Below are 288,358 nucleotides of genomic sequence, written 5' to 3'. Positions count from 1 at the left end.
AATTGGAGCGAGCTCTTTGATTATGATATAGTGATTCTATATGCTTCCTGCTCAGCAATATAACAAATCTGAAATGGCCAGCCAGTGTAGAAAAGAAATCAGGCCACTTGTCAGATTTCATATTAATGATGTATGATTATAGGGGCGCCTGGGTGGCTCAGTCGTTAAGTGTCTGCCTTCAGCTCAAGTCGTGATATGAGGGTCCTGTGATCGAGCCCTGCATCGGGCTCCCTGCTCAGAGGGAAGCCTGCTTCTCCCTCTCCCACTCCCCCTGCTTGTGTTCCTTCTTTTGCTGTCTCTCTCTCTCTCTGTCAAATAAATAAATAAAATATTTTTTAAATGATGTATGATTATAGTCACTTAAAGAGCAAACATAACACTTCCTAATTCTTAATTTCAAGAGTTGAGGCATATCTATCATCAAAGGAAGAGACCATTTTACAAATAAAGAATACTGATCCCCGGTGAGAATTAAGGATTTTCCCCAGATCACATACGTTACCCCAGACTGTGGGTATCAGTCACGGAGTCAACAAATTTGTATTTAGTGCCTATTATGTACAAGGCATTGTGAGTTGCTGGGACTCTGAAAATGAATAGGATGCTTGGACCCCGCCCCCATGGGAGCGCCTGTCAAGCAACGTGGTCAGAGGACCCGTAGTCCGGTGTGATGAGTACAATAATACAAGAATGCCCTCACTTCCACGACAATGCAGAGAGTGATTATCTCTGTCTCAAGGATTCGTCATGAGAAAGAGTAGAAAAGAATTTGTAGAAGAGGTTACCCTTTAACCAGATCCCTATTCAGTAAGTAACCCAGGAAGGCAAAGGAGGTGTCAAACAGTAAGAAGTTCAATGTAGCCGCTGCACTCAAGGACGAGGGCAGCTGGGAGCGTGTGGGAGGAATGGAAAACCACGAAGCTCGCGGGTAGATAGGATTCTAGCTGTCTAATGACCTTGTGCCTAACCACTCAGATTTGATTCTGGAAGCCCCAAAGGTAAGACATTCAAGTTGGGGATGAGACTTGTATTTAAAAAGATAATTTTCACTCACCATGAGCTGGAGGATGGATTATAAAAGGAGAAACTGGAGCCTGGGATGCCCATCACAAAGGTACATATGGCAGTGGCCAAGTTGCTACTTTTATTTTCTTCTTCCAGCGAAGGCCTTGGAGGTTATATTTTTTTCACCCTCCAGTACAAAGCCGAGATATCAGACTGTGACAACTATTGTTGCACTTCAACCCTGACCAGCCACCAGCTTCTCTTGAAGTTTACCACCACTCCATCCTCATGGACGTTTCATTGCCCTTCACTTCATTGCATTTCACATTCCTTTCCCTTTCCCTCAAATACATCAATATTTACTCCTGTCACCAACCTGGGCACTGCTAGTGTGTATACAATAGTATACAAATGGCAACAAAGAATACATGGGTTTGCATCTGAAAGTATAGATCTGGAAGGTGTCTACCTGTGAAGCTGGAAGCCATAGACAGAATCAAATCACTCAGGGAAACATACAAAGCAAGAAAGGAAGAAGCGTAAAGGGTAGACAGAGGATATGAAACCAACAAAAGAAACTAATGAAGAGCATGACAAGATAACCGTGGCCCTTGGAGAGTCTTGGGTGACTCAGTCAGTTGAGCATCGGACTCTTGATTTCGGCTCAGGTCATGATCTCAGGATCTCAGGATAGTGGGATCGAGCACCATGTTAGGCTCCTCACTCAGTGGGGAGCTCCCTTCCCCTACCCTTCCCATACTCCTGCTCTCTCCCTAAAATAAATAAATAAATCTTAAAAAAAAAAGTTATGAAACTTCATTCATTGCATTTCACAGATATTGTATTTTTTACAAATTAAAGGTTTGTGGCAACCTTGTGTCACACAACTCTATGGGTGCCATTTTTTCCAACAACATGTGCTTGTTTTGTGTTTCTCTGTCACATTTTGGTAATTCTCACAATATTTCAAACTTTTTCATTATTGTATTTGTTATGGTGATCTGTGATCAGTGATTTTCAGTGTTACCACCATAACTGTTTTGGGGTGCAACAAACCACTCCCATATAGGATGATAAACTTAACTGATAAATGTGCATGTTCTGACTGCTCCACTGACCAGCCATTCCCCTGTCTCTCTCCCTTTCCTCTGGCCTCCCTATTCCCTGAGATACTACAGTATTGAAATTAAGCCAATTAATAACTCTTCAACAGGGCGCCTGGGTGGCTCAGTTGGTTAAGCGACTGCCTTTGGCTCAGGTCATGATCCTGGAGTCCCTGGGATCGAGTCCCGCATCGGGCTCCCTGCTCAGCGGGGAGTCTGCTTCTCCCTCTGACCCTCTTCCCTCTCGTGCTCTCTATCTCTCATTCTCTCTCTCTCAAATAAATAAATAAAATCTTTAAAAAAAAATAACTCTTCAATAGCCTCTAAGTGTTCAAGTGAAAGGAAGAGCCACATGTCTCTCACTTTATTTTTTTTAAGATTTTTATTTATTTATTTGCCAGAGAGAGAGACAGCACAAGCAGGGGGAGTGGCAGGCAGAGGGAGATGGAACTCAATCCCAGGACCCCGGGATCATGACCTGAGCCAAAAAGGCAGACATTTAACTGACTGAGCCACCCAGGCGTCCCTGTCTCTCAATTTAAATCAAAAGCTAGAAATGATTAAGGTTAGTGAGGAAGGCATGTCAAAAGCTGAGAGAGGCCAAAAGCTAGGTCTCTTGAGCCAAACAGTTAGCCAAGTTGTGAATGCAAAGGAAAAGTTCTTGAAGGAAATTAAAAGTGTTTCCAGTGAACACACAAATGATAAGAAAGTGAAGCAGCTTTATTGCCAATAGGGAGAAAGTTTGAGTGGTCTGGAGAGAAGCTCAAACCAGCCACAACATTCCCCTAAGCCAAAGCCTCATCCAGAGCAAGGTCCTGACTCTCTTCAATTCCATGAAGGCTGAGAGAGGTGGGGAAGCTGCAGGAAAAAAATCTGAAGCTAGCAGAGGTTGGTTTGTGAAGTTTAAGGAAAGAAGTTGTCTCCATGGGGCGCCCGGGTGGCTCAGTCGTTAAGCGTCTGCCTTCGGCTCAGGTCATGATCCCAGGGTCCTGGGATTGAGCCCCGCATCAGGCTCCCTGCTCCGCGGGAAGCCTGCTTCTCTCTCTCCCACTCCCCCTGCTTGTGTTCCTTCTCTAGCTGTGTGTCTCTCTGTCAAATAAATAAATAAAATTTTTAAAAAATGTTGTCTCCATAACATAAAAGTGCGAGGTGAAGAAGCAAGTGTTGATGTAGAAGCTGCAGCAAATTCTCCAGAAGATCTAGCTAAGATCATTCATGAAGGCACTACACTAAACAACAGATTTTCAATGTAAAGAAAACAGCCTTATAGTGGAAGAAGATGCCATCTAGGACTTTCATAAATAGAGAGGAGAAGTCAATGCTCAGCTTCAAAACTTCAAAGGACAGGTGACTCTCTTGTCAGGGGCGAATGCAGCTGGTGACTTCAAGTCAAAGCCAATGCTCACTTACCATTCTGAAAATCCTAAGGCCCTTAAGAATTATGCTAAATCTACTCTGCCTGTGCTTTATAAATAGAACTACAAAGCTTGGATGACAGCACATCTGTTTATAACATGGTTTATGAATATTTTAAGCTCACTGTTGAGATCTGCTCAGAAAAAAAATAGTCCAGAAAAAAAAAAAAGAAAAAAACATTCCTTTCAAAATATGGCTGCTCATTGACAATGCACCTGGTCACCCAAGGGCTCTGAAGGAGATGTACAGTGAGATTAACATTGTCTTCATGCCTGCTAACACAACATTCATTTGCAGCCAACAGATCAAGGTGTAATTCTGACTTTCAAGCCTTATTATTTCAGAAATACATTTCATAAGGCTATAGCTGACATAGACACTGAATTCCTCTGATGGGTCTGGGCAAAGTACATTGAAAACCTTCTGGAAAGGATTCACCATTTAGGATGCCATTAAGAACATTTGTGATTCATGGGAAGAGATCAAAAGATCAACATAAAGAGGAATGTGGAAGAAGCTGATTCCAACCCTCGTGGATGACTTTGAAGGATTCAAGACTTCAGGAGAGAAAGTAACTGCAAATGGGGTGAAATAGCAGGAGAACGGTGTTAGAAGTGGAGGTGTGAGTTGCTGCAATCTTGTAAACAAACTTGAGTGGATGAGGAGTTGCTTCTTCTGGATGAGCAAAGAAAATGGTTTCTTGAGATGGAATCTACTCCTGGGGAAGATGCTGTGAAGATTGTTGACCTGACAACAAAGGATTTAGAATATGACATAAACTTAGTTGCTAAAGCAGTGACAGGGTTTGAGAGAATTGACTCCAGTTTTGAAAGAAGTTCTACTGGGGCACCTGGCTGGCTTGTTAGTGGAGCATACAATTCTTGATCTCAGGGTTGTGAGTTTGAACCCCACAATGGGTGTAAAGATTGCCTAAAAATAAAATATTTTTTAAAGATTTTATTTATTTATTTGACAGAGAGAGACACAGCAAGAGAGGGAACACAAGCAGGGGGGAGTGGGAGAGGGAGAAGCAGACTCCCTGCAGAGCAGAGAGCCTGATGTGTGGCTCAATCCCAGGACCCTGGGATCATGACTGGAGCTGAACGAAGGCAGACACTTAACGACTGAGCCACCCAGATGCCCCTAAAAATAAAATCTTTAGAAAAAAAAGCAAAGAAGTTCTACTGTGGGTAAAATGGTATGAAACAGCATTGCCTGTGACAGAGAAATCGTGCATGAAAAGAAGAGTCAATGCAGCAAACTTCACTGTTGTCTTGTTTTAAGAAATTGCCACAGCCACCCCAACCTTCAGCAATCACCACCCTGATCAGTCAGCAGCCATCAACATCAAAGGAAGACCCTCCTTCAAAAAAAAAAAAAAGATTATGATTTGTTGAAAGCTTAAATTATGTTTAGCACTTATTTTATTTATTTATTTGACAGAGAGAGACAGCGAGAGAGGGAACACAAGCAGGGGGAATGGGAGAGGGAGAAGCAGGCTTCCCATGGAGCAGGCAGCTTGATGCGGGGCTTGATCCCAGGACCCTGGGATCATGACCTGAGCCGAAGGCAGACGCTTAATGACTGAGCCACCCAGGCGTACCAACAAAGTACTTTTTTTAATTTAATTTTTTATTGTTATGTTAATCACCATACATTACATCATTAGTTTTTGATATAGTGTTCCATGATTCATTGTTTGTGCATAACACCCAGTGCTCTATGCAGAATGTGCCCTCTTTCATACCCATCACCAGGCTAACCCATCCCCCTGCCCTCTCCCCTCTCAAACCCTCAGTTTGCTTTTCAGAGTCCATCGTCTCTCATGGTTCATCTCCCCCTCCAATTTCCCCCCCTTCATTCTTCCCCTCCTGCTATCTTCTTTTTTTTCTTAACATATATTGCATTATTTGTTTCAGAGGTACAGATCTGTGATTCAACAGTCTTGCACAATTCACAGTGCTCACCGTAGCACATACCCTCCCCAATGTCTATCACCCAGCCACCCCATCCCTCCCAGCCCCCCATTCCAGCAACCCTCAGTTTGTTTCCTGAGATTAAGAATTCTTCATATCAGTGAGGTCATATGATACATGTCTTTCTCTGATTGACTTATTTCGCTCAGCATAACACCCTCCAGTTCCATCCATGTCATTGCAAATGGCAAGATCTCATTCCTTTTGATGGCTGCATAATATTCCATTGTATATATATACCACATCTTCTTTATCCATTCATCTGTCGATGGACATCTTGGCTCTTTCCACAGTTAAGCTATTGTGGACGTTGCTGCTATAAACATCAGGGTGCACATACCCCTTCGGATCCCTACACTTGTATCTTTGGGGTAAATACCCAGTAATGCAATTGCTGGATCGTATGGTAGCTCTATTTTCAACTTTTTGAGGAACCTCCATACTGTTTTCCAGAGTGAGCAACAAAGTACTTTTTAAAGATTTTATTTATTTGTTTATTTATTTAGAGAAAGAGAGCGTGCGCATACATGCAAGCAGGGGAAAGGCAGAGGGAGAGAGAGAATCTCAAGTAGACTCCCTACTGAGTGTAGAGACCCATGTAGATCTTGATCTCATGACCCTGAGATCATGACCTGAGCTGAAATCAAGAGTCAGATGCTTAACCGACTGAGCCACCCAGGCACCCCAGCAATAAAGTAATTTTTAATTAAGATATGCACATTGGGCACCTGGGTGGTTCAGTTGGTTAAGCGACTGCCTTCGGCTCAGGTCATGATCCTGGAGTCCTGGGATCGAGTCCCACATCAGGCTCCCTGCTCAGCAGGGAGTCTGTTTCTACCTCTGACCCTCTTCCTTCTCATGCTCTCTATCTCTCATTCTCTCTCTCTCAAATAAATAAATAAAATCTTTAAGATATGCACATTGTTTTTTAGATGCAATGCTATTGTATGCTTAATAGACTATAGTATAATGTAAACATAACTTTAATATGCACCAGGAAACAAAAAAAAAAATCATTTGACTCACTTTATTGTGATTTTTGCTGGAGCTGAACCTCACAATATCTCTGACATATGCTTGTCTCTTGATTTTACCGGATTCTTAGGCTTAAATTCTGAGTCCTGCCTCCTAGATAAACTACACATTCCTGTGAATAGTAGTGGCTCTAATTCAGTCTGTTTTTTTCCTTCAAATCTCTCCTGTCCAAGTCTTAGAGCTCTTTGCAAAACTCTGTAATACTAACACAAATGCATAGGGCTTTTCTCCTTCCAGTCCATGAATTATCAAAAACTTTGATGTGTGAGTCTTGGTTACTTCCACAATAGGGAATAGTCTTCCCAGCAGTCAGCCATTGTCATGGAAGCATCTTTAGTTTTGAAATTACATATGACTTCTATCAGTATCTTGTCAGTGTCCCTCACTACACTTTTCTAGAGATCTGTCACAATTAAACATCTTTAAGGTGTGGCCAAGTCACAAATAAGAATCCTCAACTCTTGTCCTAATCCAACACCCACAATTTCTGGCAGCATTTGGCCTCCTCCAGGGGCTCCACTGCTTGTCTAGTTGCCTGCCGTGTGGTATAGTCCCATTCTGTAGAGGATCCTCTTCTAGCAAATGCAGCAAGATAAGAACATTGGCTCAATCAAAGCACAGCTACCAAGGGCCTCCTTCCCTCTTTCAGGAACTCTGCGGCCATAGATTTACATACTAATTTTCAGGATTCTCTCTCACATGTTATTTCTAGAATGTCTTGGTCTTGAAATTCACACTCTAGGAAATTCACAATGTTGCATATACAATGTTCCTTCTGCCTAAAACCTCCCTTCTTGAAGTATAGCTTCAAGGACCATCTCAAGTAGTTTTAATAAGTTCTCTGACCTTGAAGTCTTGTTTAAGAACCAAAATATCCTGTGCAGGTTAATTTACTATCAATGGTTGGATAAGTGTCGTAGTGCTAGCAAAGATGTCCTCCTGGTTCAGTTCTGGAGTGATCGTTGAATCTAGCATGCAGCTGGGTACTGCACCAGAGTTCAAACTGCTCTAGACAGGATCGCAAAATGTAACCCAACAGTCAGGCACCTGGATGTCTGCCAGTCCTCCAGACTACAGGGTTTACTCCATACCATGACATTTAAATTCAAATGACTCAAATAACATTCCATGTATGGTAAGACACCTAGGATCTCACCTCCTATATATCTGGGGATTCTCAAGAAAAATATATCTTGGGGTGCCTGGGTGGCTCAGTTGGTTGAGCGACTGCCTTCAGCTCAGGTCATGATCCCAGGGTCCTGGGTTTAAGCCCCGCATCAGGCTCCCTGCTCGGTGGGAAGCCTGCTTCTCCCTTTCCCACTCCCCCTGCTTGTGTTCCCTCTCTCACTGTCTCTCTCTGTCTCTCTTTCTGTCAAATAAATAAATTATATATATACATATATATATACATATATATCTCCTCATCTCTTTTTTTTTCTTTTAAGATTTTATTTGTCAGAGAGAACACAAGCAGGGGGAGCAGCAGAAGGAAAGGAAGAAGCAGACTCCCCACTGAGCAGGGAGCCTGATGTGGGACTCAATCCCAGGACCCCAGGATCATGACCTATACCAAAGGCGGACGCTTAACCAACTGAGCCACCCAGGCGTCCCTTTCCGCATCTCTTGCCCCAATGTCCTACTCCTGCTGAATTCGCAATCCCTGTCACATGTTAACCTGTGTAGCTTTTTTCCTCCTCAAAATCATGCTTTCAAAGCATCTCACATTTTGATCATCCCTTATTTTTATCCTTCAAACTTACTAATTCTAGAGCCCCTGCTTTAGCTTTTTTTTCTTTTTTTAGATTTATTTATTTATTTAAGAGAGAGAGAGGTGGGGAGGGGCAGAGTGGGAGGAAAGGGAGAGAAACTTTAGCAGACTCCCCACTCAGTGTGGAGCCTGACATGGGGCTCGATCTCAGGACCCTGAGATCACACCTGAGCCAAAACCAAGAGGCAGACGCTTAACCAGCTGTGCCACCCAGGCACCCTGCTCTAGCTATTTTTTATCTTATGGGGATCTGTAATCCTTTGGCCTAATCATTTTTTCACTTTCATCACTTTCATCACTGCCTTCATGTTCTTACTTCATCTTGTTAATCTTAGGTGCTGTGAGCCAACACTACGTCTAGGAAAATACCCTTAAACCCCTGGCCCATCTCTTTCTTTTTTGCATTTACCTAGAAAATTCCAATCCTGATTAGACCCCTATGTACAATCCCGTGACTACATATGAGTGGCTTCCATAATTGCAGAAAGTCACACAATCATGCTGATTGTTGTCACATTAAATTTATGATCACAAACCTCAAATAGGGAATCAAAGCTGTCAGACAATCCTACACCTTAGTCCCTTACCCATTCTTGAAAAGGACTGCTTTAGAGCTTCTTCTCTGTGCTCACACCTCCAACACCCTTGCTCTCCCTTCACTCCCAGCTGATAACCTTACCTCATACTTCATTGACAACATGAATATAATCATAAAAAAACGTTCACAAACTATTTTATACATATTATAGGTCAAGAAAATAAATAATTACTATTGTTTGATACCAAGGTGTTCAGCATAAAAGAGACAGAAACAAAAGAAGTAAGTAAATACTCAGAACTTATTAAATTGGAATTGGAAATATTAATATGAGTTTGATTTTTAGATCTATCTATCTGGGGTGGCTGCGTGGCTCAGATGGTTAAGCATCAGCCTTCAGTTCAGGTCATGATCTCTGGGTCCTGGGATTGAGCCCTGTGTCAGTCTCCCTGCTTGGTGGAGAGTCTGCTTCTCCCTCTGCCTCTCCCTCTGCCTCTCCCTCTGCCTCTCCCCCTCCCCCACTCATGCTCTCTCTCTCTCGAGTAAATAAATAAAATCTTTTTTAAAAAAAATCTATCTATCAAAGGGTCACAAAATGTGCCACCCTAAAATGTGCCACTTTGGCATAAACATTATTTTGAGCTGAAAGCAATTAAGAAGAAGAAGATACAAAAAAAGCTCTCTACCTTCCCTTTAAAGCAAGACATACATTTACAAGGTGTCCCTTCTCTCCTTTTCTACCAAGAAGGGCAAAAGTTAATCCTGGAGACAATTTTAGACCCTTGTCACTGAAGAGGGCACTGACTTAAATCTGCATAACAAATTGTATTCTTGTTTACCATGCTTTTCTGGCAACTTCACCATAACTGGTCTCCCCCACACCTTTCTTTTGTCTTTAGTTGAAGATGGTATTTAAGCTGAAGTTCTAAGCCACCTCTGAGAGTTACTCATTTTTCCCTAGCCATCTCCCTTATATAGGAGGTGTACATGTTAATAAACTTTTCTTTGTTCTTCCCTTGTTAATCTGTCTTTTAAAGATTTTTTAATTTATTTGTCAGAGGGAGAGAGAGAGCGCACAAGCAGGGGGAGCAGCAGGTAGAGGGAGAAGCAAGCTCCCTGCTGAGCAAGGAGCCTGATGTGGGACTTGATCCCAAGATCCTGAGATCATGACCTGAGCCAAAGGCAGATGCTTAACCAACTGAGCCACCCAAGCATCCCTAATCTGTCTTTTATTACAGGAGGCTCAGCCAAGTACTCAGAGGGTAGAAGGAAAATTATTTTTTTCTCCCCCACATTATCTATCTATCTAGAGAGAGAGTTATATCTCTCAGCTCTAACCACTCAAAAGACCTAGAAGCAATCTTAAACCAGTGGCAATGAGCATGCCTTGCACCCAGATTCTCTGTTCTCAATACCATCTCTCATTAAATGGAAGCAAGGCTCCTTGGAGAAATAGCCAATTCCAAGTCAGAGGCAGGGAATACATGGTTAGGCTGGAATAAGTGTTTCCATATGCTGCATGCCTGATAAGGTAGAATTCAAGAATATTTCCTAGGGAAAGAAGCCAATAGCATATGTGCAGTTTATTGTATATCAATTATACCTCAATATGCTTTTTGTGGGTTTGTTTGTTTGTTTGTTTGTTTAATTAGAAGGAAGAAGAAGGAGAACTGTCTAACTCAAGAGTTCCTAAAGTGTGGTCTGAAAATCTTGGGGGACCCAAGATCCTTTCAGGGGATCTGAAAGGTCAAGGTATTTTCATACTACTACTAAGATGTCATTTGCCCTTTTCTACTACTTACATTTGCACTGATGGTACAAACCAAATGTGGGTAAAACTGCTGGCCACTTAGCACCAATCAAGGCAGTGTCACCAAACTGTGCTGGTAGTCACCGTATTCTTTATTATCATACATTCACAGGAAAAAAATGATAGACAAATGATGGATAAAAATAAAATTATTTTATTAAAAAAATAAAAATAATTTTTTTAAAAGATTTTATTTATTTATTTGAGAAAGCACAAGTTGGGGGAGGGGCAGAGGGAGAAGCAGACTCCCCACTAAGCAGGGAGCCCGATGTAGGGCTCAATCCCAGAATTCTGGGATCATGACCTGAGCCGAAGGCAGATGCTTAACTGACTGAGTCACCCAGGTGCCCCAAAAATAAAGCCACTTTTACTTAAAATCATTAATTGTATTAAATCTCAACCCTAATTATGCATCTTTTTAATATTCTATGTGACAAAATGGAAATCAAACATTTCTGTTGCATACCAAAGTAGCATAGTTGCCCCACGGGAAAGCACTTGTGTGATTGCTTGAGTTTGGAGATGAACTAGCAGCTTTTTACGGAACACCATTTTTACTTGAAAGAACTGACAGACATACTATGATTATTTTGACTTGGGTATTTGGCACATTTTCTCAAACATAAATGAAGTGAGCCTGTCACTTCAAGGAAAACAACTGACAGTGTTGGTTGCCAGTGATAAAATGTGAGCTTTGAAGGGAAAATTAGAATTTTGGAAAACTTGTATCTGCCACTGTGAGTTTAACAGCTTCTTGATACTTAAAGGTATTCTGATGAGATCAATGGTGAAAATAACTAATGTGATTCTTTTAATATTGTCTAATGGATTGTGTCAACATTCAAGAGATTTGCATAATTCAGTGGACCAGCATTTCCCACATGACCAATGCACGATGTGACAAAGTTACGTATGGGTAAATGATCCATTCAAGGGAGCCTGGGTGGCTCAGTTGGTTAAGCAACTGCCTTTGGCTTGGGTCATGATCCTGGAGTCCCGGGATCAGGTCCCACATCGGGCTCCCTGCTCGTCAGGGAGTCTGCTTCTCCCTCTGACCCTCTTCCCTCTCGTGCTCTCTATCTCTCATTCTCTCTCTCTCTCAAATAAATAAATAAAATCTTTAAAAAAAATGATCCATTCAAACTGCCAATAAACCAATAGATATGATAGGATTTCAGATTCTACACTGCAAGTAAATCTTAAGAAATTACCACTTGTCAAGTTTTGGTGTGATATCAAAGAATAATATCTATGATTATCTAAAAAGGCTACTAAAATACTCCTTCATTTTCCAAGTACTTCAACCAAAACTACCTGTGGCAACAGATTGAATGCAGAAGCAAATATGAGGATCCAGTGTCTTCTGTAAAGCCAGATAGTAAAGATACTTACAAAAATGTGAAACATCACTCTTCTCACTAAAGCTTTTTATTTTGAAAAATATAGCTATTTTCATAAAATACGTCTTATTTGCATTAACAAGTATAGGGTTTATTATTGTTATTTTTAAATGAATTAACGAATAGATTTTTTAAGTTTCTCTATTTTAATTTCTAATATTATAAATGTAGATAAATAGAAGCCCCAAAATAAAAGTTCAATAATTTTTTTAAGATTGTATTTATTTGACAGAGAGAGAGAGATAGCAAGAGCAGGAACACAAGCAGGGAGAGGGAGAAGGAGACACAGGCTTCCTGCAGAGCAGGGAGCCCAATGCGCGGCTCGATCCCAAGACCCTGGGATCATGACCTGAGCCCAAAGCAGACCCTTCACGACTGAGCTCCCCGGGCGCCCCAAAAGTTCAATAATTTTTAAGAGGACAAATGGATGCTGAGACCAAAAAGTTTGAGAACTGCTGGTTTAGCTGAACAGAGAAAGTCATTTAGAATGTATCTGCTCTTTGTTGGGGGTGAGGGTGGTCCATGAGTGGCCTTTGGTAGTTATGTAAATACGTGAAGAATAGGCACCTGCTGCTCTGGGAGAAAAGACAAGAGGACCTTCTGTGGCCTGAAACAAGTTGTCTCTCAAAGTTTGGTACATAGAGGTGGTCACTGTAAATTTGCATGGGGACCAAGAAGCATCCTGGGAGGAAAGTGATGAAATTCTGACCCCTTCCCTGTAAGATTCAATGTCCCTGCAACCACTCTGAAGGCTTGAGAAGGGGTAGGATCAAAGAACATCAAAGGCTTCAAAGAGGAACACATATGATGGAGAATTGTGCACAGGCGAGCCAGGTCCCATATCAGGGCCTAGAAGGCCACAGAGGAGGAATAGCAATGGGGGCCAGGCCTTGACTAGAGTGATATAACAGAGCAGTTATCTAAGGGGCAGCAACCCTAACCCAGAGCCCAGGGGTGAGCCGATTCAATTCTCTAGCTGTTTCTCTGCCTGATGCTTGACAGCAGAACTTCCCCCTTAGGACTGAATAAGCCCTTATTCTTCTTAGATGACTGGGTGGAGGAGGAGACAATGTCAAGAGATTCTGCACTTTATGCAAATATGAGGCCTCTACTGATTAATAAAGGGGATAGGAAAGGTTTGACATAACAAGCTGGCAGACCAGTTACGGTGGTGCTGGATGCTGTGCTAGGCAGCCATGAACAAGACACAATCCCTGGCCTCAGAGAGCCTCCAGCTGCCAGAAAGAAACAAGAACCCCGGCTTTTAGGTTACATAGAAAGAGAGTCTCCATGAGGAATCAAGAGCAGAGTGCCATGGGAACAGATAGAGGAGTACTGGACTAAGTCTCAAAGGGGATGTAGGAACAGATTCCCAAACTGCATTAATCAGAACATTTATTGCTACTTGGTAAAACAACCCTCAAATGTCAGTGATTGAACACAATAAATATTATTTGTTCAGCTGGGGCAGATTTCTTGGTGCTTTCCTCCAAAGTTGTCTCAGGGACCCAGGCAGCTTCCATGTTGTGATGACACAAACTTAGAGCTTCAAGACTGCCCCTGTGCCAGCCAGCTGGCATAAAGGGCGGGGGTTGGGTGGGGTGGGGACTGTGGTGTGTAAGGGAAAGGCACATCAGATACTTAACAACTTGCTTCTGGAAAACACACATAACTTTCATTTACATTCCATTAGCCAGGACTAGCCACATGGCCCCGCCTAGATGCAAGAGAGATGGGTCATGCAGTTTTCCTGGGCCCAAGAAAGAAAATGAGGGACGCCTGGGTGGCTCAGTCGTTAAGTGTCTGCCTTCGGCTCAGGTCCTGATCCCAGGGTCCTGGGATCGAGCCCCGCATCGGGCTCCCTGCTCCGCGGGAAGCCTGCTTCTCCCTCTCCCACTCCCCCTGCTTGTGTTCCCTCTCTCGCTGTGTCTCTCTCTGTCAAATAAATAAATAAAATCTTTTAAAAAAAAAAAAGAAAGAAAATGAAATGATTTGGTGAACACATAGCATTGTCTCTGCCACACAGAAGAGGCAATTTCTAAATTAAAGGATGAGGGGAGTGAACAGAGATGAAAGCAGAGAAGAGGAGTGGTCCAGATAGAGAGCACTGCACATTAAAAACCCCAGAGGTGGGGGCACCTGGGTGGCTCAGTCAGTTAAACATCCAACTGTTGTCTCAGCTCAGGTCTTGATCTCAGAGTTGTGAGTTCAAGCCCCGAGTTGGGCTCCATGCTGGGTGTGGAGCCTACTTAAAAATAATAATAATAATAAACAAAAAGTAAAAGTCCCAGAGGTGAAAAATCTTGGTGTGAAGTGGCTGGAATGAAAAATGTCTGGGAATGGGGCACCTGGGTGGCTCAGTCAGTTAAGCGCCTGTCTTCGGCTCAGGTCATGGTCCCAGGGTCCTGGGATCGAGCCCCGCACCGGGCTCCCTGCTTGGCGGGAGGCCTGCTTCTCCCTCTCCCTCTGCAGCTCCCCCTGCTTGTGCGCTCTCTCTCTCTCTCTTTCATAAATAAATAAATAAAATTTTTAAAAAAGAATTAAAAAAAAAGAAAAATGTCTGGGGAAGTCATAATAAGCCATGAGGTTGAAAAGGTAAACAAGGTCATATAAAGAATTTGTGCATCATGTAAATTAAAGTGGACTTTTATCCTGACAGCAGTGGGAAGCCACTGACAGGTTTTAAACAAGGGAGTCACGTGATCATACCTGTGCTTCTGAAAGCTCATTTTGGCGGCAGCACAGAGAACAGACTGGGAGGAGGTAAGACCAAAGGCAGGAAAGTCAGTTTGGAAGTCGTTGCAGTAATCTGGAAGAGAAGCTCTGATACAGGGTTGTTGCGATGGGTACCAAGAAAAGCAGCTGGATTTTAGAAAGACTTGGAGTAGTAATTGAGCATATCGGATGAATATTTGATGATTGTTTGAATAAGGGGTGGGGGGATGAGGGGTGAAAAACAGGGCAAGGATAGTGCCATTCACTGAGACAATTTAAGGAAAAAAAAGAGCTATTTTAAGGGGAAATATGATATGCTTGTGCAACAGTCAGGGAAAGCCAGAAGGTATTTGAAAAGCTGAGCCTAAAGACAGATCTTAACTGGAGATGAAAGTTGTGATAGTCATCAATACAGAGATGGTGCTTGAAACTCTAACTGTGGATTATCCAGGGAGAGTGTGAAAAGCCGATCTAGAAGCAGTGATGTGCTGCTATTAAAGTGTCTCCCAATCAGCTCTCTAGCAAGAGAAGCTATGATAGGAGCATTTGCTGATGTCTGTGGTGTAAATACTCCCACTGTGGTCAATTTCACACTACCAACTTGTCATCACTGAACGTGGAACTATGAAGAGATGCACCCAGTTGGTTCTTGAGAGCCTGCTCCAGTCCCCCACTGAGTAGTAGAGAGCCCTACATATAACCCTAACACAAATATTTAATGGATGGACAGAACAAAAGAAATACCAAAAGAATAATCCATCCTAAGAACCGAGAAAGAAAGAACATGAAGGAGGAAATGGTTGACAATTCAAACTCCCCTCCCCCGACCCTCCAAATTAAGTATGATAAAAACCAAAAAGTGTCCATTGGGTTTAGCGCCAAGGAGGTCATTAGTATTCTTCATAAGATCAGTTTTAATGGAGACGGATGACAGTGGACCTAGAGGTTAATGTGAATCGAGTGTTGGAAACCACAGCTATAGATAATTCTTAGACGCCAGGAATAGTAGGCTGGATTCTGTTTTCCAGCAGAAAATAGAGTCAGACCAATCACTCAAAACCACGATGGCACTATCCTTCACCCGCCTCGTTCCACCTCCCACACACACATAAATGCCTACATCTCTGTACCTCTGTACCTCTCTCAACAAACCCCTATAAAGTGGTACCATCTCCCCAGGAGGCATGGAAAAATGCATGTGGTGTGTGGTGGGTTGGGCTCTTACCAACCTGTTAAGTACGGTTCCCAGAATCCCCTTCTCTGTGCATTCCGAGTTAGATCTGGCCAGAAGAGGCACTTGAGGGAAATTTGCAACGCAGACATGAGGCAACAGCAATTATCTTCAGGAGGTCTCAAGTCGGATGAGGCGAAGGACAGGCTCTGGGGTGTCTGGCAGGCCCCAGCTTGTCATCATGCTCCTTCCCTCTGCATGCAGATCATCTCCTCAACTGTGGGCCCTGAGACCAACAGCAGCCCAGGGACACTCCCAGACCGATGTGATGTGCGGTTGCAGACTCACAGAGACAACAGCTTCTAAACACCTGTCTGTGAGCTCTCCCTTTGTGGTCCCATTTCAGGGCCTGAGCAGTGGTTGGCCTCTCAGATTCCTCTGCAGCTCCCACGTGTCTAACTGCAGGCAGACTGGATAATGACTCTTTTGATCCCTCAGCTCCCTCCCAGACTTCCACGTCCCTGGTTTCTCACATTTGTGTAATGTCACAAATTCCTAATGCCTTCTCTCCATCATGTTTTGGACGGCTCTGCTTCCCCGACTGAACTCTCACTGATACCATTACTGGTAGCATGAGTGAAGGGCAGCCAGAACAAAACCCACCAGACGTGCATCTGGTTTGGGGATGGGCAATGGGAAGAAGCTGGAAGAGCAGGAGGAAACTGTGAGCTCAGGCTGGAAAAACATTGAAGGAATCGTTGGTGTAGATTGGAAAAGTAGTGGAAAAGTGCAAGGATGATTTGTGTTATGCAGCAATAAAAGCACTAGCAAGACTGTCACCTGTGGAAACACGAAAGACAGAAAATGCAGCTAATAAACTTCTGGATCTAGCTATAGTGATTTCTAAGCCGAATGTTGGGAAGTCCCAGCTGGTTAATTGGCGCTGCACATGATAAAGTGCTTCCAGAGGGAGGAGAGCGAAAGAAGGAACCAGAGTCCGCAAGAGGAATTTAGAAGAAACAGAAAATCCAGGACTCGCTTACGTTGGAAAACAAATCTGTTTTACATCTCTAGCTGATCCAAGCAGCAATGGAGTCTCAGAGTAAGAAACGGCCTCAGAGTATAGATCAAATTGAGGGTTTGGCTCTATGACCCTTGGCTAAAACCTCAGAAACACTCACGGTGGTACCTGGTAGACACTCTTCGTTAGACAAAAGGGCTTCCAGGAATCCTAAGGACAGGGTCCCAAAGAGGCCTAATTTCAAAATAGCTATGAACAAGTCTAAAGGATGGGCCTGTCTCGAAAAGAATTGTGGATATGACTTTTATCTCACAGAGTAGACTATAAATCTGACCTGTAGAAAGCCTACGACATTTTTTAAGGGTCTTCTATCAGCTCAGACTGAAAGAGACAGAGATTGTCCAAATTCCAAGTAACCCTCTAAGCCTCCAAGTCCCCGCTCAGCTACAAACACAAGCTATTTTTTTTTTAAGATTTTATTCATCAGAGAGAGAGAGAGAGAGAGCGCGCGCACGCACGAGAGGGGAGGGCAGCAGAGGGAGAGGGAGAAGCAGGCTCCCCGCTGAGCAAGGAGCCTGATGAGGGGTTTGATCCCAGGACACTGAGATCATGACCTGAGCTGAAGGCAGACGCTTAACCTACTGAGCCACTCAGGCACCCCAAACACAAGGCATTTTTATGAAAACTAGAATATTTCAGAAAGTAGAGCCAAAATCCCTGAGAATGGAATGAAAAGCCTCAAAGAACAGTGAATTAGCAATACTCCTCAGAGCAGGCCCCAATTAAGGAACATTCCCTATCCCCAGAGTAAGGGGATCTGGCAATACGTGCCTACTTGGGTTTCAGAAGTGCTATGGACCAGGGGCACCTGGCTGGCTCAGTCAGTACAGTATGCAACTCTTGACCTCAGGGTTGTGAGTTTGAGCCCCCACATTGAGTGTAGAGATTACTTAAAAAAAAAAAAGAAAGAAAAATGCTATGAACCAATGATTGCTATGTACCTCCTACATTTCCTCTTCACTGTTGCTGTACTACCTCTTTTTGAACAGAAGTGCTCATCAGGTGGCTGGGGAGCAGATAACATGCCTTTTTAACTCACAGATCCTTGGATTAAGAATAGCCATATGCAGCAGTTCTTCAAAAAATTAAAAATAGAATTACCATATGATCCAGCCATTCCACTTCTGGGTATAAAAAGAATTAAAAGCAGTGACACAAAGAACTATTTGCCCTCCCATATCCATAGCAGCATTATTCACAATAGCCAAAATGTGGCAGCAACTCAGATGTTTATCAACAGAACAATGGGGGCGCTTGGGTGGCTCAGTCAGTTAAGCGTCTGACTTTGGCCCTAGGGTCCTGGGATTGAGTTCCGCATCGGGCTCCCTGCTCAGTGGGGAGTCTGTTTCTCTCTCTCTCTGTCTGCCCCTCCCCCCCACCTGTGGTCTCTTTGTATCTCTTTCTCTAATAAATAAATAAAATCTTAAAAAAAAAAAACAGAAGATGGGGCTCCTGGGTGGCTCAGTTGTTAAGCGTCTGCCTTCAGCTCAGGTCATGGTCCCAGGGTCCTGGGATGGAGCCCCGCATCGGGCTCCCTGCTCAGCAGGAAGCCTGCTTCTCCCTCTCCCACTCCCCCTGCTTGTGTTCCCTCTCCCGCTGTGTCTCTCTCTGTCAAATAAATAAATAATCTTTAAAAAAAAAAACAAACAGAAGAATGGGTAAATAAAATGAGGTATATACATACAATGAAATACAACAGGAAGATGCTGAATTTGATAGCACCTGTACTAAAACTGGAATGAGGGCAAACTGGGTGGCTCAGTTGACTGGGCATCTGACTCTTGATTTTGGCTCCAGTGGTGATCTCAGGGTCATGGGTTGAGCCCTGTCAGTCTCTAAGCTCGGTGGGGGGGTCTGCTTGAGATTCTCTCTCTCCTTCTCCCTCGGCTCCTGCCTCTCTCTCTCTCTCAAATATATAAATAAATCTTTAGGGACACCTGGGTGGCTCAGTCAGTTAAGCGTCTAACTTTGGCTCAGGTCATGATCTCAGGGTCCCAGAATGGAGCCCCAAGTCCGGCTCCATGCTCAGTGGGGAGTCTGCTTCTCCCTCTCCCCCACCCCACTTCCGTGTGAGCTCGCACTCCCTCTCAAATAAATAAATTAAATCTTCACAAATAAATCTTTAAAAAAAATAAAATTGGAATAATACAGAGAAGATTAGCAGGGACCCTGTGCAAGGATAACACACAAATTTGTGAAGCGTTCCATATTTTTCTTGTAACATTGTGTATCAGCTATACTCAAATTGAAATTAAATAAATAAGTAGGAAGAAAATTCTGATACATGCTTCAACATGGATGAAACTTGAAGATGGGGCACCTGGGTGGCCCAGTCATTTGAACGTCTGTCTTTGGGTCATGATCCCAGGGTCCTGGAATCGAGTCCCGAGACGGGTTCCCTGCTCATTGGAGAGTCTTCCTCTCTCTCCCTCTGTCCACCCCCACTCGTGCTCTCTCTCTCACTCACACTCTGTCTCTCAAATAAATAAATAAAATCTTTTAAAATAAAAAATAAAGGGGCACCTGGGTGGCTCAGATGGTTAAGCATCTGCCTTCAGCTCAGGTCATGGTCTCAGGGTCCTGGAATTGAGTCCCACATCAGGCTCCCTGCTCTGCGGGGAGTCTGCTTCTCCCTCTCCCTCTGCCTCTCCCCCTGCTTGTGCTCTCTCTCTCTCTCTAATGAATAAATAAAATCTTTAAAAAAATTTTTAAATTAAAATTAAGAAAAAAGAAACTTGAAGACATTATGCTAAATGAAATAAACCAGTCACAAAAGGATAAATACTGTAGGATTCCACTTGTGTGAAGGGTAGTCAAATAGGTAGAGACAGAAAATAAAATGGTGGTTGCCAGGGGGTTACCAAAGGGCTAGGGGGAGGGAGATAGGAAGTTATTGTTTAATGGGTACAGAGTTGTTAGGGTTTGGGTTTTTTTTTAAAGATTTTATTGTTTTCAAGTAATCTCTTTTTAAGTAATCTCCATCATGGAGCTCAAACCACAATCCCAAGATCAAGCATTGTTTGCTCTACCAACTGAGCCAGCCAATCAGTGCCCCAGGCATGGAGTTTTAGTTTTCCAAGATGAAAAAAGTTCTGGAGATGGATGGTTGCGATGATGGTACAACAATGTGAATGTACTTAATACCACTGAACTATACACCTAAAAATGGTTAAAATGGTAAACTTCATGTGATGTAAAACCACAGTTAGAAAAAAGAAAAAGAATAGCTTCACCCAATACTGCACCCTTAGCCACATTCAGATCTGGTGCAGATCAAAAGATAGTGAACTTAAATCTGATGCAATAATTGGCACAAGAGTTTTGAGGGTCTTGGAGTATGGATAAGCATATTTCACACATGGGAGGAAAGTGAATAATCTGTAGCCAGAGCAGGACTTTAATAAACTGCAAAAATGAAAAATGGCCAAAAATTCTTCTCATTGTTGGATGTATGTCCCTGTACTATGTGACCGCAGTTCCACCCATTAAGAGTCAGAGTCCATTTTTCTACCTTTAAATCTAAGCTGGGGGAGCACCTGGGTGGCTCAGTTGGTTAAGTGACTGCCTTCGGCTCGGGTCATGATCCTGGAGTCCCGGGATCGAGTCCCGCATCGGGCTCCCTGCTCAGCGAGGGGCCTGCTTCTCCCTCTGACCCTCCCCACTCTCATGTACTCTCTCTCTCTCTCATTATCACTCTCTCAAAATAAATAAATAAATCTTTTAAATAAATAAATAAATAAATAAATAAATCTAAGCTTGGGGGCGCCTGGGTGGCTCAGTCATTAAGCGTCTGCCTTCGGCTCAGGTCATGATCTCAGGGTCCTGGGATCGAGCCCTACGTTGGGTTCTCTGCTCCGCGGGAGGCCTGCTTCTCCCTCTTCCACTCCCCCTGCTTGTGTTCCCTCTCTCACTGTCTCTCTCTCTCTGTGTCAAATAAATAAATAAAATCTTTTAAAAAAATAAAAATAAATAAATCTAAGCTTGGCCATGTGGCTTACTTTGGCCATCAGGACGTTAGCACTGATGAATTAAGCAGAGGCTTGAAAAATGCTTATGTATTGGGGCTTGCCTTCCCTTGCTGTTGATAGTGCTGTAACCACAAAGAAGGTCATGTTAGACCCCTAGAAGATGAGAAACCCTGGGGAGAGCCCCAGCCATCTCAACTGTTTCAGCTGAGGCTTGGGAAATGTGAGGGAGACTACTCTGGACTATTCAATCTGGCTCAGACTAGAACACCCATAGCCCAACTCAGTACCTCATGAGAAACAATAAATGCTTTTTGTTTTAAGCCACTAAGTTTTGGATGATTTGTTACTTAGCAAAAGCTAACCCATACAGGATGGTTTTAGAGTTGGCATAATGACTGGGGAAATTCTATTGGCATTTAGTTGGTGGGGGCCAGGTTTGTTAAATGTCCAGCAATGCACACATGCAGTCCTGCACAATGAAGAATTATTCCACCCAACTGACCCCCAACTGAAGAACACTGGAACCATGCCTAAGCTTGTCACACCACTTGGAAGAGAGAATTAAAAGAAACTGATAATTATGGAAAGCCTTATCTGTATGAGACATTATATGTGCACTACTTAGTTGATTCTACACAATAACCTCCTACAGTTGTCCCCACTTAACAGATAAGAAAACTGAGACTCAGAGGGGTTACTTGGTTGTCTCATGTCACAGAGCTAATAGGAAGCAGCACCAGGACTTAAACTCACATAGGTCAAAGGTCAGCTCAGAGAGGACTTCCCTGACCACCTACTCCAAGGTGCCCTCCACACTTACCACCATCACTTGTTATTACATTATTCTTTTATTTCTTTTGTAGCACTCCTCTCTATTATCAGAGTGTTTGTTTACTTATTGTCATAAGCCCCCTACCAGAATAACTCCCATAGAAGCAGAGGCTTTGTGGGATTTACCCACCACTGCATCTCCAGCGTCTTCTCTCTCAAGAGAGAGAGGAAAGACACTCAGCAAATTAGTGCTGAGTGAATGGAGTGAATGAATGGCTTCCTATTAAATCCAGATGCCTAGGCCTCAGGCAGGCTGGTTTCTCTCAGCTTCTGTTGCTGTTGGTGTCAACTCTATTGTCCTCTCCACTGGCTCTGATTCATGTGGCCCAGTCTGAGATTTCCGCCATGATGAAAGCAGCTTCAGAAATCCTCTAATACAACCTCTTCATTCTCCAAATAGAAAAAAGAGGTTCATTGATGTCTCCTCAGGGATAGCCCTTCCCAAGCCACACCGTGGTCCCAACACCTTTGTCATGTTCCTGCACCTGTGCACTCAACCTTCACATGTACAGAACAAGCCTGCTTCACTGGGTTGCTCTGCAGATGATATAAAATAATGTGATTTTCTTATATCTCACCAACTTCAAAGATGACAATCAAATGTCACAATAACAATCGCAGATTGCAGCCTGGGGCCTGTGAGGGCTTCACATAGGCTAACTCAGGCTCTTAAAAAACCTGAGAGCTCTTGATGTAAACACTTGCTATGTCAACAAATTCTCAACTTTGTATGATCGTGATAATTACAGACAATAAGACAAGCATGGCTATCTATCACTGTGGAACGAACCACCTCAAAGCTCAGTGGCTTAAGCCAACAATGATTTATTATTGTTCATGATTCCGTTGGCTATGTGGTTCTTCTGCTGATTTCACCCAAGCTCATTCATGTAGCTGCGTTCAACGAGTCAGTGTGCTGGGGGCTGGGCTCAGCGGGAATCTCCTCTCCTCCTGCTCTTTCATCCCAGGCTTCTTGGTGGCATGAGGTTCCAAGACGACAAAGGTGGAAGCCGCAGAGCTTTTCGAGGCCTAAATTCTAGAACTTCCACAACATCACTCCCACCATATCATATCTGTCCAAGTAAGTCGCAAAGGCCAGCCTAACATTACAGGGGCTGGAGAATGGATTCCACTTCTGGATGCGAGCAGCAAAATCACATCACAAAGGGCTGTGTGTTCTGGCATGGGCCAAACTTGTGGCCATTAAGACATTTGTTGGGAGGGGCACCTAGGTGGCTCAGTTGGTTAGGCGACTGCCTTCGGCTCCGGTCATGATCCTAGAGTCCCGGGATCAAGTCCCGTATCAGGCTCCCTGCTCAGCGGGGAGTCCGCTTCTCCCTTTGACCCTCCCCCCCTCATGCTCTCTCTCTCTCTCTCATTCTCTCTCTCAAATAAATAAAATCTTTAAAAAAAAAGATTGTTGGGGGCGCCTGGGTGGCTCAGTTGGTTGGGCGACTGCCTTCGGCTTAGGTCATGATCCCGGAGTCCCGGGATCGAGTCCCGCATCGGGCTCCCTGCTCGGCAGGGAGTCTGCTTCTCCCTCTGACCCTATCCCCTCTCATGTGCTCTCTCTCTCTCTCTCTCATTCTCTCTCTCAAATAAATAAATAAAATCTTTAAAAAAAAAAGATTGTTGGGATTCCACATTATATTATCTTCATAGCTCAGACAAATGTGTTGTTAATGATAAAACGCCAGTGTCTCAAGCATGAAAGAAAGCAATATTCAAATCAGTAAAACTATCTTCAAATAGCTCTGTAATAGATTTTTTTTATAAAACCTACTCTCAAATAGCTTTTTTATAAGACTGTTATAAAGATCTACAAATGTTTATCCTTCCCCCTGCACACCCGAACCAGGAGTCCTCCCTCGCCACTAGCCGTTCAGTTTCTCATACTTTTCCATGGAAAAACTTTCCTTCCGCTTTCTACTTAGTTATGGCTGCATTCTCAGCAGCAGTATAGCTTGGCAGCTCCCCTCAGTTTCCTACTTATTTTGGCCAATTGCCACCTGGAATATTAAGTCCCCTGAGACACGCTGTCAAAGGCAACACTCCTGAAACTGCCTATTGCATTTTTTTTTTTTTTCCACACTATTGGGAAGAGCAAGACTCCCACAGGGCAAAGCAATCTCCTGTGAATGCAGGAGGAGAGAAAACCCAGGAAAGAGCTAGGCTCTGACACGCAGCTTCTGGTAAAGTCTACAGAACTCCTTTTAAACAGCCAGGTGGCCATTAACTTTTAATGGGGACTTTTTTTGTTGCTCAGTGATTTTTGGAGCCAACAGCTATTTTGTAAGAACTACAAAACACTAACATTTATTCGGAAGACATTCCTCCATGTTTTTCTTCATCGGCAAAAGAAATGCAAACTTCTTCCTTCGTCTCCTCTTAACCAGTTGTGAAAGAATTTGGGCTGGCTCAGTTCAAGTCCCAAATTACAAAAATTGTGGAAGACAACATTCGTTTTTGTTTTTGTTTTAAAGATTTTTATTTATTTGTCAGAGAGAAAGAGCACAAGCAGGGAGAGGGAAAAGCAGGCTCCTCACTGAGCAAGGAGCCCGATGTGGGACTCGATCCCAGGACCCTGGGATCATGACCTGAGCAGAAGGCAGACGCTTAACGACTGAGCCACCCAGGGATCCCGATAACATTCGTTTTTATGTGTCTTGAAAATATTGGTATCTGCCATTTGTAGACAAAAGAAGTTAACCGGGTGGCAAGTCAAGAATAAGAAAACAATTAACTAAAGTAAGCTTTCTGAGTTGTCCATAAATACTTCTAAATTTGAATTACTATTCGTGTCAAAACACTACTTCTGAGATTTTATGATTACTGTATTCGGTACTGTTAACTTAGCTAATAACATCTGTTCACAAGTAAATAAAGCAAAATACGTAGAAGGAGAAGTTGATGTCAATAAGTTGACAAGTTTTCTGCTCAAAATAAAAAGTAATCGAAAACAGGTTTCTATGATACATTTAAAAGAATTTAAATTTATTTTAATTTTTCTATTATCTAATATTCTATATTCATAAGTAATTTTTAAACTCTTATAATGTGTAATTAATTATTTAATGAAAGCTATAAAATATTTTCATATAAGGAACACTCCAGGGGTTCCAATCAATTTTATTTATGAAAGATCATTATGTTTATGTATATAAATCCACATGTGTATTATGAATTTATTTGAAACCCTCCTATATTTAATAAACTATGAATTTTTGGATTACATGCACATTTTTCTCATTCCTCTTAATATATTGGATATAATTGTTCATCTAAGATACAGTTGATTTTCTTTTTTGTGGCTGTTCTTGTTTAGATTTTTATTTATGTAGTCAGACACTAACTTTTAAGCTTTTGGATAGTATGTCTGTCTGATATATCACTTCTTCCAAGGGTTTCTCCAGAGCACTATAAATCTATAATGAGAAGGAAGCATGGGCAAGTGAGTATGAAAAATGTCCAGGAAAGAATCCTTGCTAAAGACTGCACACAATTGAATATTTCACATTTTAAGTTATTTCTATTATGTTATCTCCAAAGGGTCAAGCATTAAGTTTTCACTCACCCTGATGACCTAATTTAGGCTTGTTCCAGATTTATGAGGACTGTAAAATTAGGAAATTTTCATTAAAAAAAATTAAGACCCTCTGGATAGTTTCCCAAAGCACATCTAGCATTACTTAAGACTTTATTATTTCAGCTAGTTGGATATATCATATCTATGGCCCTAGCCAGGTCTGTAAGAGTTCTGTGACTGACGCCTAATGGAACCAATTTTCACTCTGGCAGAACAAATTCAAGTTCTAATACTAACTTGTATTCCAGTTTCCTTCAGATGCCAGGAATCAGACCCTTTAAGAGGAAAATGTATCCGAGCATCTGCTTATTAAGTGATATTCCATTTATTTCATCTAAGTAGCTGGCAGGAACAATTGACTAAAGTTAAATCTAAAATAGGAAACAAGTAGTTTTTTAATTACCGAATTTGCTTTATTCTTTGTTTAACCTTCGTTCCCTATTCTCCTTCATGGCCTCAATTTTCTACAAACTTCCCCTACCTCCACTGAGGATCATGACCCTTCTTTAAACAGGAACGAATGTTCCAGTGCACTCACCCACCTACACTAACAATCATATTACAGTCACGGTCCATTGACGGTCGCTCACATTTTTATTACCCTGCATCTGATGAACACTGATGCACTTGGGTGTCTTCCTCTGCACTGGGAGGAGAAATAATAATTTAAATAGAATTTTAAAAGTTGGCATGTTTTGTCAATAGCTTCATTGTTCCTTGTGTCCATTCATCACATCTTGCCTGCTACTGAAATCTTTCCTTACCGTTCCAGCATTATTAAAGTCAGTCATTATTAAAGTCATCTCAAAAAGAGATACCTCTGCAACTTCTAAGATACTGTCAACCAAGAATCATATTTTCAATATTTCAAATTCTATTGTATTTTCAAGCTTCTGAAACAAATATAATATTCCTGCATATTTCCTAAGATGGAATTTCATGTAGACAATGATGTGAAAGGAAAGATGATGCTTATCTAATGATTTTGGCACTGCCCCTAGATAACTGTACTAGAAAACTAGAAATAGTTTTCTTATTATCAGAAGACATTAAAGTGCATATTCTGGAGTCCTACATGTTTTACGTTTGAGACAGAGAAAAATAACTAGAAAAACAACTTAAGAATAATTATATTTGTATTCATCTAGTTTCATTAAAATAGCCTTTGGGCACACTTTTTTAAAAAACAATTACACATTATTCTACAAAATCACTTAAGGGATTATTGTATTGTTTTCATTTTCACAAAAATCAGATTTGATTAAAGCTTCATGAAAAGACCAAAACACAAATTATTCCACAATTCCTAATTTTCCAAGCCCTTCCTTCAGTTGAAATTACTTAAGTAATTTGAATCAGATAGCTTAAGTTGTTGGAGGTAAAGCTAAGGGAATAAGCCTTCCTATATGGAATGCATGCACTGTTTTTAGTAATTTTCCATTAATATAGTTTTGCCAAAATATGACTGCAAATGAGAAGCCATCATTCTGAACACTTAAAACAACTATGGATCATTTTTTACTTGTTGATATTTGATATAAAAAATACTGTTTAAATTGTTCGTTGATGCTATTTTCCATTTAATCACAAAGAAATTCAAAGCAAAGATAATCATTTTATTGGTTTACCAAAGATCCCTTATGAAGTGTACACATGGTGAAGAACGAAGTAGGTCCTCAACAGTGTTCTGAACCTCAGTGGAAACTGAAAACATGAGCATGAATTTATAGATCATACATTACAGGCTGATTAGGGAGAAGTCTGCACATGATGTATATTCTGTGTGTGGTTCATGTGTGGGAAAGAAAGAAAACCAGAAAGAGATGGGGGGGGTTACATTCTCATAATGAGAGTTCTCTCTCTCAGTAGATTTATTAATTGGGAGTGGAGAGAAAGATAATTCAGTACTCCTCTCCGGTGACAAGAAGATACCAGAAAAAACTAAAGCATCACATATAACTTACTGTAGAATCTCTCGTCTTAGATTAGAGGGAATAGGAATTCTGTTACGTGTATATATGTACAGATGAATACACACATTTTTCTCTTTTGAAATTTTGATCTTAAATCTGCTTTAAATCAAAATGAGTTGAGCTTCACACTGGGGCTGGGTGAGAAAGAACTTTCTAAAAACTTTGTTCAACCCAGCAAATACTTTAAAAGTGAACTAATGAGCAGTATCTCTCAATTACATAAACTTGCTCCAAGAAGGACTGCCTCTCTGTATTTTGATATGGGGGGGGGGAATGCTCGGGCTTTTAGGAACAAAGAAGGAAAGTCTTCTCCATCCTTCCTTCCCTCCCTCCCTCTCCACAATGTAACCACTCCAATTTTCCTGGTTTTCCGTTTTAAAATAAAGCTCTGCCCCCTCCTTTCTTTTGACTTCCTTCCCTTTTCCTACCTCCACGACCACAAGTTTGACTAAAAATGATTTTCAAAAATAAAATAAAAATGATTGTCCACGCAGGACCCTTAGCACATCAACGTGGGAAGGAGACGTCCACTCTCGTGGGACTCGGCCCACCTGACTCAGAGGATCTTCACCCGCCCGCACCTACCCGGGTCTCCCCCGCCCTCTGCTCTCCTTGCTTCTCTGGGGGCTCCCCCAAGGGGCTGAACACCCCTGGCCCCCTCCCCGCCCCCCCCGCCCCGGCAGGGCGCGCGGTAAGTTGAGAGCTCTGGTGCCGCGCAGCCTGTCTACTAACTTAGGCTTTTCCCAACTGCGAGACTCAAAGAGCGCCTGCAGGTGTTCCCTCTGTTCCGCTTGGAGGTCTCCCCCGGACTGGCGGTCCCAACCCCAGCTCTTCCGGCCCGGGGCTTCGGAAGAACCTGAACCTGGGACCAACTTTTCGAGCTCGGAGCCTCCAACACCCAAGTGCCCACATCTGCCCTTCAGCACCAGCGAGAAAGCGCGCGATGGGGCTGGCACGGAGCTTATTGCCTCAGCGCGACCCGTGGAGAGGAGGGACTCGGAGATCCACGCCGGGAAATGCTGGGGGAAGAGCGTGGCGAGAGCGGCACCGTCCAGGCTGCCTCCTGCGCGCCCCAGCCCAGGCCCCGAAGCGAGCCAACGTGAGCGCTGGTCGTCGGTTTCTCTCTTCGCTTTTTGTTGAGAAAAACAGAGGGAAAGAAAGTCAGCTTGCGCGTTTGTTTTGGTTTTTCGTCTGTTTGCCTCTCAATTAAAAAGTGGCCGCCTAGGCGACAGCTTTGCGGTTTTCACAGTGTAAAACGGATTAGAGGAAAAGCTCCAGCCCCTCTCGACTTTCGCTTGCGGTTTGCAACCCCCGGGGCGAGTGTGACCCTGCGGCACCTGCCCCTGGGAGCTGCCCCCGCTGCGGCCCCACCCGCGGCCTGGCTTCCCTGGGGCGGGGCCCTTCGGGGCGGAGCCAAGGCCAAGCGCCCTCGGGGGGAAAGGAGGTTCCCAGGCTGCCGGTGAACCTCACGCCCCAGGACGACCGCCAGCCTCCGCTCCCCCCGATACCTCCTGGCGCCCTCGCACTGGGGCCTGAGCTCTGAGGGGCTCCCGGTCCTGGGGGTGCGGGAGTCCAGCGGTAGCCCCCGGCGGCCCCCTCTCCAACACGCGCGGGAGGGAAGAGCAAAGGAAAGGAATTTACTGCAGATGGCACCGGAACCAGAGTTGGCTTGTTCGTGACCTGCTCAGAGCTCGTAGGCTTTTCCCCCAAGAATCTCGAGCTCGCTGAGGACACTTACATTCAAGAAACGACGAATTCATATGTACACGCACACGCACATTTAGTTAAAAACAAAAAGGAAAGAAACAAAAACTGGTCTTCTAGCCTCTCCACGTTCACTGAACAAAGAATCCAGGCAAGAGTGGGCTGAAAACGCGGGCGCCGGAGATGCGGAAGGAGGGGTTCCCTGCAGTCCTGCCGCTCCTCCCGGGCCTATTGCGCCCGCAGCTGCCCATGAGTTTGCGGGGTGTGGGCGCTGAGACCTGCCAGTGTCATCCTGAACACTTAGATCTCAAAGACCCATCAGCTGGTCAACTCTCGGCGACCCTTTCCTGCTAGGCTTCTGCTTTTAATAAACGAAAATAAAAGTTTGCTTTCAGATTAAAGAAACGCTGTTTTGGTTTTTCCGCCCTGAAGTGTGTCTTACGCATCCTTGTATACCTGCAGGGAAGTATCAATTGTGATCGTCCAAATCGATACCGGGGCTCCCTCGGATGAGGTGCTGCAGGAAGTGGGGCCAAGGGGTCAAGGAAATAGCAGCGGGGGCCAACACGCTCCGACCATTCTGGACAGTCAAGGCCCGTTTCGGGAGGGAGATTGGCAGCGGGTGGAACCACTGTTGCGGAAGAGCCAAAAGCGCGGGTGGGGAACGAGGCTGGTTCCACCTTAAGAGACCGCGCGGCGCGGCTACTGCGGAGGCGCCAGGCACCTGCAGGAGGCGCTGCTGCCCCGTGGTTCCACCCGCGCCGCGGCGCGCCGCCAGCCTCGCCAGCTCTCGGGCCTCGGTCCCCGGAGGGGGTGGGGACGCTGGGGGAGGAAGGGAGCGAGTGCATCCGTTAGGTAAGGAACCCAAGCCCTCCCGGATTTTGAAGCGACCTCAGTGAGGCGTTTGCTGGAGGGAGCTTTCCGTCATTCGGCCGCGAGAGGAAATGTGGGGAAGCGCCCTCCCCTGCCCCCACCGCCTGCCTTCCTGCTTCCCTCCACCTCCGCTCCCCGACCCCGACCGTGCTTCCCAGACCCTTTGTTCTCAAGGTTGGGAGCAGCTGGGTGGGGGTTCCCCGGGGAAGAGGTCCCCCTGCGCCACTCGGAAGGAAAGGGACTCTCGCCTCACCCCCCACCCTCAGCCCTTCCCAGCTGAGTCCTCCTTGCCCCACCGCCCTTTCCTCCGCGTGCTAAAGCTTCCTTTCCGACCCGGACTCCCCCAGCTCCCGAGCTCCCGCTCGCAGGCCTCCATCGTCTGTTGACCCGCCTCCCTTCCCACTTCTACGCCACCTCCGAGGTCTCTAGGAAGAGAGTGGAAGAGGCAGACGTGACGGGGAGGAGGAACCACGTCGCCTCCCGGGCGCGGAGAATCCCCAGGGATCCTTTTAGGCCCCGACCCCTGGGACCCGCCGCAGAGGAAGGGGTTTCCCGGCACCGCCGCAGGGCGAAGGGGCAGCCCCAGCCGGGAGGCCGCCCGGCCGGCGCCCCCACCGCGTCGCGGGGAGCCCATGGGCGCACAACCCCGCCCCCGAGCGCTGTGGCGAGGGCCCAGCGGTGCGCGCCCTCCCAGTCGGCCCCCGAGCCCCACGATTGGAGGGAAGGGGACCCCGTAGTTCATGCCCGGGGAAGGCGAATTGCAAGCGAACTCCCCCTTCTTCCCCTACCCACCCTCCCGGGCGCCACCCGCGTCGCTTCTCCGCGGCGCGCGACCCCTAGGGCTCCCGCGATTGTATCTTCTTGAGTACAGTTACAATTGCGCTCCGCTTAATTTCTTACTTGGACCGAGGCGTCGCAAAGTGAAGCGAGGGGACAGGGATGCGGGGGAGCAGGAGCCGGGGCGGGAAAGTGAGCCAAGAGGTAGGAGGACGTGGCTGGGCGGTCCAGGCGTGAACGAACTCCCGGAGTCCCGAGTCCGAGTTGAGGCGGGACTGCCCCGGCAGGCCCACGCCCGGGCCCCGGGCGGCCGCAGCCCAGCAGCCGAGGGCTGCACGCCCTAGGCTCTGGGGATGCGCCTTCTCAGAGGGCCATCTACACACCCCGCACGCTCGCGACCGTGGAGAGGGCTCCGGAGGAGTGGAGGCACAAAATAGGTGTTTTCCCCCTTCCCCTCCCCCCCAGAGGTGGACGCGGCCAGGGGCCATCAGCTCCGGGCTTCCTGGAGTCCCCCTCCGGCCTCTGGCGTGACCCTGGACCTCACTGGCTCTTCGAGAGCCGCGCCAGCAGTTCTCTCGGCAGCGGGTTCCCCGGGACACACCCCGTCCCCACCCCCGAGAGCTGGCGGCCAGCTCGGGATGCCAGGCGGCCAGGCGGGCGCCCTGCCAAATTCCGCGTTCCTCTCCCGGAGACGGGGAGTTGCGTCCCAGGCTCGGGAAAGCCCGCAGTTTGGGCTTGGGACTCGCTTGCAAAGCCCCCCAAGGCGCCAGGGACGCCTCTGCAGGTTGAATTCCTGCTCCGTATCACTTCAATTTTAATTAATCTTTTAAAACACCGCTGTCACGTCGCTTGCAGAAAATTAATCAAACCTGAATCCTTGTTGCATAGCAAGAATTTCGATCCGAGTCTTTTAAAAAGGACTTGACTTTGCAAAGTCACGTCTTTTACAGTTCCCTCATTCCCCCTTTAGCAAGGGAAATATTGCAAAAGTCAAGACATGTTTGTTTGGTTCTTTCTATCTTCAGAATGAAACTTTGCTTATTTCTGATCTTTATTTTCTGTCTTTGAACAAAAAATAACCAGATAAATTGCCTACCTCTGTTAATTCAAAATATAATTACTTTGAATGATCTTTGTTTAAGAGCCCAGATAAACTAAGATAATCTTAATTTTAATGTGACACGACCCCTATTTTTCCTTGTGAATAATGAGAATAAAGCAGTCATTAATTAATACCAAGATATCTCCATAGAAGATGGTATCTGGTCTCACTGAGACGCTGAAACATCAGTTGTATTAGTAATTGATACTGTATAATTGAACATGAAGATAGTCGTCTATTTTTAACCTCAAAGCTCAGAGTTTATTTGGTGATTACTGAGCTCCTAATAATTAATTTTCATTCCTTCTTACTGCATAAATAATTTCTATGATTCCCAGTTCCCATGCAACACAGAGGCTTCTCATTAAAATCTACCCCTCAAAATATAAGATGTGAAGTATATTGTGCAGCAACCCTTTCTATTCCATGACTTATATATATGCTCTATTTTTATATCTTCCTGTTACATTCCCCTTTGCTGGAATTTGCCTACTAAAAAATAGAATATAACTATAATATGTTTTACCACAGCTTTGTCCTTCTGTGCGCTATTGGTTCAATTTAACATATATTAATTAAGATTTCCAGTTTTTCAAGTTCCTGAGAATTGAGGATAAGTTCCAATGAAGAATAAAAAATTTTTGTATAGTGAAGTTGCCATAGATTATACTCCCATCTAACACAGCCCACAGTATCTCACACTTTTCTGTGGTTAAAAATAGACTTTGCTCACACACATTCTGTTTCTCCAACCTGAATTGAAGATCTGCTCTCAACAGTTTCCTGGGTTAAATTTACACAACTTTCATCATTAAAAAAAAAAATTCCTCTCCCAAGAAAGAGAGAAGTCTTCCAAATAATAATGGAAATTTAGACTCCGCCTTTAAGATATCTAATTACTTCTCAGCATCAATTTGCTGATGATCCTCTTTTTTACCCAGTGGAGGAGGATTATATTTTTCTCAAACATGCAAAAAAGCTCCCTCTGTATTTCTTCAGGATGTCTCTCCAAATAAGTATATTTTATACCACATAAATATTTTTAGTATCTACCCTACCAAACCTTTACACTTGACTTAATTGTCAGCGCTGTTTCTAAAGTGTTGAAAAGTATATTGGTTTTCCACTGTTATTTCCCCCTTTGAACAATTAAGACTTTAGGTCAATATATGATGGAGTAATTCTCTCCTCTTGGATTTTATATTTTCCCACTATAATTTAGACTGAAATGGGATTAAAACAGGATCTAGAGTTCTAATCTCGGTTGATGTTTTGGTGTATTCACCGTAATGAGTCCTATTCCCTGGGGTCATGAAGCTCCCAAATGTCAATCAAGCAAACTGATTCAGAAATGCCATTGTTCGACTCCCACGTCACTCGCCTTCCTCTCATTTTATTTAACAATACCGGAGTTCTCTGATCAGTCATTCGGAATATGAGGCATTATCTGGGGAAAATTCACAAAGTGTCTTGATCTTTCTTTGGGAGATACTGTTAAGGGGTTTCCGCAAAGCAGAGAGTGCTTGTTTATATTTCTGTCTTTGGACCGCACTACGGATCGAAAGAACCAATGAATACCGCTTGAAAGAAAATCATACCGTAAATCCGTCAAAAATTAATTCGTCCAGTTGAATGTTACATTTCTATTTTCGTGTTGGAAGCACCCTGACTTGTCACCGGAGGAGAAGTATGACCCGGTCTGGGTCCGGTTGACATGCCCTCACTTTCAACCCCGTCTATTTTACCCCATTTAGTAATACCAATGTATTTAGACTGCACTAGTTAACCAAGAATTTATTTGGGGCCGAGGAAGAGCCAACCTTTGCCCGGGGAGCTCTACCCAGCTCACTCAGACACGTCCGGGAGTCTCCGCAACCCGCATTTCCCATCCGCAGCCCTGGGGCCATCTGTGCTTGGGTCTCAGCTCCGGGACCGTCCCCAAAGCCAAAGGCGTTAAGTGTTGTTACTCGCTCCGAACAGCCCAAATTAATGATCAGCCTAACTCGTGGAGGCCTTGAGCCTCCATCCAGAGTTCCCTGAAGGTTGCCAGTGCGGAGCCCGGCTCCTGCGAGGATTTCCTCGTAGGGAGGCCGGCGTGCAAGGCCGGGTTCATGGGAAAAGCTGTCGTTTGCGTCTTTCACTTAGAGAGCTGTGGGGAAGGAGGCACGAACCAACACTCCCGTTGTGGGTTCTCACGAGGGATTCACCCAGAATCGCAACAGCAGCTCTGGCTGCTTGACGTGCCTGTATACTCGAATGCTCGCCTTTGCTGCACACGTCTCCAACCAATGCACCAACCCTCGCGCCCCGCACGGTCTCCGCGCCCACTTAGAGCCGAGGTGACCAGGGAAGGCGGCGGAGGTGGGGACAGGGGGTGGAGCCGCTCTCTGGTGGGACACGATCAATCACTTTAAAGTAAAGGGTTCAAAAGTTCCAACCTCCCCTTTGGAGGGGAGAAGACAAGCTCCCGGGGCCTGCTTCTCTGTGCAGCCCCCGGGTTCCCAGCAGCCGCGCCACGACGGGGGAGCTCGGCCGCCCCTCGCCGGAGTCACTTCCCGGGAGCACCCTCTCCCGCCCGCGCAGCCGGGCCAGGTTTATGGAGCTGGCAGGCGGCGGCGGCTTGGCTCCCGCGGAGGAGCGGCTCTCCCTCCGCACAAACAGCCTCCCCGCCCGCGAGCCCCCCGGCGTGCGCTTTTCCCTTTCTCAGCAAGCGGGAAAGGCCTGTGCGGCGAGTTTGGCGGAGCGCGGGCGGCCTGGCGGCACCCGGCCTCGCCGAAACCCGAGCTCCCTGCGACCTGCTCTGCAAGAAGGGGCGGGGGAGAGCGCCGGCAAGCTGTCCCGGAGGCGAGCCGTGCGAATTCCTCAGAAAAACACCAAAACCTTTCAAAAGACGTGGCTCTGCCCCTCCTCCTGTTCTGTGGCCTTCCATCCTGCCAGTCTCCTCCTCGCCACCCGGCCTGGCCCTCACCTGCGACCTTGCCAAGGGCCCAAACCACCGGTTTTCTTCCCCACCCCCGCTGTTAAGCTCCATCTCTTCCCTGACCTTTCCAAGGCCTCGGCTAGGGTAGCCAGGGTGCTGCAGAGGAAATGAAATTGTTCTGGAGATTACAGTGGGGCTGTTGGCCAGGAGAAGTCCCCCCCCCCTTTTTTTCTCAGGCTTCCATGTTAAGTGCAAACTTGTATTTCCCTTCACAAGAATAGACAAATTTTCTCGCTTATTTGCAGTTTTGCAAAGTTCTACACACAGATCAGTGAACCTTAAGCGCCCTTTTTCAGGCCCACATTGTGGAGGTTTGTCAGGGTCCCTGGGCAGTGAGCGTAGTGACAGGTGAATCCAGCAGCCCCAGGGGAAGCCAGACCTAACCCCCAAGACTTACAATAGGGCCGGGGCCCAAAAGCTCCCCAAGCAGCTTCATGCAACAGGTACCCCACAGCAAGGCAGGCTTTCAGGATCCCAGAGCTTAGGCTCTGGACGCAGAACCTGCTCCCCAGTGGCCTGAGACAGAGTCCCCACCTGCATCTTTTCCCCCCAGGAGATTCCTTCTCTGCAAATTACCCCTCAGTCACACAAGAATCTCTGCACTCCGCACCACCTGCCCAGACACAGCCAGGCCTCATTTCGGCCTCAGCAGTCCCTCACAGTATAAGTCCACTGATGCTTTCAACCTGCTTGTTCTTCCTGACATGACTTGAGGAGGAAGACAGGGAGAATCAGAAGGGGAAGAGGAAGACGAAAGTCAAGGAGATGCAGAATGCAGAATAAAAGTCCAAAGCGGGGGGCCATAGCGAAAACAGCAATTCCTTTCTTGTCCAAATCGCTGCTGAGCCTTTCCCACACTCAAGAAGAGAGATAACCGGGTTCCGTAACTCTAACTTCTCCAAGTAACTTTTTCAAGTGATATTTTGCTCCCGGACCCATCTCTCTCCACAACCTGAAGAGAGGAAGGAGCTCTGTAGGTCTAGGGAGATAAACAGCTCTGTAGGGCAGAACGGCCTCCTTGTAGCCAGTCATCATTCCACAGAGAGCCCGGGAGCGTCAGGCCCCAGGAGCCTAAGGGCTCTGGTGCACAAGCAGCCTCCAGCCTTACCCATGCCCTGGTCAGCCCAAATTAGATTCAAAAGAAACGGAGAGGCTTAGGGTTCCGTCTCCTGCCTTGAACATTCCCTGGTAAGATCTTCCCACAGAAATAAAGCTCGTCCCTAGGACCGTGCCCCAAAGTGGCAGCTAGTCATGATAAGTGATAACTGGGTTGGGAGGAGACTGGAAAAGACTGCAAGACTGATAGCAAAGAATGGAAGGGGCATTCAAGATATATACACATATGTTTACTTTTGCCTGACTCTGAGATTCCTCCTCAGACCTTCCGGTCCGTCCTCCCTCAGCTGCCAGGGCAAAACAGAAATCAGCCTCTAGGTTATCAGAGACGGTGGGGGTAGGCATGGGGGGCATGCCGTTTCCAACCCCGGCCTAGTATATAAGGAAGGAGACAATGAGTAGGGAAAGATCTGGCAGAAGGCAAGAGAGGCCTGGGCAGCAGCGGCAACCCCCAGTCGCTCTGAGGAACTCATCCTCATTAAAGAAACCCTTTGTACAATGCTGCATTTCTTCCCCGCATTGGTGGCGACCACACTGGAGGAGGAGGCCTCAGGCAGCCCCATGCAGGCATCCCGCAGTGTGTCTCTAGCAGCAGACTCGGTATCCCCAGTGTGAAGAGCCCAGGCCTTGCCCATTAGGCTGGGACTGGAGACAGTCCCCCCACTGCTCCAAGCTGCCTCTGCAGTAACTACCCCAAATCCCTAAGCAGATTCCTGGACTGAGAGAAACGCCGTTCATAGCATGAATGTCTATGAGCTAGATTCGGGAGGAAAGAAGGACAGCAAACCCCACCCGATTCTGAAACCGCTCATGAAATAATGTGAGGCAGTGGGTATTGGTGCATGTAGACATGACGGTTTCATACTCCTGGCCGAGGAATGGCAATGCAAAAATATTTCTCCCCTACATAGCACCAAAGTCTGTTTTATGTCCTGCTATTGTGAAGCCACCTTCTGTAAACCATATTGTGCATTTTCCCCTGGATTTTAATGAAACAAGAACTGGGCAAAAGTGACTGCTTTGTCCCAGAGCTGAAACAAAGACTAATACACAGCAAAGGAGCAGCCCCTTCCAAGATGTACTCTTCTCTGACTTGGGAGAAAGGCTCCTAGAGTGACCCGCCATAATCGTGGTTGATATTTAATCCTCCTTAGTACAAAGGCCCATCTTTTCACTATGCAGAAGCACCACTGCAATATGACTAGCCTTTCGAGTTATATCCCAAACCGAGAGTCCAGACTTAGACTTGGATTGTCTAGGCCTCTTCTAACCTGAACAAAAAGGATCTGAAGAAAATCACATTTTTTTTTCCTTCGCAACAAAGCATTCCTAATCACTTCAGCTTGTTGGTGAATTTTTATTCCCGTGTCCACTTGGGGTATTGAAATCGATCACTGCAATATTTAATATATAACACTCCCAGGGTCATTGCTCTCCTAAGACCGAATTCTCTCTCCCTCATGCCCTAACCTCAGCCGGGTTGCTGCCCTCCCACTCCTCCCATCTGTCTAGGCCCTCTGTTTTTCTATCCACATAATGCCTTTAATTCTCAACCTAGCCCAGCAACTTCACGTGTATTTTGTTTTCTGGTATGGAAAGTACTGAAAGCTCTAGGCAGCACTGCACTTAAAAGGGAAAATGAGGAGCTCAGTAGATTGGAGAAAATTAACCTGCCACAAACAACCTCATTAAAGAGCTGCCTACCAAGAGTTAAGAATTAATAGCAAAATGGATGGGGGGGGAACCTTGAGTGAAGAGACCTTAAAACCGCTTTCCCTGAAAGGTGCATAATTTACAAGCCCAACCTAACATTCAGTTTTATTTCCCTTTCCTAGTGACCTGTCCCATAACCTTGTAATCCACTGTGGGGGCGTTTTTCTCTTTGGTCCCTTTCTTCTTTATACACACCCACAGGTTTGCAAGTCCAAATACTTTCTGATATTTTTGGTTCAAAAATGCACCTAAATTGTTTGGGTCCTTTTAATTTAGAAAGACACTTTAAGAGACTCCTGGAATACCCTTTGGGACTTGTTAGATGATTTGAAGAGTGCCCTTAAAAGAACTGTTTGGATAAGAGGGGGTGTGGGGGAATCATGCAGAAAGAAGCATGAAAAACCAGAGTGAGGACATTTTGTAGATTTAGTGTTTCGATGGTGCTGTGCTTTATTTTGCACATGAAGTTCAAATTTAAGTAAAGCCCATGTACATGGGCTGTAAGTTGCTTTTCTAATGTTTTATTGGGCATTGTATTCTATATTGGCATTTTATATGCATAATCTCATTTCAATGCAGAGCCGCATACTAAATCCTGGGGCAAGCAGATGAGAATGCAGTATGGATATTACACTCAATTTCATTGGCTTCAGTGAGACTTTGCACATCGCGGTTTCCATTGTAATGGCTTATCTTTGGCTAGAATTTTACACATTGACATGCTATTCCTTTGGCCAGAATCCTGAATGAAGAAACTGTGTCAATGGAACAGCCATAATGATTCCATTCACATTATAGCAGGTAACAGGGATCAATGATCCTAAGACTATTTATAAAAGATTTCCTGTGGGGTTTTTTTTCCTTAATGATTTCTGCACTTTTTTCCTTGAGGGAGAGCACATTTAAAATCAACATTGGAGTATACACTAAAGTATTGGTTCAAAACAGTAAGAGATAGGAAATTCACAATCCGGTTGCTTCAATTCATCTAGAAATCTTCCATTGTGTCAGAATATTATAGGTAGTCCCCATGTTATGTAGGATCGGATCCTATTCAGATAAACCAGCTAGAGATTGATACAAAGGACAAGATTTTAGAAGGACTGGCAACCTCATTAAATCTACAAATTAGTTATATCTTCCTCCCATTTAATTTATACAAAATAAGTTCTATTTTCCTCCCATTTAATAGTAACATTAAATTACAAATGGCAGGCTGAAATTGTATGAGATAATATGAAATTTTGATATTTTAGGGGAAACATGTTTCTGAGGTCATTTTTCGATAGAAGATGGCAGGAGTGTATAACTAATTTCCTAATTGACTTTTAAATTTACAATACATAAAGATGTAAAAGGATTTTTCAAAAAAACACGAAGATTTAAATATTTTTATTTTCTTAAAATGACATGAGCAGCAAAAACAATTGGACAATCCAAATGTTAACCAAGTTCTTCTACTTAAAAATGTTCCTCATTTAGAAGAGGGGGAAAAAGTACTACCTCTCTTTTTAAATTCAGATGAGAAACACTCTGGTGGGAGTGATGTACACCCTTTTAATTTTCAATTATATATGTTTAAGGTTGTTCTTTTTAAAAAATCTTTATTATTAACAGAAAATATCAAAATTGGCTTTTTGAAGACCAATTTGCCACATGATGTATAACACTTGGAACAAAATTAAAAGCATCTCTGCATTTGCATCTGGCAATGTACTACATGTTAGAACCATAGCCATGTGTTTATGGAGTTGAGCTCTCCTGGTGTTGAGATACACTCTATTTTTTATGGCCTAACAGGAATAGCTCAGCACATGCAGGACAAGAGGCTGGAAAGCCCTGGCCTCTCACCCAGCAAGGAGGCTCAGGGTCACTTCAGGCTCCCACGCTGCCTCTATCAGCACTGGTTGAAGGCCACATCTTACCCTCTTTCCACCTCTGGAGAAAGTATTGCTAACTATTGGGTGCAAAGGTTAGGTAGGAGGTGGGGAAAAAGAGGAAAAGCTGAGAAGGTGGGAAAAGAGAAGAAAAAGGGAAAAGGTAAATAAACCTGGGCATGGCCATTTCTACTCTATCAGGGAAGTTTTACTTTGAATGGGTGTAATATCCAGGCATTTGAAAGCCTAACCATCCACTGGTCTGCCTATTTGGGCCCAATGTAGAGGCAGAAAACTAGTCTTCCCTATTTGTCCCCACGGACCATCAGGGTATTTATCTGAACGGAAGGGAAAAAGAGAGAGGGTGAGAGAGACATGGGGAAAAATGAATGTAAAATGTGCCTTTATTCCTGAGAGATCCAAGAATCTAGGTCCTTTCCAGTCATTTCAGGGACAGAAAGTCTTACCTACTGACCAAGGGGTGGCTTTAAGATCTCTTACAGGTTTGCGTCGTTTCTAACTTTCACAGGAAAGAAAGAAGGTTGTTGCCTAACCTTAGTGCAGTCTCTCTTCTATACTGTTTTTCCCCTCTATTGCTCATCACTTATCACAAGTATTGTGTTGTTCCTGGAGCTGACTTAAACTGATTTGAAAGAGGGCAAGCAATAACAATGGAAATTATATTCCAATTTTGGTGCCCAACATGTGCTTGTCCAGTAGCCCAGTCCCCAGGTGACCTGAGTTTGTCTGTCGTTCTGTTTGTTTTGATAGCTTGGGGAAGAGGGCAGGCAGGGACTCAGACAGTTTCCCTTCTGTTTCTCTCTGCTTCCTTCTGAGCATCCTGGCCAGGGAGGGCCCTTGCAGACCTGTGAGCAGTTGCTCTCTGCTAGACTGGCAATATTTTAGGGTCTAAGTCTATTGACTGCTAAGCCTCTTCCATCCAAAAGGGTCAAACACAGACATATCGATGGCACTGATTAGATGAATAACTGGATCTTATTGGAGAGCCTCTAGGCTGCCTGCCACTCTCTCTCTACCTCCTTCTGTCTTGCTCTAGTCTCTCAAGTAAAGGACGATCCCAACAGCAGGAACTAAGGCATAGGGATACCCTAGCATCCTAAGTACTTGGCCTGTTTCTCCTGTAGATGTTCTTTTCAGACTACCCGGACACACACACACACACACACACACACACACACACACACACACACACACCTGCTGGCAGTAGCCTCTCCTAATTCTTTTTCGAAATCTCTCTCCCTCCACCTCTCTGGCCTTACCATCCCTTGCAAGGGGACAACTACTGCCCTTCCCCCTGTTAGACACCAGGCAGTCCCACAGCCATGGCGGCAGCCGGGGAAGAATAGAAAGCTCGCTGGGCCAAACAGCCCGGCTCTGGGCGAAGAAGTGGTGGGAGTCAAGTAGTGGTCCAGAAGAGGGCTGCTCCCGGCCAGCAAAACATTCATGCAACTGGGCAAAGGTTTTCCGAGCACCCACTATGGCAATTTTAGCTGCTGCTGTTAGGTCCTAGAAAGGGGGCCGGGGGGTGGGGGGCGGAATGGCAGTCAGCAGTGCAAGTAGGAGAGGAGCCCCGCATGGAAGCCATTGACTGGGGTTTAACTCTACACGTTTTGGGGTCGTGTTTTTCCAAACAAACTGGAGTGATCTTTAGGGAAAGCCAAATACACATGATGAAAACATCCTGTTTTGAGAAGCAGGAACGGTGGAACCACAGTGACTGCCCACGAGGGCGTCAATCAGCCAGGAAAGGGGCTTGGGAGCCCAAGGCTTGAATTCGGTGAATTCGTGCAATTTGGAGCTTTTCTACTTAGTACTGATCCCTAAACTCAATTTTGAAAACAGCTTCCATCGCAGAAGTGTGGGTTGTGTTATCCCAGTATTTGCATGCATCGATTGGGCTAAAATAAAATGCATCATAGGCGCCTCAGAGAAGGAAGAGGCAGGGACAATCACAAGAGGAATAGCAGAAAGTGCATAGTTAATATGGGTTGTACGCGAATCCGCGAAACAAGTGCTTTAAACCCAGGGGGATTTCACGTAATAGCTAATTTGGTGAGAAAGCGAGTGTGCGCAAACGGAGGGCCATCTTAGAAGGCCAGGAAGATAGGGAAGATACAGGTTTTTCTGACTGGAATTAACATTTCCTTGTGATTTGCATTTGCTAATGTCCAAACCCTTCCGTACGGTCCACCTAACCCAGGCTTCCCCCCCCACCCCCACCCCCGCAACGGAGGCTCACGAGGAAATTCTCTTCCCTCTAGCTGCACTGCCAGAGCTCAAAGGCTGCAGAGAGGCTGCTGCGGCTGCTTCCCCCCCCCCACGCCCCCCCCCCCCCCGATCCATCGGGTCTTAAGTCCTGGGAAGGCTGCGGGGCCGAGCCCAGGGAGGCGCTCTCCGCCTGCCCTCTCCAGGCCTGCGGGACCCGGCCGGGGCCTCGCCTCGAAGTTAATCAAATGAACCCAGCGCCTGCCTGGTTTGGCCCAGACCCTTCCTGGGTCCCAACTGACTGGAAAGAGAACTGGAAAAGATGGGAAAAGGAGATAAGAAGGTCTTATCCTAGACTAAAGAAGAAATCCGTTTCCTTGTCTCTCTCTCTCACGCACACACACACACGCGCGCGCGCGCGCACACACAGACACACACACACACACACACCCAAAAGCCTTTCCTCCGATTTCTCCAGTCTTCTGAGTCCATTTCAGGTGAGAGAGAGAGAGAGAGAGAGAGAGATCGCGCGTGAGAGAGGAGGGAAGAAAGAGGGAGGGAGAGACACAGCTTTTAAACAAAAGACGAGAAGGCGCAGGCGGGGGTCTGGAACTCCCCTTCGGGGGCTGCTCGGCCCGGAGCCCCTCCGGTCCCCCGACCCGGCTTCTTCGGGCGCTCGACAGGCTTGGGCCAAACCGGCCTGAGCCCGCCCTCCACGCGGCTGGACAGCTGGAGACAATGGCCAAGCACCAGTTCCACACCAACGCGGGTGGAGCCGGCGGCCGGGCCCTCCGGCGTGTGGCCGAGGCGGTGGGACCAGTGAAGGGCGCCGGGCCCCGCTCCGCCTCCCCGCGGCCCTCACCGCCTGGGTCGCCCTGGCGCTCCCGATTCTCCTCGTCCCACTTAGCAAGCTGCTCTTGGGGGCCCGCGAGTTCAAAACACGCCTTCTCATTAATTAAAGCCTGGAAACCCTCGCCACTTGCTTCCCAGGCCGAGTCGCCGTCTCCAGAGGTCGCCCGGGCCCTCTCGGCCCGCGTCCGCTTCCGCGCGGGGCCTCGGAGGCCGAGCGGCCATTTACTGCCCTCTGATTGCGCCGAGGACCAGGTTAGCTCATAAAGCCTTTCACACTCAACAATGGGGATTTTCTCAACAATTAACAAGAAACAACATAATAAAGCCATTTACAAAGACCTTGCTATTTACTATAAATTAGGCACTCTTTAAGAGACCAGTGCGTAATTTCACACACTTTACAACTGGGGCTGCATTTTAAACACCCGGGAAAACAAGCTTGTTGCACTTTCCTGTGACCTATCTGCGGTGCACCTCTGTTTCCCCTCTTCCTCTAGGAGCAGCTTTGTTTGCAACTGCTGCACTCCAACCACCCCAACCAAGGGTGGTTTTCCAGGTCACTATCTCACGTTTCCCGTTTCCAGGTCATCATTCCACTTTCAGGGGCACTGAGAGGTTCCAAGGACAGGCACCACGGCCCCAAAGAAAGCAAGCCTTGCCCCCATCCCATTTTCCCCCTCTTTGGGAGTTCTGCAGGGCCCTCGCCTGCGCACCCGAGCCCTCCCCAGACTCCCGGCCGCAGGTCTTGGGCCACTTTCCAGAAGGCGTTCACAGCCATGCTGGCTGGCCCAGTGTGAAGCCTCATCTCTTTGCCACTTGCGTTCCACACACGCGTTTTGGAGACCTTGGCCAGCCCTCCGCCCAAAGCAAAAAAAGCTGGGCCCCATTTGCCTGGGACAGAGAGATGAGGCCTGGGCGAGAAGGTGAGAAATGGCTAGGCAGTGTGTGCGTGTGCCGGGGTGGGAGGTGACTTCAGAACACACAAAAGGAGCGCAAAGTGAGAGGAGGCGGTCCAGTCCCCGAGGACCGGCCGCGCGCCCTGTCGCCCCTGCTCCCGGTGGGCCTGGCCTTGAGGCCAGTGGGACATGAGACTGCGTGGAGAGGAGCTGGGGGCCGTGCGCACCGGGGTACGGGCTCTTCCGCCCCAGGGTAGGTGACAAATTCAGAGGAGAGCAAGATCTGGGCGGGGAAAAAAAGTCACAAAGAAATTTGTTTGCCACCATGCAAAATGGCGGCATTTAAACATCTTTCTGGGGCTGGTGGCCCAGACCAGGGAGCTAAGAGCTGCCCTGGGTCAGCACGGGGGCCAGAGTTTGGCACCTAGGTGGAAAACGAGGGGGAAAGGGACCCCGAAACCCCTAAGTCCCCCCGGGGCCGGCCCTTCGCCGGCTCAGCCGTCCCCTGCCTTCCCTCCCAGCCCGCCAGTCCCAAGCCCCGCGCCCGCAGCCCCTGGACACTGACCCCTGTTTACAAACACAGCCCGGGGGCGGGGTGGGGCCGGCGGGAATGCAGGCTGGCGGGGTGGGGGAAGGCAGCTCGCTCCGGAGGACGCCACCAGCAGAGAGGAACGAGGAGTTGGTGCGAGAGAGCGGGCCCGGCAGCTGGAAAGGACTGAACGCCTTGTTTTTGAAACTGTCAATTCCCTCAACCCCTATTGTGAGGGCTTCATGCAAAACATCTCAGGCCTTTTAAAGTAGGAGCTTGTGAGGCCGCCACAGTTTGAAAAGGAGCGAGAGAAGAGCGGGGGCCTAGGGCATGGGCAAAGAATGATAGCTGGGCCCCCTCCTTTTTTTTTTTTTTTTTTTTGCAAAAGAGGGCCTGCCAAACAGGTAAAATGCAGCCCTCCCCCAACCTCCTAGATCTTCCCCACGTCCCTACCCCCCAAGGCTAGTTTGCAAAAATACCCTTTGGCCTAGGGAGCAAACCAAAACCAAAGCTAGCATTAAAAATAGTTCTTTCTTCCAGGGTAGGGCAAAGTCCTGGGGAAGACCTGGGTGACCGGGGTACTCCCTAAGGTGGATGCCCTGTTCCTCCTTGTCAATATCCTGAGGTTAGTTGATGGGGAGCCTTTAATTTTTTCCCCCTAGTTTGGCTCTAGGAAACTCCCTTTTCACATCCTTTATCAGCAGGAAGTTATTTTCAAGGTGAAGCAAAACTCACCACATTTTCTATCTTTTGTAGATACTAATGCTTTATTTTTTTAAATGTGAGGGTTTTGTTTTTGCTTTTTACCATGGAGGATTTTTGTTTTTATTTTCTCTGAAAGGAAAAAAAAATGCTTTTGAGGAATTAGTCTATATCTTTTCCTGCATTCAAACAAAAATATCATTCTCCTATTAAGCAGAAACTTCCAATTCTTGTGACCGGAACTTTGAAAAATTTCTAGACCACTGAAAGTCACCCAGACACAGATAAGATAAAAATCCACACACCAGCCCATCTAGTTTGTGTTACTGCTGTTTAGTGGTGGCTCCTTGTTGTTGATTTTAAAATAAACAACCATTATTGAGATTACTGCACTGTAATCAAGTAAGCCAGTAGAAAAGAACACCCACTTTTAAAAAGTAAATAGTTGAAAAAGAGCAAGCTGCATTTTCTAAGAAGGCAGATAACCTGACTATGGAAGACAGAGAACACACATCTTTTAAAAAATAATTAAATCTTCATTTCAGAGTCTTATCAGGAAACTATTTTTACAGGAGACCAAAAATAAGCTTATTTCCCCCAAAAGTCAGAGGAGGAGCCCTTTCCTGTATTTTCCTTCTGTTTGTGAGTGTTGAGCTTTAGACATAGGACTAAGTGACTCTGGAACCATGTAGTGCCTTTTAAAAAAAAATGCTATCACCTGAAAACATTTAAATGTACAAATGCAATCTATCAATGGAGGTAACTTTTTCTCTCAATAAGGCTTAACTTTCTGAACAAATGGGACATTTATAGCATAGAAAATCTAGATGTGGTCATTAACCATAAAACAACCAAAATGAAATAAACTGTACTGAGAATAATTCCCTCAGCAGAATGGGAAAACAGCTAAGGGACTACCAGAAATTGAAAGAATACCTTGTATTTGTAAGTTACTGAATACTATTTGGTATACTCTCCTAACAGAAGCCCCAACTCAGGTTTTGCTGTGGTTGGCTGGCTCGTTGTAGTACTGTGGGGTGAAATTTGTGTTGACTATTTAATTTCTTTCCTTTTGATGGTATCACTCTGGAATGCCTCGGCCTCCATGCTGCTCATTCTCCAGCTCCTATAAACTGAAACTATTGATTCTCTGAGGGCTGGAGACCAAGTGTCAAAGCTGGAAGCCGATATTTTATGTCAGAAATTCCATAGGGTATATTTGTTTTAAATTGTGCTTATTCCATCTAGCAGTCCTCTCACACCCAAGATCTGTAGGCTTCAAATATATTCTCAGTTTATAATATAGGAACAATGATTCCATAGCCAGCAAGAAAAGTACTAGCCTAAATGTAGTAGTCATCATACTTTGAACTCTCCTGACTTAGCAGTAATTAAAGAATAGAAATTACAGACTGCCAGTGTGTGCATGTCACACTTTTTACAGATTGATTTTGCAGGACAAATCACTGCACCCAAATTCTGTATGGCCTTCCAAAGAGGAAAGAACTCAGACTGAGAAGCCAATTGTTCAGCTTTCTGGGGGCTTTAACTGTAACTTGTACTGGTCTTTGGAATTATACACAAACATGAATTCAAGGATAGCATCCCCCAGTATTTGCTTTGACCATATCTATCATCCCAATAAAAAAGGATCCAGTGAACCTACATCTGGCAACATTCAAGAAGGAAAGGAAGGGAGGCAGTTCAAAGCCTCTGTTTACTCCATCCAAATGTATCTGGATGCAGGTATTCTCAGCCTCTGTCCTTTACAGTAAGAGTAAAACCACAGAGCATATACAGCAATTAGAGCTGAGACCATCCAGATCTATCTGAAACATTTATAGACAAAAGAAAAATTTCAAAGGGAGTAGGAATTAGAAGGATAAGGGCAGGAAAAAAAAAAAGACTGAATTTCCTTGAGAGATAGTGACTAAATTCACACAGTGAACATCTCATTGATGTTTTGTTTTGTTTTATGATTTATGATCTATACATGCAACTTCTTAGGTTTAAGGTGGCAAAGATCTGAGATACAATTTAATTGGACAAACTTAGGGAGGTGGACCAAATATTATTAGATTTAACTTTCATTAAAATAGCAATTGATCTCTGCTTCACTTTCTTAAACCTGAAACTTTTGCACTTGATTTGTAACAAGTTTGTAAAGTTTTGTTGTTATTTAGAAAGAAATCAGTGTTTTGCACAGAACCTGACTGCCCTCATCACATGGTATTACAACAAAACACTACACCCAATAAATGCATTTCTTTCAGGCAAAAACATTACAAATGAAAATGTCAACAAAACCATTCATTCCTGTTAACCGTTCTTCAATCTGGAATAAGTAGAAATGTATGGAACCAGGAATTTTAAACAGTGTTTTTAATTGAAAATAAAGCTAAAGCATGCTTTTCAACAGTGCAAATTTCCATAATTTTGATTTACTGCTTCCATCATCACAACATAGTACACCAGCATGGCCCTTACCAAGGGCTAGACCCTAGCCATTTGCATGTTGAACTACTTTGATTTTAAGTGCAAATATAGATAGTCACCTCTGATTGTCACTTGCAGTAGAAACTCTCCTGCTTTATTCACAGGATGGTCTAAAAACAGAAGTTTAGAGAGATGCAGAAAAAGTAAAAGGTAGTAAGATCCTAGTGCCTGAGTTCTGGTACCAAAGAGCCCTGAAAGAACTGTAATTTTTCATTTGGGATATTCCTACAACTCTGACCCATTTTACTTTTCTTGGTTGTATTTACTGCTTTGTCACTATGAAGAGTCAGACCATAAAATATCCTGCTATTAAGAGAACTACTTTGTTTTGCAAGTTTGAGGAGTCAAACTTGAGTCAGACCACAAGGTAAGCAGGACAATAATAGTAAGAGTCACCTTATTTAAAACCTTTGGGTGAGAACACAGAAAGGACTTTTCCAATTGCAAGGAGTAGCTGTAAAAGTAAAATCACACCCTTTGCCAAAAAAAAAAAAAGCAATCTCATATTTATTTTACTCAGTATATATGAGGCAGCTTTTACCAGCATTCAAGCAGGACTCCCCAATCTTTCAACTCAAAAAAAAAAAAAAAAAAGGAAGGACGGAAGGAAGGGAAGAAGGAAGGAAAATTAAGTGCAACTACTCTTGGAGAAGGAATGAGGGAAGGAAGAAGAAAAGATATCCCACAAACAAGAGCTCCAGAAAAGAACATTTTGGGCTCACAGAAAACTTCTTTCCACCTCACTATGTAACCAAGTAACCTAACAAACTTTCACTGAATTAACAGTTACACTTTCAGGTCTGAAATCTAGTGCATAAACTTAATGGCTCATTGTAATATTTATTATTCAACCTTTTGACATTTATTTGTAGCAGTTGAATTGAGGTACCGGGTGCATTATTAGCTTTGAAACAGTAAAGTGTTCCAGCTCTACCTTAATAACTGAGTTTTACTTGAGTCTTTAGCCTGAAGTAGTCTGTGGAATGTAAACCAACCCTTCTCCCACCCCGCCCCCACCCTACTCCAAAAAAAAAAAACCAAAAAAAAAAAAAACCCGCAATGGAAAAAAAGTAATCCGATTTCTGTCTTCAAAATGCGATAAACCAGGGCTCCAAAAGGGGTGTAACACATTAATGGACTTGTACAAACCATCCTGTGCAGTTTACAACAAAAGGAAGGTAATAGGGTTCAAGAAAATATCTTCCAAAACACTTTTATGAATTAAATTTCCTGAATTTGTGACTAGGTGGAAGAGGTATTGCAGAACCGCCCAGCTGCCATTTCCATATAGGATGGGCCTTGTGAGGAGGTTGGGAATCCTTAGTGGTGTTTAAGGAATACGCCGGCCACAAATCCCCATCCTTCCCAATAATGAGTGATGGTGGACAAGGAAAATTTGCCATGAAATTAAATGGCCTTTTCACTGCTGATGCTACATTGCTGGCTACCTTTTTGCGTCTGTTTATAACTGTAAAATCATCCAGTGTTCCTTCATGTGTCTCAGTTTTACCTGTAGGACGAGGACTTCTAGCTGATTTCAAATTTGGTTTGACTGGAGGTGTCTGAAGTACAGGTCGCTTTCCCAGTACTAGTGTCCGGTAATTTTTTCTCACCCTGGCACCAAATTTATATTCCCCATCCTCAGGTTTTGGAGAACCTAAAGTGCATGAAAGGCCCTGACTCTGAGCCAGTGGATTTAAGGAAAGAGTTTCTTTTTCAGGGCATGCAAAGCCTTCCTCCTTGGCTGTGGTTAACAAGGCGTCCTCCTCTTTACTTTCAGTCACACTGTAAAACTCACCCTTTGTATCATTGCACTCGCACTTAAGCTTATTTGTAATAAGGTCAGGTTCATATTCTTCATTAGCACTACTGTCTTCTACTTTGATTTTAATATTGTGCAGAAATGGCAAGGTCTTGTCTCCTGTGTTCGTGCAGGGAGTCTCAGCTTTAGTTGCTGCTGCTGCTGCATCCACCGCAGAATCCGCTTGTGAAGGGGACAAATCCGTAGCAAATTCAGCACAATGAGGGATTTTGGAATCTTTCTCTGAATTTGAGGCCGCTCCTGAAGAATCTTTATTTAAGAACCTAGCAGCTATTGTGTTGTTATCTGCACAGTGTGCCGTAGGACTTGCTGGTAGGCATTTCCTTGCCTCTCGGAGTATTCTTTGTTGTGGAAATGCATTGTTTGTCTTTGGGCTAGGTGAAGAGGCCCCCTCCGCCAGGCAGTTAATTGTCAGGTCAGTTCTCTTTACAGTACTGGAAATTTCAGAGTGTGGGAATGTAATCTCAGATACCCTATCGTTCCTTATCTCTGTGAAACAACTCCCCAGGCCGGCCGGGCAGTATACCGGAGACGCTTTGGGGGCCCAGCTCTGCAGATTCCACTCCTCCGGCGACTCCGCTTTGACACTACTCTTGAGGTCGGGAAGTCTGCCCGCATCCTCGAAAGCAGCGGGTTTGGTTGCAGCGGCTGCGGAGGCCAGATGGTACAAGAAGTTGGCCTGCGCCTGCACGCTGGGAGGCTTGCAGAAGCTGGTGCGTCTGAAACGGATGCTCTGCACTGACACTTGGCTGGAGCCGGAGCTGGAGTCCGACTCCGTGGACGAGTCCTCCTCCTCCGAGCTGACTTCGCTGGAATCCGAGGCCCCACTGCCCCCCTCCTCCTCCTCCTCCTCCTCTTCCTCCTCCTCCTCCTCTTCTCCCTCCTCCTCTTCTTCCTCCGAGGACACCGAGTTGCTGGAGCTGGACAAACTGGAGCCAAAATCTGAGTCGTTGGCTGCATGGTCCGAGTAGGAGCTGGACTCCGAGTCGCTGCTGCAACTCTCGGGAAAGCTGCCGAGATGGGGCTGCGGCCGGTGGTGATGTGGGGGGTGGTGATTCGACGGCGGCTGCTGGGCCCGGTGGTGGTGGTGGTGGTGGTGGTGGTGGTGGTGATGGTGGTGGTGGTGGTGGGGAGGCGTGCAGAAGCTGTTAACCAGGTGAAACCTCTCCAGGCAAGTGGCCCCAGCGGCTGCCGCCGCCGCCGCGGCCGCCGCGGCCGCGGCCGCCGCCTTTGCTTTGTAGGACCTGGGCAGCAGCAGCAGGCGGCGGGCGCCGGCGTGGGGCGCGAGCAGGCAGTCCTTGGCGCCCCCGCGCTTGCGCTTGCACCGGTAGGTCAGGCTCACCGGGCCTCCTGCGCCCGCCGCCGCCTTGGGCTGGGGCCCGGCCGCCGACGCCTGGTAGTAGGCGGCGGCGGCGGCGGCGGCGGCGGCGGCGGCAGCGGCGGCGGCGGCGGCGGCGGCGGCGGCCGGGTGCTTGCTGCACAGCAGGCTCCGAAAATAAGCAGGGTCCGAGTGGAAAGCAACGTAGTTTCCCTGGAGCGGGGCAGTTTCATAGTTTAGAGGGGGTTTGCAAGGCGAGCGCACGATTTCCGGATAGTGCGAGCCCGGGTATTTGCTAAAAATCTGAGGTAGATGGGCGGCGGGGCGCGCGGCGGCGGCGCCCGGGCGCGGGGACTGCGCGCTGATTGGCAGGGGCCGCGCGGCTCCGCTCAGGCCCCGCCAAAGTTGGTGCTTGTCCTTCCAAAAACCCGGGCGGGGGCAGGCGGCGGCGGCGGCGCGCTCTGGTGGCGGCGCCTTTGTGGCCAGGGCCCGGCCGACCCTCCTGCGCTTGGTCTTGAGGACACGCTCGGTTTTGCAGGAGGTGTAGAGAGCTTCCACGTCTTCCCGAGAGATGAGCGTGCATTTGGCGGCGTGGAAGGCGATGCTGTTGATTGCCTTGAGTTTCCGCAACTCCTCCAGATCGCAGTGGTGCTTTTTCACTTTCAAATGATCCATGCGCTTGTGCACGGTCGTCCTCGGGATGTTTTTCAGCAGATCCGTGAAGACTTGGGAGAGGGCAAACATTTGCTTTCCTTTAATGATGAGGTAGCCGAGCCTCACGCCATCCACCTCTTCAAAACCTGACTTCAGGTCTCCCATCTCGGGCACTAAATGATCCCCACCATTTGCAGTAAATATATACGTGACGCATACATACACATGTATGTATGTTAATCCTCCACCAGATGCTGCGTGTGTCTCAAGGCATCCTGCTAATAAAATAACAAAGACTGTTATTCCCGGCGAAGGGAGTGCCAAACTCTAGGCTAAATTATTGGAAAAAAAAAAAAACAACAACAACATGAAATTACACTGACTTGATTCTTGCTTTTTTTTTTGGTTTTCGTATTTTTTTAAAAAGAGGGAAAAAACCATCCGGTTTCTGATCTGCCAGTGTGTTGGTCTAAGTCCCCGATGCAGATCAGTACCTGGGCCCCTCTATTCCTTCCTTCTCCATTGGAGCACTATGATAATGGAATGTGAAGGGAGAAAGAGAAAAGAAATGCAGCTGCTATTCCCGCCGCTGCTTTAGCTACAAATAAAATGACAGAGTGAAGTGAGCTCGTCCGGAGACACCTTCATCAATTAATTCCCCTAAAGCCAGCGCTGATTGGACACTCCTGACAGGTGATGCAATAAAAATTGATATTCCACCCCTTCCCCCCAAAATCTCCCACTAATTAGCATACCCTTATACTGCCACCTCCCCTCCCAAAGTAAATAATACAGTCGGTATATAAATCTTTCCATTAAACTATCGGAGCTCAGAAACAGCCTGACTCACAGACTTCATCTGAACCAGTGTGTGTACGCTTAAAAAAAAAAAAAAAAAAAAAATCCCTGTATATTCGCCTTTAAAGGAATATTGCCTATTTTTTCTTTATTTGCATTTTACCGCTGCAGCTATTATCATTTCAAAGAAAAGCATTTTAAAAACATTATCAAGCCTAAATAGACATACCCCACCCCCTTTTCCTTTGGAAAATGGAGCTTAAGCGAAAATGTGCAGAATAGCCTGGTATTTCCCTTATGGGAGTGGAGAAGGAGACCGGCTGGGAGCTCCAAAGTTAAACCCGCGCAGTGAACCACCCCAGTACAGACTTACGTTTTGAATTTCTCTCGATTTTCCTTTTTTTTTTTTTTTTTCCTGAAATGCCTTTTACAACCAGAAACAAAGTTATTTGACCAAGGAAGCAGTTCAAGGCTCCAGCTCCGAAACACTGTAACAATTCAACTGGATTTTGGTTCTCTGCTGGGGGGTGGGGTGGGGAGGAGGTAGTTTCACGTCAGACCCATAACAAAGCATAGATAAGCCAGAAATGTGTACACTTTTCACAATTAACCAGGCTGGATTGGAGGCGGGATCGTCCTAGAGTCCTCAGCACGGTCAGCCTGGGTCCTGTTGAGGACAGGTCAGAATTCCAGGGAGCAGATTGTTTCTGCTGCAAAGAAAAGAAAATGTAAAACGCCCAAGGTGCTTCCAGAGGTTTTACGTAATAACGATGAAAAGAAAGTGCTGATGTACGACGCAGACTATTTCAGTGGTCTATGATGCTTTCGGTTGGTAGTTCAAATGAATCTTCCACAACTCCCATTTTCTCCATGAAAGCCAAGCATCTGCTTTAAAAAAAAAATCACTTTGGATGAATATCAATGTTGTTTAACCTCTTCTTAGTCGAGTTAAAGCATATTTCGGTATCATTTCCAAGGATATCCAAAATATTACCAAATGAGAGCAAGGGTCTTCCCAGCTGCATTACCAGGATCCCAAGGTGGTTTGTTGGCTCCTTTGCAAAATTCGGCAAAATCTTCTTAACTGTTTGGTGTTTGCAACTACAGTATAAATGCAACCCAGGCATTTATATGTTTCCTTGTTCCTCCAAAAATAGACACATCCGTGTGGTTAAAAGAATAAACGGATATTTCTGAGACTGCAAGAAAAGAATTGTACAATAATTTCTTCCTTCCCATTCAAAAGTTCCAGTTTCCCCTGCTCTGGTCTGGCTAGCACAAGCAGGTATGGCTCAAAAGAAAGGGGGGGGAAAAGGTAAAAAAAGAGGAATCAGACATAAAAAAGGTATTTTGCATTGAAATCTCAGCCATAGTTCCCCACCCCCACCCTCATCTCCCCAGTAATTTCCCAGGAATTTTGAAGAGAATTGGGAATTTCAAGAAGTACATCCGGAAATTAAGGAAGTCTATTTAAGAGAGTCTGTAACTCAGAGGTTGGGATTTGAAAAGTCAGCCCTGGACTACTGTTGCACTCAGCACAGATGTAATCGCCGCTCTTCAACTTAATCAATGTGTGTACAAACCACGATGTCTAGTTCTTGCCTTTGAAATCTAAGGCTAGCATTTCCATCCAAGAAATCAGAGCTACAGCAAATTACATTTTTGTCCCTTGAATGAGAGAAGGATCATTGAATGGATCTCGTGATATTTCAGGCTTTAAACGTAACCGAGAGGCAGCAATGAACAATGCCTCGTCACAGCTAATACCATCCACCGAGTTGGCTTTCTTTTGCATCTGGATCTCTCACACCGTGTTTTTCTCTTTCACTTTCACAGGAGGCAAAATGCAAAAGGTTTAAGCAGAAAGCAAAGTTTCCAGAAAAAGCAGATGCTGGTGTTTGTTTTTTAAAGTAGAATGACCAGAGTCTTTCCACTTCCAGTGACAATAATGTCATTTTTAAAATTCCTCCTGATGCACTTATATACTGGCAGCTCTCTTCCTCCCACCCCACCACCGTCCAATTCCCCTCCTCCAGCTTTGAGATTTTGACCAAAGAGTACAACAGCCAAGAAATAGTAAACTCAGAAAAAGCCTTTGAGAGGGCATTACAAAAGGTTGGCTAGGATGTCCCTTTTTTTTTTTTTTTTTTGGCCAGGTAGTTCTAGTTGTTCTCCATTCCTATTTAGATTTACACACACACACACACACACACACACACACACACACAGGCGCGCGCGCACGCACGCACGCACACACTCCTACTCCTGCACATGGCAACGTGATTTAGTAATGTTTTCAAAATTACCTTTTTTTGCTCTTCCTTCCTGTCTTTCCACCTTTAAAATACTGGCAACATAGGTGGTTCTTAAAACCGTAGAATATTACTTTTTTTTTTTAAACTAAAGGTCCAATCTATTGGGTCAAATAGAGAAAAATAAAGACCAGAGGACTTGGGAAATGTGTCTATATATACAATTTATGCAAGTATCTTTATAGGTACACTCAGACACTTGTACACTTATACATTTTTAATACTTTTAGTATATATCTTTCTTCTTGTCTAATACATTCTTTTGTTCAACTTCCCCATTATTGTGTGTGTGTGTGTATGTGTTAAGGCGTGAGTGTGTGCATTCGCATGCATGCATACACACACACACACATACACACACATACACACATACACAGAATGTGACAGACAGCTTTCTTGTGGCCATCAGCACACGTTGCATATCCGGGGTCTTCTCCAGCCACATTGGGGGTCGATCCCGATAAAAAGATCTAGCAGAGGCCCCTGAGCGCTCACACATGAAAGGCAGGGGACTTTAAGATGGATTTGCATGCACACAGGGGATTTCGATCAATAGCTACCAACATTTATGGCTTAGATTATTAATGTGAAAGCTGGCCAAAAGAATGGGGATGAAAAATTAAAGGTGTCTGTTATCAATTATGCTTAAAGTTATGCAATAATTTACTTACTTTGCCTGGATGTGCAGATCCAGATGTATAAAGTACTATTTTTCAAAAGCCAGGGGGTTTCTTTGATAAATTTGTTGACCATGTCAGCCGCCTCAACAATCAAAGATGAACCCAATTCAGATGATGGACTGTATTCAAATTCTTTTTTAAGAAAAGATGTATCAATTTCTAGGTTTCTCAAATGCATATACATATGTGGGCAGATATGCCCAAATTAACAATTACGTATGTATCTGTCTCTGAGAGTATAGAGAATTACTTATTGAGAATTTAGGCATATATATGATAAGCACTGAGTTTGTTAATTACATGTAATTATTTACTCAGTGAGGAATGCACAATCTACTCACTATCATAAAAAGTATTTTAGCTTTGAAAACAAAGCTGCTTGCTAAAGGAAAATCCTCTGTGGCAAATACAGATAGAAGTATATTCTTAATGTCTACTTACTTCTGCATTTGTTGTAAAAAAAAAAATCAGTACTTTCAGTTTTTAAAGTGATGGGCTATGAAGGTATGAACGTATTTGTCTTTACTTATCCTGTATGAATGTGCTAAATTTACCTTCAGATGTTCTATTTTGATTTATTTTCACTGTATTTTATGTTTAAATACCATTGCAATTCAGTCTGACCTCTTTCCTCTGGAGCAAAGTAATGCACTCGGCATTTACAGTCTTTTAAATGGTTAGCTGGGAAATGCAGTAGCAATTTGCAGGAGTAGTTTACTAATGGGGAAAGTTCTTTTGAAAACCTGAAGGAAAACCTAAGAGTACTTTTGCATTTCTACACTACAACTGTCATATAATTAAAGTATTGAAGAGCATTAAAATAATCCTTTTCCTTCCAAGCTTTCACCCATACACATATAATTTAAATGAGGATCATCTCCCCACATCACCATCACCACCACCTAACTCTTCACCATATACATTTGTTTTACTGATTGCTGGGCACATTTTGTTCAAAGAGAATTCAGAGAGAAAAGACTAAGGGACATCACAAAGGCCTCAACAATGTAAGTATACTGGTTAGAAGAATAAAAGAAGCCCCTTGTACTGTTAGCCAAAAGTAATTATAACACTTACATATAACACAATCTAAAATAATATAAAACCTCACACGGCTGAATTAATTTAGGATATAGGACAATAAAATTGTGATAATCAACAGTTCCTCACCTAAATTTACCTAATTTCACATGTTCTCTACTTTTTTGGGAGGGGAAATGAGAATGGAGGAGGAAATGCTAAATTAAGGAACAGCTTAAATTATAACTTAGTATATTTTGCTTAATTTTTGTCTTTTTGTTTCATCCAAACAAATCAAGGCAAGTCTCCAAAAGGGCCCATCCTTCTGTTCTTAGGCATTTTAAAATCCTGTTTTTAACAGAAGTTTGGGACACAGAATATATGCCATGTTGTCTACTGACCCATAATCAAAATGCAGTGACCTTCTACCCTTTTTTTGCCCCCTGACCCATCTTGAGTTCAATGCAGGCTTTATAAATTTGCAAATCCTTGGAGGTAAAGGGGTTTTTGTGAGGCTTTGTTCTGAAAAAGCCCTAAGAGTGTACTTTCTAAATTAGACAAAGGTAAAGCAACAAAACCTAGTGGACAAGATTTTATACAGGTGAGCAATAGATAACTCTTTAGATAATATATATTTCAAGCTAAAAAGCAGTTATAAACACAGGAGACAAGAAGGTTATACATTGCATTAAATTAGAGTGTGGTACAAATCTCTTTCATGATGTAAGAAATGGTTAGGCCACAATCTTCCTGCCCTCCTCATCTCAAGGGCTGTGGGGGACCCTAGTGACCAAGGAAGGAATGGGGGTGGGGGGAAGGGTATAGAGAGAGAGGGGAGGGAGGGAGGAAGGGAAAGAAAGAGAGGAGACTGATCTGAATTTACAGGCAAATTCCCTTATCTTTCCTGCTATCAGCCAGTTTAAAGGACACCATAATTATGATGGTGATAAAACAATGCCTGCTTATGTGTGCTGAATAAATAAAGAATGTTTACAGCTAAAGAATCTTTTAATTCCAATTAAACGCTATCAACGAAAAGCCACTTTTCTTACTGCAACAGCCTTTCCCCCCAATTATCTTGTTTTGTTGCAATATTTTCCTATGAGACACCAGGGCTTCTCACAATTGATCCTGAATGCAGAAAAAAATCTGAGAGAGTTCAGTGTTGATATATTAAATAATACACAAATATCAAGACCCACAATTTATTTGTGTGGCCCAAATTTTTGTTTATTTTGCGCAAGGGTCAAATGTATAGAAACTGAAGTGATGACACGGAGTGTTGAGGCCTACCTATAGGCTGCTGAAGCCATACAGAAAGTCTGAGCACCCATGAGGGGAGAAGGGAAACATAAGACATGTGGGGCCTGATGGTCTCTGGAAAGGGAATCCTCTGGTTCTGTTCCCCTGGCTTGAGCCCAAATCCTTCTAGGAGCACTGGAGCCAATCACTGTCTTCCACGGCTGCAGCTACTGGGCGCACACAAAAAAGCGGGAGATCAAAAAATCCCAAGTTCGCATTTATAGATACACAAGGATCATTTCATATTCATGACTTCAACAAATCACTTCATAATCAGATTTAAACAAGGTTTGGGCAGCAATGCCCCGCGGCCTGGGCACTAAACACTGACAAGTATCACCAACAACCCACCCGGGAAAGTTGTTTTTGTTTTTGTTTTTAAATTTTGGAATCATAGAATGAAAATTAAGTCTTTCAACTTTGAAAACCTTACTTTTCGCTTTTGAGGCCAATTTTGACACTAACAAATTTCAAATAAACGTCTCTCTTTACGTCATTCCACAACATTATAATTCAAACTTTTATTTCCTTCCTTTTTCAGTTCCAGTGGTGTTTTGTGTTTTTGAAAAACACATGACATAACAAACATCGTGGAAAACGCACTGGTTCAGTTAAATGCCCTTTACAGACCTGCCTTTTAACTCCATCTGTCTAAGTAGCACGTTGCTAAGTATAAACTTAAAAAAAAAAAAAAAAACTTTACCCGAAGAAATATCTAATATTTCTTGGCAAATCCTGTTTGGTGATGTGGTACAAAACTACAGCGATAAAAAATTTCAGGGTATCCATAAGTTTTCTGGGCAGTTGCAGGCCCCTTTCCTTTTGAAAGTTTAGAGCTCCAATACCCTCAATTCTACTGGCAGAATTAGGATGGACCTAGAGGGTCCTAAACGTGACCGATTCACTAAGGCGGGGGGCTACAGCTTGCAGCAACGTGCTCGGCAACTTAATCCTACGCTAAAAGAGGGCAGAGAGCGAAAAAGAATGGAATACAAACTCTCCCGACATCCGTAGTTGCTTTCAAGGTGGATTGTGTATTTTAAGGCTGATGGGAACGTCTGGTTTTTGGAGCAAAAAGAAGAGAAGGTAAGTGTTTGTCCTTGGATCCACCAGTTCGTAGAGAAACAATGAAAGAACAAAGGGAACCCCTTCTCCATCTGAACATATTCTGTATCTTCCTCGGTTCCGAGCCAAAAAGCTTGCGAGGGCATTCGCCTTACTCTACCTTAGGTAGTTGTTGCTAGGCTTGTTGAACTAAGAATGAGAAAAAAAGTTGAGCGGCAGTGTAAATATAGACTAAATAATAATAATAAAGGCTTACTGTGGCGAATCTCCACAGCGCCAGTCGCCGGCAACTTACAGCAGAAGTTGCTAAATGCACGTAAGGCAAAGCCCAGGAAATAACCTTTACATTACAGATTTCGAACTCGGTTATTTAAATAGCCTTTCTTGCTGTTTGAAAGGATTTCTTGCGTACAAGATCTTTAGGTACCGTCTATGGCAAGGCGGTGGTGTACTGTTTTGCTCGAAAAATGTTCTCTATTGCTATGTGGAAAAGAATTTGTAAAAAGGAAAGGGGATTCAAGTATTGACGCTACTGTTTGCTAATAGAAGTGGCATCGGTGGCTGGGAAAGGAGAGAGATTCGTATTTAAATGTATTTGCTTTGGGGTACGGTGGTTATCGGCAAGTCTGCCTTTGTGGGTCTCTGTGGCTGAATGAGTAAGTGACCGAGTGCGACGGCATTATATAAATGGATTGGTGGTGGGGGGGAGCCCCCAAAGCGGTCGAGCACGTGAAACATACATTGTTTTACTGCCCCCCAAGCGGCGACCAAGCCTCCCTCCACCCCACCCCAAATCCGTATATTACCTGCCCAGTTACAGTGACACATGTTTATGTTTATAGTCCTGGTTTGTAGTAGTGTCAAGAGCCGCTGCAAGAGGAGGGGGAGGAGAGAGGAGAGGGAGGAGTAAATGCAACCACCCCCACTTGTTGTTAAAGCAATTTTACTGCGTTATTGCAAGCCTGGGAGTGGGGGCTGGGAAGTGAGTTGAGAGGAAGGGTAGAGTTGGGTAGTGTGCTGGTGGTGGAAGGGGGGGGTGGGGTTAGGAGATCCGGGATGGAGCTACTTTCTCCAGCGGCCCGGGAAAAGCAGCTCGGTCAATAGGGGAGCCTGCTGGCGCGGTCGAAAACAAAAAGGTTCCTCCTGCTCGCTGCGTTCACGTGGGGGGCTCTGCTCGCGGGGCTCCAGGGCCCTGACCTCTGACCCCGGCTCCTCTCCGCGCTCTCCCGGTGCCGCGCGGCCACTTTTTACCCAGGATCCCTCGCGCGGGCCGCGCTCGTGCCGAGCTCGAGTCCTTCTTAATCCTCCATTCCCCGATTTCCATCCCCTCCCCCCCCGCCGCCCGTCGCCCGCCCCCGGGGAGGACTCTCCGGCTGGGAACCCCCGCCCTACCCCCACCCCGAGAGCCTCGGCCGCAGAGGCCGCGTGGGGCGGGGAGTGCAGGGCCGGTCTCCCCTGCCGGGCCGGGCCTGCGGGGGAGGGGAGGGAAGGGGAAGATGGGGAGGGAACGCGAGGGGAGGGGGGCCCGGCGGCCCGGCCCCGCTGCCCTGCTGAGGCCTGGACCTGTTGACTGCTATTGGTCCGCCTGTCCCGCGCCCTCTCCTTGCCCGCCGCAGCCCCGGTCCTTCCGCGGAAACGTGGGGAGGAAATAAGGCTGGCTGTTCTCTCCGCCTCCCTCTAACTTTATTTTTTTTCTTGGGGGATGAGAAAGCAAAGTAATCTCATCCGCTGCCCCATCCTTTCTCATAAAGTACCGTCATGCGCGGGCCCACCGCCCTCCCGGCCCCCGCTATTTAAAACCTCCTCTCTCTCCCTGGCCAGCTACTCTGCTCAGAGCCCGAGGGCCCTGGACGCCCCCGCTGGGCCTCCCCCCCCACACCCCGCCTGGCCCGGCTTCGTCCCCAGCGAATTGTGTTGCTTTTCTTCCCTAGAAGCTCCCTCGTCCACGTTCCACTTTTTTTCCGTCCCAGGAGGCGTAAGATAAAACCTCTGATTTGCTGCGGGCTGCCGGACACATTCTCTGCCCTCTCGTCAAAAACGCATTTGATGGAGAGTTTAAAATAACAGTATTTAAAGGGGGAAATAAAAAGAGAGGGGAAGAGTTTTTTTGCCAGTTTGGACGACATAAATGCGTTAAAATTTAACAAAATACGAAATGTATTCAGAGTTAAAGGGTTTTATTGGATTTGCTGTATTTCCTTTTAGATTTTGAATTTCCTGAGGAATATTTTCCAGAGAGAAATAGCAAATTAAAGTTAAGGTGGAAGTGAGACATTTCAACCACTTCTGGAAATAAAGGAGAAAAATTTAAAGTATATTAACGAAATAGCGGGAAGGCGGCCGCAGCGAAAGCTGGAGTCGCCGAAGGAAGCGCCGCGGTGTCGTAGTCTGGAGGAGGAGGAGGAGGAGGAGGAGGAGGGCGAGGAGGAGGAGGAGGAGGAGGAGGAGGAGGAGGAGGAGGAGGAGGAGGACGGCGAGGAGGGCGAGGAGGGCGAGGAGGGCCAGCCCGGGAAGGGGAAGGAGGCGCGCGGAGGCGGCGGGGCGGCTGGGTGGGCGCCGGGCTCGACCCCGGGCTGCGGCGCTTGGGAGGAAGGCTGCGGCGGGCCGTGCGAGCGCGAAAACGCGGGCGGGGAGGGCCGCAGTGGGCGGGGGCCGGGCGCGCCGCCGGCGCCGCCTTGAAGCGGGAGCCGGGCTCCTCTCGCCCGGCCGCCCCCATTGTTCGGCCCTCTCGCTGTAGTTCGGTGTCCTCCCAGCGCGTTCTTCGCGAGGGAGGGGTCCTGCGGCCCAATTCTACCCTTACCCCCCGCCTCCCCGAACTCCAACGCTGGGGCCGGGTCGGGTCCGCGCCGCAAGTTTTATTATCAGACTCGGCCAGCGAGGGGTTTCCAACTCAAGACCCTGTAGAAAGGAGGCTTTACAACGTGCCGCTAAATTGGAGGAAGCTGGGCAAGCCTGCAACTCACACATTAAAAGAAGAGGGAAAGCAGCACAGATCTGTTTATAAAGTGATAACTAGATAGAGACAAATGTGGGCAATTTTTTTCTGGATCCGGAACATTAGAACAGATTATATCATTTTAAATATCCTGAACGTATGGATACGAAAGTGAATGTCGGGGTTCAAAGGAGTTCGGAAAAGCATGTTTCGCTGTCTCTATTTGTTATTATTCAGCTCTTTGTTGTATACAAAGTAAATTTTAAAAGCAGTGGCTGAGCTACCCTTAACAAAAACAGGCTTGATTTCTTAACCTGAAATGCATTTTCAAAATAACAGTGAAATTCCAAAGGGAAAAACGTGTCATTTGCTTTTAAACCACGTTTTGGAAACAATTGCAACCCACCTACGAAACTGCCTGTTTTTCTTTGTGAGACATGTGGAAAAAATATTTCTGGCAAACGTCACAGTTCTAAAAAATGGAGATTTCCAACAAGTGCTCGCGAGTCTTGAAGACAAGACCAAAGTCATCGTGCGTGAAAACTCAGGAAGAAATAATTTCAATCCTTTGGCCCAAACCTTACTAGGGCAAGAGGGTAATTTTAACTTAGATTTATAATAGACTTTGCGGAAACTCCTTCTAAAATACCCATTACTGGTCTGTGTATGATGCAGCACTGTTTCCCAAGGTGGATTTTAAAAAACCAATTAGAATTGATCTCTAATGGAATATTATATTTACAAGTCATCATGAAAACATCATTTGACAAGAGTTTTGAATTACAAGAAAGAAGTTAACAGATGATGTTCATAAATAGCATCTGTTTGAAAAGAACCCTTAAGAGTCAGTTAAAGGTAGTGGTGATTGTGATTTTGCATTTGAAATGCTATAGAAGTGTTTTTGGCTTTTGAACACTTTCATTTTGCGGATCTTCTTCCTTAAACTTGCATTTCCTCATGGAAATCATTCAGTTATTTCGAGGTATACGGAGAAATTCTTATATAAGAAATCATTTGAAGTGTAACTGTGGAAAGGTTTGAACAGAGAAAACACTGGTGTTGAAAATGAGGTATTCTCAATCTGTTCATTCCTTCCACACTCATCCTCCCTTAGTCCCCCTCCCTAACTACTTGGATTCAATTTACATTTTTTATTTATAAGTCTGAATAGTTAGAATAGCTTTAGAAGTTTATCCGCTATGTAGTTGATTGTAGAAGGTGAATCTTTTTACATCTTTTAGTGTTACAGACATTTTTTTGGTTTCATTGAAAATTAAAAAAAAATGTGTTACAAGTCATGATATACTTGTGAGAAAAACAACAAATGGGTGGAAAAAAGGGCATGAATGGGGGTGGGGATGGAGAGGGATAAGTAGCATTCCTGGTCAGTCTTCCTAATACCTTTCTTTAATATGTCATTATATTTTCCACTTGTGCTTGTACCAAATATCATTGCTTTTTTTTTTTAATTGGAGAAAGGGGCCACCATATAAAAATTGCCTACATTCTGGCTCTTAAGAGCCATAGTAAAGTAAGACTGACAAAAAGTGATCGGAGGCTTGTGTGTTTAATTCGCCAAGAATGTTAAGCTTCATAAGATTCACCCTATGGGGCCATGTTGGACCTTGGCACTGTTACTGTACAATTTCAAGAGATAAATATACACATAGATTTTTAAAAATCTAAGATGTGATAGGCAAACAGTTTATTAATTGAAGGAATAAAAAAATGAATTTGTCAACCTCATTCTTTCTGGGACACAATGCAGTTAATTAACATATTCTTGGGCTTGTTTCTGGATTTGCTAAGCAGTGGCTCCTTTCAGAGAGGAAAACATTTAAATCTTAAAAAGTTATCTTCTTTGGTGCAAATAGTATTTAGCAACTCAGTTTAATTTCTTCTTCTTTTTTTAAGTCCAAGATTTGTTTCATTTCTTTCAAGGTCTCTTCCATTGCAAAAACTGATTTTCCTCTTTTCTGTGTCCAGAATCTTTTCACCTACAGAACCTTATTGTCTCCTCTAAACAGACACCTAAAAAGGTCACTTTAATCACATTTTAATTATAACAGAAATGCATATCTTCAGTGTCAGTAAAAAAATGGGAACATGGACCTCACACTTCTTACAATATATTGATGATTCTCTGAAAAGTCAGACACTTAACATGCTTAAGTATTGTTGGATCATGGAAAAATATAGTCCAACTCTGAAATGTTATTGAGGTTTATGTAATGCCTAGGAGACCTAAAGGCATCTTTTAGATATTATTTTTCTACTGATAATTACATGGTGTTTTTACCCAAAAATGTAAATACAACCAATATATATCAATTTTATAGCAGAAAGAGTAGCTCTGATGCCAAACACAAGATTAACCAAGCCAAACCTTTTAAAGTAAATATTAGGCCTTGATTCTTAAAACTATTTTAAAATTTAGATTATGTACAATTTAAATTTCAGAATTACCTACCTAAACTTTCCAACATTTAAGTGTATCTCACAATAATATTAATTGTGACTGGTTCTAAGTTAAGAGTCTGTTTTGTAAGAAAATGATGACTTTTACGTGAAAAGGTGGTTAACCTTTGAGGGCTACTTAAATATAGACAATTCTAAACTACCCGGTAAATAAAAACTCTTCAATATTAGTTTCAACTATTGAAAATCTTTAAAGAGAGCAATTTATCTAAAAATTTCTGCTAATCATTACTTAGAAATTTTAGTTCAATTGAACATACAAAATAAAGTCTTGCTTTGAAGAATAAGACTCAGATTGCGATGAGCTTTTAAACAGAAGAATCGTACATTAAATGAATATTTATTGTGGGCCTACTACGTGCAAGAGACTTGCTAGGTGGTATGGTGAATAAAAAAAAAAAATCGCCTGGTAAGATCAACATGCCTCATTAAATGGAATTTCCCCAAAGCCATTAACAGAATATCAATTGAAAACATAATTGAAATGAATACCTTTTAATGAAATTTCTAATAGTACTCCATAATATAGGTGCCATGTGTGTGTTTGTATCTAGTATAAAGACACAATACCCACTTATTGTGAGATTAATAAAACTAGTTTCAGAAGTACCTCAATATTTTTATCATACTAGCATAAATACATACGTGGCTCATAATAAACTTTTCACGTAAAAAGCAGGAAACTTTGGGTACCATCTGAACAAAGGAAAATTTTATTCAGGGATTCCTTTATGTAAAAGAGGATATATCTGAAAGTTTATACAGATCATAAGAAAATTGTCTTTTTTGCATTCTCCAAATTATTTAGAAACAAGATTATAGTTTCTGGTGAGGTTTAGTAGATGAATGAAATCTAATAATTGCTTTTTATTTTAAAACCTTAGTATCAATTGCTTTTTGTTTTAAAACCTTAGTATCAGAGCCAATACAGAATTTTAAAACACTTTGTGGAAGTCAAGGATCTGAGTTAAGGAAAACACGTTTAGTCTTAACATTATAGAAATATACCTCAATTTCTATACCTCATTATAGAAATATACCTCAACAATGGATATAATAGACTATAATGTGCACAAATAGAAGGGAAATAAAACTTTATTTTAAAAGGGGGATAAATATAAGCAATACCAACCTATGAACCGAATTTGGTTTTAAATATTTCTTTCATACTATCTACTTACGTAAATGATTATTGAAAAGGAAATCCAAAAATTTGGTCCCTAGGTTGAGGAATAAAGAAAATTATAAGAAGATATATTACCCATAAAGAAAAAAAAATACAGTTTCCCATTATAGTAGGGTTAGAGGTTGCATCATAAAATACTTTACTTGAGTTTTTTGTGGTTTGCTTCAGATGATTAGTTCAGAGAAATAGATGAGCCAGTACTGAGTTAGCTGCTGTTGTGTGAAGAATACTGGGGACAACAGGCTTTTATTTTATTCTACAGGTACTAGATATACTTTTTCAAAGGGTATTTTGAGAATGAGGAATCAGATTTAAAGGGTAATGTTATTTTAAGATTGAAATTGTCCTTTTCTATGAAGTTATTCTATAAATCCCATGGACCTTTTTCCCCCTATTACTATGTATTTTTAAAAACTTACTTAAACTTTAACAATTAAGGCAATTTATATGTTTTATCCATTCTAAGATATGAGAATTAGCATATTCAGTCAAATGTCATATACACATATATGTATGTGTGTATCTATATATAGATAGATATGTGTGAATGGGTATATATCTCACACAAAGGACAAATAGAACTTGCTCACTGTTATATTTCCTGTATCCAAAACAGTCCCTGGCTCACAGTAAATGTTCAATAAATATTTCCTGCATGAATAAATAATTAACTGTATATCTGAACTGTTTTATAATGTTCATTATTCTCCTTTTCACTTAATATTTTATAGAAATATATTAAATATTACACTCTGCTATATGAGAAAAGTTCTATATCTGGTATGTGAGTTGAAATTAGAGTGGCCTGTTTACACCCATTATATTTTTTCTTATAATTTTCATACATCAACATGTAACGTTAAATATCACTTTTTAAAAATAATTTGACATATTTTGTCAACACTTATATGTACATCTTTAATAAAATTTCTGCTTCAAATGCTGTTTTTTATATATAGGCCTGTTCTTATGACATAGTGTATTTTCTCTATTTTCCTAAATTTCAAAAATTTCTTATGAATGATGAATGTGTTTTATTTTGAAGAGTGAGTGTTTACCTATATTTCTTTTATTAAGTGTTACAGAATAGGATAAAGTGCCAATCCTTCTTTACATATAAATTAATTCTATTAAAAGAACTAGTCTCCAATGCATTAAAAATAAAATGAATGTATGTTTGAATAATTTAGTGCATTACGGTTTGACTGCAGTGTTTAGGAAGGGTAGTTTCACATTGATTTTAACTCAAAATTACTCTTCATTGGAAGTCTGAGCCTGAGCAGGAATTGGATGTTGAACTGGTATCCCTTGTAAAAGGGTAAAGATAAAATATACAGTTAAGACACGCAAAACAATACAGTTTTGTTTGAAGGTGGTTTTAATTTTACAAATATCAATGGCATTTTAAGAACATAATTATTATATGTTTAGAAATTTAGTAATTGTTGCCATACCCCAAAAAAGAATTTGCATTCTATAAGTATGTAATCTTTTTGTCACGTTCTCTTAATGACCTAATAGCTAAAAGAGAATTCTCATTTTTGTGTGTCTCTTTAGTGTACATTTTCGCTTACACTTTTAGTAGATTTCCATTACTGTAGATATCTCACTTTAGCTTTTAGAATGTTTGAGTATATTTGCTAACGTATGCCTGCATTGTGTAATATCTATTATAATTCTTAAATAGATTTCTAGCAATTAATTTGAAATGGAAAAAACAGCCATGCTACCATTTTTTTTCTTTATGAGAACATTTGGAATGCTTTTAAAGATTAAACCAGTCATCTTCTGGTGACTGGGACAACTTGGGTTCCTTCATCCTTTTAGCACTGAGTACATTTTCCAGATCTTCACATTATATTGCTAATTCCTGTTAAACAACCATTTTGTACCCGCAAGTTATTAACCAAAGCCATGAATTCACCTTGTAAGTATGCTTGTCATTTAAACAAGGTATATTCCTATTTCACGCTAAACTTTCATAATTAGACACTTTTTGCCGAAAATCAATCTTGGGCTTCCAAGGATACACAGGGGACAGGGCAACAGTGGAAGGAGATCTTACAGCCCCAAACTGCGTAGTATCTGGCTAATCTATTCAGATAGGCCTAAATCATTTTCTATTTGTATGTGGAGTGAGCTCCCATCTTTCTCCAACTTAAATCACCTTAAAAAAACAAAAAAGTGACGTTAAATTTTCAAGAGTAAATTTGGAGTACAGAGCCAGATCAGAGAAATCCTCAATCAAACCTGGACTCCCCTATCGCATGGTGTTATTTGGTGACTGACTAGAACTTGGGTTCCTTCATCCTTTGGTATCATATTACTGCATTTTCCAGATCATCACATTATATTGCTAATTCTTGATTAACGACCATTTGTACTCCTACACAGCAACCTGAAGGTATCCTTGGTGTTCCCTCTTAGTTGACTATTACCCTAACCCAGGCTTTTGACCTTCAGTCTGTGATGCGCTTTCATTGACCACTGGGGCCAATGTGGTGTGTAAATGGGCTGCGGATCTGGTGGCACTTCCACTGCGTGAACTTTGGGTAGAGTCCAGGATGTGAATTTAATGGGTGGAGAAGCTTCGGCAGCACTGTGAAGTTAGCGCGGCCAACTGCAGGAAGCCATGCTTCACTGCACCCTTCTTGGAAGCTGGCATACTTGCCCTACCCTTGCTACCCACGGGCCAGCTCTTGAGGAAAAGGCCCGCAGGTAGGTCCTCAATGCAGGGAGATGCTCCAGGGGAATCAGTCCCCTCCAGTTCCTCTGATAAAAGACCCCTCCCTCCCGGTCTTCGGCATCCTCCTCCCCTCCCTCCCTCTGAGGCCCGTTCGAGACGTGCACGCTCAGCCCGCGCGACCGGCGCTGCAGCAGGCGGCCCCAACGTCCCCGCCCCCGCGTGCGCGCCCCCGCGTTCTCTCGTTGGCTCGTTCCGGCCTCAGCGCGCCGCCGGCTCCACTCGCCCCCACCCCGTAGCACACCTCGGCGGCTGCGAGCAGCGCGGGGGAGGGGAAGGGGCCGGGAGGTAGGCCGCGGCTGCGGGCCGGACGCGGCGGCGCGCACGCAGGCCTTGCTTCTCCCGGGCCTTCTCCCTCACGCTGGCCGCAGGGCGGGCGCGCACGCCGAGTGACGCTCAGAGGAGGAAGCGCAGCCCCCTTCCCCTCCCTGGCTGCCCCTGGCCCAGCGGGAGCCCCCCCAGTGCGCCTGTGCGGAGGCCTACTTGATTATGTGTGCCCTCTCCGGGCTCCAGCGTTAGCGGCCGGGTGGAGGTGGGGAGGGAAGAAGACGAGGAGGAGGAGGAGGAGGAGGAGGAGGCGGTGGAGGGGAGGTGGGGGGAGTCAGCAAGGACATGGCTCCTGACTCCTGTGCGGAACGTGAGTGACTGAGCGGCAAAGCCCGAGTGAGCGAGCGGCCGAGCGGCGGGCGGGGGCCGGGGACGTAGGGAAGGGAGCGGGGGTGCGGGTGGCTCTGCGGGGGGAAGTACTAATTGGCTTGCATGTGTTTTTTTAATGGTCCCCCCCAACTCCCTCTTAGATGGTCTCTAGCGACCGGCCCGTGTCACTGGAGGACGAGGTCTCCCATAGTATGAAGGAGATGATTGGAGGCTGTTGCGTTTGCTCAGACGAGAGAGGCTGGGCCGAGAACCCGCTGGTTTATTGCGACGGGCACGGCTGCAGCGTCGCGGTGCATCAAGGTAAACACCCAACCGCCCGCCGGGCCGAACCCGGCCTGCTCCCAACCGTCACCGCTTCCCCCACCTTGGCAGCAACTGCCAGTTCCCCTGCCGCCCCTCCCCCCGCCCCGCCCCGCCCCCGCCCCCGCCCCCGCCCCGTTCCGCGGCCCGGGATTGACTCGGAGGGTCCGCGGCGGGGCGGAGGGGGTGTGGGCTGTGCATGTGGGAGAAAGTGCGTGTGGCCTGGACTGTCATGTGATTCTGCGCTCACTCTCTCAAGTGTCATTTGGCCGCCGCCTGCGCCCGGAGCCGTGGGGCTGGAGACTTTCGGAGGCGGTGGTTGGAGGCGGGGGGCCAAGGGGGGGGGGTGGGCGTTACGGGTCGCGGCCTGCGCTCCGGGGGCGACGGGGGTGGGCGTGCGCCCCTCGGTGGAGTCGCGGTGGCCGTGGGTTGGTTTGGGATCGTGGAGGCCCCTCCCCCTTCACTGGCTGCTCGGGTCTGCCGCAGTGTGTCTGGAGACTTCCTGTGGCATGGAGTCAGGCTCGGGAATGCCACTCGCTGCGTCGGGGCTGGTCGCGGAGGCAGGGCGGTTGTTTGGGCGCTTTAGATTAGGGAGGGGAGGCGCCGCTGCTACACCCCAAGCTTTCTGGCGGAGACCCTGCTGCTGCGGACTGGGAGCTTCCTGCGGAGAAGACGGTGGCCTCCCGCCGCCGCTGTCGTCCTGCTGCAGGAGCGGCTTGACGAGCTGCCCTGGGCTGGTGTTGAGGCTGTAGAGGCGGCATCTGTCCACTTCCTCAGCTTAAGTAACCGAAGAGAAGAGGTGGTGGTGCGGCCAGTGACTTGGGGAGCATCTTAGCTTATTTCTGGGTGTTTCCATTCGGTGAGTTTTTTGGATATTACAAGAAAGCCGAGGACACTAGTAAGAGAGTTTTCTGGCCATTAAAATTTGACTTTTTCTATTTCGTGTGGTAAGGAAACAACCTAGATAATTTTTGGGTGACTCTTCTCTCCCTGTTACCAACCCGCCCTGCTTCCCATTTCTGATTTTGGCATCGAGTGATGCAAATATTTAGATACTATCGAATGAGAGAAAGCCTGAACGTAAGGGGCGAAAGTGCATTCTTTATAGAGTGAAATCTCAGAATGGGTAAGGGAGACTTAGGAGATAGTGAATTAATTACCAGAGTACAGTTATTCTCATTTGTTTTTTGACAAACACCAAAGCTGCACACCTTCCTCCTTTTAAGGAGTGAAAACAGTGTGTGTTGGTACTGATTTTTTAGTGTTCATTGGCATTTGTGGAGGGCATTTGTGGAGATATTTCTTAGGAATTGCATTCTAAATTACCAAGTTTCAATCAGTAAAGTCGTCTCTTGGTATAGAAAACACTCATTTAAACTTTAAGTTTTCTTGTCTAGAAGTAGTACTTCTGGGTTAAAATAAAAGTTTTTGGACATTGATGCAGTGTTTCTTGACTGATAGGGACATTTTTACACTGACATGTTTACAAATTTTAAAAGGAATTACAAGTTTAGCTTTTGGAGTTTTAAAAAAATTGTGCTGGTTTTATATTCTTCTAGTGCTTTCCAGTATTTAAGATATTTCAAGCTTCCTCTGAGCAAGCCCATGCAAAAATGTCAGTTGGTTATTAGTGTTCTAGGTTTTTGGGAAAATTCAACTTTGAGTTAGTTAAATATCAAATTTTTTTTTTAAAACTGGAGTGAGATTTAGATCTACTGAAATCACTTATTGGAACATTCACATCATATTTTTAAAAATAAATTTGTGCTTTTTAAAATAATGGCTGTATTGAGATGTGATTCACATACCAGAGAATTCACCCACTCAAAGTGTACAATCCACTGGTTTTAGTACATTCACAGAGTTTTGTATCTAATTACCACACAACTCTAGAACATTTTCTTTTTTCTTTCTCTCTTTTTTTTTTTTTAAAGAGAGGGAGGGGTGGGGGTATAGTGGTGGAGAGAGAATCCTAAGCAGACTCCATGCCCAGCCTCGAGCAGGTGGCAGGGCTCATTCTCACAACCCTGAGATCATGACCCGAGGTGAAATCAGGAGTCGGATTCTTTTTTTTTTTTTTAACGATTTTATTTATTTTTGACAGAGAGAGAGAGAGAGACAGTACAAGCAGGGGAAGCAGCAGGCAGAGGGAGAGGGAGGGGCAGGCTCCCCGCTCAGCAGGGAGCCCCATGTGGGGGTCGATCCCGGGACCCTGGGATCATGACGCGAGCCAAAGGCAGACACTTAACCGTCTGAGCCACCCAGGCGCCCCCAGGAGTTGGAGTCTTAACCAACTGAGCCACTCAGGTGCCCCAATTTTATTTTTTAATTTTTATTTATTTCAGGGGTACAGGTCTGTGATTCATAAGTCTTAATACACAGCGCTCACCACAACACATATCCTCCTCAATGTCTGTCACCCAGCCACCCCATCCCCTCCACCCCCCAGGCACCCCAATTTTAGAACATTTTCATCAACCTAACAAGAAACCTTGGACCCGTTAATAGTTACTCTCCGTTTCACCCTAACTCTCCCAACACTAGGCAACCACTAGTGTACTTTCTATCGATTTGCTTATTTTGGACAGCTTATACAAATGGAAGCATGTCATGCTTAACGATACATTTCATTTTCTTTTCTGCAATATTTTTTGCTTATTTTGACAGGTGATTTGGAAATATTTTTATTAGACTTATCTAAAATGCTTGCTATTTGGGACACCTGGGTGGCTCAGTCGGTTAAGCATCTGCCTGCCTCTCGGGTCATGATCCCAGGGTCTTTGGATCGAGTCCCATATCGGGCTTCTTGCTCAGCGGGGAGCCTGCTTCTCCCTCTGCCTGCCACTCCCCCTGCCTGCCACTCCCCCTGCTTGTGCTCTCTCTACCTCTCTCTCTGACAAATAAATAAATAAAATCTTTAAAAAAAAAAAAATAGGGGCACCTGGGTGGCTCAGTTGTTAAGCGTCTGCCTTTGGCTCAGGTCATGATCCCAGGGTCCTGGGATTGAGCCCCACATCGGGCTCCCTGCTCGGCGGGAGGCCTGCTTCTCCCTCTCCCACTCCTCCTGCTTGTGTTCCCTGTCACTGTGTCTCTCTCTGTCAAATAAATAAATAAATAAAATCTTTAAAAAAAAAATACTTGCTGTTTAAATTGCAGGATATAGGAATGAATGAATTTCTGAGTTATTTGTAAAAAAATCTGTGTTAAATTTTACTCAATATTCATTCTATCATAAAATAATAAGTATAATTTGTAGTGCTTATGCTTATCTAAAAAACAAAAGGCTGGTCTTTCAATGTTTTTATTAAAATGTCATACAGGAGTGCCTGGGTGGCTCAGTCGGTTAAACATCTGCTTTTAGCTCAGGTCATGATCCCAGGTCCTGGGATTGAGCCCCATGTTGGGCTTGCCCTCTCCCCACTGTTTGTGCTCTCTCTCTCTCTTTTTATCTTTCTCTCTCAAATAAATAAATAAAATCTTAAACCCCAAAATGTCATACAATTTTTATTAGGTAACGTGGTAAATAAAAATATAAAATGTTTTCATTCTTTGCAAAACGGGTATTTTTATATGTATGGTCTGAGAGGTAATTGAGGGCTTTGAAAGGATATTTGATTTTCCATAATTTAAAAAATTTTAACATATTTTAAAATCTTTTATTTCCCAATAGCTTGCTATGGCATTGTTCAAGTACCCACTGGACCATGGTTTTGCAGGAAATGTGAATCTCAGGAGAGAGCAGCCAGAGTGGTAAGAACTGTTTATCAAAAACATTAAAATACTTCAATGAAAAAAAAAAACTTCAGTGAGTAGCTTAGGATGCAACACACTTAGTTTCAGTTTGAAGGGTTTTCAGTCTTTTGTTCAAATATTGAATTTGGGCCGAATATTGACTTAACAGTTTTAAACCAGTTTTATAAACTGAAAAACAAATTGAACCACATAAGTATTTGTTGAGGGATACTTTGAATGGATAAAACATAAAGTTGTATTTGGGCTTTAGCTCTACCTACTATTTTGAAGGGTTAAATTGGCAGTAGAACATAAGGAAATTAAGGTAATAATTCTGCTAGGTTCTGCTGAATGAATAAAAAAACACAGTTTAACCACAGTATTCTTTTTACTGCATCTGCATGTGTATAGTTTAACTCTGAGTGCTCAGTATTTTCACACATTCAGTTCTTTTGGCAAAGCAACATAATTTTCCTTTCTTATTGTCCGGCTACCTTCTTTCTGAACACTTTTGTAAACTTCTTGAATCATGAGGGAGGTATGTTTATTTTTTATGTGGTCCAAAGCGTTTTTTTCAATTGAAATTCTGGAAATAACAGGGAGAAATAGATTTAATCTTCATAATCATTTAAAAGTATTACCATTTGCAGTGTGATAGTTCCTTCTTTTTGGTGTTGGCTAGAGAATTTGACAGAGGTAGAAAACAAACATTTGAACTTTTTTTTTTTTTTTAAAGATTTTATTTGACAGAGAGACACAGCGAGAGCACGAACACAAGCAGGGGCAGTGGGAGAGGGAGAAGCAGGCTTCCCGCGGAGCAGGGAGCCCGATGTGGGGCTCGATCCCAGGACCCTGGGATCATGACCTGAGCCGAAGGCAGACGCTTAACGATTGAGCCACCCAGGCACCCCAACATTTGAACTACCTACATATGTAGCATGGAAGCTTTTATTTTTGCCTAGGCAATTTTTGATCAGAAATAATGGCTGAGTAGCCTATCTAGGATTGTGAGACTCAGAGCAGTATTCTGTTCATATGTTTCATTTATGTGTGAGAATGCACTGTAGCAGAATTATAGCTATATTAGCATTACAATAATGAGAAGTAGTAAGTAGAGGGTGAAATCAATAATACAAAGCTCAGGACTTGATGTATGCATAGGTCTCCTTTTTGTTTTTTCCTCTTTGTAGCATGTTATGGTTTTGGAGTTGATGGGTCACCAAGCCAAGGAAGTTATGCTTTAATTCATTAGTAAACACTGATTGTAAGGTGAGGCTGTTCCAGGGGATGTCACAGTAGATTCAAAGCCAGAGAAAGATTAGAAAACAGGAAGGTAGATACCAAGAGGGAAGATAAAGAGGTCTGTGAATGGGGAGTGGTAGAATGCCAGTATTATTTGCCTTAAATGCCACTTACTGCCTGTTTTTAATTCCTTTTTTCTTTCGGAGGGTATGGTCAAGATATCAAGGTGAATTAAGGTAGTTATCTTACAAGGTATATTGAATAGCCCATTTTATTGGCTTTATTTCTTAGGATGTGGGGCCATTCAAGGTTTTAAAGAAGAGGCGCAACTTCCTTTAATTTCTTATAGCGTACACTTATAAAAGATAAGGTCCTTTGTAAGAAAGAAAAACTGATTATAAGCTTAAATAAGCAGAGAGAGGGCATTTTATATTTTTTATTTTATTATTATTATTTTTTAGATTTTTATTAATTTGACAGAGAGAGACACAGCGAGGGAGGGAAAACAAGCAGGAGGAGCGGGGGGAGGGAGAAGCAGGCCTCCCGCGGAGCAGGGAGCTGGATGTGGGGCTCAGTCCCAGGACCCTGGGATCAGGACCTGAGCCGAAGGCAGACGCCCAGTGACTGAGCCACCCAGGTGCCCCATATTTTTTATTTATTTTTTTTAAGATTTTATTTTTAAGGGGCACCTGGGTGGTGCAGTTGGCTAAAGCATCTGACTCTTGGTTTTGGCTCAGGTTGTGTTCTCAGCACGGGCTGTTCTTAGGTCATGTTCTCAGCAATGGGCTCCATGCTCAGCATTGGGCTCTGCACTCAGTGTGCAGTCTGCTCAAGATTCTCTCTCTGGGGGGCGCCTCGGTGGCTCAGTTGGTTAAGCGACTGCCTTCGGCTCAGGTCATGATCCCGGAGTCCCGGGATCGAGTCCCACATCAGGCTCCCTGCTCAGCAAGGAGCCTGCTTCTCCCTCTGACCCTCCCCCCTCTCATGTACTCTCTCTCTCTCATTCTCGCTCTCTCAAATAAATAAATCTTTAAAAACAAAAAAAAAAAGATTCTCTGGGCTCCCGGGTGGCTCAGTCAGCTGAGTGTCTCCCTTCTGCTCAAGTCAGGATCCTGGGGCCCTGGGATCGAGCTCTGCGTGGGGCTCCCTGCTCAGCGGGGAGTCTGCTTCCCCCTTCTCTTCTGCCCCTCCACCCTGCTCATTCTCTCTCTCTTTCAAATAAAATATTTAAAGGAAGAAAAAAAGATTCTGTCTCCCTCTGCCCTTCCCTGCCCTTCCCCCTGCTTGCTCGTGCGCGTGCTCTCAGATAAATAAAATCTTAAAGAGAACACAAGCATGGGGAGTGGAAGTGGTAAAAGCAGGCTCCCCACTTAGCGGGGAGCCCCATGCGGGGCTTGTCCCCAGGACCCTGGGATCATCACCTGAGCCGTGAAGGCAGACACTTAATGACTGAGCCACCCAGGCGCCCCAAAGATTTGATTTGATTTGATTTTTTTAAAGATTTCACCTATTTATCTGACAGAGAGACACAGCGAGAGAGGGAACACAAGCAGGGGGAGTGGGAGAGGGAGAAGCAGGCTTCCGCCGAGCAGGGAGCCCGATGTGGGGCTCAATCCCAGGACCTTGGCATCATGACCCGAGCCGAAGGCAGATGCTTAACGACTGAGCCACCCAGGCACCCCCCAAAGATTTTATTTTTAAGTAATCTCTACACCCAACAGGGGGCTTGAACCCACAACCCTGAGATCAAGAGCCTCGTGCTCTACTGACTGAGTCAGTCAGGTACTGCAAGGGCAGTTTAATATAAGGATATTGGAGCCAAGAAGCCTAACATGGAAATGTAGTCATGACTTAGAAAGGGAATTGAATTAATCTTTTTCTTTTGGTTGGTTAAGGGTCTGCCTTTCGTTTGGGTCATGACCTCAGGGTCCTGGGATCGAGCCCCATATCAGCCTCTCTGCTTGGCAGGGAGTCTGCTTCTCCCTCTCCCTCTAAGTGCTTTCTGAGGGCTTTCTCTCTATCTCTCAAATAAAATCTTTAAAAAAAAAAAAAAAGGTTATTTATTTGAGAACAAGAGAGTGACCCCGAGAGCCTGAGCTGGGGAGGGGCTGAGGAAGAGAATCTTTCCTTTTTTTTTTTTTCTTTCTTTTTTATTTTTTTTTAAGATTTTCTTTATTCATGAGAGACCTAACTGACTGAGCCACCCAGGCACCCAGGAAGAGAATTTTTCACGCAGACTCCCCGCTGAGCGAGGAGCCAGCCGAGGGCTCTGTCCCATAGCCCATGAGATCATGAACTGAGCTGAAACCAAGAGTGGGACGCTTAACTACCGAACCACCCACGTGTCCCAAATTAGCCTTTTTTTTTTAAGTAAATCCTTCCCTTTTGGTAGTTATTACTTTATTTTAAAAGTAATTTCTGTGCCAAGGTGGGGCTCAAACTCGTGCTGTTGACTGAGTCAGCCAGGCACCCCAAGAATTGAATTAGTCTTGGGGCACCTGGGTGGCTCAGTCGTTTAAGCATCTGCCTTCGGCTCAGGTCATGATCCCAGGGTCCTGGGATCGAGCCCCGCATCGGGCTCCCTGCTCCGCGGGAAGCCTGCTTCTCCCTCTCCCACTCCCCCTGCTTGTGTTCCCTCTCTCGCTGTGTCTCTCTCTGTCAAATAAATAAATAAAATCTTAAAAAAAAAAAAGAATTGAATTAGTCTTAATCTTACTTCTTTTATTTGTGCGTCGGCTTTATTCTTCTCCTTTCTGCAGGTTTTCTCTGCTACTGGCTGTTTACTGTCAGTGTATGTTAAATGTTCTATAACAATTATCTGGTTTAATCATCTTATCAAACCTTTGAGGTATTTTGTTGTTCTCATTTTATGGATAGAGGCATCACAGGTTTAAGAGAAATGCATATCTAGTTGGAGGGTGGGCTGTGATTAAGCTCTCAACCATCATGTTCTGTATTGCCTCCTGTGGTGAAAGTGGCCATACTTCAGCTCCTAATATTTTCTGTTTTCTGTCTCAAGAGACTAAATCTTAAATCTCACTCTGTCTCATGTTCCTTTGGGTAACAAAAAACTGGGTTGGCTTGGATAAGGTGCCTAGCTCTGGACCAGCTAGCCATGGCGAGACAATGGGGTTGCTTAGACACAGAGAGATGTCTGTGGGTTTGGGATAGCTCACTTCTCAGAGAAGGGATTTATGAGCTGATGGTACCGTAGCAGAATAATAAAGTTGTAATTTCAGACAAGTAGTTTGGAGTATACAGAATGGATTTGAGGGGGAGGTCAGAAACTGAAAAACTCAGGATGATAATTACACTAAAAATGTGAGAGTAGAAAGGAAGGGAGGGAGCGTTTTGAAGGATGAAATGACAGAAATGGATATTGGGTAAAGGAAAGGGAATAATCAAAGATGATTCTTAGTATCTAGGGTAATGACTGGAATGGTGATGCCATTAATAGAGTAATGGTAATAAAGAAAGGACAGCAGGTTTGAAGAATAAGGAAAGTTCTGTTTTGAGCAGGTTGGTTTTGATGATGCTAGGGTTTTTCATCGGAAATTTAGGATTAAAGTAATGGAATCAAGTTAGAGTTGGAGCCGCATAGAAGAAAGACTGGGAACCAAGTGACGTTTTTGTTGTTAGAGAAGAGAAAAATGAAGACAGCTGTGGTGAATATCCACATTTGAGGAGAGTAAGAGAACAAGTTTCCAAGGATGGAAAATGAACTGTCAGGAAAGGAGAACCTGCAGTAGTAACAGACACTTGGTTTCTCAGGAAAGACTAGTTGATGGTGACATTGCTGTAAGGATGCTGAAAAACTGAGAAAAGTTTCTGAGACCAAATTGTAGTTCCTTTGTTTGGGCAGAACTCTCGTTATAGGTACTGAGGAGAGTAGAGATTGTAGGATTAGACGGAATATTGAAAAAGTAAGGAAAGAGGAGAGTAAGAGTTAGAGATCGAATTTTGTTGGTTTTTAAGGGAAACTCTTTGTAGGTAGGCATTCATTGTTCAGAAAAAGCACTTGATGGGGCTCCTGGGTGGCTCACATGTTGAGCATCTGCCTTTGGCTTTAGTCATGATCCCGAGGTCCTGGGATCGAGCCCCACATCAGGCTCCTTGGTCGGGCAGGAAGCCTGCTTCTTCTGTCTGTACTGCTCCTCCTGCTTGTGCTCTCTCGCCCTCTGTCAAATAAATAAAATCTTTAAAAACAAAACAAAACACTTGAATTGCTTTATTTACCTCAAATGAACGTGTATTTTTGTTGAAGATTTTATTTTATTTTTATTTTTTTAAAGATTTTATTTATTTATTTGACAGAGAGAGACACAGCGAGAGAGGGAACACAAGCAGGGGGAGTGGGAGAGGGAGAAGCAGGCTTCCCGCTGAGCAGGGAGCCAGATGCGGGGCTCGATCCCAGGACCCTGAGATCACGACCTGAGCCGAAGGCAGATGCTTAATGACTGAGCCACCCAGGCGCCCCTGAAGATGTTTTTTTTTAAAGATTTTATTCATTTGAGAGAGAGAAGGAGAGAGGGAGAGAGCACAAGCAGGGGGAGAGGCAGAGGGGAGGGAGAAGCAGACTCCCCACTGAGCAGGGAGCCCAATGCGGGGCTCGATCCCGGGACCCTGGGACCATGACCTGAGCCGAAGGCAGATGCTTAAGGCCTGAGCCACCCAGGCGCCCCATGCTGAAGATATTTTATTAGGCCTTAAAACTGTTCGGGTATCATTGTCTGCTGGTTAGAGGTTAAAACTCTGATGACTATTTTGTATTTAGTGAGTATTTGTTCTTAATTACCACAGGCTGAAGAGACTTACTAGAAATGTTATGTATTTATATACTTTTAATGGGATAAAGAGCATATGTTACATTGTAAATATTCTACTTTGAAAACATGGTGAGTGGATTGTGCAAAAAAATAAAATGGCCAAAAGCCCATTAAGAATTTGCATTATTTAGGTATTGCTATTCTAGCTCTAAATGAAAAGACTATTTTCTACAGGAGGTGAGATGTAACTTTTTCTACTGTTCTGCCTCTTTTTATTATAGTTCTTTCTGGCTTAACATTGTCAGGGAAGAACTGTTGGATGGAATGTAAATCAAAATTTCAGGGATTGACCTAGGGTTTGCACATTTTGTTTTTTTAAGATTTTATTTATTTGACATAGGGAGAGAGAGAGCACAGGCAGGAGGAGCGGCAGGCAGAGGGAGAAGCAGGCGCCGATCAAGGAGCCCAATGTGGGGCTCCATTCCAGGACCTCCTGGGATCATGACCTGAGCTGAAGGCAGATGCTTAACTGACTCTGAGCCACCCTGGCTCCCCCACGTTTTATTTTTTAATTTTTGCTTAATGAAGTTATGTAATGCAAAAAAAGTCACTATAAGTCTTTAAAACCATGTGAACTATATACTTAACTGTATTATGTATTTACGTTTAATTTTATTAAGTAAAATTATATGAATATATATTTGTCATAAATAGGTATGGATATAGAACATATAATAAATATTCCCCACCCAGAATGAACTAAGGTGGATTCTTCATATTTGCCCCAAATCTTGCCTCCCTCTTAAAATAATAAATAAAAAAATTAAGTTGAAATACTTTTTGTACTCTCCCCAGTGTGAGTCATCCATTATCCTTTTAGTGTCTGTTAGGACCATCTCTCTCTCTTTTTTTCTTTCCAGTTTCATTGGGATATAATTGACCTGTGACATTGTATTGATTTAAGGTATACAATGTAATGATTTATATATATATATATATATATACATACACATATTGCAAAATGATTACTAAAATGAGTTTAATTAACATCTGTTCTCACATAGTTGCAAATTTTTTTTTTTTTAAGATTTATTTGAGAGAGAGGTAGCAAGAGAGAGCACTAATGGGTTAGGGTGGGTTGGGTGGGTGGGGAGGAGGGACAGAGGGAGAGGGAGAAGCAGGCTCCCCTCAAAGGCAGATGCTTAACCAACTGAGCCACCCAGGCGCCCTTGCAATTTTTTCTTTTGATGAGAACTATTTTTTTTTTTTAAAGATTTTATTTGACAGAGAGAGACACAGCGAGGGAGGGAACACAAGCAGGGGGAGTAGGAGAGGGAGAAGCAGGCCTCCTGCGTGGGGCTCAGTCCCAGGACCCTGGGATCATGACCTGAGCCGAAGGCAAACACTTAACGACTGAGCCCCCAGGGGCCCCTTGATGAGAACTTTCAAGATTTATTCTTGGGGCACCTGTTGGCTCAGTTGGTAGAGTATAGGACTCTTAATCTCACGGTTGTGAGTTCAAGCCCCATGTTGGGTGTAAAGTTTACTTACACACAGAACTTTCACATACACAATACAGTATTGTTAATCATAGTCACTATGCTATATATTCCACTTCCAGAACTTACCGTATAACTGAAAGTTTTTACCTTTTGATCGACCACCACACACCTTTTCCCCACCCACCATCCACTGCCTTTGGCAACCGCCACTCAGTTTTCTGTTTCTATGAGACTGGTTCTTTTAGATTCCAAACGTATGTGAGGTCATGTAGTACAGACGGTCTCCTGACTTAGGATTTTTTGACTTTACCGTGCTGTGAGAGCAGTATGTATTCAGAAGAAACCATATTTCAATTCTTAGTTTTTGATCTTTGCCCAGACTAGTGATACGCAGTACAATACGCTTGTGATGCTGGGCAGTGGCAGCTAGCCAGCGCTGCCAGTCAGCTGCCAACTCGATCAGGAGGGCAAACAACAGATAGCTTAGAGTCATTCTCTACCCTTACAAGCACTCTGTTTTTCACTTTTAGTGCAGTCGTCAATAAATTACATAAGGTATTCAACACCTTATTATAAAATAGGATCTGCGTTAAGATGATTTTGCTCAGCTGTAAGCTAAGTGTTGTGAGCACATTTCACACTAGGCTAGGCTATGATATTTGGTAGGTTAGGTGTATTAAATACATTTTCAACTTATGATATTTTCAACTTACGGGTTTATTTGGACATAACTCCATTGTACACTGAGGAAGATCTGTATTTGTCTAATTTGTTTCACTTAGCATAATGCCTTCCATCTGCGTTGTTGCTAACAGCATGATTTCCTTCTTTTTTATGGCCAAATAATATTCCTCTGTGTGTGTGTGTGTGTGTGTGTGTGTGTGTGTGTGTGTGTGTGTGTGTGTATCTCACGGTCTATGTTTTTATACTGCATATATGTATTTATAAGTATCATTTAGTATTATAGGAATGGCATCGTATTGTATATATATTCTGCAAGTTGGGATATAGCTGCATTAATACATACTGATTTAGTTCATTCTTTATCTGCTTTTTAGTGTTTTGTCACAGAATGTACCACAATTTAATTTCCTTTTTTAATTTTTGTTTTTAAATTTAATTTCTTTATTGATTGTCCTTTAGGTTTCTGATTTTTCACAATAACAAATAGTGCTGCAGTGAACATATACGTAGACATAATGAAGCTTGGTGTTTTCATTTATTTTTTTGAAGAGATAGTGGGGGGAGGGGCAGAAAGATAGGGAGAGAGAAAGAATCTTAAACAGCTCCATGCCAAGTGCGGAACCCAATGGTGGGACTCGATCTCACAGTAGTGAGATCATGAGCTGAGCTGAAATCAAATTAGGAGTCAGATGCTTAACCAACTGAACCACCCAGGTGTCCCAGAAAGCTTGGTGTTTTTAAAACATGTAATCTGAGAGTCTGTATTAATAGGCAGTTTTTAATTTGTTTACAGTTATAATAGTGACTGGTATATTTGGGCTTATTTCAAAAATTTTATTTTCTGTTTTCTATTTACCATGCCTTTTTTCTTTCTCTTTTCCTTCAGTTGGAGTGATTGAATGTTCTTTATTCCTTTTTTTTTAAACATTTTTTTTTAAGGATTTTATTTATTTGAGAGACAGAGAGAACACAAGTGGGGTGAGGGGCAGAGAGAGAAACATACTCCCCGCTGAGCAGGGAGCCTGATGGCGGGGCTTGATCCCAAGACTTTGGGATCATGACCTGAGCCCAAGGCAGATGCTTAACTGACTGAGCCACCCAGGTGCCCCATTCCTTTTTTTTTTTTTTAATCCCTGTGTTGATTTGGAGAGTATATATTCTATTTCTTTTCTGTTAGTGATTGCCCTAAAATTTTAATGTGCATATTTTGTATTTTTAATGAGTCAAAAAGTAATACAACCAAAGATCTCAGGATTCCTTGTATTCACTCTCTTTCCCTTGCGAAATCTGTTACTGTCTGTATTTTAATTCCATCTGATTTATTTGTTTGTTTGAAGGGGGGAGGGTGAGAGGGAGAGAGAGAATCCCAAGCAGGCACCACTCCCGGCATGAATTGGATGTGGGGCTCACTCTCACAACCCTGAGGTCATGACCTGAGATGAAATCAAGAGTCGGGACGCTTAACTGACCCCAAATTCCACCTTCCTTTTAATTTCCCAAATTAGTAGTTGTGTGTGTGTTTTAAAAAAAATTTTTAATTTAATTTTTAAATTTATTATTTTTTTAAAGATTTATTTATTTGAGAGAGAGTGTGAGGGAGAGAGAGAAGGAGCAGGGAGAGGGGCAGAGGGAGAAGCAGATTCCCCGCTGAGCAGGGAGCCTGATGCAGGGCTCCATCCCAGGACCCTGGGATCATGACCTGAGCTAAAGGCAGATGCTTAACCGACTGAGCCACCCAGGTGCCCCAGTTGTTTTTTAATAGGTATTTGTAATTTAGACCTAAGATTACTGAAGTTTTGCTCAACTGTTTGTTTCCCTTGCTGCTTTATGGATCATTTCCTTTTTTTTTTTTTTAATTACACAATTCTAGTGTTCCCCTCCAGAGTCTTTGCCTAGTAAGTAGTAAGCAAGCTATATTAGTCTTTTTATGTCTAAGAATGTTATTGTTTTGCTCTCATCTATGCTAGTTTGAGTTCTAGAGTCATAGTTGTTTTCCTGTAAGTAAAGATCTTATTCTAGTTTGTCTTCTGGTATCTAATTGTGGTAAACAGAAAATCTGTTGACATAGTGCTTATCCTGCTTCAAAGTTGATTTGCTTTTTCATCCTGTGGACTCAATGTTTTTTTCCATCTTGGAAAATTTTCTGCTCTCTCTTCAAGTATCACCTTATTTAATTTTTTTCTGGAACTGTTACTTAGGTGTATGCTTGAGATTCTTGTTCTTCATGTATTTTGTTACTTTAAAAAATTTTTTTTTTTAGAGAGCACGAGAGGGAAGAGGGTCAGAGGGAGAAGCAGACTCCTTGCTGAGCAGGGAGCCGATGTGGGACTCGATCCCAGGACTCCAGGATCATGACCTGAGCCGAAGGCAGTCGCTTAACCAACTGAGCCACCCAGGCGCCCATTTTTAAAAAATTTTTTTAGAAGATTTTATTTGAGAGGGAGAGAGAGAGCAAGAGAGAGTGATCACGCACACAAGCAAGAGCAGGGAGAGGGAGAAACAGACCCCCGCTGAGCAGGGAGCCCGACCTTGGGCTCGATCCCGGGATCCTGGGATCATGACCTGAGCCAAAGGCAGACGCTTAACGGACTGAGCCACCCAGGCACCCCTCTTTGTCTTTTAATTTCTCTTTCATGTTTTCTATTTTATCTCTCCATTATGGATAATCTCTTTAGCTCTGTCTTGAAATTATGCTTATTGTTAACCCAGTCAGTGAATTTCTTTTCTGAGTAAATCATACCTACAATTTCTATTTTATTTTTCAATTTGCCTTTTTTTCCTCATAACATTTTGCTATTTTTGCCTTAGGGATGATATTCCTTTATTATTTGAACATTTATTTATTCATTTATTTTTTAAAACGATTTTATTTATTCATAAGAGAGAGAGAGAGGCAGAGGGAGAAGCAGGCTCCCTGCTGATGCGGGACTCCATCCCAGGACCCTGGGATCATGACCTGAGCTGAAGGCAGACGCTTAACCATCTGAGCCACCCAGGCGCCCTTATTTGAACATTTAAAACATACTTATTTTAGGGGCACCTGGCTGGGTCACTTGGTGGAGCATGCGACTCTTGATCTGAAAGTCTTGAGTTCAAGTCCCACATTGGGCATAGAGATTACTAAAAAAAATTTATTTTAATACTTCAGAGATTTTAGAATTCTTTTTTTTTAAATGTTAACTCTTTTTTTTTTTAAAGATTTTATTTATTTATTTGAGAGAATGAGAGAGAGAGAGCACGAGAGGGAAGAGGGTCAGAGGGAGAAGCAGACTCCCCGCCGAGCAGGGAGCCCGATGTGGGACTCGATCCCGGGACTCCAGGATCATGACCTGAGCCGAAGGCAGTCGCTTAACCAACTGAGCCACTCAGGCGCCCCAGAGATTTTAGAATTCTTTATTTGTTTTGTTAACGCTGGTGGTAGACATCTTAATGTACTTTGTAATTTTTGGTTATGAGCTAATCCTCAGGAGTTGTTGTCTTCTTTGGATTCCTGTTCCTCTAGGAACACGGTGAAGATGTTGCTGTGGGGAGTTTGTGCGTTTGTGGTCTCTGAAGAACCATGTTTGCCCCCTAACAAAGATCAGATTACAGTAGCTTCTGCAAATTAGGAATTTACAAATTTACAAATTCTTTCATTTAAAAGTTCAAAAGGCCTTTTAAAACTTTTTGACAGCTCTGTGACATCATTTGGGGTCAGGCTTTTTTTTTTGTCTTCCTGTTATGCCAACCTTAGCACATGGTTTTCATTTTCAGGGTTGTCCCACAGTCAGAGCATGGCAGCTGGAACTTCAGTCATTGTGACCTGCAGAAAGAAGTTCCAGGCAGAAGGGGGGGATGGTAAAGTTAAAAGTGGTTTTCCTCCCAGCTGACTTCTTCTCTCACGTTTTCCTGAAGTCCCAGTTGACAAGTTATGCTTAGTTTTACTGGCTTTTAATTGTTAGACTTCAAAATATGGGTCAGTTGAAGAACTGAATAAAATTGGTGTTTTGTTAGTAGGGAAGAACGGTAGAATGGTTTTGGGGTGGTAACCCGCCGACTCTGTCAGATTTTGCCTACTGAAGTTCACTGCTCCAGACTAATTTTTAAATTTGTTTCTTGACTGGAATCTGGTACCTTTTAGATAATGGATTTTGGGCCCCACACTCTCTCAGCACGGACTTGAGTTTCTGGTTTTTCTAGAGGGATCCCTCTCCTGATGTCCAGAACTGGCATCTCACTTCAGTGCAGTTTCTCTAGTCTTACTGGTCTAGGCCATGTTTTTCTCTAATAAATTCCCCTTTGGTTGTATAATAGGCCCTTAACAGCTCCTGTCCTTGTGCGGGGAACACAGTTAGAAATTGTTTTGTCTGTGTGTCTAGGGTCTGGGCTAGTGTCATAGTTCCAATCTCTAGGGGTACATATTAGATCTGATACCTTCATTGACTGCCTCAGCTTCAACTAATGTTCATCTTTTTAGCTTTTCTTTTTTATTTCTGCTGCCTGGAAATTAACCTTTATGTACATAGTTAAAAATTGCCTTCAAAGTTATTTATCTTCGATTTCTGAGTGCAAGAGGCAGTTGCAGTTTTAAAATTTCATAATTTTTGGGCGCCTGGGTGGCTCAGTTGGTTAAGCAACTGCCTTCAGCTCTGGTCATGGTCCCAGGGTCCTGGGATCGAGCCCCGCATCGGGCTCCCTGCTCGGCGGGAAGCCTGCTTCTCCCTCTCCCACTCCCCCTGCTTGTGTTCCCTCTCTCTCTGTCAATTAAATAAATAAAAAAAAAATAAAATTTCATAATTTTATTTCTATACAAGCTGTTTAGCTTGCATACTTTAAATGGAATGCCTTCAGAGTTAAACATCTGCTAGCATTTTTTTCTTCTATTGCTGATTCATATTTAATATTTGCCTTTGTAGCTTTAAAAGAGGTGCTTTAGAAAGTCAACAGATTTAGTGCTTACCACCATAGATAAAATAGTAAATGGCCAATTTCTGTGTCTCTCTTGATTCTTCTTTTACTATGAGAAAAGCCTAGCATGTCTGACATGAAGTACGTGCTTAATACTTGTTTTATTCTTTTCTAACCTGCCTATGTAACTAGTAAGAGAAATGAAATCATAGGAATGTATTGATACCTTGCCCAGCATATGGTATCTATTTATTCCTTTTTTTTAGATTAGATTTAATTTTTTTTTAAGATATAATTTCTATGTTTATCAAAGTGATAAATGCATAGTCAAAGTCAGGTATTACTGAAAACTTCTCTCACACAAATAAAGCAGTACCTTGCTGCTTGAACCCTAATCTCATTTTTCGGAAGCAGCCTCTTTTGGCTGCTCCTTCTGGTATTTACTTGCATATTTTTTTTTTTTTTAAGATTATTTATTTTTTAGAGAGAGCACAAGCAGGTGGAGTAGCAGGGAGAGGGAGAAGCAGGCTCCCCACTGAGCAGGGAGCCTGACATGGGGCTTGATCCCAGGACCCTGAGATTATGACCTAAGCTGAAGGCAGATACTTAACCATCTGAATCACCCAGGCGCCCCTGAAGTTTGTTTTTCTTAGTAATCTCCAAACCTGGCATGGAGTTTGAGCTCAATCCCAGGATTAAGAGTTGTGTGCTCTACCAACTGAGCCGGCCAGGCGCCCCTATAAGCAGCTTTTCTTGACATATCAGTTTTAGTAGTTGCCTTTCAGTATATCACAAATTTTCATTGAATCAGTGGTGTTAAACAGTAATATTTACACTATTATTACTATTTAAATATTTAGTTTATTTGTGAGCCAAAAGTATACTGATTGTTTTTTTGTATTTTTTTTAGTTCCCTGGGATTAATAATCTATTTTCATTTTCTTTGTATTCTTTTTTTTTAATACTTTTAAGATTTTATTTATTTTTTAAGATTTTATTTGTCAGAGAGAGAGCGAGAGCATGAGCGAGCCCAAGCAGGGGGAGTGGCAGGCAGAGGGAGAAGCAGGCTCCCCATTGAGCAGGGAGCCCAGTGTGGGACTTGATCTCCGGCCCTGGGACCATGACCTGAGCCAAAGGCAGATGCTCAACCGACTGAGCCACCCAGGCATCTTCTTATATTCTTTATTTAAGGCTAAATCTTTGTATATCGTCTAATTGCTGCTTCATATAATCTTCCAAATGATTGGGTGCCTAGGTGGCTCAGTCGTTAGGCATCTGCCTTCGGCTCAGATCATGATCCCAGGGCCCTGGGATTGAGCCCCGTGTCGGGCTCCCCACTCAGCAGGGAGCCTGCTTCTCCCTCTCCCTCTCCCTGCTGCTCCCCCTACTTGTGGTTACTCTGTCTCTGTCAAATAAATAAATAAAATCTTAAAAAAAAAAAATCTCCCGGGCGCCTGGGTGGCTCAATTGGTTAAGCGACTGCCTTCAGCTTAGGTCATGATCCTGGAGTCCCAGAGTTGAGTCCCGCATCGGGCTCCCCGCTCAGTGGGGAGTCTGCTTCTCCCTCTGACTCTTCCCCCTCTCATGTGCTCTCTCTCTCTCTCTCAAATAAATGAATAAAATTTAAAAAAAAAACAACTCCCAACTGATTAATGAATCAGGTAGTCTATTAATAAAATTTGCAATTAATTCCTTTTCCTTTTCCTCTCTCCCTTTTTTCTCCTCTCTTTCCATCTTCTTCCCCTCTCCCTCTGTCCTTCTCTCTTCTTCCCTCTTCTCTCCCTTCTGTCTCCTCCTCTCCCTCCTCTTCCATTTTTCCTTCTTCCTCCTTTCTTTTTAAACTAGTAGACCTTCTGGGTACCATCTCCCTGCTGTCATTTGGGCTGGTTTCTCTTTAGGCCTGGATCTTTCCCTCACTATCGTCTTGGGGGAGTTTCTTTATTTCTTGCTTATTTTGGATTCTGTTTTATAACGCTTCATTCCCCCGTTTCATCTTTAATGGTTTATTTTCTTGTTTTAGTGGGCACCTCTAGTAGCTTCATAGGAAATAGTGTGTGAGAAATAATTTTTTAAAGGTTTTGCATGTTTGATAAAATTGGTAGCTTTACCATCTTGAATGGTAGTTTGGCTGACTGTAGAATTCTTGGTTGGAAATCTTTTTTTTTTAAGATTTTATTAATTTATTTGAGAGACAGCCTGGAGGGAGAGTGCACGAGCAGTGGGGGAGGGGCAGAGGGAGAGGGAGAAGCAGGCTCTCCACTGAGCAGGGCCCTGGGATCATGACCTGAGCCGAAGGCAGATGCTTAACTGACTGAGCCACCCAGGTGCCCCTGGAAATCATTTTCTTTCAGAATTTTGGTGATTTGCTTTTTAGGTTCAGTGTTTCTGTTAGAGATCCAGTAAAGTTCTGATTTCTAATACTTTGTATTGTATATGATTGTTTTCTCTGGATTTTGTGTTTTTTTTTTTTTAATCCAGGTTATTTCTGATATTTTTCATGGTAGCATGTTTCCCCTCACTCATTGTACAGGGCACACAGTAGCCCTTTTGATTTGGCAGATCATGTTAGGGAACATAAGTTCAGTTAATGGTAAAATTATTTCGATTATTTCTTTGATGATTTGCTTAGTTCTGTTACTCTTTTTCTGTATGGTTTTTTATTTGGATATTGGAATTTTGAACTAATTTTCCAATTTTTAATATTTTGTGTTTAAATTATCTGGTTTTTTTTTCCCACTTTCTGAGGCAGTTCCTTACTTTGTCTTCTAACCCTTCACTTAAATTTCTAGTCTATTATACTCTGTGTTCTTTATTTTTTACATTTGTTTTTATTTCTTGGATACAGTATCTTTTTTTTTTTTAATTGAAGTGTAGTTGACGCATACTGTTAGATTATTTTCCGAGGTACAGCGTAGTGATTCCACAATTCTCTGTGGTGTGCTGTGCTCCTCCCGAGTATTAGCTATCATCTGTCACTGTATATAACACTGTTACACAGTCACTGCCTGTATTCCTTATGATGTACCTTTTCGTCCTTGTGACTTATTCATTCCAAACTAGAGGCCTGTATCTCCTACTCCCGCATCACCCATTTTGCCCATTCCCTCAGGCAACCACCAGTTTTTGGATTTATGGGTTTGTTTTGCTTATTTTCTTTGTTCATTTGTTGTATGATATTTATCTTTTTCTGACTTATTTCACTTAACATAATACTCTCTAGATCCATCCCTGTTTTGGCAAATGGCAAGATCTCATTCTTTTTTTATGGCTCAGTTATACTTCATTGTGTGTTTGTGTGTACGCACACTACATGTTCTTTATTCATTCATTTATCCATGGACACTTGAATTGATTCTATATCTTGGTTATTGTAAATAATGTTGCAATAAACATAAAGGTGCATATATTTTTTTGGATTCGTGTTTTCATTTTCTCTTGGTAAATATTCAATAGTGGAATTATTGGATTGTATGCTAATCTTTTTTTTTTTTTTTTAAAGATTTTATTTATTTTGAGAGAGAAGAGCATATGCTCAGGTTGGGGGAGGGATAGAGAGGGGAGAGAATCTCAAGCAGATTTCCCTCTAAGTGTGGAGCCTGACGCAGGGCTTGATGTCATGACTGTGATATTGTGACCTGAGCTGAAATCAAGAGTCAGATGCCAGGTGCCCCATGGTAATCTATTTTTAATTTTCGAGGAACTTCCATTTTGTTTTCCACAGTGGTTGCACCAATTTATTCTCCCACCAGCCATGCACAAGTTTTCCCTTTACTCCATATCCTTGTCAGCATTGTTAGTTCTTGTGTTTTTGATACTAGCCATTCTGACTAGTGTAAAGTGATAATCTCATTGTGGTTTTAATTTGCATTTCCCTGATGATGAGTGATGTTGAGCATCTTTTCATGTGTTTGTTGGCCATCTGTATGTCTTATTTGGAAAAATATCTATTTCAGGTACTATTTATTTATTTATATTTTAGGGGCATATATTTAGGGGCACCCAGATGCCCCTAAAAGTAAAATCTTTAAAAAAAATAATAAAAAAAAATGGGTGGGGTGCCTTGGTGGCTCAGTTGGTTAAGCATCTGTCTTTGGCTCAGATCATGGTCCTGGGGTCCTGCGATTAAGCCTGGCATTGGGTTCTCTGCTCGGTGGGGAGTCTGCTTCTCATTCTCTTTCTGTGTTGGCATGCTCTCTCTCTCTCTCGCTCATCCACTCTTGCTTTCAAATAAATAAAATCGTAAAATTTTTATTTTTTTTTAAAGATTTTATTTATTTATTTGACAGAGAGAGCAGGAGAGCACAGGCAGGGGGATCGAAGAGAGGGAGGAGCAGGCTTCCCAATGAGCAGGGAGCCCAATGCGGGGCTCGATCCCAGGACCCTGGGATTATGACCGAAGCTGAAGGCAGTCCCTTAACCAACTGAACCACCCCAGGTGCCCCAAAAAAGATTTTATTAATTTCTGTACCCACTGTGGGGCTTGAACTCTAGACCCTGAGATCAAGAGTTGCACACTCCACTGACTGAACCACCCAGGTGCCCCCGGCTCTGCTCTTTCTTTTTCCCCCCTGCTCATTTTTTTTTTTTTTAAAGATTTTATTTATTTATTTGACAGAGCGACAGCGAGAGAGGGAACACAAGCAAGAGTGTGAGTGGGAGAAGCAGGCTTCCCGTGGAGCAGGGAGCCCGATGTGGGGCTTGATCCCAGAACGCCTGGATCATGACCTGAGCCGTAGGCAGACGCTTAACGACTGAGCCACCCAGGCGCCCCTCCCTGCTCATTTTTTAATTGGATATTTTGGTGTTGAGTTGTAGAAGTTCTTTTTTTTTTAAAGATTTTATTTATTTATTCATGAAAGACAGAGAGAGCGAGAGAGAGGCAGAGGGAGAAGCAGGCTCCCAAGGAGCAGGGAGCCCGACGCGAGACTCCGACCCCAGGACCCTGGGATCATGAGAGCCGAAGGCAGACGCTTAACCATCTGAGCCACCCAGGCGCCCAATTTTGTATATCTTTTTTATTTATTTTTTTATCTTATTTTTTTTAATTTTAATTTTTTATTTTTTTAAGTAGGTTCCACACTCAATATGGGCCTTAAACTCATAACCCTGAGATTGTCACATGCTCCATCTACTGAGCCAGCCAGGTGCCCCTATTTTTTATGTATTTATATATTTATATATTTTATATATTTAGAATATTAATCCCTTATCAGATACATCATTTGCATATATTTTCTCCCATTCAGTGGGTTGCCTTTTCATTTTGTTGAGGGTTTTCTTTGCTGTGCAAAAGCATTTTATTTTGATGTAGTCCAGTGATTTATTTTTGCTTTTGTTTCGCTTGCCTGAGGAGACATATCTAGAGAAATGTTTCTATGGCTTATGTCAAAGATTTTAACTGCCAATGTTTTCTTCTAAGAGTTTTCTGGTGTCAGGCCTCACATTGAGGTCTTTAATCAATTTTGAGTTTATTTTTGTGTGTGACTAAGAATGTGGTCCAGGTTTGTTCTTTTGCATGTTGCTGTCCGGTTTTCCCAGCACCCTTTGTTGAAGAGTCTGTCTTTTCCCCATTGTATATTCTTGCTTCTTTTGTTGTAGGTTAATTGACCATAAAAGTGTGGGGTTATTTCTGAGCTCTCTGTTGTGTTCCACTGATCTGTGTGTCTGTTTTTGTGCCAGTACCATACTGTTTTGATTATTATAGCATTGTATATCTTAAAATCTGGGATTGTGATACCTCCAGCTTTGGTCTTCTTTCCCAAGATTGCTTTGGCCATTTGGAGTCTTGTGGTTCCGTACAAATTTTAGTTTTATTGTAGTTATGTGAAACATGTTGCTATTTTTGTCAGGAATTGGGGCCTGCTTTGGGTAGTAAGGATATTTTAACAATATTGGTTCTTCCATTCCATGAATATGGAATATCTTTTGCATGCTATTTTTCTCTTAACTGTGAGGATATTAGTCAGAAGGTTTGTTTGTTTTGTTTTGTCTCAGTTTTCTGAAGTTTTCGTCTGCTCCTGGGACTCCTTTCCTCAGAATTCCTTGTATCATTGTTTTGGCATGTCTTGTTAGAGACCTAGTTTAAAAATGTGGTGACTCTTAGCCACCTATTTGAATTTAAGACAAACTCCTAATGAGTTGATTGGAAGCTCTGTGTGTGTGGGCAGGGATTGTTGCTGATTGGCTTCGTTATAGGTGATCTAACTGGATTCTTTTATTAAGAGACCACCAGCTGGTTAGCTTATTGAGAGGGAAATCTTCCAGTCATCTGTTTTGGATGACAAACCTGGTTATTCAATATTCTTTGAGCTAGATGTTTGCTGGAATTTCACTATTTACAGTTAGATTTTTAGTTAATTCTTTTTGAATTTTCCCATAGATTCTACTTTCCCTTTACATTTTTCACCTTTCATTTTTTGTCTTTTCTCTTTCATTAGCAAGCTTCCTGGAATAATAAAGCTGTAGGTGATAACTCCGCTTCAGTTGTCTTCTATAGGCTAGCCTCTTAGTTGTGCGTAATGATTGAGATACAACTTAATTGTCATTTTAAGCAATAGCATATGAAATCTGCATTTGCTATAATATTCTCATCATGGACACTTGTCCATTTTTTCTTTCAGTGACCCTTGTATAGAAGTCCATGTACTAGAAATTCTTTTAATAATTTAGCTTCAGGAAAATTGACTCCTGGTATATTTCCTCCTTTTTGCTAGCTCCTGGATATGCATTCTGTTTTTCTTTTTGTTCTGGCTATCAGGCAGCCTAGAACCAAATCTGGTCTTTAGTTACATCAGTTGTATTAATCTGATTACTAGTATATTTATTTCTTCCTCCTCCTCCTGTGGGGTTTAGGACTTCACCTCTTATCTCTGTTTCTCTGCGTGTTGATTTCATTCTCTCATACTACAGACTCTACTTCATGAGGCTGGAACCATGACTGCTGGCAGCTCTTGGCTCTCATCTTCCCAGCCCCTTCTACCAGAAGAAGGGGCTCTCTTGAAGAATCCTGGGAAGGACTCTGATTGGCCTGTCTTGGATCATGTACCTACCATCCCTGTGGCTGGAGTGGGGAGGGTACTATGAATGGCAACCCTCACTAGAGCTACATAGTTGGAGTCAGGGGTAAGAGCAGTTTCCCTAAATCAGGGGGATGTCCTTCATACTGGCTTTCAATGTTCATTTTTCTACTTTTTGTTGTTATAATACAGGTTGTTTATCTGGAGGTTGCCTCAAATCCTTTTCTGAAAAAAGTTTGGGTGTAAATAAGTGCATAAGATGTCACAAACTCCTGTCATTCACCTTTGATACCATTACATTTGGCTCTTAAGTCCACCACCATTGATTCTGCTGTTTAATGGGCAGATCCAAAATTTTTTCAATTTTCATTTTATTTGATCCACTTTCAGCATTTAAAGCTGTGATTACTCCATTGCTCTGTGATCACTAGTGCCATTGCAAAAACTGTGATCACTCCATTGCAACTCTCTCTTCTTATGACTTTTGGGAAGCTCCTTTCTTCTCTTAACTCTTTAAACATTTCCTTTTGATTTCCTGTTTGGCATTACTTCCTTACTTCCTTAAAATCTAAGTTACATGATTGCTTTTCTTGCTTGTTTATTTGATTACTCTATGAAAACTTATGCATGCTTGGGGATCTTTTAAGCATCAATATCACCTAAACAATTTTATTCCAGCCTTCAGATCCATATTTGCAATTACCTTCTGGATATCTCTATTTAGGTATCTTAGGCATCTTAAATTTTATTTCTCTACCACTGTAGTTACTGGCATAATTTAAGCTTTAATTTTTTTGTCTAGATTATTATAACAGCTTAAATTAACTTATTTAGTTTTTGGTAAGGCAATACATTGAAATGGTTAAAAAAAAAAGATAAATAGTGGGGTGCCTGGGTAGCTCAGTCAGTTAAGCGTCTGACTTCAGCTCAGGTCATGATCTCAGGGTCCTGGGATCAAGCTCACCATCAGGTTCCCTGCTCAGCAGGGAGTCTCCCTCTCCATCTCTCCCCCGCCTGCCTTCCCTTCCCCTGCTTGTGCTGCTCTCTCTCAAATAAAGTCTTAAAAAAAAAAAAAAAAGATAAAACAGTAGGTGTGCCTGGTTCGGCTCAGTTGGTGGAGCTTGAGACTGTTGATCTTGGAGTTGTGAGTTCAAGCCCCACATGGGGTGTAGAGATTACTTAAAAATAAAATCTTTGAAAAAACAGAACAAAAGATAAACAGGGAAAGTTTTTCCTCCTAAACCTTTTATTTGCCTAGGTTTGCTTCCAAACTTCCCATTGTTACTATTTTTTTATTCATTTTCCTAGTTTATATATGTATGTGCTTTACATATATAGAGTCTTGTTTTTATTCCTTTTGTATAAAATGTAGCACATTACACATACTTATGGGAACTTCTCCCCTTTTCAGTACAGTCCACCTCTGTTTCAAGATCATCTCCTACAAAGCAAATATGGTTGTTTTCAGTTTCCTATAGTGTTTCCTAACTGTTCGTGGAGGGAGACTTCCTTTTTCTGGTCCATAGTATTTTTACTAAAAGGATTGTACTTCACAGTTACACTTTTTTTTAAAGATTTTATTTATTTGACAGAGAGCGAGAGAGGGAACACAAGCAGGGAGAGAGGGAGAAGCAGGCTTCCCGCTGAGCAGGGAGCCCAATGCGGGGCTCGATCCCAGGATGCTGGGATCATGACCTGAGCTGAAGGCAGATGCTTAACCGACTGAGCCACCCAGGCGCCCCACACTTTTTTTTTTTTAAAAGGTTTGAACTCACGACCCCAAGTTGCATGCTTTATCAACTGAGCCGATCAGGCACCCCTGACACAGTTAATTTATGCATGGAATATGGCTGGGTAAACACCCTTCCCCAATGCCCCTATCCCCAGCAATAATAAAAGTCTGGGGGCTCCTGGCTAGCTTGGTTGGTAGAGTATTGCAATTCTTGATCTCAGGCTCATGAGCTTGAGCCCCATGTTGGTGCAGAGTTTACTTAAAAAAGTCTACTTCTGCAGTTACGCAGTAGGGCCAGAAAGTTATGGTATTATGGGGCACCTAGCTGGCTCAGTTGAAAGAGCATGCAGCTCTTGATTTTGGGGTCATGAGTTCGAGCCCCATGTTGGGTGTAGAGATTACTTAAACTAAAAAAGAAAAAAAAAGTGAGGGAATTGTTCTGGAGCCAGCTAGAGATTATAGCTGCCCTAACAAGATGTAAACTCTTCTTTCCTCATTTGTATTGTTCTTACCTCTCTTATTAATCACTTTTTCTAGTCTGTCCTTTACATAGCTATGAGCAGACAAATAACTCCAAAAGATGACTTTCTATGTGTTATTCTCAGTTGCCATCAGTGCTTTTCTGTTCTCTAAGTCCCAAAGTGCAAAGTATTATTCTCTGTCTTAAGAAAATTTGCTCTGATTTTTGTATACTAAGTGCAGGCATGCTTATTTTTGGATAATTGGGGAAAGGAAGATAAGTAGAGAAAATCCATAATTTCACCTGGAGACATTCAGGCAGTACAGTAGTAATGTTAAGATCACAGGCTTGGAGTCAGATGGACTAGATCTGTGACTGGGCAAGTTTATCTTCTAGGCCTCAGTTTCCTCCTCTGCAGAATAGCATGAAGCTCTGTTTATGTGCTAAGTTCAGGTGCTTTATATGAAGGAATATATTATTTTACTCTCTCAACAGGACCATGTAATAGGTACTGTTTTTATGTCTTGTTTTTAAATGATGAGGCAACTTGGGGCCTAGTGAGGTTTAGTAATTTGTTCGGTGAGTACACCAGGTTTTGAACCCTGGGAACTCCAGAAATGATGGTTTTAAGTGCTGCACTACAGATTCTAGTTCAAGCAGGTAACCAGAAGTGTTATTACATATGTATATGTGAACATCTTCATCTTGATGTTATTTTAGAACAGGAGAAAAATGAAATAGCCTCAGTGTGGTACAGTTGACCCTTGAGCAATGGGTTTCAATTGTCTGGTCCACTTATACTTGGACTTTTTAAATAAATACAGTACTATAAATGTATTTTTTTCCCCTTATGCTTTTCTTTCCTTTTTTTTTAAAGGTAGGCTCCAGCGTGGAGCCAAATGCGGGGCTTGAACTCAGGACCTGAGTCAGACACTTAACTGACTGAGCCACTTAGGCACCCCTCCTTACACTTGTCTTAATATTTCTTTTTTCTAACTTTATTGTAAGAATACAGTATTTAATACATATAAAATATATGTTGACTATTCTGGTAAGGTTTCCAGTCAACAGTAGGCTATTACTAGTTAAGTTCTTGGGGAATTCAGAAGTTTGGGTGTGGATTTTTGACTCTTGTGGAGTTGGCACCTATAACCTCCATGTTGTTCAAGGGTCACCTGTATATTATTAGTTATAAGGACAATTTCCTTCATGGTTGGATTTTTCCCTGAGGTTTTTTAGTTTCTGCCATTGTATGTGTATATTTTAACCTCTTTTTTTTTTTTTAAAGATTTTATTTATTTATTTGAGAGAGAGAGCATGAGAGGGGGGAGAGTCAGAGGGAGAAGCAGACTCCCCGCTGAGCAGGGAGCCCGATGCGGGGCTCGATCCCGGGACTCCAGGATCATGACCTGAGCCGAACGCAGTCGCTTAACCAACGGAGCCACCCGGGCGCCCTTATTTTAACTTGTTCCTACTTCATTTCCTTTGTCATTAAAGTTAGGAAGGAGAAATTTAGATGAGCTGTATCTCTGCAAAAGTTTTGTTTTACTTCAACATTCCAGAAGTTTTTTTTTTTTTTTTTTTAAGAGAAGGAGGTGGGAAGGGACAGAGGGCCAGGGGAAAGAGAGACTCTTAAGCGGGCTCCATGCCCAGCAGGGATCCTGACCTCGCAACCCTGAGATCATGACCTGAACTGAAATCAAGAGTCAGACGCTTAGCGGACTGAGCCACCCAGGTGCGCCCAGTTTTTTTTATCTTCACTTTTTTGGCAACATATTATTCATTTTATGGATGTTTGACTGCTTTTGGTAACTGATTTTTTTAGGAAGTGTTGAGTTTTCTCTCTGAAACACACTCTATCCTCTGGTCATCTTTGATATATGGATAACATGTTGAAGTATGTTTCTTTTGTCATTTGAAGGCATATATTATAGGCCTTAAGAGGATTAAGATTTCACTCTTATCCAAACAAACACTTTTCATTTCTTTGGACCAACCTTATGCATTTTATTTGTTTAAAGATTTTATTTATTTATTTTATTTGAGAGAGTGCATGAGTGGGAAGGAGGGACAGAGGGAAATGGAGAGAATATCAAGCAGACTCCATGCTGAGTGTGGAGCCCAGCATGGGGCTTGATCTCATGATGCTGGGATCCTGACCTGAGCTGAAACCCAAGAGTTGGATGCTTAACTGACTGAGCCACTCAGGCACCCCAGTCTTATGCATTTTAATTTGTGTGTGTGTGTGTATGTGTGTGTGTGTGTGTGTGTGTGTGTGTGTAGGATTTTAACTTATTTTTAGTTGTAAGACATATGATTCAAAGAAAAGGGAGTATAGCCAGTAGATGGACAATTAAAATGAAGTAAGAAAATGAATATCCATGTACTCATCAACCAAGCTTATTAAGAAGAACATTGTGCATACCTTTGACCTCTGTGTGCCTCTCTCTGATCACATTTTCCACTTCCTCCAAAGGAAACACTTTGAGTTTTGTATTGTTCTTTTCTTTCGTTTTCTTTTTTAAATTTTTCTTTATTTTTTAAAAAGATTTTATTTATTTTTTATTTTTATTTATTTATTTATTTTTAAGATTTTATTTATTTATTTGACAGAGAGAGAACACAAGCGGGGGGAGCAGGAAAGGGAGAAGCAGGCTTCCCGCTGAGCAGGGAGCCCGATGTGGGGCTCGATCCCAGGACCCTGAGATCATGACCTGAGCCGAAGGCAGACGCTTAACGACTGAGCCACCCAGGTGCCTCAAGATTTTATTTATTTGAGAGAGAGAGCATGAGTGGTGGGGAGAGGCAGAGGGAGAAGCAGACTCCCCGCTGAGCAGGGAGCCCGATGTGGGGCTTGATCCCAGGACCCTGAGATCATGACCTGAGCTGAAGGCAGATGATTAACCAACTGAGCCACCCAGGCCCCCCTCTTCAGCTTTATTTCTCCACAACATATTATTAGTTGTGACAGTTATAATTTTATGTAAATAGAATAATACTTTAATGATTTTTTTTTTTATTCACAGTATATTTTTGAGATTTATCTATTTGGTGCATGTAGCTATAGTTGATTCATTTTCATTGTTGTATAATATTTCAGGATGTGAATTATGTACTATCTATGCTGCTCTTGACAGACATACAGATTTTTGTCAAGTGTTTTGCATTATGAAAACTATTGTGAATATTTTTGTATGTGTGCAGGAATTTCTTTAGCTCACTACTCTTCAAACTGCTGGGTGTGCTCCAAAAAGGGTCATAAAATCAGATTGGTAGGGAGCAACCAACATTAAAGAATGAACTAGAACAGAAGAAAATTCACTGCATTTTCAGTATCCTATATATGTATACAAGTTTCAAATATGAAACATATATACACATATTTTTTTTAAGATTTTATTTATTTATTTGACAGAGAGAGACACAGCGAGAGAGGGAGTGGGAGAGGGAGAAGCAGGCTTCCCGCGGAGCAGGGAGCCTGATGCGGGACTCGATCGCAGGACCTTGGGATCATGACCTGAGCCGAAGGCAGACGCATAACGACTGAACCACGCAGGTGCCCCAAAACATATTTCTTAAAGTGGTTCATGGTCAGAAAAGTTTTAGAAACCCTGGTCCAGGTATATACTTAGAAGTGGAGGTGTGATGCTATCAGGAAGGCCAGTTCATTTTCAGAAGTGGTTTACTTTCCCAGCATTGAATGGTTTCTTTTTTCTACCAGTGCTTAACCAGAGCTTAGTATGCTAGTCTTTTCAACTAGTCATTTTGGTAGTTGTATGGTAGTATCTCATTGTGGTTCTAATTTGCCATTTTCTGATTACTAATGACAGTAAGTCCCTTTTTGTATATTTGTAGGCCATATGGCTTTTCTCACTTGTAACTTGCATATGGCTTCTCCATGTTAGTGGTTCATTTATTTTAGCGTTCTTAAAAAATTGATTTTCTTTGTAAATAAGAGAACTGATGCCCCTCTCTTGGCCTGTTTGGGGAGTCAAACCTGAGACGGTGGTGATGTTAGTGCCACATTCTGACCAAAGAAGCTAACCAGCCACCTGGCTGGCCCTTTCATTTATTTTATTCTTTTAAGGAAAAGTTCTTAATTTCAATGTAGTAAAAAATTTTCAGTTTTTTCTTTCTTTTGTGGTTAGTGCTTTTTGTGACCTGTTAAAGAAATCTTCCTAACTTGAGGTCCTGAAATTATTTTCCTATATAATCTTCTGAAGGAATGTTTTCTCCCTCCTCCTTACATTTAGTCTGTAACCAACTCATCTGAATTTCATTTTGTGTATAGGTAAAATGTGGGGAAATAACATATATGTTAACTTTTTCTTTTTGAGATTTATTTATTTATTTGAGAGAGGGAGAGAGTGTGCAAGCCGGGGCAGGGGCAGAGGGCTAGGGAGAGGGAATCTCAAGCAGACTCCGTGCTGAGGGCTGAGCTGGACTTGAGGCTCTAACCCACCATCCTGAGATCATGACTTGAAGTGACAGCAAGAGTCAGATGCTCAACAACTGAGCCATCCAGGCACCCCAGGAACATCCAGTTTTAACATTATTCTTCCCTCTTTTGCTGTACAGTGGTACTGTATTGTTAAATCAGCAGTTTCTGTATGTATAGATTTGATTCTGGGCTTTCTGTTCTGTTCTTTTGATTTGTCTTACCTTTGTGTCAGCATCACAATTCCAAAAATTACTCTAGCTTTATAAGTCTGTATATGAGATATCAGATAAAATCAGTCCTTCCCTCTTCTCTTTTGCATCTACTTTTTTTAAATAAAGATTTTATTTATGTATTTGACAGAGACACAGTGAGAGAGGGAACACAAGTTGGGGGGGGAGTAGGAGAGGGAGAAGCAGGCTTCCTGCTGAGCAGGGAGCCCAATGCGGGGCTTGATCCCAGGACCCTGGGGTCATGACCTGAGCCGAAGGCAGACGCTTAACCGACTGAACCACTCATGCGCTCCCAGCAACATTTGTTGAAAAGAATTGTTTTGGCTCTCTTGTTGAAAATCATTTGACTGGGGTACCTGGGTGGCTCAGTCGGTTAAACATCTGCCTTCGGCTCAGGTCATGGTCCCAGGATCGAGGCCTGCACTGGGCTCCCTGCTCTGCAGGGAGTTTGCTTCTCCCTCTTCTGCAGCTTCCCCTGCTTGTGCTCTCTTGCTCTCTCGCTCTCTCTCTCTGTGTCAAATAAATAATAAAATACTAGAAAAAAAATCGTTCAACTGTGTATGTGAGGATTTATTTCTGGGCTCTCTGTTCTTTTCTTTTGCTCTATACATCTCCTAGTTATGCTAGTACCACACCATTTTGATTACTGTAGCTTTGTAGTAAGTTTTAAAATGAAGAAGTATGAGTTCCCCAACTTTGTTCTTTTTCAGTGTTGTTTTGGCTATTCATGGTCCCTTGAAATACAAATGAATTTTAGGAAAGTGTTTTTCTATTTCTACATGAAACATTGGATTTTTTTTTTTTAAGGTTTTATTTATTTGTTAGAGTGAGAGAGCACACAGCAGGGGCAGTGGCAGGGAGAGCAAGGAACCGGATGTGGGACTCTATCCCAGGACTCTGGGATTATGACCCGAGCTGAAGGCAGGCCGTTTAACTGACTGAGCCACCAAGGCGTCCCAAAATACTGGAATTTTTTTTTTAAAAGGTTTTATTTATTTATTCATGAGAGACAGAATGAGAGAGAGAGGCAGAGGGAGAATCAGGCTCCCCATGGAGCAGGGAGCCCGATGTGGGATTCGATCCCAGGACCCTGGGATCACGACCTGAAGTGAAGGCAGACCCTTAACCAACTGAGCCACCCAGGCACCCCCAAAATACTGGAATTTTGATAGATTGAATCTGTAGATTGCTCTGGATAATAAGGACATCTCAACAACATGGTCTTTCAATCCATGAGCATAGGATGTCTTTATGTTTGTACAGTCTTTACTTTTAGCCACATTTTGTAGTTTTCAGTGTACAAGTTCTTTGTCTCTCTGGATAAGTTTATTCCTAAAATTTTTTTTGACACTATTATGAATAGTTACTTATTTTTTAGTACACTCCACACCCAGTGTGGAGCCCAATGCGGGGCTTGAACTCATGACCCTGAGATCAAGACCTGTGCTGAGATCAAGAGTCAGACGCTTAACTGAGCCACCCAGGCCCCCTGATAAATGCAGTTGTATTGTTTTAAGTTTTTAAGTAATCTCTGTACCCAGCATTGGAGCTCAAACTCATGACCCCAAGATCAAGAGTCACGTGTTCTTCTGACTGAGCCAGGTGCCCCTGCAATTGTTGTCTTAATTTCCCATTCAGATTGTTCATTTACAGTTATTTTTTAATTAAGCCTTTTATGTAGAGTCACATGCAGGTGTAAGAAATAACACAAAGAGATCTTGTACACCATCTACTGAGTATCCCCAGTGTTAATTTCTTTAAGAACTATAGGATAGGTTATTGAAATTTATACAGTTAACAGAATAATTCCATCAGAATTCCATCAGAATAATTCCATCATGATGCCTTTTTTTTTTTTCCATAGTGCCTTTTTTTATAGCTACACCTGCTTCATTGCTCCCTCCAGGCTTAGTTCCTGGTAAGCACTGATGTATCATCCAGTTCTGTAATTTTGTCATTTCAGGGATGCTGTATAAATGGAAGCAAAAACCATGTAACTTTTTGAGTTTGGGTTTTTTTCTCACTCAACATGATTCTTTGGAGATTCATCCAGTTTGTTGAATATATCAGTAGCTCCGTTGCTTTTTATTGTTCAGTATGGTATGTTAATGGATATACCACAGCTTGTTTAATTATTCTGATGAAAGATGTTTCAGGTATTTACAGTTTGGGGCTAATATGAATAAAGCTAATATAACCATTCTTGTGTAGATTTCTATGGGAACATAGGTCTCTGTGTCTCTGGGATGAATGTCCAGTTGTACAATTGCTGAGTTGTATGGGGGCTTCATGTTTAGGTATTTAAAAGAAATTGCTAGGGTGCCTGAGTGGCTCAGTTCGTTAAGCGCCTGCCTTCGGCTCAGGTCATGATCTTGAGGCCCTGGGATCGAGTCCCGCTTTGTCCTGCTCAGCGGAGAGTCTGCTTCTCCCTCCTCCTCGCCCCCTGCTTGTGCACTTTCTCCCTCTCTCAAATAAATAAGTAAAATCTTGGAAAAAAAAAAAAAAAGAAATTGCCAAAGCATTTTCCAGAGTGTACCATTTACATTTCTGCTAGAAATCTGAGCAAGCCAGTTTTTTGGCATCTTTACCAGCATGTGGCATTGTCACTGTTCTTTTTTTTTTCTTTTTGTCACTATTCTTTTTATTTAGTAATTTTGGTAGGTGTGTATTGATATATTGGATTTTAATTTGTATTTACCTAGTGGCTGATGATGTTGACCATCTTTTCATGTGCATATTTGCTATATGTATATCCTCTTTAGGTCAAATGTCTTACCCTCTTTTGGTCAAATGTTTATTTTTACTTTTGCCTATTTTCCAATTATTGTGAAGATTAATTAATTAATTAATTAAAAAGGTAATCTCTATACCCAGCGTGGGGCTCAAACTCCTGATCCCATTATCAAGAGTTGCATGCTCCATCAACTGAGCCAGCCAACTGCCCCTGAAAACATTTATATTTAGAATTAGCCAGCTGGACTCAGTTTAGATGATCCCAACTTTGTTGGCAACATTCAAAGCATGATAGGAGCTAGGTGAACATATACTTTCTTCTCTCCATCAGGCCGGTTGTGGAGAAGGAAGCCTTGTATTCCCTGCTGCTCTCACTGCCCCCATACACTCTCTTTTTCCCCAGTCTTCCGGCACATCAGTGATTTCTTTGTTAATGTCATTCTTATTCAAATACTGATTTTTTTCATCATTTGTTTATTGTTTTTATGGTAGAGTTTGACAGTTCTTTATATATTCTGTGAGCTCTTTGCCAAGTATGTGATTTGCTCTTATTTTATATCAAATTAGAGCAGTTTTTAGTTTTGATGAAGCCCATTTTTTTTGTATTTATTTATTTATTAACATATAATGTAGTATTTGTTTCAGGGGTACAGGTCTGTGATTCATCAGTCTTACACAATTCACAGCGCTCACCATAGCATATACCCTCCCCAGTGCCCATCACTCAGCTACCCTATTCCTCCCACCCCCCTCTGATGAAGTCCATTTTATAAATTTATTTTTTTATGGATCATACTTCTGTTGTCAAATTTAATAGCCCTTTACCCAGTCCTAAATCCAAAGATTTTTCTCCAGTGTTTCCTTTGTTTATTTTTTTAAGTAACTCTTTTTTTTTTTTTTTTAAGATTTTATTTATTTGACAGAGAGCGAGCAAGCACAAGCAGGGGGAACAGTAGAGGGAGAGGGAGAAGCAGACTCCCTGCCCATCAGGGAGCCCAGTGTGGGGCTTGGTCCCAGTACCCTGGGATCATGACCTGAGCTGAAGGCAGATGCTTAACCATCTGAGCCACCATGGCGCCTCTTTTTAAAGTAACTTCTATGACCAGTATGGGGCTTGAACTCAATCCCGAGATTAAGAGTTGCATGCTCTACTGACTTAGCTAGCCAGGTGCCACTCTTTTAAAAGTTTTATAATTTCATGCTTTACTTTTAAATCTGTGATTCATTTTGAGTTAATTTTTATATAAGGTGTGAGACTCTTTCTTTTTTTCCTTGTCTCTTTGCCTGTGCATTTCCAAATGCTCCAGTGGCAACCATTTGTTGAAAAGTCCATCTTCCATTGAATTGCTCTTGCACATTTATCCAAAATCAGCTGGGCATCTTTGAAGATATTTCTGGGTTTTCTGTTCTGTTACATTGATCTTTGTCTCTCTGTCAGTACCAACTGTCTTAATTACTGTGTAAGATGATGCTTGAATCACATGGATGATTCTACTTTATTCTTTCACAAAATTGTTTTGGCTATCTAGTTTCTTTGTGTTTTGGTTCTTAAATATATATTTTAGAATAACTTGTCTGTACATAGCCAAAACCTTTGTTAGGATTTTGATAGGAGTACCATTAAGCCCAAATATCAGTTTGTGGAAAATTGACGTCTTTACTATGTTGAGTCTTCTCATCCATGAACATGGTATGTTTATTTAGATCGTTGATTTTTTTTTTGGCACTTTTATGTAGTTTTCAGCCTGTAAGTCCTGTACATATTTTGTGGATTTATACCTAAGTATTTAATTTTTTTGGAAGCAGTTGAAAATAGCATGTTTAATTTTGGTATCCATGTTAATTTATTGGTAGTATATTGGAGTAACAATTGATTTTTGTATTTATCTTGGATCCTGCAACCTTGCTGAATTCACTTATGAATTCTAGGACTTTTGTTGTAGAGTCCTTGGGATTTTCTAGGTAGGTAATTGTGTCATCTGCAGATAGGGTTATTTTTAGTTCTTCCTTTTCAATTTGTATGCCCATAATGCTTGCCTAATTGTTTTGGCTAGAAATTTCAGCATGATACGGATTTAAGACCCTTGGGGAGAGTATTCACTCCATGATGAAAACCACTAAATAGGATGTTAACTGTAGGTTTTTTGTAGATGTCTGTATGAAGTTTCTATTCCTATTTTCCTTAGTTTTTTTTTTATTTACTTATTAAAAAAATCATGAATGGGTGCTGAATTTTGTTAGGTGCTTTTCCTACCATTAATACACTTTTTTTTCCCCCTTTAGTCTGTTAATATGGTAGATTACCTCTTTGATTCTGAATATTTAACTTAAGTGGAGTAAGCCCCACTTGATATGGCATATAACTCTTTTTTGTATATTACAGGATTGCATTTATATTTTGTTAAGGAATTTTGTGTCTATTCATGAGAGTTATTGTCTGTAGTTTTCTTTTTTCATACTGTGATTTTGATATTGGGAGTAATAACTAGCTTCATAGAATGAGTTGGGAAAAATGCTTTTACTTTTTCTGTTTTCTGGAAGAGAATGTATAGAATTGGTGTTAATTCTTTAGATGGTGGGTACAGTTCTTCATTGAAACTATCTGGACTTCCATATTTCCTTTTTGGTTGTTTTTAAGGGATAAATTAAAATTTAAAAATAGTTACAGGGCTGGAGTGCCTGGCTGTCTCAGTTGGAAGAGCATATGATTCTTGATCTCAGTCATGAGTTCAAGCCCCACGTTGGGTGTAGAGATTCCTAAAAAAAATAAGTAACTTTATGAAAAAAAAAGTTACAGGGCTATTCATATTACCAGTTTTATAATTGGTGAGTTGGAGTAGTTTGTGTTTTTCAAGGAAGGGATTCATCTCATCTAAGATGTCAGAGTTATGTGTGTGAAGTTGTTCATAGTATTCCCTTTTATTCTTTTGATGTCTGCAGGATCTGTACTGATATCCCTTCTTTCATTTGTATTAGTGGTGATTTGTGTTCTCTCCTTTTCTTTGTCAGTGTTGCTAGAGGTTTATCAATTTTATTGATCTTTTCAAAGAAGCATCTCCTGTCTTGTTGACTTTTCTTTTTTTTTTTCTATTTTAAATTTCATTGATTTCTGCTCTTATATTTATTTTGGTATCCATGCTTTCTGCTTGCTTTGGGTTTATTTTGTTCTTTTTTTAGTTTCCTGAGGTGAAAGCTTAGATTATTAATTTGAGACTCTTCCACTTTTCTGTGCATTGTTACAAATTTCCCTCTTATCACTGGTTTATCTATGTCCCACAAATTTTATTATGTTGTATTTTCATTTTCATTCAGTTCATTATATTTTTTTCATTTTCCTAGCGGCTTCCTTTTTCATTATTGTGTTACTTTCTTCTGGCCTCTGTGGTTTCTGATGAGAAATTTGCTCTCTCAACTTATTTTCTTTCTTTTTTTTTTTTATAAATTTTATTTATTTATTTGACAGAGAGCACAAGTAGGCAGAGAGGCAGGCAGAGGGAGAGGGGCAGAGGGAGAGGGAGAAGCAGGCTCTCCGCTGAGCAGAGAGCCAGACGTGGGGCTCGATCCCAGGACTCTGGGACCATGACCTGAGCCGAAGGCAGACGCTTAATGACTGAGCCACCCAGGCGCCCCTCAACTTATTTTCTTCTATAAGTAAAGTGTTTTTCTCTTGCTGCTTTCAAGATATCCTTTCTTGTCTTTATATTTCAGAAGTTTAATTAGGATGTGTTTAGGGGTAGATGCCTTTGGAATTATCCCTTTTGACATTTGCTCAGCTTCTTGATTCTGTAGCTTTATGGCTCACCAAAATGGAATTTTTTTAGTCATTATTTAGTTGAGTACTTTTTCAGTCCCACTTTATTTTTCCTCTTCTTCCTTAGACTCTCATGACATAAATGTTAAGATTATTTGTTATAGTCCCAAAGATCTTTGAGGGTCTGTTCATTCTTTTTTTTTTTTCACTCTCTGTTGCTTACATTGAGTAATTTTCATTGTTGTATCTTCTAGTTCATGAATTCTTTTACTCTTTCCTTGATGCTGCTGTTGAGGTCATGCATTGGGCTCTTTATTTTTCAGTACTTTGCAGTTCTAAAAATTTCCATTTGGTTCTTTATGTTTTCATTTTTGCTGAGGCTTTCTATATTTCATTTTTGTGTTTGTAATTTCTCATGGAATAATTTTTTATATTTATTTAAAGATTTTATTATTTTGGCAGAGCACAAGCAGGCGGAGCAGCGGGCAGAGGGGAGGGGGAGGGAGAAGCAGCTCCCTGCTGAGCAAGGAGCCTGGTGCAGGGCTTGAACTCAGGACCCTGGGATCATGACCTGAGCCAAAGGCAGACACCCAACCAGCTGAGCCACCCAGGTGCCCTGGAATCATTTTTTTTTTAAAGATTTTATTTTTAAGTAATCTGTATACCCAAAATGGGGCTTGAATTTATGGCCCTGAGATGAAGAGTCACATACTCTACCGACTAAGCCAGCTAGGTGCCCATTATTGAGTCATTTTTAAAAAAAAATTATTTTATTTTTTTAAAGATTTTATTTATTTGATGGAGAGAGAGAGGGAGGGATAGAATAATCAGGGGGAGCATCAGGCAGAGAGAAGGGGAGAAGCAGACTCCCTGCTGAGCAGGGATCCTGGCTTGGGGCTGGAGCCCAGCTTGGGGCTCCATCCCAGGACCTGGGATCATGACCTGAACTGAAGGCAGATGCTTAATCGACTGAGCCACCCAGGCACCCCTATTGAGTCATTTTTATTATATGGCTGCTTTAAAATCTTCATCAGATAATTCTGACATTCGTCAGATGTTAAAATTACAAATATCTCAGTGTTGGCACCTATTGATTGTCTTTTTTCATTCAATTTGAGATCTTCTGGTTCTTGTTATGACAAATGATTTTTGATTGAAACTTGAACATTTTTGTGTTATGTTATGGGACTTTGCATCTTACATAAACCTGTTTTACCTGGCTTTCTCTGACACGTGCCTGGCAGGAAGGAGTTGTGGGTGTCATATCCTTTTGCCAGGTGTGAGATGAAGTTCATGTTCCCTGTTGGGCCTTTGTTGACATTTGAAGGGAGGCTGATTGTTAATGCTGAACAGAGTTGTGAAATTATGGTTCTCTACCTGATCTCCACAATGGATGTGGCCTCACTTACACTCTGTGTTGGTGAAACCCGTAACTCCTTGCTGTACCTTCTGATACCACCCCAGGGGATATAGTCGGTTCCCTTGTTACTGCCAAATGAAGGTGGATGTCCAGGCTTCCCTTGTTGTCTCCATGGGGGGACCTGGTCCTTATCAGCCAGTGAGGCTGAAAATTCTGGTTCTCTACTTGACCTGCTCTTACACCACCCCAATAATAGTCTTGGCATGACTCAATCTCACAAGGGTGGATGTCTGGGTTCCCCACTTAACCATTGCAGAAGTGGGTGGGATCAGTTTTTCTGTGATGTTAAGCTGGGTAGAGTATCTGTCTAAAAGTTTTCCTTCCTCGCTAATATGATTAACCTTCCTGGTTGTTTGTCTAGAGAGACAGACAGGAAGCCTTTTGTTTGAGCTTTTTTGGTGGGGGAGTCTGTGCTTGTTAAGTGCTTCTGGGTTGCTGACTTCTTCATTTCAAGAGTGGGATATATTAGGCAAAAAGAAAACCTAGGTAACCTCACTGCCATGTTATTCCTTGGGTCCCATGGGTTCTAGCTAATTTGCTGCCTTTTTTTTTTTCCCTAAGATTTTATTTATTTATTTTGACAGAGAGACAGCAAGAGAGGGAACACAAGCAGGGGGAGTGGGGAGAGGGAGAAGTAGGCTTCCCGCGGAGCAGGGAGCCCGATGTGGGGCTCGATCCCAGGACCCTGGGATCATGACCTGAGCCGAAGGCAGATGGTTAATGACTGAGCCACCCAGGCGCCCTGCTAATTTGCCTTCTTAACATGTTTCAGAATATATTTGTTTTGTTTATAATATCCACAGTTTTTGTTTGTATTTTGTAAGAGGGGAAAGTACATCTCCATCATTCAATAAATGGAGGAAGTCTAGCTTTTGATTTATATTTCATTGATTTTTGCTCTGATCTTTATTTCTTTTTGTCCTTCTAATCTCTTCAGGTACAAGGTGAAGTCATTGAGTTTTCTTTTCTTTCTTTTTTTTAAAAGATTTTATTTATTTATTTGACAAAGACAGCGAGAGAGGGAACACAAGCAGGGGGCGTGGGAGAGGGAGAAGCAGGCTTCCTGCTGAGCAGGGAGCCTGACATGGGGCTCGATCCCAGGACCCCGGGATCATGACCTGAGCTGAAGGCAGACGCTTAACGACTCAGCCACCCAGGTGCCCGGATAAGTGTACTTTTAATCCCCTTTACTATTAATTTCCTTAATCTGTTTTATCCATCCCACTGGCAACTACCAGTTTTCTATGGGTCTGTTTTATGGGTCTGTTTCTGCTTTGTTTGTTCATTCCTTCATTTGTTTTATTTTTTTAGATTCTACATGTAAGCAAAATTGTAATGGTATTTGTCTTTTCCAGTCTGACTTATTTTAGTTAGCATTATACTCTGTGGGTTCTTTCATGTTTTCGCAAATGGAAAGAGTTCATTCTATTTTTTTATTGCTGAGTGTATTTCATTACACACACACACACACCCCCCTTTATCCATTCATCTGTCCATGGACACTTGGGTTACTTACATACCTCAACTATGGTAAATAATGCTGCAGTAAACATAGAGGTGAATCTCTATCTTTCTCTCTCTTTTTTTGCATATATCTTTTTGAATTAGTGTTTTTGTTTTACTTGGGTAAATACTCAGAAGTGGAATTACTGAATTGTTTGATACTTCTGTTCCTAATTTTTTGAGACCTTCGTACTGTTTTCTACAGTGGCTGCATCAATTTACATTCCCACCAACAGTGTATGAGGGGTGTTTTTCCCTCCACATCTTCACCAACTCTTGTTTTTTGTATTTTTGATTTTAGCCATTCTAACAGGTGTGAGTTGATATCTCATTGTGGTTTTGATTTGCATTTCCCTGTTGATGAATGATGCTCAGCATCTTTTCATGTGTTTGTCGGCCATCTCTGTGCCTCTTTTGGAGAAATGTCCATTCAGGGCTTCTGCCCACTTTTTAATCAGATGTTTTTGGTGTTGAGTTGTATAAGTTATTTATAGATTTTGGATGTTAACACCTTATCAGATATATCATTTGCATATATTTTCTCCCATTCAGTGGGTTGCCTTTTTGTTTAATTGAGGTTATCCCTAGCTGTGCAAATGTGGTTTATTTTGATGTAGTCCCAAAGTTTATTTTTGCTTTTATTTTTATTTATATTGGCTTTTATTTGCCTGAGGAGACATATCTACAGAAATGTTTCTATGGCTGATGTCAAGAATTTTAACTGCCAATGTTTTCTTCTAAGAGTTTTCTGGTGTCAGGTCTCACATTGAGGTCTTTAATCAATTTTGAGTTTATTTTTGTGTGTGACTAAGAAAGTGGTCCAGGTTTGTTCTTTTGCATGTTGCTGTCCAGTTTTCCCAGCACCCTTTGTTGAAGAGTCTGTCTTTTCCCCATTGTATATTCTTGCTTCTTTTGTTGTAGGTTAATTGACCATAAAAGTGTGGGGTTATTTCTGAGCTCTCTGTTCTGTTCCACTGATCTGTGTGTCTGTTTTTGTGCCAGTACCATACTGTTTTGATTATTATAGCATTGTATATCTTGAAATCTGGGATTGTGATACCTCCAGCTTTGGTCTTCTTTCTCAAGATTGCTTTGGCCATTTGGAGTCTACAAATTTTAGTTTTATTGTAGTTATGTGAAACACGTTCCTATTTTGTTAGGGATTATAGCTTACTGTGGGTAGTATGGATATTTTAACAATATGGGTTCTTTCATTCCTTGAGCATGGAATCTTTCCATTTTTTTAATGTTGTTTTCAATTTTTTTAATCAGTGTTTTATAGTTTTTAGAGTACAGTCTTTTACCTCCTTCATTAAGTTTATTCCTAGGTATTTTATTTTTGGTGTAATTGTAAATGGGATTCTTTTTTAAATTTTTTTCTGCTTTTTCATTATTAATGTATAGAAATGCAACAGTTCTATATATTAATTTTTTAATCTTCTGTCAGTTCTTACACTTTTTTGGTGGAGTCTTTAGAGTTTTCTATGTGGAGTATCAGGTCATCTGCAAATAGTGACAGTTTTACTTCTTCCTTACCCATTTGGATGCTTTTTATTTCTCTTTTTAAAAAATTTATTTATTTGAGAGAGAGAATGCATGCACGAGTGGACAGAGGAACAGAGGGAACAGCGATAAGCAGACCCCCCCTCTGAGCAGGGAGCCCAGCATGGCTCCATCCTGGGACCCTGGGATCATGACCTGAGCTGAAGGCAGATGCTTAACCAACTGAGCCACCTAAGCGCCCCCCAAGGATGCTTTTTCTTTCTTTCTTTCTTTCTTTTTTTTTAAATTTTATTTACATATTTGTGAGAAAGAGAGCACAGGCAGGGGGAGTGGTAGGCAGAGGGAGAAGCAGGTTCCCTGAGCAAGGAGCCGGATGTGGGACTCGATCTCAGGACCCTGGGATCATGACCTGAGCCGAAGGCAGTTGCTAAACTGGCTGAGCCACCCAGGTGCCCTTTATTTTTTTTTCTTGTCTGATGGCTGCAGCCAGGAATTCTAATACTTTGTTGAGTAAAAGTGGTTACAGTGAACATTCTTGTCTCAGTCTCTGATCTTACAGGGAAAGCTCTCAGTATTTTACTATTGGCTGTCATGTCAGCTGTGGGTTTGCCGTATATGGTCTTCATTATGCTGAGATATGTTCCCTCAACAACTACTTTGTTGAGGGATTTTATCATGAATGGATATTGTATTTTGTCCAGTGCTTTCTCTGCATCTATTGAGATGATCATATCGTTTTTATTCTTTCTCTTGTTAATATGATATGTCATGTTGGGGCGCCTGGGTGGCTCAGTTGGTTAGGTGACTGGCTTTGGCTCAGGTCATGATACTGGAGTTCCGGGATCGAGTCCCGCATCGGGCTCCCTGCTCGGCGGGGAGTCTGCTTCTCCCTCTCACCCTCCCCCCCCTCATGTGCTCTCTCTCTCTCTCTCTCTCTCATTCATTCTCTTTGTCTCAAATAAATAAATAAAATCTTAAAAAAAATATATATTATGTTGATTTAGTAGTGATTATTGCATCCCAGTAGTAAATCCTGCTTGGTCGTGGTGAATGCTTCTTTTAATGTACTGTTGGATTCAGTTTACTAATATTTTGTTGAGGATTTTTGCATTTATATTCATTAGAGATATTGACCTGTAGTTCTTATTTCTCATAGTATCTTTATCTGGTTTTGGTATCAGTAATGCTGGCCTCATAGAATAAATTTTGAAGTTTTCCTTCCTCTTCATTTTTTTTTGTATTTTTGTAATATTTTGAGAAGAATAGGTATTAAACTCTTTAAATATTTGGTAGAAATCACCAGCATTAAATCCTTTATCTTTGTGAAATGATCCTCTGTTTTCTTTCTTTCTTTTTTTTTATTTGAGAGAGAGAAAGAGAGCATGAGCGGGGAGAAAGGCAGAGGGAGAGGGAGAAGCAGACTCCCCACTGATCAGGCAGCCTGACGTGGGGTCAATTCTAGGACCTTGGGATCATGACCTGAGCTGAAGGCAGAAACTTAACCAACAGCCACCCAGGCGCCCTGATCCTCTTTTTTCTTGATAATTGATTTTTAAATCTACTTTATGTGATACTAATATAACCACTTTAACTTTCTTTTTATTCTCTATGATGTAACATGACTTTTTTTCTCTGCTGCTTTATTAAAGACTTTTTTCTTTACCTCTGATTTTTGGCAGCTTAATCATGTTTTAGTTTACATTTCTTTCTTTGGGTATAGTTGACACAGTTTACATTTCTTAATGTTTCTATTGCTCGTGTTTATTTAAAGGGTGCTTTGTTGTACGTGTTTATAATATCATTAAATGTGGCGAATTGTTGACATTTTTTCCGATTTCTGATTTTTTTCTCCTGTATTATCTGTTCTTTAGTGGCTCCAAATACAAATATATTTGGCCTTTTGAAGTTATCTTAAAGCTAATTTATAGTCTATTCTCTTTTTTTTTAAGTAAACTGTGTGCTCAGCTAGGGGTTTGAACTCATGACCCTGAGATCAAAAGTCACATGCTGTATTGACTGAGCCAGCCCGGTGTCCAATACTCTGTTCATTTTTTAAATTATAATTAATTAATTAATTAAGTTTATTTTCTTTTTATTTTTTAAAGTAGTTTTTCTATGTGTTTCATTTTGGTTAGTAGCTATTAACTTGAGTTCTTGTGCTGTAAATCTCAGTATTTTTTTTTTTTATCTTTGACCTTGTAATTTTCATTTTTGGAAGTTTAAAGTTTTAAAAAATTTTATTCATATTTCTACTTAACATTTTTATTTTTTTATTTTTTTTTAATTTTTTTTAAAGATTTTATTTATTTATTTGAGAGAGAGAGAGAGAATGAGAGATACAGAGCATGAGAAGGAAGAGGGTCAGAGGGAGAAGCAGACTCCCCGCTGAGCGGGGAGCCCGATGCGGGACTCGATCCAGGGACTCCAGGATCATGACCTGAGCCGAAGGCAGTTGCTTAACCAACTGAGCCACCCAGGCGCCCTCTACTTAACATTTTTAATGTTTTTTCCAGCTTTTGAATGTATGGAATGTATTCACTATAATTGTTTTATAGGATTTGTGTATCAATTCTATTATCTGTCATTTCAAGATTGGTTTGACTGGTTTTTGTTTCATTATTGAGTGTGATTTGTTTCTTCTCTGTATGTCTTTTAAGTTTGTCTTGATTTTTAGTCATTGTAAATTTTATCTTGTTATGTCTCCATTTTAGTATGCCTAAAAATACTTTTGTACTTTGTTCTGTGACATGGTTAAGTTATTAGAAAAGTTTGTCCCTTTCGGATCTTGATTTTACGTTTTGTTTGGATAGACCTGAGCTCTGTTTAGTGTAGGGTTAACTTTTACCTCTTTCTGAGGCATAATCCTTCTTAATACTCTGATGCAGTATTATTAGGTTTTTTTTTTTTTTATTCTGGCTTTTGGGAACAAGCATTATTTGCATCCTTGTGTGAGTTCTGGTGCTGTTATTTCTGAATCATCTGGTGGTTCTCTCCCTGGTCTTGAATAGTTCTCTGACATGCAAGTGCCGATTCCTCACTCAACATTTTCTAGGATAAGCCTCTGTAGATCTCTTCATTTTTCTCTCTCTGTCTTCAGCTGTACTCAGTGCTGGTCTCCCGTGTGACCTGTAGCCACCTTGGCTTCCTTGGACTCCTAGCTCTAGTTCTTCAATTTGGGGAGACCATATGCTCTGCCTGGGTTCCTTCTCCCTGTTCATGGCATGGAAACTCTCAAGGCAGTAAGCTGGGCAAATATATGGCCTCTGTTTGTTTCTTGTGTCCCAGGATTACTGTCTTTCATTACTTGTCCAAAATCTTTAGGGCTTTTGTTTCAAACATTTTGTTAGGTTTTTGTTATTTCATGCAGAAGGCAGAATCTGGTCCCTCTTACTTGATCATGAGTAGAAGTGGTATTATTGTGCTTTTTTATACATTTTCGTACTGACTAGTGATGTTGAGCACATTTTAACTTTTTAATTTGCTTATTGACCATTTATGTGTTTTCTTTTGGGAAGAGTCTGGTCAAACCTTTAGCCCTTTTCCTTCTTTCTCTCCTTTTTTTTCTTTCTTTATTCTTTGTCTTTTTTTTTTTTTTTAATTGCCGAAGGTCTTTATATGTCCTGGATACTAGTCCTTTGTTAGATAAATGCTTTGTAAGTAGTTTCTCCAAGGCTGTGGTTTTTTACTTTCTTAGCTGTGCTTTTGATGAGTGGAAATATGTAAGCCTGATGAAGTCTAATTTGTCAGTTTTTTCTTTTACTATGTATGTGCTAAGACACTTTTGCCTAACCCTGACATCATGAAGGTACTTTCCTTTGTTTTTTCTAAAACTTTGTTTTTGCTAATTTATATTTAGGTCTCTAATGTATCTCAAATTAAGTTTTGTAGGTGTTTTGTTTTTGTTTTTGTTTCTGTTTTTGCATCCGGATATCCAGTTATTTCTGCACCATTTGTTGAAAAGAGTCTCCATTGCTCAGTGGCTTGCTTTGGTGAAACAGCACTTGGCTGCATTAAGTGTGCTCTATTTCAGGAATATTCATTCTGTTCCATTGATCTAATTGTCCATCCTTATATCATTACAATACTAACTTCATTATTTGTATTTTATAGTAACTCTTGAAGTCCGATTTGCAAGTCCAGCAACCTTTTTCATCCTTTTCAAGATTGCTTTGTATACTTTAAGTTTTTAGCATTTCCATATAAATTTCAATATTAGCTTTTCCAGGGGCACTTGGGTGCCTCATTCGGTTAAGCATCTGCCTTCAGCTCAGGTCATGTCTCAAGGTCTCGGGATTAAGCACCACATCAGGCTTTCTGCTTAGCGGGGAGTCTGCGTCTCCCTCTCCCTCTGGGCTTGCACATACTCTCTCTTGCTCGCTCGCTCTTAAATAAATAAAAAATTAAAATAAATATTAGCTTTTCCATCACTTCAGAAAGGTTGATGGGTGATATGATGATGATAACCATTGTTGATGGGTGATATGATGATGGGTGATATAATGGATGATAACCATTGCTTTCAGTCTATAGATCATTTTGAGGAGAATTGATATGTTAACAGTGTTGAGTCTTCCTTTTCATTAGCATGGTATATCTCCATTTCTTTAGGTCATCTTTGTTTTCTCAGCAATATTTTGTAGTTTTCAGTCTTTGGTCTTGTGTGTCCTTTGTGGAAAAAAAAATGTGTGTTTTTTTTTTTTAAGTTTTTTCCTCTTACTGTAAGTGGTGTTTTAAATAATTTAATTTCCTAATTATTTGTTCTTGGAATATGGAAATAGAATTGACTTATATTGGCTTCTGTCTTACAACCTTATATAAGTCATTAATTCTATGAGTATTTTTGGTAGATAAATCAGATATTTGTAGGAGATGATCATGTTACAATTTTTACCTCTTTCCACTTTGCATTCTTTTAATTTTCTTTCCTTATTGCATGTACCTTAGTCCTGTTCCCATTCTTTAGGGAAGGCATTCAGCTTCGTACCATTAATTATGATGTCAGCTGTAGGCTTTTTATTAATGACCTTTATCAGGCTGTTTAAAGATAGAGGTTTTATTATTATCTAAGTATGGCCACAAGGCCTGTGACAGATCAGGAGAGGATTCCTGTTGTAAAGGAATCCTTTATAAAGTTGTAAATTATGAAAATAAAGGCAAGAGCCTTCATTTTGGTTTCCATGGAAAGGAATAGTCAAGGAATGGTAACCAGGTTTAGGATTCTCTAGTTTGAATAATTTCAAGTGCTTTGTGGTTTAGGGGCTGCCCAGAGTTGTCTGGTACCTTCCCCTGGGGTGATTAGAGTAGGGGAATATCGTGGCCAGATATAAAATAGAGATGGTTGGGGCTATGGTCTCTGTATTGGTTGGTTTGCATATGAAAGCTAGCTGGAGCATTGGTAGCTATCTCAGGAATTAGATAGCCCTGAAAAGGGTTACCAAGGCCCAACGTATCAAAAGTATAGAATGAAAGGATATGATTAATAAACAGGTTGTGTAAAATCTATTCCTAGTTTTTTGACAGTTTATGGCATGAATGGATATTGAGTTTTGTCTGTTTTTTTCTACATCTATTGAGATGATTATGTATTTCTACATAATAATAGTGAATTTCATTGTTTTATTTTCAAATGTTATATCAATCTTGTATTCTTATTTTTTCTGAAGATTTAATTTATTTGACAGAGAGAGAGAGAGAGCACAGGCAGGGGAACTGGGAGAGGGAGAAGCAGGCTCCCTGCTGAGCAGGGAGTCGATGCTGGGTTGGATCCCTGGACCCTGGGATCATGACCTGAGCTGAAAGCAGACGCTTAACTGACTGAGCCACCCAGGCACCCCTCAATCTTGTATTCTTGGGATAAATTTTACTTGGTTATGGTGTATTATCCTTTTTGTATATTGCTGTATTGAAATTGCTAATGTTTTATTAAATATTTTTGCATCTATGTACCTTTAGGGATGTTAGTCTATAATTTTCTTTTTTTGTATTTTCTGTTCAGGTTTTGGTATTATTGGTATTATTACCTAATATTATTAGGTGTGTTTGTTAGTATTATTCATAGTGAGCTTAGAAAATAATTTCAGAAGTGTTCTTTATATTCTGGAAGTGTTTGTGTGAAGTTGATGCTGTTTCTTCCTTGGTGTTTGAAGGAATGTACCAGTGAAAAAGTCTGAGCCTAGAGTTTTATTTTGGGGAAGGATTTTCAGAATGAATTCAATTTAAAGGGTGCTTCAGATTTTTGTTTCATCTCATCAATTTTTTGGTAAGTTGTGTTTTTCCAGGAATTTTTCCATTTCATCTAAGTTGTTAAATTCATTAACATAAAGTTAATAGTCTTTTGTCTTTTTACTATCTGTGGGTTCTATAGTGATAATTCTTCCTTTTTTGTTCATACTGGTAATTTATGTGTATGCTTTATATCCATTTAGCTAGAGGTTTATCAACTTTGTTGATCTTTCCAAAGGACCAGCTTTGACTTGTATCTAAGAAATCACTGTTCACTTCTAGGTCATGTAGATTTATTACTGTTTCATTTAAGACTTTTATAGTGTTAGCTCTTACATTTAAGTATATGACCCATTTTGAGTTACTTTTATGTATGATATAAATAAGGGGTCCAACTTGTGTTTTGCTTGTTGAGTAGAATTTTTAATATATGAGTTTTGTAAAGCTGTTTCTCTTTGTATTAATTTCTTAGCATTCCAGTAGTAATTTCAGTATATTTCCTTACCTTTTTATTGTCCATTTATATAGCGTACCACTTACAGTTAGTATTATACCTCTTCTTAAATGTATAGAAATGTTGCAGTCATAGAGATTCTTTGACATAACCTCTGCTCAGTTATGCTATTGTCATATGTATTAGATCTCTGTGTTATAACCCCTGGAAAACAATATTATAATTTTTGCTTTCAATAATCATTTGTATTTTTAAGAATTTAAGAACTAAAATTCTTTTATATTTTCCAGGTATTTACCATTCGGGGTCCTCTTTTTTGCTTCCTAAAGATTTACATTTTCATTTAGTACCATTTTTTTTCATTATGAAGAATTTCTTTAGCCTTTGTTGTAGTCCATGCCTCCTGGTGATGAAATCTGTTTGCTGCCTTTTGTGTGAAAATACCTGTTTCACTTTCATTTTTGAAGGACATATTAGTTGGATATAGAATTCTGGGTTGAACTACAGTTGTTTTTCTTGAAGCACTTTAAAGATTTTGTTTCACTGTCTTTTGACTTCCATAGTTTATGATGAGAAATCAGCCATTTATCTAAAAACTGTTCCCTTTTATTTGATGTGTCCTTTTCTCTTGGCTCCTTGATGACATTCTTGCCTTTGTTTGCTTTTCAGCAAGCAGTTTGGGTACTTGGGGCTCACTGAGTCTATAAAGTTCTAAGACAAATTTTATCCACTATTTTTCAAAACTTACTTTTTGCCATATTCTCATATTCCATATTCTCTTCCTCCTCACCACTTTTCCTCCTCCTTTTCCAGACCATCAATTACACATGTTAGATTTCTTGACACTGTACAATAGGTCCCTGAAGGCTTGTTCATTTTTTTCCACTATTTTCTCTTTTTCAGATTAAAGATGAGAGGTAATGTGGCTTCAGAGTCAGTGACTCTTTCGTTTGTCATCTTGGTTTTGTTGTTAAGCCTGTGCAGTAAATGTTTCACTTCATATATTGTTTTTGTTTTTGAGAGGGAGAGGTGGGGGAGGGGCAAAGGGAGAGGGAGAGAGAATCTTAAGCATGCTCCATGCCCAGCATGCATTGGGTCTCCATTTTGGGATCCTGAGATCAAGACCTGAGCTGAGATCAAAAGTTGGACGCCTAACCGATTGAGCCTCTCAGGTGCCCCTAATTCTTTTTTATAGTGTCTTTTACTTTGCTGAGATTTCCTATTTCACTTAATATAGGTACATTTTTATTTTTCTCTTAGAACTCAGTTATAATAGTTATTTAAAGCCTAATTCCAGTGCCTCGGTCATCTTAGGGTTGGTTGACCTTCATTGATTGTCTTTTATCTTAGGGTTGGTTGACTTCATTGATTGTCTTTTATCTTAAGCATGAATAACGTTCTTCTACTTCTTAGTAGATCATGTAACTTGGATTGTTCTTTTTTTCTTTAAAGATTTTATTAATTTGAGAGAGCGACCACCACGAGGGGTAAGGGGTAGAGGGAGAGGGAGAAGCAGACTCCCGGCTGATTTGCGAGCCTGATACAGGGAGTCTGCTTCTCTCTCTCCCTCCTGCTTCTGCTCTGTCTCTTTCTGTCAAATAAATAAATAAATGAATGAATAAAATCTTTTTTTTTAAAGATTTTATTTATTTGAGAGAGAGAATGAGAGAGAGCACATGAGAGGAGGGAGGGTCAGAGGGAGAAGCAGACTCTCTGCTGAGCAGGGAGCCCGATGCGAGACTCGATCCTGGGACTCCAGGATCATGACCTGAGCCGGAGGCAGTCACTTAACCAACTGGGCCACCCAGGTGCCCTGAATGAATAAAAAAAATTGGGAAACTTCTTCTGCTGGTCCCTTCCAAGTTTTGACTACAGGTGGGAAACCAGAATCTGGCTGCTAACTGTGTGTTTGTCTTTTATAAGCTTACTTAACTGTTTTGGAAGTAGAAGTTCATTTTAAGCAAAAAAAAAAAAAGTGATGATGGTGAATGTTTTATCCTACAGATACTACTTTATGCCACAATTACATCTGTTATATAAGGAAGATCAAACTTAAAACCTTTTATTCTTTATTGATTTATTCTTATCAGCTTATAATATTTTAAAAAAGTTTGGTATGTTTCAGTTCATTGCAGTTATTATCTTTTTTGGCCTTAAGTGATTTCCCATTTTTTTTTTTTTTAAGATTTATTTATTTGGGAGAGACAGAGATAGAGAGAGCATGAGTGGGAAGGAGAGGGAGAAGCAGGCTTTCCACTGAGCAGGGACCCTGACGTGGGGCTTGATCCCAAGACCCTGGGATCATGACCTGAGCCGAAGGCGGATGCTTAACTGACTGAGCCACCCAGGTGCCCTGGCCTTAAGTTATTTCATCTTTGGCCAGCAGGAACTTCTTTAGGTTGGCTGATAAGTCCTTTTGACATGAATAAAGTAGTCTTTTATAGCTTCCTTGCTGTCTGATAGAATGTTACCTCGAGCTTACTTGACCTAGACTAGGAATCATCTACATCTTTCAGGAGTCCTGGCAGCTTTGGGAAATGCTATTTGGAGACCACAGCCTTGGCACTAGAGGTGCTCATTTCTACCCTGGTAGCCATAAGTTTTTGTAAAAGAAAAGATAGGGTATTTTAGATTTATTTTTATCTTTTTTTTTTTTTAAAGAAGAAATGGGGCTCCTGGTTGGCTCAGTTGGTGGACTATGTGACTCTTGATCTCGGGGTTGTGAGTTTGAGCCCCTTGTTGGGTGTGGAGATTACTTAAAAATAAAATCTTTTTCTTTTTGTTTAAGATTTTATTTATTTATTTGAGAAAGAGAGCACAGGCGGGGGGGGAAGGGCAGAGAGAGGGTCAGGGAGAGGGACAAGCAGACTCCCTGCCAAGCAGGGAGCCCCACGTGGAGCTCGATCCTAGGACCCTTGGATCACACCCTGAGCTGAAGTCAGATGCTTAACTGACCCAGGTGCCCCAAAAAGAAAATCTGTTTTTTTTTTTTTTCCTGGTGAGAGAGAATCTTAAGCAGGCTCCACACTCAGTGTGATACAGGGCTTGATCTCACAATCCTGAAATCATGACCTGAACTGTTATCAAGTGTTGGATGCTTAACCAACAGAGACACCCAGGCACCCCAAAAATAAAATCTTAAAAAAAGAGGGGTGCCTGTGTGGCTCAGTTAAAGCATCTACCTTTGGCTCAGGTCGTGATACCAGGGTCCTGGGATCGAGTCCTGGCTCCTTGCTCAGTGGGTAGTTTGCTCTCCCTCTGCACCTCCCCCTGCTTGTGCGTGTGCGCGCTCTTTCCAAAAAAAAAAAATGATAGTAAATATTTTATCGTACAGATACTACTTTATGCCGCAAGTATATCTTTTATTATAATATGAGGAAGATCAAACTTAAAACCTTATCCTTTATCATTTTATTTTTTCTTACCATCATATAGTATTGTTTTCAATCATTTCCTTGTTGTATCTTGTAATATGATGGTAATACAGTCTGGGTAAACCAACATAGTGGAATAGATTGTTACATAGCCACAGCCTCCCAAAGGGTCAGTATTTTGGGTGAACTTGATTTAATGAAGTGTTAGGGGGTTTTATCTTTTGGCAAAAGAATCTAATATAAAGTAGAAAAAATATTTGGAAATTAATGTCTCCATTCTAAAGATGGAAAATAGTTGCATCATTTCTTATTATGCTATATGATGTAGCAAAGAAAGAGCCACCTTGTATAACTTGCACTTGTTTGGGCCATTTCAGTTAAAGGTGTTTTTTTGGGGGGGCCATTTCAATTAAAGGTGTTTTTTTTTTTCCCTTGGTGAATGTGAAATCTTCAATGTGTGCTTGCTTGTTTGTTTGATTTCCTTATAATCTGTGTTCTCTTTCACAGGATTTACTTGCACTTTATTTTTTATTATTTTTTTCCTCTACCCCAGCCGCCTACTTGTACCTTTTAAAGACTACTTCTCACTAAAATAATAATGTATCTGTGGGATTGTAATAGTAACATGTTTGACTGCATCCTGCCCTATAAAACTTTTCAGTTTGACAAAACAGAGGATCACGGGGGGAGGGAAGGAAAAATAAGACGAAATCAGAGAGGGAGACAACAAACCATAAGAGACTCTTAATCCTAGGAAACAAACTGAGGGTTGCTGGAGGGGAGAGGGGGGTAGGGTGATGGGGTAACTGGGTGATGGACATTAAGGAGGGCAAGGGATGTAGTGAGCACTGGGTATTACATAAGACTGATGAATCACTGAACTCTACCTCTGAAACAAATAATACACTATATGCTAATTGAATTTAAGTAAAAAAAAATAAAAACTTTTCAGTTTGAATTGGTTTACTGTAGGATCTGGAGTCTCTGTGGTTCAGGGTTCCTCATACCAGATCCTTCCTGAGTTAGGGTATAGTCTTCTAACTATAACGTAACCTTCTTTTCTTTTCCTGTACTTTTTTTCTCTGAAGTCTCCTATATATCTATTTTTGTTTTTACTGGGAAGACAGAGCATGTAGTAATGTATCTCTATAAAAATTTAAATTATAAAAGAAACAAAGTATTTTGGAATAAAGAAATAAATTCACTCATAATCTTACCATCTTCACCATAGTCCTGTTAAGCATGTTTTGTGTATTTTATTTTATTTTATTTTATTTTATTTTTTTAAAGATTATTTATTTATTTATTTGACAGAGAGAGACACAGCGAGAGAGGGAACACAAGCAGGGGGAGCAGGAGAGGGAGAAGCAGGCTTCCCGCGGAGCAGGGAGCCCGACATGGGGCTTGATCCCAGGACCCTAGGATCACGACCTGAGCTGAAGGCAGACGCTTAATGACTAAGCCACCCAGGCGCCCCTGTTTTGTGTATTTTAGAGTTTATTTCTATGTGAATATACCATTATTTCTCTCATTGTTATACAGTTAGACTTTTTATACAATTTTTTTTTAAAGATTTTATTTATTTGATAGAGAGACCACGAGCAGAGGGGATGGGCAGAGGGAAAGGGAGAAGCCGACTTCCCACTGACCAGGGAGCCTGATCCCAGAATCAGGACCTGAGCTGAAGGCAGATGCTTAACTGACTGAGCTGCCCAGGCACCCCAACTTTTTTATACAATTTTTAAAGATTTTATTTAATTATTTATTTTTGTGAGAGAGAAAGAGAGAGCATGCGTGAGTAGAGAGAGGGGCAGAGAGAGAGAGGGAGAGAATCTTAAGCAGACTCAGTGCTGAGCATGGAGCCTAACACAGGGCTTGATCTCACAACCATAAGATCGTGACCTGAGCCAAAACCAGGAGTTAATTTTTAACTGACTGAGCCACCCAGGTGCCCCTATACAATTTTTATAGCTATAAACAGCCGGATATGTTTGTATACATATATTTTCATGTCTTGAAATTAAAGTATATAAATGTGTAAAAATGACACACAGTATTTAATAAGTGCTATTTCTATCATATTATTTCCTTTGGCTCTCCAGAAATGAAGTAATTGAATTAGTATTTTTTTTGAATCATGTTGTTAAATTGCTCTCCAAAAGAATTGGATTATAGTGCCATCAACAGTATATGAAAATTAATGTTCACTGCACTTAGAATGTTAGGAATTATCTTTTTTTTTTTTTTAAAGGATTTTACCTATTTATTTGAGAAAGGAAGAGCACAAGCTGGGGAGAGAGGCAGAGGGAGAAGCAGACTCCCCGCTGAGCAGGGAGCCCAATGCGGGACTTGATCCCAGGAGCCCAGGATCATGACTTGAGCAGAGGCAGCCGCTTAACTGACTGAGCCACCCAGGCACCCCTTTATAGACATTTTTAAAAAAAGATTATTTATTTAAAAGAGAGAGAGTGCAGGGAGGAGCAGGTGGAGAGGGACAAGCAGGCTCTGCACTGAGCACAGAACCCAACGTGGGGCTCGATCTCAGGAGCCCAAAATCATGACCTAAGCCGAAACCAAGAGTCGAATGCCTAACCAACTGAGCCACCCGGGTGCCCCTAGGCATGTTTAATTCCTTCGATTTGACTAATTAAAATGTTTCTAGCTCTTATATTGAAATTGTTTTTCATGAGGTGCCTGGGTGGCTCAGTTGGTTAAGTGTCCTACTCTTGATTTTGACTCAGGTCATGATCTCAGGGTTGTGAGATTGAGACCTGAGTTGGGCTCAGGGGGGCATCTGCTTGAAATTCTCTCTCTCCATCTCCCTCTGTCCTCCCCCCCCCAGCTCACTTGCTTGCTCTCTCTAAATAAATAAAATCTTTAAAAAAATAAAGAAAAGGAATTGTTTTTTAAACATTTTGAATTTGGATTAGTGATCAGTAAGGTTTAAGGGTCTAATCTAAATACTTTCTTCCCTGATTGCTGAACAATTATTCTTTTTTTTTTTTTTTAAAGATTTTATCTATTTGAGAGAGAGAGGGAGAGACTGAGAGAACGAATGGGAGGAGGGGCAGAGGGAGAAACAGACTCCCTACGGAGCAGGGAGTCCGTCGCAGGACGCTGGGATCATGACCTGAGCCAAAGGCAGATGCTTAACCGACTGAGTCACCCAGGCGCCCCCTAAACAATCATTCTCACACCCAGTCATCCCAAGGAGTAATTATCTCTGGTTCTATGTAGTTTTTAAATTAGATTTAGTTATTCTTCTAAAAGCAAGTCTTTCTTTCCCACAACCTAAATCACTCAACTAATAGTGTTTCTTTCTGTAAGAGAAGTTGCTGTATCTCTTAGAACCAAATTATTGCCTGCGTTTTGCAAGTGTGCTTGTGTTTTTGCTTCTTCTGTCCATTCATCATATAGTTTTTGAGTTACCATGTCTGGAGATGGATAGATGCTAGGGCTACAGCCATGAAATGGAGCTTATACTCTAGCAGAGGAGATAAACACAATTGCATAGTTAATTGTGATTGCAGTATATGACAAGAAGGAAGTGTAGGCAATTTGTAATATGGCACCTAATCTAATGGAGGGAATCAGGGAAATCTTTGAGGAAGTGACTTTAAGCAAGAACTTGTGGGTTGAATAGAAGTTACCCAGCTGTGAAAGAGGGTTAGGGTGTAGGACAGGCATTACAGGTAGAGAGTAAAAACAACACACTTAAGGGCTGTGAAGCAAGAATGAACTTTGGAGTATTTATAGAACCGAAAGAAGAGGGGCACCTGGATGGCTCAGTCAGTAGAGTATGAGACTCTTGATCCTGAGTTCGAGCCCCATGTTGGACATAGAGTTTATTTAAAACAAAACAAAAGTGAAAGAAGAAAAGGCAGTATTGCCTAGACAGTGAGATGTTGAAAAGAGAGGGTTGTGGAGGTAAGTAGGGGCTAGATCATGTAGGGAAACCATTAAAATGTTTATTAAGTGGCATAGTGATATACTTGAACCTGCATTTTTGAAGTTCACTCTAGATTGGTGGTATAGGTAAGAGTAAGTATGGGGAGAGTATTGAGTGGGGGTCCCTGAAGTGGTCCTTATGAAAGTTGATGTTGGCTTGCAGTTGGCTAATAGTGTAGATGGAGAGAGGTAGTCAGATCTCACCAGTACTCAGGAGGATGAATGGGCAAAGTACACTGTTTGATTAAATATGAGCGAATAGGGTGAAGCTGTCAAAAGATGATGTCTAGGTGTCTTGTATGGGCAATATGTGGTTGAGAGTATCCTTAAAAAGATAGGGAAGGGGCATTTGGCTGTCTGTCAAAAGAGCATGTGATTTTTTTTTTTTTAAAGATTTTATCTATTCATTTGAGACAGATACGGAGAGAGAGAGCATGAGCAGGGGCAGAGGGAGAGGGAGAAGCAGACTCCCTGCTGAGCTGGGAGCCCGATCTGAGTCTTGATCCTAGGACCCCAGGATCATGACCTGAGCCGAAGGCAGACGCTTAAACCATCTGAGCCACCCAGGTCCCTAAAAGAGCATGTGATTCTTGATTGTGGCGTCGTGAGTTCAAGCCCCATATTTGGTGTTGAGATTACTAAAAAAAATTAATAAACTTAAAAACGATAGAGAATACTGCAGGAAGAGCAAGTGTTGCTATAGATTTCGGATAGTGCTTAAAGTGCCATTGCAATTGTAGGAAGTTTTATGTTAGATCCAGGGACAAAGCTTAATAGGAAGTAAAATTTGAGAGTCACTGACTGACTTGTAATTTAGTTGGTAACAGATGTATGGAAGATATGAGATTGACTAGTGTTGGACATGAAATGAGAACGCATGTTAAGCCGGAGCCCTGAGGAACTACCTCATTTAAAGGTTAGACATGGTGATCAGAAATGTGTTGCCAAAGAGGTTAGAGGAAAATCGGGAGAGTGAAATACTGGAAGATGAATATAGGATCTAATGGCTTATGTTTCATTACTTATTCACTATTTTATGTTAATTTTCTTCTCATTTTCCTTCATAATTTGTTTATATTACTTTATTATATGCTGCAAAACCTCTTTGGAGAGCAGCAAGGTAGGGTACAAATAATAAATACTCAGGTGTGACCTCCAGGAGCATATTCTGAATAGTGAGACAATGTCATTGAAACTTACTCTATTTACTGATTTTTGTGAGAGAGCAAGCACGAGTAGCGGGAATGGGCAGAGGGAGAGGGAGAAGCGGACTCCACGCTGAGTAGGGAGCCTGATGCGGGACCCCATCCCAGGACCCTGGGATCATGACCTGAGCCAAAGGTAGCCGCTTAACTGACTGAACCACCCAGGTGCCCCGGTTCCCACATTTTAATAGTTTTGAGGTTATAGGGAAGATGTTATACTTTGGTAATCTGAAAAATTTCTTTTCTTTCTTTTTTTTAAAAATAGAGATGTGAACTGTGTCCTCATAAGGATGGAGCTTTAAAAAGAACAGATAATGGGGGTAAGTACAGAGATCTTTAAAAAATTTTTTATTGAAAACTGGAGTGGAGGAGTATTTAAAAATATCTGGTAGTTCATATTATAATATCAAATGTTTACCACTCAAATATTTTTAATAGTAATGGATGTAATTTATGAATCTTTTTTGCTACATAATTTATGGATAAACTTTTAAGCTTTTTTTTTTGAGAGAGTGTGAGTGGGAGGGTGCAGTGGGAAAGAGAGAGGGAAAAAGAGAGAGAGAGGGCTCCACACCCAGCACAGAGTCCGAATCTGGGCTTGATCTCATGACCCTGAGATCTTGAAAGTGAGCTGAAATCAAGAGTCAGACTTTTAATGGACTGAGCCATCCGGGTACCCCTAAGCATTGTTTTTTTAATGTAGAATGGTCCACATACTTCTAATTAAAATCTTGACTTTTTTAATGGGTATAATTCTCTCGTATTAGAAATTATTTTTGGAAAAATAAGCTACTTTTTCTGTTGTTAGAGCTAAACTCTGATGTTTTAGAGTCTTTTCCCCCTCTCTTTTGTGTATTGCTGGACAAGTTTGTTTTTTTTTTTAAAGATTTTATTTATTTATTTGAGAGAGAGAGACACAGCGAGAGAGGGAACACAAGCAGAGGGAGTAGGAGAGGGAGAAGCAGGCTTCCCGCGGAGCAGGGAGCCCGATGTGGGGCTCGATCCCAGGACCCCGGGATCATGACCTGAGCCAAAGACAGACGCTTAATGACTGAGCCACCCAGGCATCCCCAGATGATATTTCTAGTGAATGTTAATTTTAACACCCTGAGGACTTTTGTTGCTTGAATATAGAGAAATGCTGACTTCTGTCTTTAAATTTTGGTGTGCTTTCCTGAGGACCCCAATTTGTATTTTTCATTTACATCTCCATTTTTAGTTACCTCCCTCTGAGAAATCGTTTTTCTTTATAGCTCTGTACCACTCTTAAATACGTAGACATGAATTTATCAAACTGTGGCATACTGTGAAAATAAACTGATGAAGAAACTCATAAAAGTAGAGGTTATAACTCCTGTTAGTACACTCTTCCATTTTGGGCAGCCACCTCTAAAACATTTTTGGTGTAGAATAGAGGAATGACATGAGTAAATAAAGGGAAAAATAGAGTGTTTTTGCCTAGCTCTACATAAGTTTATTTATATACAAATTTAATGTTCAGGCGATGTTATGTAGTCACATTGTACAAAATTTTAAAAATATTAGAGAAACGCTTGCTCCTATTCCTGTTCACCATCTGCCTAGTTTCTCAACAACTTTCCTGCTGGTGATATAATTGCTGTTATTACTTATTTGCATATCCTTCTAGAGTTTTCTTCCTATATACAAATACATATGAATAAAGTAATATTTTCTTCTAATATTTATACAGATGGGTGAATATACATACTCTTTTGCATCTTAATTTTTCTACTGAACAATTTATTACCAGTATAAAGCTCTCTTTTTTATGTAGTCACCTGTGGATAGACTTTCTGTCTTCTGCTTTTATGACTAATGCTTGTATACATGTCATACGTACATACATCTGTAGGATTATTAATCCCAGGGGTGGAACTATTGGGTCAAAGTTTATAGTTAATTTGATAGATATTCCCAAATTGTTTTCCTCGGCGGTTGTACGAATTTATGTTTCTAGTACAGTGAATGAAAAACTTATTCTCCATATCCATTGGTAATCCAGTAGGTGATAATTGGTATCTCAGAGCAGTTATTTTGCATTTCTATTACTATGAGTGAAGCTGAGCATCTTATATTTTTAAAAGCAATTTGTATTTTTCTCTTTCTGGCCTGTTAATATGTTTTCTCTCTTTGGTTGTTGATCATTTTCTTTTTGATTTGTTCGAGCTTTCATAGGTGCCTCTCATTCATTCATTAGGCTTTTGTGATATGAATTGGGCTAGTTTTTTTTGCCCAGTTGTTTAGTCTTTGCTTATGGGGCTTTTTACCATGCAGAAGTCTTTGCTTTTTTTATTTAGGTGAATTGATTAATCTTGTCTTTCATGGATTCTGTATTTTGAACCATTAGTTAGAAAGGCCTTCCCTACTCCAAAGTTAATAAAGGAATTCTTTCACATTTTCCTCTAGTATTTTTATGGTTTCTTTTTTTTTTTTTTTTACAGTTTAATCTTTGATACATTTGGAATGTATCCAGGTAATACAGTGTGAGGTATGGATCCAACTTTATTTTTTCCTAGATGCTAAAATGCTATCATTTGTCCCATCACCATTTATTGAACAGTTCATCTTTTCTTCACTGATTTGAAATGCCATCTTTATTAGAGTCTAAATTTGATGTGTATTTAAAACATTCAACTAATCTGTGTTCCAAAATTGATTTGTAAATTATTTTGGGACCTGGAATGCATTTTCCTATCAGAATGCTAATTATATTTCTGGAGTAGTTAACAAAACCCCATAATGTACCTGATGGTACAATATTGATAATGGCTATTCTTTTTTTTTTTATAATAACTATTCTTTAATATCTAACACCCCTTTTTCATGCTGGGAAATATGTTACAGGTTTTAGTTTAGGTTTTTTCTTGGCAATAGGATGAGGAGTTTCTCAATGCAGCTTCTAATTTTCTCAATCTCATCTGCTGTATGTAGTTCTCAGTTGTTAAAGGTAAGTAGATATTTAACAAGCTTAACATAGTTTGGTGTGTGAAAAGTGGGGTTGGTGTATTATAGGCAGAAGGAGACGCAAATGATAAAAGACACAAATATATCAAAGAATTGAAAATGATTTGGAATTAGACTGTAAAGTTTGAATAGCAGGCCTTCTGAGAGGTGCAACTAATGATATAGGCAAAGTTGTCATTCCTTCCCCTCTCCCCTACTCATCTTCCTGTCCCTTCCTTCTCCCCCTCCCCTCACCCCTCCCCTTTTCTGTATTAAGGACTTGATCCTGTTGATTGTGGGGAGCCACTGAAGCTGAGGAATAACATGAGATTTCTGTTTTAGAAAGGTTACTCTCTGACAGCATTGTGGTGAATGGATTGGAAGGATCTGAGACCAGACAAGCTATAAAAAAAGAACAGTAGAGCTGGATCATAAGTGCATTTAACATACTTGAAATCACCTATATAGCCTGGGGGGTGGGGGTGGGAGGAGATAAGAAAAAAATAATTTGTAGAGGTAATTCAGTTTGCCATTTTACTCACTGAGCCTACGTTCTAGGCAAACCTATATGGAAATCCCTGTGAATTATTGTAGGGTTTTCCCCAACCATCACTGACAAAGATGTGAAATACATTATTGAGGGGGTCAGGCAAGAGGTGGTGATGTTACTTTACATTCTTTTGTTTTTTTAAAACTAAAAAAAATTTTAATTCTGGTATAGTTAACATTCACTATTACATTAGCTTCAGGTATACAATATAGTGATTTCAGCAATTCTATATATTACTCAGTTCTCATCAAGATAAGTGTTACTCTTCATCCCCTTCACCTAGTTCACACCGACCCTACCATCAGTTTGTGCTCTATACTTAAAGAGTCTGTTTTTTGGTTTGTCTCTTTTTTTCTTTGTTCATTTGTTTTTTCTTAAATTCCAAATATGAATGAAATAATATGGTATTTGTTTTTTTCCAACTTACTTATTTTACTAAGCATTAGATTAACTCTGGATCCATACATGTTTTTGCAAGTGTCAAGCTTTCATTCCTTTTAATGGCTGAATGGTATTCCTCTGTGTGTGTGTGCGTGCGTGTGTGTAATATATATTTTTTAAGTTCACTTATTTTAAGTAATCTCTACACCCAGTGTGAGGCTTGAACTCATGACCCCAAGATCAAGAGTTGCATGCTTTTCTGACCAAGCCAGCAGGTGCCCCCACATCTTTATCCATTCATCTATTGGTGGACACTTGGGCAGCTTCCATAAGTTGGCTATTATAAATAATGTTGCAGTAAATATAGGGGTGCATATATCTTTTCAAATTAGTATTTTTTGTAATCCAGTAGTGTGATTACTGGATCATATGGCAGTTCTGTTTCTAATTTTTTGTGGAACCTCTGTACTGTTTTCCACAGTGGCTGCACCAGTTTGCATTTTCACTAACAGTGCACAAGAGTTCCTTTTTTTTCACATCCTCACCAACACTTGTTGTTTCTTGTGTTTTTTATTTTAGCCATTCTGACATGTGTGAGGTGATATGTCATTGTGGTTTTGATTTGTATTTCCCTGATGATAAGTGATGTTGATCATCTTTTCATGCGTCTATTGGCCATCTGTATGTCTTCTTTGGAGGAATATCTGTCCATGTCTTTTGCCCATTTTTAATTAGATTATTTGATACTTAACATTCTTGAAGAAATTTCAGAATGAATTGAGGCCATTGATAGATACTAACTGACAGAAAAATGAGAAGAACTTACAAAATCTGACAGGGTTATATATTCAAAATTGGAATCTTAAGGGATTTTTCAAAAACGGTTTTGATTATGCTAATTTTTTGCTTTAGAATCTAAACCGTACAAAGATGAGACTCTGCTTTATTGCAGTAAGTTTAAGAGAGAGATTGATGAGGGGAAGGTTGAAGACAGCAGTAGTAGGAGGGTAAAAATGAGGGCATGGACATCAGAGATATTAAGTGGTAAAATTTTGCGGGTATATTTTAAAAAATATACCTATTTTATTATGGGAAACTTTGAGCATACATAAAAGTAGAGAGAATCCCCGGGTACCTAGCTTCAACAGTGATCAAGTGATGGCTAGTCTTGTTTCATCTAAATCTTTCCTATGCCATTCTGATTATTTTGAATTTTGTGAGTATCACTAACATGTGGATATTTTAAAAATACACGATATATTATCACACATAAAAAAAATGGACAGGAATTTCTTAAAGCCATCAACTGTTCAGTCATTGTTCAGATTTTCCTCATTGTCTCCCTACATGTTTTCTTTTTGTATTTGAATGCATCAATGTCTAAATAAGGTCCATAAGCTGGATGTATAAGGTGCATACATTGTAATTGCTTAATATGTCTCTTAGGTCTCTTTGTACCCTCTCCCCTCCATTCCCTTGTCACTTTACTTATGGAAAAACCTGGGACATTTGCCCTGTATAGTTTCCCACAGTACATTTTATTGATTGCTTCTCAGATGGTGTGTGTGTGTGTGTGAACATGTTACTTTGTTCCATATATTCTGTACATTAGTAATTAGATATATTCAGAGGCTTGATCATATTCAGTTTATTGTGGGTTGATCATATTCAGTCGTTAAGCTGGCTCGGGTCGTGATCCCAGGGTCCTGGGATGGAGCCCTGCATCGGGCTTCCTGCTCTGCGGGGAGTCTGCTTCTCCCTCTCCCACTCCCCCTGCTTGTGTTCCCTCTCTCGCTGTGTCTCTCTCTGTCAAATAAACAAATAAAAAAAAATACTTCATAGTGTTGTATATTTCCTTTATGAGGCATGTGATATTTGGTTATCCTCTTTTTTGTGATATTAGCAGCTGCTGACCGGTATCTGGACCATTATTTTATTCAATAGAGGTTGATTAAATTGTGAAATTCTGTCATTAGGAGCAGGAATATTTCTATACAGAGAACCGATTCCTTATCAGCTATTTCATTACCCTGAAGTGCAGTTTGTGAAGGAAGGACAGGATATTTTATTCTTTTTTCTTAAAATTGAGGTAAAATTCGTATAGCATAACATTAACCAACTTAATTTATACAGTTTAGTGACATTTACTACTTTCACAGTGTTGTGCAACGACCACCTTTGTCAGTTTCCAAAACATTTTTATCACCTTAAAAGAAAGTATGCTTTCATAAGCAGAAACTGTACATTCTACCTTCTACCCTTCCTTCCCTAGCCCTTGGCAAGCACCAATCTGCTTTTTGTCTTTATGGATTTACTTATTCTGTACATTTTACATAACTATAATAATCACACAGTGTATAAGCTTTTGAGTCTCTCTTCTATCTTGGCATAATGTTTTTCAGGTTCATCAGTGTTGCAGCCTGTATTAGTACTTCAGTCCTCTTTATAGCTGAATAATAACTTGTGTGTGTGTGTGTGTGTGTGTGTGTGTGAGAGAGAGAGAGAGATTGTTTACATTATGTTGGTCCTTTCACTTTTTGGACATTTGTGTTGTTTCTACCTTTTGATTGTTGTGAATAGTGCTGCTATGAACTTGGTTGTACAAGTATCTGTTTTATCTTTATCTCTTTTCAGTTTTGGGGGGACATATACTAGGAGTGGCATTGATGGGGTCAGATAGTGATTCTGTGTTTAACTTTCTGAGGAACCACCAAACTTTTTCATAGTGGCTGCGCCGTTTTTACATTCCCACAAGCAATGTATGAAAGATCCAATTCCTTTCATTCTCACCAACACTTCTTTTCAAGTTGGCTTCTCTGTTCTGCCTCCTTTTTTTTTCTTTTTTAAAGAGAGAGAGTACACATGTGGGTGAGGGGCAGAGGGAGCCCAGTGGGGAGCCCAACTCAGGGCTTGGTGTCATGACCTGAGCCAAAATCAAGAGTCAGACACTTAACTAACTGAGCCACCCAGGCACCCCCATTTTTTTTTTTTTTTTTTTTTTTATTTAACAAAGTACCACAGAGACTGCATAACCGTATACAATGTAATCATCGATACTGGGTGATTAGCAAAAATTCCTACAAGTGGAATTGCTGGGTCGGAGGGTATGAACACCTCTAATTTCAGTGGATTTTGCCAAATCCTCCTCTGTTGAGATTGTAGTAATTCACACTTTATTCACAATACGTGAGAAGAACCTGTTCTTATCATACTTACCTCAGCAGTTATACAACCATCTGAGTGGGTTTCAGTTTTGTTTTATTCATCAAACTCACGTCGTAATTGGCTTATCCAACACCAATAAAGGAAAAGTATATACAATTGAAATAATACAGAGACTTCCAAACTCTGATGCAAGACTTAATGTTGTCATTGTTTTGGTTTTAAGGTTGACCAGAAGCTAATGTGAATGCAGGTCACATTAGCATGGGGAAGCCACCAGATTTGGTTACCCTCAGCTTAAAAATGCCTACTACTTGGGGTGCCTGGGTGGCTCAGTCGTTAAGCTTCTGCCTTTGGCTCGGGTCATGATCCTGGGGTCCTGGGATTGAGCCCCGCATCGGGCTCCCTGCTCCACGGGAAGCCTGCTTCTCCCTCTCCCACTCCCCCTGCTTGTGTTCCCTCTCTCACTGTGTCTCTCTCTGTCAAATAAATAAATAAAATCTTAAAAAAAAGTCTACTAGTCATATAGACTGTATGTGTAAGTGGCTGGCTATTCTATTTTAATGTAGCTGTGGACCATAAATTATGTAAGTTGTACATACTCCTGACAACCAAGTACCACAGGCTAACAACAGGCTAAAATAAAGAGCACGCTCAGATAAGTTATTAGGACATGGCACACCCTACAATACTGTCATCAATCTTCAGAGTTGGTGTTACAAGAAGTTAAACTACCATATTTTCCTCCACAGCCTGAAGGAGGGATTCTGAGTCTAGCTCTTAACCCTTTCCATCCATCATTATTAAGGATCTTTTTATATTTGTCAATCTGGTAGATAAAAATTATGTCAATATAGCTTTAATTTGTATTTCTGTTATTGTGAGAGAAGTTTATCAACTTTTCATATGCTTAAAAGCTAATTTGTATTTCCTTTATGTGAAGTATTCCTTCATATTCTTACCTCCGTTTTCTCTTGGTGAATTCCTCAAGGTACATATTTGGATTGTTGTGTAGGAGCTGTTGGTGTATTATGGAAATTAGTCCTTTGTAGTATGAATTGCTGGAGTTTTTCCTACCAGGTGGTTGGTTGTCTTTTTTTTAATTTTACCATTTTTTCCCCCTTAATGTTCTTTTACATTTAATTGCCATGTCTCTATGTCTCCTCTGTTTGTTAGAATTTCTCAGTCTTTTCTTGTTTTTCATTGCCTTAGCAGGCTTGAGTACAGTTCAGTAACCCCCCCAATCTGGGTTTGCCTGGTATTTTCTCATAATTAGCTTGGGTTGATGGCTTTTGGGAAAAAGTACCATAGAGGTTAAGTCTACTGCTCATATTGTCATATCCGGGAGTACAAAAAATCCACAAGACATCACTGATGATATTATCAGGCTATTTAAGCAGTTTTGAGTACATGTTCAGTACCCCCCCCACCCCCAATCTGGGTTCGCCTGGTATTTTCTCATAATTAGCTTGGTTGATGGCTTTTGGGAAAAAGTACCATAGAGGTTAAGTCTACTGCTCATCTTGTCATATCCGGGAGTACAAAAAATCCACAAGACATCACTGATGATATTATCAGGCTATTTAATTTTTTAAAAATCCCTTTGGTATTTTGATGATGCTTTTCTTAAATTTGTAGATTAGCTTATGGAAAATTGACATTCTTTGAACAATATATTTATTGTGTTGCCTCCTATGTGCTGCAGGCGGTGTTCTAGATAGCAGTGAACAAAACAGACCAAAAATCCATGCCCTTTCAGGTTTACTTACATTTGGAGAGGGAAGTTGGATAATAAATGAAATAGGTAAATAAAATGTACAGTATGCCATGTATTATGGAGAAAAATGAAGAAGAGGATGCAGAGCGAAATCTGAAATGTGCTTTTGAAATTTTAAGTAAAGTGATTGGGGAAGACTCCACTGAAGAAATGACATTTGAAGAGACCTGAGATTAATGGATTGGAGGATGGTGTGGACATAGGTCCTGTAGGATTTGCAAGATCACTGTAATAACTTGGTGTTACATAGGATAAGTTGCTACACCATTGGGGTGATTTGAACTGAGAGATGACTTGATTAAAGCAAGTTTTTTAACATGCTCACTGTGGCTGTTGTGGTGAAAGTCAACTTTATAATAAGCTCTCAAGTCTGGGAAGGTAAGAGCCCCTTTATTATTCTTCAGATAGAACCTGAATAGTCTTGGAACATCATTCTTACATATAAAATTTTAGAATTGTATTCATTTCTTTATGGTACAGTTTTCTCCCAAGTCCATAAAATGTGTTTAATATTATATACTCTATTGGGTTTTGAGAGTTTAATAAGATATGTGACGTGTGTAGAACAAGGCCTATGCATAGTAAGCTGTATATTAGAGTTAAAAATAAAATGAAAAGAAAAACCTAGAAGAACTAGTTGTATTTTTTTTTTTTAAAGATTTTTTTCAGGGCGCCTGGGTGGCTCAGTCGGTTAAGCGACTACCTTCGGCTCAGGTCATGATCCTGGAGTCCCGGGATCGAGTCCCACATCGGGTTCCCTGCTCAGCGGGGAGTCTGCTTCTCCCTCTCATGCTCTTTAAAAAAAAAATAAAAGATTTTATTCATTCGAGAGAGAGAGAGAGCATGAGCAAGGGAAGGGACAGAGCTCAGTGCGGAGTTTGACGGGGGGCACTATCCCAGGCCCCTGGGATTATGACCTGAGCTCAAGGCAGACGCTTAACTGACTGAGCCACCCAGGTGCCCTGAACTAGTTGTATTCTATGCAAATTGTTGAAATTGGCATTCTGTATTTTCTATACAGACAATGATAATGTGTGTAAATGACAATTTTATTTCTTCCAGTTCATTTCTTATTTTTTCATCTTTTTTTTTAAGATTTTATTTATTTGAGAGAGAGAGAATGAGAGAGAGAGAGCACATGAGAGGGGGGAGGGTCAGAGGGAGAAGCAGACTCCCTGCCGAGCAGGGAGCCCGATGTGGGACTCGATCCAGGGACTCCAGGATCATGACCTGAGCCAAAGGCAGTCGCTTGACCAACTGAGCCACACAGGTGCCCCACATCTCTTTCATTCTTGAGTTTACTCCAGTCAGGCTTTTCCCCACCATGCCACCAAGGCCTGTTCTTGATAAAGTAATCAGTGATCTCCATGTGGCCGAACCAGTTCTCAAGTCCCATAATAATTGATCGTTAGCAACATTTGACAATTTCGATCATTCTTTTTTTTTTTAAGATTTTATTTATTTATTTGAGAGAGAGAATGAGATAGAGCATGAGAGGGGGGAGGGTCAGAGGGAGAACCAGACTCCCCACTGAGCAAGGAGCCTGATGCGGGACTCGATCCTGGGACTCCAGGATCATGACCTGAGCCGAAGGCAGTCGCTTAACCAACTGAGCCACCCAGGCGTCTGACAATTTCAATCATTCTTTCTTGAGCATTTACTTCATTTTGTTGCTGGGATAGCACTCTTCTTTTCCTTTGACCTTATTGATTGCCCCTTGTATTTTTCCAGACTCTTGTCTTGCAGACATTAACCTCTGAATATTAGAGTGCTTCGGGGTATAGGCCTCCTACACTTACTTCCAGAATGAACTTATTGAGTATTATGGCTTGAATAACATGTGTATACTTTGATAGCACCGAAACTTATATCTCCAACCTTTTCTTTTCTCTTGAACTCTGGATTCATAAATATGTAGTTGTTTGCCACATCATCTGCTTGTGTGATAGGTACATAAATGTAATGTGGACATTTGATATAGAGTTGTGGAATCACTATGTTGTACACCTAAAACTAATGTAACATTATGCGTCAACTATATTTCAGTTAAGAAAAGACACAGTAGAAGCAAAAAACCCAGCATGGATATCTGAACTCCACTTTCTCATTCCATTTAGTTACCCTGCCCATTTCAGTTAAAGGCAGATTTACCTCTCCACAAATTGTGTACAGAACTAAGTGAACCTACCCCCTGCCAACCCCTCCACAATTAATCTTTTTTTTTTTTTTTAAGATTTATTTATTTATTTGAGGGAGAGGGAGAGAGAATCTGAAGCAGACTCCGTGCTGAGTGCGGAACCAGATTTGGGGCTCAGTCTCAGGACCTTGAGGTCACGACCCGAACCACAATGAAGAGTTGGATTCCCAACTTACTGCGCCACCCAGGCTCCCTTCCATAATTAAACTTACAACATTTGTTCCCTTTTTGTACCTTATACCCCTCTGTCCTTTTCTTGGATATGACATAAAGATCTCAAATCAACAACTTAATTTAACTCCTCAAAAAACTAGATAAAAAAGAACAAACACAAAGCAAACTGAAGGAAGGAAATAAAGATTAGAAAACAGATAAACAGAATAGAGAATAAAAAATCAGTGAAATTAAAGGTTGGTTTTTTGAAAAAAAAAAAACAAAATTGACTGTTAGCTAGATTTTTTTTTTTTATGGCACGGGTGCCATTTATTTTATTATTTGAGTATAGTTGACATACAATGTTAAATTAGTTTCAGTGTGTACAGCATAATGATTCAACTTCTTTGTAAGTTCTGCTGTGCTCACTGCAAGTGTTAGCTACCATCTGTCACCATATAACTGACCATATTCCCTATGCTGTACCCTTTATTCTTGTGACTTATTCATTCCATAACTGGAAGCCTGTATCTCCTACTTCCTTTTACCCATTTTATCCATTCCCCCACCCCCTTTCCCTCTGGCGGCCATTAGTTCTCTGTATTTATAGATCTGATTCTGCTTTTTTGTTTGTTTATTCATTTGTTTTATTTTTTTTAGATTCCACACTGTTAGCTAAATTAAGAAAAAAAGAGTATACAAATAATTAAAATTAGAAATGGAAAAGGGGGACCTTACAGCTGATAACATAGAAATAAAAAGGATTATTAGAGAATTTAATAGTTTGATAGCAATTGAATAACCTAGAAGAGTGGATAAAGTCCTAGAAACATGCAGCCTACCAAGATTGAGTCATAAGGAAATAAAAATCTGAACAGACCAACAACTAGTAAGGAGATTGAATCAGTATTTAAAACCCAACAAAGAAAAGTCCAGAACCAGATGGCTTCACCAGAGAATTGATTTTCTGGAAACTCTTCCAAAAAATTGAAGAGGTCATTGGAGCTCATTTTATGAGGTCAGCATTATTCTGAGAACAAAAACCAGACAAAGACTTTACAAGCAAAAAAGAAAACTACAGACCAGTATCCCTGATAAATATGGATGTAAAAGTCCTCAACAAAATACTAGCAAACTGAATTCAGCAGCACATTAAAAGGATCATATACGATTTATTTATTCCCGGAATGCAAGAATAGTTCAGCATATGAAAGTCAGTCAATGTGTAATACACCATATTAACAGAATGAAGGACAAAACCCGCGTGATCATTTCCTTTCCATTGATGCAGAAAAAAACAGTTGGCAAAATTCAACACCCTATCATGATAAATGAACTCCTCAAACTTGGATAGATGGAAACTACCTTAACATATATACTGAAGCCATATATGAAAAACCCATAGCTAATATACTCAATCATTAAAGACAAAACTTTTCCTCTAAGACAGGGAATAAGGCAAGAATGCCTGCTTTCTTCATGACTGTTCAACATATCATTGGAGTCTAGCCAGAGTACTTAGGGAAGAAAAGGAAATCGAAAACACCCAGTTCGAAAAGGAAGAGGTAAAATTATCTTTGTTTGCAGATGATATCTTATTTGTCAAACCTTAAAGATTCCACAGAAAAACTATTAGCACTAAAAAACTCAGCAAATTTGCAGAATACAAAATCAACATGTAAAAATTAGTTGTATTTATTAATTTATTTTAAATTATTTTTTTAATATTTTATTTTTAATTAATCTCTACACCCAGTGTGGGATTTGAACCCACAGCCCTGAGATCAAGAGTTGCACATTTCACTGAGTGAGCCAGCTAGGCACCCCCGAAATTAGTTGTTTTTATACAGTGACAATAGTTTGAAAAGGAAATTAAGAAGATAATTAATTCCTTTTATAAAAGTGTAAAAAATAAAACAGGAATAAATCTAATCAAGGAGGAAAAGACTTGTACACTGAAAACTACGAAACACTGCTGAAGCAAAAGAAAGGAGGTGTAATTAAATGGAAAGCAGTTCTGTGTCTGTAGTACTTAAAGTGATCTATATAGTGAACATAATCCCTATTAAAATCCTGACAACATTTTTTGTGCAAATGCAAAAATTCATCTTAAAATTCATAGGGAATCTCAAGGGTCCCCGAATAGCCAAAACAGTTTTGAAAATGAAGAACAAAGTTGGAGGACTCATACTTCTGGATTTCAAACATACTACACAGCCATAGTAATCAAGACAGTGTGGAACTGGCATAATGACAAATAGACTAATCATAGAATAGAGAGGCCCGGAAATAAACTCTTCTGTATGTTGGTCAGATGATCCTTGATAAGAGTGTCAGGACAACTCAGTGAGGAAAGGACAGTCTATTCAACAAATAGTGTTGGCAAAAATGGGATATTCACATGCCAGAGAATGAACTTGGACCCTTATCTTACACCATATACAAATATTAACTCAGATCAAAGATGTAGGTACTTAAGACTCAAAATTATGCAATTTCTAGAAGAAAACATATGGGAAAACCTTCACGACTTTGGGCTTGGAAATGATTTCTTGGATATGACACCAAATAACATAGCCAAAAAGAAAAAAAGATAAAAATAGAGAAAAAAAATAGACAAATGGGACCACACAAGCTTACAAACTTTTGTGCCTCAGAGAACCCAATCAACAAATTGAAAAGGCAATGGAATAGGAGATAATATATAAAGAACTCTTCTTAGTACTCAGCAACAAAAATATCACATAACCCGATTTAAAAATGGGCAAAGAGCATGAATAAACATTGCTCCAAAGATGATATGCACATGACCAACAGGCACATGAAAAGATAATCAACATCACTAATCAACATAGAAATGCAAATCAAAGCCGCAATGAGATCAGTGCACACACATTTAGAAGGGTGACTATCAGCGCCCCCCAAACAGAAGATACATATTTCCAAATACATTTTTATTTCCTTATACTTTTTTTGGGGAGGTTTATTTGGCTCTCATCTAAAATTTTAAGATGGAAATTTATTTAGCTCATTAATTTGCAGGCTTTCCAGTGTATACTTTTCACCTTGTGTATTTCTGGGGAGAAATTTAACTTACCCTATAACTTAGATATAATTTTCATCATAATTAAACTTCCTTTCTAATTACTACTTTGACCCATTGATAATAAAGAAGTTTGTTTCCAAATACATGAGGATATCTCTTTTTATTATCAGTTTTGAGTTTAATCTCGTCAGAATATATAGTCTTTGATTTCAGTCATATGGGATCTTTTTTTTTTTTTAAAGATTTTATTTATTTATTTCAGAGAGAGAGAGAATGAGAGATAGAAAGCACGAGAGGGAAGAGGGTCAGAGGGAGAAGCAGACTCCCTGCTGAGCAGGAAGCCCGATGTGGGACTCGATCCCGGGACTCCAGGATCATGACCTGAGCCGAAGGCAGTCGCTTAACCAACTGAGCCACCCAGGCACCCTCAGTCATATGGGATCTTAAATGAGACTTGGTTTATGGCTAGGATATGGTCAGTTTTTAAAGGAGTTCTATCTGTGCTTTAAGAAAGTTCTGTGATGTTGGAGTATTGTAGTGTTTTATATATCCATAAGGTTGTATTTGATATTTGTGTTGGTACAATCATCTTTATCCTTGCAGATATGTTGAATGCTTATTCTGTCATTTACTGGAGAAGATATGTTAATATTTCATATTGTCATGTAGTCTCAGTTTTTGCCTTATATATTTGATGATGTTATTTGGTGCATGCACATTTAGAATTACTGTATTTTTTCTTTATGAATTGAATTTCTTATCATTGTAGAGTACCACTCTTTTTCTCTTTGCTTCAAAGTATATTTCAACTGATATTAACATAACTGCATTAGGTTTCTACTAGTTTTTGTTTTCAAATGGTGTATCTTCTTTTAGTTTTTGTGAATTCTCATTGTCTCTTGTTAATCAGCAAATAGTTGCCTCTTTACCAGTCCAACAGTTTTTGTCTTTAATTGGAGTAAATTTTACTCTATCTACATTTTTTTAAAGATTTTATTTATTTATTTGAGAGAGAGAGAATGAGAGAGCGCACACGAGAGGGAGGAGGGTCAGAGGGAGAAGCAGACTCCCTGACGAGCAGGGAGCCCGATGCGGGACTCGATCCCGGGACTCCAGGATCATGACCTGAGCCGAAGGCAGTCGCTTAACCAACTGAGCCACCCAGGCGCCCCTACTCCATTTACATTTAATGTATGTATATAGATGTGTGCCTGTCTGCATTTCTGTGTGTGTATATTTGGATTTGGATTTAAAACTTCTGTTTTACTAAATGTTTTCTATTTGTCTTTTTACTTTTTTTATTTTTATGATTTTATTTATTTATTTTTTTTGAGAGAGAGAGAGAGCACGAGTGGGGACAGAGGCAGAGGGAGAAGCAGGCTCCCCGCTGAGCAGGGAGCCGATGTGGGGCTGGATACCAGGACCCTGAGATCATGACCTGAGCTGAAGGTAGATGCTTAACTGACTGAGCCACCCAGGTGCCAGTCTTTTTACTTTTATGTTATTTTTTTCTTTATTCTTACCTTCTTTTGGATTACTTTTTAAATAATAGACTTTATTTTTTAGAGCCGTTTTAGGTTCCCAGTAGTACTGAACAGAAGTTAGGTTTCTGTATACCCTTTGTTCTGCACATGTGTAGTCTCCTCATTATCAACATCTTTACCAGATTGGAACATTTGTTACTGATGAACGTATGATGATACATCATAACATCTGAAGTCTGTTATTTGCTTTAGGGTTCTCTCTTGGTGTTGTACATTTTGTATGTTTGGACATTTATATATCACACAGAGTATTGTAATTATAATATCATACAGTTTAGGGCATCACCTTCACTGCCCTAAAAATCCTCTCTGCTCTGCCTGTTCCTCCCTCCCTCCCTGCTAATCCCTGGCAACCACTGATCTTTTTTTTTCAGTTTTGCATTTTCCAGAATGTCCTATATGTAGCTGTAATCATACAGTATATAGCTTTTTCAGATTAATTTCTTTCACTTAGAAATAAACTTTTAATTTTCCTCTTTGTCTTTTTATAGGTTGGCAGTTCATTTATTGTTAGTGCTGATTTCTGGTTTGTCTGGATGTACTATACCACACTTTATTTATCTATTCACCTATAGGAGGACATCTTGGTTGCTTTTGAGTTTTGGTAGTCATGAATAAAGCTGCTGTTATAAACATGCATGTGCAGGTTTTTGTGTGGATATGTTTTTAGCTCCTTTGGGTAGGTAAATAATAAGGAACACACTTTTGATCATACGGTAAGAGTATGTTTAGTTTTTGTAAGAAACCGCCAAAATGTTTTCCAAAGAGGATATACCATTTGCATTCCCAGTAGCAATGAATGAGAGTTCCTGTTCCTTCTCATCCTTCCTAGCATTTGTTGTTGTCAGTGGTCTGGATGTTGGTCATTTTAATAGATGTGTAGAGGTTTCTCTTGGATTACTTTTTATCATTCTTTTCTATCCGCTCTGTTAGGTTGATAAAATTTAATATTAATAAATGCTTTTACTTTTTTTCTGAACCCTGTGAAACTCTTAGGAAACTAAATTCATTTTTCCAACTCCTGACAGACATCTTATTGTCATGTACTTTAATTCTCCATTTCTTTAAAAATTGTAATGGTTTTGTCAGATTTCTTGTGTAAGGGCTATGATGTTTTTTTAAATTTATGTACAAGGTGTTATTTTTTATTTGAATGTTTGATAGAATTTATCAGTGAAACCTTCTGATGTTAGAGTGAAACCTTTCTGGGAATTTGTTTGATAAACTTATTTTTGAAAAGTAGGTATAGAGATGCTCCTATGTTGTTCTTGTGTCAAGAAAGTTGACTACTTCGTGTAACTTGTTGAATTTGTTGGAGTACTGTTGTTTGTAGTGTTATTATCCTGTTAATGTTTGTTGGATCAATAGTGTGGGTAGTGATAACCTCATTTTTATTGTTGGTACTGGTGATTTGTAGTCTTGGTTTTTTGTTTTTTCCTTGACCAGTGTATATAGAACTTGCCAGTTTTGTTTACCCTTTTAAGAAAACAACATTTAGCTTCATTAATTTTTAAAATTGTCTGCCTGTTTTCTATTTTCTAGATTTCTCCTTTTATCTTTACTGTTTTCTTCCTTTTAATTACTTTGTGTATATTTTGCTCTTCTTCTTTGACTTGTTACAGTAGCAACCTGGGTCTTTGAATTTAGATCTTTTTTAATAAAAGTATATAAAGATGTAAGTTTCCCTGCTAGCCCTGCTTTTGCAACGGGTCACAAAATTTGGTATGTTGTATATTTGTTCCCATTCAGTTCAAAATGTTTTCTAATTTCCCTTGTGATTTTCTTTTTGACTCTTATTTAGAATTATATTGTTTTCCATTTATTAGGGGTTTTCCTAGATACTTAATGATTATTGGTTGCTAATTTAATTTCGTTGTGGTTTTAGAGGATTTTCGTCCTTTAGAATTCACTGAGACTTATTTTAGGGCTTAGCATACGGTTTGTGTTAACTGTACCATATGCCTTTGAAAAAGAATGTGTATTCTGCTGTTGAATATAGTATTCTATAAATGTCAGTTAGATTGGGGCGCCTGGTTGGCTCAGTTGGTAAAGTAACTGCCTTCGGCTCAGGTCATGATCTCAGGGTCCTGGGATTAAGTCCTGTATTGGGCTCCATGCTCAGTGGGGAGCCTCCTTCTCCCTCTTCTGCTCCCCCTGCTTGTGCTCGCTCTCTCTCTCTCTCTCTCTCTCTCTCTCTCTCTCTCCTGTCAAATAAATAAATAAATGAAATCTTAAAAAAACAATGTCAGATCAAGGTCGCTGATACATTTGAGCTCTTTTATATATCTTTTTTAAGATTATTGATTTTAGAGCGGGGTGAGGGGCAGAGGGAAAGGGAGGATATCAAGCAGACTCCCTAGTGAGCGTGGAGCCCAACATGGGGCTTGATTTCACCATCCTCAGATCAACATCTGAGCCAAAATCAAGAGTCAGAAGCTTAATCGATTGAGCCACCCAGGCACTCCAACCTCTTTTATGTCTTTACTGATTTTTGGGAGGGATCTACTTCATCTGTTAGTTACTGAGTATGGTGTGTTAAGTATCTGTTATGATGTCTGTTTTTTCCTTTAGTAGTGTCAGGTGTCACTTTATGTATTTTAATGTGTCATTATTAGGTGTAGACACTTTTCTCATTGTTGATCTTCTACTGAATTACTTCTTTATCATTAGGAAATGTCACTTTTTAGCTATGGAGTATTTGTTTCATAGTGTTATGTGACATCAAAATAGTCACTTCAGCCTTTATAATTCTTACTGTTAGCTTCATATACCATTTTCCATCCATTTGCTTTAAACTTATCAGTCTTTATTAAAAGTGTGTCTCTTATAGGCAGCATATGGTAGTATAGTCTTTTTTTTTTTTAAATTGACTCCCTCTCAATCTCTGCCTTAATTGTTGTGTATAAATGACTAACATTTAATATAAATTGACATTTGGATTGAGATCCCTTTTAAAAATTTTTGTTCTTTAAAAAATACTTAAAACAACTTTATTTAGATGTGATTGACATTCAGTATACTGTATATATTTTAAAGTGAACAACTTGTTAAATTCTGACTAATGTATGTACCCATGAAATCATCAGCATGATTAAGGCGGTGAACATATCCATCACTCCTAAAACTTTCTTCTTACTCTTTTGTACTATATCTATACCAGCCCTCCTCTCCCTAGCCTTGTCCCAGGTAACCATTCATCTGCTTTCCATTACTATAGATTAATTTGTATTTTTCTAGTGTTTTATTTAAGTGGAATATATATGTGTATGTATGCATGTGTGTCTAGACACTCAAATATGTATATGGTATATACAGACACTATTTTTGTCTTATTTCCACGAGTATAAATATTTTGAGATTATTTTGTTGTTACATGCATCAATAGTTTATTCCTTTTTTTTTGGTTCACTGTTTTTCCTTTGTATGGATATAGCAGTTTATCTATTTACCTGTAGATAGACTGTTTATATTTTTAGGTGTTGCAGAGTAAGCTACTGTTAACATTTAAGAACATATTTTCTATAATCATAGTCTTTTTTGGTCTTGGATAAATATTTAGGCATGAAACGGCTAGTTTATAATGATAAGTGCATGTTTAATTCTTTAAGGAGCTGACAAACTGTTTTTTAAAGCGGTTATAACATTTTACATTCCCGTCAGCAGCATATGAGAGTTCTGTTTGCTCTACATCCTCTTCAGCACTTGGTATGGTGACTCTTTTTAGTTTTTGCCATTCTAATAGGTGTGGAGTGGTATCTGTCTGCTTTTAATTTTCATTTTGTTAATGAGTAGTAAATTTGAGATCTTTTTCATGTGGTTATTTGTAATTCTTATATTTTCGTTGGTGATGTCTGTGTTCAAAAATCTTTTTCCCATTAAAAAAATTGAGTTATTTTTCTTATTGTTAATTTTTTATAGAACAGCTTTATTTACATATCATACAATTGATAGACTTAAAGTATACAATTTAGTGTTTTTAAAAATATTCAAAGACTTGTGCAACCATCATCACAGTCAATTTTAGAACATTTTCATCAAGCTAAAAAGACGTACTGTCACCATGATTAGTATTCACTTCCTATTTCTCTCGAACACTTCTACCCTGGCAACTGTTAACCCAGTCTGTGGCCATTTGTCCTACCCTGGACATTCCATTTAACTGGAATCATACAATATGTGGTCTTTGGTGACTGGATTCTTTAACTTAGTGTATGATTTTCCAGATTTGTCCATGGTGCAACATGTCTAAATAATTCATTTGTTTTAATTGCCAAATGATACTCCAGTGTATCCATATACCATGTTTTCCTTAACCATTCAACAGTGGATGTATATTTGGGTTGTTTTCATTTGGCCATTTTGAATAATACTGGTGTGAACAAATGGTACTGCTATGAACATTTGTTTACTTTTTTTTTGTGGAAATATGTTTTAGTTCTTCGGATTATTCTTAGGAGTGTAATTCCTGGGTCATGTGTTAACTCTCTTATTTTGAGAAATTGCCAGTCTGTTTTCCAAAGTGGAGGTACCATTTTATATTTCAGCTCGTAGAGCATCAGGTGTCCTCTTTTTCTATATCCTATCTATATCAGTACTTGATAATGTTTGTCTTTTTGGTTTTAGCCATCCTGGTGAATATGAAGTGGTATTTCATTTTATTTTTGATTTTCATTCCCGTAATGACTAGTGATGTTGAGTATCTTTTCATGTGCTTATTGGCCATTTGTTTATATTCATTCCAGCAATTTGTGTCTTTTAATTGGGGTGGTTAGTTAATTTACATTTCGTGTGATTGATGACATGGTTAGATTTAAATCTGCCATCTTGATACTTGTTCTTTATTTTTTACTTTTATTTTTTTTAGAAGATTTTATTTTTTTAAGTAATCTCTGCACCCGACGTGGGGCTTGAACGCGCAACCCCCAAGATCAAGAGTCACATGCTGTACTGACTGAGCCAGCCAGGCGCCCTGATACTTGTTTTTTATTTGCTCCATTTGTTTTTTCTTTTTCTTTTTTTGCCTTCTTTTGAGATGTTTATGATTCCATCTTGTCTACTTCCTTGTGTTATTAGCCATAAATTTTGTTGTGTTGTGTTAGTCATTGTCTTAGGGCTTAAAGTTTACAACTTTTTCTCAGTATTGTTTACCATCAAATGATATTATTATACTACTTCTCATATAGTACAAGGTCCTTAAAATAATATAATTCCATTTCTCTTATTTTGGCCTATATGCAGTTATTGTCATGCATTTATCTTTGTTATAAATCGTACAATGAATTCTTATTATTTTTGTTTAAACAGTAGTTTCCTGTGGATCTTGTAACTTCTGTGTCTGTACTTAACTCTCTGAACCTGTGGGATGGAGAACCAGGGTTCCACATTGGAAAGTCAATGAGTGCTGTCTTTAAGACTTCTGCTGAACCTAGGATGGGCATGGGTTAAGGGAAAATAAAAATGTCCAAAGCTTTCCTACCATTTTTAAGTTGCCTTTTTCTTAATTTAGTGTTTGGTTGCTGTAAACCTTTTACTCTCTTTTCCAGAGTCATAACAAAATTGGTTCTGACAGTTCCTGCTTGATTTTTTGATATTTCCTTGGTGGAATGTGCTTTTGGAGCTGCCTACTCCACTATTTTTGCTGACATAAATCTGGATATTTTTGCATTCCTTTAAATTTTCTTCAGATTTGTTCTGAAATACAGTTAGGTTCCTTGGAAAGAGATAGATCCTTTCAGGTTCTGCTCTTATGATTTATTAGATGGGTCTAGAGCAGTGCTTGGTCTAAGGGTAATTATTCCCTACTACTGAGGCAAGATCTTTCTCAGTATTCAAATAACTAATGCCCTGTGAGTTGAGTTTTCACAGTCTGGCTAGAGGGACCTGGCAATGTTCCTGGCTCTTTTTGTCTACCAGATATTCTTTCCTTTAATTCTTTTGGATGGTTTTTTTTCCAGCCTCAGGTAATTTCTTCACTCATATGTTCTCTCCTTTAATATTCAAGTGGTGTTCTCTGTATATCTCTCTCTGTGAGTGTTTCTTCTCTATGTGAAGAACTTTCGTTTCTGGTACCTTGTCCTGCCAGTTTTAGCTGCCTTGGTTTCACCTGATCTTCTGAACTTCGGGAGTGTCCTGGGCTTGGCCTCAGTTCCCCTCCCTGTGCCTTGGCCTGAAAGAACTCTAATGTGCTAACATTTTGGATATTTTCTTCTGACCTGTTTTATTGCCCTCTAATTCTGTTTTCATCTATGTCTAAACTGTTGTTAATCCCACCCATTGATTTTTTTTTTTTAAGAACGAGAGAGAGAGAGAGAGAGAGAGAGCCCGTGAGCACGCATGTGTGCAAGTGGGGAGGGAGGGTGGGAGGAAGAGAGAATCTTTAAGTAGGTTCCATGCTCAGCACAGAGAGTCCTATGCAGGGCTTGATCTCATGACCCGAGCTGAAATCAAGAGTCAGACGCCTAACCAATTGAACCACCCAGGTGCCCCCTGCCCATAGATTTTTAACAAATTTTTGTTTTTTACTTCCAGGATTTTTGATTTATTATTATAGTTTTCAGTTCTTTGAAGAAATTTTCAATTTTGTGTTGTATGTATTTAAACGCAGTAAGGATACTTACTTTAATGTATGTTTTAATGGCTGAAACTCCAAAATATAGATCTGTTTTGATTTTCTTGTTTCTGCTGGTTTTCATTTATGGTGTCTTATCTCTCATGTGTTTGGCACTTTTTATTCTGCTGAAAATGGTAATGAACCAATAGTAGAAGTTATTTGTAGTTCAGATTACATTGTTTTCCTTCAGAGAGGATGTATATTTGCTTCCTCTGGTGCCCGTGGGCACATGTAATTTGGTATTACATGAGTCCAGTTTGAGAGTTTGAGATGATCAAAGCCTTGCTGCATTCTCTTTGAGGGCCCATGTACTTTTAGTTTATTGTTCTGGCTTGCAGTCCTTCAGTGTCTCACCTGAAAGGGGGAGTTAGGGGCTGAGTAGTTCCCCTCCTCCCTCAGTTGTCGAACGGACCTAAATCCCTGTTCTTTTGGCTGTCTGAGTTTGTCAAGACCACCTTTCACCTTTTTTACTTGCTTTTTCTGAAATAGGCAAATGTCCCATGGGTGGCAAAAGTGGCCAAAAGCTGTACTCACCTTCCTGGACTTTCATCTTTTCCAATTCTGGCTCAGTAATTCCTCATTATCACAGCTTTTTGATACCTTCGGTCACATTTTAAAAATTAAAAGAAGCATTAATATTTAATATCAATTGTTAAAATATTTTAAGTAAAATATTGAAATAGTAGAATAATGTTAGTACTAGTATTTAAAGTATCAACATTAACAAAATTTAAAATTTCATTATTGACATTTAAGATTAAAATATTAAAATTTTTATTTTTATTTTACTTTTTTGTTTTGAGAGGGGGGAATAGTGGCAGAGGGAGAGGGAGAGAGAGAATCCCAGGCAGGATACACGTCCAGCATGGAGCCTGATGCGTGGCTCAATCCTATGACCCTGAGATCATGACCTGAGCCCAAATCAAGAGTCAGATGCTCAACTGATTGAGCCACCCATGTGCCCCTTATTTTATCTTATTCTTAAAGTGGTTTTCAGGGGAGCCTGGGTGGCTCAGTTGTTCAGCATCTGCTTTCGGCTCAGGTCATGATTCCAGGGTCCTGGGATCGAGCCCTGCATCGGGCTCCCTGCTTGGTGGGAAGCCTGCTTCTCCCTCTCCCACTCCCCCTGCTTGTGTTCCCTCTCTCGCTGTGTCTCTCTCTGTCAAATAAATAAATAAACATCTTTAGAAAAAATAAAAAAAAGTGGTTTTCAGAAATAATACTGATTTGAATTATTTAGTGTACTCCTATAAGAAGTGTCAGTGCTAGCATTTGAATTTTAAAAGTGTTTTATTTGTGTTACCACGCTGGAGAAATGATCAAGTGCTTTATCAGTAGTGGTTTGACTGTTAAGTCAGTAATGAGAATTTGTTCATGTTTTGTTGTCCATTTACTTAACATAGGCCTTTAAAGGATCTCTTGAGGAAGTTTGAGATTTTATTTATCTTTGAAAAAGTTTTATTGAAAACTGGAAAATGACATTACTTTTATTTATTTTTAGGTTGGGCTCATGTGGTTTGTGCCCTGTATATTCCAGAGGTACAGTTTGCCAATGTTTCTACAATGGAACCAATTGTTTTACAGTCTGTTCCACATGATCGTTACAATAAGGTACAGTGGATATTATTTTATTGATGTTCGAATATAATTTTTTTGTTCTAAAGCTGGGAAGTGTAAAGGATTTTTTTTGTATTTTGTTTTATTATAGGCCTTCATTAAAAATTTTAAATCATACGCCTCCATCAGATTCCAGAGAGATTTGAAAAAAGTATAATTACTAAATGGTAAACTACAATTATTAAAATATGTTATAAAGTCATAGGAGTAGAAAACAAACAAAACTATATTACCTTTTATGCTAACCCAGATCTTTAGTATTTTAACATTTAAATGACATTTAAGTCCTCATAGATTTGTCCTTTAAGAATTATTGGCTTTTTATGTTCTTTCAAACATAAAGGTTCTATTAAAGTTAACTTAATCATTATTTGGTATAACATTTATTATGATATCAAACATCCTTTCTTAAAAATAATCCTGTTACAGAATATTACTTGCTCCTTTTCCTTTCCCAAATTATTTTCTACCCCCAAGATAGGATTTTTGTTGTTGGCTTTTTCTTAAAAACTTAATGTTTTCTTTGTTTTTTTAACCCTGTATCTTTTTATTGATTAGTACATTATATATTATTGTTTCATTCTCTTTTGCATGTTAGATGACTTTTCTTTTATCCAATGTGTCTTTAAATAAGACTTATTTAAAGTATTCAATTAAATACCATTTAATTGAAGGTACCTGTTGATTTATTTCATCTGCGGGGAAAAGGTATCACCAGTTCTCAGGTTTCAAATATTTTTGTGTTAAATGTTTTTTAATGTAGATTATTAATATTTGTTTTTGAAATTTAAAAATATAGGAAACACATAGAAAAATGTAGGACAGAAATCATCCTAAGTCTTCTCTTTCTGAGCCTCTTAGATTTTTTGTGTGTGCGTTTTTATATATGTTTGTAAAAAAAGGATTATATTGCTTATACTATTGTCTGTTTTTGAAAGTTAACAACTCTGAACATCTTTTTGTATCCATTATATTTTTGCCATTATTTTTAGTGGATACTTAGCATGTAATACGGAGTGTTACTAGTTTTGATAAACTAATTTAATTAAAGAATCCCTTACTTTGAAGGGCCTCGTTTGGCTTTGTCTTATATATACCAACAGAATCTCTGTGTAAAAGGCTGTGAATATTTTGGAAGCTTCAGGAAATATATTGTATGAAATTGTCCACTGGAATACAGTTTTTCTTTTTCTTTTTTTTTAGATTTTATTTATTTATTTGGCAGAGAGACAGCGAGAGAGGGAACACAAGCAGGGGGAGTGGGAGAGGGAGAAGCAGGCTTCCCGCTGAACAGGGAGCCCGATGCGGGGCTTGATCCCAGGACTCTGGGATTATGACCTGAGCCGAAGGCAGTCGCTTAACAACTGAGCCACCCAGGCGCCCCGGGAATACAGATTCTAATTGCTCATAACCTTATATCCTGTTAAGTGAGCTGTGTATTACCATTAAAACAATCTTCGTTGTTCTTTTATTTATTTATTCAATTAAAAAAGATTTTATTTATTTTAGAGAGAGCAAGCATTAGAGAATTTTTCTTGTCTTGTATACTCGCTGTGTATGCTTTTGCCCATAATTTAACATTTGCTTTTTAACTTTCATTATGTCTTCATGGTTTTTATTGTTGTTGGTATTTTAGCAGGTTATTTTTTTCTAGTTGAGAAGTTTAACGTTTTTATATAATTTACACAGCTGTTTTCTATTGTTTCTGCTTTTGATGCCACGCAAAGAAAATTTTTCTCTACGCTAATGTATAAAGTTTTTTTTAGTACTTTTAGTTCATGTTTTTAAGTCCCTTTATTGTTCATCAAGTTCATATTTTTAAGAACTTGTTTTTCCTTTCAGTTTTGAAGTAATTTTAAATTTCCATAAAGGTTGCACTAATAGTACAAGGAGCTCTTCCTCTTATAAACCATTTCAGAGTTATTTATCAATATATACTGACATCTGAGAATGCTTTACTTATTTATTTAAAAAATTGTATTTATTAATTTGAGAGAGCACGAACATGAGCCGGGAGGGGGGAGGGGCAAAGGGAGAGGAAGAAATAAACTCTCCACTGAGCAGGGAGCTGGACGTGGGGCTTGATCCCAGGACCCTGAGATCATGACCTGAACTGAAGGCAGACGCTTAACCATCTGAGCGCCTCCAGGTGCCCCCCAGAATGCTTTAGTATGCATTTCCTATAAGAAAGGACTTTCTCCTTCATGACCAGAGTACAGCCATCAAAAAGAGGAAATTAACTTTTATCCATTATTACTGTCTAATCCACAGACCTCAGCATTTCCCTAATTTTCATTCCTGTCTCCCCCCCCATTTTCCCAGTAATACCTTTTATAGCAAAAAACATCACAGATTGTACTTTGTCTTTTAAGTCTCCTTTAATCTTAAATAGTAATTCAGTCTTTCCTTAACTTTCATAACTTTGATGCTTCTGAAGATTACAGGCCAGTTATTTTGTAGAATGGTCTGCTGTTTGGATTTTTCTGATGTTTCCTCACGATTAAATCTTGTATTTTGGCAGGAATATCACAGAAGTGATGCTGTGTTCTCATTGCATCCTATCAGATGGTACATGATTTCAGTTTTTCCCATTACTTGGCAATTTACCTTGATTACTTGGTTAAGGTGCTGTCTGTAAGGTTTCTTCACCGGGAAGTTAATCTTTTTTCCCTTTATAATAAAGCATTTTGTGAGGAAGTAGTTTGTATGTAACTATTTTGTTCCTTGTGCCTTTTACCCATTAATTTTTGTGTCCATTGTTGTTTCTTGGCTTAGTTTATTACTGTGATTGATAGCAACTGGTGGTTTTCTGTTCCCATCACTTGTTTCACATTCATAGGATGGCATTCCACTTGAAGGAATAACTCTCTGTCCCATTTATATTAGTATAGACTAATATGGACTTATGTGTTACTATTTTATTTTAATGGGTCATTTCCCCATTACTGTCATTTGGTTTGGCCAGGAGGACCCCTTCAAGCTGGCTTCTGTGTGTTTTGATATGTTGTGAGCTCTTTACTTCTGACACAACAGTATGTTCTCAGGCTCATCTTGGATCATTCCTGACCTAGCCTTGGAATCATCACCCATTTCCCCGAGGAGTCTTTTTTTTTAAAATTTTTTATTGTTATGTTAATTGCCATATCTTACATCATTTGTTTTTGATGTAGTGTTCCATGATTCATTGTTTGTTCATAACACCCAGTGCTCCATGCAGAAGGTGCCCTCTTTAATACCCATCACCAGGCTAACCCATCCCCCTACCCTCCTCCCCTCTAGAACCCTCAGTTTGTTTTTCAGAGTCCATTATCTCTCATGGTTCGTCTCCCCCTCTGACTTACTCCCCTTCATTCTTCGTCTCCTGCTATCTTCTTCTTTTTCTTTTTTCTTAAAATATGTTGCGTTATTTGTTTCAGAAGTACAGATCTGCGATTCAACAGTCTTGCACAATTCACAGCGCTCACCGTAGCACATACCCTCCCCAATGTCTATCACCCAGCCACCCCATCCCTCCCACCCCCAACCACTCCAGTAACACTCAGTTTGTTCCTGAGATTAAGAATTCCTCATATCAGTGAGGTACTATGATACATGTCTTTCTCTGATTGACTTATTTCACTAAGCATAACACCCTCCAGTTCCATCCACGTCGTTGCAAATGGCAAGATCTCATTCCTTTTGATGGCTGCATAATATTCCATTGTGTATATATACCACATCTTCTTTATCCATTCATCTGTCAATGGACATCTTGGCTCTTTCCACAGTTTGGCTGTTGTGGACATTGCTGCTATAAACATTGGGGTGCACGTACCCCTTCGGGTCCCTATATTTGTATCTTTGGGGTAAATACCCAGTAGTGCAATTGCTGGATCGAATGGTAGCTCTAATTTCAACTGTTTGAGGAACCTCCATACTGTTTTCCAGAGTGGTTGCACCAGCTTGCATTCCCACCAACAGTGTAGGAGGGTTCCCCTTTCTCCACATCCCTGCCAACATCTGTCGTTCCCTGACTTGTTAATTTTAGCCATTCTGACTGGTGTGAGGTGGTATCTCATTGAGGTTTTGATTTGGATTTCCCTGATGCTGAGCGATGTTGAGCACTTTTTCATGTGCCTGTTGGCCATTTGGATGTCTTCTTTGGAAAAATGTCTGTTCATGTCTTCTGCCCATTTCTTGATTGGATTATTTGTTCTTTGGGTGTTGAGTTTGATAAGTTCTTTATAGATTTTGGATACTAGCCCTTTATCTGATATGTCATTTGCAAATATTTTCTCCCATTCTGTCAGTTATCTTTTGGTTTTGTGGACTGTTTCTTTTGCTGTGCAAAAGCTTTTTATCTTGATGAAATCCCAATAGTTCATTTTTGCCCTGGCTTCCCATGCCTTTGGCGATGTTTCTAGGAAGAAGTTGCTGTGGCTGAGGTCGAAGAGGTTGCTGCCTGTGTTCTCCTTTAGGATTTTGATGGACTCCTGTCTCACGTTTAAGTCTTTCAACCATTTGGAGTCTATTTTTGTGTGTGGTGTAAGGAAATGGTCCAGTTTCATTCTTCTGCATGTGGCTGTCCAATTTTCCCAACACCATTTGTTGAAGAGACTGTCTTTTTGCCATTGGACATTCTTTCCTGCTTTGTCGAAGATGAGTTGACCATAGAGTTGAGGGTCCATTTCTGGGCTCTCGATTCTGTTCCATTGATCTATGTGTCTGTTTTTGTGCCAGGACCATACTGTCTTGATGATGACAGCTTTGTAATAGAGCTGGAAGTCCGGAATTGTGATGCCGCCAGCTTTGCTTTTCTTTTTCAATATTCCTCTGGCTATTTCCCTGAGGAGTCTTGATTCCTTTTAGAAGCCAAAGTGGGCACTAAGTGTGATTATTATTATTATTTTTAAAGATTTTATTTATTTATTTGAGAGAGAGAGAGAGAGAGAGCACAAGCAGAGGGAGCAGCAGGCAGAGGGAGAAGCAGGCTTCTTGCTGAGCAGGGAGCCCAATGTGGGACTTGATCTCAGGACCCTGGGATCATGACCTGAGCCGAAGGCAGACACAGTCGTTAGACTGAGCCACCCAGGTTCCCCACTGTGATTATTATTTTTGGGATATTGCTACTCCCAGGCCCTCTCAGTGAGAATAGCTAGGAAATATGTGTGTGTATAAAAAGATACAGAGTTATATACACATTCACATCAATATTTTTTCAGTACTTATCTCTATATTTTAAAGTCTGTGAGGTCAGAATCATAATACTGATTCAGTATATGAGTATATATTATACATATACACATATCTATATATATCTATATGTATTTTTATATATACCCTGCATTGGCTGCCCTTTTTACCATTTTTGGGATTTGATACTCAGCTTTAGCCACCACTCCTTCCCTCTTCTCTGAAATGGTTGGTCTCCTCACCTTGCTTAAGCTTTGGCACTATCTCCACCCCTACCCTCAGCACCCTCGTGGAAGCCAACTCTGTGGGGGCTTTGACACTTGTGTTAGACTTCCCCACTTCCCCAGCATGGATGCTGCCGTGCTTGGACCCATGTTATGGCTTTAAGACTAATGTACTCAAGGAGTAAGGGAAGGGAAGAAGGAAGAATGGATTGTTTAGATAGAAATCTTTTATCCATTTAGAGTTCATTTTATACTACGGTGAGATAGTATCTAACTTTTCCCCTCCCACATAGTCAACTTTTTCAACACTACTGACTAATCTATGTTTTACACAGTAATTTGAAGAGTACGTGACTCTTGATCTCAGGGTTGTGAGTTCGAGCCCCATGTTGGGTGTAGAGATTACTTTAAAAAAAAAAGGAAATGAAATATTGTTTAGATCATTATTAAATTCTTGGCTTTTTTTTTTTTTTTTTTAAGGATTTTATTTGTTTATTTGACAGAGAGAGACACAGCGAGAGAGGGAACACAAGCAGGGGGAGTGGGAGAGGGAGAAGTAGGCTTCCTGCCGAGGAGGGAGCCCGATGCGGGGCTCGATCCCAGTACCCTGGGATCATGACCTGAGCCGAAGGCAGACGCTTAACGACTGAGCCACCCAGGCGCCCCTAAATTCTTGGCTGTTCTTGACATTTTTTCTGTTCCATTGTTGCATCTGTTTGTTCTTACCCTAGTACCTATTCTAAATGATTATGGCTTTATGTACATATTAGTACATGGTAGAATAAATATTGTTATGTATTTCTTTTTCCAGATTAACATTAGGACTAACAAAATACAGTTTTGGTTATATTAGTGTTACAATGATATATTATTTTGAGGAAGAATTATCTTTTTATAATTGAGTCTTCACTTCTAGAAACATGTATCTCTCTCCATTAAGTTGATTTTGTAGTTTTCCTTATATGAGGGTGCTATACAGTTGACCCTTGAACAGTGTGGGATTTAAGGGTTCCGACCCTTGCACAGTCAAAAATCCATGTATAACTTTTGACTCTCGAAAAACTTAACTACTGGTAGCCTACTGTTGACCAGAGCCTTACCAAAAACTAGTCGATAAACACATATTTTATATACTGTATTCTTACAGTAAAGTAAGCTAGAGAAAAGAAAATATTAAAATCATAAGAGAAATATGTTTACAGTACTGTACTGTATCCCCCATATAAGTAGGCTTGCACAGTTCAAACTCATGGTGCTCATGAGTCAGCTCTCTCCTCTGTTTCTTGGATTTTTATGGTTGTTGATTTGTATAGTTAACCTTAAAAGCTTAATAATATTCTGTTCATGATTATTCGGGGTGGCCAGGAGGCATGTAATTCTGAAATGATAGGAACAATTGGAAACTGGATTGTTGAGTTTTGGAAGACACCATTTTTTAATGGATGGTAGTAAAGCGTGTTGAAGAGCATGGTATTGGGCTCTTACTGTGGACCTATTTTGTATCAAGCATTGTGTGCTAGACACTGGGAACTCAAAGCATAAAATGCAGGGTTTTTTTTCCCCATATGACACTCTCGATTAGAAAGATAGTTGGGCGCCTGAGTTGTTCAGTCAGTTAAATGTCTGCCTTTGGCTCAGGTCATGATCTCAGGGTCCTGGGATCAAGCCCCACGTCAAGCTCCCTGCACAGCGATGAGTCTGCTTCTCCCTCTCCCTCTGCTTGCCCCCCCTTCTCTCACTCACTCTCTCTCAAATAAATAAATAAAATCTTAAAAAAAAGTCAAGTAAACATATAACTATAATGTACAAAAATAATAATATGTGTTATAAATACAGGTTTCTGCAGCTATCAAAAGTAAAGCATTCCTGTGAAACCTTTCATAAGCTGAAATTGGAATAAAAATGAGGAAGCAGTTACTGTTAATTTATATGGAAAAAGTTTTGAGCATTTCCAGGTTGAAAAAATAACTGTTCTTAGGCTTTTCTGATACCTTAGGACTCACCGAGCTAACAAATGCACAAAATAAACCGAGACAGAGCACAGATGGTTACAGACATAGTTCAGAGCTCTGGAGGCTTGATGCTGAGATGCTCAGTGTAGTTCCTTGGGAAGGAGCTTGGCAGTGCCATTCATGCTGCTCTGGGTGCATGTTGCCTCTGTAATGGTTGAATGTGAAGCAAATGTTGAACACCACTTTCCCTTTTTGCCTTTTTTCATAAAAGTGAAAATCCTTTTTGGATTTTTTTCAGTTAGCAAAAACAGGTATTAATGTAAGTCTTGTAAAATCGAAGTGGCATAGCATGGACTTTTGAAGAATGGGGGATACCTGTAATAATAAAAAATCTGAATGGAGTATTATGGAACATAATGAAAGGAGGGATTACTTTTGCCTAAGGAATTGAATAAAACATACAAAGAGATTATAAGGACTTTGCAAAATAACTAGGAATTTGACCTGTGGAAAAAAGGATCAAATAATAATTCCAGACAGAAAGTAACATAAACTATTATAGTAAGTTACAAAGGGAAGGTGGTAGCCAGTTCATAGAATAATAAATAATCCTCTGTGGCTGAAACATAGTAGGATTTGGGGCGGGGGGTGGGGGAAGAAACAGAAGGAAATTTTATGAATGAGAGGGAAGGAAATTTTCTAGAATATCTATGTTGTATATCTAAATTGCAGAGAACTCACTAGGTTGACTTAGTATGTTGTGAAGTTTTCTACATGTCACTAAATATGTAATAGCCAGTTTTTGTACCATTTGTCACCAGATTCTTTTTTTAATTTTTGACCTCTTAAATTGTATCCATCAGTTCTTCATTTCACTAATGTATACATTTTGTTAATAAACACAATGAGTGGCATATGTTACCTTTAAGTTACCTTTTTTTTTTTTTTTTAAAGATTATTTTAGAATGTATAAGTCTGGGGCTGGGGGAGGGGAGTGGGGGAGGGTGGGGGGGGGAAGAGGGAAAGAATCTCAAGCAGACTCTGCGCTGAGTGCGGAACCCGACCTGGGTCTTGATCTCAGGACCCTGAGACCATGCGTGACCAGGGCCAAAACCAAGAGTTGGATACTTACCTGACTGAGCCACCCAGGTGCCCCTTTAAGTTACCTTTTAATAATTTTTACGAAATATGAAGACTGGGACAACATAGAGATTTTTTTGAAGTTTTTGGTGGTAAAGACTTGTGTTCTTCAGAGTCAAGGAAGCATTTTATTTTATTTTATTTTAATTATTTTTATTTTTAATGGTTTTATTTTTTTAAGATTTTATTTTTTTTAATTTATTTGTGAGAGAGAGAATGAGAGACAGAGAGCATGAGAGGGAGGAGGGTCAGAGGGAGAAGCAGACTCCCTGCTGAGCAGGGAGCCTGATGTGGGGCTCCATCCCAGGACTCCAGGATCATGACCTGAGCCGAAGGCAGTTGCTTAACCAACTGAGCCACCCAGGCGCCCTAAAGATTTTATTTTTAAGTAATCTCTACACCCAACATGCAGCTTGAACTTACAACCCCGAGATCAAGTCATATGCTCCACTGACTGAGCCAGCCAGGCTCCCCGGGAAGCATTTATTTTAGAAAGCTACAATTTCCAGAGTAGTTGGTAGATGATGTATGTATTCAGTATATATGCTTTTGAAGAGTCTTTATTTATTGATGGCCATGAAGAAGTGAGTGTTTATAAGTATAAGAAGGATCATAATAGGCCAAACAAAGAAACAAATAAAGAACACAATAAAAACATGGTGTCATTTAAGTGTAAGAGCTTAAAGGTAGAGGAATACTTAGAAATTGATAGCCCAACATCCGTTCAATTTTTTTTCAAAAGGAATGGTAGTGGGACAGCTATTAAGTGTTTTTTGTTTTGTTTTGCTTTGTTTTTTTTTAATTTTTATTTATTTTTAAAGATTTTTATTTATTTATTCATGAGAGGCAGAGAGAGAGAGAGAGGCAGAGGGAGAAGCAGGCTCCCAAGGAGCAGGGAGCCCGATGCGGGACTAGATCCTAGGACCCTGGGATCATGACCCGAGCTGAAGGCAGACGCTCAACCATCCGAGCCACCCAGGCGCCCTGTTTTGCTTTGTTTTTTAAAGATTTTATTCATTTATTTGAGAGAGAGACAGAGATAGCAACAGAGAGCATGAGCCGGGAGGAGAGGGAGAAGGCGGCTCCCTGCTGAGCAGGGAGCCCGACACGGGGCTCCATCCCAGGACCCTGGGATCATGACCTGACTGAAGGCAGATGCTCAACTGACTGAGCCACCCAGGCGCCCTGAACAGTGTCTATCATTATATTTAGCATCTGAGTGGAAAAGTTTGAAAGTACTAAATATTCTCTCTGATTTTGGGATTCCTCATTAGTGCCATTTAAAAAGCTAGGTTTCAGATAGTGGAGCTATGCATTCATTTGGCCAACACTTATGTATGGCATGCTCTATTATATATCAGGCACTACTGGAAGCATGAGGAATACATAAAGCTCCTACATGGTAGATAGATAGAAATTATTGATTGTTAGATAGTGTAGTATGTGCAAGGATTCTAGAATACAGAGAATGTTTACTTAATGTAGTATAACAGGGCTGAAGAGAAGCAGGGTATCTTAGAAAAGATATTAGCTTCTCTGAATTTTGAAGAATGAGAAGACTCCAGGTGCTGGCTGTGAGGAGAGGAAAGAAGGAGCACACCAGTGGCTATTAATTTTACAGAGTGAAGGAGCAAAAGCTTTGAAGGAGGAAATAGGGAGGGTGAGAGGGAGAAAGAGTGGGGGTAGTGGAGAGGGAGAAGGGTAGTATTGCTAGGAGTTTGAATGTGATATGTAGAATGCTGAGAGAGGTTGTCAAGGACCAGATTTTCAAGGGCCTCATATATCATGTTAAGGAGTTTGAATTTTATTTGTATTGAAGGGTTTTTATATTTGCTTTGAAGGGATGTGCTCTGGTCTCCCTTTTTTTCTTAAAGATTTATTTATTAGAAAGAGAGTGCAGGGGTGGGGAGGGAGGGGCAGAGGGAGAGAATCTTCAGGCAGACTCCCCTCTGAGAGCAGAGCTGGATCTCATAACCGTGCGATCGTGACCTGAACCGAGATCAAGACTTGGTCTACCAACTCCTCAGGTCTGCCATTGTAAAGGATAGTGAAAGGACGGTTGGTAGAGGGAAGATAGACAAGAGTAGTTACTTAGACACTGTTTAGGCTTTTGCAGTGTTCCAGAGGTGATAGTGAGGGTCCGAAGTGGGAGAGTAGTATTAGGAATGAAGGAACACATATTTAGGTAATAAACGAGAGGTTCCATTGACTGGGCATGGTGATCAATTTAGTGTGACAAGAGGAGGGAGGAAGAAAAATCAGAACGGCTTTTCAGCTTCAAGAAAATAAGTACTGGGCACATCATCATCACCTGAGATGAGAGTATATAGTCATCAAGTTAATTGACTCATTTCTTAGAACAAAGACACTAAGCTTTAAATGCTTGGCATATGTTGAAGGGACTTACTACCTTGTTTTAGTTGTTGCTAGTGTATATTAGCAATATGATGATAAGACCCCGAGATAAAATTCACATGTCCGCTGAAGCATTGAATATTTGCTTTTGCATGTATCTAATATATGTTTGTTTTGCCTGGCCCTTTATCCTAGTTACTCAAATGAACACTTAATCTTTTTTTCTTTTATAGACAGTTGCGTCATTTGGAAAAGGAAAACCGTCTTGCAACTGTGTCTGTAGAAAAAATCTTTCTGCCCTTTTTTGTACCTCAGCTGATTCTCACTTTCTGTTTGGCTTTCCTCTGTTGTAGTTGCATCCCTCCTCTACCCGCCAGTACATACATGTATTCACATTCTGTTTTGTTTGCTATTGTTTCTCTTTTTCTCAGGGAACAGTAAATTATTTTTCTTTATATTTGTTCTCTGTATATGTTGTGTTTCAGTGTTCAGCTTTACTTTAATTGCCTTCTCTCTCTCAACTCCAAGGCTCAGAGGCAATTTTATTAAGTTGGGTTTACTGAGGACAGTGGAAGAGTGGCAGTATAATTTCCTTCGTGTTATTTCTTTTCTCCTCTTACTTAAAAAGGCAGCAGTTCAGTCTAAACTGGAAATGCCAGTACACAATAGTTAACTTAAAATTGTTCATGGGAACAAGCTTAATCTCACTAACATACAAATTGCCAGTATCCGTTTTTTTCATGTTTGTTTGATGTCTTGAGCATTCCTAGATAGATGTTTATATGGTATAATCTAAGTATAATTAATTAAGATACAAGATTTTATTAGAATCTATGCTTAAAGTGAGATTATTAGGCAATATTTTAAGACAGGGCAAGCCATACTTGACAAATTTGGTTTATCCATAGAAAAAATATATAATGGGGTTAGTTAAGACCAAAGACTTTATCCTAGTCAGAAATTAAATTTACTGAAACTAGCTAAAGTACAAATAGGGTTGGCTGAAAGGCAACAATAGGCAGTTTCACAACATACATGGGGAGTTGGACCTGGAATGAGAAAGTAACAGACTGAATACCGTCTGTTCCATCTTTAATGTGGGTCCCTACAGTCTTTTTTCTCTCTATGGTCTCTTCTTGTTTTCACATAATTTGTAATTCTGCTTCTCATTTTGTCTGAGTCCCTACAAGTAACTTGACTCAGTGTCCACATTTAAAATTTTTTTTTAAATTGTGGTTCTTTCTTTTTTTTAAGATTTTATTTACTTGACAGACAGCGAGAAAGGGAACATAAGCAGGGGGAGTGGGAGAGGGAGAAGCTGGTTGCCCGCTGAGCAGGGAGCCCGATGTGGGGCTTGATCCCAGGATCCTGGGATCATGACCTGAGCTGAAGGCAGACACTTAACCAACTGAGCCACCCAGGCGCCCCTAAGTTCTAAATTTTTAACAGTAAGTCTGGTCTAGGTACCTGGGCTTAGAAGCCATTTTCACCTAGCAAAACATGGATACCTAGTTACCACTGCATCATTAGAAATTGAGCATAGATACGGACAATTTTACAAAAGAGGTAGGAGTTGCTTAGGTGCTCTTCCTTACCTTCTGTCTCATAAATGTCCATTTAAACTATGTAAAAGCCTATAAACTTTCCTGATGTACATATGCCAAATTGCATATGCCGATTCTTTAGTTTTTATAAAATAGTATAGTGTTCCGCATAAACTTGAGAATGTCTGTCTTTTTTTTTTGCAATAAATTATATTTAATAATTCACAAAGGAGTTTTTGGCCAACTTTTATTTATTTTTTAATTTAATTTTATTATGTTATGTTAATCACCATACATTACATCATCAGTGTTTGATGTAATGTTCCATGATTCGTTGTTTGCGTATAACACCCAGTGCTCCATGCAGAACGTGCCCTCTTTAATACCCATCACCAGGCTAACCCATCCCCCTACCCTGCTCCCCTCTAGAACCCTCAGTTTGTTTCTCAGAGTCCATAGTCTCTCATGGTTCGTCCCCCCCCTCTGTTTTCCCCCCCTTCATTTTTCCCTTCCTACTATCTTCTTTTTCTTCTTTTAACATATAATGTATTATTTGTTTCAGAGGTACAGGTCTGTGATTCATCAGTCTTACAAAACTCACAGCGCTCACCATAGCACATACCCTCCCCAGTGTCTGTCACCCAGCCACCCCATCCCTCCCACCCCCAGCCCTCCAGCAACCCTCAGTTTGTTTCCTGAGATTAAGAATTCCTCACATCAGTGAGGTCATATGATACATGTCTTTCTCTGATTGACTTATTTTGCTTAGCATAATACCCTCTAGTTCTATCCACGTCGTTGCAAATGGCAAGATTTTTTTTTCTGATGGCTGCATAATATTCCATTGTGTGTGTGTGTGTGTGTGTGTGTGTGTGTGTGTATGTATATACACACCACATCTTCTTTATCCATTCATCTGTCGATGGACATCTTGGCTCTTTCCATAGTTTGGCTATTGTGGACATTGCTGTAATAAACATCGGGGTGCACGTGCCCCTTTGGATCCCTACATTTGTATCTTTGAGGTAAATACCCAGTAGTGCAATTGCTGGGTCATAGGGTAGCTCTATTTTCAACTGTTTGAGGAACCTCCATACTGTTTTCCAGAGTGGCTGCACCAGCTTGCATTCCCACCAACAGTGTAGGAGGGTTCCCCTTTCTCCGCATCCTTGCCAGATCTTTCGTTTCCTGACTTGTTCATTTTAGCCGTTCTGACTGGTGTGAGGGGGTATCTCATTGAGGTTTTGATTTGGATTTCCCTGATGCCGAGCGATGTTGAGCACTTTTTCATGTGTCTGTTGGCCATTTGGATATCTTTGGAAAAATGTCTGTTCATGTCTTCTGCCCATTTCTTGATTGGATTATTTGTTCTTTGGGTGTTGAGTTTGATAAGTGCTTTATAGATTTTGGATACTAGCCCTTTTTCTGATATGTCATTTGCAAATATCTTCTCCCATTCTGTCGGTTGTCTTTTGGTTTTGTTGACTGTTTCTCTTGCTGTGCAAAAGCTTTTTATTTTGATGAAGTCCCAAGAGTTCATTTTTGCCCTTGCTTCCCTTTCTTTTTAATACCATCATAATTTTTAGTTTTATTGAATGGTCAAATGTTTTCTTTTCACTTTCTGCTTTCGAAGTTATTGAGAGATTGTTTAAAGACCATTGCATATTTTCTCTGAATTTTGTTATATAAAATGTTATTGTTTCAGTCTGCTCTGTCTTTTCATTTTTAAATATTCTTGATCATTTGTAGGTTAAAAAACGTATGTTACAGGGGCGCCTGGGTAGCTCAGTGGTTAAGTGTTTGCCTTCGGCTCAGGTCATGATCCCAGGGTCCTGGTATCGAGCCCCGCATTGGGCTCCCACCTCAGCGGGAAGCCTGCTTCTCCCACACCCACTCCCCATGCTTGTGTTCCCTCTCTTGCTGTTTTTCTTGGTCAAATAAAATCTTTAAAAAAAAATGTATGTTACATTCTTCCATTGTAATTGGTACTTTCTTTTTGTAATTTGAATGGGTAGAGATGCTCTTATGCAGTGTATCTGGGTTGGTTTTGTTGTCACTTTGGATTTTACTTGTTAGAGTTATAAAATAATTTTTGTAATTCAGTTCACTCTGAGTCCTTGTTTTTCTTTTTATATTTTTAAACATTGTCGTTTATATATTTGAGAGAGAGAGAGAGAGAGAGAGAGAGAGAGAGAGAGGGAGAGCACAAGCAGGGGGAGCAGTAGAGGGAGAGGGAGAAGCAGGCTCCCCCTGACACAGGACTCCATCCCAGGACTCTGAGCTGAAGGCGGATGCTTAACCGACTAAGCCACCCAGGCGCCCCTGAGTCCTTGTTTTTCAACAGAGGAGTTTAAATTAATTTACCTGACTTGATACAAGTTCTTGTAAATACTGTTGAATAGTATTATTTGGCACCTCAGTGCATAGTGGGGGAAGCCTCTCTAGGTTTAAAAAGACATGTGGTCCTGTTGAAGTTGGCTAGGTTATACCTCATTACTGTGCAGAAAGGAGTTGGTTTCTTTTTAGAAGTGTATCATCTGATTTTATGTAGACCTTATTTTTGTATACTCAACTTCTAGTCAGCTGATAATTTTATTCTATATACACTGATACTTGTAGATTGCCATTTATCTAATTCAGTCTTTAATGAAAAGGTGGTACTGTTTATCAGCTATTTTTACCTGGGAAAAGGACCAGATGTCAGTGAAAGTTGGTGGGAGTATTCACTGGCCAATTCTTCCTGGAGACATCTCTGACCTCCTTAGCTAAAGTGTCTTCCTCTCAGGCTCAGTATGTCAGGTTGGCAGGCTGAATGACAGCCCATGTGGGATTCTTGTGAACAGCTGAAATGGCCTAAATTTTGCTCACTCACATAGGACCATCCTTCATCTCTTAGGTCCCAGCTCTCTGTGTTAAACTCCCTTAGGTATACTTATTTACAGCAGACACGAAAAGACAAACCTCTTTTTACACTCTTATTACAAGTCAATTGAATATTGGTGAGGAAGTTTTCAGACCAAGGTATCGTAGGCTTTGTCCTGGCCCCTGACCTCGGTGCCTGTGAAGATTCTTCCTATCGTGTAGGGTGTTTGAGCCTAAGGAGGACTGGGCCTTTGTGAGATCCTGCTGGGACTCTCTTCATGTCTTTGTTGTTTATGTTCTCATGTTTGTAAAAATTAGATTACTGTCAGAAAATGAATTCATGTTTTGAAGTAAAGCAGGTGAGATAGTAAACCCAATCTTGACTTCTGAAGGTAATTGTAAAATTCATTTCTATAAAGCACTTTAAGGTTTTTGCTTCATTTTGTTTATTTTCTCTATACTAAGACTTGCTACATTTGTGATGAACAAGGAAGAGAAAGCAAAGCAGCCACTGGTGCTTGCATGACCTGTAATAAACATGGATGTCGACAGGCTTTCCATGTGACATGGTAAGTATGTTTCTATCATTGGACAGAACTGAAATTCTTATATTTTGTACAAAGGAATACCTTGTAAGTTAAAGGTTTAGGTATCCAAATATTTACAGTAAATTTTATTGGAATAGTTTCTATGTTTAGATTTTCTTATTTATAATAAAGATGATTCTAATAATTCAATTTACCAGAGTGAATTTTGAATAAGTGAACTCTGGTTCTCATGTTTTATTTAGTTGCACTTTGTTTAAAATATTGGTGTTGGTTACCTAACCTTTGGTTTGTTGTTAGGACTAAAAGAGCTGATGTAGATAAACTTAGTGTAGTGCCTGAAATATTAATAAGGATTTAATGAATGATTGTTTTTCTTTGTGTTTGAAGAGGGGAAAAAGCAATCACCATCATATTCACAGTATAATAGTGGCTACTTCCTAAAAAGTTACTTAGATACTTTTCTTGGCATAAAATTTCAAGGGCAAAGATTATCCTGAAATAAAATATTCAGCATAATAGACAACAGTTCAAAATTAGAGTTTGGGAATAATCCATGTACTTGTTACTTTTAAGAAATAGTCTGTATCTAGCAGCCAGTATAGGCACATGCTTTATTTCCTGAGCTTTTAGTGTATGGATTTAAGAAGTCCATTTTAGATTCCTTTTGGGGAATGGAAAAGATTTTTGATTTTATAAATTCTGTTAATAACTTAATTTTTCAAAGATGAAAGTTCTTTTTTGGGTAGAGATATATACTAATACTACTGTAATTTTGAAATGTTAAAAGTGGCAGCTGATGCTGATGACAGATGGACAAGATGATCGTAAACTTTAGCGCTTTGTGTTTTTTTAAAAAAATGAATATCATAACTTTAGGTTTTGATTCCCTTTCTTCCATTGGTTTTGACTGGAAAACACAGAAGCATTTTCCTTGTAACAGAATGTGATCTGTATCTATGGGCACATCCCATCACAAGTCATTTCACCCTTTTAGAGGACTGGACTTACTATTTGTACCTGTGATACAGATTGAAGAAGTAAAATGAAATGTTAATTATGGGGTGGGGGGTATCTTAAAGCAATTTAATGTCTGTTTGATGACATAAAACATTTGTAAGTCTTCATCCTTATTAGAGATGGATGGACCAAAAGTTTATTATAAACTACAAATATAACTTTAGAAAATACCAATCAAAGGTTGAGGTGAAATGTACTTGGTCACAGTGAGAATAAAGCCTTTCATTTTCCCCTTTTCTCCTAGGAGATGTTAAGGTTTAATTACAAATCTTACATGCTTGGAAGTTATTTTAATTTATATATACTGTAGTTTTAAGTTTAATATGTGTGTATATGTATTGTATATATATATTTTTGGCTTTTATTTTCAGTGCTCAGTTTGCTGGACTACTTTGTGAAGAAGAAGGTAATGGTGCAGATAATGTCCAATACTGTGGCTACTGTAAATACCATTTTAGTAAGCTGGTAAGAATTTATCTTGAATTTAACATTAAAATGATAACAGATAGTTTTAACAATAGAGTTGACTCTTTTATAAAAAAGGCGTAACAGCTATTCCCTTTCTCTTGATTTTTGCATGGGATTGTTTGCTTCGAATGTTCTTTACTAGGAATTAAAAGATCGAGTAATTTTTAAAGATTTAATTTCTATTAATAGTAAATAGGATACATTAGAAGAAGCATGTTAGTACTTTATAATCTAACACTATTTTCATGTAATTTCATTTTTTGAAATGATTATACATTTTGTGATTTTCTGTCACTTGTTTCTCATCTTTTTGCTAATTATTCTTTCTTTTCATTTTTATTTACTAGGAGATAGTAAAACTAAAAGCTGTTTTGTAACTTCTTAGTTGACTATCTTGAGAAAAATATATTTAAATACAACTTTGGGAATATTTTAGATATTACCAGTCTTTACTGTTACATAGTCACATGGATGTTTGAGTTGGTAAAATTTGATTAGCTGTTACATATATTGTGTCCATGTTCCTTTGAAGGATCAATATTTAATGTCCTAAGTGTCTATTTTTTTAGTCTTTAATGATAACAGTTAGATGTATATGCTGAAAGTTTAAGTCTTCTTTGTTTTTCTTTAGTGTCTTTTTTTTTTTCTTTCTTAATACCTTTCCCTTGTGAGTGCGACTATTTTTTTCTTATTTTCTTTTAAAGAAACAATATAATTAGGGGCCCCTTTCTCTTGAAATCAGCTCATGACTATTCTGGTTCATGCATATTAAAATACTTAAGGTTATGTAAATATGTTGTTTGATATTGAAGACTTTTATTTTAAGGGCTGACAAAGAATATGGAAGTGCTTTAAGATAAATTTTGAGATAGTAAAATTGAAAATTTTGTTTCCTAGATGTGAAAAGCGTATTGGAATCTTAATTTTCTAAATAGAAGGTGATGTAGAAAAAAATCTAGAAATAATGAAGATGGATTTTGAAAATTAGCAATTTTCTCATTGCTAATTATTGATATGTTGTTATCCGATTTGCTAGTTAGGAGAAGTCTTTAATAATTTAATAAGATTGTATAACCTCTACATTTGCATGGAATTTTAATACCTTTCATAGTCATTTTTATCTAATTTAAACTAGTTATGGTACCACTAAGTTTTAAACACCTTAAATAACTCTTGCTGTCATACTTTATTATGAAATTTTATAAGTATTTTAAATAGAAATGTGCAGTACTTTTAGTAATACTTTGAAAAATGCATGGGTCTAATTCTGACATTTCTTTTAATTTTTTTCTTAATAAACTGCAGACACAAATTTTTAGAAAACTATGCCTTAATACTGAAAATACGAGATTAAAAGGCTTCTTGCTTTTCTTAGTGTGGCAAAAAGTAACTTCAAATATTTTCTTTTCTTCTAGTCTTGGCATCCTTCCTCAGTATGGCATTCTCTATTTTGGTTGAAATTCCTTTTCTTTTTTAAAGAAGACATTGAAAATTATAGTTGATTTCTTTAAGAGGTGGTTTTGTGACAGATAAGCTACTGCTTATTTGAAATTATAGTCTGTTTTCACACATTTTAATAAATGTACAAAAATATGGCATTAATGTTAAATTTAGGTTTAGATTTTCTTTTATAATGAATGTAATAGACAATATATATGAATGGTGTCTAAACTGGATTATATAGTTTGAAATAGTGGGAATTTTTTTTTACTTTAGTAGACATTTTTAAATACTACACACTTGGTTAAGCCTAACAAAAAATTATTTAAAATTTTTTATATACATATACATGTATGTATATATATTTTCTTTTTTAGAAAAAGAGCAAACGGGGATCTAATAGGTCATATGATCAAAGTTTAAGTGATTCTTCCTCTCACTCTCAGGATAAACATCATGAGAAAGAGAAAAAAGTAAGTGGATTTGTTGTTGCTATATATGTAGCACATCTACTTAATAGATTTTTTTTTCCTTTTTTAGATAAAATTAAGTTCTTGATAGCTGGATGGAAACATTGAATACTGAAAATTTTTGACTAATTGAGAGTATAAAGTCAAAGAATAGGGTTAAAATAATGCCATATTTGTGAATATGTTTGTATGGCAGAACCTAGTTCAGCCGAAAATTTGAAATACAAATTGAAAGCATGAGAGAGATTTCTTGCATGTGTTGCTGTGGTCATCTTGTGAAATCTTTGGGTGACTTCAGCAATAATAGTTTGTGGCTATATATTATTAACTGATTATTTCACATGTAAGTACAAATCTCATCAGCTTTTTCACTTTATAATGGAACAGTTTTGAAATTCTGTGTATTCTTGACTGTTTTTCCCCCCAGTGGTGCTAATAATAAAGCACTAAAAGCTTGCCTGATACTAATCTGTCTTTTCTGACTTACCTGTTTTCTGCTTACATTTTTATTTATTTTAAAGGATATGAGTAATTTTTAGTGAACTAATAATAAGTACTATAGTATCATTCATAGGACATAATTGCCAACATAGGAAAAGGCTACTACTGTGAATTGTTTTTAACAAAGTGAGGATAAAAAAGACTTCTTCAGTTAGAAAATAACATTACTCTTAAACAGTTGGTATAAAATAGTTTGGAACATTTTCATGTTTGTAAATACTTAGGGTTTGGGAATAGATTTGGTTTGAATATTTGTGCCTTTTTTCATGGTAAACATTTTAAAAGCTTAAATTTTTAATTTTGAAATTAAATTTCCAGATGTGAGCAAAATAATAATTATAACTTTATATTCACCTTTAGAGCATTTGTTAGGTTTATATGTATGTTTTCTAAATCTTTAGGCAGCAAGTATATATATTCATCTTCTTTAATGAGGTGGTTTTGTGTTAGTGACAATTATAGGGTTCTATCTTGCTGTCTTTTGTTGTTTGGATTGCTGAAGGGAAAATGGCAGATTAGGTTTAATTAGCAGTTTTACTAAGAAGCACTGTGAGATTTTATGTAACCCTTTGAATCCACGAATGAGGGATACAGGTAGGACTCATTATAAATTGTGAGGAGAAAGTCTTCCTGATGAAATTCTTCTCTTCAGTCGTTTCATGAGCATTATCTTGTTAAAGTGTTCATGGTATGATCATATTTATCTTAATATATGCCATGTCATGATATTTTTAATGGACAATTATTAAATGTCATATAGTGTTTAATAAATACAGTGCTATTGATTATATTTATTGATCTTTTTTTTTTGCTCTAGGAATCAGATTTTTCATTTTAGGAGTTTTTTGCAGTTGTTGAATACTAGATAAAAACATTGTTTAGTCAAACCTGTTTAGCTATAAATTTTAGCAGTTGGTATTTTCATTAGTATTGTAAATATTATTTGCATTTTACTTTTGGCATATATAAGTTTAGTATAATTTGATTTTGTTGTCAAACTTAAAATCCATTTGTACATTTTATTTTGTAACAGTTTTTCTGATCATTTATAAAGGCTGTGAGGTAAACATAGTATGAATTCATTATTGTTAGACTTGTTTGCTTGCCTTGGGAATATTTGGGAAAGGACTTTTTTTATTACGTTATGATGTTAAGTAAGTGATAATATAGCTGAAAAGATCGGGTATGATACACTATCTTACTCCCCATCCCTTTTTACCTCTTCTAAGATTTTAACACCTAATAGGTTTGTCTCAGATATGCTTATCATATTATAAAATGTTGCATTGAAGCATAACACAATGCATTCAGACTTTAGTATTTTAAAATACTGTATATTACGAGCTAAATTTTGGTGGTATTGTTTATAAGATATGTTGGAGTCACTCTCCCTTTGAATTTTTTGAAATTTTGAAATATCTTGTATTATAAGTAAGTGGTGATAAAGAATATTTCTACTAAATATTGTGCTATCCAAACCACTTATTTAAAAATGAAATAAACGATTTATAAGTTAACTTTTTATATAACTATGAGAAAATTAAAAAATACATAGTTTTTGCTTCTTAGAGAATTTCTGTGTGATCCAAGATATATTAATACTGGTTAGATATTAACTGTGAAATCCCAACAAGAAGAGAGGAAGATTTAATAGTGAGATATGACCTTGAATAAAGGACAGTTTCCATAAAAACTGAAAAATTGGCATTTTTTTTTTAAGGAATCAAAGTACATGTTTGAAATGAATTGAAGCTATGTAGAGGAGGGGTATAATTTCATTCATTAAACAGTTTGAATCATTAGGTATTAAGAATATCTTCTAAGATGATTAATGTTCCTTGTAAAATAGAATTTTCTTTTAAGCCTAGTATTTTTGTGTTACAGAAACACTGCCACAGAGTGAGATGTAGGCCAGGGTTAGGAAATGCAGCGATGTATCTGGTAATACGTGGTTGTATTGGGATGTTCCCAGCTTCAGAAAGGATTTTTTTCTGAAGGCTAATTTGTAGGTCTTTATTTAAAAATCAGTGGTTATTTATTACATTGAGATAATCTTGTACCAATTCAGTTGATCTTCAGACACACCCTCTCCCCACTCATTAATGTTAACTAATCCATAATGTATTAAAAGTATAGTTCTGTACTTCTAATACTTTACAACAGAGTCACCATTAGTGACAGGATTATGTGGAAATGCATTAATTTCCAAGTGGGTATTGCCAGCGTAAATACTGTTAGCCTATGTTGGGTGGGTGTTTGTGGGAGGTAGGTTTTTCAGTTAGTGTTTTGTGAACCTCAGGGATTGACTGGACTTCCTTTCCTTTAGGACTACTCATTTTTTTGAAGAAGAGAACTGGGCTGGGGCGCCTGGGTGGCTCAGTATGTTAAGCATCTGCCTTTGGCTCAGGTCATGATCCCGGGGTCCTGGGATGGAGTACTGCACTGAGCTCCTTGCTCAGCGGGAAGCCCGCTTCTCCCGCTCCCTCTGATGCTCCGCTGCTTGTGCTCTCTCCCCCCCCCCCATCAAATAAATAAAATCTTCAAAAAAACAAAAAAACCGGGCTATTTCTGTGGCCCTCAGAGGACTAAAACTCTCATTTCAGAGTTGTCATTACTTCTTTATGTATCTTTTTAAAACTTTTCAGCATTGAGAGTTACCTGTCGTGCCCTTCCCTTTTTTGTGTACTTTTTCCTTTTGGAAATCTTCCACTTAAGTTAAAGCTTTAAGCTTCTCTGCATGTGCAGAGAGTTAAGAGAGGGCAGGGCTCTCAGTTTAGAATGCCTGGGATGTGAGTTTGGTAGGGCTGAAGAGTGACAGGAGACTACTTGGTTAAGAAGGGGCCCGTTCCTGGGGAATTTTATAAGTGATGCCAGTTTGATTCTTCATTCTGAGGTGTTGGGCAGCCAGCCAGAAAGATTAAAATTTTTTTTAACTTTTGATTTTGCAATAATTTTAGACTTTGAGAGAAGTAGAGAAATATTACACCTTATTTCTCTGTATCACTCACCCAGATTTTCAAAATATTGACATTTTAAGCTTGTCCTCTCTCTGCTCCCCTTTGCTGTCCCACTTTCTCACTCTTTGTCTAATCTTTTTCTGAATTATTACAGAATAAATTAGAAATATAATACCCCTTTAGCCCGAGTGTACTACTTTAATGTGTAGGTTTAATAAAAAATGGAATTTCCTACTTGATTACAGTACACTGATCAAAATTAGTAAATTAACATTTTTCATAGAGCTGTTAGGTAATCTGCAGGTCCTATTCAATTTTCACCCACTAATATCATCCATACTGAAGAGGGAAACTTTTTTTCTGGTTCAGAATCCAATCCAGGATCCCACACTGCATTTAGTTTTCATGTCTTTTCAGTTTTTCAGTCTGTTCATTCTGGAGTATTTCCTCATTCTTTGTCTTTCATGACCTTGACGTCTCTGAAGCCCTGTTTTAGGTTCTTGGAGGCATTGCCTTGTTGTTTTTTTTTTGTTTGTTTGTTTTTTTAACGAGTCATTTATTTGAGAGAGAGCATGTGTGCATGCGTGGGTGGGGGGAGGAGCAGAGGGAAAGAATCTCAAGCTGATTCCCCACTGAGTGTGGAGCCTGATGTGGAGCTGGATCCCAGGACCCTGAGATCATGACCTGAACGAAATCAAGAGTCAGATGCTTAACTGACAGAGCCACCCAGGCGCCCCTGCCTTCGTCTTAACAATGGATTTTACAGTCACAGCCTTGCTTCAGCCTTTTCATGGAATGGTTTTCTGAGGTGGCCTAGGTTTTGTCTTTTTCTGGAAACCGTTCCTTACTTTTATATTGTTTGCTTTTTGTAGAGTATACGAATTTTCAGAACCAGCAAGTTGCCTTTCCTAATTTAGTTTATACTCCTCTGTTTTTTTTTTTTTTAAGTAAAAAATTAGATTGCACTTTCAACATACTACCTAAAAAATTACCTGGTTAAGTCATCCAATTCATTAAATACACTTTCTATTTTCTGTGTTACCATAGGCAGCAATGTTGCTAAACTTCCAGCTTCTATATAACAGGGACCCCTTTTCCTCTAATTTTTGATTAAATTTCTCTCACTTTCTTTTATGCCCTGGATAGCAGCCACCTGGAAGGCCGTAAGGTTTCTAGTAACATCTCTTCAGTATTCATTAGGTTTTCACTCATAGTCTGAAAGTCCTTCTAGCTTTTGTCCATTGCTTATTTTCATGCAACTTCCACAGTTTCAGGGATTTTGTTACAGTAGCATCCCATTCCTTGTAACAAATTCTGAATCAGTTACCTATTGCAGCACAACAAATTTCCCTAAAACTTAGTGGCTTAATTATAATAAACATTTATTTTCTCAGTTTCTGTGGATCTGGAATTTGGACTTAGGGTATTTCTAGCTCAAGGTTTCTCATCCAATTATAGTAAAAATTTTGGCAGGAATATAGTCATTTGAAGGCTGGATTCAGACTGGAGGATGTGCTTCCATGATGGCTTATTCACATGGCTAGCATGTTTTTGCTGGCTGAGCAAGAACCTCATTTTCTGGCTGCATTAAGTGTCCTTATGACATGGCACTAGCTTTCCCCAGGGTGAATGATCTAAGATAGAGAGCAAGGTGGAAGCTGCAGCTTTTTTTGTGATTAGACCTGATGTTACACATTGTCTTGTTTTCCTTGTTGAATGCCTTTTTTAAAAAACTTTTTTTTGTGGTAAAACATATATAAAATATTTGCCATTTTAACCACTTAAGACACTCATTTTTGCAGTATTCTGTTAGTTACACAGGGCAACCTGTTCAGTGTCATTGGATACTACCTAGGGGCAAAGATCATGGGAAACTCTTGGAGGCTGGCTACCACACCCTGAGAATTGGGCGGATACCCTGTTTCCCATTAAATTTTCACCCACAAGTTTTAGCATCCATTGACGGTTCTACCTAAAATAGTGTTTGACAAAAGGTGATTTCTCATAATTCATTCTACATCCATTAATGGGCACTCTACTGTAAATTAGAGCTTCTCTCCCTTTCTCACTTTCTTCATCAGTAATGGGGAAGGGAAGATTCTACAGACGAAATCAGAAGTAGCCATAGATACAGGAGGAAAGTTAGAAGAGATATGTTTTGGAATTAAGGAGAAGTGTGTATTTCAGAAAGTTAGTGCTCAGCATTTAGATTGCATATGAAAGATCAGCTAATATAAGGCACAATATATGTCCTTTGGATTCAGTGCTAAAGAATTGGTTGAGAAGGTGTCTCAGTGTAATGGTCAGAGGAGAAGCTAATTGAAGTTGGTAAATGAATAAAGTAGGTATGAGGAAATGTAAATCATGGGAGTATTTAACTCTTTTAAAGAATCTTGGATGTCAAGAAGAGGGGAGAGATAGGACAATAACTGGAGGAATATGTGATACTAAGTTGTAGTAGTGGACAGTAAGAATACTGTCTTCGCCTGTTGCGGGAGGAACAAGGAGAGATGCATTTAGGTGAATAACTTGGTCACCTGGATAATGAAGCAGAGAAAATCGGTATGGACAGATTCCCAAGGAGATATTGCTAGGTAGATTGGATATAAAGATAAGGAAAAGGAAACGAGTTCGTTGTTTTCACAAGTGTTTAAAGTAGTGGGTCATGAGATCCAAGGTTGGATAATAGATGTAAGTGAAACTAGGGAACGGGGTCACATAGATTTGGAGAAAATGTTGGAGAAAGGGCCTAGAAGACTTAGTGAGGTCCAAGAACAAGTGCGAATGTGAATCAACTGCAAGGTATGGAGAAAGTATAGAACATGGTGGTTCAGTATTTCACTGGACTGTACTGGCTTCAGCTGTTGCGGGACAAATTTCCATGGGTCTCTCACATTTGTACACATTTTGTGAATAGAGGCCTTGACTGCCTTTGTTCCAGATTATCTTTTTGAAGTTGTTTTTGTGATGAACAGCCTTGGAAAATGGAGGCAACATCATTAAGAGCAAAGGGCAGATTTGCTTACAGCCATGGAAAACACAGAGATAGTATCTCTTTCTGGGATAATGACAGCAGGCCTGCTTACTGTTCAGAATTAGATTCCCTAAGCCCACGGTTCCTCTTCTGTAATGCAACCCACTATGTGTGCAAGTGTCATTTGGCCCTTTTCAAGTCATCCTGTCAGAATTGGGGTTTGGGGAGCCCATGGAGTGGCTGGCATTCTGGCTACTGCTGTTGCTGTGAGTGGTAAAGCCCTTTGTGTACAACTCAGGAGTTTTGTGTCTTCTTTAAGCATCCATGAAACTGGCAGGCTAACTTGTTAGATTGCAAGTATGATATTAGACCCATCATAATTTTTGGCACAAGATGTTATTATAGGCATATTGAAGAAGAGAGAATTGAAGTGAAAACCGCTAGAATTGAGGATGTTTGGGGATTATGAGATTTGGCCACCTAGGATTAGCCTTAGTTTGGTAACACATCCACTCTTGTGGTCAGGGCTGTTGGGATACTATGGTTGAAGGTCTTACCAAGATCACGTGGAGTAGGGGTGTGTGGGTGGCTCAGTCGTTAAGCGTCTGCCTTCGGCTTAGGTCGTGATCCCAGGGTCCTGGGATTGAGCCCCGCATCGGGCTCCCTGCTCCGCGGGAAGCCTGCTTCTCCCTCTCCCACTCCCCCTGCTTGTGTTCCCTCTCTCGCTGTGTCTCTATCAAATAAATAAATAAAATCTTAAAAAAAAAACTTCTATCTCAGTGAAAAGACAAGCAACCCAGATTAAAGATTCTATTATATATTATGTATTGTTATATATATCTGTTTTCCTAGGGAAAAAAAACATATGTAAAGACCACGTGGAATAGGGAAGAATTACCTAAAGAAAAAAATGGGCAGACAAAAACAAGAGATAACTATTAGTGAATGACAGAGCCAGGATTCAAGACCAAGTATTCCTGATTCCAAAGTCCATGGGTTATTTTTCAGATGTCCTTCTGACTTTCACTTGGAGGCTTAATAATCACATTTCTTTAAAAGATAAATCAGATATATTACAAAAATTAGCTTTTCTTTTGTATTATACAGATGGTGAAGTTTTTGCATGTTTTAAAAAGAATGCTAATGCAAAGAATCTCTTAATGAATCTTTTTTTTTTTCCTTTTTCTTATGACTCTTATACATTGTTCCAGGATGTTCTTATTTAGACTGGTGAATGTTTGGGGGCGCCTCACTGGCTCAGTCAGTAGAGCATGTGACACTTGGTCTCGGGATTGTGAGTGCGAGCCCCACCTTGGGCATGGAGTCTACTAAAGATAAAATATTAAAAAAATGTATTAGACTGGTGAATGTTTCAGAGAAGAGATTTTTGAAGAGCTTGTAACTTAGAAGAGATAGATACCTTGTCAAAGAAGATGAAAAGTGAAAGTTAACAAGTTGGTGGGAATAACCTTTTTGAAATTTTTCTTTTTTTTTTTTAAACACTTCATTATTCTTTTTAAATTTATTTTTACTTTTTTTATTTGTCAGAGAGAGAGAGAAAGCACACAAGCAGGGGGAGCGGCAGGCAGAGGGAGATGCAGGCTCCCCCATGAGCAAGGAGCCCTATGTGGGACTCAATCCAGGACCCTGGGATCATGACCTGAGCCGAAGGCAGACACTTAACCAGTTGAGCCACCCAGGCGTCCCTGAAATTTTTCTTGAACTCAGATGTTGAAGACAAACATTAATATAGTGTGCATCAATTAAATGGCATGTCCATGAAATCGGATTTAATGACTAATTGAATTGGCTGAGGGCGAAGTTCTTTAGTCTATAGAGTTATCATTTTTTGTAAGGTTAAGATTGCACAAGATAAAAAGACTAAAATGCTTAAATACATTTAGGTGTTTAGAGTTAATTTCCAGCTCTCTAAAACCATAGCGTTATGGAGATTAAGTGACTATAACAAATTGTTCTACAATAATAATACAAATATTTGTTAATATATTATCTATATTAAACTAGTTTAATTTCCTTTTTCATAGATGAAGAAATAAGGACATGAATGTTAATTAAATTTGATAAATGTTTATGAAGCATCTACTGAATTCAAGATGCCATGCTCATTTCCTAGGAAAACAGATTAAAAATTAGAGTCATACTGACACTAAACAATTTGTCCAAAATTACATATTTGGGAACATAACTGTGAGAAAACCCAGTTTGTATTTTTAAAATTTTGTGCTCTCTTCATTTGACTTTTACATATTTCAGAAACTTAGCTATAAGCAGTGAGAGTGTTAAGAGTAAATAGGTGGAAGTTTCTGAAAAGCTCTTTACTGTATTTTATCTAATTTGATTTGCTGCTGATGTATACATACCACTAAGAACAAATAAAGGAGGGGCGCCCGGGTGGCTCAGTTGGTTAAGCGTCTGCCTTCGGCTCAGGTCGTGATCCTAGGGTCCTGGGATTGAGCCCCACGTCAGGCTCCCTGCTCTGCGGGAAGCCTGCTTCTCCCTCTCCCACTCCCTCTGCTAAAATGGCCAATAATAGATGAAAGGAATGGGATATATTGTGCCTCAGTTTTCTCATTGCATCTAGGTGATACTAGTATTTAGTTTCATAGGGTTGTAAAAATTAAGTGAGCTAATACATGTAAAATGACTTTGCACTTCTTAAAGTGCTAATTGAAAATCTGGTTGTCCAGATAGACAACTCAATAGTATCTAAAGTGTTAGTTAATATTATTACATTTAAAATCATGATTTAAAATTGAAATAATGGGCAAAGGGGTTTTTATATAAATGAAAGATGTAGTATACAGAAGTGCGCACTTTAAATTTATTTATTTATTTATTTATTTATTTATTTTTAAAGATTTTATTTATTTGACAGAGAGAGACAGACAGCAAGAGCGGGAACACAGCAGGGGCAGAGGGAGAGGGAGAAGCAGACTCTCTGCTGAGCAGGGAGCCCGACACGGGACTTGATCCCAGGATCCTGGGATCATACCTGAGCCCAAGGCAGACGCTTAACGACTGAGCCACCCAGGCGCCCCTAAATTTATTTTAATTAGAAAAATTAATTTCACTTAAGAATTTCATTTATAAAAGGTTGGAAGAAAATTCAGGAAGATGTTACCAATTATGCCTATACCATATTTGCTTTTGCTTTTTTTTTTTTTTTTTTACTATTTTCTGAATATTTTTTAGAGTTTGTTTTTTAAATAGTTTATATACTAGTTTATTTTTAGCTTAGGGACACCTGGGTGGCTCAGTTGGTTGTGTCCAACTCTTTTTTTTTTTTTTTTAAAGATTTTATTTATTTATTTCACAGAGACACAGCGAGAGAGGGAACACAAGCAGGGGGAGTGGGAGAGGGAGAAGCAGTTTTCCCGCGGAGCAGGGAGCCCAATGTGGGGCTCGATCCCAGAACCCTGGGATCATGACCTGAGCCAAAGGCAGTCGCCTAACAACTGAGCCACCCAGGCGCCCCAGGTTGTGTCCAACTCTTGATTTTGGCTCAGGTCATGATCCCCGGGTTGTGGAATCAAGCACCATGTTGGATTCTGTGCTAGGCATGGAGCCTGCTTGAGATTTATCGCTCTCCCTCTCCTTCTGCCCCTCCCCCTGCTCACGTGCACACGTGTGTGCGCCCTCTCTCTCTCAAATAAAAATAAATCTTTAAAAAAATAAAATGTTTTAATATTACAGGGAATTTGTATGAGTAGTACAATGAACAAGTATGTAGGTTTAACCTACATTCAGCAGTTGTTGACATTTTACCACATTTGATTTATCTTCAACTTTATACATCTACGTAAAGTACAGAGACATTAAAAAAAAAATCTGTCATGTATCCATTTGAGAATTAATTGCTCACATTGTGAGACTTCATCTCTAAATAGGGACATCTTCTAAGGACATCCTTCTACATTGCTGCAATGTAATTATATTACTTAGGAAATATATTAATCATGAAATCATGTACTACATTAATCATTAGCTATTAATTAATATTAGTTACAAATAATATTAATATAGCATTAATGTAAATATTTTACTTAGGAAATATAATTACTTAGGGAATGTAAATACTATCTAACATACCGTCCATATCCAAATATCTCCTTTTGTCTCAATCATGTCCTTTAATAGCTGATTAGAAAAGAAATTGACCCAGGATTCAGCAAAGTATCAGATATTGCATTTAGTTATTTCTCTTTACTATAATCTAAAACAGTCTCCAGGCTTTTCTACCTTTCATGACATTGACATTTTTGAAGAATCCAGATCAGTTGTTTTACAGAATGTCCCTCTACTGGGATTTGTATTATTTATTTAAACCTCCTGTTCAGATCCATGTTAAACATATTTGATAGAATTACCACATAAGTGGTGTATTGTTCACAGTGCATCATATCCTTTAAAAAAAAAAAAGAAAGATCATCATGTCATATCCTTTAGTGGGGATGTTATTTAGAAACCAGTTCTGTTTGGAGTGGGTCCCTGTTTTACAATGGACCCCTGCCTGGAAGGTTAATTTGAGATGTTACATCAGTCCTTCCCTGTAGGCCTCTTGCATTTATCCAGTGTTGGTAAGTGCAAAACCCTTCATTGTTTCAGATGCTCTTCTCAGATTGGCCCCTAGTTCTTTCCAGTGGAGACTGTTGATGATTTGGGGGTTTAATTGTTTCTTCCTTCTCCCCTCACAAATACTGTTACCATGCAGTCTTCTAGTGCTTTGTCCCAACCTGCTTGTATTTTGGAGTTCATGGCAATATTCTGAACACTCGGTTTTGTTGTAAATATAATTCCATGGGTTTTGGTTTTCCTGTTTAAGTTGTTTCTTTCTTTCTTTTTTTTTTTTTTTTAAAGATTTTATTTATTTATTTGAGAGAGAGAGAATGAGCGATAGAAAGCACGAGAGGGAAGAGGGTCAGAGGGAGAAGCAGACTCCCTGCTGAGCAGGAAGCCCGATGTGGGACTCGATCCCGGGACTCCAGGATCATGACCTGAGCTGAAGGCAGTCGCTTAACCAACTGAGCCACCCAGGCGCCCAAGTTGTTTCTTTCTATGTGGGGATTCAGAAAGATTGGGAAGCTATGCTGCTGCCACCGTATTCCCTTTCTTACTATTTTAATTTCTTAACTTTTTTAGAAGATTTATTTATTTGAGAGAGAGAGAGTGTGCAAGCGCACAGGCGCACATGTACAAGTTGGGAGAAGGACAGAGGGAAAGGAAGAGAATCTTAAGCAGACCCCCCCACTGAGTGAGGAACCAGATGTGGGGCTTGATCTCATGACCAATGAGAACACAACCTGAGCCGAAATCAAGAGTTGGACGCCTAACTGACTGAGCCACCCAGACACTCCTAATTTCTTTATTACTTTAAAAGGAGTTTTCTTTTAGTATATCTAATTTTATTGTCTGTATATAAAAATTATTGGTCTTTATATGTTGGTTTTATATGCTCCCACCTTATTTTATTGTATGAGGTAGTTTTATCGCTGATTCATGATATCTATCATAGGTTCACTTAAAATTTTAAAGGGGGGTTTAACCTCAAATGATAATTTGTGACAGAAGCAGTACAAAGTAGTTTTACAAGGCTTTACTGTTTTCACCAAATCTTTTGTGTCATAGGAGCTGTATTTTATTTTTTATTTTTTTAAAGATTTATTTATTTTAGAGATTATGCACGAACAGGGGGAGGGACAGAGGGAGAGTGAGAGAGAGGGGAAGCAGACTCCCTGCTGAGTGGGGATCCTGATGCAGGGCTCGATGCCGGGACCCTAAGATCATGACCTGAGCCGAGACCAAGAGTTGGACACTTGACTGACTCAGGTGCCTCTTTAATAGCTGTATTTTAAAAGCAAGTGATTTTTTTTGTTTTTCACTTTAAAAATAGGCAATATCAGGGCGTCTGGGTGGCTCAGTCGGTTAAGTGTCTGCCTGCGGCTCAGGTCATGGTTGTGGGGTCCTGGGATTGAGTCCTGCATCGGGCTCCTTGCTCAGCCAGGGAGTCTGCTTCTCCCTCTCCCCCTACCGCCCCTCAATCTGTCACTCGCTCGCTCTCAAATAAGTAAATAAAATATTTTTTATAAAAAGGCAATATCAGAAACAAACCAATCTCAAACTTTTAATTATGGCATTTCATTTAAGTGGGGAGAATGGGTGAAAATAAAAGTATGTCGTTTATAGACAGAATATATTTTGGAGGTAGCTCTCTAGCCCCTTGTCCTTCTCTGTACAAGCTTATTTCACTTCTGTGATAGTGATAATGACATGGGCCATAGATTTCTATATATATTAGTTCTACCTCCTAATTTTTTGTATTGTGTTAAAATACACATAACATAAAATTTACTATCTTAACCATTTTTAAGTGTATAGTTCAGTGTATTAAATACATTGTTGTGTGCCCATCACCACCATCCATCTGCAGAACTCTTCATCTTGTAAAACTGAAACTCTGTAGCCATTAAATAATAACTCCCCACCCCCCTACTTCCCCAGCCCCTGGCAACCACCATCTACTTTCTGTTTCTAGGAGTTTGACTACTCTAGATTCTTCTTGTAAGTGGAATCATACAGTAGCTGGCTTTTTGTGATGGGCCTGTTTCACTTAGCATACTGTCCTTAAGGTTCGTCCATGTTATTTCTTGTTAGAGTTTCCTCTTTTTTTTTTGAGGTTGGGTAATATTCTATTGTATGTATGTACTACGTTTTGCATATTTACTTGTTGATCGACACTTGGTTGCTTCCAAATTTTAGCCATTGTGAATACTATTGTGAAGATGGGTGTATAAATATCTCTTCACCCCTGCTTTCAGTTCTTTTGGGTATATACCTAGCATTGGAATTACTAAATCAGACATGGTGATTCTGTGTTTAATTTTTTGAGGAACAACGCTTTTTTCACAATGGCTATACCATTTTACATTCCTACCAATAAGGGATCCAGTTTCTCCACATTTTTACCATCACTTTGTTTTTTGTTTCTTCTCTGTAGTAGTTTTGTTACCTTCATTATCAGTTACTTGGTCTTTGGCCCCTTTGTTTATCTACCTGAGACTGATTATTATAAAGTAAGCTTTGTGTACTGATTATTGTCTGAGAATTACATTGGAGAAAAAGTGGGAGTGTATTCAAATGTAAATTTTATTGATTTAGTATGAAGTTCTAGACCAAACAGTCCAATAAAACTTTCTGCATTGATAGAAATTTTCTGTAATTGTGTTAATACAGTGGCCACTAGCCACATCTGGCTGTTAGATACTTGAAATGTGTCAAACTGAGGTAGTGAATATTTAATTTAATTTAGTTTTAATTAAGTTAAAATTAAATAGCAGTGTGTGGCAAGTTGATACCATATTGGACAGCATGGCTTTAGAAAATAATGAGAGCCTGGTTGTTCATGTATAAGGTTTTCTGGGTAAATACAGAGTTACTTGTGTTTAAATTATAAAATGTTTTTATTCAGTTTCTTACGTTTAACCATTTACTTCATCATGAAGTATATTACTCAAATATGGGAACCAAATAGGCACTAATAAGTTTTAGGTCAACCAACAGTAGGTAAGGAATTACTTTGTACTAAGTCTTTCAGGCAACAGGTAGATTGGAAAGCTTTTGTGATGAAAAATTATGAGTATAATACTAGTTTATTCTTAATTGAGAGTTCTTACGATTTGCCTCATGTCTGCCCATTATGGTTGCTTGGTAGTTTTTCCTCCTTTCACGTTCAGTAGAGGTCAGTGTCTCTGTAACTGTTATCTGAAATGGGTTGGAACCTTTTGTCCACCAAGGATGAATCTATATTGATAATGAATCTTATTATTACAACTGGATGGAAATGAAGCCAACTGCCAGATTGTCAAGGAAGTCCTCCTACCTGGAAAAGGGTTAGCAACCCACCAGGACATCATTTAGATGGCTGTCTTCTCAGCCTGGAACCATCTCCTCAAATCCTTCTCCTAATAAAGCAACAAAATAGAGGACCATTTATTTACTGCCTGATTGACCATACGGTGTACTTAATATGTTTGTTACCATTCCCACTTTCCTCGAGTTTCATTAATTGGCCTGTGATGCTCTTACCCTTCCTCTTCCAGAAAGCCGTATCTCTAACAGCATCATGTTCTTATCACCAAGCTGTCATGAGCTGTGTAAGAGGTTCATGATTACCCTACTAGTAACTAGCTAGGAGACAGGAGAATCCTGGCTCAGAGATGAAGGACAGTTAATTACACAGTACTCCCAGTGACCATAGGATCAGGATTTTTACACCATTCCCCCAAGACCCAGTTTCCGTAGGGCAACACAGAGAGGGCCATATGACATCTGCTCCTGCAGTCTGTTGCATTGCTGTAGAAGAACCCCAAGTTTAGGCATCTGAATCTTTTGTAATGGACAGTAAGCATGGCTGCCCTTTGCTCCTAAAGGAGACACTCATCTTAGTCTGTTCATTATACAAACAACCTTGAAAAGATAGTCCAAAACAACCGGTAAGTTATTGCCTCACTCGCAAGATGTGCAGAGAAAACTGTAGAGATTCACATAAAATTGTCTCCCGACACATAACAATTCTCAAATTATCTGTTGGCTTAATAACAGTGTTTATTTTTCATTAACAACTAAGTCCAAAACAGGTGTTCTTGACTGGCAGACAGCTTTTTTCCAAGTCATGAATCAGGGAATTAGTTTCCTTCCATCTTGTGACTTAGCGTTCTTTTTGATGTTGCTTCTGTGGCTGTGATGGTCATTTGCATTGATCTCTGGAAGAGGAAGGAACATGGACACTAAACTGTTGGGGCTGTTAAGGACCATGCCCAGAGGTAATTAACATCATTTTTCATTTAGGTTGCATTTGGCTAGAACGTAAAGACCACATATAACTGTAAAGGAAGCTGGGAAGTATCTTGTTCTAAGTAAGAAAAAGAAACGGGTTTGGTGAATAGCTGGCATACCTCATTTTAGCCCTTCTTTTTGTTAAGCCATATGTCATTACAAAAAATTCAAACAAGGCAGAGCATTTTAAAAATTGCAAGTAATTGGGCTCCCTGCTCAGTGGGGAGCCTCCTTCTCCCTCTCCCTCCACCTTCCATTCCACTTGCTTGTGCGCGCGCGCGCGCTCTGTATCAAATAAATAAATAAATAAGATCTTAAATAAATAAAAATCTCAGGTTAATTAAAAAAGAAAACCAAACACCCACTCCAGTATCCACCATTCAGAAATAGCCATCATTACTTACTAAGTAAGCTTTCTAGATGTCATTTTTATACATATATATATGTATATATATATATATAGTCTATATATATATAGATATATATATATGTATAATATATATGTATATATATGTATATGTATATATGTATATAGACTATATATATGTGTATATATATGTATATATGTATATATATGTATATACTATATGTATATATATACATATATATGTATATATGTGTATATATATATAGACTATATATATATGTCTATGTCTATATAGTCTATATATATATATATATAGACTTAGGATGGTTAGATTGATAAAAGTTATTTTGTTAAGATGATGCAGTGCTATTAATATTTAAAAAACATTAAAGTCCGATTTAGCTGGTTATATCGAAGAAAAAGAAAGTGAAGTAAAATAGGTAACATTATTGAACTTCAAATAAAATTTTCTTACCACAAGAGATGTTATTTCCTTAAATACAACTTGAAGTGTATGTAATAAAAGATTACAAAACCAAACAAAAACATTATCTTTCCAGTTCAGATGCTCTCAGCTATAACAGAATATTGCTAAAGCAATAGGGAATTTGCTGTTTTTGCCTAAGTTTAAAGACTAGACTTTTATAAGATTGGTTAATTTGTCAGTAGCCAATCCAAGAGTGGCAGGGCATTGTGTTTTTTTGTGGTTTTCTTGACTTTTCTAAGCATGATTGCCAGGTCACTGCAGTTGTTCCAAGGGTTTGGTGTAATACCTGAGCATCTGACGGCAGGAAGGGAGTACCTTATTAAGAAAGAGAACAGTGGGGGGCGCCTGGGTGGTGCAGTTAAGCAACCGACTCTTGACTCTTGGTTTCAGCTCAGGTCATGATCTCAGAGTCATGAGATCGAGCCCCGTGTGGGGGCCCTGTGCTCAAGCAGGAGTCTGCTTCAAGATTCTCTCCCCCTCCCCCACTTGTGTGCGAGTGCTCCCGCACTCAAATAAATAAATCTTAAAAGAGAGAAAAGAATGTTCACAGCCGTATCACAGAAAATGCCCCCTTCTAATTTATTATCCCAACCTCAACCTTTCCTAGACCTAAAGCAGCCAGTGACTGAGGAGAACAGATTTATCTTAATTGGCTCAGACACACCCATGTTCACCTCTGGGTTGGAGTATGACGCCACTTTCATGAGGATATGAGAGAGTGATTAGCCAAAGAAAATCAGGAACTTTATCTACAAGGAAGAGATTTATGTATAATTACTGTTTGGTGGCAAACTGTTATGTTCTGTTATTAACTAAATGCTTCAAAATCTGTATCAAGGCCTGCTATGAAAGCCTTAACATCCTCGTGCTGCTCTCGTTCGTTTCCTGCTATCCAGTTTGTTTTTTAAGATGTTTATGTTGCATCTTTCAGGTTTGTAAACAGTTACTTCCTCGGTTTTTTTAGGTTTGTTTTGTATTTAAATTTGTTAGATGGTCACTACCAGTTCTTTTACCACAGCTTCTCCAGTAAGTTCTTTATATCATCTCTTAAATTGGCTGAATTTTATTGTCAAGTTTTTTTCAAGAATAAGTTCTTAGGACCTTCTCTTGAGTTTTTTCATAGTGGAACATCTTTCTTCCTTTCAGAATTTATGTATCTTGGCTGTATATAATATCGTTGGGTCACACTTTATTTCCCCTAAGAATTTAAACAGTGGGCCTGGAATATTGCCGTGGAGAAGACCAAAGACAATCCTTGGCATCCCCCTCCCTGCCCACTTTCCCCTTGTATTCTACTAAGTTTAATTACAGTAAGTCTTGCTGTTAAACATTCTATAACAAGAGTTTTTTAGAATGATTTATTTTGTCAACTTTTATGTTTGACTATATCTTTTGTTCCCCATTCCTTGGATTCTCTACTTTAGGGACATGAATTATCCATATGTTTGATTATTTTTGTTTTCTGTATGTATTCCTCTTTCTCTCTCTTTAAAATTAATTTACTTTTAGTTAATTAGCGTATCGTGTATCATTAGTTTCAGAGGTAGACTTCAGTGATTCATCAGTCTTTTTTTTATGTTATTTGTAAAAAATTTTTAAAAGATTTTATTTATTTATTTTTAAAAAGATTTTATTTATTTTTCAACAGAGAGAGAGCGAGAGAGGGAACACAGGCAGGGGGGAGTGGGAGAGGAAGAAGCAGGCTTCCCGCTGAGCAGGGAGCCCGATGCAGGGCTCGATCCCGGAACCCTGGGATCATGACCTGAGCTGAAGGCAGACACTTAACGACTGAGCCACCCAGGCGCCATCTGACAGAGAGAGCACAAGTGGGGGAGCGGTGGAGGGAGAGGGAGAAACAGGCTCCCTACTGAGCAGGGAGCCCAATGTGGGGCTCAATCCCAGGACCCTGGGATCATGACCTGAGCTGAATGTATACGCTTAACCAGCTGAGCTACCCAGGCGCCCCAATTTTTCATCAGTCTTATATAACTCATTATATCCTGTGCCCTTGTTAATGTCCATCACCCAGTTACCCCATATGCCCACCCTCCCCCCTCCAGCAGCCCTCAGTTTGTTTCCTATGATTAAGAGTCTCTTACGGTTTGTCTCCCCCTCTGATTTCATCTCGTTTTATTTTCCCTGTCCTTCTGCTATGCTTCTCTGTTTTGTTTTTTATATTCCACATATGAGTGAAACCATATGATAATTGTCTTTCTCTGATTGACTTCTTTCACTCAGCATAACACCCTCCAGTTCCATCCACGGTGATGCAAATGGCAAGTATTCATCCTTTCTGATGGCTGATATTCCATTGTGTATATATACCACATCTTTATCCATTCATCTGTCGATGGACATCTGGGCTCTTTCCATAGTTTGGCTATTGTGGACATTGCTGCTATAAATGGGGTGCAGGTGCCCCTTTGGATCCCTACATTTGTATCTTTGAGGTAAATACCTAGTAGCGCAATTCCTGGGCCATAGGGTAGCTCTATTTTCAACTGTTTGAGGAACCTCCATACTGTTTTCCAGAGTGGCTGCACCAGCTTGCATTCCCACCAACAGTGTAGGAGGGTTCCCCTTTCTCCGCATTTCCGCTATTAGTTCCTCTCAACTGCTTTAATATCTGCTGTTTTTCATTTGTACACTCTGATTATTTCAAGCCTTTTAGCACTGTTTTTATTTTCAATAATGTTTATTCTATTCCTTGCTGTTTCTGTTTATCTGTTCTCTTTTAGTTTTTAAATTATTTGGTTCCCAGTCCCTGATTTATCTTTTTTCTGTTTTGTCATTTCATTCTTGAGTTTCGTATGAATTTATATTCAAAGTAAGTTTTATTTAGCATGGGGGCAGTTTTGAGAAATACTTTTATGCTGGGTTATATTTACTCCTAGGTTGAGAGTTTTGGTTATCTTATGCATGTTATGCTCTTTATATATATATATATATATATATATATATATATATTTTTTTTTTTTTTTTTGGCTGTAGTCTCTTGGCTGTGCAATAGTTTTTCATCTTACTCATGTTTGGGAGGCTCTAGGCATTTGCTCCACTATAATTTAGGTAATTTCTTGAATCTCTTCTCACCATTTTTGAGGCTAGGGTTTGAGGGCGAAGTATTTTTTTTCCATCATGATAATGTACCCTTTAATCCTGTCCGCCATTTCATCCATCCCCACCCACCTACTACTCTGTGGTAACCATCAGTTTGTTCCCTGTAGTAAGGAGTCTGTTTCTTGGTTTGTCTCTCTTGCTCTTTTTTTCCCCTCCCTTTGCTCATTTATTTCTTAAATTCTACATATGAGTGAGAGCATATGGTTTTCGTCCTTCTCTCACTGATTTATTTTGCCTGTTAGCATTATACTCTCTAGCCCCATTCATGTTGTTGCAAATGCCAAGATTTCATTTTTTCATGGCTGAATAATATTCCATTGTGTATATATACCACATCTTCTTTATCCATTCACCTGTTGATGGATACTTGGGCTGCTTGCATGGTTTGGCTACTGTAAGTAATGTTTCGGTGAACACAGGGGAGCATGTATCCTTCTGAATTTGTGTTTTTATATTTTTTAGGATATATACCAAATAATGCAATTACTGGATTATAGATCATAATTTTTGAGGAACCTCCGTTTACTGTTTTCCAGAATGGTGCACCACTTTGCATTCCTACCAACAGTGCAAGAGGGTTCCTTTTTCTCCATATCCTTGCCAACATTTCTTGTTTGGTGTGTTTTTTTATTTTAGCCATGACAGGCTGATACTGTAGTTTTGATTTGCATTTCCCCGATCTGAGTAATGTTGAGCATCTTTTCATGTGTCTGTTGGTCACTTGTATGTCTTCTTTGGGAAAATGTGTGTTCGTGTCTTTTGCCTCTTTTAATTGGATTATTTTTTTTAGGTGTTGAGCTGTATCAGTTCTTTATATATTTTGGATAACTTACCCTTTATCGGATATGTCATTTACAGAGGTCAGTGGGCTTTTTAGTTTTGATTGTTTCCTTCACTGTTCAGAAACTTTTTATTTTGATGTAGAGCTAATAGTTTATTTTTTGCTTTTATTTCCCTTGCCCCAGGAGACATATCTAGAAAAATGTTGATATGGCTGATGTCACAGAAATTCCTGCTTGTGTTCTCTTCAAGGATTTTTATGGTTTCAGGTCACACATTTAGGTCTTTAATCCATTTTGAGGTTTTTTTTTTATGTGTGTATGGTGAACGAAGGTGGTCCCATTTCATTCTTTTGCATGTGGCTAATTTTCCCAAAACCAATTGTTGAAGAGACTGTCTTTTCCCCTTTGCATATTCATTCCTCCTTTGTCATTAAAATTGTGGATTTATTTCTGGGTTTTCTGTTCTAGTCCATTGATCTGTGTGTCTGTTTTTAATGCCAGTACCATACTGTTTTGATTACTAACCGCTTTGTAATATAACTTGAAATTTGGAATTATGATACCTCTAGTTTTTCTTTTTCAACATTGCTCTGGCTATTCGAGATCTTTTTGTGGTTCCATATAAATTTTAGGATTGTTCTGGTTATATGAAAAATGTCATTATTTTGTTAGGGATTAAATGTTTAGAGTGCTTTGGGTGGTATAGACATTTTACCAATATTTGTCCTTCTAGTTCATGAGCGTAGAATGTCTTTCCATTTCTTTGCATTCTTTTGACTTTCATCAGTGTTTTCAGAGTACAGGTCTTTCACCTCTTTGGTTGAGTTTATTCCTAGATATTTTATTACTTTTGGTGCAGTTGTGAGTGGGATTGTTTTAATTTCACTTTCTACTGCTTCATTATTAGTGTATAGGAATGGAGCGGATTCTGTACGCCGATTTTTGTATCCTTTGATTTTCCTGAATTCATTTATCAGTTCTAGTAGTTTTTTGTTGGAGTCTTTCAGGTTTTCTCTATATAGCATCATGTCATCTATAAGGAGTTTATTTCTTCCTTACCAATTTGGATGCCATTTATGTATTTATGTTGTCTGATTGCTGTGGCAAGGACTTCCAGTACTATGTTGATTAAAAGTGGTCAGAGTGGACATCTTGTTCCTGATCTTAGGGGAAAAGCTCTCAGTTTTTCACCATTGAGTGTGATATTGGCTGTGGATGTTTCATATAAGGTCTTTATTATGTTGAGGTATGTGAGACTAATAAGTATTTTTGCCTCTTTCTGAAGCCAGAGGGAATGGTAGGGCAGGCTCAGATCTCTTTTTAAATAGTTGATTAAATGTCTTATACTAGATTTTAATCTTCCGCTGTGTGGGGGTTCATTCCTATGGGATAATACCCTAAGATTTTATGTAACTCATTCTTAGCCTAGATCCTTGACTTTCAAAGAGCACCTCATCACTCTTCATGTCTTTCTCTCCTGCTTTTTCCTATTTCTGCCCTGAAGCTGGTCCTACTCCTTAGACAGAAAAAGAACAAATTAAGGAGGCAGGATAACAAAAAGATAAAAGATTTCTTCTTTCCAAATTTGGGAGTTTTTGTGGTATTCTAAGAATTGCAAGGAATTGGAAAGAGGATTAACAGTTGAATATTATAGCTCAGACCAGGAGAATTTCTGCTCTGTTTCTAAAATCTCTTATTTCATTGCTTGGTTGCCAGTTTTTGTTTAATGAATTATTATCTGCCTTTCCCATCTCCCCAGTTTTGTTTGCTGTTGGCTTTCTTATTTTATTTACTTATTTATTTTTTGCTGGTTTTTGTTCATTTGTTTTTTTACTTGTTTAACACTGGAAAAGTATAATGTGATTTCACATCACCTTTTTAAGCGCTGAGAGTTATTTGAACATAGGCACTCTTTCCTTTTTGGAAATTGACTCAATTCCAACACAGAATTGAATTATGTTAAAATAACTCATTTTCTTTCTTATGTTATGACTATGTATTAATTTCTAATATTAAGCTCCCTGATGAACTCTTCTTGGCACTTAGTGATAATGAAATTCTTTACTACATACTAGCCTTTTTAACCTTTGTTAAAAATTTACTGTAGGGGGCGCCTGGCTCAGGTGGTTAAGCATCTGCTTTGGGCTCAGGTCATGATCCCAGGGTCCTGGGATCGAGCCCTGTGTTAGGGCTCCTTGCTCAGTGGGGAGTCTGCTTCTCCGTTTGCCTGCTGGTCCCCCTGCTTGTGCTCTCCCTCTCTCTCAAATAAATGAATAAAAAAAAAAAATCTTAAAAAAAAATTTACCCTAGAATTTTTCTGGTAAGTAAGCTCAAGCTCGAGATTGCATTCCTTCTAGAATTTACTTTCTAATTTATCCTAAACATTTCTGTTAGTGGTTCAGTGATTGTATGTGTACTTTCAAAACTCTCTGAGATCTGTTTAATTTCTTTGGGTCTGAAGACGTGAATTTAAGTATTATCTCTACAGTCTTATCCTTTAATTTTCCTTTCAGAATTTCTTCACCCCTTCCAGTTTGGACATGGAAACTCTAAATGTAGGTTAAAAACTCCTGTATAACTCATTCCTTAGTTTCTTTACATGGAAAATAGTTCATTGTGGATTTAAAGCTACTTTATTTTTTTTTTAAAGATTTTATTTATTTATTCTTGAGAGACAGAGGCAGAGGGAGAAGCAGGCTCCCCGTGGAGCAGAGAGCCCGATGCGGGACTCGATCCCAGGACCCTGGGATCATGACCTGAGCTGAAGGCAGACGCTTAACCCACTGAGCCACCCCCAGGCGTCCCTAAAGCTACTTTAAAATAGAAATTTTTCTCTCCCTTCCTTCTTTGCTTCCTTTTCGTTCCTTCCTTTCCCCACTCTTTTAAATTTCCATGTTAAAATTTCTCATCATGGATACCTTATCTATTTTTTTTAATTAAAAAAGGTCTGCTTTTCTAGAGGGTATTATGCTAAGCGAAATAAGTCAATCAGAGAAAGACATGTATACCGCTGATATGAGGAACTCTTAATCTTCGGAAACAAACTCTGAGGGTTGCTGGAGTGGTGGGGGTGGGAGGGACGGGGGGCTGGGTGATAGGCATGGGGGAGGGTATGTGCTATGGTGAGCACTGTGAATTGTGTAAGACTGTTGAATCACAGACCTGTACCTCTGAAACAAATAATACATTATGTGTTAAAAAAATAAACGTAGGAAGAGAAAAATGAAGGGGGAGAAATCGGAGGGGGAGACGAACCATGAGAGACTATGGACTCTGAGAAACAGAGGGTTCTAGAGGGGAGGGGGGTGGGGGGATGGGTGAGCCTGGTGATGGGTATTAAAGAGGGCACAGTCTGCATGGAGCACTGGGTGTTATACGCAAACAATGAATCATGGAACACTACATCAAAAACTAATGATGTAATATATGGTGATTAACATTAAAATTAAAAAGTCTGCTTTTTAAAAGTTTAGGTTAAGTTTCTTTGGGAGTGTAGATAAAAGAATCTACTTTGTGGTTGTTTAAGCGATTTGTTTCTGATCTATGAAAATGGGTCCTCGCAGGGCTCTTTTAAGGATTAAATGAGATAACTTATGTATTTGTATAATTCTGATTATTTTTATTGTTCATTGTGCACACTGATTGACTTGGGAGTGACACTGGTTGTCCTGACCTATGGCTTTACATAAAAAATATCCAGTATTGGTTTATTTCCTTCTGGTTGTTTTCTCTCCATGCATAATACATTTTAAAAACAAACTCATATTAACCATTGTTCTCAATCTCTAAGTATTCCTACAGAACATACCTCTTTTAATGGCCATTATGTGGTTTTATAATAATTTTTTCAATCATATCTCTTTTTGCATATTCAGATTGTTTTCAGTTTTTTTTTTTTCTCATTGCCAATAGTACTATAATAAACTGTATTTAAACCTTTGTTCGCCTCCTGGAGGTGAAATTACTAGGACAAAAAGCATTTTTATGGTTTCTAATTCTTGCTTTTAAAATTGTCCTTCACATATTTATATATATATCATTTCACTATAGCCGGGTCAACATTGGGTCATATCATCAAAAACAAAACCCAACAATTTTGATCACTAGGTGAGAGAAAAATATTACCTTTACTTCTTTAATGGTTGAGTTGCACATTTGTTGTTGTTCAGTGACTATTTCTTTCATGAACTGTCCTTTGTACATTGTTCTGTGGCATTTATCTTTTTTATTTATTTGTAAAAAAGTTTAAACAGTGCTGAAATATAGGACATATTAATTTTACTCATTTTCCAGGATTTTGCTTTTTAATGGTTTTTAAATGTAGAAGCATTTTAAATTTGAATAACTAAACTGCTTTTTCCCTTCCTAATTTCTTACTTTGTGTTTATACTTAGAAGAGTCTTTTCTTCCTAAAAGTTAAAGATTTCAAAAATATTTTCTGCCAGACTTGTAGATTATTTTGTCACTTAACGCTTTAAAAGAATCCATCTGGATTTTGTTTTACTTTTAATAAGATATTTTTCCCCAGATTATTAACCAGGTTTTCCAGTACCATTATTTTGTAATTTTAGTTGTTCCCTACAGATTTGGAAACCCTTCCTTATATTTTGCTAAATATTTACATATTATTGAGTCTTTTTCTGGAAATTCGTTTTGTTCTACTGATGTATTAAATCAACCTGTCTCTCTCTCTCTTAAATCTTTCTCCAAATTTTTATTTAAATTCTAGTTAGTTAACATAAAGTGTAATATTAGTTTCAGATGTAAAATTTAGTGATTTATCACTTACATACAATACCCAGTGCTCCTCACAAGTGCCCTCCTTAATCCCCATCACGTATTTAAACCCATCCCCCCAGGGGCGCCTGTGTGGCTCAGTTGGTTAAGCATCTGCCTGCGGCTCAGGTCATGATCCCAGGGTCCTGGGATCGAGCCCCGCATAGGCTCCCTGTTCTGCGGGAAGCCTGCTTCTCCCTCTCCCACTCCCCCTGCTTCTGTTCCCTCTCTTGCTGTGTCTCTCTCTGTCAAATAAATAAATAAAATCTTAAAAAAATAACAAAACCCCATCCCCCCATCATGTCCCCTCCAGAGTCTATTTCTTGGTTTACCTCCCTCCCCGCACCAATCTTCATTTGTTTTGTTTCTTAAATTCCACATATGAGTCAAATCATATGGTATTTGTCTTTCTCTGAGTTATTTCACTTAGCATAATACTCTCTGGCTCCATCTACATCATTGCAAATGTTAAGATTTTTGTGGCTGAGTAATATTCCATTGTGGATATATATATATACCACGTCTTTATGCATTCATCAGTCTGTGGACATTTGGGCTCTTTCCATAGTTTGTTGATAATGCTGTTAACAAACGTTGGGGTGTGCGTGCCCCTTCGAATCAGTATTTTTTGTATTTTTGTATCCTTTGGGTAAATATCTAGTAATGCAGTTGCTGGATCAAAGGGAGTTCTATTTTTAACCTTTTGCGGAACCTCCAAACTATTTTCCAGAGAAAAATCAGCCTATCTCTTTAATGAAAGTAATCATACTGCTCTGATTGTTACTTTACAGAGTAATAATTTAATGTGTTCAGTCTTTTAACACTGAATATTTGTAGGCCTCATCTCAGGATACATTTCTTGATGTATCACATAGGACCAGAGTTCTGTTTAATTCCATGATGATTTCAGTATGTTCATATTCTCCTGTGTGTACATGTGCATACTTTGCCTTTTACTCTCAAGTAGTTTTCATGTTTTAAATGTTTGTTTGCCTTGTTGGGTCATTTACTATTAAATCATCCCAGCTCTTCTACCCTTGATGAATAAAAGCCATTATGGGAAGTAGAACAGGAAGGACAGAAAAGCCTTCTTTATTATCTTTTTTTTTTTTTTAAGATTTTATTTATTTGACAGAGAGAGACAGCGAGAGAGGGAACACAAGCAGAGAGAGTGGGAGAGGGAGAAGCAGGCTTCCCGCAGAGCAGGGAGCCTGATGTGGGACTCGATCCCAGGACCCTGGGATCATGACCTGAGCCGAAGGCAGACGCTTAACGACTGAGCCACCCAGGCATCCCCCTTTATTATCTTTACGGGAGAAAAATATTGATAGAGAACTTACAGACCCCAGGATCATTTGAGCCTTATATTTATAAATTACCCAATTGTGGATTCTAGTCCTGTTTCAGTTAGCTACTGTTGCTTGAGAAAACACCCCACAACTTAGAGTGGCTTATAACAGGCAGGGCTCATCAGGAACAATTCATCTTTCTTTCATGTGGTATCAACTGGGTTTACCCATGGGGCTACATTCAACTGGTGACTGGTGGGGTGGTGTAAGATAGGGTTTTTATTTTATTTTATTTTTTTTATTCTTTTGACATTTTAAGTGTTTTACTAAATAATTCCAGCAAGACAGTCTTACTCACATGTCCGGTGCTGGCTGTAGGGTGGGATGCCTCAGTTCTCCATAGAGTCTCAGTGTCTACTTGGCTTTTCTGTTAGAGAGTATGAACTCATTATTTACATGGGGGCTGGAATCCAAAGGGCAAAAGTGGAAGCCATTTAAGACTTCTTAAAGCTTTGAGCTTCTGAACATGTACATCACTGTGCCATATCCTCTTGGCCAAAGCAAGTCACAAAGCTAACCAGGTTTATGTGGGTAGAGAAGAGGACATCTTATGATGGGAGGAGTGTGCATGCCCCTTCAAATCAGTATTTTTGTATAGATGCAAAGAAACTGATGCATGATTAGCAGATCATTATTAAGATCTGTCACTATTAAAATGTAAAGGATAGTAAATTTCACACTCAATACTGATTCTTACATATCGATTCAAACAAATGAAAACAATTTGGTTAAAATTTTTTGTCGTTAAATAAAGTTGGGCTCCTAATATGTAATTAACTTCTAATTAATTGAATTCTTACATTCAGTTCATCAGTTTTAGTACTTCAAAGTGGAAGTAGCACACCACGACTTTAGATTATTTTTTTAGAGATAGCTAATTCATTCATTTCCTTTTTTAAAGATTGATTTTTAGAAAGAGAAAGAGAAAAGAGCACATGTGTGAGTGAGGGAGGGAAATCTCAAGTAGACTCCCTGCTGAGCACAGAGCCTGACTCTGGGCCCAGTCTAATGATCCTGAGATCTGAAATGAAAAGTCAGATGCTTAACCGACTGAATCACCCAGACGCCCCACTTCATTCATTTTCTGAGTAAACCTAGGAAAGAATATTTTGCCTGAGTTTTTAGTTTGTGGGCCATAGAATTTAACGTATAGTGATGTAGAATCTGACACTATCCTAATGTGATAATGCATGTCAAAGTGCTATGTTAATTTTAAAGTGCAATTTATAAAATGTATACAGAAGTATTTCGTGTTTTTAACAGGAAGAAAATACAGTTTGCCAGATATAAAGGTAGCAAATAATTATGGGCTTCAGTTGTTTATACATAATTTTAGGTTGGTTAAGAATAAGTATGTTGAAGTCACTTTAAGATAACTTACACTAGTAATGTTATATTACTAGTATTGTTTATAAAATAAGAACACGATCAGCCGAAGTGATCTTTTTATTTTTTGACAAGTATTCATTAACATTTTGAATTACTAAACAGAATTATGAAAGAAACTCATCTTTATTGTATATATATATATGATTATGATTTAAATTTAAATTGGATTTTATTTCTATTCATTTCTAGAAATATAAAGAAAAGGACAAACACAAACAAAAACATAAGAAGCAACCAGAACCATCACCTGCATTGGTTCCTTCTTTGACTGTTACCACAGAGAAAGTAAGTTTTAAGTGCCATATTTTGTTTCATATAAGAACTAGTTGTGTGCTGGCTTTTATCTTTAAGAAGTGTTGTCATTCCCAGTGTCCTGGTTCCCTTTAACTTTTCCCACCTCTTTAACCCTACATTAAGCACTTTAGGATTCCCATTTCTTAGTCCTTTATCCTACCTTCTGTTTATTCTATACTTGCTTTTGAAAAGTAATTGAGTAAGGCTAACTACTTGGGGGGGGCATCATTGAGATTAAGAATTTGGGCTGTAGAGTGGGTTTTGACCACCTGAGATTTTGAATTCTGGCTTCACCACTTACTGAATGAGCTCTTAGGTTAATTAACCTCTTTGTAACTCAGTTTCATTCTTCTGTAAAGTGGGGGAAATACTGGAATTGAGTGAGAAAATACATGTGAAACAATTACAATATCTGGTTCATAGGAAGCATTACAGTTATTATAGTAAATGTTAAATATTATTAAGATTATTATTATATGCCTAATTTGAAAATAAATGGAGACAGGGAAAATAGTGGAGACATAGGCAACAGGGGTGGGGTGGAAGGAAGTACAGTAGGAAATGAGGCTGGGCAAGGGGCCAGTCATGCAGGGGCTCTAAAAGCCAGTGGAATGGCTTGGTTTTTTAGTTTGAATGAAAAGTGAGCCATTGGTGCATTTTGAACTGAGATGTAGTATGATCTATCTTAGGTTCTGTAAGGATCTATGGCTGCTTCGTTGCAGATAGACTGTAGAGAGTCAAGGATGGAAGCAGGGAGGCCATTAGGAGATTAGTACAATAATGCAGAGAGAGATGGTGTTAACAATGGAGGTAGTGAGAGGTGATCAGATTCTGAGTATATTTAAAAGTAGCTTTCTCACAGAGAAGATGAGAGGTGTGAGAGAAAGAGAGGATCCAAAGAAGAGTCAAAGGGTATTGGGCTGGGAATGGATTGCTGTTAACAAAGATGGGAAAGGCTGTGGGTGTGTGGTAGGTTGAGGGCAAGATGAATTCAGTTTTGGATTATGGTATTTGTATCCTCCTGCTGTCAGAACAAATTTAGCAGTTTAAAACAATATAAACCTATTACGTTCTTGTTCTGTAGGCCAGAAGACTGGGTGGGCTCAGCTGGTTACTCTGGGTCTTTCAAAGGTGAAATCAAAGTGTTGGATGGCCTGAGTTCTCACCTGGGAGCAAGTGCTTCTAAGCTCATTCAGCTGGTTAGATTTATGCCCGTTTCCTTTCTGGCTCTCAACTGGGGTCTGCCCTTATGTTCTAGAGGCTCTCTTCAGTCCTTGCACATGGGTCTCTCCATTTCAGAGCCAGCAGTGGCTTGTTGAATCCTTCCCACCCTTGGAATCTCTCTGACTTCGGCTGCAACTCTTCTGCTTCTCGCCAGAGAAAGTTCTCTTCTTTTAAGGGTTCATGAGATTAGATTGGGCCTACCTGAAAAATCCAGGATAATTTTCTTGTTTTAAAGTATGTAACCTTAGTTACATTAGCAAAGGCCCTTTTGCCATGTAATATAACATACCACAGGTTTCAAGGATTAGGATGTGGACATCTTGGCAGGGGTCTTCTGCCTACATTAAGGTTGAGATATTTATTAGACATTCAAGTAGAAATGTTAATTAGCCAGTGGCATGCATAGTCTGGCATTTGGGAAAGAGGTCCAGACTTTGGATATAAATTTGGGAGTTGTATCTCTATAGAGTTTACTTTAAGCCCTAAGAGTGGGTGCCCGTGGAGGAGTGAGTGCAGGTAGGGAGAAGAGGTCTTAGGAAGCCCTAGGGGTGCCAGTGTGGAAAGAAGAGGGGAAACTAGTCAACAAGACTGAGAAGAAGAGGCCAGGGTTTGGAAGAAAACCAAGAGGATATGAATATGCCGGAAGCCAAGTTAAAGAAAAAAAAAGTTAACCATGTCATAATAATATGAGGACTAGCTATTGTATTGAGTCATATGATGATCTGAAAGTTCTAGTTTGAACTTTCTAGAATGTTAAAAATGGAAACATACAGTATGTACACTTTTTTATTTGACTCCTTTCACTCAGCATAAGTATTTTGAGATTCATCCATGTTGTGTGTATCAGTAGCTTATTTCTTTTTATTGCTGACTACTTGCTATTGTATGGACATAATGATTATCCAGTAATTGATGGACATTCAGATTGTTTTCCAGTTTTTGACTATTACAAATAAAGCTACTGGGAACATTATAGAAGTCTTTATACAGACAGATTTTTCTTGCATAAATACTGAGGAATGGAATAACTAGGTCACATGGTAAGTGCATCCTTAATTTTTTAAGACACTATTCCAGTATTTTCCAAAATAGTTGTACCACAACGATTCTGCCAGCAATGTACCAGAGTTCCTATTCCTCTACATTCTCTGCAACACTTGGTATGATCAGTCATTATAATTTTAGCATTTCTAGTGGGTATGCAGTAATTTCTCAGTGTGGTTTCAGTCTGTATTTCTTTAATGACTACATTATGTGGAACATCTTTCCATGTGCATATTTGACATTTTTTAATTTTCTTTGGTCAAGGTCTGCTCAGATTTATCCGCTACTTGCCCTTTTTTATTGGCTTGTTTGTTTTCTTAATACTGTATTTTGTGAGCCATTATGTGTTCTGGATGCAAGTCTTCATCAGGTACATTATTTTTGCAGGTATTTTTCCCACTCAGTGGCTTCAACGGACCTTTTTTTTTTTTTTAAGGTAGACTCCATGTCCAGTGTGGACCCCAGTGCGGGGCCTGAACCCATGACCCCAACATTAATTAAATGCTCAGCATATACATTTTTTAATATGTTTTCTTCTGGAAGTTTTATATTTTTATGTTTCACATTTAAGTCTGATCCATTTTGTGTTAAATTTTGCATATAATGTGAGTTATACATCAAAGTTCACTTACTGAATGACTTATCTATTGAATTATGGATAACCAGTTTTTCTAGACCTACATGTCTCCGCTGAATTGCCTTTACCCACATTTGTTGAAACCCATTTGACCATATATGTATCAGTTCTCCATTGATGTGTTTATCTGCTTTTACATTTAATACCACACAATCTTGATTACTGTAGCTTTATAATAACCAGTTAGGTCTGGTAGGATCCATCTTCCAACTTTGTTCTTCTCTTTCAAAGTCATTGTGGCTATCAACGTTCTGTTTTTATGTGAATTTTAGAATCGGATTGTTAAGTTGTAGAAATAAAATTGCCTGTATTTTGATTTAAACTGCATTGAGTCTACAAACCATTTTGAGGGAGAATTGATGTCTTAACAACATCGAGTCTTCTGATTCATGAAAAGAGTACATCTCTTCATTTATTTAAGTCTTTATCTTAGCAACAAATGTGCAGGTTTTTTACATCTTTTTTCAGCTCTATTCCTAAATATTTGATGTTTTTTGATGCTATTAGGATCTTTTTTTAAAATGTCAATTTCTGGGGCTCCTGGGTGGCTCAGTCGTTAAGTGTCTGCCTTCGGCTCAGGTCGTGATCCCAGGGTCCTGCGATCAAGCCCCGCATCAGGCTCCCTGCTCAGCAGGAAGCCTGCTTCTCCCTTTCCCACTCCCCCTGCTTGTGTTCCCTCTCTCACTGTCTCTCTCTCTCTCTCTCTCTCTGTCAAATAAAAAAATCTTAAAAAAAAAATGTCATTTTCTGATTGTTCCTTATTAGTACATAGAAATACATTTAAAAATTTTTCATGGTTATCTGGTACCTTGCAAACTTGCTGAAAATTTATTTCCAGTAGCTTAATTGATTCCATGGGATTTTCTTCATAGATGATCATGGCAACTACAAATAAGATAGTTGTACTTTGTCCTTTTTGATCTGCCCCTTATTTTTTATTGTTAAATATTTAAGTGGTGAGAGTGAGCATCTTTGCTTTGTTCTTGATATTCGGGGGGAAGTAATTTTTATTTTAAAGATTTTATTTATTTTAGAGATAGGGAGAACATGAGCAGGGGGAAGGGCAGAGGGAGAGAATCTTAAGCAGGCTCCATGCATGGGCATGGAGCCCCATGAGAGGGGCTCGATCTGATGACCCTGAGATCATGACCTGAGCCAAAATCAAGAATCCCACACTTAACCAACTCAACCGCCCAGGTGTCCCAGGGGGAAAGTAATCTTTTAACCTTATATATGATATTTAGGAAGTTTCCTTCTGTTCCTAAATTGCTGAGAGTTTTTATTAGCCATGGATATTAGATTTTGTCAAATCAGTTTTCTTCATATTTTGATAGATATGATAGGTTTTTTTTTCTTTTTTAATCTGTTAATGAGGTGAAGTACATTGATTGAAACCCCCCCCCCCCCACTGTTAAGCCAAACTTGCATTCCTGGGATAAATCCCACCTGGCCTTGATAATGTTACCATTTTTATATATTACTGAATTCAGGTTTTTGAAATTTAAAGAATTTTTGCATCTGTGTTCATGAGGGATCTTGGCCTGTAGTGTTCTTTTCCTTTTTTAAAGATTTCATTTATTTATTTTGAGAAAGAGTGCGTGCGAGTCTGGGGAGGGGCAGAGAGGTAGAGGGAGAGAGAGAATCTCAAGCCGACTCTGTCCCAAGCGGAGCCTGAATGGGGGCTTGATCTCATGACCCTGAGATCATGACCTGAACTGAAATCAAGAGTCAGACGCTGAAATGACTGAGCCACCCAGGTGCCCCTGTAGTTTTCTTTTCTTAGACTGTCTTTGGATTGGGTTACAAAAATAATGCTGGCCTCAGAATGAGTTGCCAAATGTTCACTTTTGTTCAGTTTTCTGGAAGAGTGTGTCTAGATTTGGTATTACTTCTTAATGTTTGGTAGAATTTACTTTTTTACTTATTATTTTTATTATGTTAATCAGCATACATTACATCATTAGTTTTTGATATGGTGTTCCATGATTCATTGTTTGCATGTAACACCCAGTGCTCCACGCAGAACGTGCCCTCTTTAATACCCATCACCAGGCTGACCCATCCCCCCCACCCCCCTCCCCTCTAGAACCCTCAGTTTGTTTCTCAGAGTCCATCATCTCTCATGGTTCATCTCCCCCTCCGATTCACCCCCTCCCTCTCCCCCGGTAGAATTTACTTTTAAAGCCATCTGGGCATAGAGTTTTCCTTGGGAAGGATTTTAAACTATAATTCCATTTCTTTAATAGAGGACTATTTAGGTTATTTCTTCTTGAGGTACCTTTGGCAATTGGTATCTTTTTTCTAATCTAGGCTGGCTAGAGGTTTTGAATTTTATTGATCTTAAATTATTAGCTTTTGTATTCATTGATTTTCTCTGTTGATCTTAATGTTTTGTATTTTAGTTTTCGGTAGTTTTAGTTTTCTGCTCTGATTTTATTTTTTCCTTCCTATTTCTTACTTTGGGGTTTACTCCATTCTTCTTTTTCTAATTTTTTAAGGTATAAGATGATAGAATTTATTTGAGGCCTTTCTTTTTTCTGATATAGGCAGTTTTAAAAAAATTAATAAACCTTTTTTTAGCGGTGTTGTCTATTCAGTAAGAATGGAATCATACTTTCTAGTTTAGAACCTGCAGATACGTGTTTTGCACTGACATTTGTAAATACTCAACTTTGAGAATTTTTTTTTATTATTTTTTTAATTTATTCATTTGAGACACAGAGATAGAGAGGGAGAGAGAGCGAGCATGAGCAGGGAGAGAGGCAGAGGGAGAGGGAGAAGCAGGTTCCCTGCTGAGCCAGGAGCCCAATATGGGACTCTATCCCAGGACCCTTCGACCTGAGCCGAAGGCAGACGCTTAACCATCTGAGCCACCCAGGCGCCCCTCAACTTTTAGAACTTGTAGGTAAATTTGTGCATTTCCATTTTTAGGAAGTGAACACCCAAAAGAAGTTCCCACGCACAAAAACTAAAGAAGGAATAGATAAATGGGTAGACTTAAGTACTGTGTGGGTGGGGAAATTTTGCTTGAGTGGCAGACAACTAGCTCTTACTTATTTTTTTTAAATGCAGCTTATTTGAACTTAAAACAAAACCAGTTCATCCATTCCCCCCTCCCCTCACCACCTCCTCTCTTGCCTCTGGCAGCTACTGATCTTCATTTTTTAGAGCAGTTTTAGATTTGCAGCAAAACTGAGTGGAAGGTACAGAGATTTCCAATGTAGCCTCTGTCACCACACATACACATCCTCCCCTACTATCAGAGTGGTGCATTTATTACAAGCTGTGAACCTACACTGAAACGTCATTATTGCCCAAAGTCCATAGTTGACATTAGGGTTCACTCTTGGTGTTGTATGTTGTATTCAATGGGTTTTTACAAATATTTAATGACATGGTATCCTACAGAATAGTTTCACTACCCTGAAAATTCTCTGTGTTCTGCCTGTTTATTCCCCTTTCCTGTCAAGCCCAACAACCACTAATCTTTTTACTATCTCCATAGTTTTTACCTTTTCTAAAATGTTATATATAGTGGGAATCATACAGTATGTAGCTTATTCAGATTGACCTCTTTAACGTAGTAATATGCTTTAAAGTTTCCTCCTTGTCTTTTTTTAAATTTTATTTTATTTTGTTAATCACCACACATTACATCATTAGTTTGTGATGTAGTGTTCCATGATTCCTTGTTTGTGCATAACACCCAGTGCTCCATTCAGTACGTGCCCTCTTTAATACCCATCACCAGGCTGACCCATCCCCCCACCACCCTCCCCTCTAGAACCCTCAGTTTGTTTCTGAGTCCATCGTCTCTCATGGTTCGTCCATGTCTTTTTTAAAAAAACATTTTAAGATATTTTTTAGAGCAGTTTCAGGTTCACAGCAAAATTGAGAGGAAGGTACTGCGATATCCCTTATATCCCCTATTCCCACACATATGTAGCCTCTCCTGTTACCAGCACCCCTCAACAAAGTGGTAAATTTTTTACTATCAGTGAACCTACATTGACATATAATTATCACCCAAAGTTCATAGTTCATATTAGGATTCACTCTTGGTGTTGTATGTTCTATGGTTTGGATACATGTACAATGACATGTATCTACCATGATAGTATCGTACAGAATATCACTGCCCAAAATATCATCTGTTTTCCAACTGTTCATCCCTCCCACCCTCCAGCCGCTGGCAGCCACTGATCTTTTTACTGTGCCCATACTTCCGCCTTTTTCAAAATGTCATATAGTTGGAATCTTATAGTATGTATCCTTTTCCAGCTGGCTTTTTTTACTTAGTAATATGCATTTAAGATTCTTCCATGTCTTCCCAAGACTTGATAACTGGTTTCTTTCTAGGACTGAATAATACTTTATTGATTGGATATACCACAGTTTATGTATCCATTTACCTACAAAAGGACATCTTGGTTGCTTTCAAGTTTTGGCAGTTGTGAATAAGTTTCTATAAACATCCGTGTGCAGGTTTTTGTGTGGACATAATTTTTCACTTCCTTTGGGTAAATACCAAAGAGTGTGATTGTGGGAAAATATGGTAGGAGTATGTTTAATTTTGTAAGAAAGTGCCAAACTGTCTTCCAAGGTGCCTGAATCATTTGGCATTCCCACCAGCAATGATTTAGAGTTCCTTTTTCTCTGCATCCTCACCAGAATTTGGTGTTGTCATTGTTCTGGATATTGGCCATCATAATAGGTGTGTAGTGGTATCTCATTGTTTAAATTTCCATTCCTCTGCTGACATAGGATGTGGAGCTTCTTTACTTGTGCTTACTTGCTATCTGTCTTTATATCTTCTTTGATGAGGTGTCAAGGTTTCTGGTTCTTTTTAAAATCAGTTCATTTGTTTTCTTATTGTTGACTTTTAAGAGTTCTTTATATATTTTGGCTGTCTTTTTTATCAGATACGTCTCTTCTTTTATTAGAGTACAGTTGACAACACAATGTTGCATTAGTTTCAGCTGTACAACCTAGTGATTCAGCAACTCTGTATTCATACCTGCTCACTACAAGTGTAGCTACCATCTGTCACCATATAATACTATTAAAATGTCATTGACTATATTCCTTATGCTGTATCTTTTAATTCCCATAATGTATTCTTTCCATAATTGGAAGCCTGTATCTCCCACTCCTCTTTACCCATTTTGCTTATCCCCAATGTGCCTCCTTTTTGGCAACTATCAGTTTGTTCTCTGTATTTATAGGTCTGATTCTGCTTTTTGATTGCTTATTCATTTATTTTTTAGATTCTACACATAAGGAAATCATAGGTATTTGTCTTTGTCTGACTTATTTCACTTAGTGTAATAATATCCTGTAAGTTCATCTATGCTATTGCAAATGGCAAGTTCTCATTTTTTTTTTTTTTTGTAAATTTTCACTCAGCTTTAATTACAATCACGCATTTTAAATTCAAACAGGTGACCAAATGTGAAGCATTCAGAGTAATCTGATTACAAGTCTGGTTAACTGAAAACAAAGACTTCTCCATAAAAAACATAGTTTTCTATGCATTCCTGTAAAATAGAGCTAGATCTACAAAGTAATCTATTTAACAGGTTGTAACTAGGGCAGTGTGACAAAAAGTAAAAGCAAATGGCTTAATTCTTATGGATACATTAGATTTGATGCTGCTTCATAATCTGCTTACAAAAATAAAAAACCAGTATATTGTCTTGATTTGTAGGTTTTCTTCCCATGTCAGTAAAGTGAAGAGCTTTTCCTTGTTTTTCATACAAGCAAATCTCATAGCATTAGCCCTTAGGAAGGTTACTGCAAACTCTTTCCATGGGCAGACAGCGATCCCTCATTTGCAAGGTTGTTTTGTCAGTGACATCTATAGCTCCATTATTCTTCAGCCTCCAGGATGCTGGGTAAGATTGTCGGGTGCCAACCAAGTATTCTCTCACGTGTTTTGGAATTTTCCTTTGCCATCTCAACATCTCCAGGTAACAGTTCCGTTACACCACTGAGAGCCACTGCTCCCGCAGGGGACCAATATTTTGGAAAACTAAGCATTTTCACAGAACGGCAGTCGAAGGTTTTCAGTACCAGAACCCTGCCTTTCACTAATCTGGTTTGCACACAGCACCACCTGGGCACAGTACCACTCAAATCTCAGACAAGGTCGGAGACCGCCCATTTTCAAATAATCTTTTGATCACCAAAGTAGGGCCTCCCAAGTCCAGACGTAAAAGTAGTTCTCATTCTTTTATATGGCTGCATAATATTCCAATGTGTATTCCTTCCCATTCCATATATGTATATATACCACATCTTTATTCATCTATCAGTGGCCACTTGGCTTGCTTCCATATCTGGCTTTTGTAAATAAAGCTGGTATAAGCACAGGATGTGCATGTATCTTTTTGAATTAGCATTTTTGTTTTCTTTGGGTACCAAATACCCAGTAGTGGAATTATTGGATCATGTGGTATTTCTATTTTTAATTTTCTTTTGAGGAATAGAAAAGTTTATGTAAATAAAAAGGTAGTTTAGTTGTCTTCTGAATTCTGTTTTTAATTTTTTGAGGAACTTCTATACTGTTTTCCACTGTGGTTATAACAGTTTACATGCCTACCAACAGTGCACAAAGATTCCTTCTTCTCCACATCCTCACCAACACCTGTTATTTCTTGTCCTTTTCTTTCTAGCCATTCTGACAGGTGTGAGGTGATAGCTCATTGTGGTTTTGATTTGCATATTTCCCTGATGATTAGTGACGTTTGGCATCTTTTCCTGTGTCTGTTGGCCATCTGTATGTCTTCTTTGGAAGAATGTTTATTCAGATCTTCTGTCCATTTTTCAATCACTTTTTTTGGTTTTTTTTTGGTGTTGAGTTGAATAACTTCTTTATATATTTTGGATGTTCACACTTTGTCAAATATATCATTGACAGAGACACTCTTTTTTTTTTTTTTAAAGATTTTATTTATTTATTTGACAGAGACACAGTGAGAGAGGGAACACAAGCAGGGGGAGTGGGGGAGGGAGAAGGAGGCTTCCCGCCCGAGCAGGGAGCCCGATGTGGGGCTTGATCCCAGGACCCCGGGATCCTGACCTGAGCCGAAGGCAGACAGACGCTTAACGACTGAGCCACCCAGGCGCCTCTGACAGAGACACTCTTATGCAATAGGTTACCTTTATGTTTTGTAAATGATTTCCTTTTATTTGTGAAAGCTTTTTATTATGATGTAGCCCCAGTAGTTTATTTTTGCTTTTATTTTCCTTGCCTGAGGAGACATATCTAGAAAAATGTCTCTATGGCCTATGTTTTCTTCTAGGAATTTTCTGGTTTTAGGTCTCACATTTAGGTCTTTAACATATTGAGTTTATTTTTGTGTATGGTTTAAGAAAGTGGTCCAGTTTCATCCTTTTGAATGTAGCCATCCAGTTTCAGCACCATTAATTTATTAACTAATTTATTTAGATTTTATTTATTAGAGTGTGCATGCCAGCACAGTGGGGGAGGGGCAGAGGGAGAGGGAGAAGCAGACTCCCCACTGAACAGGGAGCCTAGGGGCTCGATCCCTGGACCACCCTGCGTTCTTGACCTGAGCCTAAGGCAGATACTTAACCAACTGAGGCACCCAGGTGCCCCTTCAGCACCATTTATTGAAGTGACTATTTTTTCCCCCTTTGTCATAGATAAATTGACCGTGGAGGCATGGGTTTATTTCTGTGCTCTCTGTTCTGTTCTGTTGATATGTGTGTCTGTTTTTGTACCAGTACCATAGTGTTTTGATTACAACAGCTTTGTAGTAGATATTGAGATCTGGAATTGTGATACTTCCAGCTTTCTTCTTCTTTTTTTAAGATTGCTTTGGCTATTTGCGGTATTTTGTGGCTCCATACAAATGTTAGTATTATTTTTCATAGTTTTTGTGCAAAATGTCAGATATGTCTTTTCCAAATATTTTCTAACAGCCTGTGGCTTATCTTTTCATTTTCTTGACTATGTCTCTTGCAGAGCAGAAGTTTTTTTTTTTTTTTAATTAAGTTCAGCGTACCAATTCTTTCTTTCATGGACTGTACTTTTGGTGTTATATCTGAAAAGTCATTGCCAAACCCAAGATTATGCTTATTTTCTCCTGTGTTCTAGGAGATTTATAGTTTGTGTTTTACCTTTAGAGCTGTGATCCATTTTTAGTTAATTTTTGTGAAGGCTGTAAATAAACTCTGTGTCTAGATTCATTTTTTGCATATGGATATTCAGTTCTGGCACTCTTTATTGAAAAGCCTGTCTTAGTTCCATTGTATTGCTTTTGTACCTTTGTTAAAAATCGGTTGGGGCTGAGCTGCGTGGCTCAGTCGGTTAAGTGGCCAGCTCTTGCTATCAGCCCAGGTCATGACCTCAGGGTCCTGGGATTGAGCCCCTGTGTTGGGCTCCTCACTCAGCGGGGAGTCTGCTTCAGGATTCTCTTTCCCTCTGTCCCTCCCACTGCTGCTCTCTTTCTCTCTAAAATAAATAAATGGATCTTTTTAAAAAATCAATTGATTGTATTTATGTGGGTCTTTTTCTGAACTCTCTTGTCAGTTCCATTGATCTTTTAATTTTTTCAACAGCACTACACTATTTACATTACTGTAGCTTTAAAGGAAGTCTGAAATCGAGTAATGTCAGTACTTAAACTTCATTCTTGACCGTGTGTTGGCTATTCTTTTGCTTTTTCATATATACGCTTTAGAATTATTTTGTCCATATCCACAAATAATTTGCTGGAATTTTGATTGAAATTGTATTGAATCTCGGGATGCCTGGGTAGCTTAGTCAGTTGAGTGGCCAACTCTTGATTTCGGCTCCGGTCCCAGGATTGAGCCACGCATAGGACTCTGTGCTAAGCTGGGAGTCGGCTTCAGGATTCTCTCTTCCTCTGCCCCTCCCTCCTGCTTGTGGGCAGGAGCACACACATGCATGTGCTCTCCCTCTTGCAAATAAATAAACAAATCTTCAGAAAAAAAAAGAGATTGTACTGAATCTGCAGATCAAGTTGGGAGGAACTGACATCTTGACAATATTAAGTTTTGCTCTGAAGTTGGGATATATCTTCATTTATTTAGTTCTTTGATTTTGTTCATAGAAGTTTTGTTGTTTTTCTCATATAGACCTTAACCTTATACATATTCTATTAGACTTAAACTTTATTTAATTTTTGGAGGTGGTATTGTGAATGGTATTGTGTTTTTAATTTAAAATTCCACTTGTTCTCTGTTAGCGTATATGAAAGCAATTTTTCTTTTCTCTTTTCTTTTTTCTTTCAAGGCAGAGGGCAACATTGGGAGAAGGAAAGAGAGAGATTCTTATGCAGGCTCCAAGTTCAGCCTGACATGGGGCTTGATCTCACAACCCTGAGATCATGACCTGAGCCGAAATCAAGAGTCGGACGCTTAACTGACTGAGCCACCCAGACGCCCCAGTTTTTCTTTTTTTATATTAATCTTTTGTTCTGCAGCTTTTACATAATCACTTATTAGTTCCAGGAGGTTTTTGGTCAGTAATTTTGGATTTTCTATGTAGACAATCATGTCCTCTCTGAAAAAAGACACTTTCATTTCCTTCTTCCCAGGCAGTATATATTTTATTTCCTTTTCTTGTCTTATATAAACTAGGACTTCCAGTATGATGTTGAAATGCAGTGGTGAGGGAGGAGTCATCCTTGCTTTGTTCCTGATATTAGTGGGAAACCTAGTTTCTCACCATTAAGCATGATGTTAGCTTTTTATATATATTCTTCATCAAGTTGAAGAAGTTCCCCTTTTATTCCTAGTTTTCTGAGAGTTTTTATTTTGAAAGGGTGTTATACTTTGTTAAATGCTTTTTTTTTTTTAAAGGATTTAATTAATTTATTGAGAGAGCGAGAGAGTGCCGGTGGGGCTAGAGGCAGAAGGAGAGGGAGAGAGAGAATCCCAAGCAGACTCCATCCTGAGTGCAGAACCCAACTGAGATCATGACCTGAGCTGAAACCAGAATTGGACACTGAACCAACTCAGTCACTTAGACCCCAAATGCTTTTTTTGTAGCTATTGATATGACATATGATTTTTCTTCTTTATCTTGTTGATATGATGGATTACATTAATGGATTTTTGAATGTTGACCCAGCCTTGCATTCCTGGGATAAATCCCACTTGGTTGTGGTATATAATTTTTCTTATAGATTGTTGGATTTCATTTGCTAATATTTTATAGATGATTTCATCTATTTCTTGAGAGATGTTGTTCTTGTAATCTTTGTTTTGGTATTAGAGTAATATTGGCCTCCTGTCATGAAGTAGGAGGTATTCCCTCAGCTTATATCTTCTGAACAAGATTGTAGAAAATTGGTATAATTTCTTCCTTAAATGTGTGGTAGAATTTTCCAGTGAACCCATCTGGGCTTGGTGCTTTCTGTTTTGAGGGATTATTAATGAGTGATTCAGTTTCTTTTTTTAAGATTTTATTTTTAAGTAATCTCTACACCCAGCCTGGAGCTTGAACTTCCAACCCGGAGCTCAAGAGTCACATGTTCAAGAGTCAGCCACCTCCCCTCAAATTTCTTCTAAAGATTGATTGATTGATTGGAGAGAGAGAGTGGGCATATGGGGTTGGGTGGAGCAGAGGGAGAGGGAGAGAGAAACCAAAGCAGACTCCGCACTCAGCTCAGGGCCTGACATGGGGCTCAACCCCATGACCCTGAGATCACGATCTGAGCTGAAACCAATAGTTGGACGCTCAACCGACTGTGCCACACAGGTGCCCCCCCCCCAATTTTTAAATAGATATAAGCCTATTCACATTGTCTAATTCTTCTTGTGTGAGTTGGGCAGCTTGTATCTTTCAAGGGTGGGTCTCCATTTCCTCTAGGTTATCAAATTTGTGGTCTTGGAGTTGTTGATAATATTCCTTGATGATCCTTTTAATGTCTGTGGGATCTATAGTTATGTCCCCTCTTTGATTTCTGATACTAGCAATTTGTGTTCTGTCTCACTTTTCTAATTGTACTATCCAGAGGTTTATCAATTTTATCCATCTTTTCAAAGAACCAGCTTTTGGATCTGTTGATTTTTTTTCTATTGATTTCCTTCTTTAATTTCTTTGATTTCTGCTTTAGTTTTCATTATTTCTTTTTATTTTGAGTTAATTTGTTTTTTGTTTCCTAAAGAGGAAGCTTAGAGTATTGATTTAAGGTCTTCTTTTCTTTTATTTATTTTTTTTGTTTTATTTTTTTTTTCTTCTTTCTTCTTTTCTAATAGGTTTACTGCATCTCTAAGCACTCTAAGCAATGCTTTTGCTGCATCCCACAAATTTTAGGTTGTATTTTCATTGTCATTTAGTTAATAATATTTTAGTTAATACTATTCTCTTGAGCTTTCTTTGGCTTGTGTTATGTAGAAGTATGTTGTTTAATCTAGGCATTCTGGGATTTTCTAGCTGTCTTTCTGTTAATTGATTTCTAGTTTAATTTCATTTTGGTCTGAGAGCACAGTTACATGATCTCTGTTCTTTAAGATTTGTTGAGGTGTGTTTATGGCCCCAAGTGTAGTGTAGCTTGATGAATGTTTCATGAGAGCTTCAGGAGAACATATATTGTGCTGATATTGAATAAAGTAGTCTATAGATATCATTTATATCCAGTTGATTAATGGTGGTGTTTACTTCAGTTATGTCCTCACTGATTTTCTGCCTGGGGGATATATCCATTTCTGAAAGAAGAGTGTTAAAACCTGCATCTCTAAGAGTGGATTCATCTTTTTCTCCTTGCAGTTCTATCAGTTTTTGCCTCATGTATTTTGATCTTCTGGTGTTAGGCACATACACATTAAGGATTGTTCTGTCAAGAAGTTGCAATATTGACATTTTATCATTATGCAATGTCACTCCTTATTCCTGAAAACTTTCCTTGCTCTGAAGTCTGCTTTATCTGAAATGAATTACCTATTCTCACTTTGTTTTGAATTGGTATATTTAGACCATTTATGTTTAAGGTAACTATTGATACAGTGAGGTTAATATCTACCAAATTTGTTTCTCTTTTCTATTTGTTGCTCTTGATCTTTGTTCCTGTTTTTGTCTTCCAAATGTTTTCTACTTCTTGGGTTTTTTTGTTTTTGTTTTGTTTTCAGTTTTATATTTTGACAATCAGTGATTAGTTCTCATGCACATTAACTGTCTGTAGATTTTTTTTTTTTAAGATTTTATTTATTTATTTGACAGAGACACAGTGAGAGAGGGAACACAAGCAGGAGGAGTGGGAGAGGGAGAAAGCAGGCTTCCCGCCAAGCAGGGAGCCCAATGTGGGGCTCGATCCCAGGACCCTGGGATCATGACCTGAGCCAAAGGCAGACGCTTAATGACTGAGCCACCCAGGCGCCCCTGTCTGTAGATTTTTGAAAGTGGTGACTGGTACATAGGTAATCAACATGTAGAGCTTGTTTGGTGAATCTTCATCCTCGTTATATTTGCTGGACAACTGCACACAGATATAGTATGGAACATTCCTTATTCCTTTGGCTCAGACAGCTTTGTTGAGCCTGGTGTCAGTGCGCACCTCTGGAGTTCCCACCCCCTTCATGGCAAATTTCTGGATCTCTTTGAGTGCATGAGGGGCAAGCTTCTTGAAACCCATTTTCTGGATGTGCTTATGAATGTTGATGGTATGTTCTGTGGTCACTACCTCGTTAATGGCGAAATGGCCCTTCTTCTCGCCACCTTTTGCAGGAGCCGTTCTGCCAGGCTCTAGCTGGAAAGGGAGGAGCACAAGGTATTGTGGGAGAGGGAGAGCAGCATAGCAAGTACAACTTCTAGGGGGTGCCTGGCGGTGGGTGGAAGGGGAGAGGCGAGGCTCTCTTTAAGGGTTTTAATTGAGGTTTTTTTTTTTTTTATGATTCCATTTTCTCTGACATCTCAGTTTTACCTTTTTTCATAGTTGCCCTAATCCAAGTTTACTTTCAAATAATATTATCCCACTTCACAATAGTACAAGTACCTTACAATGACAAAATAATCCTAATTCCTCCCTCCCATCCTTTCTGTCAGTGCTGTCATTCATTTCACTTATACAGAAGCGTGTATAAGCATATATATGCCTAAGACTATATAGTCAAATATATTGTTGCTATCATTTTGAACATTGTTAGATTAAGTACAAGAAAAAGTCAAAGTTTTTATTTTACCTTCATTGGATTCATTCTCTGATACTTTTCTTTATGCAAATCCATGTTTCCGACCTGTTATCATTTCCTGCTCTCTGAAGAACGAACTTCTTTTCCCACTTCTTGCAAGGTAGGCCTATTGGCAACAAATTCCCTCAATTTTTATTTATCTGAGAATCTTTGTTTCTCACTTTTGAAGGGTAATAGCAGTGTATAGAATGCTCGTTCTTTTTTTCCTCCTCTCAAAACTTTAAGTATTTCACATCACTCTCTTCTTGCTTGCATTATTTTTGAGGAGAAGTCAGATGTAATTCTAGATGTAATTCTTATCTTTCCTACCTCATGGCTAAGGCTTTATTCCCTTCCAGCTTCTTTCAGAATTTTTTCTTATATTTTTGATTTTGTGCAGTTTGAATATGATATGCTTTTTTTTTTTTTTTTTTGGACGTTTGTCTTATTTGGTATTCTCAGAGCCTCCTGCATTTGTGGTATAGTTTCTGACACTGATTTGGGACATTCGTAGTCATTCTTGCTTCACATGTTGCATCTCTATTTTCTTGTCCCCTTCCCACCCCTTTTCTCCCCTCATCGCTTCTCATCTCTTCTCTCCTCTCAGTTTTCTGCGGGCTGGACCACAGCCCCAGAAGTGTTTACATAGGCATTTAATGCTACGCGCTCCGTTCTAAGCACCACTTCTGAATTTTGATACATTGTATTTTTGTTTTTATTTAGTTGAACAAATACCTTGTGGTTTCCTTTTGATTTCTCTTTGATCCCCGGGTTACTTAGAAGTGTGTTACTTACTTTTCGGGCGCCCGGGTGGCTCAGTTGGTTAAGCGACTGCTTTCGGCTCAGGTCATGATCCTGGAGTCCTGGGATCGAGTCCCGCATCGGGCTCCCTGCTCAGCGGGGGGTCTGCTTCTCCCTCTGACCCTCCCCCCCTCGTGCTCTCTGTCTCTCATTCTCTCTCTCCCAAATAAATAAATAGAATCTTTAAAAAAAAAAAATAGAAGTGTGTTACTTACTTTTGAAACAGTGGGGACTTTTCATGTGTCTTCTTGTCACTGATTTCTCATTTAATATCTTTGTGTTATATAATTTCTTTTAAGTTTTCTGAGATTTAAAAAAAGTGACACAGAACATGGATTATCTTGTTTAATTTTCTGTGTACCTCTGAAAAGAACGTGTATTCACTCTGCTGTTATATGGAGTTATTCTGTAAATGTAAGTTAAGTGAAGTTGATTTATACTGTTACGATCTCTGTATGCTTATTTATATATATATATATATATATATATATATATATATATATATGTATGTATTTTCCGTGTACTTGTTCAGTTATTGAGAAGAGGATTTAGATCTCTCTTACTGTAGTTATGGATTTCCCAATTTTCTCTATTCTATCAGTTTTATTTTGAAGGTCTCTTATTAGGTGTAAAAGTGTTTTGGATTTTTATATCCTCTTGATTAATAGGTTTCTTTATCCTGGCCATATTCCTTGTTTTGAAATTTATTTTGTCTGATACTAATATTGTGAATTCAGCTTTGTTTTAATTAGTGTTAGATTGATACTTTATTTCCCACACTCATACTTTTAATATCTTTGTGTCTTTATATTTAAAATGGGTTTCTTTTGGCAACATATAGTCTTGAGTTTGTTTTTTCAGTATTTCAATCTCTGCCTTTTACTGGGGTGTTTAGTTAATTTACATATAATATGATTGATATTGTTGCATTTAAATCATTTGCTAATCCTTTTTTCTTGCCTATTTAATCTTTTTTTTCCCTCTTTTTCTATGATTCCATTGTAGCTGAATAGTAATAATTGTTATTTTATTGATTGTTTTGGGGTGTATGGCATACATATCTTTTATCAGCGTTTGCCTTCAAACGGTATTATGCCATTTCACATATTATATAAGAATATACAATTCAGCAGTTTACATACTTGCATTCCCACCTTTTGGGGGCTTGTGCTATTTTTGTCATATTTTTACATATTTTATAAACCTCACAATTGTTACTAATTTGGTCTAAGCCATCAATTATAAGTAGATTAAAGAATTAAAATGTCCTTTATATTTACCCATGTAATTACTGTTTCTAATGTTCCTAATTAGTTTGTTTAGATCCACATTTCCTTTGTTCTTTTTCTTCTACTTAAAAGACAACCATCAGCATTTATCTATTATTGTTTTACTGATGGTTAGTTCTTTTAGCTTTTTTATCTGAATGGCAGTTATAGTTGACCTTTGAAGAATGTGGGGGTTAGGACCACTGCACAGTAAAAAAATCTCTATATAAACTTTTGACTCACCAAAAACTTAACTTCTGGGGCTCCTGGGTGGCTCAGTTGTTAAGCATTTGCCTTTGGCTCAGGTCATGATCCCAGGGTCCTGGGATTGAGCCCTGCATTGGGCTCCCTGCTTGGCAGGAAGCCTGTTTCTCCCTTTCCCACTTCCCCTGCTTGTGTCCCCCCCCGCCCCCCTGTGTGTCAAATAAATAAATAAATAAAATCTTAAAAAAAACAACAACAACAAACTTCTAAGAGCCTACTGTTGACTGGAAGTTTTACTGATAACATAGTCAATTAACACATATTTTGCATGTTATATGTATTATATACTGTGTTCTTACAATGAAATAAGCTAGAGAAAAAACATTAAGAAAATCATAAGGAAAACAAAATACATTTACAGTGCTGTTCTGTATTTATTGAAAAAAGCTGTGTATAAATGGAGCCATACAGTTCAAACTGGTGGTGTTTACAGGTCAACTATATTTTGCCTTTGCTTTTGAAAGCTATTTTAGCTCAGTATAGAATTCTAGGTTAATAGTTTGTTTCTCTTTGTCTTCTTGTTTTCTTTTTTTTTTAAGATTTTATTTATTTATTTAATTGAGAGAGTGAGAGAGACAGTGAGAGAGGGAACAAGGCTCGATCCCAGGACCCTGGGATCATGACCTGAGCCGAAGGCAGTTGCTTAACCAACTGAGCCACCCAGGCGCTCCTGTCTTCTTGTTTTCTAACTTGCATTGTTTCCACGAGAAATCTGTTTTCATTTTTGTCTTTTAACTCCCTGACTGCTTGTATCATTTTCTCTTTATTGTTGGTTTTTAATGGTAAGCAGTTTGTGATGTGTATTCATGGATTTTTCTTCATGTTTCTTGTGCTTGGGGTTAGTTGATCGGTAGGTTTATTGTTTTCATCAAATTCTGTAATTTTTTTCTGCTTGTTTCTTAAATATTTTTTTCCATCCTACTTTCCTTTGGGTATTGCATGTAAATTAGGCTGCTTAACATTGTCCCACAGCTCACTGATCCCCCTCCCCAAACTCCCTTTTAAAATCTTCATTGCTTCTGTGCTTCATTTTTGAGAGTTGGCTGAGTAACAAATTTGTGACTTTTATGAGACACTTGAATATTACATAATTAAGAAATATTTAGCCAGCATTATTATATTTCATCATGCTGGTGGAAGATAGAGCTGTTGGTTGTTTCTCTTCTCTCTGCCTCTTTCTCCTGAATGTGGATTATAGAGCTTTGTAGAATAATCTAAGGCAGCCATACTTTTGAAAAAAATCTATTTTTTTGGTTAGCCTATTATAGAGTCATTGTGAATTCTGAGTCTGATTTAAAATATTTTGAAGTTGGGTGTATTTTTTGCTCCAGTGAATGTTATTTAATAGGTATATTGGCATTGTGTCTTATCTGAGGACTAATAATTGTAACTAGCCACAAAACAAAAATCATACATATTCTAAATATTTATTTTAAAAGATTCATTAAGTTGCCTGTAAATCACTGTATAAACCAAAATAGATGTTCATTTCCTCAGAGACTCTCAATATGGCCAATATGCCGTTTCATCTGTAGTGGAAAAGGGGGGGGGGAACAACTCTTCGGTCAAGTACCAAATGAAGTAGTTAGTTTGTATTTTATGGGTTAATTTACATGGAAAATGTATATTTTTAAGCACTAGAATTGCTCTCAGAGCAGTGAGATGCTCATACTATGAGAGTTATTTAGGTTGTGAAACTGAGGAAAGAACAGATTTTTGGCATTCATTGTGTCTCTTTCAACTCCTCCCCAATACCCTCTCCTTTTACTTCTTTTTCCACCTCTTGATTTTGACTGAATTGACTGTAATGGAATTCCACAGTTCCATATAATTTATTTATCTATTTTTAAAATTTTACTTATTTATTTTTAAGATTTTATTTATTTATTTGACAGAGAGATAAAGAGAGAGCACAAGTAGGCAGAGTGGCAGGCAGAGGGCAAGGGAGAAGCAGGCTCTCCGCTGAGCAGGGAGTCCGACGTGGGTCTCGATCCCAGGACCTTGCCATCATGACCCGAGCCAAAGGCAGCCACTCAACCGACTGAGCCACCCAGGCACCCCAGTTCCATATAATTTAAACAGCATATTATGGAACAGATACTCTTAAATTTTTAAATTAACTTACAGAGGTGGAGTTAAGGTTGGAGGTCTCTCTTTGAGTAAAACCGTGTAGACTTTTTCCCCTTGTTGTTAGGTGTAATTTTTTTAAAAGAACTGTTAGAATCTTCAACTAAAGCTTTATTTTTTCTTGTAAGGAAATCTCTGGTATCTTTTCAAGTTAGAAGATGTCTAAGTTTTTAAAAAATAAAATGCTATTGCCTTGTCTTAATACAACTTTAGTCACTGAAATTTGCTTAATTTTCATTCATTCCTTTCTTTGTAATACCTTTTCTTCCATATGCCATATTTTCCTTGGATTTATGGACATACTTATACTTCAGGGATAAGCAGGGACATTCTATTAAATGAATGGGAAAATTGACCAACCCCAGTTTAGATTGGTATGTGGAAATGGCTAGTATATTTCTGTGTTTGGTTCTCCACCTAGTTTTTTCTTTTTTGCTTATTTGATATATGGACAAAGTACCTGAATGAAGAACATCACTGTGTTCTCTTTAGATGACATTTATTTATTTATTTATTTTAAAGATTATTTATTTGTTTTAGAGAGAGGGAGATAGAGTGTGCGCACACGTGAGAGGCAGAGAGCATCTCAAGCTGACTCCCTGCTGAACATAGAGCCCAACACGGGGCTTGATCTCAAGACCTGAGCCAAAACCAAAAGTTGAGTGCTTAACCAACTGCTCCACCTAGGCGCGCCTCTAGATGACTTTCAAACTTTACTAGGCTTGTATATGAGTGAGGTGATGAGCCTCAGGATCAATTCGAGTTATTAGGAAGAAATATATTTGAAAAGCGAAGTGGTGCGGTTTCCAAAGTGACCTGCCCAGCATGGAAAAGGTTCATGTTTCTAAAGTAATCCACAAAGTTTAATCAGCTTACTTAAACATGATTGGCTTTCTCCTAAAACTGACTTTGAGAACTTTGTTCTCTTTTGCGGACTCTCGCTTATGAGAATAGTAATTTGTTTTTTATGAGATAATGTCTTCTGTATTTAATGATTAAAATCTGTTTGGCAGTGAGATGATGTGGGGGGAGGATGGTATGGGGGGCAAGTAGCAGAAAAGTAGTAGTAACGAGTATTTCGTTTTCAAAACATTTGAAGTCTTTCATTTCTCATTTTGAAGATTGATTTTGCTAAAAATGCCAACCATTTTGAAACCTGATTTTATCATTCATTTCTCATTTTCCACCTTTATCTGATGGTTTGTATTGAGTGGTGGTTATGTGTGGGAAATTTCAGTTTTATTTTCTGATTTTTTATTTGTATTACATCAGAGATTTTAGATAGATTTATCAGAAAAATACTCATTTATTTATTCAATAGAAATTCAGGGCTGTTTGTCTTTCAGGCATTTAGTGAACTTAAACAGTGGCAACAAAAATCCCTGACCCAATGGACCTTATAAGCCTTTTATTTTGAAGTGTGTTGATTAATGTACATCTGTTAGGACACATTTTCACATTTTCCTAGTTGTTTAATTTACCATTATTTGCATATTCTCTGTCTTAAAATGATTATTAAAAACTGGAAACTAATTGTTGAAACATCTTTATTTTGCATTTTTCCCTAACATATCTGGATCAAGGGGATGACTGAGAATCCATAGGGGATAATAATACTTCTAATTTTTAAAAATCTTAAACTGCAAAGTATAACTGTTCTTTCTTCTTAATACTTGGAAGAGACTGATTTCTATTTTAAAGGGTTTAATCTTTTCTGTTTTGAAAAGATTTTTAAATTTTAAAAAAATTCTTGCTCTGACCTGTGTTTATAATCTCATGGATATAGTCCTCTAAGGAATTTGTAGCACCTTATTTCTCTCTCATTGTTGCCTTTGTGCTGAACATTAAAGCTGATTTTAATTTCATGAGTAGGAAGTAGTTTTTTCTTGTTGAAAATGATGTTGCTTGAGAAACAAGTTCCTTCATTACTACTTACTGTGTGTTGCTGAGTAACTATGACTAATGTGTACTTTTACTAATTGCTGCAATTTAAAGGTATTTGCAGTGGACTCAGATAATTGTTTTTACATGATTTTCTTAGGTGGACTCACTTTTATAACTGAAACTTTCGTATGTTTTTCTTACAAGTCTAATTATTATTATTAATATGCCCCCCCCAGCCAAAATCTAATCAATTATTTTTCAACTTCCTTTCTCAATGAAAATGTTAGACTTATACAAGCACTAGCAGCAACTCTATTTCTGGATCATTGAAGCGCTTGGAGGATACTGCAGCTCGATTTACAAATGCAAACTTCCAAGAAGTCTCTGCGCACACAACTAGTGGAAAAGATGTTTCAGAGGCTAGAGGGTCAGAGGGCAAAGGGAAGAAATCTTCAGCTCACAGCTCAGGTCAAAGGGGAAGAAAACCTGGTGGAAGAAATCCAGGAACGACTGTGTCAGCAGCTAGTCCTTTCCAGCAAGGTATTAATTATGATGTTTTAGTTAAAATAATTGTTCTTGCGATGATCAATAGCAGTTAAGTTTTGTAAAAGAACTTATTTTTTATTTATAACTGATGGATTATTGGAGATTATTTTATGATTAGTTGCTGTAGTAAGATTACTTTGAAGACTAGCGTTCCTTGTTAAAATGTTTCTGGGACCTTTTATGTTATGACGTGTGCTTCCAAAGCTGAACTGTAATTTTAATGTTTAAATAGATGTGGAATAAAGTTTAAGTTTGGGGAGAAAAAACAATAAAAGCTGGAGTTTTCCTTTCTGCTCTATAGAACAGTCTTTCTTCTTAATGAATTGTTATCATTTACCTGTCCTAATTAAACACTAAAATAGTTGCATATATTCTTAGTAAGTAAACAAGTACTGGGTAATTTGTAGGGAATATAAATAGTTCTCAGTAAATAATTTTTAATTATTAATGCATTTATTATAAAGCTTGAAGTTTAAAATAGAATTTTACTAAGCTTACATATCTTTTGGTAAGGCTAGTACAACAAGATGCCCATTTAATTTTGAATTTCAGTTTAACAACAAATTATTTTTCAGTGTAAGTATGTCCCAAATAAATGCATGGGACATATTTATACTGAAAAAAATAACTGTTGGTTAAAATTCAAAATTAACTGGACATGCTGTATTTTATATGGTAACCCTGTTTTATGGACAACAGAATAACTCAGCTAACTTTACAATCCATTAGCTCTGTGTTCTAGGTTTTTATTTTGTGTTTTTAACTTGAACATAAATATTTTGAGAAATATAAATGTTAAAAATTGTTGGAGATAAATATATTAGTAAAGTATACAATAAATGCCTCTTCCCCCCATTTTTTTTTTGCCCATTAGGAATAAATGAGGGGGAAAATTGTCTTTTTCTTTCCTTTAAGCTTTTGCTGATAATAAAAATTTGAATATATAGAGAGATTGCGTAGTCTGCTGATCTTTTATTAAAAAGTTTATATGTATATTTTAAACTAAGTTATTTTGTGCCTCAAGATTTTTACGTCCTAGACTTTTTTTTGCCTTATATTACAAAGAATTAGACAAGTAGAAAAGAAATACAATGCCAAATTTGCTGTTTTATTTTAATAAATTTATATTTGTTGTTATTTTTGTGCCACTGTGGAAAATAAATCGTAAAACCTTAATTATTTTTAATGTAACTTTATTTACATTTTGAATGTCATATTAGAAGAATTCAGTCATCTCTTTGATATAATTAAGACCTTATTTTCCACTGTTAAAATCGCATTTTTCAGTTTTTAATCTTTGAAGTACTAATCCATTTAGAAAAGAAATCCCTCGTTTTCTTAACATTTACAACGTTGAATTGTCCTTTCCTGCCTCTGTTGAGACATGGTATAGAATGTATTATGTTTTCATATCTGAGGTAATATTCTATAAAAGTTTTAAAAGTTGATATTTAAAGGTAGGGTGTTTAAGATGCTTGGTTTTATTTTTTTCATTGCAGGTGGTATGTGAATTTTAGAAAATATATGTTAAAGTATTGCATATACTAAATGTTTGAAAGTATTTGCTACCCTGTAGTGAGCTTTTAACACCAGCTGTAAAAACAAAAATGTGTGGAAAAAAGACAGATGGTGACAGATCAGAATGGATAATAAAGAACTTCTTTATAGTTGCTAATTAAGTGGCAAATTACAGTTATCCTTAAATGATTGATGTAATGTAAATGGCTTCTTAATATGTATGTTTTTCTATATAGACATAAGTTGAAAATGCTCACATAGGTACAAATAATTTTGTAAATGAATAAAATGGATATTCTCTTCAAAGAGTTAAATTTTAGACTTACTAATGTTCTTGCTTAATAAGCCATTTCAGAAAAGCTTAAAATTTAAAATTCAAAACCTTGAGACTTTAGTTAAATTCTCTCTTGTGTGTAAGGAAAAATACTGTTGTAAATATTTAGGTGGATTTATGTGTGATTACTTTTGAATGTGCTCTACAATAAAATTTAACCCTTAGCTTGAAATTTCCCTTCCATTCCAATGAAACACTTTATTTTGAGCTTTTGTTTTTAAATACATTAGTTAAAATATGATATAGTTTAAGTTTTATGAAACATAGTAGATGTGTGGTCACAACTGAGTCTAAACACTTGTCACTAATGTGGTGAGCATGAAGAGACGGTTTGGTGAATTAGGATGGTGGACCAAACTATTGTTTCATCCCAGCCATATTATTTTTCTACCAAGTAAATAACCTTTTAGTCTCATAATGACATAGTGGGCTAGTAATGTTCTTGAAAGAGTGAGGAGACAAGCAGTTGTGAGCGAGATTCATGAGTGTGCCTCTCCTGTGATTTTACTTTCATAAAAGCAATAGAAGAATGTTAGTGGCTGGTTTCTTTATGCAGCTCCATGGGTAGTGGACTGGGAGAAGGTTAGGTATATAGACTAGGTTACATGTAATCATTATTATTAAATCCATGTTTTGGTGGGGTAGATTTAACTGAATAATAATATTCACTAACATTATCTTGAAGTTAAAACTCAGAACTTAAAACCTAAGCAACAACTTTTGGTTCTGGGTGTGTCTTGGGAACATTTAAATCAAATCTTCAGTAATTGAAAAAGAGGAAGTTCTAGAATACAGTAGTAGTCTTGTCAAACTCTTTGAGACTTTGCTGTTCTTCAGTCCTTCCTCAAGCATACACAGGTATTTGGGGGAACGTTGAGGAATGTTGCCATAGTAAAAGGTAGGTTAAATAAAGCACATCTTACATCTTGGTCATTGTAGAACTAATAGCTTGCAACTCGAGTTAATATTCAGTTTAATAACTATGAAATGACAAATATTTTTTAAAAGATAATTTTATAGATCAACTTGATTTCAATAATGACCTTTTAAAAATTCTGTTACATAGTGATGTCCTAAGTTTTATAGTTAGTTTTTTTTCTTCATCTCTTTTTGATGATTGTATCATTTCTACTGCTCGTGGGAACTTTTGCATCCAATTTTTTTCTTTTCCTACCCCCCCCCCCTTTTTTTTATTTTACTACAGGCAGTTTTTCAGGAACTCCAGGCAGTGTAAAATCATCTTCGGGAAGTTCAGTACAGTCTCCCCAGGATTTCTTGAGCTTTACAGACTCAGATCTACGTAATGACAGTTATACTCACTCCCAACAGTCATCATCAACCAAAGATGTACATAAAGGAGAGTCTGGAAGCCAGGAAGGGGGGGTAAATAGTTTTAGTTCCATAATGGGTCTCCCTTCGACCTCAGCTGTTATTTCACAGCCTAAAAGCTTTGAAAATTCACCTGGAGATTTGGGTAATTCCAGCCTTCCAACAGCAGGATATAAGCGGGCTCAAACTTCTGGCATAGAAGAAGAAACTGTAAAGGAAAAGAAAAGAAAAGGAAATAAACAAAGTAAGCATGGGCCTGGTAGACCTAAAGGAAACAAAAATCAAGAGAATGTTTCTCATCTCTCAGTTTCTTCTGCTTCACCAACATCATCTGTAGCATCAGCTGCAGGAAGTGTAACAAGCTCTAGTCTTCAGAAATCTCCTACATTGCTCAGGAATGGAAGTTTACAAAGTCTTAGTGTTGGCTCATCTCCAGTTGGTTCAGGTAGGGATTTGCCCATTGTTTTTCTTTCTTATTCCCGCCACCACCACCCTTCCTTTACCCCAAAAGGGAAATTCATTTTAAACTACTGTTTTGTTAATACATTGAGTTGCTAAGTGACATTTACTTGTCTTAATGAAAAAAATGTGTTAAGATCTTAGGAAGACGATTTGGTGTTTAGACAGGATGTTTGGCACTAATCTGATAGTTTACTTAACTAACTATAGGCTAAATGGTTTATTGGTCAGTCATTTCTTACGAAATACCTGGAATAATTTCCCATTTTTGTTTTTGCTTTGCCTGCGCAGTATTTTAAACCCAACTCCTAAATCACAATTAAGGTGTGAGAGTTTTGCATACTTTGCACTATGTTTTTGATTGGTGCTTGTTTTTGAGCTTTCATTTTCTAAAGTTTAATTAGTCTTCCATTTTCTCAACACTTCCTCACACAGATTCTACTTGAATTATCCCTCTGGAATATTTTTCAGTGGTAAAATGATTTAAACATATGAACTTTAACAGTCATTTTATTTCAGAAGATAATCTGAAATGATTTATATTCATTTTGTTTTCAAGTGTGTTTAACAGATTTTTACCATTATCTTTATTATAGCAGGAATGAATTTATATATGTTGCTATTCACATCATAGGGCTGCTTCTTTAACCTATATATTATGAATATTGTCAATTCTTAAAAATTTGAAGTTGCATATTTTTAGACAAAAACTTAACCGTTTAGATATTAGCTAAATGTCAACATTTATCATTTAAACTGACCTTGAATTTGAGGTAAATGGTTTTAAATAAGTGTTGTAAACCTCACCTGTTTTGATTTTAGATTTCTGATTGTGGAAATGATGAGATTTTTGGCTAAAATAAACTTACGGATTTTATCAGTTCTATTAGTTGGTGGAGAGGATAGGTAGGAAATGGTATGGAAATATAATAAACACAATTTAAATGAAGAATGTTCGTGTGTATTTTATAAATACAGACTTTTGGATTTTTTTTATAGTTGTGCAGACATTAATTTCAGTAAGTAAACAGATATTCTAAGGGAGAAAAGAGCATATGTAAAGGTCAGATGTGAAAATTATTAACTATTGCTATTATTGGTGCCAGGTCTATTAATGCTTTATATTTATTATCTTGTTTAATCCCCACACAGTTTTATGAAGTGAGGGCTATTTATTCCCCCTTTTTACAGCTGATAAAACTGAGACCTGGTTAGGTAAAATAAGCTGCCGAAGAGCACAGCTGGGGATTTCTTTGTTTTTCCTAGCTAGCTTCAGTGCCACCTTGGACCTGTTGGACAAGTTGTTTGTTTTTGAGAAATGAGTGGAAACTGTGACAGGATTTTTTTTATTAGAAGCATTAAGGATGGGTTTAGACTAGACCATGATTTCTTAGTCTTGGCACTATTGACATGTTGGTTGGGATAGTTTGTTGTTTGCAATCCTGTCCTGTGCATTGTAGGACATTTATCAAGATTCCCAGCCTCTACCCACTAAGATGCTAGTAGCACCCAAAATTTCCCTTCACCCCCCCAATAGTGACAAAAAATGTTGGGGGGAGGGTGCAAAATCGCTCTTGGTTGACAACCACTGTTTTCGAGGGGGAATAATACAAATTGTAATGAGAAATAAATCCACTGAAAAAACTTAAGTATATTGCATGCTTGGATATACATTTTATATATATTCATTTATTTTCTTTCAGGCCAGAAGGGCTTAGCAACTAGCCCTAGTCCCTGGTCACAAAAAAATAAATTTAGACAAATTTACTCAGAAAAAATTGAGTTCATACTCATTTTTAGCAAGATACACAGTAATCAGATGAATAACTTACTGAGAAAATTAAACTTGGATTTGCTTTTGTGAAGAGTTCCTCACTGATTTCCTATACATAGAAGCATAGTCTGAAAAATACTGAATTTCAGAAATTGCATTTGGATGCTATTTGAAATACACATCCTCAAATTAATGGAATTAAAATCTTGATTTACATCCGTGAAAAGATTTTCCTACCTGTTACGGATTTAGAGAGATTTAGCCTTGGGAAATAATGTTCTTTTTCACAATTATTACTGTCAGAGGGCAGTGTGTGCTACATCTATGGCAGAAAAGCATGATTTTGTATCCCTTTTACCTCACCATTAGATAAAGAAATTTAGAGAGAAACTCCTATAAATATTATTTCATGGAAGTAAATGACTTAAATTTAGACTTACTGGGATATTTTCCCCTTAAAAGTGTGCTTAAAAATAACTGAAGATCTTATGTTTTGTTAAAGCCATAATTTTGCACTAAGATTAGTTACTTAAAACTATTTGAGATAATACATTCTTTAATTTTATACATTTTAATAAAAGTTTTATGACTAGATCAGAGCACACCCTATTGATAAACAGTGCTAAAAAGTCTGTTCTTACTTAGAAGAAACTAGGTAAATGCCATGGGTATTTACATAGGAATTATGTCCTCTTAATCTTAAGAATTGCTAACTGCTGTTGAAATGCAGTATGTACTACACCTGTCTTAGGCACTTTACAAGCATTGAGTATTATTACTAATTGTACAGATGAAGAAACAGAGACAGAATTCTCACAGCTCTAAGTGGTGGAACAATGCATTTTCCTTGATTCCAGAGACCCTCCACTATAAAATTCAAGGGGTGTTTGCTGATGAAGGTTTGCAACCACACTAGTATAATATCAGTCATACTTTAAGCAATGGAATCAGTGAGAAAATTTGGGCCAATAATTTCACTTGGAACAATAGTATCTCCTATTAGTATGAAAATGCGAAGTCTTCTTTCAACTGATTTATTTATTTATTTATTCATTTATTTATTAAGATTTTATTTATTTATTTGACGGAGAAAGTACAAGCAGGGGGGAGTGGCAGGCAGAGGGAGAGGGAGAACAGGCTCCCTACTGAGCAGGGAGCCCGACATGGGGCTTGATCCTGGGACCTTGAGATCATGACCCGAGCCAAAGGCAGACACTTAACCAACTGAACTGATTTTAGATAAATCATTTACTAGCTGTAAAACTAGGAAACTTTCTTCCCACATAAATAAGTAGGAAGAAGAAATGTATACTATGTACTGTTGTTACCAAGAATTGTTTTTGCATGATGCTCTTTCCAAAAGATTTGTTGCTTTCATGACAGGGTAATAATTTAGTAATGATGAAGGTGACCTTTGTAAGTATTTGTTGGCTGTGATGTTAGACTATAACACACACTATATAATCCTGGCTTCATGAGGCTAGGGGCTGTGTGTGTCATGTTTATCACTGTCTCCTCACCGCCAGCACAGTGCTTTGTATATAATAAATGCTAAACGTCTTTTTTTTTTAAATGAATGAATACTATTAGTAATCACTGAGAACATATCATGTGATTAGTAATATCCTGTGTGATTTTGTACTTGACTTCCAAGTGTTTATAGTTAGATTGCAAGTGAAATTATTTGTAAAGCTTTTCATGTAGTATTACAGACCAGTTAAGGATGTGTTAATTAAGTTGGAAAAGACCATGAAGTTGGAATTTGGATTACATTTTGGAGTAGGCAGAAAAAGTCCAACAATATTACCAGAAAAGAAAGTAAAATTATATTTGAGGGATAAAACTAATAGGGAAATCTAATTTGCAGGATAGTTGGAGGTAATGTTGATTAAGTAGGGCAGGATGGGTTTATGGAAAGTTGAATGTCAAGCTTAAGAAATCAGACTTACGGACTATTGGTCTTAGAATAAGCATCCTGTACTTAGCTCTGGCAACTTACTATTAAAAGAATTTCATTGACGGAAAAAAAATACATTGCTTCCATCAGCTTGCCATAATGGTAATATCTTACATTTGAGAGCGCCTAACAGTTTCTAAAGAACTCTTTAATTACTATCTTATTTGTTCCTAAGAACAATCTTGTGAAATAGGCAGGGCAGCTACTATTACTGTTGTAGTTTCTCCAGTTTTATCACAACTAGGATATACAGAAGTAGAATCAGGTACTTATGATGGAATTGTCTCAAAATTGTTAGAAGTGTCGACTGAACAGTAATCAAAATTTTATCATGACATATTCATAGTAGCATGTACGAAGCCCGATATTCTAGGAATCCCAGGTCCTGTCAGAATAGAAACCCAGAAAACTATAAATTCCTTGCCTGATCAGTGGTTTGGTTTGTAAGATTTTTAATGTATTAAGTTGAAGTACATCCTCTTAAGTGATTTACTGTTGCAGTGACTTGTACAACTTGTATTGTTTTCAGTGGCTTCTAAAGGTTGTAAGTTTTGGTGTATATATTATGTTAAGCTTTTAACTGAATTCTTTCCTATATATTCTTTTGAGATCTTCAAGTAGGACTTTTGAAACATTGAAAATTAGTACAGCATTTGGAAGAGTTGACATGTTGTATTTGTCCTTTTCCTTTTTCCTGTTTAGCTCAACCATATTACAGGAGTTTATAATTTACTAAAGTGAAAGTTTATGAAGAAATTTTTTTCTTCCTAAAAATCAACATCTTGTTATTTTCTCTGAGAAAAATCTGGTATTCATTAAATGATTAGTTGATGATTTGGCATTAACTTATTTTCTTCCGCTATTCTATGTCCTTTCGAAGTTTGCCTGTTTCTTAGTCTCTGGTTCTTTAATATAATGTGGTCATACCTTTCCAAATTAACATACTTGAAATCTGTTTCCGTGATGGAATTCTTTAATGGTGATAAATGCTATGAAAGGAGATTCTGGGAAGGTGGTTGTTTGATTCTGATCCTAAGTATTTCATGATAAAGTCTTACAGATTTCAGGGAAATAAGTTATTAATAAATAGATCACTTCAAGAGAAGTTTGTTCTGGCTTCTGAAATATGAAGGTTATGGAAGTTTAACTTGAGCCCATGTGACTATGAATTGGTTGTTATGAAATACATCATATCTCCTTAGGTTAATAAGATGACATTGAGACATCTTTCCCTGGTAACATATCTTAATTAGAAATAGACTGATTCTGTTAACAAATAAGGGAATCATAAAGATACAAAGGTAAATCTAATAAACTCACAAGAGTAACTAATACAGTATTGTAGACCAAGGAGTAGATACAATTATTGAACATACTTTAAACCCATCTTAATGACTCAGGTTCATGATTTTTATAAAAATTAGTTATATTGGGTCCTAAGTGAAAATCATATAGGATATTGGGTGCTGCTAAGACTAAGACCATAATATACCTTGCAATTTGTTTCGTTGGAAAATCCTCTGATTTTTGTTTTCTTCCTTGATGATTTGAAAATTTGCTGGCCTTCTACCATGGATGTCTTTCTACAAAAGTCCCAGATCAAAGGGCAGAATAGCCATATTTCAATTTTTTTCCCCATCGAAAAAAATCCTATTACTATGAATGTCCTTTGATTATTTTTTGCACTATTCCAAACAGTTACCATTTCTCTGTAATGTACCATGTCAATCTCTTCAGTAGCCTTCACTCCCTTTTAAAATATCACTTGAATTTGTTAATGATCATTAAAGATGGCAGATTCTCCCACCATGTTACAGTTTTGAGTGCTATCTGGAAAGGACTTATACTAAACTGGTCTAAAGGTTTGATTCTTGAACAGTATCTAATTTTTTTTTTTTAAACAAACATTAAAATGATTAAAAGTGAGTTCTGGCTTGCTCTGCCTTGCTTTTGTGTTTATTTCAAGTCATTTGGAGTGGGCCCATGATTGGAGTTGACTTCTGAAATAGGTGTAGGGGTGGCGTATGGGTAGATGTGTGAGTGATGGTTGCCTCGAAGACTCTCTTCTACACATGGTTTCTAGAAGTCATGTTTTTGGTTTAGTAGTATCCAGAGTAATTCCAGATATTCTTCTTTTAAGAAAAATTGGACCAATAGCGTTAGCCACAAAGGAATGCCTGTTGTTTCCAGGATTAGCAGGCGAGGTCCTTTGAGTAACAGACTAGGTCAGTTTTATCAGTTATTGTTTCCTTTGGAATGTCATATAGAAATTTATTTTTCATTTTCTCAGCAGCTTTTGCTTTTAGCAGTGTTTTATTGCTTCATGTCATCCTCTGCTTGTTCTGCTTATTTGGGTGGAGCAAAAGAGTAAGAGTAATGGTTTATTGATTCATTATTGTCATCAAAAATGAAAGGTACAAAAAAGTCAGCAGAGTGTAGTTTAACAAGTTTTATACTGTTATATAAGTCGTAGATTACTGCTGTTTGTATAAACTAATTTCTGTACTTGAATAGTAATTTAATTGACCATGGAATTAGATGTTTTTGATAAATTGTTCTCATCTCATGAATTATATAAAACACATTAGTGTGTTGCTAACTATACTCCCTCTTATTATGAATCCGTTTTTTTCTTGGACACTTGTCTCGCATATTTATTTGTAAGCCCTTATGTCTTTTCCTCATTCTTTGCACACACATGCACATACACAAGTTCCCATACTATCCCATTTAAAAATTTATGAGAATTCCATCACCTTTGGTCCTTCTACCCATCACATCCCAGGTACTGGTTTATAATTTCTATTCCCATCGTTCTGTTTGCCCTTCTCAGCTAGACTTTTAGGTGAATGTTTCCCTGTTTTTCTGGCCTTTTTCTTTTTCTATCCTTGAGTCACTGGCAAATTCTTGGCTGATTTCCTTTCTCCTCCCTCCCAACAGAAATTTCCATGCAGTATCGGCATGATGGAGCTTGTCCAACAACTAGTAAGTTGTCGAACTGGGTTGGTAACCCAGGCTTTTTGACTTCTACTTTAGTGTTTTTTTCTATTATATTATGCCACCACTGATCCTCTGAACTTTGAAATGCAATTGGTTCTTAAAAAATAGATTTTTTTTCTCCTACAGAGAGAACTTGCTGCTTGTCCTGTGTTCAGGATCCATATTAGAGTCACTGATCAAATTTTAATTATTTTTGGGCTTTTAATATGGTGCTTCAGTTGCAGAATTGTGACTTCTGTTCCTATTGAAGTAATATTTTCAGTATTTGGTTTCCACTAATCTTAATGTTCACATAATTTTTTCAATATTTGTATGTTGGTATTAGATATCTTTCTTGGTTTGACCTCTATATATGTTGAGACTATTATACTGAAGTCTAGGAAATGAGAATGATCAGGTTGGATAATAAAATGAAGTTTTTCTTTATAATCAGTATTGCTGAGTGTAGAATTGTTGAGGTAGATTTACCTATACAGAATTGCATCATATCAATGCTTTTACCAAGAAAGACATTACAGAGACTATTAAATGTCTTTTTTAAAAGTAATTTTACATATATATTTATCACTAAGAAAATTTGTCACCATTATGACAATATAACATTTTACTTAAATTTATTAGGTGATAGATTGGCAGTTGAAATACAATATTTAGAAATTTATACATGTAAAGACTGAGCCAAACTTGCAGTTTTAATGATTCAAACAATGATACATAATAGACTTATTGAGATTTTATTGTACTGATTCAGCCTATGCCTATGTATTTCTTCTGTGTGTTTGAGAATGATCTTAACCTGAAGTCCTTTTTTCCTTACTTAAAAGCTTTCTCAGAGTTGCTGAATGCAATACACAATGGTAAGTTTTATTAGAATCTTCTCTGGTGGTTCATTTATCGCAAAGGTTGCCTTTTATAGAGAACCCCGATTGAAAGCTTGCATGTTCTATTGATAAGATGAAATCCAGCTCTGCCGTGAGTCAATTGTTCAGCCCCTTAGTGAAAAGTTTTTGTAGGTTGCCTGCAGGAGGATAATAGGTCAATACAGTTCATCAGTTTAGCTTTTATTGTTTCTTTGTAAGGCAAAATGATAATAGTGTTGTTCTAACTTTATGAAGTCTTTTTTCTATTTTTGTAAATAGTTTTTCTAGTTCTTTTGAGCTCTCTTTTGGCAGTGCAGTTAGTAATTGGTACCTACGTCAGGAATTAGCTGCTTCTTCCACAGCTTGAAATGTGAATTTTGGGGATTTAAAAAAATTAATGTGTATAATACTTTTATTATCTTGCCCCTATATTTTATATACTGAATAAATGGAAGATAGCCTTTTAGATGATGTCTAATGTGGAACCAGGTTTTTACCGGGGAGTTGCATTTTCTGCAGAGTTGGGTTCTAAAATCAGGATATGAGACAAAAATGCTAGCTTTTTTCAGTTTTGCAGTATAATTATAATGAAAGTCATTTTTGCAGAAATGTTTGAGCAGTTCCTCAATTTTAAAGAACCTTCTTTAATACTTTTGAACTTAATGTCTTCTTTGTTGATTGTTTTCCGTTAACTTACGTAACTTATCTGTTCAAGATAGTTTATGTGATCCCAAGAAGTTTCGAGCACATTTTTATTAACTCTATGAAATCTTGCATATTTTGGTAATGTAGTTTAACATAGTCGATTTGTGTTGTATTTGGAGTATATTGTCAGATGTTTACAAACCTACAGCTAGCTCTAAGAGACTAATGGCATGATGAGCAGACAGACACTTGTGTTGATTCTGAGGGCGGGGGTGGTCAAGATGGGAAACCCATTTTACAGATGATCATTTTATTAATGAGTACATTTATTTATAATTCTTGCTTCCCTTTGTAACCTGGAACTGCAGGGTCTCAGATAATGAATTTTCCGGGTAACATGGAGCTCTTGAACTTTAGGTATCTAGAGGAAAAGGGATTGGAAGCATTCTTGAAAATTAACTAAATATGTTACCATTCTTTGGTGGGCAAGTATAAAAACAAGAGTTTTTAACATCTTTTTCAGTTTGCATAGTTAAATCTTACTCTTTAATTTCTGAGTATTAGAATTTAGAGACATGCTGAAAGTTTTAACAAAGTGTATACTTGGAATAAAGGGAAAATAGATATTGTGGGAAGCAATTGTGAATGAATTGCCACATAAATCCTCTACCATTATTAGCTGACAAAGTACGGATTGTGTCAATTTAATGGGACAATTGTCATGTGTTTCTGTATGGGTGAATGAAATTAATGTCATGGGATTAATACAGTGAACACAGATTTTCTTTAAAATTTTGTGTTTTACAGGATTGTATCTGAGAGAAAACACTATGGAAGTGTACTTAGATACTTGTGTGTTCTTAGTCACATAATCTAGAAAAATGAAATAAATAATGGACTTTTATATTTTTCTTTATTTTATATTTAGAAGTCTGTACCTTTTGACCTCCTTCACCCATTTTGCTTCCTCTCCCCCTCCCGTTTCCCCAGGCAGCCACCAATCTGTTCTCTGTATTCATGAGCTTGGACATATTTTGGGTTTTGTTTTGTTTTAGATTCCATGTATGAGATCATACGATATTTATCTTTTCCATCTGACTTATTTCATTTAGCGTAATGCCCTGTAGGTCCATTCACGGTGTCACAAACGACAAGCTTTTGTTCATTTTCATAGCTGAATAATATTCTGTGGTATGTATATATAGCATATTTTTTCTTACCATTTACCCGTTGATAGCCATTTAGGTTGTTTCCATGCCTTGGCTATTGTCAGTAGTGCTACAGTGCACATGGGGTGCATATATTTTCTCCAGATAAATATCCAGAAGCAGAATTGCTGAATCATATGGTAGTTCAGCTTTTAACTTCTTGAGGAATTTCCAAACTTTTCCATAGTGACTGTACCATTTTACATTCCCATCAACACTACACAAAAGGTTCCCTTTTATCCACATCCTGGTGAACACTTACTATTTCTTGACTTTTTGATAATAGCTATTCTAACAGATATGAGGTGATATCTCAGTGTGGTTTTGATTTGCATTTCCCTGATGATTAGTGGTCTTTTTTTTTTTTTTTTTTTTAAGATTTCGTTGATTTACTTGACGGGGTAGTAAGAGAGGCAAGGGGCAGCGGCAGGTAGAGGGAAGAAGCAGGCTTCCCGCTGAGCAGGGAGCCTGATGCGGGGCTCAATCCCAGGACCCTGGGATCATGACCTGAGCTGAAGGTAGATGCTTAACTGACTGAGCCACCCAGGAGCCCCCTTATGATTAGTGATTTTTTTTTAAAAGATTTTATTTATTTATTTGACAGGGAGAGACATAGCGAGAGAGGGAACACAAGCAGGGGGAGTAGGAGAGGGAGAAGCAGGCTTCCCCGCGGAGCAGGGAGCCCGATGTGAGGCTCGATCCCAGGACCCTGGGATCACTACCCAAGCCAAAGGCAGACACCCAACAACCGAGCCACCCAGGCACCCCTGATTATTAGTGATCTTAAGTATCTTTTCCCATACCTGTTGGCCATCTGTATGTCTTCTTTGGAAAAATAGCCATTCAGGTCCTCTGCTTATTTTTTATTAAGATTGGGGGTTTTCTTGCTTTTGAGTTACATGAGTTTTTTTTTTTTTAAGATTTTATTTACTTGAGAGAGAGCACAAAGAAAGCATGATTGGGGGCTTGGGGGGAGGGAGGGAGAAGAGACTCCTGGCTGAGCAGGGAGCCTGACATGGGGCTCAATCCCAGGACCCCAAGATCATGAACTGAGTTGAAGATTGACACTTAACCAACTGAGCCACCCAGATCACATGAGTTAATATGAGTTTTTGAAATATATTTTGGATAGTAACCCCTTATCAGATACAGATTTGCAAATATTTTCTCCCATTCAGTGCATTGCCTTTATATTTTATTGATGGTTTCCTTTTATGCAGTACCATTTTATTATTTTTTAATGCAGTACCTTTTTAGTTTGTTATCCTTTACTCGGGGTATCATGACTGATGTCAAGGAGCTTACTGTCTATGTTTTCTTCTAAGAGTTTTATGATCTTACATTATTCAAGTCTTCAATCCATTTTGAGTTAATTTTTGTGTACAGTGTAAGGTAGTGGTCCAGTTTCATTCTTTTATATGTAGTTCAGTTTTCCTAACACTATTTATTGAAGAGACTGTCCTTTGTATATTCTTGGCTCCTTGTAAATAAATTGACCCTATAGGCATGACCCTATATTTTTGGGGTTCTTCATTGTGTTTCATTTATCTATGTGTCTCTTTTTATGCCGATATCATAATGTTTTGATTATTACGGCTTTGTAATGTAGTTTGAAATCAGGGAGTATGAAGCCTCCAGCTTTGTTCTTTGTTCTCAAGATTGCTTTGGCTATTCAGGGTCTTTTGTGGTTTCATACAGATTTTGGGGTTATTCCAATTTTGTGAAAAATACTATTGGAATTTTGATAGGGGATTGTGTTGAATCTGTAGAGTGCTTTAAGTAGTGTGGACATTTAAACAATATTAGTTTTTCCAGTCCATGAATGTGGAATATCTTCCCATTTATTTGTGTCTTCAGTTTCTTTCATTGATGTCTTACAGTTTTCAGTATACAGATCTTTCACTTTCTTGATTAAACTTATTCCTGGGCGCCTGGGTGGCTCAGATGGTTAAGCGTCTGCCTTCAGCTCAGGTCATGATCCCAGGGTCCTGGGATCGAGTCCCACATTGGGCTCCCTGCTCCTTGGGAGCCTGCTTCTCCCTCTACCTCTCTCTCTCTCTCTCTCTCTCTCTCTCTGTCTGTCTCTCATGAATAAATAAATAAAATCTTTAAAAAAAAAGACTTATCTAAACTTATTCCTATGTATTTTATTTTTGGTGTAATTATAAAGATTTTTTTGAGAGGGAGAGAGTGTGCAGGTGGGCGGAGGGGCAGAGGGAGAGAATCCTCAAGCAGACTCTCCGATGAGCGCAGAGCCCAGTGCAGGGTGATCCCAGGACCCTGAGATCATGACCTGAACCGAAATCAAGAGTTGATCATTTGAGCTACTTGGGCGCCCCTGGGATTGTTTTCTTAATTTTTCTTTCTGGTAGTTTGTTTTTAATGTATAAAAACACAACAGATTTTAGTATATTGATTTTGTATCGTGCCACTTCACTGATTTTATTTTTTCTAACGGTTTTTTTTGGTGACGTCTTTAGGGTTTTCTTTATATCGTATATCATCTCCAAGTAGTGACAGTTTTACTTCTTCTGTTTCAGTTTGGATGCTTTTAATTTCTTGATAATTGCTCTGGACTTTTTTAAAATTTAAATTAAATTAAACTAATTTAAGATTTATTTATGAGAGAGAGAGAGCATGAGCAGGAGGAGGAAAGGGAGAAGGAGAGAGAATCCCAAGCAGACTCCTTGCTGAGTGCGGAGCCCTACAGGGAGCTCAATATCACAATGTGAGTCAAAACCAAGAATCGGGCACTCCCTCCGACTATGCCACCCAGGCGCCCCTGGACTTACATTTTTAATTGCAAAGACAAGCATGGGAGTGATACCTGGTGAAGTGATATTTTGCCTATGGTGGATTGAGGGAGAATCACTTGGATTTAGTTGGAAAAAATCCATGTTTGTGTTTTCTCTTTTTTTCAAGTGTTAGCTTCTTTTTTTAAATTGTTGTAAAATACATATAAAATTTGCCATTTTAACCATTTTTAAGCGTACATACATTTCAGTAGTGTTAAATATATTCACACAGTTGTACAGCCAGTCTCCAGGACTTTTTCATCTTACACAACTGATACTCTGTAGGGGGCGCCTGAATGGCTCAGTTGTTAAGTGTCTGCCTTTGGCTCAGGTCATGATCCCAGGGTCCTGGGATCGAGCCCCGCATTGGGCTCCTTGCTCAGGGGGAAGCCTGCTTCTCCCTCTCCCACTCCCCCTGCTTGTGTTCCCTCTCTCGCTGTCTCTCTCTTCGTCAAATAAGTAAATAAAAATCTTAAAAAACAAAAACAAAAACTGACACTCTGTAGTTAAACAACAGCTCCCATTTCTCCTTCCCCTCCCTGCCCAGGGCAGCCACCATTCTACTTTCTGTTTGTATGAATTTGACTGTTTTAGATACTTCATATGAATAGACTCTTACCGTATTTGTCTTTCTGTGAATGTCTTATTTCACTTCGCATAATGTCCTTAAGGTTTATCCATGTTATAGCATGTATCAGGATTTCCTTTCTTTCTTTCTTTTCCTTCCTTCCTTCCTTCCTTTCTCTCTCTCTCTCTCTCTCTTTTTCTTTCTTTCTTTCTTTCTCTTCCTTCCTTCCTTCCTTCCTTCCTTCCTTCCTTCCTTCTTCTTTCTTTTAAAGATTATTTATTATTTATTTGAGAGAGAGGGAAGACAAGCTGGGGGGAGGGGCAGAGGGAGACGCACACTCCCAGGGAGTGGGGAGCCTGATGCAAGGCCTGATCCCACGCCCCTGGGATCATGACCTGAGCTGAGGGCAGGCACTTAACTGACTGAGCCACCCAGACGCCCCCAGAATTTCTTTTCTTTTTAAGGCTGAATAATATTCCATTGTATATCTATACCATCGTTTCATTTATTCTTTTATCTGTTGAGAGACCCTTGGGTTGCTTCCACCTTTTGATCATTGTGAATAAGCTGCTTTGAATGTAGATGTGCATATTATCTATTTGAATCTCCGTTTTACCCAGAAATGCAATTGCTGGATCATATGGTAATTCTATTTTAAAATAGAGTGTCATGCTGTTTTTCATAGTGGGCGCACCATTTTACATTCCCACCAACAGTGCATAAGGGTTCCAATATTTCCACATGCTTGCCTACACCTATTATTTTATTTGATTGTTTTTGATATAACCATCCTACTGGGGATGAGGTGTTAAATGTTAGATTTTATTTTTTTTTCTTCATTGAGTATTGTCAGTGGGAAAGGAAGGGAAAAAGAATTTACATTTCATCTTATTCTTCTGTATTCATTTTCTGTGGTTGCTGTAACAAATTACTGTAAACTTCAAACAGTATAAATTTATTATCTTACAGTCTGTAGGTTAGAAGTCTGGCATGGACTCACTGGGTTAAAATCAGGGTGTTGGCAGGCTTTGTTCCTTTTTTAAGGTGCTGGGGACAATCTGTTTCCTTACTATTTCCAAATTCTAGAATCTGCCTGCCTCCTCCCCCCCCGCCCCCGCCATGGCCCCATCCTCTGTCGTCAAAGCCAGCAGTGTTGGGTAGAGTCTCTCTTAATGCTTCTGCCCGTCTAATTCTCAGATTCAAAGTTTATGGCAACTTGGATGATTTCATTGGGCCCTCCCAGACAATCCAGCACATTCTCTCTGTCTCGGGGGTCTTAACTTAAATACATTTGTTTAGTCCCTTTTGCCATTTAAGGTAACATATTCACAGGTTTTGGGCATTAAGGCATGAGCATCTTTGAGAAGGAGGGAGGCATTATTCTGCCTACTGTATCTGCTTCACGGTTATTGAACTGTCTTATTACAAGAAGGTATTACTGGTTAATCTAACAAGAAGATATAACAGTATAAATATTTATGTACCCAATATAGGAGCACGAAGAATATAAAGGAAATATTAATACAGTAATAGTATGGGACTTTAACACCTTATTTACATCATTGAATAGGTCATTGAGACAAATTCAGTAAGGAAACATCAACCTTAAACAACACATTAGACTGGATGGACTTGAACAGATAATTTATAGAACATTCCATTTTATTTTATTTTTATTAAAGATTTTTTTTATTTGACAGAGAAACACAGCGAGAGAGGGAACACAAGCAGGGGCAGAGGGAGAGGGAGAAGCAGGCTTCCCGCAGAGCAGGGAGCCCGATGCGGGGCTCGATCCCAGGACCCTGGGATCATGACCTGAGCCGAAGGCAGATACTTAATGACTGAGCCACCCGGGCTCCCCGAACATTCCGTTTTAAAAACAAAATAAGTATACATTCTTCTCAAGTGCACATGGAACATTTTCGAAGATCATATGTTAGGCCCTTAAACAAATCTTAATAAATTTAAGAAGATTGAAATTATATCACACATCTTTTCAGACCACAGTGATATGAAACTAGGAATTAATTACAGGAAGAAAATGGGAAAATTCACAATTATGTCAAGATTAAACAACATTGCTACTGAATAGTTAATGGGTCAATGAAAAAAAAAGAAAGAGATACCTTGATAAAAATGGAAATGTAACATACCAAAATTTATTGGATGCAGCAAAAACAGTTTTAAGAGGAAAGTTCATAGCAATTAATGCCTACCTCAAGATGCAAGAAAAATGTCAGTATAGCTTACTCTTCCAGAAACTAGAAAAAGAACAAATGAAGTCCAGAGTTGGTAGAAGGAGGGGAATAACAAAGATTAGAACAAAAACAAATTAGAGACTTAAAAAGACAGTAGAAAAGATCAATGAAACTAAGACCTGGTTCTTTGAAAATACAAACAAAATTGATAAACCTTTAGACTCACCAATATGGAGTTTTTTCTTGAGTTCCAGGCTCATTTCCAACAATCTAATAAATCTCTGTTCCTCTTATATTCCCATTCAAAGCCTGCTTCTTCTCTTGTGTTCCTTATCTCTGTGGGGATTTAGTTACCTAAATCAGTTATGCTAGGTAGTTAAACTAAACTCTGTCTTCTCATTTTCTTGGTTGTTATTATTATTTTTAAAGGTTTTTCCTGTTCTTCATCGCTTGTTTTTTCCTTTATATTTTCACTGCCTCTACTTGGGTATTTCTGCAGTAACCTTTCAGCAACCTTCTAACCTTCATTTCATTATCTAGTTGATTCTCTAGGTGCCACCAGAATCAGTGGCTTATTTAAAAATGCAGATCAGATTGTGTCATTGTCTTACTTAAATCTTTAAGAATTGTCTGGTGTTTATGAGATAAAATTAATATTTTTTAGAATGGCATGTGTAGTTTTTCATAATTTGCCACTTACTAGACTCTCTAGTCTCTTCAACTTTATATTGCATTAGTATAATCTACCTGTAGTTTCATTCTGTACTATTCTCTGCAAAATCTGTAATTTAGACTTTGGTAGTGTCTGCTGGTATGATCTTCCTTCTTTCTTTATCTACTGAAAGAATTTAAAAGTAAGCATAGTTGTGCTCCTGCAAAATTTTTTTTGACACCTTTTGGTAGAATTATTAATTCTTCAAAAAATGCCACAAACTTCTGGGTTCTCATACGAGTGTTCTAATGCTCTTTTTTCAGTCTGTATCTATTGCCTCTGTAGACATTTTTTTTTGTTTCTGTGACTTATATCTTAGTCATATTTGTCTCACCTTTGAAACAACAACAAAAAGTTTTCCATTAGACATTTGAGGCTCTGAAAAGTTTTAAAGACTGGTTTATATTCATTATTTATTTCTCTAGTATGTGATGGAAAATGTTTTATTATATAGAACCTCATAAAATTAAAATGTTACTTCACTGAGACTTGTTTAAAGAATTTAATGAAGGTATAAGAGCCAAGGAAATATCATGTATTATTTGTCATAGGTGTTGAGTGTTAAACATACACATTCTAATTTGATATTTCTCAGAGAGGATCTTAGGACTTAATGGTGGTGGTTCTTCTGGTTTGTGTGCATATAATATTACATAAATTTTTGAAATTGGTGCTTTCTGATAAGGAAATTAATTACCATCAATACAAAGAAAAATAGTATTAGAGAAACACTTAAACCAATCTAAAAACAAAACAAAACAAATTAGCTGCAGTGGGATGAATTTTAGGTGACCAGAGAAATTCAGGAAACTTAAGAGAGAAATAATACTAAGCTTATTGTCTTGATAAAGGAAAAAGAGAACAGGTGGGAGAAAGATATAATGTAAAAATCTTGTAGTAAATTTTGGAAACTTTTAAGACAATTTAGAAAGACAGACTAGTCATTTAAATATCTTAAAGATCTATTTATTTGAGAGAGAGAGCCCATGTGCAAGCAGGGGGAAGGGGCAGAGGGAGGAGGAGAGAGAATCTCCAGCAGACTCCCTTTTGAGGATAGAGCCTGATATGGGGCTCTATCCCATGACCCTGAGATCATGACCTGAGCTGAAATCAAGAGTTGGATGCTTGACTGAGGCACCCAGACACCCCTCATTTAAATTTTTTAAAGAATAATATATGGAGTGATGCCTGGGTGACCCAGTCGGTTAAGATCTAATGTTGGCTCAGGTCATGATCATGGGGTCCTTGGATCAAGCTCCACATCAGGCTCCCTGCTCAGTGGGGAGTCTACCTGACCCTCTCCCTCTGCCCCTCCTCCCACTTGTGCTCTCTCTCTCATAAATAAATAAATGGGATCTTAAAAAAAAATAAGAATATATGAAGGGTAAACTTTAAATAGATGCCCATGAAGTGGAGTGCCTTGCATTTCGTGGCATTTGGTTTTATGGTGGTGCCTTGGAACTAGCCAGCTTGACTAAGAGATTTTAGATTTCATGATGCTGCTAAACTGTAAGTGTGACTTCTTAGTTTCATTTAGTACGTATATTTAAAATGCTTATAATGATGAAACAAATAGTGTGTTTACAGGGATTGTAGTTTGCATTATTATTTTTTTTAAACAGCACCCCCGTGAGTGGGGCAGGGGGTGGAGGGAGGGGCAGAGAAAGAGGGAGAGAGAGAATCTCAAGCAGCCTCCACGCCCAGCACAGAGCCCAGTGCGGGGCTTGATCTCAGTACCCTGAGATCATGACCTGAGCTGAAGTCGAGAGTTAGGTACTTCCTACTGAGTTACCCAGGTGCCCCCATTATAGTTTGCTTTTGTAGTCCATTTGAAAACTAACATATCATTTGTCTGGTTTTCATTGTTCTGTTTCAGGTGTGATTTTACTTTAAAGCTTTTTAGGTTGTTTAACAATGTATTTATTTACATTGTTTTTCTTACTAGACTATAAACTCATTTAGAATAGTAGGAGTTTTTTTTTTTAATTTTATTTATTATTTGAGAGAGAGAGAATGAGAGATAGAGAGCACGAGAGGGAAGAGGGTCAGAGGGAGAAGCAGACTCCCTGCCGAGCAGGGAGCCCGATGCGGGACTCGATCCCGGGACTCCAGGATTATGACCTGAGCTGAAGGCAGACGCTTAACCAACTGAGGCACCCAGGCTAGTAGGAGTTGGGTTTTATTCATCTTTATTTCATTGGCATTTAACTCATCATCTACTTGATGTTCCATAAATGTTGAATGAATAAATCATTGTCAGTTGCTACACAGTCCTGGAAGAGGTTTCGTATATTCTTGGTATTATGTTCATTTTCTTTGGGAATTAAACTTTGCATTAGGCAGTTCTTGTTTCTCTCAGAGTAGTAACTTGGTTCTTTGCTGCAATAATAGAATTTGTTCATTCGTTTGTCTTGGCAATTCTTATTTTTAATATAATTTTGAAGTAGTAGATTAAAGTAGCTAAAGAGCTTAGATCTTTATTCACCAGCAGTATATTGCTAATTGATTTCTGTGCCCCATTTACTATGCTTTTAGGTTTTCTTTAATTATGGTACCTATAGTTTGTCACGACCATGCTCATTAAACAAATCTCATTTGATGGAGGAGGCAAAGTAATGTCAACCAATTATTCATAAATATCTGCTGTAGGATTGAGAATAAGTATGAATGCTAATTGATTTTACGGGTGAATGTTCTTCCTCGAGAATGGAATCCTACTCAGGTTTGTCATAATAGTTTGTAGGAAACTAGATCTTTGTTCTTTACATGTGTCCCCTCTTCATTTCAGGGAAGCATTAAGAAGGTAGGGGTCTAAGAACAGAGATGAGCAGTTCTCAGGCATAACCACATCTTATTAATCATTTGAGATTCACTATACATAATGAGATATTACTGATAGGAGAAGTTGTTACTATGACAGTGTGGAGATTGAGAACCATTGATCTAGATCATTCTAGATCTAATTTCTTTTTAGTCACAATAGACTTGATTTTCCTTCTTACTTGATATAGTTGAGGTATTCTGTATGTTAATACAATACATTGCTACATTCCAGGGTGCAACAAATGCTACTGTTTGTTCCTGTGCAGGAAGGAATTTGACTAATACTATATATCCTTGCTAAGTAGTTTAAGACATACAGACTTTTTCCATTTCAGGGGCACCTGGGTGGCTCAGTCGGTTAAGCGACTGCCTTCAGCTCAGGTCATGATCCCAGGGTCCTGGGATCAAGCCCTGCATCGGGCTCCCTGCTCAGCGGGAAGCCTGCTTCTCCCTCTCCCACTTGTGTTCCCTCTCTCGCTGTCTCTCTCTCTCTCTCAATTAAATAAATAAAGAAAATCTTAAAAAAAAAAAAAAAAGACTTTTTCCATTTCAAATCAGCCAAGCTATTTGTCTCTTGGATCACTCTTAAGTTTCTGTAAGATAGGCTTCAGAGACTCTTAAGTGATAAACATAGAAGAAGTATATTAGCATTTGGATGGTGAATCAGCCACTGGGGAGAAAAAGTAATTTTCAGTATGCATGTTAACTACTGCAAAGCAAAATGAATTTATAAGTGTCTCATTGAAACTGCAAGAGAGACAGAACCTGAAAAGTGAAGGGATTAGTGTAAATGGAAATGAATTTATAAGAATTACTTTTAAATTTAATTAAATGGTAATGCCATTAACAGTCTATTTAGAATGCTGCCTTTTTTTATTTTAGTGAAAACAAATTTGTAATGATTTTTAAATTTTCCATAGTTTTGTGTGTTTTTTTTTTTTTTTTTTTACTTTAACCCCCCCCCCCCTTTTTTGGACTTTAACCCCCTATAGTGTCTTAAGTTTCTCAGCTTATACCTGTCATGGTAGTTTTTAGAAACTGGTTATTAAAAATTCAAAATTAAAGTGTGTCTTTTCTTTAGACAGAGATGACAGTTCTACACTAACAAAGCAGGAACTTAAATTTATAGGTATGTACCAAATTCAAGTATGGCTTTAAGGGTAATAGTGTTAAATTAATCCTAATGTAGCTCAGAAACCTCCCCATATAAAGCAATAGTAGGGATCTCTAGTCCCAACAATGATAACTGAAAGGAATTCTCCATGATTGTGGATGGCTGGTGGGATGAACTGTTACCCTGTTCTTATTGTTGTACTTGTTTGGATTTGTCATATTGCTTAAGATATGGTAGGGTGGATTTTAGGATTTCTAAAATTATTTACCTATCAGAGTCTAGATGCCTAGGTCTTTGATTTTTAAGACCACTTTTTACATCTATGACCCTTCTCTCTCAGTGAGGGAAAGAAGAATCTGAGAGCATATTCTATGATTTATAATTTCTAATTTTGTATTTTTCAAATACTGGATCAGTTGAGATGTGTGTATTTTGTATCCACTCTTTTTTTTAAATTTTTTAGTGTTACGTTAATCACCGTACATTTCTGTATCCACTCTTCTTAACCAGTTAATGTATGCATCTACTGCACCCCTTTCCCTCCCTTACAAACCTCAGTTTCACATATTAATAAAACTAGTCTTGCAAGCTAGGAGTACCTGCCCTATGGAACTTTTCCTTCTCAACAGTTTCTTAGCCTTTTTTTCATTTGAAAATTATAAAGATCTTTCTGTATCTAAAATCATGGTCATTTACTTTGGGGAAATAATTGTACTGCAAATGGATCCTTTCAGGAACTTAAAATCTAAAAGGAGGATAGATATGTATATAAATAATTTCAAGACATATAGTTATAACTTCTCTAATCTGCAGTATAAGAAGAGTTCAGGGTCAGGGAAACTTACTTTCAGCTGAGGCAATGAGCTGTCCAGAGAACGTAACATTTTACCTGATGCTTAAAGAAGGGTTAATGTGGAGCTATTTGGAGATAGGATCAGGGCTAGACTCGCAGGCCCTGGAATAACAAATAGCACAAGCAGTGACACATAGGTGTGTAAAGTGATGGTGATACTTATATTTGACATGAAATATATGAAAAATAATAGCCTTAGCTACTAGCCAAAGGAATTGAAAATAGTTGGTAGTTGGGAAATACTTGGAGTTGGGGAAAAAAAATAAAACCTGTTAAGGAAGATTCATCTGGCTGTAGCTTATAAGAATATTGAAAGGAGCTATAGAACAGAGAAACCAATTAGATTTTTGTTATAATCTAGCTGAATGTATTGAGGGTTTGAGGGAGGGTAATGGAAATCAGACTAGTAGGACCTATATTACCCAAGAAGAACTGGTAGTAATTATCCATAAATTGAATGGCAGTAGCTGGGGAGGGTGGGTAATTCATTTGCCAACAAGCTGTTTAGGCAGAGATGTTTAGTGTGCAAATGAATAGATGAGGTTAGAGTTTGGGCATGAAGGAGAATTGGAAGTAAATCCATATAGGGGGTAAAATAAACTGTGAGATTGGTCATGGCTAAGCAAGGTTGGTAGAGAAAACAAAGAGGTTGGATCATGTTTATTTTAAGATAGGAAAGTCTTAATAGGTGGAAAGGAGGACTCTGGAAAAATAGGTTAAGATGCAAGAGATGAATATTTGATGAACCAAAGAAACTGGACAGATGAGATGAACAAGTAGAAAAGTTTAACTTGAAGACAGAGGGAATAGCTGTGGAAACATTCAGCATAAAAGAAAAAAATTAGTCTGTTTAACCTCTGTAATTTGGGGTTAATGAATGTTTAAGTTAGTAGAAACTTTAGAAGTAGGTTTTCCCACCAAAAGAAATGATTACTTTCAGGTGTCATTAATAACTTGAGTGTGCTGGGGCGCCTGGGTGGCTCAGTTGTTAAGCATCTGCCTTTGGCTCAGGTCATGATCCCAGGGTCCTGGGATCGAGCCCCACATCGGGCTCCCTGCTCAGCGGGAAACCTGCTTCTCCCTCTCCCACTTACCCTGCTTGTGTTCTCTGTCTCTCGCTGTCTCTCTCTGTCAAATAAATAAAATCTTAAAAAAAAAAATAACTTGAGTGTTTACTCAAGTTATTGTAAACTTGTTTACAATGTCCTGTTAGTGTACTTGAGAAAATGTCCTGTTAGTGTACTTGAGAAAAACGTTTTATTGATTACATAATAGTGATAAATAATGATGCCTATATATGTAAAAACTATGCTTCTGAAGTAGTTACTCTTTTGTAATGTTCAGTGTTTCCTGAGAAGTTACCTCCTTTCTCCTTGTATTCTTTATCAAGACTGTGTCTGTCTTTCCTTCTGTTCTCTGCCTACTCCTAACTGAATCAGTCACCAAGTGGTACCTTCTAAATATTTTTTCTAATTAATTTGAAGGTTCCTAGACATGAATTTTTATATCTAGTTTATTATTTTCAAAATCCTACCTTCTCACAGCTGTGGGTTGGCTTGGATCCTCATTGTCTCTTTCACAGATTGTTGTATTAGTCTCCTTTTGTTTTTGTCAGTACCTGGAGTTGATCAGGTGGACTGACTCAAGCCAGTATGGGAGAAGTGAAGAATGTCACTTAATCATTTGTGATTAAAACATTATTGTCAAGAATGCCATATGTTGCTTATCTTATTCTTTCTTAAAGTAATCTTGCGAAAACGAGTTATAATTGGGAAGTTACTTGGTGAACCTGACATCAGAATATGGACAATTAGATCATGTTTAAAAATTATCACCATCTTGATAATGTTCTTTTTCTCTGTATAATGCAATTGATTGATTGCTTTCTTAAGCAGCTTCCTTTCACATTAATTTCTAGTCATATGTTTGCAGAAGCTGTGTCCCAGTTACCTTGAGGATTAAATCTACAATTAGAGACCATGACTTATATGGTGAGCTGGTTCTATAGATGGCCAGTTATTACTTGTTTGGCACTCAGAGGGTCATTTTATTTAAGGATCTCTGGATATGTATATGTGCCTATTCCTGACAGAACAGTATTTTTATATAATACCAGCTAGGTATTTACAGTTATGCTTCTCAGACTCTTTGTCATTCATTATGCTTGTAGTATTTGGAGCAACTATATGTTCTTTCAGAAGGTATATGAAAAACATATTCAGAGTCGTTTCTGGGTGTGTCAAGATTTAGGAGACCAAAAATATTTTTTTAAAGATTTTTATTATGTGAGAGCAAGCAAGCGAGAGAGAAAGAGAACACACGGAGAGGGAGAAGCAGGCTCCCCGCTGAGCAAGGAGCCCGATGCAGGGCTCATCCCAGGTCCCTGGGATCATGACCTGAGCCGAAGGCAGACACTTAACTGACTGAGCCACCCAGGCACCCGAGACCAAAAATTTTTAATTCATGTTGGCAGTAATAGAAAATCTGATTTTCTACCCGGATCAGTCCTAAAGAAACCATGGAGAGAAAGTAAATCAGTATAATGAACATATAAAAGATATGAGGGAAGATAATAATAACTTAAAACAAAGAAAATATTTAAAAGAAACAAGGAGAAACTTTAGATATGGAAAAGTGTAATTATCAAAGTAAAGAACACAATAGATGGCATAAATAACAGTGGATACAGTGAGGAACAAAATAATAAATGGATTTTATACATGTTTAAAATAAAAATGATACGATATGGAGGATAGAAGTAGATTCCAGAAAATAGGAACCCTAGAAAGGGAGAGAGAGAGAAAAATGGAGAGCGGGAAATAATCTGAAGAAGTAAGGAAGAAATTTCTTCCCTAAAAAAAGATGAGCAATCTTAGCTTGAAGTGGTCAGAGAAAAACAGTGAAGGAAAAATCCTCACCTAGACTCGTTATAGGGGACATTTTAAAATATCAAAGACAGGGAAAGAGTTCTAAAACATAGACTAGTAAGATGAAGTCCTTCTTGGAGAGAGATCTTTAAGGACTATATAGAAATAAGTTCAGTTCTAAGGAGGTGTGGTACAACATATTTAAAGGCTAGATTTAACAGAGGTAATTTTTATAGCAAAAAAAAAAATTGGAAGTAGTGGAAATATAAAGATTACAGTTGTATTTTTTTTTTAAGATTTTATTTATTTATTTGACAGAGACAACGAGAGAGGGAACACAAGCAGGAGGAGTGGGAGAGGGAGAAGCAGGCTTCCCGCTAAGCAGGGAGCCCGATGCGGGGCTCGATCCCAGGACCCTGGGATCATGACCTGAGCCGAAGGCAGTTGCTTAACCAACTGAGCCACTTAGGTGCCCCTACACCTATTTCCTGTAGCATCTCCTGGATTCAATTATCAAATGATATTTAGGTAGCTTACCTAGCAACTTGGAAATATATCTGTGATACATTTTCCCTGACACCAAACCCAGAACAACAAAGTATATAATACCTAAAATAATACATACATGGTTCAAAGGATTATCAATTTCTTATATTCTGTTTTCATGGTGCTCAGATTCTATTGGAAGAGTCAGAAATATAAATGAATAATTGCAGGATAAAACGTTAGACAAATTATCATGGTGGTTATGTTAAAATAATAGGTTTGAGAGTGGTTTTTTTCTTCATTTTTTGATTGTGGTCATTACATGTTCTTATTTAAATCATAGAAGACCTTTAATGATGAATGGCAAATTGTTTTAATAGCTGCCACACCTAATAAGATTATATTCTTCATTTTAATTGGCAGTTTTTTCCTACTAAACCTTCCTTTTAATTTCCTTAAGAAACGGGGGGGGGAAATCATTGTGTAATGAACTTGATGATGTTTGTCATCTAGGCTTATGATTGATATTTTAGGTAAGTCTCATTTCTTCTCCTTCATTAACCTGACCATCTATATTTCTATACTTCATCTGAGCTAAGTGTTTCTAGAGAAAAAAATTCACACCATGTACACATTCGTATCATTATAGATTCATGATACTAGCCTTGACTGACATTTAAATTGCTTGGCAATGTTAATATACATCTCTAAGAAAGTCTCTTACTTTTCGCTATGAGTGTTTATTTTTTTAAACTTTTACTGCCTGTGAAAATTTCATCTTTTCATCACCCAATTCTGCAGACCTGCTTGGTTTGTATCCATCCTCTTTTCTTTATCTCTAGTCCTGCTTGCAGTCCAGGGCTAGTCTTGTACTGTGGATCTCACCCTTCTGTGCCCTCTCACAGACCTTGTCATTTTAGTTGCCTTATCCCCTCACCATCACTTTTCTTTGCTCATCTACATCTAAACATACTCTAGTGTCTCTCCTCTTGAAAAAGCACAGAAGAACCCAAACCTTCCTTTAATCCCACGTTCCTATTCATGTACCTACCCCTCGAACTGTTCTGCCTCCACTCATTTAAGATTTTCTCTTTGTTTTGGGTGATATGTCTAGTTGTGATTTTTATTCTTCTTAGGACCTCTTTGCTTCCTGATTGAGAGAATTCATGTCCTTCATCAATTCTGGACATATTTTAAAATATTGATTCTTCCTATTCTTTCTGTTCTTCAGTGATTTTTGTTAGACATATTTGGACTTTCATTCTGTCCTTCATGTCCCTTAATCTTTCTTTTTATAATTTCCATTTCTTTTTCCTTTTTTTTTAATATTTTATTTATTTTATTTATTCATGAGAGACAGAGGGAGAGGGAGAGAGAGAGAGAGAAACAGAGGGAGAAGCAGGCTCCCAAGGAGCAGGGAGCCCGATGCGGGACTCGATCCCAGGACCCGGGATCATGACCTGAGCTGAAGGCAGACGCTTAACCAACTGAGCCACCCAGGCGCCCTATAATTTCCATTTCTTAATTTCTATGTGCTATATCTGGGTAATTTATTTGATCTTTTTGTGTTCACTCATCATTTCTTTAGCTCCCTATTAATTTATCGTTTTCCCTGCCTAAAGAGTAAAGATTTTTAGTGAACGTGTTTTTCAGTTTTTTGTTTTTCTTTAAGATTTTATTTATTTGACAGAGACACAGTGAGAGAGGGAACACGAGCAGGGGGAGTGGGAGAGGGAGAAGCAGGCTCCCTGCTGAGCAGGGAGCCCGATGTGGGGCTCGATCCCAGGACCTTGGGACCATGATCTGAGCCGGAGGCAGATGCTTAATGACTGAGCCACCCAAGAGCCCCATGTTTTTCACTTATTGGAATTCTTTGTGTTCCTTTCTGAAATGGACCTGGTCTGGTTTTGTTTTTCTTTTTCTTTCTTGTTTTTAAGAACATGTAGCCCTTTTCTCATATTTAAAAATATTTTTATTTTGAAACAGTCTTAAACTTAGAGTATAGAGAACTGTATCTGCCTAAACCATTTGAGACTAAGTTGCAGATAGAGAACACTTAAGTAGTCTTTACAAACTAGGACATTTTCAGCCCTGAACACTTAAGTAGTCTTTACAAACAAGGACATTTTCCTATAAAATCACAGTATGATGATCAAAAATAGGAAATTAACATCACCATGTTACTACCATCTACTCTTCAGATGCTGTTCAAATTTTGACAGTTGTCTCAAAATTTAATAGGGTGTTATTTCTGGACTTGGTTAAATTTTTTTCTCATTATTAGGGTTATGTTATGTTTTCTTGGAGCAGGGTATCATATACATGATCTTTCCAATGCATGTATCAGATGGCACATAATCAGGCCTTTCTCATGAAAAGGTTTTCTTTTCCCCTTTATAATTAGTATGTGTATTGTGGAATTAACTGTGAGACTATATAAATATCCCATTCCTCATGAGACTTTCAGTTTCTATCATTATGGACTTACAGATTTGTATGGGTTATGATGTATTTATTGTGATACTTGGGTTGTTCACAGGTTAGCTAGTAGGAGCCCCTTTAAGCTGGCACTGTGTCCTTTTGACATATCCCCGTTATTCTTTGAACACTTCCTTTTTTTCTGGCATTACAAATATATTAGTTTTCTATTGCTGCCATAACAAATTAACACAAAATTAGCAACTTAAAAGCACTCAGATTTATTAGCACACAGTCAGAAGTCTGGTTGGGTTAACTGGTTTCTCTGCTTAGAGTCTCACCAGGCTAAAACCAAGGTGTTGGCTCCCTGAGCTCTTACTATTAGGAGACTCTTGGGATTAATTCCCTTCCAAGCTCTTTTAGGTTGTTGGCAGAACTCAGGTTGTTCCTTGCAGTTGCAAGACTGAGGTCATCATTTCCTTTCTGGCTGACAGCTGAGGCCTTCCCTTAGCTCCTTGAGGCTTCTATCCCATCCTTTCACATGTCCCTACACCTTAGAGCTAGCAAAGGTGAGTTGAATCCTTTGCACACTTAAGAGTCTCTGACTTCCCCTTCTGTTGGATCTCTCTTGTTTTCTCATCTGTTACCTCTCTCACTGACTCTTGCCCTTCGTCTTCTGTTTTTATGGGTTCATGTGATTACACTGGGCCTACCTACATAATCCAAGATATTCTACCTATTTTAAGGTCAGCTAATCAGTACCTTAATTCAATCTGCCAAGTTTCTTCACACTAGTACCTTGATTAGTGTTTGAATAATCAGGGGAAGGGAACCTTGGGTTTGGAGGGTGGACCTCACTAGAATTCTATCACAGCAGGGGATATGCTAGGTTCCTCTTTTTTATATAGACTGTTGTTTCTTTCTTACACTTTTGATTCCTCTGCTTAGGTTCTTAATCATTTAAAACATTTATCTCATAAACTTTATTTGCTCTATTTTCTAAGGTTCTGGGAAATAATGTTTGTGTCTGCTAATTTGTGATGAAAGGGATCGTTTTCTTCTGTGTTTTCCAATTTTGGATTGTGAACTCATTTTATAGCGTGGGTTAAGGATATATCCCTTCTTGGGATTTATCAGACCAGGCACATATGTAAATTCAAACCCAAAACCTATCTGAAGGCAAGGCTGTGGCTTAGAAATTCTTTTTTTTTTTTTTTTTAAGATTTTATTTATTTATTTCACAGAGAGATAGCGACAGCAGTAACACAAGTAGGGGGAGAGGGAGAGGCAGGCTTCCCGCTGAGCAGGGAGCCCGATGCAGGGTCGATCCCAGGACCCTGGGATCATGACCTGAGCCGAAGGCAGACGAACAACTTGATGTAGTACTGATGTGGCCTCCCAGGCAGTTTGAAATTGGGAAGCAGGAACTCTGGTTGGTGACCACTAACATTTATGTTGTTGGTCATGTATACTTCTGTCTAGTGTATTGTTTTTATGTAATTGCCATGGCACACTAATAAAAGCTTAGGTCTCCACAATGTTTCTTGGCTCTGCCTACCCTCTACCGTTCTTCCTAAAATCACCATTTGTCTCCATGTTTCCAAATCCAGTGGGCATTTTCATTCTGTCTTAACTAGGCTTTCAGCATCATTTGATGCAGTTGATATGCCCTGTTTTTCTTGAGATTCTTTTCTCTGCTTTGTTGACACTGCACTGGTTTTCTTCTTACCTCACTGATCTCAATTTTCTTTGCAGATTCTTCTTCCACACTAACCATCCTTGAAATGTTGGGGGTCTTCAGGACTTAGTCCTAGACCAACGTTTTTCTCTTTTACAAGCAAAAATGCACTCTTTCTGTTCCAGTTTTCACCACCTCAGTAAATGGCACTTCTAATCACTACCCAATTCATTCATAATATTTTCTTTATCTACCAAATGTAGCTTATCATCATCAAGTTGGGTTCATCTGACTTCTAGATGCACTTCAAGCTTGTCCATAACACCACAGCCTTGGTCTTGAGGGACATAATCTTTCACCTAGATTGTGGAATAGCCTTCTAAATGACCTTTGTGTTTCCCTTCTTCCTCTTTTCAATTCATTTATGATGTAGCAGTTACAGGGATGACCTTCTAAAAACCTGTCATGCTGTATTTGCCTTTGGTGTCTTGCCGTTGATCTTAGTATAAATTTTAAACACCTCTCCGTGGCTTGCAGGTTCCTGTGAGGTCTGTTCCTTCCCTTCTCCACTTGGTTCTACCACTCTCTGCACTATGCTTTACCCATATTACCTATTTTTTCTTTACTATTTTCATTGTTTTTTGAACAAGCTTTTCTACTTTACTCTTTTCACTTAACACCTACCTGTCTAAACTTTAGGTCTTGGCTTAAGGATCATTTTTTTTTTCCCCAGACAGATATTTTCTGCTTCCTGATTTGTCACTTACGGTACTCTTTGTCTTCAGTCATAGCACTTGTCACAATTTATAGTTATGTGTTTGTTTTAAATGTTTGCTTCCCTAATTAACTTGTAAATTCTTGGAGAGCAGAGATGTTGTCTGTCTTGTTCCCCACTTTTTTTCCTTGCTCCTAGCATAGTGCCCATCTTCTAGTAAACACACGGTAAATATCGGATGGATGGATGGATGAACCAGTACATCATGGCCACCCTCTGTATCATTCCGTATCGTTGTTTTTACCCTCTGTCCTGAACAGATGAATTTCAGGGATTTTCTTAGAGTTTATGCATTGCAGGATTCAGTTCTATTTAATTCAATGAATGGCACCTTGATTTGGATTAAGGTAACATATAACTTGTGGAAGATGGAAATAGAGTAAGTGAAATAGAAAGCAGGTACAGAACAATCTAAGGAGGATTATTTACCTTTTAAATAAAGATCTAGAGATCTTACTAAACTATTTTTTCATGCTGCACCAATCATACCCTAAAGTATGAGGGAATTTAGGAGATTCAGTGATTGTCATCTTCAAAAAAGATTTAGATATTTATACTGCCCTGCCTTGATAGGAAAAGAAAATTTTATTTGTTCTATTTATAGTAATAACCTGAGTTCCAGACACAGTTCAGAGTATGATCACCACATTGCACATTTAGCTGTGTAGTTTCCTGTTCACGCTCAAATGCAATATAAAAACAGATGTAAGTTTAGACATCAGGGGTCCTCATTCACCACAGTTTTTTTGCTTTTCAGTATTACACTTTTATATATATTATTACATGTGGCAATGGTATTTTCAGTTTTGAAAGAGTATTAGTGACATTAGAGGACCTGATAATTGTAATACTATACATTCCTGACTTAAAGATAAAACTTTAATTAGAGTAATAACTCTGAAGTAGCAATGGCTGCCGTAATGGAAACTTACTGTGTATTAGGCACCACTGGTAGAGCCTTTACATGGATGTTCTCAAATAAAAGCCTTTAAGGTAGCTATTACTTGCTTTTATAGAGAAGAACAATATGGAACCTCAGAAAGCTTAAGTAATTTGATTAAGATCACATAGTTGGGAGAGCCAAGATTTTTGTCTCAGTCAAAAACTTGTGCTGGCTCCCCCCCACGCCCAAGCATGCTGTTTCCAGCTAACTTTTAGTTTTAAGAGTTGGAGATTCCATGTATGCTCTCCACCATTAAAGAATTAGATTATTAGATTATTCTACCTTTTAAGGTACTTTGCTGCAAAAGCTGAGTTCAAGTGTTGCTCTCTGGAACTCCTCCACCCCAGTCTCTTCCTCTGAACTTCAGCTGTCCTTCATATCACATGTCCTTACCAGTATTTCCCTCCTGTATCATAGTAGCTTATGAATACTTAATTAGCTCTGCTGTGAGACTTTTGCTTCTTTGAAGGCAGAATTCCCTTCTTTGATATCTTCAGTGACTTTTTTTTTTTATAAGAACCTCAATAAATATTTATTGAATGAGGTAATGAACTTTTTAAAAAATTTTTCTCAGGTATATGTCCATTATTTGGAATATAAGGTTTATAAATACTTGCTTCATTTACATGCTGTCTCTTTTCTTTCCTTCTCAGCCAAACTTCTTAAATGAGTTCATCTTGCCAAGATTCATTGTCTCATTTAGTGACTTCCCTTTTGTGTCCTGACCTTAAATGACCAATGGAATTATTTGACCTGTTCTTTTGAAATTCTCTAAGTGGTTTCTGAGATTCTCTTAAGTTTTCTTATTTTGTTCTTTGTGGTCTTTGTTTTTAAGTGGTAACATTCTGTAGGATTCTGTCTTTGGTCCTCTTGATCATGCTGAAAACTTTCCCTAGGTGATCTTATTTTACCATTTCTTGGCTTTGACTAGCTTCTGCATCAGGAGTTGTAAATCACATATTTACAGGGGCCAGATAGGTAACATAAATCAGAGAAGAGGTGAAGAATAAGGAAAGACAGGACTCTGGGGGATTAAAGAATCTGTGCCGTGGCCAAAGCTCCAGCATATTGTTGCTATTTCAGAATATAGTATCCAGTATTGACAGAGCTTCTGTTTTTCAGGACAAATTAGAATTCACTTTTTTTTTTTTTTTTAGATTTTATTTGTTTATTTGAGAGAGACAGATAGTGACAGAGATAGTGAGAGCACACATAGGGAGGAGAGGGAGAAGCAGGCTCCCGCTGAGCAGGAAGCCTGACGTGGGGCTTGATCCCAGCACCCTGGGATTATGACCTGAGCCGAAGGCAGACGCTTAACCGACTGAGCCACCCAGGCGCCCCTAGAATTCACATTTATTTATTTATTTTTAGAATTCACTTTTAAATGTGAAGTTTTGGGGCACCTGGGTGGCTCAGTCGGTTAACTGTCTGACTCTTGATCTCAGGGTCATGAGATTGAGCCCCACATTGGGCTCCCCACTCAGCGCGCTCAGCAGGGAGTCTGCTTTAGATTCTCTCTCTCTCTCTCTCTGCTCCCCCAGCTCTTGCACACGTGAGCTCTGTCTCTCAAAGAAATAAATCTTTAAAATATATTTCTAAATTAACTTTTTTAAAAATGTGAAGTTTCAGTGTTTTGAAATATGAACTAATTTAGGATTTCAAACACAGGGCAGGCCAACAGAAAGCCTTTTTGAGTTTTCATGTTTATGTACACTAACTTTACTATTCTTCTGACTCCTGGATTTGTAGCTCCACACCTGAGTTTTCTGCTGAGCTTCAGGCTGATCCTGTTCTGTTCTAGACTATATAGGAGTTCTGTGTTCCACAGGCATCTCAAAGGCCATGATGATTAACCTGAACTTCACACTTGCGTTAGGAAGTGGTTTCAGTAGCTGTGAATATGAATCCTGATTCCACCATCTACTAGGTCACTAAGCAAATTAGTTCTTCAAACTTCTGTTTGCTCTTGTGTGAAATGGGCGTAATGTTTGCCTCATTGGCCTGTTACGCTAGTATGTATATTTACAGGGGCCACTTCAGTAACTATACTACATATAGTGACCAAATACTAGATGCTCCCAGGTGCTATTCCTGCTTCAGTGAGTGGTATCACCACTCCCACTTACTGGTACTTAAGAGTCATCCTTGACTCTTCTTTCTTATTTATTCTTCAGGTCCTATTAGTTACCAGTCCTATGAACTTTGCTTTTAGAATATCCCTTGACTACTATTACTTTAGTTTAATCTCTATTTTTATTCATCAGTATTATTGTAGCAACCCTTCAACAGCTTTCTCAGTCTCTAATAAAGCCCCTTCCCAATTTAGTCTCAGCCTTGTCTTGCTTAAACATCCATCTGATCACACCAGGCTTCTGTTTACAATCCTTCAGTGGCTTCCTGTTGTCTCTAAATTTTTAATGTTTTGGCTTTCAATGTTCTTGATCTGATTCCTGCTTATTTTTTAGCCTCATTTCTTGTGTAAGCTACAGATGGTACTTACACGTTGTTATATTTCTTCCTCAAACCCCCTTTCACCTCAGTTCTACAGCTCCTTTAGAAATTAGCTTTAAAGGCATCCATCTCTTCCAGTAAGTTTTTTTGACCCTCATCCTCTCACCCCAGGTCTGGGTTAGATACCCCTTTTTATGTGCTCGGAGCCCCTAAGGATGTCTCTATCATAGCACTCTTCACAGTCTTTTGTAATAGTCTCTTTTTTCCACTAAGCTTCTTGAAGGCAGAGACCACATATCTTGAATGGCTTTGTATCTCCAAGGCTTAGAATAATGTCTGGCAAACAGTGAGCTCTCAGATGTTTGCGGAATGGATGCATTTGTTGAATGAATAAATTATCTTTTTTTCTGGAGAAATTGTAGATATAAAAAGGATCTTAGGACCCTCAATTATAGTTGTAAGGCCTTTAAAAATGTCCCAATTCCTTTATTTCCTTGTTTGAAGATTATGGGTGATTTTATTTATTATGAATCAATAACATTTATGTTGTTTAGAACAAAGTAAATGTACTATTAATGTAAATAATTGTTGCCTTCAAGGGTTATGGTTTCTCAAATTTTTTTAATACTTTTTTTTATTGCAACCCACTTAGGTTCATTTTTTTCTTGCTTTCCTCTTGTTACAGTGTTGAGTTCTTAGGATCTTACTGTCTCCCACCCTCTGAGGAGCCTTGGTTTATATCAGGATTTCTCAGCCTCCACACTGTTGACACTGTGAGCCAGATAATTCTTAGTTGTGAGGAGCTGTCATGTGCGTTTTAAGATGTTTAACATCATCCCAGGTTTCCACTGCTGTATGTCAGTAGTACCCCCTAGTTTTGATGACTAAAAATGTCTTCAGACATTGTCACATGTCTCTGTGGAGCAGGATCATCCCTGATTGAGAACCCTGCTGGTCTGTAGATCTTCCCATCTCTCACTTTTAACCTCAAAGAGCTTCTCCTCTGTGGAACATATGAATGTGATCTCCCATCTTTACAGAAAACAACCAACCAACCTACACACTTTTTTTTTTTTTGGTTACTCCTCTTTCTTCTTCACTTTTATTCATCACCTCTGTCCTTCCTCTTCCCATCCACTTTTCAGAGTGAATTATTTCACTCTCTTCTCCCTTTCTTTCTGGCTTGTAGCTCCATGGTGCCTCTGAAAATACTTTCAGGCCTTCCCTCGTCTCTCCCTGAGTCCCTGGTGGTGAGTGTTACCACCATCTAGTGGGCCGCGTTGTCACTGTCTCTTAATCCCCTGTCCCCCTCCATCCCTGCCCTCCTCACCCTCCCCATTCAGCCACAAAGTCTGTTCATTTTACCTTTGGAATAGCTCTAGAATCCACTTACTGGTCTTTGAATCTCAAGTGTAGTGTATTGTAACCTGGGTGACCTTTCTGAAACCGTCTCTTCCCATTTCAGACCTTCTTAATCATGAGTTCTGGGGCTGTAGTAGCTGCGTTTTGAAAAGCTTACCAGGTGATTTTTACACAACTCTAGTTGCTTCATTCTCCCGTTTAAGAAATATTTCTTTGCCTTCAGGAATTCCTAAAACTCTGTTACTTTTTACAAGGCACTTCTTGATGTGATCCTAGTCTATTGGCAAAGCTATTTTTGTTACAAAAAATGACTTAGGTTCTTTTAAACAAGTGTTTTGTGATGAGTCAGTGTTTAGTCATTTAGTTATTGATACATTATTTATGACCACCAATAAAATTTATCATTGAGGGGAGAGATCAGGAAGAAATGTGGGTCTTCTAACTTAATGATTATTTATGTGTCTATGACAAATTTGGCGGCTAAGTTATAAAATCTTTAAATAATTTTGTTTTCTTGCAGGTATTTATAACAGCAATGATGTAGCAGTATCCTTTCCAAATGTAGTATCTGGCTCAGGATCTAGTACTCCTGTCTCCAGTTCTCATTTACCTCAGCAGTCTTCGGGGCATTTGCAACAAGTGGGAGCTCTCTCCCCATCAGCCGCATCCTCTGCAGCCCCTGCTGTTGCTACAACTCAGGTAAATTATTACAATGCTATAAAGTAACCTATAGGTGGATTTGTCATTTTGAAAGTGAGTTTGACTGGAGAAGAAAGAAATCAAATAGGGCTTCCTATAGGAATTTATAAAATACCTCCATCTGTTGTGACATATTAGTGGAAATAATAGACATTTTTACATGATATGCATGAGAGAGGATAAAGGAATACATTGTCATTAACTTATCTTTTTCAGTTTCTGAGTTTCTGATTTTGTCCTAATGTTGTAAATTAATAATTTGCTGTGAACTTTTATTCTTTTTGAAAAGTAGGACTTAGTGGGGTGACTGGTTGGCTCAGTCGGTAGAGCATGTGACTCTTGATCTCAGGGTTGTGGGTTTGAGCCTCAAGTTGGGTATAGAAATTACTTAAAAATAAAATCTTTAAAAGTAAAAAAAAAGAAGTAGGACTTAGAAAGTATGATCCAATTTTGGACTTTTGTCCAAAACATTCCTTTTATAATTTTAAAAATCACAGAAATAATATATTATTATCTGCTGTCTAAATTTTCAAAAACCGGTATAAGAGAATGATGGGATAAAGAGTGATTGACAAGTACTGTATTGTTTTCCTCCTAGTGGGAGACAAAGAATGTACATAAATATTGTAAATAAGTGACTGTGTTGGTGATTGTGCGTTTATCCCTTTCCTTTACTTTAGATCTATAAAGTTACTAGTCTTCAGGAATCCTTTCAAAGCAAGAGTCAAATCTGAAAAATCATAATCTTGCATTATACAAATAGGACAGTAAGTAGGCAAAGCTGCAAACACACGCACATACATACACACACTTTGCCAAAGGTAATAATTTAAAATTCCTTAAGTATATATTTTTTATTTGTTTAGAATTCTTTATAATTTTACTTCAGTTTTATCCAAAGCTCTATTAATAAGCCTCTTAGTGTTTGGAGAAATTTTTTAAGATTTCATTTATTTATTTATTTATTTGAGAGAGAGAGAGAGCGAGAGTGAGAGAGAGAGAGCATGCAAGCAGGGGGAGGGAAAGAGGCAAACTCCGCACTGAGCACAGAGCCTGTCGCGGGGCTCGATCTCACTACCCATGAGATCATGACCTGCGCCGAAATCCAGAGTCAGACGCTTAGCCACTCAGGTGCCCCAGGAGAAATTTATAACAAAGACAAATGTCTAATTACACACAATTAGTTAAGTAGATTGTAAGTTGCTGTAAGTTTATGCTTTATGCTATATGTTCATAATTTTCGTTGTACAGGCCTTTAGAATATATACACACTTTTTAGTATTTTCTGTAAGCTGTACATCAGAGCGCAGCATTAGTTATTTTTAAAGTATGCAGTGGTGCAGGGCAAGCAGGCACCATTACAATCAGGTCAGGTATTAGAATAAACAACAAACAGTTCGGCATAGAAAACCAATGGCATGATTAGTGGTATCACGTTTGAAAATGAAAGTTAACTATGTGGTGAACCTCCCAGCCTGAATAAGGGGAGTTTGACTAATTTAGGAGAGTTTTTTGTAGCTCATTTCACTAGCCTTGGTGAGGTAGCCAGCATACCAGGGGTGTGGGGTTAGAGAGGGTGAAAGGATAAATGAGAGAATGGTTCTTGTAAATAGTTTCATCTCTTTTAATTAAATGTAGCCATATGCTGTTGATAGCTTTCTATCCTTGGACAAAGTCTCACATGAACATTTTCAGTGTGCATTTTTCTTTTCTTTCTTTTTAAAAGTCTGTTTTAATTACTCTCTGGTTAATTCCAGGCTGAATTAAGCAAAAATCTCATTTCTTCTCCTTCATGATGTTTGTGGTTTTGGGGGTTGGCATTAGGGAGGTAGATGGGGGAAGTGGTGGTAAAGAGAAATTTATAGCTAGAGGGAAAATTCCACTTAACATATGACTCAACTGAAGAACAAAGAAATCATAGTTGCAAGTAATCCAGGATTCAGTCCAATTAAAATCCTTACTGTTTATCCTCTTTCCATGTTTCAGTAAGATGGGTCTCTTATAAATATGATCATCTAGTTAGACTCAAATGCTGCATGCTGAGACAACTGCATCTATGATTCTGTCTAGCAGTAAATGCTTTCTGCCTTCAAGCTGAAGCTTATTTAGCCTGGCTTATCTGGTGCTGCTGTAGCAACCATCAGTCTCCAGGCAACTGAGGCACATTGACCTCTCAGTTGAACTGAGTGCAGAACTACTTCAATTTAGCTGCCTGAGACAATAGTATTGGTATTGAATGTGCAAAATGTGAATTTTCTAGGCAATGTGTGAGGGAAACGATACAAAAATATTTAGAATAAATTGAATGTTTAGATAGGATTCTTAAAATTGTGATGTACTTGGTAATTGAATCTTCTCTTCAAAATGACAAGTTTATTTCTGTTTAACTTTCATATAGGCTCTGTTTATTTTCAAATTGCACAAGTCATTGTGTTTAGATAATGAAATGGTAGTCTCTTATTTAGGGTTCCTTTATAGGTAGTTGATTAGCAATGCTATAAATGGGTTAATTAAAATTACCAATATTTAAAGTGTAATTATAGACATCTTGTTACAATTATTAAGAAAACCATCACACCAGCAAGCAAATATTTAAAAAATATAAATCAGAGAATGGAAATGTTAAATTTGAATAATGTTTTGTCTCCCTTACTTTCCCCCAAAAAACTTAATGAAAGTAGTAGTTTTTTGTGACTGGCTTGGTGCCAGCAGGATGAAAATCCAGAGGTCATTCTTGATCTTTCTGGCCTTGGTTTTTTAAGTAAGATAGACAGGCCTCTTGTTGGACTTATTTGCTATCTTAAGAATTGTTCCCTGGAAAGTGGTCAGGGAGGTAAGATCAGGAAGAGCTTAATAGAAATTAAAAACTGAGAACAGAATTGTGCTCTTAGTGGGGCGGGGGGGGGGGAGGAGACACTTGTAAAATTGTAGGAAAAAAATTGATGCATAGCAGCTCTAATTAGAAAAAACCTTGAAAAAATGTTTGATAACTTAGTTGTTTTATGTTCTTCAGTGTTAAACCCTTTTATTTGATATATTTTTTTAGAATAATTATTCTTTCACAGATAACAGCAATGTAGTTAATAGTTTCTTAACATTATTAGAAGAGAGAACTACTGTCCATGTGATTTCTTTTTTTAAAAATGATGTGCTCTGCCCTTGTGTCATGAGTAGAGGTATAAATTAGTTTCTGTAGGTGTATCATTAATTTTTCATTTTGCCTTTCCAATTCCACTCTGTCTCCTAGTTCTGCATTCATTCTGTTTGTCTTTTGGGAAGATTCAGGTGCTTTTGTTTGAAGGATGATTCCCTCACTAAAGGAATTTAAAACTGAAAGTAATGAAAAATGGTTGTATTACATTATTTTCTGCATTCTGGGTTTTGCTTTTGGGCACCGTCTTCATGTAGATAATCTGGTTCCTTGTCTACTCTGTTACTATTATAAAAAATAAATTTAAAAGTAATTTAAATGAAGGAACTTTCAAGGTTTATTTATGTGATATTTAGTAATTACAGGTGTTTTAAGTATTTTTAATGTATAGTTAATTTGATGAATAATGTTTTGCACATTTCTGTGAGACTTTTACTTCAGTCAGCTTTGACTACTTCATCTTCCAGTATAAATTTCGTGTGTGTGTGTGTGTGTGTGTGTCTGTGTGTGTGTGTGTGTGTGTGTGTGTAGGGAGTTGTCTTAGATGTAGTAGTCCTCAATTTCCTTTCAGATAATGTCTGTACTTTCATTCTGTTTGAGGAAACGGTTCAGTTTCCCAGGCAGATAGACCTGACTTGAGAGGATCTCTGACTTGATTGGTCAGAATGAAAAGTTTCATCTTTTATGTTTTAAATAATTTCATAATGACTTGTAATTTTAAGGATGTTAACATTCTGAGCAAAATAAGTTTTGTATGAGTGCTTTGTAATGTCCCTTACTATTGGGTGATCAAGAGGTTAAGTAACTATGTAACATCACATGTCTAGTAAGTAAGTGGTGGAACTAAGTTTGGAAACAAGGCAGTATGACTGGAGTCTGGTCTCTGGTTTACTAATCGTTACGATAAAAATGAATTTCCCAATGATGTGTCTGTGTGTCAAGAAGTATCTCTTTGAAAAACATTGTTAGCAATTTTACTGTGTCCATTTGTGTGCACAGTGCCAAATAGCAGAAATTTGAGTCAGAAATCTTGTTTTCCAGGAGCATTGCTACTCACTAGTGTGACTGAGCAGATCTTTTCATTTGTGGGTGTCAGCTTATTGTGTGTGTAAAATCAAGTACTTTAAATACCTGTCCTACCTGCTGTGAGGACCCGTATGTTACGAAGTTCAAATGAGAATAAGTACTTTGTAGACCATAAAGTACTTTGGATTTAATGGTTATTATACTGATGTTAAAATTATTATAGGACTCTTAGTTTCAGCTGTTACATAAACAGCCTGTTTACCAGTGAGATAAATTGTACAGAAGCACTTCCCTTACTAAAAATAGTATTAAAATTTTTTCTGTTAAAATATATAATTCCATGTTAACATAAATAGATGAAATTTAGCCATTTTAGGTTCAGCTGTTGACTGAGGTCTTTCCAGTTCTTAAATTATTTCAATAGCTACTTTGGTCCTAGGGGGCTTAATTTTTTCTGCCAAAGATGGGTGATATATTGATTAGGTATTAACCAATTAGGAAACCTGCTTAGGATTGGTTGGTTATTCTGTACAGTCCTGTTGTCCAATCATGAGTGTTCATTGATGGTTTAACAACAATTTAATCCCTCCCACTACTTTATAGAAACTCAATTGTGGGGCATTTCAGCATTAGCCTAAACAATGGTTTTGAATACGTTAAGCTCCTAACAATTAGGGAGCAGTTTGGGGCATTGAATAATGTGGAATGATGCAATTGAACCTGACAGCTTTAACAGTCAGCCTACTCATGGGACCTGAAAGTTGTTCACACTTGGTTTCATCTCTCATCACACGCTGAGTATTAAAGCCTTACTGGTGGGAGCTGACACAGAAATGGGGTCTGTTATCAGAATATGTTTCATAGTGCAAAGTTTGAATTGAGTTGAAGAATATATGAAACTTTGCATTGTTCTCTAATTTTTCCTGGAAACTTTTCTAGTCAAATTGTGTTTGCAAATTGAAAAAATACATAAATTATCATTAAAATATTTGAATCCCTACATTATATTTGCAGTATTGCTGTGTTATTATAGCATACATAGATTAAAATATCATTGCATAATGAGACACTATCTAGTTTTTCTCAAGGAAATAGGTTTTAATCTTTGAAATATAGCTGTATTAATATCAAAATATCGATAAATGATATTCTTTAATGATATTGATGGAAAATATGGAAGTCATAATAGTGTATGAAATAATTTTTAAAATAAGCTAAAATTTGAATGCTTACCATGTGGCAAGAACTCTTTATAAGCCTTATATACTAGCTCAGTTAATTCTCACAGTATTCTTATGAGGTAGGTGCTATTATTAGTTCCATTTTTACCCATGGGAATTGAAGACAGAGCGGGTTAGCACCTTGCCCAAGGTGAGAGAGCTTGATTTATGGCAGATACAGTGATGATGAAAAGTTTTTTCTTCTAAGAATATATATGAAACTGAAAATTTTAAAAGTAATACTCAGTGAGTCTGACAAGATTTTGGAAGAATGTATTTTTAAATCATATGCAGGGTTGGAACGCTTAAAGAAGCAGCTCTACTGTGTTTTAGAGCTTGTTTGATTTCAGTGTTTATTGACAGGTTAATTGTGCATTTAAGAAATGTATGAAGGTTCATATATCCACCTCTAGATGATGTATTGCTGTGATACTTTACAAAGGTGAAGTTTTTATAGGTTCTGTTCTCTCAAATTTAATTTTTGTTGTTTATTCTGTATTATTCTGCCTTTACCAACATTAGAGAGAAAAAAAAACCCTAAATGAAAACATACACTTTTAAGTCTGATATTCAAATAACTGAGTGGGCGTTAGCCTGACTTTTTCCTACACAACCAACTCTTCTGGAAGGGGCCAAGTGCCTAGGAATTTGGTAGAGTTACTTTACAACTAGAGTTCTTTTAAAAACTTCTCTATGGTCATAAGCAGACATTTGGAATATAGGAGTGAACTGTTATCAACAGGGGAAATTTCAAGCTGAAATGTCATTTTAATCTTGTTAATATTTTAATATGGTCTGTGAATCTACTTAGGAAAGACTAATAAATTTCTTTGAATTTGAATACTGCCGTGGTAGAGATCTACATATCTTTCTAGATGTTTTAACATAATAACTTGCTCTAAATTTGCTTAGGGTTGTTGCACTCAGGCACCTAAACATATTTTTTTTTTCAAAGTGGCTTAAATTTACCTCAATAATTGAATAATTATTCAATTTATTCTTACTCTACTTGCCTTTGGGTCCATCTTGTAAAATAATTATACCTCTCAGGCGTTTACTAAAGTATTAGAGTAAGTGTCATATAACATCTTGAGTGGAAGTGGTTCCTTTCAATTATTAATTAGAGAAGGGAACAAAAAAGTCTAAGATATATATTAGAAGTTTATTATGGCAATATGAACTTACAATATTTATTAAATATTTTTAGCTTGATCTAACCTAACACCTGTTTTCACATGTTGAGTAGATGATACGATTTCAGTGGGACACCATGAAGTCACGTAACCAGTTTGTTTTATAATCATTTTTTTTTTTACAGATTTTATTTTTATTTGAGAGAGAGAGAGTACAGCAGGGAGAGGCAGAGGGACAAGCAGACTCCCGCTGAGGTGGGGAGCTTGACTCGGGGCTCGATCCCAGGACCCTGAGATCATGACCTGAGCCAAAGGCAGATGCTTGACCAACTGAGCCGCCCAGATGCCCCTACAATCATTTTTTTGTTTTAACTTCTTATTTTAAATTAATTATAGATGTATATAGAAAAGTTGCAAAAGTAGTGGAGTTCACGGAAAGTTTTGGGTCTGCAAAATGTCCGACATTACGTGTATGCTTTCCTCAGTAAGTCACCCCCCCCCGCCCCACTCCATTCTCACTTACCCTTCTTCATTGCTACTAAGTAGTTGTAAATCTTTTCACTAAACTGATGGGGGTTTCTTGGCCCTGAGGTGGCAAGAGTTTTCGTGGGTTCCCAACATTAACCATTCTAAACATCATTTCAGAAGTATTGGCTAAGCAGTGTCAGACATTTGTGGATTTTTTAGTAACTCATGTTACCAATTAAAATGGTATTAATGACTTGAGTTTTAATGTAGAGTGGTTTAGATGTTTTAATACACCACAAAATGCTACCTGATAAAATTAATAACTTTTAATCTCTTTCCAAAGTTTCTGGTTTCAATAAATGCAATATTTTTTAAAAAACAAACTACCAGGTAATTTTTACTCATTCAGGGAATTTGGGAAATTGGTCATTTAGGATAATGGAGAATATATTCCCATTTTAGGTTTTTATTTTATTACTAATTTTACTTTTGGCTGGCACCTTTGTAAAATATAGACTTTCCTTTTTTGGAATTATGCTAAAGATGATTTATCTTCTTCTTGACGATAGTCATTATGCAAATCAGTTATAATGCAGTACTGCTTTCCATTTTGATCTTTTAGTATGGTGGGCTAATGTGTGATAGAATAACTAAGATAATTTGAAGACTACATCAAAAAATGTGAAGCTAATAAGGATAAATATAAAGCCCTTGCAGAAAGAGCCCTTCCTAAAAAAGTGTTTTTCTGAGGAGTAGGATCTTTTGATTCTTATCAAGAGACTACGACAGCTCATAAAACTGATAATTGGAACTAAAAAAGTGGTCCAACTGGTACAATATTAGTTATGTTTCAACCGTTATAGATGACTGCATGAAAAAGAGGAGTCAGAAGGCTGAGATACAGATGCTAAGGCATTTAGATGTCCCTGTTCTTTGAGCACCACTCTGGAATATGCTTTCACTCTTGCTCCTATTTTTCTCTTTCTTCTTATACTGTTAGCTGTTGATTCTTGCTGCCAACAAATGTCTCAAGAACTGACTTTTATTCCTCTTTCTAATTTTCTACTTCTAATCTTTTATATGATTAGCTGATCTTTTTAGAATTATATCTAGAGTAAGAGCAAATTGGTTCTGCAAAGGGTATTTTTAAGTATATGGTATCTGAGATGTTTACACATGGGACTGGTAACATCTGGTCTTTCTGTCTGTTTGGTAATTTTTCTTACCTTAAGTTATTTTGCGAGTAGCCAAGATTTCCAGGTAGTTGACTTCTGGAGATGTAAAAAAAATCTTAAGTATATTTCCATTTGTGAATTGTATATTTTAGTATGCTATACTACTAAATACATGGGATCTAGTATGATCTTGAGGTTAAAATTATGCCTTACCTTTTACTGAGGGGCTAATGGATTGTTAAACAAGACTTTATAGTACAAACTTACTTTTTTTTTTAAGGTTTTATTTATTTGTTAGAGAGAGAGAGAGAGAGAGAGAGAGAGAGCACGAGAGGGGGGAGGGTCCGAGGGAGAAGCAGACCCCCCGCCGAGCAGGGAGCCTGACGCGGGGCTCGATCCCGGGACTCCAGGATCATGAGCTGAGCCGGAGGCAGTCGCCCAACCGACTGAGCCACCCGGGCGCCCCTAATAGTACAAACTTACTTTCTGTACACATCTTTAAGAAGAGGAAAAATGAAACCAAAAATTGACCAATTAAACTTAGACATGAAAGAATGAGCTAGAAAATATACCCCTTGAAACAGCGGAAGCACGGGGACAGGCATCTACACCACAGGCTGTTTCTGTGAGTTGTCAAGTCCAGTTTCCATGCCCAGTCAGTTGGCTAGAGGCCGTACATAACGTCGGGGTCTGAGTCTTTCCGGAAACACAGTTTATTTTCTGTAATATTTTGCTCACTATAACCACTGTGTTGTGTTGGTCTCTTGTGTGCAGTTGTACATGTTAGTGTGTCCCCATCTTTTGTTTTTGCTGTTACTCAGTTTCTTTATATTAGAAGTGCTTCAATCCTTTGAAATTATTTTCCAGAATTCTGTTCTGAAGTTACTGTACAATGATTTCATTTTTATAAAGCTTTGGTTGATTTCATTCATGAAAAAGAATATGAAGTCTACTTTACAAATTTGTGGTTTCTGTTAAATTTGAAAAGTATTTCAGGCTAGTAATAGCCGCCTTTGGGTAACAGTATTTTGTGTACAAGAGATTTGCTCTCAAAATGCCACATTTTAAGGTTATAATATTCTTAGAAAGTGGGAGAAAGTATTCACATCAAAGAAGGCATTTTTATTACATTGGATTACGCAAGACTTTGGCCAGCCTCCTTAGCTTCATCTGTTTAAGGGTTCATTTTCTCTTGTTTGGCACAAGTCCCAGTAGAGGCCTTCAGAATTGTGGTTAGCAACATGAATGAATTACAAACTTTGGACCAGCTCTCCAGTTAGTGGAGCTGGCTTCCTGCCAAAAAGACAGTGCCTTATATGGGGTCAGGGCAAAGCTGTGATTCGTTGAGCTCTGCATTGTATAGAAAACATACTTGTGATGCCTGTTTGCTTTCTTTTAAAATAAAAACAAAACAAAACAGGAAAAGCAGCAGGCTTCCAAGTCTATCAAAATAGGAAGTAACAGAATAGTGTGCAGGTTTTACTAATGACAGAGTTAAGCAATGGAAATATAGCTCTGTATAGTGAAAATAGTAAAAGTAGAAATTGGACCTTTTGACCTCCTTCGCCAGTCTGTGATGTAAGAGACTGAAGCATTTGTTTACCTGCCCTTATTTTGTAAATGGTTTAATAAGATTAAATAATTAGTCATATATTCACATGGTTACCATGCCATTGGGTTTGTTAGTGACTAGCTACTCTGAAATTAAAGCAAGTATAACCTTGTGCCAGTCTTTATTTTTTTTTTAATTTGGAATTATGTGACTTTTCAAAAATTGAAATGTTGGAATGGTAAAACAAGTAATGAAATTTGCTCTTCAGAAAATTCAGGAATGTTTGCTTATATTTTTAGGTTGGAAAAAATAGTTACTAGGTCTGTTAGGAGGAAAAACATGAAGATATTTTCAAGTATAATTCATTTACCTTTGTAATTCTTTTCATTTAGGCAAATACCCTATCTGGATCTTCTCTTAGTCAGGCACCATCTCATATGTATGGCAGTAGATTAAATCCAAGTTCATCAATGGCAGCTCTTATAGTTCAGTCTGAAAACAATCAAACAGGTAAGTTTTCAAGAATTTTTAAATTCTCCCCCAATGTAATTCCCCCACCATTGGCTCATTTTATTTGAAGAGTCTAAAGGTGTGGTTAATATAGGATTGTGCTGCAAACCCCCCCCCCACCTTAACCAAAAGAGTCACAGTTGGGAGTAAATAGTGCACTGTGCTGCAAAATAGTGATGTGCTTTTTTTACTGTCTGAAATGTAAATGTTTAAGCAGAGCCATCGGCAGGCAGGAATGCAACAATGTCTCCTGTGACTTTTGTGATTGATGTGTTCAGTTCTCAGTTCTGTGCAATGAAAGTAACATAACACTGGGCTTTTCTGTGAATAGCCTAAACCTTTATTTGCATAATTCATGAAATTGCATTACACAAACTTGGTTTAGAAAAATCCTGTTAGAGAATTTCTACAGTGTTTAGTAATCCTGTGAATTTTTACCAGTTGACGTTTTGTAGCATTTGCCTCTTGTACTGTTTTAATGAGCCACTGGATTTGCTTTGTTTCATTCCATCCTTAAGGATTTGTTGACATGTCCAAGTAGTCATGCCTGTTTGGGGGAAGGGAATGGGTTTAGCAGTTCACCAAGAATGGATCAGTCATGTCTTTACCCTTTAAGGGTCAGAGGTTACCTGACTCAGAATAAGGGGAGGGCAATCTTGAAAGGGGCCAGATAGGGTGATTTTAGAAGGAACTGACTGTAGGAGAAATACAAGTTACTTTTCAAGCAGAGATATTCAGTGTTACCTAAGAATTATTTTGAAGAAATTAATTTTTTTCCTTTCTAAGTACAGAATATTCCTACTTGTTTTCGTCAACTTAAATTTTTAGTGTTTAATTTTATTCTTGGTGTGAGGATCCATGTAATATATGTAATTTTAGTTATGGTGTGTGGTTCTGTGTAATACATTATGCATTTTATGACTTGTCTTGGGATGCAAAGTGTTAAAAAATACAAAGCATAAGGATTTGCTGTGATAAGCATACAGATTAGCTGTCCACAGCTGTGATTCATTACTTTAACCGTAGAAATTAAAAGTGGCTGAGGGGAGGGTACTGCAAATGCAAACCACGCTTCTGTGCTGTAAAATTGAAAGGAATGAAAGAACGGAACATAATCCATGGCCTTCTACACCCACAAAAACGTGTAGGGACAACGCCTTACATGCCACAGTTCAGCAATTCTGAACTAGCAACATACTAGATCTTCTACTTTCATAGTAACTGCAAAGATAGTGGTAAAGGTTTTATGTATGTTTTAGGAAAAATCAGGGCAAGAGCTTAAAACCTCTTATCTAGTGAGAGTCACTTTATCAGCTATGAAATATTTACACTGCAGATCAAGATCTTGGAGACAATAGCCGCAGCCTTGTTGGCAGAGGAAGCTCACCCCGAGGAAGTCTCTCACCACGGTAAGCATTATTTACTCTGCAGAGTGTCGGCAAAGGAAACATTTTGAGATTTGGAAACTTCTTTATCTCCTATCAGAGCGTACATTTGTGTGAGGCTGTAAAAGCATTCTGTAGATAAGAAGCATGTCTGGACTGTTAAGAAAAATGATTCTAAATTAATTTGAATATTAAACACATGGTTAGATTTCTAAGCTTTTAAGAAGACATCCCTTTTCTTAGATTTCCAGTCAGTTTCAACTCTTTTGTTTTTATCATTTGTATATTTAGCTGCTGGTACTATCAAGTACATTAATTTGGCTCACTCTTTTTGGTCAACCTCTTAAAGCTACAAGACTCAAGGCTTTCAGCTTTGGGTTCCAGTTTTAGCTCTGTTGTGGGCAGTGCACTTAACCCTTTCATCTCTAGTTCCTAGTTCTTGGGGCTCATTTCTAAAATCCCTCTAGTTCTTGGGGTGCCTGGGTGGCTCAGTTGTTAAGTGTCTGCCTTCAGCTCGGGTCACGATCCCAGGGTCCTGGGATCGAGCCCCACATCGGGCTCCCTGCTCAGCGGGAAGCCTGCTTCTCCCTCTCCCACTCCCCCTGCTTGTGTTCCCTCTCTTGCTGTGTCTCTCTCTGTCAAATAAATAAATAAAATCTTAAAAAAATAAAAAATAAAATCCCTCTAGTTATTGAGGCACCTGGTTGGCTCAGTTGGAAGAGCATTCAACTCTTGATCTTGGGGTCGTAAATTGGAGTGCCACATTAGGTGTAGAGATTACTAAGAAAAAAATAAACCTTTGAAAAAAAAAATCCCTCTAGTTCCTAAAATTGAATCTAAGTATAACACATTATTACATTGTTCTGTGAAATGGTCGTAGATACTACATGGTAGAATCTAGGTACCTTGTGTAATGTATGTAAGGTTATTCCTGTTAGCAGAGTTCTTACCAGAGTTCTATGGAAAGGGTTGAATTTCTCTGAGCACAGTCTTAAGTGCCCCACATCTTCTGTTCTCAGTGGGGAGTATGGCAGAAGGGAATATTGTATCAATTTATAGAAAACGATGGAACTTTAGGCTGTGGCTCTCTTTTTATTAATTGTATTCTACTTTCAACTTCTATATCTTCTTTCAGTTTGTTTTCTCTCTGCTCTCTAATTTTGTAAACTGCCTCAAGCATGGTTAGACTGGGTGAGAATGGAGAACAGAAGGAGGTAAAAGCCCATTCTGGAGTCTTTTTTCAGCTGTGGGAAATGAACATTTTTCAGCTATGGGAACTTAAAAATTCTATTAAAAACAAAGATTTTTAATGCGAGGATACCATGAATATCTGTTGTTATATTGCTGATATATTGGTAATGTCTTAAGGAACATCAGTAATCTCTAATTTTGCTATTTTCTAGTGGTACATCCAGTAGTGTCTTTTCCTATAAAATTCCTGGGTGACCTAAAAGTAGTAGTATTTTTCCTAATTGAACTCTGGAGGAAATGAAATATTCCTTCTTTTTCAACTAGGAATCTGAAGCACACACTTGATAACATCAGTTGACCTAATCTATAATTTTATGCTGTGATTATTTCTGTACTATTTTATTCCACTTTTCAAAGAAGAAAACTAATGGGCTTTTGCTCATGTTTAGTGGAGGAGGCATTTCTGTGTTCCATTCTTAAGCTTAAAATATCCTAGAAGCTATCCAGAAATTTTGCGAGATCCCTCAGTGCTATTTTGCTTATTAGCATAGTTCTTAGTTTTTCATTAGCTAAGTGGATAAAACAAATTTAAACAAAAAATTTTACCAAATTATTTTTAGCATATATTTCCAACTTTATATTACCCTTTAAAAATCAGCCTGAAATGTAATAACCTAAATTATCCTGGCATAATGTACTGTTTGGAGAGGATGGTCAACTGTATGGAGCATGTGTGTTTACGTGTAGAATAAAAAAACCTCGTTTGTTTAACTTGTTGAAAGAGATTTGGTAGAGAAGCATACTGAGGCAGCGGCAGAACACGAGTGGGTTGTTAGAAGACCCGAGCTGCGCCCAGCTCTGCCCTTTACCAGGAGCGTGTCTTTGCCCAAGTCACTAAAACTGCATCGTGTTTCCTCATATAGAAATGGAACCAATAAGCCAGGTTTTGACTTCTCAGTAGGTTGTTACAAAGATCATATGAGATACTTCTGTGGAAACACTTTGGAAAGGCTAAAGCCCTTTCCTAATGTATTATGTTAGTGTGGAGGCTGGAGAGTAGAAGTGACCACGTTTGCTAATTTAAAACAAAAAATGGATGAGAGAACATTACATGTTCATCTTAATATAAGTAATATTTGTTTTGGAAGACTTTTGATTAAGTTAGTACCACTTGAAGTACAGATCCAAGGCATTTTAGAAAAATTTGTATAAAGCGTTCAAATAAAAATTACTTTGGGCTTGCTAATGCTCCTTAATCCTGTAAATACTAGAAAATCCATATTTTTTACTTTAAAACAAAAGGCTCCTTCAAAATTATTAAAAATTTCTTTTTTAAAACTGGTGTTTGAGATTCTGTTGGTTGTAAATTAAAATGTTTTCTACATTATTATAATTGTACAATGTTACTCTGATATTTTATAAAAGCAGAATGGTGGAACTCTTCTCTTCTGGCTAATTATTTTAAAGTTTTCTAATACTGTCTTTCCCCCTTTTGTCTAAAGCTATATCAGTTCTTTTACAGCCTATTTCAGAGATTATTGGGGGGGTGTTTATATTTTCTAGTGGTTTTTAATTACTGAATATAGCCAGCTATTCCCCTGATTTTATAATTTGGGGAGGAAGAATGGTAATTACTCAATTTTAGGGTGGATTATCATTCTTCCAGCATAGGCAGCCTGGAGTTAGAAGACTTACAGGGAAAGGGTCAGCATAAGGTACGAAATGTGAATGCACTCTCTTTCTGTTTAACCTGAAAATTAATATTTTCAACAGATCTCCTGTAAGCAGTTTACAAATTCGCTATGATCAGCCAGTCAACAGCAGTTTGGAAAATCTGCCTCCAGTAGCAGCCAGCATAGAACAGCTTTTGGAGAGACAGTGGAGTGAAGGACAGCAGTTTTTATTAGAACAGGGTACTCCTAGTGACAGTAAGTATTCTTTTCATGTCTTTAAAAGATGGACGGACAGACAGATGGATAGATGCGGCAGTCACACTTTATCAGTAGCAGTGAAATTACAAAATAATGTTTTGTATAATACGGCAAGAAAGTGTAGTGTAATGGTTTAATAGAACAGATTCTACAGTTTTACCACTGGATTTGAATCTTATCTTTACCTGTTATTAATGATAGGATCTTGGGCAAGTTTCTTAATGTGTACATTAGCTCCCATTTGTAGACTGGGAATAATAATGTATCTGTATCATAGTGTTGTTTTAAGTATTAAGTGGCATAAAAACTGTGAAGAACATTGCCTAGCTCACAGCAAGCCCTGATCTGTTCAGTGGTTATTGTTACGGTTTTGAATTATTTTAATATTGGTACTTTGTTCTTACCAATTTTTAAATTTTACTGAAATACATGAGTTATATCTTAGCTTAATTGTTTGAAGAAAATTTGGCTTACCTCTGGAGAATTCATTTTAAAAAATGCATTTAGTCAGGGGCGCCTGGGTGGCTCAGTCCGTTGAGTGTCCAGCTCTTGGTTTCAGCTCAGGTCATGATCTCAGGGTTGTGAGATCGAGCCCCACGTCAGGCTCCTCGCTCAGTAGGGAGTCTGCTTGAGATTCTCTCTCCCTCTCCTTCTGCTCCTTCTGTACCCCTAGAAATAATTTTGAAAAAAGTAAAAATAAAAATGCTTATAGGCAAATATGGTCCACCATCTTCTTAATTTTATAATTTGGATAAGAAAATAAGAATTACTAAATTTATATATATTTTGTATTATTTATTAAATTATATAATATATGTATTATATATATATTTAGTATTTTTCAGTGTTAAGTATTAGGGAGGATCATGGGTGAAAAATGCTAAAAAAGCAAAGTTACTATAAGTGGCAGTTAGCTGGGGAAGTGGCCTCATGTTAAGGATACACATTTTTAGGGAAAAAATAATTTTTATCGTTTTGGGATATAGGCTTCTACTGCTTTATTGTATCAAAACAAAACATTTTGCTTATTGTTAGTAGACAAGTGCCGTAAATTGATATTTTCGGTTTTTTGTGTGCGTGTTGTTTTGTTTTGTTTTATGAATGGTGCCTTGACGGAAAAATGCTAATTGTGAGGAAATTCATGCCAGGATAATCCTTTAAACATGATAGCTGGAGGACAGGTTTAGCTTAGTCTTATTGCATCTCATTTGGGTACACTGAGGGTTTCTTTGTAGTATCTTGAAGAGGAGGGATAAAAGTTAAATCCTTGGGAAATGACCATATATGTGTGTACCACTACACTTGTGTCTTTTTAAAGGCCCTGAGAGCATGTTAAACAAATACAACTTTTTAATATGTGTACGTAGAACTTTTAAAGTGTCCATCACCCTGGCATAACTACTCAGTGTTGTCAGTTGAGAGGTCCGAGTTGTGGAAGGAATTGAAACTATTTGAGGTGATGAGGCAGGACAGAAACCGCCTGTTTACGGACAATCGGCTTTTCTCTGGGAGCTGGGAGTGGGGGTTGTGGTGCGTGCACACTGCCCCCTGCTGGGGGATGTGTGGATCAGCATGCCAAGCAGCTGCGCGTGGAGGCTTCTCACCCAGGGTCTGGTGGCATGCTTAGCTTAGCCAAGCAGCACACAGAAGCTTGTGCTCTTTATTGCGGTGAAGGATATTGGTGTGATTCTTTCCCATTTTAAATATGGATTTTAATGAAAAATTATGGCAGGCACTGAATTTTTAATTAGGGTTTCATTTTGGTGAAAATAAGATGTCATCATTTTTCTTTGAGAATGGAAACTACCTAGACCAGATGGGTGGGGTTTTTTTGATATGTGGCAACAGAGTTTCCAGAAGGTACATCTAGGACCAATGTCCCTTTATGCTTATATATACACATAATATATTGTGGTCTATTTATATCTATGTATAAATTTGGAAATAAAACCTAGTAATTTGAGGATGCTTTACAGAATTTCTACTTTCCTATTTTAACTTATTTTGAAAGTTATTGACGCTTCTGTCTGTAAAATACTTAGTCCTGTGTGGGAACTTGTCTTTATTAAAACCATCCAAATGTTTGCTAGTTTTAGGAATGCTAAAGTCATTACACCAACTTCAAGTTGAAAATCGGAGATTGGAAGAGCAGATTAAAAACTTGACGGCCAAAAAGGAACGTCTTCAGTTATTGAATGCACAGCTCTCAGTGCCTTTTCCAACAATAACAACAAATCCTAGTCCGTCTCATCAAATGCATGCATTTTCAGCACAGAATGGTAAGTGTGAAAATACTTACTGCATATCTAAGAAAAGTAGGATCGACTTTCAGTATCTTTTTCATAATAAGTGAATAATAACTGGTTACCAGTTACATGAAGAAGTAGAAAAGGAATGATAGGTTATTTTCAAAGAACATGAAGAATCTGTTAAGTGATCAACTTGAATTTGCTCTAGCTTCTTTAGTACATAATTTAACTATAATAGTTATTTAAATGCGTAATGATCTCTTTATTGATTTAAAGCCATAGTATTCAATAGAGTTATAGATTTTTCCCTTTAAACTGGTATTAGGCATAGCAAGACTTAATATTTAAGTGTTTTTAATGTGGGCTTCAGGATAAGCTTTTAGATAAGCCTTTAATCTTACACATAATGTCATTTAACAGGGTAAATAGGCTTCTTTTTGTCTTTTATTATTCTAGCTCCTACCACTGATTCCTTGAACAGCAGTAAGAGCCCTCATCTAGGAAACAGCTTTTTACCTGATAATTCTCTTCCTGTATTAAATCAGGTAATTTTGGTGTGGTTAGTTTCATTTCTGTGTTTTTCTTATGAACAATAGTATATCACATTAAATGGTTTAAGATGATTTTAAACAGTTTTGCTGTGTTCTTTCTAACTTAAGTTCCTATTCTTTTTTACGTTAGGACTTAACCTCCAGTGGACAAAGCACCAGCAGCTCTTCTGCTCTTTCTACCCCACCTCCTGCTGGGCAGAGTCCAGCTCAGCCTGGCTCTGGCGTTAGTGGAGTTCAGCAGGTCAATGGTGTGACAGTGGGGGCCCTGGCTAGTGGAATGCAGACTGTAACATCCACCATTCCTACAGTGCCTGGAGTGGGTGGAATAATTGGAGCTTTGCCAGGTAACCAACTGGCAATTAATGGCATTGTAGGAGCTTTAAATGGGGTTATTCAGACCCCTGTCACAATATCCCAGAACCCTGCCCCCCTCACCCACACAACTGTACCACCTAATGCAACACATCCAATGCCAGCTACACTGACTAACAGGTAAGAAACGCACGTAATAGATTTTGGGTTCTTTAGTGCAACATATAGTACCAGCATTGTCCATGCTTTCAAATTGGGGTTTTTAATGGGCTTCTTGTAGATGGAATCAACAAGAAATGAAAATCTAGCAAACTTCTAGATTAAGTGTATTATTCTAAGAGCCATTTATTTTTGAAATTTAAGTAATTCAGATTAAAACAAAACTAAATCACCTTTAGTAATAAAGCGTTAAATATATTCTGTGCTAAAAATTTCATTCTTGATCTGTCTTATCTCCCCTTGTATATTGCCTTCATGTATCATAAATTTTGAAGAAAATATTGTAATGAAGGTCGTATATGAATGAATATTGATTTCTTAAAATTCAGCTGTGCAATTTTGCTAGTTTTATAAGTAAAGATTTTGACATAGGATGAAGGCCTATATCAAATTATCTTGAATTTCCTGTGAGTGAAACTGTTTCATGGTACTGGAGTTTCATTTGACTGTTCAAAATAAGGGGATTAAAGCCATGTTGTTACTGAACATACATTTGAGGAATAAATCGTTTTAAATGGATTTGCAGTGGATACTAGTAAACTGTTTTTCTGGCTCCCTTTTCTTTGGTGTTTAATTTTACTCTCCATTGGGACCATTAAAAAGGGTTAGGTAAAGTGAATTAGTAGTTGGGGTTTTTCCTTGTTTTACATATATGCTATTTAGTGTGGGTTAAATTATCCTTGAGTAAGTAAAAATTATTACGTGCGTGTTACAAACACATTTAAATTTCTATTCCATAAAGTCCTGAGTGCCTTCTTGGTTTATAATAAAAAGGAAAACAAAGCATTTCTTGACAGTGTGAATTCTTATTTACCTGTATATACACGAGAGAGAGAAATGTGTACGTGATTGTTAACAGAAAGTATTGTATTTAGATTTGACTTGTTAACTCATTAAACACCAAACTGAAAAGTTGTTTTTCATTTTACATTTTAAGAAACATTAAAGATATAGTAGAAAGTAAGAATTTTAATCATTTTTCAGTGCCTCAGGACTAGGATTACTTTCTGACCAGCAAAGACAAATATTTCTTCACCAACAGCAATTTCAGCAGTTGTTAAATTCTCAACAGCTCACACCAGTAAGTTCTTCCTTTTGATAATATTTGATTTTTATTAGGAGCAAGTGTTCTAGGCTGTAATAGACATTCAGCATGGGTACAGACTTACCCATTTTGTGAAATAGCATTATCGGATGCATAACCCCCAAAATAGGTTGTCTTGCCATTTGGTATAGTCCATGATTCCTGTAGTGACATTATATTGATTCGTTTACAAATTTTAGAACATACACTGTGGGGCTCTTGTAGACTCTGGTAATGTGGTGCTGAATAAGACTTTGTATTTTCATGGGGTTTCATTCATCACCTCCATTCTGGAGGTGGACAGTAAACAAATGTGTGGGTGTAGTGATTGGCACTGAAAAGAAAAATGAGGGGGAGGTTAAAGGGATAGAGGAACAGGGGGACGGGGGCCTCATCTTAGCAGAGTCTTGCCTCTTTGAGTAGGTGACTTTTGAACACAGACCTGAATAAGAGTTGAAGGAACATGCATTTTTGACACGGGGGAGTGGAAGAGCAGCACTGAACAGGCCCGCATGTGTGTGTTTGGGGTACTGGAGAGAAGGCCGGCATGACTGCAGAATAAGGGAGAGGCTAGTGCAGAGGAGACGAAGTCACAGGTGGGCCGTGTTTGGCTGTCTGTGGCAGGAAATTTAAATTCTGCGTATGATGAAAAGCCATTAATGATTTTTTTTTTTTAACTTTTCTATTGTGGAAACTTTCAAATGTATCAAGATAGTATATAGTATACTAGTTTTAATAATTACCTCAACTTTAAAAATCTTGTTTCATATATCCTCACTTTTTCTTTCAGGGTTATTTTAAAGAATTAATTGGAAGATTTGAACAGAATAGTGACATGATAACAATTCACACTTTTTAACGATTAGCTTAGCCGTTGTATGGGAAATTGTATGTGTTGGGAGGGGAGATGGTAGCAAAAGGAGAAACAGGGAGGCTATTGGAGTAGTCCAGGTAGAAGATGTGGTATCTTAAATAGCAGGATCAATGTGGGGGAAAACCGTCTGGGACTGTGTATTTTGAAGATAAAACCAACAAGACTTGTTTGTCAGACGTTGACGGTAAAGAAGAGTCCTAAACAATGGGATGTTGAGTTTTACTGAGATTTGGAGGACCTGAAGGACCTGGAGGAACAGCCGGTTTTGGAGAGAAAGCAGTTCTGTTATAGACATAACTAAGGTGGAGATGTCTATTTAGATGTTCAAGTGAGGTGTAGACCAGACAGTTGTGTGAGTCTGGGGTACCGGGAAAGGGTTCAGTTGGAAATACACATTTGGGGTCATCGCTGCATATATGATACTTAGATTTGCAAGATTTTATGAGATCAGTAGGGAATGAGGACTGATGTCTGAGGACTGAGCCTTGGATAGCCTGGAAGAGGAACACAATCCTAGTAGAGGATGTGGGGAAAAAAGTGACCAGTGAGTTAAGAGGGGAACTGAGAGTGGTGTCCTTGGCTTCACGTGAAGCAAATGTATCAACAAAGGAAGGACTCGGCTGTATAAAAATGCTTCTGGGAGGACAAAGTAAATTGACCATTGAATTTGGCTGCCTGGAGGTTTTGACAATTGTGGTGAGAAGTAAAAACCTCCTCGAATGGTTCCAAAGAAAATGGCAGGAGGGGAAGTGAAGATGGAGTATTGGCAGCTCCAGACACTTCACTCTAAAAAAGCAGAGAAATGAGCAGCTAATGGAAAAAGACGTGGTCTAAGGGGGAAGTTTCTATTCACTTTGAATATGACAGCATATGTATGTGTTGGTGGGAGCAGGAGAGAGGAAGGATAACAGCAGCAAGGTTCTTCAGAGGGACGGAGACGGAGGGGACTGGCGGGCAGCATCCCACTGTATGATGAGGGCAGGCGGAGCAGCTGTCAGAGGGTTTTTATGACAGGAGGTTGAGGAAACCCACTTTCAATGTTTTCAATTTTTAAAATTACAATTAAAGGCATCAGGGGCGCCTGGGTGGCTCCGTTGGTTAACCATCTGTCTTCAGCTCAGTTCATGATCTCAGGGTCCTGGGATTGAATCCCACATCGATCGGGCTTCCTGCTTAGTCGGGCGTCTGCTTCCCCCTCTCCCTTTGTCCCTCCCCCTGCTTGTGCTCTCTCTCTCTTCCTCAAATAAATAAATAAAATCTTAAAAAAAAAGAATTATAAGGCATCATCTGAGGGAGCTAAGAATATTGGTGGTCAGATGAGAGAAAAAAATGTGGAATGGGTATCTTGGAGAAGAGAGGAAGAATTGACTAACCTGGCTGGCTCATTTAGTAGAGGGTGTGACTCTTGGGGCTGTAAGTTCGAGCCCCATGTGGGGCGTAGAGATTTACCTAAAAATAAAATCTCGAAAGAAAAAAAGATTGGAACCGTGTGGCTCACATGCAGAGACGTTCTGGCTGGCTTTGTGCAGTCCTAAACCTAAAGCCAGATGGGTTGATGTATCTGTGCAACTATCTCCCGCTCCATTTCCCTAGCGTAGTTCGTTGAGTTAGACTGCTTGGAAAATGCACTATTTAATTAGCTCAGAGTTTCAGCCTTTGTAATTTCTTTCTAAGTATTTACCCGGAGTGCCTGGCTGGCTCAGTCGGTGGAGTGTGTGACTCCTGATCTTGGGGTTGTGAGGTGGAGCCCCACGTTGGGTGTAGAAATTACTTAAAAAAATCTTTAGGGTGCCTGGGTGGCTCGGTCGGTTAAGCATCTGCCTTTGGCTCGGGTCAGGATCTCAGAGTCCTGGGATTGAGCCCTGCATTGGGCTCCCTGCTCAGTGGGGAGTCTGCTTCTCTCCCCCCACCTCTCCTCCCTGCTCGTGCTCTCTCTCTCTCTCTCTCTCCCCCCCTCTCTCTAGGTCTCTCCCCCCCCAAATAAATAATCTTTAAAAAAATAAAATTTTTATAAATAAGTAAATAAAATGTATGTACCCATTTTTTTGCTTTAGTCAAAAATATATTGAAAATACTTGTTTTGATTGTAGATCATCATTTTCACTGTTACTGTTCTTACAATGGTATAAAGATAGACTGTATATAAATTCTTTAATGCTTACACTAAAATGTGATCTTGTTTTCTTATCTCTCATCTTAATGCGAAGTACTAAAATTCTGTTTATTTGGGGTCCTTCCTCTTAATCAAGATTATTATTAGTAATAGTACATGTAGATGACTCATTTCTAGAACATGGTTCATTAAGGGGGTTTTAGCACACATTGTTGCTCAAAGACCACAAGAACTGAAGTTGTTTAAATTCTGTCTTTTTGGGCGCCTGGGTGGCTCAGTTGGTTAAGTGACTTCCTTCGGCTCAGGTCATGATCCTGGAGTCCCGGGATCGAGTCCCACATCGGGCTCCCTGCTCGGCAGGGAGTCTGCTTCTCCCTCTGACCCTCTTCCCTCTCGTGCTCTCTCTCTCTCAAATAATAAATAAATAAATAAATAAATAAAAATAAATTCTGTCTTTTCTTTGTCAGCCAAGATTGTGGGGTGAACTTTGTTCGTTTATAAGCAGCGCGTTTGCCTCTAAGTCATCCTGACTTCTCCCATCTTAAGAAAAACTCTTGCTTGACCCTCCTCCCCTCACCAACTGCTACCCTGTTTTTCTGCTTGCTGTCTCCTCCCAGATGGCCTTCATACTGCTAAGTCCAGTAGACAGTTGTCATTCTTCTTACTTGATCTGGCAAAAGCATTTGACGGAGTTGATCACTCCCTCCTCCTTGAAACACTTTCTTCCCTTAGCCTTCAGGAGCCCACATTACTGCGGTGTTCTTCTTGCATAACCATTCATTCCTCTCTTAACCTCAGCCTGAGTCACTTTCAGAGTAACCTAGTATTTTAGTGATCTCCTCCAGTCATAGAGCTTCGAATATCTTTCTCCAGTCCAGCTTTAAACATGTGCAGATGTTACATCTTCAGCCCAGGCCCATTTCTGGAATATCAAACTTCTGTATCCAACTACTCTCTTGATATCTCCACTTAGATATTTTAATAGACATTTCAAGCATAACATGTCCAAAACTGAACTGCTAATCTGTCACAAACCTGCTCCACACATAGTTTTGCCTCCCTCTGCCAAAGGCAACACCGATTTATAGTTGCCCAAGCCCAAAACCTTGCAGTCATCCTTCACTCTCTCATCTGACCCCTCACGTTGAATCCTTCCAGAAGTCCCAAGTCAGGTCGTGTCACTCCTTGGCTTAAAACCTTCCCCTGGTTTCCCGTATTACTTTGAGGAAAAGCCAAAGTGTTCACGGCCCACCACCATGAGGCCCGCGTTCTCCCCTTGTCTCCTTCTTGTTCACTTGTCCCCAGCCTGCCCCTGGTCTCCTTGCCATTCCTCGATCACACTGGATATGCTCCCACATAGTCCCTGAGCACTGACTGTTCCTTCTTCCTAGAAATCTCCTCCCTTTCCCCATATCCATATAGCGAATTCCCTCCTTGCCTCCAAGTCTTTGTTCACGTGAAAACCACCCTGACCTATCTGAGATTTCCACCCCCCCATACTGTCACCCACACATTGCTGTTTACCCTGATCCTTACCAATAATCATATCCTAACATTTTTGTTGGTCTCTCTGTCTTCCCCTCAGGCCGAGCACGGAAGGGCAGAGATTTTTTTTTTCCCCACTGATGTGGCTCAGAACAGTGCCTGGCACGTAGTAAACACTCAAGAAATCAAATACATACTTGCTGCAAAGAATAGTCTCATAACTACACCAATGAAGCACTCTTTGTTGGCATGAATGAGAACTTTAAAAGTTATTTTTATGTTCCCAGAATTGGGAATGAGAATGGCCCACATTCTAAAGTCAGATCCAGATAACTTGTGACTTCTAAGTTGCCATTGCCCTTAATTATCATGGATAACCCAATTTGAATAGAGGTCTCCTATATTTGTTTGCTCTGTTTTGAAAATAAGCCATTCACTAGTGATATTGACATTTTATAATAGATGGTTATTATCTAGTGCACTATATTTTTCCAGATAAGACACTTGTTTTCTTTCTTAGTAGTATAAATGTGACTTATATTTAAATATCTAACATTAAAGTAAAGAAGAAAATAGAAAAGTCAGGCTTTACTGACTGCTGAATTCTATGACTGGGAACTCATCTTCTCCCACATGTTTTTACCAAAGGAACAACATCAGGCCCTTCTGTATCAGTTAATGCAACAGCATCACCACCAGCAGCACCACCCACCTGAACTGCAGCAGCTCCAGATCCCTGGGCCAACACAGATCCCGATTAACAACCTGCTTGCAGGTACTCAGGCACCGCCACTTCACCCAGCCACCGCCAACCCGTTTCTCACCATCCATGGCGATAACGCAAGTCAGAAAGTAACGGTAAGTATCTTTGCTTTATTATTAATCTCGGGAAATAATAAGAATTTTATTGATTAATCAGAGATGACTGTCTCTTTAGCTTTTCTCTCTTATTTAAAAAAAATATATATATATATATATTATTCCCCTGATAATTTCTTCTTAAAACCAGTTGTTTCAGCAGCTGGATATCGTAAACATGAAGGACCCAAGCCAATTTATATATCCCCTAAGTACATTATTTTAAATTTGTGCATATGGTTTGAAGGACGTTTTATAATTCACCAAATTGCAAATGAAAATGTGTTTTAGTTATAATAAGTGGAATGGGACAGTCCATTCAAAAGATAATAGTTGGTGCTTTTTGATGAACTTTTGTTCAGTTATTTTGTTTAATTATAGAACCAGTCTAGATAATTTTGGAATATTTTTTTACTTTGCTTTAAAGTACTTTGTAAAACTGAATCATATTTACAATAAAATTAATATATAAATTTTAGGGCACTCCAGTTACTCTGCCAGATTAATTTTAAAAAGAAAAGTAAATCATAATTATATTTGTAATGGAATTTAAATTATTAATTTCACTTAAGCGATAGCCTCTTACCTTTTCAGTGTACCAGTTAAGGTAAATTAAAAATGGATGCAGGAACAGTGTACTGTACATATGGTAGCGCACATTTTAAGGCTGTTTCTTTCTATTAATTCTCCTCTTCAATTAGGTCTACTTTACTGGAGTATAAGTGTTTCCCCTAAATTCGAGTTCAGGGCAGAACCCTGTTAGAGGAAGGATATTGGGATATAGAATGGAGACTGGACGTCAGGAAAAGGAAGAAGGGAAAGAATGAGGTGGGAGACTTGGCAAATCACAGTGTGAAAAGTCACAATGTTTGCTATTTCCCATTACTTTGAAAGCTTGCTGTTTACTGTGCTGTTAGTCTTCAGAAACTTTAGTTTGTATTGAGTAACAAGAGTTGGTTCAAAATGCAGGATTCATTGGTTTTCATCAACTCTTCAATGCCTTTGTTTCCCCCCTGTCTCTGACTTCCTGATTGTGAATACTCCTGTCACTATCATAAACCTAGTCACCTCTCCAGTGTTTTACAGACGTGGGAAATTTCCGTGAGTCTGTATTAATTTAGGGATTTTTTATATACTGTTTTTTCCTCTTTTTCAAATTTTTTCTTGCATTAAAAAGCAAACTACAGGCATACCTTGGAGATAGCGCGGATTCAGGTCCACGCTACTGCAATAAAGTAAATATTGTAATAAAGTGAGTCAGATGAATGTTTTTGTTTCAGTGCATATAAAAATTATGTTTACATTATACCGTAATCTGTCAAGTGTGCGATAGCATTATGTCTAAAAAAAAGCACATACCTTAATTTAAAAATGCTTTTTATTGCTAAGAAAATGCTAACCATCATCTGAGCTTTCAGTGAGTTGTAATCACTGATCATAGATCCTTGTAACAAATATAATAATGAAAGAGTTTGAAATATTACAAGAATGACTAACAATGTGACATAGAGATAAGAATTGATCAAATGCTGTTGGAAAAGTAGTACCAGTAGACTTGCTTGACACAGGGTTGCCACCAGCCTTCAGTTTGGGGGAAAATGTAATAAAGTGATGCTTAATAAAACGAGGTTTTTGTTTTTTTTTTTTACAAGCTACCTTTTCCTGAGTGATACAGTATGGAATGTGTTTTTTAATGGAAAACTACAATAATAAATAAGAAAGTAAGCAGTATTAAGTACCTAATGGGAGAAAAGCAAGGCTGGGAAATAATATTTATGAGTACCCCACTGTGTGCCAGGCATCTTTGTTAGATAACAATAGTATATGTGATTTCAGTCTTGAGGGTCTTTAAAATTTTTTTTATAGATTAGTAAAAGGAGACTCAAAGAGGTTAAAGCTTAAGGGACAAATGGCACATGTGGGATAAGAACCCATGACTTTGTTAGTCCATAAAAATTCATTTTCCCCAATACCACGTTACTACTTCCGTGGACAAGTCAATTTGGGGGATGATTTCTACATCCGTTCTCTGTATGAGTTCTGTCCTTTCAGATGGGCCTTTCTGTCTTTGTATACTGCTGAAGTTAATATAAAGCAACTGATAATGTTTACCAGTAAACTCATGTCTTTATTTTGTGCTGAAAAGTAGTCATGCGAACTTGTAGAAAAAAATGAAATCGCCACATATACCACCTTTTACCTCTGTTATAATTCCAGTTTAAGAGATGATTACCACAAGTGTGGGCCACGCATTCATTTACCTAATGCCTTTGATTTTGTTTAACTGCAGAGACTTAGTGATAAAACTGGGCCTGTCACTCAAGAGAAAAGTTGACACTTGAGAAACCTCTGGATTGCCTCACCTGCTGCTCTAGCACTTCATCTGGCTGCAGTTGCAGCCCTCCTACACCCATGAAGAAATGCGACAAGAAGTGAACTGCACAACAAAGGATTAATTGCCACAAGGACTTGCTTGTAAGGCTTTGATTAATTTTCTTGTTGCTTTGTTGCACTGAAATGGAATTCCCATATATCCCCCATCCCTCAACCCAGATTTTTTTGAACTTCGAAAAAAAAATTTTGATAACTAACTTTTGTCAATGAAATAATTTACATGCAATGAATTTATCAACCTAAGAGGAATTTAATATAGTTGGTGCGCAACTAATTTTGTTATAAATTGGAGAGACGAACAGCAAAACTAAAGACTTGTTCCATTTATAAACTTCGATTTTGTTGTACAAGTTAGAATATGAAATACAATCTTTTGTTTGGGTTATAGTATGCTCACTCTGTGAGTCAGATCTTAAGACAAATTTTAAGGAACTGTCCAATATCTTCTATTGGAGTTTTATTGGTTAAGTATTGAAAATTAATAGGTTATCAACTGGGACTTGGCAATCTTTGTTATAAAAATTTTCTTTATAATGGGATTTGGCCAGTTTTGGTAATTAAATTAGAATGGTAATGTCTGCTTCTGCTAAAGGTAATTTTCTTTTGCTAAATACTTTTTTTTTTTTTTAATAAAGTGCTGAGACCTACTCATATTTTAAAGTAACTACTCATATTTTGAGTTAAGTGAGTTCTAAGGCTGCTGGGGGAACCAGATCAATTCAGAGTGAAAGATTTCTTTCAGAAAGAGGGGCCACTCTGGAAACTGCTGGTAGGGTTTGGCCTGAATCAAGTGCCTATTAGTACCTCCATTGTGTTGAAATGGCTCTAGACAGCTGAGCTTGCACTATCGTCAGTCCTTAATACGTACGTAGTAGGAATAGTCCGTGTTGCACCAGCAGCCTTCCCCATGGTTCTGCCTTTATTAAAAACTTTCTATGCCACTGTAGATAGCTCAGGCAAAACTATTACCTGGGTATTTGTCCACTAATGAGTCACAAGGAAAATGAGTGGATTTGGTAAGAAATTTTTTTTTTTTTTTTTTTTTTATAATTTAAACAACTTCCCATTTACTGACAGTGATTTCAAACAAAACAACTACAGTTCCTGAAACAGGTGAAATTTATATTTACAGTCCTTATACTTTGGGTAGCCACACTCCTGGTGTGACAGTATGGCAGAGTATAAATTGAACAATTGGGGATGTAATCATTGAACTGTTCTTAAATGTGTGAATTATTAGTGGAAAAGACCCAGCTGTAATTAGACCTCCACTGTGTACTTAGCTGGAAGAACATGTTAATTCTGCAATATGTCTCTTGGTTAAACATTGCACAGTTCTTACCTCATTTCTGTAAATAAGGTTTTGTGAATCTGTTTTGTATTGTGAAAAATTCATAAGATAACATTGATATTTTGATTTGTAATATTTCTAATTGGTAGATTTAATTGAAAAGTAAAATTAATTTATTTTTATATGTTCAGGGGAATTTTAAAGAAAGTCAAATCTTTTGTAGATAATTAAAAAAATCGGTGTGGTTTATTTTACTTATTTAACCCACTGGTTGTTATTCTGTAACAATTTGTATAAATGGTAAATTTTGAATGTGTTGTTATTTTACCTAGATGTAAAATTCCACATGTATTAAAGAAAATGTACAAAGTTTTTGTTAATAAAATTTAATAATGTTTATAACTCTGTGCCATTCCTTTTTCCAGTTTTATTAAGATATAATTGATATGCCATACCGTGTAAGCTTAAGGTATACAATATAATGATTTGACTTGTATGTATTGTGAAATGATCACCACAGTAAGTTTAGTTAACATCCATCGTCTCGTGCAGATAAGAAAACAGAATGAAAAAAAAGTCTTTCCTTTGTGATGAGAACTCTTACTATTTACTCTCGTAACAGCTTTCAAATTATCATACAGCAGTGTTAACTGCCTTAATACTGTACATTATATCCTAGTACTGATTTATTTTATAAAAGGACATTTTTACCTTTTGACCACATTCATCCAATTCTCTCTCATCCCAGCCCCGCCTTCTGGTAACTGCAAATCTGATCTCTATGAGTCAGTTTTTGTTAATCTCTCTCTCTCTCTTTCTCTCTTTTTAATAGATTGCGCATATGGAGATCATGCAGTATCTATCTCTGTCTGACTTAATTTCACTTAGCGTAATGCCCTGAAGTCCCATCCATGTTGTCACAAACAGCAGGATTTCCTTCTTCTTTATGGTTGAGTACTATTCCATGTTATACATATGTAATATATATATTATACACTATATGTGGAGTATGTGTGTACGCCACAACCTCTTTATCTATTCATGTATTAGTGTACATTTAGGTTGTTTCAATATCTTGGCTATTGTGAATAATGCTGCAGGGAACATGGAAGTGCAGATATCTCTTTGACGTAATGTTTTTATTTCCTTCAGATATGTTACCAGAGATAAGAAGGCTGGATCATAGGGTAGCTCTATTTTTGACTTTTTGCTATTTTTGACTCCACGCTCTTTTCCACAGTGGCTGCACCAATTTATAATCCCACCAACTGTGCACAAGGGTTTCCTTTTCTCCACTTTCTCACCAGCATTTGTTGTCTCTTGTCTTCTTAATAATGGCCATTCTAACAGGTGTGAAGTGATAGTTCATTGTGGTTTTCTTTTGCACTTCCCTGATGATTAGTGACGTTGAGCACCTTTTCATGTACCTGTTGGTCATGTGTATCTTCTTGGGAAAAAACGTCTGTTTTGGGTCCTTTGCCCATTTTTTAATTGGATTATTTGGGGGAGGGGTTATTTGTGCGTGCGTGTGTGCGTGTGTGCGTGTGTGTGTGTGTCTGTGTGTGTATGTGTGTCTTCTTTTGAGTGGTGTAAGTTCTTTATGTATTTTGGATATTAACACCTTATCTGATATTTGGTTTGCAAATATTTTTTCCCATTCCATAGGTTATCTTTTCATTTTTTGCTGTTTCTTTTGCTGTGCAGAAAGTTATTTTGATATGGTCTCACTTTTTAAAATTTTGTTTCTTGTACTTACTTTCAGTTTCATACCCAAAAAAATCATTGCCAAGACCCATGTCAGGGAGTTTTTTTCCAGTGTTTTCCTCTAGGAGTTTTACAGTTTTGAGTCTTACATTTAATAAGTCTTCAGTTCATTTCAAGTTATTTTTTGTGAGTCGTGTAAGATAGGCATTTGTTTTCACTCTTTGACATGTGATTGTCCAATTTTCCCAGCACCATTATTGAAGAGACTATCTTTTCTTCATCAAGTATTCTTGGCTTCTTGGCTCCTTTGTGAAATACTAGTTGACCATATATGTTTGGTTTTATTTCTGGGCTCTTGATTTTGTTCCTTTGGTCTATGTATCTGTTTTTAGGCCAGCCATACTGTTTTGATGATTGTAAGCTTAAAAGATATCAGGAAGTATGATGCTTCCCACTTTGTTCTTTGTCAAGATTACTTTTGCTATTCAGGGTCCTTTATGGTTAAATAGGGATTTTAGAATTTTTTTTTCTACTTCTGTAAAAAAATGCCATTGGAATCTTGATATGGATTATACTGAATCTGTATGTGGCTTTGGGTAGTATGGACATTTTAACAATATTCTTCCAATCCATGAATATGGGATACCTTTCCATTTATTCCATCTTCTTGGAATTTCTTTCATCAGTGTCTTGTAGTTTACAGTGTAGAGAACTTTTACTTCCTTTGTTAAATTTATACTTAAGTATTTCGGTATAGATACTTAAGTTTTTGGTGCTATTGTCAATAGGATCATTTTTTTATTTCTTTTTCAGATAATTCATTGTTACTGTATAGAAATGCTACTGACTTTTTTGTTTTTTTAGAGAGAGAGTTTGCGTGCATGCAAGTGGGAGGGAGGGGCAGAGGGAGAGAGAGAATCTTAAGCAGGCTCCACACCCAGCATGGAGCCCTATGGGGGGCTCGATCTCATGACCCGGAGATCATGACCTGAGCTTAAATCAAGAGTTAGATACTTAACCAACTGAGCCACCCTGGCACCCTGAAATGCTGCTGATTTTAATATGTTAATTTTGTATCCTTTAACTTTACTGACTGATTTGATCTAATAGTTTTTGGTGGAATCTAGGATGCTCAATACTATGTTGAATGGGAGTGGTGAGAGTGGGCATCTTTGTCCTCTTCTTACTCTTAGAAGAAAAGCTTTCAACTTGTTGCTATTGAGTATGATTTTCGCTGTGGTCTTGTCATTTATGACCTTTATTAAGTTGAGATACATTTCTTCTGTACCGAATTTGAGTTTTTATCATGAATGGATGTTAAATTTTGTCAAATGTTTTTTCTGCCTCATATGGCCTTGAGATGGTCA

The 288,358-nt window shown here is 39.0% G+C and overlaps 2 protein-coding genes, 1 non-coding gene and 1 pseudogene across 12 annotated transcripts; 2 read left to right on the top strand and 2 right to left on the bottom strand.

Moving 5' to 3' along the window:
* Positions 1-19,132: 19,132 nt before the first annotated feature.
* Positions 19,133-19,232, top strand: LOC114217368 (U6 spliceosomal RNA; annotated as a pseudogene).
* Positions 19,233-48,433: 29,201 nt separating this feature from the next.
* SKIDA1 (SKI/DACH domain containing 1) lies at positions 48,434-51,178 on the bottom strand. Its single transcript, XM_028114089.2, has one exon. The coding sequence runs from the start codon at positions 51,176-51,178 to the stop codon at positions 48,434-48,436; it is 2,745 nt and encodes a 914-aa protein (XP_027969890.1).
* A 16,679-nt stretch (positions 51,179-67,857) lies between these two features.
* Positions 67,858-285,583, top strand: MLLT10 (MLLT10 histone lysine methyltransferase DOT1L cofactor). Of its 10 annotated transcripts, none has more exons than XM_028114111.2 (24): positions 67,858-68,064; positions 68,330-68,489; positions 72,160-72,239; positions 125,560-125,614; positions 149,180-149,289; positions 165,010-165,113; positions 166,481-166,574; positions 168,395-168,490; positions 196,229-196,324; positions 219,031-219,283; positions 222,346-222,915; positions 229,601-229,645; positions 230,485-230,517; positions 242,551-242,598; positions 256,937-257,115; positions 267,233-267,350; positions 268,687-268,759; positions 271,700-271,854; positions 273,948-274,136; positions 274,563-274,651; positions 274,788-275,149; positions 276,173-276,269; positions 281,393-281,602; positions 283,893-285,583. In XM_028114111.2, exons 2-24 carry the CDS (start codon positions 68,330-68,332, stop codon positions 283,935-283,937), a joined length of 3,261 nt encoding a protein of 1,086 aa, XP_027969912.1. In that variant the 5' UTR covers positions 67,858-68,064; the 3' UTR covers positions 283,938-285,583. The 10 variants fall into 10 exon arrangements, with proteins under 10 accessions (XP_027969912.1, XP_027969909.1, XP_027969915.1 ...); XM_028114108.2 differs by lacking the exon at positions 67,858-68,064 and adding an exon at positions 68,117-68,195; XM_028114109.2 differs by lacking the exon at positions 67,858-68,064 and adding an exon at positions 68,123-68,169.
* Positions 102,325-102,390, bottom strand: LOC114217365 (small nucleolar RNA SNORD42). Its single transcript, XR_003610968.1, has one exon. It is a non-coding gene; the product is annotated as a small nucleolar RNA SNORD42 (small nucleolar RNA).
* Positions 285,584-288,358: the final 2,775 nt, after the last annotated feature.

Source organism: Eumetopias jubatus, unplaced genomic scaffold, assembly GCF_037043125.1.
Source record: "Eumetopias jubatus isolate StellerSeaLion01/CBP00866 unplaced genomic scaffold, mEumJub1_p1.0 scaffold_8, whole genome shotgun sequence".
In the NCBI taxonomy this organism is placed as follows: Eukaryota; Metazoa; Chordata; class Mammalia; order Carnivora; family Otariidae; genus Eumetopias; species Eumetopias jubatus.
This window is presented reverse-complemented; position numbering and strand designations above follow the sequence as displayed.

Bases quoted from the DNA above. Each gene is read 5' to 3' on its own strand.
- SKIDA1 (XM_028114089.2), bottom strand. From the start codon at position 51,178: ATGGGAGACCTGAAGTCAGGTTTTGAAGAGGTGGATGGCGTGAGGCTC.
- MLLT10 (XM_028114111.2), top strand. From the start codon at position 68,330: ATGGTCTCTAGCGACCGGCCCGTGTCACTGGAGGACGAGGTCTCCCAT. The intron at 165,114-166,480 runs GTAAGTATGTTT...TTTTATTTTCAG, and splicing joins CAGGCTTTCCATGTGACATG to TGCTCAGTTTGCTGGACTAC. The intron at 166,575-168,394 runs GTAAGAATTTAT...TTTCTTTTTTAG, and splicing joins AATACCATTTTAGTAAGCTG to AAAAAGAGCAAACGGGGATC.